We start from the raw sequence: 282,385 nt of genomic DNA, 5'->3' as shown, positions 1-282,385 counted from the left end.
CTCTGCCGTTTGTTTATTACTCACCATTCGGAATATTTTGAGCCAGGAGAGCGCCTTCTCTCTCCAGCTGTCATTGCTCTGGTAGTTCAGAGGTAGCATTTCAAAGCCGGGGTGGGGCCTGGCTGTCCCAACCTGAGGACGGGGGCACAGCCTTGCTCCCCAACCTGAGTCCGCCCTGTTCAGGGGTGGGTCTGCACAGCCTTTATAAAGAGAGAAGGCGCTCCAAAGCAATAACATCCTGAGGGTGGTCACCGAGGGCCCCCCTCAATGACTTTGTGTTTGTTCTGTGGTTTCTCAGCTCACCTCCCGGAGGGGTGGGGTGGCACGGGGGCTGGAGCCCTCTTTCTTTGTATCATCGTTGTGAGCACATGGCCGCCCTCCGAGGGGCTCCGACCATTGGGCATGGGACCCCCCCATCTGTCCTCACCCAGGAATGGGGCCTTGGGGAGGGAGTGGCTGTTCTCATCATTAGCTTTGGGGAACCTTCCAGCCCGCTCCTGTCTGGTCTTTTGTCAGCTCAAACTCCTCTATTTGGAGAGGAGCTGAGAGGGTGGCACTGGGGGAATTAGGGGTGTGAGGAGCCTGGGGGTCTATAGGGGACGATTCCTTTTTCAGTCTCTGGGCCAAAGGTCACATGCCGGGGTATGGTGGGAGGGAGTCATTTCCACTTTCCTTCTCCAGAATCTGCCTGTCACACTAAAGGGAAAGGAGCTTTGAAATGATTTCCATCTTAACAAAGAGATCACAGGCCCCTGGGGTCACCTGTGAGTTCACGACACTGGCAATCTGGGCCTCCTCAACCCCCAGAGGCTGAGCTGGAGCCAGAGCAGGACCAAGTGGGGCCACCATCTCCCCCCCTACCCTGCCATATTTCCTCTGCCCTTCTCTCCGTGGCCTTCTCCCACGGGCCTTGAAAAAGATGGGCAGCGCCGATTATAGTCCCATCTGAGAGGGCAGGAAACCAAAGCTCAGAATCAGTAAGTGGCTTGCCCAAGACAAGACCCCTCAGCAATGAGGCCAGAACAGAAGCAGCTCTGTCCGTCCTCCTCCGTGGGACAGCATAACATTGCTCCAGGGCACATGCCATAATAACGATCTGTGACCTTTAGGCCCTGGACCACCCCGCCCTGCTTGCTTGCATCTGGATGGGCCAGTGACTTTTCTGGGCCTTGGTTTGGGGGGAAGGGTTGCCATAGAGACCTTGCTCTCCTGGGTGGGGGATGGGGGGGTCTGCCCTGATTGACATGAGGCTGTGCAGGCTGTGGTCCTGGTCTTGATGCTAAGTGGGGACTCCCCCTAAGGGACCACCCTGAGGGAGGCCAGACACCACTTCCTGGGGCTGTGTGGGGGTGAGGGGGGCAGTGGTACACCTCACCTTAAGGCATTCCCCCCCAAACCTTCAGATGGAATAACATGGGAACTTCTCGGAGTGCTTTACACACCTGTTTGTTTTCAAAGTGCTTTTATCTCGGTGTACCCTCACAAGAGCTCCCAGCAGTCGGTGGAGGCCTGGGTGAGTTATCAGCCCCATTTTACAGAAGAAGTTGAGGCCCGGGGAGGGGAAGATGCTCACTAAGGTCCCACTGGGAGTTGGTGGCTGAGCCCAGGGGAGAACTCAGTTCTCCAGCGGTTCAGAGCTCTTTTCTTCAAATCGGGGCAAAGCACAGTTGAGGTCATGCACTTGACAAGCTGATCCACCGTCCAGCTCCTTACATCTGGAGCTCATGGGCACATCTCAGCGTTGAGAGGCACCGCTGAGCCCCGCTGCCCTTGGAGCACAGCTGTTGCATGAGGCAAGGCCACCTGCGTTTTATTTATTGAGCAGCAGCCCTGTGCCAGACCCAGGGGACGGGGTACCCCGACTCCATCACCCACTGTCCTGCAGTGACTCGTTTGGGCTCCAGGAGGCTCCAAGTCTTATAGCAGCACCTCTGAGTGGACGGAAAGCTTTCATGTCCATGAGCTCATCTGACTCACAAACCCCGCCCAGGAGGCGCTGACCATGCCCGTTTGACTCATAGCTTCTGTGAGGGCAAAGTGGAGACGAACCCGGGGCCTTGGCCATCATCTCAGCCCTTTCACCGCACCACTGCCTCCTGAGGGGGTGGCAGGAAGGCAGACCCCTGGTCCTCAGGCCCGCTCTCCACTCACCTTTCCCCCTCTTCCCTCTCCAGGAGCAGGAGCCCCTCAGGCTTTGGGGGAGGGAGGGTTTCTGGGGCCCCTGGGTTGGAGCAGGTCACGTTGCATTGTGTTCATGACCATGTAGCTCATGTTGAAAATTAAAGTTTTTGGCTTTTCTAACCCAGCTTGCTCTGTTTTGTGTTGACGCAGTTCCCTCTGGGATGCTGAGGGCCGTTGGTTTTAATGACCTGAATGCTGTGGGGTGTCAGCTTTGTTAGTGTCCATTTATGGGTCTGGGGCCCATCCCAGCACCACTTCCAGAGGTGCACAGGAGGGAACAGGATACTGGGTGAACTCATTTAACAGATGTGGAAACTAAGGCCCAGGGAGGGGATGAGAATTCCCTGAAGTCCCATTGTGGGTGATTGGCGATAACCAGACCTCACAGTTCTCAGAAGAGACTGTGGCCCAGGGACTGCCTTGGCAGTCCAGTGGTTGACTCCACACTTACAGAGTAAAGATTTGATCCCTAGTCAGGGCGCTGAGATCCCACATACTGTGCACAGCAGCCGGCGTTGGGGGTGGGCGGGAAGACTGGTTTGGGTAGTCCCAGTGACGTGGTGAGTGTCAGGAAGACCCCCTCCCCCATCCGAAACGGGCTGGCCGAGGACAAAGAACATGAGATTCGGGGCTGGGGCCAGTTCCACTCCACAGCCGAGTAAGAATGCGTGGTCTTTAAATGGTGCACAGTTTGCCCAGTGGTCCCCGCTGGATGGTGAATGTTTCTCTTCGGTCCATCTGATCCCCGTGCTTCTCATAGTGGGAGCAGCTGGCCTCACTGGTTAGGATTCCAGTGTACGAAGTCGTGCATCGCCCCCACAACGCCGAAAACCCACGTCACACAAAAGAAAAACGGGCCTGCGGAGAATGCATGTGGCCACGCCTTCCTAGAACAATTGGGGCCACAGGGCACTTGCACCTACGGGGCAACTTAAAGAGTCGTGCTTTTGCTTATGATGCGACTTTTAATGTCTTTTTGGAGAGGAGAGCGGGGCTCGCGCCACAGAAGGGAGTGAGAAACTGCTCGTGGCAGAGGACGGCATTGAGGCCACGGCCCCTCAGCCCTTCTCCAAGCTCTGGGGAGGGTGCGCGGACAGGCGAATCCAGACCTTCAGGTTCTAGGATCGACCCCCCGGATGAGTCCTGTGGGACGAGTCCCGTGATTTCTGGGGCCCATCCGAGGACCACTTCCAGAGATGCACAGGTGGGAAGGGCTATCAGATAGACTTCCGCCGGGCCAGGGGCCTGCCGGGTCTGCCGCCGCCCCCAGCCCCGGGGCTGGCGGGGGGCGAGAAGCCGGGATTGTCGCGGGCGCACAGCTCCAGCCGGTGGAGGCGGCAGGAGATGGAGAGGAGGCCGGCGCCGTGCGCGGGCCCTTGGCTCTCGGGCGCCCCCGGGCGGAGCGGGCGGGCAGCGCGCTCAGGCGTGTCCGCGCCGGCCGCCAGGAAGCGCAGGACCACGAGGTTGAGGAAGGCGCCGATGACCGTGAGCCCCAGGAGGATGTACAGGAAGCTGAAGGCCACGTAGGGCGGCTTTCTCTGCAGCGCCTCGTCGTTCTGCAGCGCCACAAAGTCGCCGAAGCCGATGGTGGTGAGCGTGATGAAGCAGTAGTAGTAGGCGTGGAAGAAGGTCCAGCCCTCGAAGTGCGCGAAGGCGGCGGCCCCGAGGGCCAGGGTGCTCGCGCACACCAGCAGCCCGGCCACCACCATGTTCTCGGGGGACACGCGCGGCCGCCGCAGGCCCAGGCAGCGCTTGGCCGCCAGCAGGAGGCGCCGCACCAGCGCGTTCAGCCGCTCGCCGAGGCTCTGGAAGGTGACCAGGGTCAGGGGGATGCCCAGGAGCGCGTAGAACATGCAGAAGACCTTGCCCGAGTCCGTGCCCGGCGCGGCGTGGCCGTACCCTGGAGGAGGAAGGAAGGGGGAGGTTGACGAGTGGCCGTCTCCTCTCACACAGGCCTTCTTCCTGCCGGGTCTCTCTCCCCATCCTCCAGAGCCCGCAGAGCATGTAGAAATGCTGGTTCGAACTAGGTCATTCCCCCGGCTTTAAAAACCTTGGGTGGCTACCCATAATCGGCCCAAGTTGTAAACAACCTAAAATATTCCTCTCCTGGGGGAATGGATAAACAACCTGTGGTACATCCATACAACGGACTAATTCTTTTCAGCCACAGGAAGGAAGGAACTGCTATTTCCTCAGCAACAGAGGATGGGTCTCAAATGTTTTATGCTGAGTGAAAGGAGCCAAGCTCAAAAAGCTACATATTGCTGGGTTCCATTTAAATGACATTCTTTAGGATAACTGGCAAAACTTCTGTGGCAAAACTGTAGGATGAGCGAACAGACCTGTGGTTGCCAGTCCTTGCAGCTGGGAGGAGCGAGTTAACTAACTACAAACAGGCACGATGGAATTTGGGGAGTGGTAGAGACGGTCTGCCTTGAAATCATGGCTGCAGTTACACGACAGGTTTTCATTTGGCAAAACCTGCACAGGTGTACACTGAAAAAGAATGAATTTGAATGTCTGTAAATTGTGCCCTTGATAGAAAAAAAAAAAAAAAAACTGTTGTGGCTCCCCAGTGTCCACAGGGTACAGTCCTCGCTCGCAGGCAACGCCATGAGCTGAGCCCCCTCCCCCTCCAGCCTCACATGCTATTTCCTCGCAGCCCTGTCCTTTTCTCATGGGTCACCTCCCCTCAGTGGTCTTTCCCCCCTGCTCACATCCACGTCGCCTTTCCCAGTTCCTGTGCCAAGCCAGCTCTCATGAAACACCTATTCACTCTGGTGGAGTCCCTCACTGAGTCCCCTGAACTGTGTCGGGAACGCAAACATGAGTGGGCTTCCTGGAGTCTCGGCACACAGAACAATCATTGTGGGGTTAGTGGATGTGTATCTCTTCCAGGACCCAAGGTCCTGGCAAGTGAAAGCTTTCATGGTATTCTCAAAGTACCCCATAACCCAGGAAAAGTCAGGTGTCCCTTCCCCAATAGAATATGCCTCTTCTAGCAAATTGGCCCCATCTGCCAAACGATAAATACACCTTTGGCCTGTGCTGTTCCGCAGTGAAGAAAGTAGTTCTCTAAAATACACACATGTGCAAAGTGATGTGCGCATGTGAGTTGTCGTTGCCACAGTGTTGGTGACAGGAAAAATAAGAAACAGCTTAAATGTTCCATCAAAAAGAGCCTGGTGAAGCCAGGCATGGTGCCATCCAATGATGGTTGTGGTTCCAACTGAGGGCGATTTAGCCCCTGAGGGGACAACTGGCAATGTCTGGAGACAGGTTCGGTTGTCATACCTGGAAGGTGGTGGGATGCTGCTGGCATCTGGTGGGTAAAGGCCAGGGTCCTGTTCAATATTCCTTGATGCATAGGACAGTCCCCACAATCAGAATTTGTCGTGTCCAACTGTTGGGGTCCATTGACTGTGGCCCACCAGGCTCCTCTGTCCATGGAATTCTCCAGGCAAGAATACTGGAGTAGGTTGCCACTTCCTTCTCCAGGGGATCTTCCTGATCCAGGGATCAAACCTGCGACTCCTGCATTGGCAGGTGAATTCTTTACCACTGAGTTACCAAGGAAGCCCACCAGAAGAGCCAGTCCAAAATGTCAGCAGTCCCAAGGTGGAGGAGCCCTGCTTATCAGCCATGAAAAAGAGGACACAGTTCTTCAGGGACTGATGTAAAGAAATCACCAAAATATACGAAGTGAAAAAAGCAAGAAACAAAAAGGCATGTATAACATAATGTCTCTATCACGTATGAAAGTGAAAGTAGCTCAGTCGTGTCTGACTGTTTGCAACCCCATGGACTCTATACAGTCCATGGAATTTCCCAGGCCAGAATCCTGGAGTGGGTAGCCTTTCCCTTCTCCAGGAGATCTTCCTAGCCCAGGGATCGAACCCAGGTCTCCCACATTGCAGGCAGATTTTTTACCAGCTGAACCACCAGAGAAGCCCAAGAGTACTGGAGTGGGCAACCTATCCCTTTTCCAGAGGCTCTTCCTGATCCAGTAATCAAACTGGGGTCTCCTGCATTGCAGGTAGATTCTTTACCGACTGAGCTACCTATGTGTGTTAGAAAGGAATATACAGGCAGAGAAGATACTTGGAGTTCAGTTCAGTTCAGTCGCTCAGTCATGTCCGACTCTTTGCGACCCCATGAATCGCAGCACGCCAGGCCTCCCTGTCCATCACCATCTCCCAGAAGGATACTAAAAAAACAGATAACTGCATTTGATCCAGAGAAAGGAATTTATAGGTTGACAGATGCGGAGAAAGGGAGACTTCCTTTTCATCCTATACCTTTTATACCGTGTGAAGTGTGTGCATATATAACATTTGAAATGTCAACACTGGATACATATATTATATTTAAAGATCTATGACTCCACGTTCATGTCCCTACTTCATGGCTCTATTAGTCTGCCTCTATCTATTTGCGGGGCAGGGACACTGCTGCCACTAAACTGTGAGGCCCTTGAGGCCAGAGTCCAATCTAGTCATTTCTCATGTCCCTGATCACCAGTGTCCTGCACAAAGAGCTCAATGAAAATTTAATAATCAGTAATAATAATACTCAAACCAGATTGAAGGAGGTACAGAGTGTGAGACAGAGCAGCGTCTTTAGGAATAAAAGGCCAGGCAGTGCTGTTTCCAGCCATTTGTCTGGTTTCGACAGAGAGGAAAATGAATAATGATAATAACTAAGCATGCTAGGTACTCTACATGGATTATTTTATTTAATCGTCTCAATGACTGTATGAGGTTACTATCCCCATCTTAAAGATAAGGAAACTAGGCTCAAGAGAGAGAAAGCTGCCCAAAGGTCACAGAATTGAGCTATTAACCACTATCCTCGATAGCTTCTCAGTGGCTCTTTTCTGTTCCTGCGGAGCTCATCCCCTGGGTTCTGTCGCCTGGCTCTGCAAGGCTAGCTTCTGCAGCCTGGACCACACAACCATACTGGCGCCCCCAGGTGGCCAAAGGCGGTAAAACGGCTATTTCCTCAGTCTCTCCACACCCTGGTCCCTACTCCCTCCCCATCCCAGGTGCAGGTCAGAGGCGAGCAGTCAGAAGTGGAGGCCACATCCAGCTGGAAGGCCTCCAAAATGTGGGGGAGGGCAGAGGAGGTGGACAGGGTCCCACACCACTGGGTGCAGTGACAGGGAGGGTCTTAGGCTGAGCCAAGAGAGAGAAGCAGGAGTGCCCAGGCTGACAGGAGGGGTCCAACGGGCTGAATAGGAGCTGGGCCCACAGTTGGCAGATAATGAATTGTCATTATTGCTAATTAACACTCCCTACTTAGCCTCAGGACTTGTGCTATGCATTTTACCTGCTTGACCTCACTTAAACCTGGCAATCACTCAGTAAGATAGCAACATATGCACTTTGTAGTTGAGGAAACCAGGGCTCAGCGAGGTACAATCAATTGCCAGAGAAGGCAGGAGGCAACAGAGATGAAAACCAGAACTCTGGCCTATGTAATTTCGGAATGCAGGCTTTCAACTCCACCGCTAAACCCACAAACTCACACTGACTTGCAAGAGCATTATGGAAGAACTTTCTCTGCAGCACTGGTTTCCAGGGTGGTGGTCCAGGCCCAAAGAGACACTGGGACCGCCACAGCCAGCCTGGGGGAGTGGCTGGAGCCCCGAGAGCCTGCTCCCCTCCTTTTCTGCTTCCCCAGGCTTGGGCTCCGCAGGAGTCGGTAGCCATGGCAACGGTTGGCGGTCCAGATGCTGCAGAGAAAGTCCTCTGAATCCCCGAGGGTGAGGTCCAAAGCTGGTGGTAATCAGTCATTCCTTTAACAAATATTTATTGAGTGTCTACTACAGGCTAGGCACTGGCCATATTGCAGGGACTAAGACAGATTAGGCGCCCATTCTCTTTTTTGTTATAACACAAAAATCAATCTCCCCCACCGCACACACACCTTTTTTTTAGTGCTTTCTACTTGTCAGGCCCTGTGCTAAAACTTTCTACATATATTATCTCCTTAATGAAAACTGTCTCACTACAGCCTTGAGATAGGGCCTGTTAGCACCTCTCTTTTACAGAGGAGAAAACCTGAGACTCAGAGAGGTTAAGCAACTGATCTGAGGTCACACAGCTAACCTGATGCCCCCCAGGCAAGTAAGCAACTCCAGCCACTTGGGCTTCCGACTCCACTTTACCAGTTTCCCAGCCCCTGCCACTGCCTCTTGGCAAAGGGGACCTACTGGCTCCTCCCAGCCGGGCCTGCTTGGAAACCACAGAGCCCACCCGACAGAGGGAAGCAAGTGAGGCTCGGCGAACTGAAATGACTGCTCCAAAGTCACCCTGCCTGGCAGAGGCAGAGGTGGGACTGAAACCCCGGGACGCCGCGGGCGCCTGGGGATGGAGCGAGCGCCGAGGAGAGGCGCCGGGGGCCGCTCACCGATGGTGGTGATGACGGTGATGGCGAAGTAGAAGGAGCCGGCGAACTTCCACTGGCGGCCGGCGCGGTGCGGCTCGGCTTGCAGCGCCAGGCGCTCCAGCTCGCGGTAGTCCTCGGCCGAGAAGCCGTACTTCCTCCGCAACTCGCTCCGCTTCTGGGCCAGCAGCCGCTTGCGGCCGCTCTCCGCCTCGGACTCGAGCGCGTCGAAGACCGCGGCGCCCACCAGGAGGTAGGAGACGATGCACAGGACGAGCGCGGCGGTGCGCGCGCTCTGCTTCCTCATCGCCGAGCCCCAGGCCCCGCTCCCCGGCCCCGCGCCGCGCTCGCCGCCGCCCCGTCCATGCGCCCCGACGGTCGCCCCGCGCCCCCCTCGCGGCAGGAGTCGGGGCTGCGGGCGGCTGGGGTGTGGCACCCCGGGGCGGCGCCTCGGCGGGGCGGGGCGAGGGGGCGACAAGGGCCCGGAGGGCTCCTGCAGCTGCCACCTGCCTGCGCCTCCCCTGCCTTGGTTTCCCCGGCGGCGCCCCGGGGCTGTAGCGTCTGCAGGTCATGACAGCGGGACCGAAGCGCCCAAAGCCCAGCTCTGCAGGCGCCCTGTCTGCACCGCCCCCCTCGTCCTGTGACCTTGGGCAAGTCATTCATTCCTTCGTTCGTCTGTCATCCAGCAAATATTTACCAAGCACCTGCTGGTACACACAATCTATTACATTCCTGGTATAAATAGAGCTGATATCCTAGGATAGAGGGTTGGATGAAAAACAAACAAAAAGATAATTTAAGAAAAGTGTAAGGGTCTTCTCTGGCGGTCCAGCGGTTAAGACTCCGCGCCTCCACTGCCAGGGGCGCGGGTTGGATCCCTGGTCGGGGAACTAAGATTCCTACAGGCCCATGGCACGGCCAAAAAAAAAAAAAAGCGTGAGAAGGAAAACGTCCTGTCTTGCAAGGCGGGCGGAGGGTGGGAGCTGAAGGGGCACTTACAGCTGAGCTGGTGGGAGAAAGCGTCCCTGGGGAGCGACTGGCACCATGTGCGGGCCCTTCAAGCAGAGAAGCCAGTGTGTCTGGAGTCACAGAAACTGGGGTGGTGGGGGGTCAGGGTGGGGGTGGGGATGAAAAGGAAGACAGAGTCCACTTCACAGGGGATTTTACAGGCCCTCTGAAAAGTTCCCTGGTGGCTCAAACGGTAAAGAGTCTGCCTGCAGTGCGGGAGACCTGGGTTCGATCCCTGTGTCAGGAAGATCCCCTGGAGGAGGAAATGGCCACCCACTCCGGTACTCTTGCCTGGAGAATCCCATGGATGGAAGAGCCTGGGGAGCTACAGTCCATGGGGTCGCAAAGAGCGGACACAACTGAGTGACTTGACTTCGCTTCTTCAGTGCAATAGAAACCCTGGAAAGGCTGTAGGCAGGAAAACGAACACCAGTGATCTAATTGACTTTTTTTTTTTTTTTAAGAGCATTCTGTTTATCTTTTGGGAGAGAGATGGTGGCCCAGAGTGAAGGCCAGTTAGGAGACTCTTGTCCTCCAAATGTGTGCTGAGGGTGCGATGGAGATGGAGACGAGTGGGTGGGTCTGAAATGCTGTGGAGGCGGCACCAGGCACACTCGGCCAGCCGCATGCTTACATGACGATGGAGTGAGGGCAGAGGTGACCTGTGTCCCATCCAGGCCTGGTCCATAAACCTGCCTCACATGTCAGGCCCCCACCATTCTTCCCCAACCACAGACGATTCGGACGCCAACCAGCCCATCCTAAAGGAAATAAACTCAATATTCATTGGAAGGACTGAGGCTGAGGCTGAAGCTCCAATACTTTGGGCCCCTGATGCAAAGAGCCAACTCATTGGGAAAAACCCTGATGCTGGGAAAGATGAAGGCCGGAGGAGAAAGGGGCGACAGAGAATGAGGTGGTTGGATGGCATCACCGACTCAATGGACATGAGTTTGAGCAAATTCCAGGAGATGGTGAAGGACAGGGAAGCCTGGTGTGCTGCAGTCCATGGGGTCGCAAAGACTAAACAAGTCTTTAGGCAAGGACAGAGCCACAGGGTGGGAGGAGCTGGGGAGACACACTGCAAAGGATCTCCCAAAGGAACACCTATTCTGAACTTCGATGGCATTAAGCCCCTGACGTCTGGAGTCCATCTGTAACTGTAGCTAGTATTACCCAGATGCACAGAGCAAAGGACATGCTGGTGGGTTAGATGTGGAGGGTGAAGAGGGTCGCTGGCCTGAACAGCTGGGCACTTGGGGCGCCTTCCATTGGCAGCACTCCCTGAGGAATGACGCTCATGTCAGAGTCCTAGGTGGGCCGGCATGGGTGGGCAGAGTCCTGGGCAGCCTCTCCTGCAGCTGTCTGGACCCCCACCCTCCCAGCTCTCTGCTGCAGCTTAAAAAAAAATCATTTATTTCTTTGGCTTCGATGGGTCTTAGCTGTAGCACACAGGATTTCGGTCTTCTCATGGGATCTTGGGTCTCCCTTGTGGCATGTGGGATCTTTAGTTGCGCCATGCAAACTCTTAGTTGTGGCACATGGGATCTAGTTCCCTGACTAGGATCGAACCCCGGGCCCCTGCACTGGGGAGCCCAGAGTCTTAACCCCTGGACCACCAGGGAAGTCCCTCTGCTGTGTCTGACATGCATCGCTTGTCCCCTGTGATCGCTCCAGCCCCTCTCCCTGCTGCCCCTTTGCTTTTTTTTGTTTTTTGTTTTTTGCTCCGTCTACATTCAGCTTTCAGTTCCTTCTGCAACCCTCTGCTTTGCTTAGAACAGCCTTCTCCCCAGCACACTCAACAGCCAACATTTATTGAATGCCTGCTAGGAGTATGGCATTGGTAGAAGCACTTTACATGTATTAAGGCATTTAATCCTCACAACTTTATGTAGCAGAGGCAGCTGGCTGACACTCTGCTTGTCCTGTACCCCTGCCTTAATGGGACATCTTCCCTGACTCCTCAGGTGTCCCTCCTCTGGGCTCCTCGGAGGCGTCCCGGCTCCTGCCGTCTTGCATTCCTCCCACTGAGTTCCCTGTGTGTGTCCCCCTGAGGACAGGGATCCCATCTTGGTCACCAGTCTGCCCCCAGCACCCAGATGTGGCACAGAGCACATATCCAGGGACTGTGGACAAACAAGCAGCAGAAGCTCAGGGCGGGGACTCTGCACCCCCGGTGCCTGCGGTCATGTCCTACTTTTGCTTACCAGTTGTGTGAACTTGGGGTGCTTCAGTCTCCCTAGTTTCTGGGAGGTTAGAAAAGCTCCAGTCTTAGAAGATGCTGTGGTCAGCAGAGTAATGCTCCCCACCAAAGATGCCTAGCCATGCTGTCTCTTCAGTCATATCCGATCCTTTGCAAGGCTATAGACTGTACCCCGCCAGGCTCTTCTGTCCATGGGATTTTCCAGGCATGAACACTGGAATGGGTTCCCATGCCCTCCTCCAGGGGATCTTCCCGACCCAGGGATTGAACCCACATCTCTTACGTCTCCTGCATTGGCACTGGGGTTCTTTACCACTAGTGCCACCTGGGGACCCCCCCTCCAAAGATGTCCACATCCTATCCCTGTGAATATGTTAGGTTAAATGGCAAAGGGGAATTGAGGTTGCAGGTGGAATTAAGGTTGCGAATCAGCTGACCTTGAGATGGGCGATCATCCTGATGCTCTGGGGGGCCCAGTGTGATCAAGGGTCCTCAGAGGTGGAAGAGGGAGGTGGAAGACAGGGAACCAAGGTGAGAAGGACTTGGCCTGATGTGTCTGGATTTGAAGATGGGAAAAGAGAGCCACATGCCAAGGACAGCAGGCTGCTTCTAGAATCTAGAAAAGGCAAGGAAACAAATTCCTTTCTAGAGTCTCCAGAGAGGAACACAGTGTTGCCAGTGTCTTGATTTTAGCCCAGTGTGACCTGTGTAGACCACCATCCCACAGAATTGGGAAGTAATACAGTTGTGTGTTCACGCCGCTTTGTTGTTATTTAATCGCTCAGTCATGTCCGACTCTTTTGCTGCCCCTTGGACTGTAGCCCACCGGGCTCCTCTGTCCGTGAGATTTCCTAGGCAAGAATACTGGAGTGGGTTTCCATTTCCTCCTCCAGGGAACCTTCCCGACCCAGGGATACAACCCATCTCCTGCACTGGCAGGCGGATCCTTTACCACTGAGCCACTTGGGGAGCCCACTCGAGGCCCTAAGTGTGTGATCATTTGTTATGGCAGCAACAGCGCAGTAGTACAGCGGTTGCAAGGGTTAAACAAGCCGCTAGACGTGCCGCCTGAGAGCAGCGCCTGGCCTGCAGACCCACATAGCGATGCTGCCTGTGTTGCAAGCATCACAACAGAGCAAAGGCCCAGGTCTGCACAAGGCTAGACTCAGCTCCTGCCCTGGCTCAGTTCTCGGGCAGAACTGGGGTCCAGTGCTTAGGAGAGGGACCTTGGACCCCCCCTCTTCTCCTGAGAAGCTGGAGGCGCCAGCTTAGTGGCCCAGAAGCAAGGGAGCTGGTGCTGCTGTCTCAGCCTTATTTTTGCTGATGGCATCAGCAAGTTTGATTTTCTGATTCCTGCTCAGACTTCAGAGGATCAGAAACCTGGCTACAGTCTCAGACTGGGGTTGGTGGGGCACCAAGGACCTACAGCCTGAGAAGGGCCTGGGAAGAGCTTGTGGGGACAGCGTGGGGGTAGAGGAATGGTTGCTCTTAGGAGAAGGGCCCGGTCCATCCTAGGGACAGTTAATGAGTCCTGCTCCTGGACACAGCTCAGATCAACAAGGTCTGGATTTAGATACTTTCTCCCTGAGTATCTATGGATAGAAGACTTTCCCTTTTCTGTTCCTTGGTTTTCCCATCTGAAAAATGGGAGTAATGCCCACCTCCTAGGACCATGTCAAGCATTATAAAAAAGACACTCATGTGTCCCTTTCCAGATGCTTAGTAGCCACTGTTCATCCATTTTTACGACTGTCTGCCTGCAGATGCCAAGAATTCTTTTTCCAGGAGCAGGGGCGAAACTAAGACTGTGGGAACACTGTCCGCACTAGGCACATTCACAGATGTTGCTAAGGGGGGTCCTCACTTCCCAGGGCAGGAAGCCGGGGGCAGAGGTTGGGAGAGAAGAGACCCCACTTGCCAAGTCCTCAGAGCCGGGCAGCGGCTGAGTCAGGACTTGAACTCGGGGCTGTCTGGCCCCCAAGGTCACAGTCCTTCTGATACATGGTGCCGCCTTATCAGGAAAGAGGCTGGGGGCTTTATCACCTTCCGGTGGCCTCTCTGGACCTCACTTTCCCCATCTCAAAGCGGAATCTGGGGGCGGGGGTTGCTGGGAGGCTGCCCGCCCCCACCCTTGTGACCATCTTATGAGAGGCAGCTGAGAAGTGCTTTGTCAAATGGGCCCTCTGAGGGGATGGGTATTATTGGGGCCACAGGGAGCTGTCTGGCCCTGCGAGGCAGGTGACTCTGCCCTGTACTTGGCGTTTTCGGTTCAGCAGCTCTATTTTAAGCCAGAAGAGGTTAGAGTTTGTTATGCGTGTTTCTCAGCTTGGAGGGCCGTCAGCTGAGCAGTCACCAAAAACAGCAACACCCCATGGCACCCCCTGCGGCTCCTCCTCCCTCTGCCTCCCCCCTGCTTTTTCTTTTGGGAAGCTGAGCGGACCTAGTGATTTTCCTCCATCCCTCCAGGCTAGAGTTGCACCCGGGACCCATCAACGAGGCCTTGGGTCTTCCAGAGCTGCAAGATTGCCCACCTTGAGGACAATGAGAGAGGTGGCTCCAGTCCCTAGATGAGTCCTCGACGCCTTTCGAAGCACTTCTCATCCCTGATGAGGCAAGATCTTTCTGGAAGCTGTATGAGCCAGGCAGGCCTTGTCATTCCCACATCAGTGAGAGAAATGGGCTAGACAGAGAGAAAAGGCTGCTGTCTAAGGCAGCACATGGTAGGACAGGAGTTAATGAAGAACACGAGCTTCCAGGCGAGTCAGATGTCAGTTTCATCTTGGGCAAGTGACCACATCTTTCTGAGCCTCGGTTTCCTCATCTGTGACATGGGGATAAAAGAATCTGCCTCAGGACTTCCCTGGTGGCCCAGTGACTAAGACTCCACTCCCCCCCTGCAATGCAGGGGGCACAGCTTTGATTCCTGCTTAGAGAACCAAATCCTGCCTGCTGCCACTGAGACCCAGCACAGTCAAATAAATAAGTAATAAATATAAACATTAAAAAAAAAAAAGCATCTGCCTACCAGTGTTTCTGGGAGGATTCAATGAATGCATGAAGGGGTACTCAGCACAGATAAGGTGCCCAGCAAATGTTAGCACCCCCTCCACCCAATTAATTTCTTCTTTCTCTTTTCTACACTGGTTATTCCCTAGACCTACTGAGATCCTAAGGGATTGATTTTTATAGTTAGGATATAGTTCAGTAATTTTCTAGACATTCAGAAGCCCTGAGCATTTTCCCTGATAAGATCTCTGGTCTCTCTCCTAAAAGAATGGATTATTTTGGCCTCAGGGGAGGATAGGTATCAGCTCCTTTGAGATGTCAGCTGTGGATTTTCTGTAACCTGAGCACTTCTTAGGGATATGGGCTGCAAGAAATTAAAAGCTGCAGCAGGCTAGCCACTGTGGTCCATTCCACGTGAGCACAACACTCTTGCCCCAGGCATAACGCAGGCTCACATCTAGAAGGCCACTCAGGGCATCCTTGCTCCTTTCTGCTCTCCCTTAGAATGGTGTTTGGGGCTGAAAGCTGTATTTCCCCCAAAATTCATACATTGAAATCCTAACACGGCCTCCCCTGGTGGCTCAGTGGTAAGGAATCCGCCTGCTGATGCAGGAGACATGGGTTCAATCGCTGGTCCGGGAAGATCCCACATGCTGCGCAGCGACTAAGCCCGTGGACCACAGCCACTGAGCCTGTGCTCTAGAGCCTGGGCACTGCAACTCCAAGGCTCATGCACCCCAGAGCCCACGCTCAGCATCCAGAGAAGACACTGCAATGAGAAGCCCTAGCACCGCGACTAGAGAGTCGCCCCCACAAGCTGTGAAGCTAGAGGAGAGCCCGCCCAGCAATGAAGACCCCGCACAGCCAATATATATAAACATATAAATTTAACAGAAATTAAAAAAAAAGAGGACCCCAACCCCCCAGTGTAATGGTATTAGGAGGCTTTGGGGAGGTAATCTGGTTACGAGGGTGAAGCCCTTATGGATAGGATTAGTGCCCTCCAAGGAAGAGATATGAGAGAGCTTGCTTCTTTTCTCTGCTCTCTGCCAGGTGAGGATGCCATGAGAAGGTATCTGCCCTTGAGAAGGCAAAGAACAACCTCCCAATAACTCCAACCAAATGGCCCCAAACACATGTTAGGAATCCTCTGAGCAGCCCTGGTGCACCCCAACAGCTAGTGACAGGGTCATGCTAAGACGGCTGTCATAATACTGTCAATAATACTGTCACCAGCCTGGGAACAATGGTATCTCCCACACAGGTGTGGCTATGGGCTGAATAAACAGACATTAATAAAGAGAGCTTCTTTGCCTCACTGACTCTGCCAAAGACTGTAGTGTAAGACTTCGAGGATGAACTTATGGTTGGGGGGAAGGTTGGAGGGAAGGGAGAGTTAGGGAATTTGGGATGGATAGGTATGCACAGCTACATTTAAAACGGATAACCTGTAAGAACCTACTGTATAGCACATGGAACTCTTCTCAATGTTATGTGGTAGCCTGGATGGGAGGGGAGTTTGAGAGAGAATGGATATATGGCTGAATCCCTTCATTGTTGACCGGAAACTATCACAATATTGTTTATTAATCAGCTATGTGCTGTGCTTAGTCGCTCAATCGTGCCCCCATGGAATGTAGCCCACCAGGCTCCTCTGTCCATGGGGATTCTCCAGGCAAGAATACTGGAGTGGGTTGCCATGCCCTCTTCCAGGGGATATCCTTAACCCAGGGGTCAAACCCAGGTCTCCCACATTGCAGGCGGATGCTTTACTGTCTGAACCCAGAACAAAGTAAAAAGTAAAAAAAAAAAAAAAAGACTGTAGCATAGAGTTGCCTCTGGAAGACACCTGCCCAGCCAGAGACTACATTTCCCAGCCTTCCAATCCAATGGAGTGGGGTTACTTCTAGGTGGGACCTTTAGGAAGGGAGTGAATAGCCTGGATGGGAGGGGAGTTTACTCTTCATTACTGCCTGCACTTTAGAAGCAGCAGCCTCCAAAGCCCAGGAGCTGCTGGAGCTGTAACAAGTGAGTCACCTGGCTCATCACGTGAAGGAAAGCTGCCCTCCAACCAGGAACACCTGCCTTGGAATATGAGGTGAGAAGTAAACTTCTGTGGTCCTAAGCCACTGAATTTGGGGGTTTGCTTGTTACAGCAGCTACAACAAAGTGAACTCTAATGAATAAACTTACCTTTTGGGGCCAGTGCTAGGATTAAATTGAGGATACTCACGTAAGAAACTCTTTTTTAAAAATTTGTATTTGTTTGTTTGTGTGTTTATCTTCAACTGTGCTGGGGCTTCGTTGCTGCGCGTGGGCTTCCTCCGGTTGTGGAGGCAGGGTGGGCTGCTCTCTAAGTGTGGTGACAGGCTTCCCACCGCGGTGGATTCTCCTGTTGCAGAGCTCCAGGACTCAGTAGTTGTGGCGCACGAGCTTTGTTGCCCAGCAGCATGTGGAATCTCCCTGGACCAGGGGTCAAACCTCTGTCCCTCACATTGGATTCTTAACCTGGACCACCAGGGGAGTCCTCACAGGCTGGCAAATGGGACTTTCCCTGCTGTCCTGTATTTCCAGTTAAAGCCCCAGCTCTGGGACACAGGGTTCTGAACACCCCCGTATTCCGGAAACCACCAGACACAGCCTGTGGGGCTTTTTTGGGGATGTTGTACCAGCTTTTCTCCCACTCTGTCCCCACCCCTCAGCCTCCGTGAGCAGAAGACCAGAATTTGAGAACAGGGAGAAAGGATCAACCTTTTCTGCTCCCTTGGGCGAAGAAAGGAACCCCCATCCCATCCTGAGAGGTCCCACTGGTAGAGATTTGGGGTTCCTGCCAGCAGTGGTGAGAGGCAGCTGACTCTGACGGCTCACGAGGCAGGCTTGCAGGTCCGCCCGCAGTGCCTGAGCAGGAAGAAAGTGATTAGGAAGATGGCAGAACAACAGTCATCCTGTACACCCACCACTTGGCCGAGCAAGAATGAGTGAGCTCCCTGTGAGCTGAGTGGGTGCCGGGCCACCTGACCAGGCTCCGGCCCCTGAGCGATGATTCTTGTGCTTCCCAAAACCTGGCAGAAAGAGGCTGGGATATGCGCTCCTGGGGACAGGGTCTGAGGGAAGTCAGGGGGTTCAGATTTCCTCCAAGTCAGGAGACACTACAGGGCCCCCTGAATAAGCTGGTCATGTGGTCCAGAAACATGAGGCTTTAAACACTTGCCACTGAGAAGGAATCCATCTCCCGGAGCGGACTCGAAGGGAGAGGGGACCAGCTATGTTTTTTCCTTCTTGCCTCCACTGATCTTCCCAGTCATCGTAAACAGGAGAAGCTAGAACTCAGAAGGCGAGGATGGAAAAGGGTTTTAGAGACCCTCATACTCTCTCTGCATAGGACTGTAATCAGAGATTCAGGGTGAGTTTCTGGAGCCAGACAGCCTGGGTTTCAATTCTGTGTCTCTACCTCACTAGCTGTGTGACCTTGGGCAAGTTACCTCACCTCTCTGGGCCTTAGTAGCTGTAAGATGCCATAAATAATAGTGTGCACTTCATAACCTCATAGGATTGTAAGGTGCATGTAATTAGGCTATTTAATAGTTTGTTAAATAACAATGCATTCTTGAGGTGAAGGGTCAGGCTCGATTTAGAGGAAGTGTTAAATAGTTTATCATTAGGTGTTCAATCTGGACTGAAGGGCATGGGGCAAGGAGAGACTTGAATGGATGTGGTCAAAAGCAATGGTTGAAGAAAAACCAGATCCATCTGTGTGTGTCCCTCACCAAGTTCAGACTGCTCATTAAGCCAGTTACACGTGTGAAGTATTTAGGTCAGTTTGGGACACACTGAAACCCTCAAAACATGGGAACTATTAATATTATTCAAACTTGTGCCAGGTCAGAAATCGAATCCGTTCAAAGATTTATTAGTTTTGAGGGATAATAAGAATGGCTATCTTTGTAGTGGCATAAAGCACTTATTCTCATACTTTTGGGGCTTCATAAAACCACCCAGCTGCATAAAATGTTTGTGAATCCAGATCACAGTGCCAACTCCATTTGCAAAGTAAAAACAATGGGGGAAATGCACAAGTACTATATTTATACTCCTCATTTTATAAAGGAATGAATTCCATTACCCTTCAAATGAGGAAGGTTGCAAGTTCAGAGTAAAACGCGGTCTTACAGATGGAATACATTTTCACTTGATGAGATTTCACTATGTGGTTCTTATTTTTAGTACCAGTTGAATGGCTGGAGCCTGAAGACCTCACATATAAATTCCCATAGAGTTTGCACACATCCAGAGCTGTTCTCCCCTGTCATTCTCAAGACTACCCTGTAAGACTGGGACCTTGGTCTACATTTTTTTTTTTGAGCATCTGGAGGTTCAGGGCTTCCCTTGTGGCTCAGCTGTTAAAGAATCTGCCTGCAATGTGGGAGACCTGGGTTCAGTCTTTGGGTTGGGAAGATCCCCTGGAGAAGGGAAAGGCTACCCACTCCAGTATTCTGGCCTGGAGAATTCCGTGGACAGTCCATGGGGTTGCAAAGAGTCAGACACGACTGAGCGACTTTCACTTTCACTTTCATATGGAGGTTCAGAGGTTAGCTGGCTCATTCAGGGTCACCCAGCTAAAACAAAGCCTGGCTTCAGACTCTCCATCTTCCTGGTAAAATATGGTCTTTTCCTCCGGTCTGAATACACGTTGGAGGGGCCTCTGCTCTACGTGGTCATCCAGACACGAAGGCTCCTTCTCTTTTGTAACTGTCCTGTCCTAAATGCAGAGATTCTTTTCCCAGAGACAATACCCAAGGGATCTGAGGCAAAACTCAGGGATTCCTGAACTTGAAAGGGAAAATATTTGCATCTTTTTGCTGACCTCTAGCTAACACTTAGCACTTCCTTTGATTACTAATGGAGAAAACAAAGTAGTATTATGAGTACCTATTTGTCACCAACAAAATCCCTAGAAATCAACATATCACAAAGTTGTTATTGCAGATATTGCAAAGTACTGTTTATACTATTGCCACTTTGCAATTATGGTAATTATGTAACTATCTCACACACATTTCTGTTTTGGCTACCATATTTCAATAACTTGTGTCCTTTGTAATCCCATGTATTTGATTTTATGTGTTTAATACAATGAATCTGGGAAGGAAGTTCATAGACTTTACCAGTTGCCCAAGGAGTCCTAGGTTCATAAAGAAAAGTTAAGAGCAATGTTCTAGAGCCTTGAGGTCCTCCATAGGGTCCTCTGCATGTGAGCAGCGGAGGTGGGCAGAGAGCGAGTGTGGAGGGTGGAGAGGGGCTGTATGGTCTGGGTCTGGAGTCATCGCCCAGGGCCAGACCTTGGCCACCACGACTGGGAGATGTGGTCCCTCTCTGGGTGCCCAGAAGGGGAACAACTAGCCAGCTGCTGCACCATTGTCGTGTCATTTGCAATGGTTCAAATTCAAGGAGAGACTGGGACCCCTTGTCCCAGGGATTTCCAGTGGGGAGGGCACACGAAGTAGGCGCTGGACACCAGGCTCCATCTTGCTTATCTCATCCGCAGAGGCAACAAGTCTAGTGTTGCACGGGTGCGGCACGGAGGGCAGTTAGAGTCGCTCTTCTCAGCTCTTCTGCTCCAACAGGCTGTCTGCTTTGTGCCCCAGGAACCCACAGCCAACAGAAGGCTGAGGAAATCAGGATAAAAATGAACATTCTTGAAAATGTAATTGTGGCCCCCATGTGTGCAGAGTACTAGAGTTTACTAAGCACGTTAGTAAGCGTTGGACTTCCCTGGTGGCTCAGCTGGTAAAGAATCTGCCTGCAATGCAGGAGACCTGGGTTCGATCCCTGGGTTGGGAAGATCCCCTGGAAGAGGGAAAGGCTACCCACTCCAGTATTCTGGCCTGGAGAACTCCAAGCCTGGGCTCACCTTGGCCTTTCTGCCGCCCTCCAGGAAGGCAGGGCCAAGAGAATCATCTCTACTGTGCAAAGTCAGAAAATGAACTCACAGAGGAGAATTAAATGCTCAAGGTCACAAACTGGAGGCACAATCAGAGCTAGAACCCAGGCCTCCTGTCACCATTCTGCACTGCCTCACCCTGAGGCCATGGGTAAATCCCTTCCCTCCTTCCTAGCCCGGCCGGTGGCCTCTCGCCGGCTCTTTCACCAAAAAGCCACAAGGGGGCAGCAGTACATCACCGTTTTCTTCTGTTCTTGTATGAAGCCGCGCTATTACTCTTACACAGATTTTAAGGAGGCAGAGGGCTTGTTAAACTACAGATTTCCGGGCCTCACTTCCAGTTTCTGTGGGTCTGGCATGAGGCACAAGATATTTGCAATGCTAGTCATGTATGGATGTGAGAGTTGGACTATAAAGAAAGCTGAGCGCTGAAGAAATGATGCTTTTGAACTGTGGTGTTGGAGAAGACTCTTGAGAGTCCCTTGGACTGCAAGGAGATCCAACCAGTCCATCCTAAAGGAGATCAGTCCTGAGTGTTCACTGGAAGGACTGATGTTGAAGCTGAAACTCTAGTACGTTGGCCACCCGATGCGAAGAAGTGACTCATTGGAAAAGACCCTGATGCTGGGAAAGACTGAAGGTGGGAGGAGAAGGGGACGACAGAGGATGAGATGGTTGGATGGCATCACCGACTCAATGGAGATGAGTTTGAGCAAACTCTGGAAGTTGTGATGGACAGGGAGGCCTGGTGTGTTGTAGTCCATGGGGTCGCAAAGAGTCAGACACAACTGAGCGACTGAACTGAACTGAACCAGTTCCCAGGCTACGATGATGCTTCCAGACTGGGGACGCCACTTTGAGAACTAGCAAGGTTGAGGATTGGGAGCGAGGGTCCGACATGACCTCTGGCCCTCACAGACAGGGCCACTGGGAAATCATTGTGAAACGGGCAGCCACTCCCCTTGGTCAGTTGCATATTGACTTTTCCAAGCCCCATTAAATCCCTTTTTAAAAAGCAAGATATATTTCACTCCTTCAATGATGACTGGGCTTGGTCCATCCCGAACACAGTTCTAGGTCCTGGGAATCCATCGATGAATGAAGCAGACAAGTTAATTCCCACCGCTGGTGGAGTCTGGCAAAAAACAGTAAATGTTATAAGTAAGTAAGTTACCTAGTATGTTAAAAGGGGCCACGTGCATCTGGGGTATTGAAAGATATATGATATTTCTCAGTGAAATGATGACTTGTGAGTCAAACTTGAAAGAGACCACGGGGATTCACCATGTGGGTGTCTGGGGGAAGATGATGTCAGGCAGAGAGAGAACAGCCTGTGCAAAGGTCCTGGGGTGCGAGCAAGTCTGGCATATTTGAGGGAAAAGAGGGAAGCAAATAAGGTCGGAGCAGTGTGAGCAGGGAGAGAACAATTGAGGATGAGGACACAGAGGTCACAGGAGCAAAGGGGGAGGGGATGGTAGTTCTTGCAGAGGCTTTTCTTTATTAAAATTGTTATTTTTTAATTTATTTTTGAGTGCGCTGGGTCTTCATTGCTGCCCCACAGGGTTTCTCTAGTTGTGGCAAGCAGGGGCTACTTCCACAGGGCTTGAGCTCTTGAGTACAGGCTCAGCAGTTTGTGGCACATGAGCTTAGTTGCCCCAAGGCAGGTGAAATCTTTCCAGACCAGGGATCAAACTTGTGTCCCCTGCATAGGCAGGTGGATTCTTAACCAGGGAAGCCTGTGCAAAGGCTTTTCTCAGAGTGAAAAAGAGTGGCATGATCTGACATGTTCTAACAGAATCCCTCTGGCACCCTCTGTATGGAGCAAGAGTGAAGCCAGGAGAACAGACGGCTCCCCAGTTATCTGGGCAGAGATGATGGTGGCCCAGTCAGCGGGGAGCAGTGGAGCTGGAGAGAGTGGTAAAAGGTTATACACACACACACACACACACACACACACACACACACACACAGCCCTCCATGCTGTTTCATAACTAAACCAACTGGTCAGTCTAATCATCCACGCCTCCCCTCTGTCCAGGTGGCCCCCACTCTCAACCTGAACTCTCTTCTCTACGTCCAGATCCGCCTCATCTTTGATCTCCAGCTGCCTCTAGCCACGCTGCCCTGCAATGACTGCTGCTTCCTCAAACTCAGAACATCTGGGACACCCCCTCCTGTCTGCCACCAATGCAGGCTCCCCTCTGCTCTTCTCGGTTTCCAGTGACGGACCCCCCTTCTCCCCATCCTCCAGCAGAAAGCCCAGGGATGTGTTTAGCATCTTACTTCCCCTGGTCCTCACATCCATCCTTCCAGCAAGCTCTCACAGGCATGGTCAGGCCCTGCTGGATTCTCTCATCTGCTTCTGTTCCTTCTTTCCCACTCCTACGGGCCTTACCTCTGAACCCTGCCGTGTCTGCATTTGGGGAAGCCTGGTAGCCAAGGCAAGGGCTCTGGAGCAGGGTTTGAATCCTGGCTTTGGCAACGTTGAACTATGTAAATGTGGGCTGTTTCTTGAATTTCTCTGTGCCTCAGTTTCTCCATTTATGAAATGGGTATGATTACACTTCAGAGCGTTATTGTGAGAGTTAAGTGAGTTGTTACATAGAAGACGCTTGGAACAGAGCCTGGCATGTGCTTAGCACACAATAAATGCTAGCTCTCATTTTTATTCTTTTAGCAATAAGTCTTTATTGAGTGTCTATTGCGTGCAGAGACCTCCATCATGCTCAGACATAATCTGACCCAGAAGAAACAGCATAGGCCTTGAGTCAGCAATTCTATTCCTAGATGCGTACCCAACAGAAATGTTGGCCAATATCCACCAGAAAACATGTACTAGAATGTTCACAATGTCTTATTCATAGAAGCCTCAAACTAGAAACTACCCAAATGCCCGTCGAGGGTAGGATGGATAAATAACATGCGCTCTATTCGCATGATGGAATCTTCTACAGTGACAAGAAAGAAGGCACTACCCTTACTTGAATATCATGGATGCAATTAACAATACGATGGGGCATGGCTGGGCTGGGTCCCTCCTAACTCTGGCTTCAGTGGGGGTGGCCTGAGTTTCACCTGGTGACCTCTGTTCCCAGCACCATCCCTCTTCACAAACAAGAAGATCCCCAGTCTTTGCCTTCACATCAGTCCCTGACTTGCAAAGCATCACTGAGGCAGGATGATGACAATAGCTCATTTTCAGGTGAACATAAAGGAATCACCCAACATTCACAGCATGTGATGGGCACTCACTCAACACAATGATGCTGTAGGGTGGCCATTACTACTTATGCCTATTTTACAGATGAAAAAAGCCAAACCACTAAGAGGTCGAGTCAAGGTAGCAATAGCTGAAATTTTCATTTAAATCACATAATACTCTCGACAGCCCTCTGTGTTGAGTAGTGCTATTATCCCTATTTTAGAGACTAGGAAACTGAGGCACAGAGAAGTTTAGTGCCCTGCCTGAGATCACAGCAGACAACCAGCCAGGAACAGGTGGGCAGGTTGGCTGGGCCCACTCTTCGTGGCTCTGCTTACAGCTTCTCAGGGGTGAGGTCATGCGCCTTGCAGCCAACCTGGTCCAGAGTCCAGCTGCACAACCCCAGGACAACTCATTAATCACTCTGAGTCTCAGTTTACCCATCTCTAAAATGGGAACATCAGTAGCACTTTCCTTTAGGGATGTCCCAAGGGTGACGTGTGATTATGTGGGTAGCGCTCGTGGCGGAGAGAGCCCCATATGCAGGAATAGTTCAGTGAGGCTCCATGGTTCTCGTCCTGGCTCTCAGGATGTTATCAGACTTGTTCCGGGTAACGTGTGAATATTTACTCATATAGAACCAGACACACCAAAGCTCTCAGCCTCTGAGAGACCACAGGCCCAGCCTGTGGTCAGATAAACTTGGCTTGGACTAAAATCCCACCTAATTGTAAACAGATCATACTTCCAAGCTGCTTCCTCATCTGTGAATTGGAGTTAGTTCTATCTTGTGAAGATTAAATGGTTCCAAACGCTACCTGTGATTTCTCAAACTGGGGTTCCCGAAGGAGGTGGTACCCAGCTGAAGTGCTGGAGGCCAGCGTACTGAGGAGCAGGTCACTGACTGCCTGTGTGCTGGGGATCGCCTGTCGCCCGGCTTGGCTTTGAACCTCAGGGCCCTGCGTTCCTGGGCTCCCTGGTCTGCCCAGGAGGTTTGACCAATGGGAGGCACTTCTGGGAACTGGGGGCTGGGAGAGAGCAGAAGCCGCGGTCTCTCTCCCGTCTCCATCTGCCTTTTGTTAGGATCAAGGTTGCATCTCCATGGTGGCTTCCGCCCCCAGGAGACAGCCCTGTGGTGAGTCCATCTTCCGCCTTCTGCTCCTGGCTTCTGGGCTCTGCCTTCTCTCTGCCTCTCCACCCTTAGGGCTGGTATTGAGGGAATGAAGCCCTTCATTAAAGAACACCTACTGTATGGCTCTACGTGAAGTTCAAGAACACAACAACACTTCATCTATGATAGAAATCAGAACAGCAGTTGCCCTTGGGGGTAGAGAGGATCACCTGGCCAGGGGAAATTTTCTTCTTTTTAAAAAATCTTTGGCTGTGTCACACGGCATGTGGGATCTTGGTTCCCCTACCAGGGATCGAACCTGTGCTCCCTGTATCGGTAGCTCAGAGTCTTAACCACTGGACCACTGGGGAAGTCCTCGGAGGAAACGTTCTGTGATGATGCAAATGTTTTACACCTTTGCTGAGGTGCGGTCATATAGGTGCATACATTTGTAAAGACTTGTGAAACCATGAGCCTAAGACCTGTGCATTTAACTGGGTGTGAATCATCCCTCAATCAGAGTAGTTTAATAAGAAGAAATCCTGGTGAAATACCAAGAATATATTCTAATGTCCTGGTGGGATTCTGATGAAAACACAGTTTTTATTTTTAAACAAATACAGGTAGACTGCAGAAGAGGACATAACATTTGTATGTGGCATTTTTGTTTGTTGGTTTTTACACTTGGGCAGACCCGGGAGATGGCGAGGGACAGGGAAGCCTGGCTTGCTGCAGTCCATGCGGTCGCAAAGAGTCGGATACAACTGAGCAACTCGACGACAACAGAGAAACAATAAAACACGTGACTTCAAACAGGATTTCACACGAGGGTTGGTTTATTTCAGGCCGTGTTCCCCGGTTTCTGGGAGGCATCCTTCATCCTCCCTTGCTGTTCTCTAGTCCAAAATGTTTCCCAGCCCTGACTTGTATAATGTGTAGCTTGACCTGGCGCATTGCGGAGTCATGAAAAAGGTTAATTCTTACTAATACAAGTTGGGTTTGATGGGTCCCTTTAAGGGACATTTAAGGGTCCCATTTTGACTGTCTTCAAAACAGGGTGATTTACATAGAATTCAATCCCTGAATTCTGCTCAGGGTGGGGAGGGAGGGTTTTCTCAGCACAAGTGTGACACACAGATGTGTGTTCAGGGATGTTCATACCTCACTCCAGGAAAGGAAGCAGGAGGTTGAGAATCTCTTTGCCCCTCTTCGCCACACCCCTAGAAAAACAGCCCATCCAGCCCAGCACCTGCTTCACTCTAATGATTAAGGGGGAGATGGTTGCCCATCTCCTGGAAAAAGCTCTGTGCGCATCTTTGATAAAGGCTATGAATGGCTCAGAAGAAACCTGGCCATTCTCCCAGGCTGTGAGTGAGAGCGAGGGGGACTAGGGAGTGCTTCCTGCGGCATCTCAGGGTCCAGAGGGACCAGCTGGCCTGGGAACACGCTTGTCCTCCAGGGCCCGGATGGCAGACCCAAGCCGGACTGTGGCCTGCAGCCCAGACTGTCTGCCGAGCGGCTGACATAGAGTCTCCATCCTCAGCCTGGCTCTAAAAGGCTCTGCTCCTTGGGCTGTGGCCCCTGGCGGGTGGGCAGGGCCCCAGTACGCACAGGCGGCGCTGGGTCTCCAGGCGGCAGAAACGGTTCTGATTGGACACTCGGGTGGCCACGCCCAGGCCGCAGGTGGTGGAGCAGGGACCCCAGGCGGTGCTCCATTCCGGGCAGGAGACGCCAGGGGCTGGGGGAGCGACAAAGCCAGAAAACTGGGGTCCTGGAGGAGAGAGAGGGGGTCAGCTCGGCAAGGTTAGGCAGCCAACTCTACCCACTGGCTTGCGGTGCAGTCTGGGTCACGTTGCTTAACCTCTCTGGACCTTGGTTTCTTCCCATGTAAATTTCCTAATAGTTGATCGTTAGGCGTGAATAAAATAGTGGAGGTGAAGTGCTTAACACAGTGCCTGGTTCTTGTCAGCATTTCCGAAATATTGGTTATCAGGCAGCTCTGATGGGATTGACCATGACGGTCCTCCAATAAAGGATGAGTGTCTCACTTCTGTATCCTCCACAAGTCCTGTGGTAAGTAGCATCGTACAGGGAGGAGGTTGGGGCCTGTGTGTGTGGTGCTGCGCGTGACCTGGCGGCAGGGATGCTGGTGACGGCGAGGCCAGGTCTGCAACAGGGTGGCGGGTTCACCGTGGTCTAGCTTTGCCTCCTCCTCCAGGCTTGCTCTGCTCTGTTAATATTTGGTGTCCTTCCTTCTGTTCTTTTGTAACCCGTGCTTCTTAACTGGGGACCGTTTTGCCCCCTGGAAGATACTTGGCAATGTTTGGAGACATGTTTTACCTGTCACAAGTGAGGGGTGGGGGCTACTAAAGTCTAGCAGAGATGCTGCCTAACATCCTACACTGCACAGGACACCCTTTCACAGAAAAGACGTGACCCGGCTCAAATGTCACTAGTGCCCTGGTTGACACACCTTGTGTTATCCACACGTGTGTAGTATGTAGGATGTCTATGTCCATATGGCTGTAGACACACACAGTGGAGTTCAAATTACATATCCGTTGCCCTGTCCTGCTTTTCATATGTAAGGCAAACCGATCGGCGTTCACCAATGTACTGGGTTGGCCAAAAAGATCCTTTGGGTTTGTCTGCATCAGCTTAAGGGAAACCTGAAGGAATTTTTGGCCAACCCAATATTTAAACAGATGTATCATATTCCATTGTTGGGATGATAACAGCTAACATACCCTGGAGTGCTGTGTGCCAGGCTCTGTCCTAACTGCTTTGCTTGTATTTACTTATTCAGGCTTCACAGCAGTTCTATGAGGTGGATGCACTTATTCTCATGGTTGGAGGAACTGAGACACAGAGTAGGTAAGCAATTTTCTCAGAGTCACACAGCTGGGCTTAGAACTCAGGCAGACTCCACGCGTAAGCCACCACACTCTACTGCCTCGCCAGTGGCACCATCTTCTATGCAACCAATGCTCTCTTTTTGGTTGCCTTAAAAAATCATATTCATATAATAATAATAATAGTTTCCCTAGTGACAATATGTATAATTATGGCTGATTTGCATTGTTGTATAGCAGAAACCAGCACAATATTGTAAAGCAATTTCGCCCTAATTAAAAATAAATTTAAAAAAAAATCCTAGTGACCTACCATCCATAACATAATCTCTCAAACTCAAGAGTTTACAGGCTGAGGTCACTGTCTTTCCTGCCCACCCCTAGGCCCACATTCTGGAGGCAACCACCTTGCCTCATTCAGTTTAGAATTCCTCTTTTAATAAACCCCAATAATGACATATTAACAATATTATATAATATCTAAACTGTGTTATATTAATATGTGTCCATGTCAGTATAATGATAGTCTATATTACAATAATATACCTCTATATTATTCCTCTGCTGTGAAATGTGAGGACTTGGTTCAAGTGTCCTAACCCTCCTTTCCTCCCTCTACTCTGCCATCAATTTTTATTTTTAATTGTGTGTCGTTTAAAATCATGCACTTGCACCTCTGCATCTTGTTTGGTCAGTTCCACTTTCCTAAGAGTCCCCGAGCCACCTGCCCCTCCTAGCCTTTGTCAGTATAACCTTGGCTTTGATGTATCCAGTTGTCCTGGTACCTAAGAGGCCCCGCCCCGCCCCTTTCCTAACTCCTCCCCCAACCCCTCCCCATCCCCCATTCCAACCCCACCCCCACCCCCGCCCATTGCCCTCCTTCCACCACTCCAGGCAGCCCTGGACCAGCCCGGCACTCACCTTGGGCTGGGAGGGGCTGGACTCCCAGCCCCCCTCCCTGGTCGCACACCCACTCGGGGCAGCACTTGCCCGGGACCTCCACCCTCCTGGGGTGCGGACAGTCCCAGCTGGGGAGCCGCACGTCCTCGCTGCACAGGGGCACGCACGTAAAGCCGCCGTCCTCGCAGCGGCAGCGGAGCCTGCAGTGAGGCTGAAAGGTCTCCCCGTCCCGGTAGAGGCGGCCGTTCACCTCGCAGCTGCCGTCATCTTCTCCCCCTGCGGAGGAGAAACCGGACCTCCATCGGCGACCTCCCAACTTTTCCCTGGGCAGGGCTGCGCCCGCCGCCTCCTCCGCCGGGTCCTATCTGCAGAGCTGGTCTGGAGGCGCTGGGGACGCAGAGCCCTTGGGGAAACTGAGCGCTGCAGGGGGCTCCGCCCCTCCTCCACCTCACCCCACCCCCAATCAAATTGGTCCTGTCCTGTCACCTGCAGGAAGACAGCGTGACAGGCCACTTCCTGGAACAGGCTTTGCAGGAAGACTGGCCTGGTTTCAGCTCCTTTGCTAGCTATGGACCTTGGCCAAGTGATTCTACTTCTGGTTTTAGTTTCCTCACCTGCAAAGTGGGTTATGAAGTGAAGTGAAAGTCGCACAGTCGCCTCCGACTCTTTGCGGGAACCCCATGGACTGTATAGTCCATGGAATTCTCCAGGCCAGAATACTGGAGTGGGTAGCCTTTCCCTTCTCCAGGGGATCTTCCCAAACCAGGGACTGAACCCAGGTCTCTAGCATCAGAGACGAATTCTTTACCAGCTGAACCACAAGGGAAGCCCAAAGTGGGTTATAATGTACTTATTTAAGTGTGATATGGACTATAAATGAATGGTGTTTGCAATGAATACAACATGAAGGAGACCTTCAATAGATCCTAGCTGCTCTGTTATTATTATTTGTATAAATTATTATATATTATTAATAATATAAATATTAATGTATTGCTGACAACTGCTCAGTTGTGACCGACTCTTTGCAACTCTATGGACTATAGCCCGCCAGGCTCCTCTGTCCATGGGATTTTTCCAGACAAGAACACTGGAGTGGGTTGCCATTTCCTTCTCCAGGGGATTGTCCCAACCCAGGGTTGGAACCAGGGTCTCTTGTGTCTGCTGCATTGGCAGGCAGATTCTATACCACTAACATCACCTGGGAAGCCCATATATAATAGAATTAATAATATGTATCAATTAATATAAACATATAAAATATTACCACTATTATATACACACCGAGATTTCATGCCACAAACTTTCCTTGTCCATCTGCTGTGTTACAGTTATCACCATCAGGTCAGGGCTTAACTTGCTAGCTGTGTGACTTGGGGTAAGTGACTAAACTTCTCTGAGTCACTTTAACAATAGCAACGATGAAAACAGTAATTAGAACCTTCAGTGATGCAACATCTAGCGCAGGGTTAGGAATTCAAGAAACACTCTTTGGAGGAAGCCCTCAAATATTATGGGCATCACAGCCTCTTCCTCCACTGGGCATGAACTCCTTGAGGGCTGGGGCCGAGGGTGTTCATCCTGGCATCTCCTGTGCCAGCTCAGAGCATGGATGGGACACACAGAACCACAGGAAATGCCCCTGGAATGAATGCCTGGCGCAAGACTCAGCACATGAGAGACACTGATAAAATAGTTCTGATTCCTTATCCCTTTCAGATACACCGCGCCCTTCCTGGGTACCACCCACTGTGCTCCCAGACAGGACCAAGAGCCAGTCCTTACCCAGGAGGGACTCAAGGGTCAGTGCAGGGCACAGATGTGGGCGCTGCATCTCCAAGACAGAATAAAGCAAGAGCCCTGCAGAGGGGTCTGTGAGCCACTCAGGAAGTGCAGAGAGAGGAGGGTTTCCTGGAGATGTGGGTGGCACTTCAGCTAGATCTGGGAGACAAGACTCATGGGAAGCTGCTTTTCCCAGCTCTGCTGAGAAAAACCTCAAATAGGTCCACACACATGAGGGAATTTTAGAACCACATAGACCTGGTTCAAATCCCAGGGGATAATAACTTTAGCAAGGTTTCCTGGCATCTCTCCTGGGTCCTCCAGTTCAAAGCTGATTGGGTGGGGTGGGGGGTTATGATCCTGGGCAGCCAGTCCCCACCCTGGGATCTGTGCGCATCATGTGCAAGGTCCCAGACACCATGAGGCACCTCCAAATGTACTTGCTGTGAGACCCCAACACCTATGAAAGTGAAAGTGAAGTCGCTCAGTCGTATCCGACTCTTTGCGACCCCATGGACCCACACCTATACACATGTATAAAACCCTTCTCCTTCTGGGCTCTCTCCAAGGGTCTCCTTGTCCAGCAGCTTCCCCCAAATAACTTCAGGGCATAATCTTGTCATCTGGTAATTTCTGCATCCCTTTCCCTCTGAGAGTCCCTGGCAGGAGAAGGAACAATGAGGTTCTTTGTTTACCTGCAGCTATTTGCATATTAGTAAAGAACCTGCCTGCCAGTGCATGAGACGGAAGAGATGCGAGTTTGATGTGAGTTTGATCCCCGGGTCGGGAAGATCCCCTGGAGAAGGAAATGGCAACCCACTCCAGTATTCTTACCTGGAGAATCCCATAGACAGAGGAGCCTGGGGGTTTATAGTCCACGGAGTTGAAAGAATCTGACACGACTGAAGCAACTTAGCATGCACACACTTGTACATTGTGGGACCTTAGGCAGGTGACTTAACCTCTCTGAGCCCCAGTTCCTTCACCCTCAAAATAGTGATAATACCTCATTATTGAGGATAAAATGAAATCATGTATATAAAGGACTTGTTCATAGTACCTGCTCCATAATTGGTGCCTGTTACTGAACCATTACGCCACCAAATGGTACCTGTCACACAAGCCCCACCAGAACTGTCATTATTATCCATGCATTCAACAATTATTTACTGAGTGCCTACTATGTGCCAGACATTGTTCTAGGCAACTTGTGACATAGCACTGACTGAAACCAGCCAAAATCCTGCCCTCACTGGAGCTTTCGCTCTAGTGGAAACAAACACAAGAAACAAAGTTGAGTTTGTGATGTCAGATGTCAATTAGTGCTCAAAAAATAAAGGAGGGCAGGACTGAGGAGTAGACCAGGGTTGTAGTTTTTAAATATGGTGATCAGGGAAGGCCTTACTGAGAAAGTGATGTTTGGGTAAAGATGTGAAGGAGGCGAGAGAACTTGCCGTGCAGAAATCTGGGGGAAAGAATGTGGGTAGCAGGAACAGCCTGTGCAAAGGCCCTGAGGTGGGAGCGTGCCTGGGGTATCTGGGAGGCCAGTGAGGATGGAGCAGAGAGCAGGAGGGTGTTAGATGTGGTCAGAGAGAAAACAGGAGCAGGGTACTTGTTGCCCACTGAGAGGGCTTTGGCTCTTACTCTGAGAAGATGGGAGGCTGTGGGAGGCTTTTAGGCAGAGGAAGGACTTGACCTGTGATCTGATTTACATATTTAAAGGAGCCCTCAAGCTGCTGTGTTGAGAACAGACTAGGGACCAAGGACGGAAGCAGGGAGACAGTTAAGGGGCTTCTGCAAAATCCAGATGAGTTACGGTGGGGATCAGACCCGGTGGAAATATTGTGAAGGATTTATTGGTGGGGAGTGAGTGGAATGTGGAAAAAGATGGGAGAGAAGTCAAGGATGACTCCAGAATTTGAGGCTGAGCCGCAGAAAAGATGGAGTTGCTCTTGGCTGAGCCTGGGAAGCTCTGCTTTTAAAGCCAGGAAGAAGGGCTTCGCTGGTGCTGCAGTGATTAAGACTTAGCCTTCCAAAGCAGGGGCTGCGGGTTCGATCCCTGGTTGGGGAGTTAAGATTCCACATGCCTCATTGTCAAAAACCCAAAGCATAAAACAGAAACAATACAGTAACAAACGCAATAAAGACTTAAAATGGTCCACATCAAAAAAAAAAAAAATCTTAAAAGAAAGCGAGCCACACTGAACATGCACACAGCTCAGAGGCAGTCCCCTGAGAGAAGGATTGTCCAGCTAGTGGGTGGGAGGAGAGATTTGGGCCAGCATGTTCCCTCCAGAGCCAAGACCCAGACGCAGCCTCTGTGCAGTCTTAGTCCTGCCTCAGCTGTGGCTTCCCCAGCTCCCAGCCTCCAAATTCAGTTCCAGTCACTGCACATTCACGAGCACCTGTAAATTATACATTCATGAGACACATTCAGTGTCACCCAGCCGGAGCTGGAAGTTGCAGGAAGGAGCAAGGACCAAATAAATTTTTGGCCTCCAGGTATTCAAAGTCCGAATCAGGGCGGAATAGGAAAAGCCTCATAATAAATTTAGTGACAGTAACTAATCATATACTGAGCGTCAGACAGTAGAGTGAAAGAAACAAAGATTGTGGAGTCAGCTCCCTGCGTTCAAATCCCAGCTCAGCCACTTTTGAGATGTGTGACCTTGGGCAAATTACTTAACCTCTCTGGGCCTCTTTTTTCCATTTACAAAATGGGGATGATGTTAGGAGCTACTTCATATGGTTGTTGAGAGGTTAAATGAGGTGATATTTTGAAACTCTGGTGCCTGGCATATGGTAAGTGCTAGGCATGTGTTCAATAAATAAATTTTGCCAAGTGCTTGACATGTGTGATGACTTATCTAGATAAGAGCCTGATAAGCTAAGGGTTGCTTTTCTGAGTTTTTTCTTTAGATACATTTTTTTTCCCTTCATAGGTGATATTAATTTTATTTTTTAAATGGAAGTATATCTGATTTACAATGTTGTGCCAATCTCTGCTGTATACCAAAGTGACAAAAGTCATACACATAAAGACATTTTTTACATTCTTTTCCACTATGGTGTACCTATAGGGAATCCCATATAGTTCCCTGTGCTATACAGCAGGACCTTTTTTGTTGTTCATCTTTTTTAAAATTTTAATTGGAGGATAATTACTGTGCAGTATTGTGATGGTTTTTGCCACACATCACCATGAACCAGCCATAGACATACATGTGTCCCCTCCAGCCTGAGCCCCCATCCTGTCCATCTTATTTATAATAGTTCATATCTGCTAATCCCAAACTCTCAGTCCTTCCCTCCCCAACCCGTCTCCCTTGGGCAACCACATTTTTAGGTACCTTTTTATACCAATCATCTCTAAGTTTATAAAACACATCGCCCCTTTCTCATTATTACACTCCTCTTATCATAAAAAAGAATTTAACAGGGGTTTACTATTGATAACTTTATGTCTATAAGTCCTTTTTTTAAAAATATCCGTTTGGCCGTGTTGGGTCTTAGTTGCAACACATGGGGTCTTCCATCTTGGTTGTGGCCTGTGAGATCATTTTAGTTGTGGCATATGAGATCTAATTCCCTGACCAGGGATTGAACCCAGGCCTCCTGCGTTGGGAATGTGGAGGCTGAGCCGCTGAACCACCAGGGAAGTCCCTATAAGTTGTGTTTTTCTTTTCAACAAGTTTTTTTTTTTTTTTCCTACAGATGGATTCATTGTCAATGATTCATGAGCCTTTCTTCCTCTCTCTCTCCCATTATGCACAAAGATGAGAGTGGTACAGTGCTCTGTAAGGCTTATTTAAAAAGAAAAATAGAGCACAGAGCAGTCCCTCACCCCTTTCTATTTCTCTAAGGCAGTGGTTCTCCACTGGGGGCGATTTTTCTCCCCAGGCAACATCTGAAGGGAGATGGTCACGACTTGCTGTTTGGGGTGCTACTGGCATCCAGCAGGTAGAGACCAGGAAAGCTGCTTTAATTCCTACCAGGCACAGAACCGCATCCCACAGCAGAGAATTACTCAGTCCCAAATGACCTGGGAGCAAAATTGAGAAACCCTGACCTAAAGCCCACCCAGAGGGCACAAGGGTAGAGTGGTGGGAGGTGTAACATGCTCAAGGTTGCTAGCAAATAGCAAACTCAGGGTTCACAGGTCCAAGGGGCTCCCAACCCCAGAAAAAGACAGAACAGAATGCTGCTTCAGAGCCTGTTTGACCCAGGCCCCAGCTGTGTAACATTAAACATGTCTGTCAGTATTGTGGAGCCTCAGTTTCCTCACCTATAAAATGGGTCTGAAAGTACTTACCGCAGAGAATTATTATGAGGATCGTGTGACTTAGGAGGTAAGTGCTTAGCTCAGGGCCCGATAACACCTTACGCCTGAAATAGAGAGCTGCCCTTTCATTTTCCCAAGAGTGTCGTGAGGGTTCTGAGAAAGGGTGGTGACCTCTGGTTCGAAGAATCTGGGAGGGCTGATCAGGGGAGGAGGTGTTTGTGCTCAGCTTTGAAAGATGGCTAGATCTGGATGGATAAGAAGGGAGGTAGGCTGTTTGGTTGGTGGGTGTGATCTGAGCAAAGACAAAAGAAAAGAAGTGGGGAGTGGGCTTAGGGAACCTTGTGTCACCAGATTTGGCTGGGAATGAGAAGGACTTCTCCTGGACTCAGGGCCTGAAGGCCTTGACCGCCTCCCCATCACCCCCTCCACCAGACCCGCAAACCTGCTTACAGAGGCACACGGCCCCCCGGCCTCCAGGGCCCGCCCCGGGCTGGCAGACCAGGCCCTGGCTGGGGTCGCAGACGTGGAGATGGTCGCAGGGCTCCCCCAGCCGCCGCGCACATACCCGGCAGCAGTTGCAGCCGTCCAGCACCAGGGGCACCCCCAGTGGGCATCGGGGTGGTGGCCAGGGACAGGCACATGGTGTGGGGCACAGCTGGGCACACACCTGCAGAGAGAGAGACCTCCCTCAGCCAAGGTCATTCAAGGTGGGCAGTGAGACCCTCACGACTGACTCCTTCTCTGCCAGGCTGTGCAGTGTAGCGCCACACCTTGGCCCCGGAGTGACACAGACCTGGCCTTGAACCCCAGCACCCCCACGTCACTCTGTATGAGACAACATAGCACTGCGGTCATGAGCAAAGGCTCTGGATTAGAGTTCCAGTCTTAACTCTGCCGCTTATTGGCGGAGCAGCCTTAGGCAAGTTACTTAAGTTCTCTGAGCCTCAACTGCCTCATCTGTGAAGAGGGGGCAATAATATATAACTCAGAGGATTGTTTTGAGGAGTACATGAAATGAGGCATATAAAACCTTTAGTACATGGCCTGCCATGCAGGAGATGCTCCATGCATTTAGCTATGATGACTGCTATGTGAATTACCATAGCGGGCTTAGCCTCTGCCTTCTGGGAACTTACAGAGGCAAAAGCAACAGAACAGAGGATTAAAATGACAGGGAACTTATACGTTTTCTAGCAGGAGACCTGTGGATATTTATCCTGAGGGCTGAATAAATCAAACAGTGTCATGAATGTTTTTGATCTTTGGAACAATCTAGAATATGTTTCCAGATGAGCCTCAAATCAGCCAGGAAAACTTGGCCTCCTATGGGACTTATCAATTCACAGCTTCCAGAGGCCCAGCCCTGGAATCTATGTTTTTAACGAGCCATCCAGGGGCGTTTGATGCACAGCTAGGTTACTGGTACCTCACCTCCACTCTAACCACTCTCCCCGCCATGTAAAGATGGGGAGATTGAGTTCCAGAGGGAGGAAGAGACACAGTCCCCGTGGGTTAGCTACATGGCTGGGAGTGTGCTTCCCCACTGAAGACCCACGGACCCAGAGTGGGTGCAGACTTCCTGTAACAGGGAAAAGCCCCAGCCAGGGTCCCACCCCCAGGGGCAGGCTCAAGGTATCAACCCAAGTGTCCTGACTGCCCCACCTCACTTAGGACCGAGAACCAACCAAACCAGAAACCAGATACTCTGGGTTCTCCATATGTCCATTGGAAGGTAGGGACCAAGGGCCACGCATAATTCAAGGTGTTACTAGTGACCCACCCCATCTGGGGGCCCTTGGACGTCTGGAGGGTTTTGTGTAGAGGATGGAAGAACTGGATGCAGTTTAGGAAGGTGAAATTAATAACCTCCTATGTCCTGTGTGTGGCCCCAAAGCAGGCAATGACCTCTCTGCCCTAATCCCTACTTTTCCCACCCCTAGGACTTCGAGTCCTGCAAACCTCTCTGCGGCCTGCAGTTCCCACCGTGGCCACTAGGGGCCGTTCCAAATTGGCAGACCAGCCTCCCGTGTGTGTATGGGAGGGTGGGTCACAGACCAGGAAGCAATGACAGGGCCCGTCTACGATGGCACTGGTAACATTAGATGCGAGTGTGCAGCGGTGTGCCTGGAGCCTTGCCAGAGGACGAGCTCCCATCTCCGCAGGCATTTCAAGCAGGAGACTGGGTGACACCAGATTCTAGAGAGGACGGTCTAGCCTCACCCCTCAAAGTGAGGTCTGGACCTGCAGCAGCATCACCTGGAAGCTTGTTAGTCATGCAGCATCTAGGGCCCTTCCTTGTGACTCTGAATCTGCATTTTCATGAATTCAGATGTGATCCACACAGCACTGACCTGAGAAACAATCAGCTGGACTTTGGGTTTCCCTCCTAAACCCTCAGAGGCTGAGCTCCCTGAGTTGGTGTGAAGCAAGCAGGGTGAGGGGCAGGCCTTTGACCAGAACTGGCTCTTGGGTCCTTTCCTCCTGAAAGCAGAGGTGCCAGGACATAAGCCACGCGCTTGGCACCTGGGTTCTCACTTTGGGCTCTCTCTACCGGGCAAGCTTGACAGGGCTGGATCTACAGGAGGGACCACTGATGACACCGATGACTGTGACTGTCATTCACCACGGGCACACCATGTGCGGAGCTCTGTAACGTGCCAGCTTAACCCTCCAGTGGGAGCTACAGCATTATGCCCATTTTATTTATTTTTCTGGCTGTACCGTGTGGCGTGTGGGATCTTAGTTCCCCGACCAGGGATTGAACCCGTGGTCCCTGCAGAGGAAACACGCAGTCTTAATCACTGTACAGCCAGGGAAGTCCAGCATTATACCCATTTTAAAGACAGGGAAACTGAAGCTTAAAGCGGTATAGCGACGTCACCAATAACAGGTCGATCAGGAACAGAATCAAGGTTCATGTGCATCCAAGCCCAGGCTCTTAACTGCCACACCCACCTCTTGTCACCTATGGCTCTGATGCCAGCTTAGCCTCTGGGTCAACTTACTGTTTGTTCAAAAGGGATGGGGACAAGTCAGGGAGGGGGTTTCAGCACAGCCAAGGAGAGAGAGGTCCTGTCTAGTCTCTATCTCTATGCCCTTTCCAACCAGCCCACTCCCATGTTCAACCTGCTCCATCACACTTGGTTGTCCCAGACCTCTGCTGTGGTCCCCAGCGGGGCAGGAGCCCTGGACAGGGAATCTTCCAAGCAAAAGTTGAGATCCAAGTTCTACCACTGACTTGCTGTGTGGCCTTGGATACTTCACTGCTGCACCAAGAGGGAGCAGTTTCCTCCGAAGTAAAATGGGGTGGAGACAACCTATCTTGGAATCAGGGATTTAATGAGGTCACAGGCAGCTTCTGGTCAATGTGGCCTGGCTTGTTTCCAGGTCTCTACCACCTGCCCCTGTCCACAGGCCTGAGCTCAGGAGCTCACAGCCTGCCTGCGAGACTTGCAATTCTCTCTCTGAGGATTGTCACGGCTTTCATGTGCGTGATGACTAAGCTCCTGTGTTCTGAGGGGGATGTTGCCTGGCTCCCCGGGGCCTGGGAGGAATGGAGGGCCGGGGGAGAGAACAGTGAGTCTAGGACTGCTTCATTTTGGCCTTTCCTTTAATCCCAGGCCCAGAACCCCAAGTCTCCGGCTCCCATGACCCACGCTGTGCTTCCTGGCATCGTGTCGTGCTCATCCCGGTTTGGAAGAACAAAAAGCAGGGTTAGGATGCCAGCAGGGTTCTCAGCCTTCCCCCAACCACTGCCTGGACCCAGGAGAGAGGCGTTCCTGCCTGCGATTCTCAAAAGAGCATGAAAATATAGTGAGATCATAGCTTGCAGCAGGGCCAATCCCCATGACACCAGGAACTTGGCATTTGCTAAGGTGATGGCAGGCTCAGCAACGGTGGCCTCGGTCCAGGTTGGAGGTGGAGAGATACAGACTGCAGTCCCCTCTCCTCACACCCAGGCCAGTCCTGGTCTCTGCCTCCTCTGTCACTCTGATGCTGTGTGGTTTCAAGCAAGTTGCCTGCCCTCTCTGAGCCTTGCTTGACTTAAAACAGGAAATAATCATTCCTGATGAGGTTGTTGGGCATGTTAAGCAAGGTGGATGTTCCACAAGCCCTTTGAAAATATCCCACAGGAGAAGGCCTTTATTCTCTAGAGCTGTCTTCCTACCCCCTCCAGCTAGGGTCAGCAGGCTACTTAATGCCTGAGGGCCCGACAGCATTAAGGCCTTTGTATGAAACTTCCAATGGGCTAGGCACCCAACATCCATTCAAATCCTAGCTCCTAGTTAGACAAAGCAGGCCCCCTCTTGAGGCTCCCCATTTATAAGGAGGAGACCCACTTCTGTTTGTAGAGGGACTTTAGGGATTGGTAGTCATAAAAGTCCTCTCTTAAACATTTGTCATATTCCAGGTCCTGTGCTAGGCCCTGGAGAGGAACTATGATAAATGACCTTCCCAAAGGCCTCATGAACATTATACCCATTTAACTGAGGAAGGAGCTAAGGCTCAGAGAGGGGAAGGGATTTGCCTGAGGTCACACAGCAGACTTGGCCAGAGGGAAGCAGTTCTCTGGGCATCAGGGAGGGAAGCCCAGCTGAGCCCCAGCACAGGAGGCCCACAGGAATTCTTCCAGGGGGTCCTTGGCCGTGATTTCACCTCTCCCCCACCACACCACGGAAGCCAGTAGTACATTTCAGGGCCCAGGGCCCCCTTACCTTGGAGAGGAGACAGAGGAGGGAGAAGGCGAGGAGGTGGGTCTGAAATGTGCCTCTCATGTCACTGTGTCCCCCACGGAGCCAGCTTTGAGCCTCGGAGGCAGGACCTGTGAGTCTTTATGTTCCGGCGGCTGTGAGGTCACTCCCAGGCACGCGCACACACACACACACACACGCACACACACAGGCTGGCCTTTGTAGCCCTGCTTCTCTCCCATCCTCATCTTCCCACTGATGAGCCCATTTACCTGGAGGTGAGACCTCCGAGGCCACCAAGGGGGTGCTTGCCAGTGTCTGTGTGTGTATGTATGTGTGTGTGCGTGCGTGTGAAAGTCAGAGCCAGTGCCAATGCCGAGAGCCTGTGACAGGCTGGCAGGGGCCTCTCTAGCTCCTCCCAGCCCCAAAGGGCCTACCCAAGCCGCTGCTGGAGCCGCTGGAGCCCTGCCCCAGACCCCCTGACCGACCCTGGCAGTGGAGGGGGTGCTGTAGGTCCAGAAAGTGCTCCGCAGACACCCCCTTTGCAGAGCTGACCCAAGTCCTCCTAAGCCCCGTGGTCCGGACTCCCGGCGGCTTCAGCGGGCCTGCGGTTTCTGGCAGGAAGATTGGCAGCCGTCCAGAAGCGGGTGTGACCCACAGCAAAACTTCCCTGGGCGGCCTGTTTGCTTTTGGCAACCAGGAGCCTCCCCATGGCCTGCTTGCTGAGCTGTGGATGGTGGCCTGCGGTGGCTGAGCCCACGCGGGCTGGACCTAGTGTGTGCTCTTGCTGGGCCCTGCTACATGGTGGGGTCCTCAGCAGTGATCTGCAGGAACCAAATCCTTTTTGTTGAATTCAGTCAACTCTGAGGCCCCTCTGTGGTGTCTCCAGCTCCTGAATAGGAAGTAAGCTGAGAGGGGGAACGGACAGTAAGTGGGGGCAGGCGGAATCTCAGGGAATATAGAGTAAGGGTCCTGTTCAGACAGAGGGTGAGGGTGAGCTCTCTGAAGCAGGAGCCAGGGATGATGATGGGAGTGAGAGAGAGCGGTGCTCCAGGCAGAGAGAACAGCACATAGATGCCTAGAGGTGGGGGACCTCGTGATAGCAGGGCCTATTCTGGGAGCCAAGAATGCCTGCTGTGTCTGGAGCCGACAGTGAGGTGGGAAACGGTGTCACACATGAAGGGGTAAGACACATGAAATTCACACCACCAGAGACTCTGCGCTTCCAATGCAGGGGGCCAGGTTCGATCCCTGGTCAGGGAACTAGAACCCACAGGCCACAACTAAGAGTTCACAGGCTACAGCTAAAGATCCTGATGCTCTGTGATCTTTAAAGGGGTGGGATGGGAGTCGGGGTGGGCGGGAGGCTCAAGAAGGAGGGGATATATGTATACGTATGGCTGATTCCCTGGTGGCTCCGATGGTAAAGAGCCTGCCTGCAATGTGGGAGACCCAGGTTCGATCCCTGTGTTGGGAAGATCTCCCGGAGAAGGGAATGGCAACCCACTCCAGTATTCCTGCCTGGAAAATTCCATGAATGAAAGAGCCTGGAAAAAAAAAGAAAAAAAAGAAAGAGCCTGGAGGGCTACAGTCCATGGGGTCACAAAGAGTCAGACACGACTGAGCGACTAACACACACACACAAAGCTGATTCACTTTGTTGTGCAGCAGAAACTATCACAGCATTGTAAAGCAATTATACTCCAATTTAAAAAAGAATACTGGAAGTAGAAGAAAAACAGTGCAGACCCCACATACCACAGCAAAGACTGAAGATCCTGCAAAGACACAGCTAAGCCTTGGTGCATCCAAATATATAAGTAGATATTTTAAAAAACCTCACCACCAGTATCTCTAGGAGCGGGAAAGTATAAAGACATGAGCTCTGACTGTAGAATTTGGCAAAGGTAATATAAGAGGGGGTGTCAAGTGTGGCTGGAGAAGGCTTTGTTCCCCATCATCTCCCCCAGTATCCCAAGTCTCAAAGTGATGGAGCTGGACACCAGAAGAGTCCGGAAAGGGCAGTTGGCAAGGAAGAAGAGTGACTTGATGCTGGGAGCAATTCCAGGATGAGGAGTTGATGTGAACAGAGGTTGAAGATGAAAATGTGGGATTTGATCATTTAGGGCTGGAGGAAGTGGCTGAGGGTGAGGGTTGTGGGTCCCCAGACTTGGAGAGGAGAAACAGTGTTATTTATTCAGGCTCCTGTTTGAGTTAGAGGCAGGCCTAGGGTATTTTACACCCAGAGTGGATCAGTTTTGGAATACCCACCACCTTCATATAACAAAGTGTTATCTGTCATCATTGTGAGAAAAAAACAAATATAGTTCATTTATGAACTAGAATTTGCACTTACCATGCAAAAATGTTACCCTTCACAGTCTACACTGTCTGACTTTTCTAAATTTTAAACACAAATTAAAATTTCAAGAAGTCACCTGGGATGACAGACTTGAACTACCTGTATCTTCATCTTCTCCATCACTCTACAGCCATTGTTTTCTTTGAATCTAATTGTGAGATGCAGAAATATGTAATACCGCAGGGCTGGAGGCAGGAACTGTACTTGCAGCAAGCACAAAAGATTCCAAGCTGTTAGGAACTGACTCTCGGTGAACCTGTGTTCCTGAGACCCTGTATGCTGGTGGCAACTGCATTCCTAGAAATTCTCCATGTCAAAGAGGTTTATTAAAGGATAAATCAAAATGTGCTGATTTGAAGCTTAGCTACATGTTATTAAAATACAACTGGTGTTAGTCACTCAGTCATGTCTGATTCTTTGCAATGGACTGTAGTCCACCAGGACTCTGTCCATGAAATTCTCCAGGCAAGAATACTGGAGTGGGTAGCCATTCCCTTCTCCAGGGGATCTTCCCATCTCAGGGATCAAACCCTGGTCTCCTGGGTCGCAAGAGTCGGACACGACTTAGCAACTAAACCACCATCCCAGGTGGCGCTTGTGGCAAAGAAGCTGCCTGCCAATGCAGGAGACACAGGTTCAGTCCTGGGGCTGGGAAGCTCCTCTGGAGGAGGAAATGGCAACTCACTCCAGTGTTCTCGCCTGGAAAATTCCATGGAGAGAGGAGCCTGGCAGACTAGAGTCCATGGGGTTGCAAAGAGTCAGACGTGAGTAAGTAACTGCACGTTTATTTATTTTCTATGTTTAGGCCAGGCCAGGATCTTAGCACCTCAATCAGGGATCAAAACCCATGCCTGCCACAGTGGAAGTGCAGTGTCTTAACCACTAGACAGCTAGGGAAGTTCCAGGTCTCTGGTTTTAATAGTAATGAAAGTGATTATGTATTGAGCACGCAGGGGGGCTGCCCCTGTGCTGAGTACTTTTTATAAAAAGTGGTGTTTCTAATCCTTGTCATCCATACCTTAATAAAAAAAAAAAGAAAGAAAAAATGAAATCCAGAGAGGTTAAGCAGCTTGCCAAAGGTCACACAGCTAGAAAACAGAGCCAGACTTTCAGTGGAGGTTCATATGACTCCAAAACCTATGCTGTGGTTATTTATTTTTGCTACTGCTTAGAAGGCTCTCTGTGGCATATATTTTTTTTAAATTGAGGGGTAACATATAAACAGAAATGCTTACAGTGCACATCTCGACAACTCTTCACATATGTACACACCCATGTAACCACCAGCAAGATACATTTCCAGAAAGTTTCTGATGCCTCTTCCAAGACTATAAGCTCTGCCTCCCAAGGTACTCACTGTTCTGACCTCTATCACCATGGATTAATTTTTGCTGGGAGGAACAGTTTTGTTTTGGCTTTTTATTTTATTTTTTCACTTTTTATTTTGTGTTGGCGGATGGCTGATTAACAATGCTGGGATAGTTTCCGGTGAACAGTGAAGGGACTCAGCCATATATACGCATGTATCCATTTGGGAGGAACAGCTTTGAACCACTTCTTGCTCTGAGGCAAGAAGGAAGATAGAAAAAGCTAGGAGGCATTAGGAGGAGGTGGAGAAAGGCACTTTGTTCACAGCAGTATCCTATCAGAGGAGGAGTCCTGCCCCCATTAATGAGAGGGTGAGGCTGGGTGTGCTTTCCAAGGGAAGTGAAGGAGGCTCGGAGTGCGCTGCACCGGGAGGTGACAGGACACCAGTGGAGTGCTGCCTCCTGCCTCAGGGGCCCCTCGGAGGCAGAGCATGTGTTTGTGCTTGGAACTTGTTCTCTCTAAACAACCGAAGTTGGGCGAGTGTGAACAGCGGGTGGTCCTGGGGCCTGGCCAGTTCAGGAAGCACGTGGGTTGGCATCACAGTGTCGGGTGATGAGAGTGTGAGTGATAAACGCACATCACAAAACACTGAAAATCCACGGCAGGAACTGCCCCTGTGCTGACTGGTTACTGGGGTTCAGGCCCCCAAAGTGCCAAGTTTGGCACTAGAGGGATATGACAGTCTGGGGAACCCATGAGACTTTTGGCTAGTGCTATAGGTTCCCCTAAATAAGACCCGAGACTGAGCACAGATGCTCTTTGCACTACTGGAAACAAATTTCAGGCTTGTAAGCCAAAAAGTCCCCACTTCAAATCCTGGCTCCCCCAGTGACTTTTGGCACTGGGACCAGGATGCAGAAAGAGAGGTGCCAAGGGAGAAAAATGTAAGGAACTCTCACTATCAGGTGCTGGCCTGGCACGTGAGGACCGGGAGAGTGAGGGACTCCTCACGAGAGAGGCATCCAGGCATACTTTCCTGGCGGTCCAGGGGTTCAGGCTCTTTGCTTCCACTGCGGGGGGGTGGGGTGGGGGTGGGGGTAAGAAACCTGCACAAAATGAGTTTATGGTATGAACTCAAGACATAGGGGTTGACTGGCTAAATGACAACTCCCTATCCCAATGTTTGAATTGGGGTACATTAGGCTATGCTGAGGTCACAAATAAACTCCCAGATCTTAACAGCTTAACCCAACAAAGATTTAGTTTTGGTGGCAAATAGTCCAGTGAAGTTGGGCAGATCTTCTCCATCTTGGAGCTGCATCCTCTCAAACCACCCTTCCCTACCCATTCAGTTGCTTCTTTGAAATGAAGAATTTCAGAGCCCCCCCTCCCCTCCCCCCACAGCAGGATCTGCATTAGTAAGACTCCCAGGTGATTCCTATGCACATTGCAGCTTCCCTGGTGGCTCAGAGGTTAAAGCATCTGCCTCCAAACCCGGGTTCAATCCCTGGGTCGGGAAGATCCCCTGGAGAAGGAAATGGCAACCCACTGCAGTATTCTTGCCTGGAGAATTCCATGGACCGAGGAGCTTGGTAGGCTACAGTCCAAGGCGTCGCAAAGAGTCGGACACGACTGAGTGATTTCACTTCCACTTTCATTCTAGATCAGTGGGCTCCGAGGTCACCTTGGAGAAGAGAGATGGAGAAGGCACACTAGCTCTTCACCGCTTCAAACCGGAAGTGATCAGGCTCATCCCTTCTGCTCATATTTCATTGGCCAGAACAAGTCACGTGACCCCAACTTGCCGGCAAGGGAAGCTGGGAAATGTGATCTTTCTCTGTAGGTCCCTGGAGAGGAATCAGAGTGAGAAACATGACATATTCTTTTCCACAGTGTCTGAGGATCTGGGACACATACTTCTGTGGCATTTGGTTTCACCCATTTTTGTTTGTTTTGAGGTGGCCTTCTTGTTCTTACAGACCCGAGCTAGGCCTAACACTTGAGAGTCTAGGAAATGCCTCTGAAAAGTGAAACTGGGGAAACACCTCTTTAGCTCAGGGTGCAGCATATGGGAGCCAGGAACAAGTGTCTGCAGTTGCAAGGATGAAGCCAATTTCAGCCATTCACAGCGTGTCAGCTTCCTCCCTGCCTTCCTCTTTTGTGTTCATTGCACATCTACATGCCAAGCCCTGTGCAAGAAGCTGGAGAGACTGGTGTGTGTGTGTGTGTGTGGGGGGGTGTCTGTGTGAATAAATGCTCAACACTGGGGACATCACTGTTGCTACAGTAGGGTCATGAGGACAGACAAACCCAAACAGACCCTCACCCCAGCAGGGCTGGGAGAGTCAGGGCCAGTGCTCCTATGGTTGGATGTACTCGGGTAAGAGGGAGACCCGTTCCATGGGAAGATGGAGAATCAGATGAAAATCCCAGCTCTGACACTTGCTACGCGGCTGTGTGTAAGTGCGCTCACCTCTCTGGGACTCTCTTTCCCTCTTGTGGAAACTGGGTTCCATGGCAGAGCCTGATGGAGACCCATTCCAATATCCTTTCTTCCCTCCTTCCCTCATAATCAAACCCTGATTTTATTTGGGCTGGCAGTGCACTCAACTTAGCAGCTAGGCATGGCTGTGTGACCAGTTCCAGCAATGAGATACATGAAAAGGTGTTATGTGCAAATTCTGGGAAGGCTTCTGAAAGGGAAGAGCATCCCTTCTGTCCCAATACCACCCTTCCTTCCTTCCTCCTGCTTCTGGTCAGTCATCAGACGTGATGGTGAAGCTTGACAGCCATGTTGGACTGAGAGGGTATCTTAAAGATGGCCCTCAGGTGCAGAGGAAGGAAGAGGAGAAATAAAAACGGAGCCTGGATCTCTGATGACATCAGAGCTGCCGTGTGCATCCTGGGCTCCACCTACAGTGGCTATTCACGTGATTTTAAAAACAGTATACATGTTACATACAAGAATACTATGAGAATGTTAATATAGTAAAAATATAATGTTACTATATCTTATTCTGTTTGCATATAATATGTGCGTGTTTATGCCCCTTTGTTTAAGCCACTATTGTTTTGAGTATTGCTGGTATAAAAGTGTTATTGATTTTTATTATTGATCATGTATCTGGCAAACTTGCTCATCTCTCTTATTTGTTCTGATACTGTCAGTTTATTTCATTTTTCAAGGTAAGGGATCACACCATCAACAAAGAACTGTTTTATCTCTTCCCTTTCAACCTTTATACCTCTTATTTTGTCTCCTTTTAGCTGTAGCCTGACTCTGGGACTATGTGTTAAGCATTTGTTTTTGTTTAGTCACTAAGTTGTGTCCGACTCTTTGCGACCCCACGGACTATAGCCCACCAGGCTCCTCTGTCTGTGGGATTCTTGCCTAGGCAAGAATACTGGAGTGGGCTGGCATTTCCTTCTCCAGATGAGTTAAGCATTAGCAGTGATAATGGGCATTCTTGGCTTGTTCCTGATCCTGACACACACATAAAGTTTCTCCACCAGGAATCATATTTTCTGGAGATTTTTTGATACTGAACATCCCTGGTGGCTCAGACAGTAAAGTGTCTGCCTGCAATGTGGGAGACTTGGGTTCAGTCCCTGGGTCGGGAAGATCCCCTGGAAAAGGAAATGGCAACCCACTCCAGCACTCTTGCCTGGAAAATCCCATGGACGGAGGAGCCTGGTAGGCTACAGTCCATGGGGTCGCAAAGAGTTGGACACGACTGAGTGACTTCACTTTCTTTCTTTCTATCTACCAAATCAAGAAGCTTCTCTTATGCTCCTTGTTTGCTAAGATTTTTTTTAAAATAAATACCTAAGGTTTTTTAAATACCTAAGGTTCTTAACAAAAGTTTTTTCTGGGTCAATTGACAATCATTGGATTTTAAAAAGATTTTTTGTATATTTATTTGTTTGTTTGGCTGTACTGGGTCTTAGTTGAGGAACATGGGATCTTTGATCTTCGTTGCAGCATTTAGGATCTTTTTTGGCTGTAGCACGTGGGATGGCACCTGGGCTCCCTGCACTGGGAGCAAACAGTCTTAGCCATTGGACCACTAGGGAAGTCCTTGGCTTTTTTTATTTTCCTTTGATTTAATGGCTCCATGAATAATACTGGTGGGTTTTCTGATGTTAATACATTTCTGGGATAAACCCTTCCTAATGGTAAGGTATTATCACTATTTTAACACACTGCTGAATTCAGGTCACTAATACTGTAGTTAGTATTTTCTCCATCCTGTATCCATAAATGAAATGAGCTCATCGTTTTCTTTTATGGTATTGTCTTCTCTGGCTTTGGCAACCAAGATGACACTTGTCTCACCAATACGCTAGGTTGGCTTTTGAGGGGATGTGGAGTAGCTCCTTGTATAAGCTAGGCATTCATTGTTCCTTTAAAATTCAGCGGAACTCCTGTAAGGATGTCTGGGTCTGGTGTGGGAGAGCAGGAGGGCTCTGGCTGCCATTTCCATTTCTTTAATACTCATTAACCTATTAACATTCTCTGTTTCTTCTTGGGCCCATCTTTTGGCATCTTATAACTTTCTAGAAATGTGTCCATTTTCCCTAAGCTTTCAAATTCCTAACAATACAACTGTTCACAGTAGTTTTAAAGTTATGCTTAGTCCCTGTTAAATCAGTATTATTCTCCTTTTTCACACTTTAGCTTATCTATTGCACCTTAACTCTTTGGTCATGATCAATCTTATCAGAACCCTGTCTCAAATGAGTTCCATCCCAGAAGTGGCTTTGTGTCCCGTTGTTTTTTCATAGTTTTCTTTTGTTCTCTGGTCCATTGATTTGTTCCCAGAAGGTGTTCTGAATGGGCCGGGCATTGTGCAGCTGAATCTTGTTTTGGCCCTTGCAGTCCTGAGGTGTTCTACGTCGTCAGCGAGGCTGCCTCCATCGGGAAGGTCCCAGGAGGGGGCCCCACCAATGGCTCTGACTCGCCCAAGCCTGGGTTCCTGCCCCCGAGGGCGAGGCTCCCCCTGCTCCACATTGGAAGCCCCCACACTACCCCCGGCACTGGCCATGTTGGGTGAGCTGGTGGTGCGTTGCTGCTGCTGCCTGCTCATCCAGCCTGCAGATAGCCAGCCCCCAGGTGCCCCTCTATGGCCTCTTCCGTGCATTCCTCAGTCTGGGCAGGAGCTCAAAGGTCTGTCCTGGCCCTGAGATCCCAGGTGGCAACATGAACTTCCTTCCCTGCCCCCATCTCCCCAGGACAGTTATGGGGCTTTAACACTTGGCTTCAGTCTGAACTGGGATGCTTCTGTGTGCAGGGAGGGACCACAGTGGTTGTGCAAGGAGGGAATGAGAGGTGGTACTCTTAGGTCACACGTGTGGCTGCCTCTGTACACAGATGCTCATCCCATTGTGAACTGGGGGTCCTGGCAAGGAGGTGGTCCTCATTTGCTGGGTGAGGGGGTTGGGACAGTGGGCTGAGCTGAGGGTGCATCTGATGAGGCAAAGACAAACTGGCTGGGGAGCTGGGAGAGGTCACGATGGAACATGGGATGCAGAAATTGGCCTGAGAGTTTATTCACAGGCCTGGAATGCCAGAGAAAAGACTGAGCTTGGCGTGTGTTCAATGGTGTGAACAAGTGAACAAGTGAAGTCACTCAGTCGTGTCCGACTCTTTGCGACCCCGTGGACCGTAGCCCACCAGGCTCCTCTGTCCATGGGATTCTCCAGGCAAGAATGCTGGAGTGGGTTGCCATTTCCTTCTCCAGGGGATCTTCCCGACCCAGGGATCAAACCCAGGTCTCCTGCACTGCAGGCAGACGCTTTAACCTCTGAGCCACCAGGGAAGCCTATGGTAGTTACATATTTGTTGCATGAATGAATACATGAATGAATGGAGGGACCCAAGCTTTAATTTCACTCTCATGCTGTACATTCTTGGGCAAATTTCTTGGCCTTGCTTGGCCTCAGTTTCCTCATCTGTAAATGGGAGTTGGGTAGATTCCATATCTTATAGTGCCTCTTTCTCTACGGATTTCTGTTTCTATGCCTGGAAGCGTTTCTGGAGTGGCAGCTCTGACCCAGAGGGAAGTATGCAAGGTGGGTCCTCAAGAAGGCAGAATTCTGAAAGGTCAGGAGCAGAGGTGGTTCCTAGAGATTCTCTGATGTCTGAATAATTATCAGAGTTCAGGGGACCCCACTGAGTTAGAATTAGCTGGTCAGGAGGGACCAGGCACCAGATCAGAAGTGGCTTTGCATTTGGCCAGATATCCCTTAGAGGAGGCAGATAACAGGTTAGGTAACTGCCTCCCCATCCAGGAGCCCCCTCATCATTCAAGATATCCGTTTATCCATCCATTCACCCATTTATCTGTTCTTTCAACAATCCATCCATCTACTCATTTGTCCGTCCATCCATTCACCCATCCATCTGTATATTCATACATCCATTCATTCATTTAACAGATGCTGGATGCAGGGGCCATGCCCTCATATTAGACACATAATGAAAAAGCAAGGTCTCTGTCCACACTGAATTCACAGACTAGAGGAGAAGATGGAGACAAGCAAAGAGATGACGGCAGAACAGTAAGTGGGGAGTACTAGTCACTGAGGGAAAGGAGAAGAGGACCCAGCCTGGGAGGAGGGAGAGGAGGCTTTGGAAATCTTATTAGAGGAGGTGATGTCCAAGGTGAAGTTTGAATCACGAGTAGGACTCCAGGCAAAATGTCAACACAGGGGGACTGAGAGAGTAGAGGCCGGAAGTCATCACAAGACCCGGGGTGTCTGGGGCGCTGTGCATGGCCAAGTCTGGATGAAGCCTGGTAGGAGGTGGAGGGGTGAGGCTGGAGGAGCCTGGCCTGTGTTGGTCTGGGAGAACCCTTGTGACCGGGGCTGGGAACAGGGACCGAGACCTTGGGGTCTCCAGGGACCATCTGGAGCAGTAGAAAAGCTCTGGGTCAGGCATCGAAGGCTGGGTTCCTTCCTCCTTTTCCTGAGTGACCTTAGGCAAGTCCCCTCACCTCTCTGGGCCTCGGTCCCCCTGCTGTGACCTGACAGGGTTGACTTTTGTGGCCTCTTGGGACACTTCCAGCTCTGAGGATGTCCTTGAGCCGCATGTGGTCAGCAAAAACCAACAGCCATGTGAACATTTGGCTTGGCCCGGGGAGCAAGTTAATTGTTCCCAGTCCCTGTGAGTGTCGAGGGGGGAGCGCCTTGGTTAGGGGCCCTGGTTAGGGGCCGCCCCCGTGGGGCTCCCAGTCATGGGATTACAGGATGTGCTGAGTAGGGAGTGAGTCATCAGCCAGTCATCTGCTCGAGCCCCAGGGTCCCCAGGTGTGGGAAGGGGGAGCCCTATCCCCTGCTTCTGCCTACCCAGAGCCCCCTTCTCAAGCCAGCAGTCCCTTGCTCAGCAGAAAGCAAGTCCATGGAAAACTGTTTCTTTTACAAGTTTTTAAATTGGAGTATAATTGCTTTCCAATGTGGTGTTGGCTTCTGCTGTACAACAACATGAACCGGCCGTATATATACATAAATATTCCCTCCCTCTTAAAGCTCCCTCCCACCACCACCCCCATCCCACCCCCTAGGTCATTACAGAGCACTGAGCTGAGCTTCTGTGTTACACAGCAGCTTCCCACTAAGGAAAATTATTTGAGATAAATCGAAGGGTGGGAGCCCTAGGCTGGGGCTCCGGACCTTCTCCCACCCCTCAGCAGCCCCTGAGGCCCTACCAAGGAGCTCCCTTGGGTTCAAGGGCTCAGGCATCCCCAGGAGGGGAGATTGGGACCCGGACGGGGAAGGAGCTGCCCCTTGGGTCACTCAACACGTGGCCTTGCCCCTCTCCCCACTGGGCTCTGACCCTGCCCTTCCCCAGCCCTGGAGGATGGGGAGCAAAGCAAGCACCTCTTCCATCTTCCCCTCCTCTCTGGGGGTCTCCCTCAGCCCCAACATCATAGCTTCTCAGTGACACCACAGGGAACAGGGGTTAAAGCTGAGCTCTGCCCCAAACAAGACCCCAGCAGGTCCTGCCTTCATCTCTGGGCTGTGTCTCCCCAGCTCTGCCGTGGGAAGACTGGGGAGAGACTGGAAATCACTCGCACTCATGGCAGGCTTCTGGGTATCAGGCATGAACTTAATCCTCACAGCAGCCCTCTAAGGCAGCAGTCCCCAACCTTTTTGGGACCAGGGAGGAGTTTTGTGGAAAACAGTTTTTCCACGGACCTGGGCGGGGAGTGGTTTCGGGTTGATTCAAGCCATGACATTTACCGTGCACTTTATTTCTATCTTTCCTACCCGAGCTCCACCCTCAGATCATCAGGCATTACAGCCCGGAGGCTGGGGACCCCTGCTCTAAGTGACGCATCATTACTATCTTTGCCTCACAGATGAGAGGCACCAAGAAGTTAAGTGATTTGCCTACATTCACATAGCGGGAAGGAGGCAGAGCTGGGATTTGAACCCAGGCAGCTGGCCCCTGAGCCCTTGTACTTATCCACTGTGCTATACTGCCTCTCAAAAGATGGCTTGGATGCACCTTCCAGTCCCTCTTGTCTGGGATTCAGACAGTGAGCTAGAAGTGGTTCAATGGGAAGGGAGAGAATCAGTCACACTCTCCTTCTGTCGATTGCTGTGTGGCCTTGGACGAGTCACTTCACCTCTCTGGGCCTCCATTTCTGAGCAGGGTTGCTGTGAGAATTAAAGGGCTGGGGTAGAGTTTCTTCTTCAGGGATGGCACACTCGTGGTGATTGACGGTTCTTCTCCACCCACGGCCCCCCGCTGCAGCCACTGTCTTGGTGGGGAGAGGCGGTGGCTATGGTTCAGACACTTTCCCTTCTGTCCCCAAGCTGCCTGGCTCTGTCTTCAGGAGTTGTTTCCCTAACCGCCCAACCCCTCAGAAAGGACCCACAGGGTCGGTTCCAGCCACACCCTCCCTCTTGACTCAGAGCCCAAGACCTGTGAGCTTAGAGACCAATTCCTCCTCCGACCCCCAGGGGGGCCAATAAGCCCCCAGCTTCCAGGAGCCCAAGTAGAGGCAAGTGAGACAGGCCCCGATACCCCATTCCATCGATCCCATCAGCCCCAGAGCAAAACACTTCATTACTGGAAGCTCAGCCAGGCAGAGGGGGTGGAAGTGGCTGTGTTGGAGGAAACCGAGGAGGGCCCGCCAAACCTCGGCCCTTGAAGCCAGCGGCCCATGGTCTGACCACGCGGGGCTGGCTCGCGGGGATGTTTACGGAAACGCTGGCCCCGAGGCCGGCCCAGCTGCTGGCCTGGGATCCCCTGAGGCACCCTGAGGCCTCACAGTGCCAACTTGGCAGGACACATCAAAAGCTGCAGCGGGGGCCCTGTTTTCCTCCAGAGCCCACCTGGGGAATGGAGAGTGAGGAGCCCAGGGTTTAGCGAGTGGTAGAGACGGGCGAGGTCTTCAGATCAGGCCCTTTCTGGACCCTGCTGGGAAGTGGCATCAACTCGGGAGAGGCATGGAGCAAATGGCCCCTGGAGCCAGGTGGCCTGAGTTGTGCCCTTCTCTGGCTATATAACTTAAGTTAGTTCGCTTAACTTTTCTGAACCTCCGTTTGCCTATCTGCAAAATGGGGGTGGTGATAATAGTACATCCTTGCCAGGCATAGTGACATGATTTCATATTTGTAAAGTGCTCAGAACCGTGACTTGCACACACTCAGTGCCGTGTTTGTTACAGAAATCTTCTCAGTTTAAATACTTGTTGAGCCTCCAGGCCTTGGCTGAAGAGCTAAGGTTATGGAGATACATCTGATTTAGATCCTGCCCAGGGTGCTTCAAAGTCAAGGTGAGGGGTGAAGGTTGGAGAGTTAAGAGATTGGAAAGGGGGTGATTTCCCTAATCACAGTCACAATGGCAACAAATTGGTGAATATCTGCCCCTCCAGTCTCTAAGAGCTGGGGCCACACAAGTCCATTCACAGCTCCATCCCAGCACCCAGCACAGAGACCGGCGCCAGGTGGGTGCTTAAACCTGGTGTGGAATGAGTGGGTGAATACCTGGTGCCTTTTGAGTCCTGACCATTGTACCTGGCACTGACTCCAGAGCATCACGGGCATGGCCCCCTTCCTGTCCCTCCGTGCCCCAGTGGAGAAAGTCAGATCATTCTTTCTGTGTTCAGAGAAGCAAACTGAGGCCCAGCTGGTGAGCAGTGGGGCTGGGACTGAACTCATGTCTAAGTTCAAAACCTGCCTTTTAAAATGCTAAGCTACCTCTTGTCTTCCCCAGATGCCAGTGTGGCATCAAATTGCACTGCCCTTGGATACCCTTGGTGGCTCAGTGGTTAAGAACCCACCTACCAATGCAGGGGCCATGGGTTCGATCCCGGATCCGGGAAGATTCCACAGGCTCTGGGACATCTAGGCCCTTGTGCCACAACTACATGCGCTAAGCATGCTCTAGGGCCTGTGTTCCACAAGAGAGGACCCAGTGCAGCCATAAATAACTACATTAATCGATTACTTACTTAAAAAAATTGCACAGCCCCCCTCAGGTCTGAGAATTCACAGCTGGGCCATTTTACATTCCCCAGTCCTGCCGGAGGAGAAGATCCAGGAGGATCTTGCTGGAAGGAGGACACTCGAGGCAGAGGGACAAGCCTGCAGAAAGGCTAAAAGGCGGGATCAGCCCTCTACTCTAGTCTCTCCAGATAGCCTTGAAAGCCAGGAAAATATTTAGAGGCTTCTATGACCAGGGAGTTCCTGGAGAGTCCTGAGTGAAGCTTGCACGTGACCAGGATAAAATGAATTCCCAGGGAAGGAGGTCGGAGGCAGGGAGAAAACGAATGTGTACAAGTAACGCTCAGCATATTCCGGAACCGTCTCCCCCAGACCGAAACTTACCTGCTCCTGTGTTCTGCCTCATCCAGGGCCATGTGTGCCTGCCTTGGGGACCCAGGAACTGGGCATAGAGCAGACAGGTTTTGGAATTTTGGAGCCCAGAAACATGCCTTCCTCCCCACCCCACCCCAGCCTGGCCCCTGCAATGACTTTGCGGGTTAACCCTTTGGGGTTAATTCCATTTTGGCCACAGTGGCTGCCAGCAGAGGCAGAAGGCGAAGAAGATAAAGGTGATGGGGGTCAAGGGCCCACAAGACCCTCAGCAGCAAACCTCAGGCCCCAGCCTACCTGTGATTCAGGCAAATAAGAGTTTGGATCTTGAACGTACCATATATTTAGGCTGTGACCCTGACCTGGTGCCTTGAGGTCTTCTTCATTTATAGCCTCTGTGTGTGTGTGTGTATGTGTGTGTGTGTGTGAGTGTGTGTGTGTGTGTGTGCACGCACGCTTAGTTGCTCAGTTGTGCCTGACTCTTTGTGACCCCATGGACTATAGCCCTCTAGGCTCCTCTCTCCATCGCTTTACCCAAGCAAGAATACTGGAGTGGGTTGCCATTTCCTACTCTGGGGAATCTTCCCGACCCAGGGATTGAACCCATATCTTTTTCCTCTCTTGCATTGGCAGGCAGATTCTTTACCGCTGTGCCACCTGGGAAGCCTCATTCACAGCATAGAGACAATAATACATGAGAAAGCTGTAGTGTGGATTGACCAAGATCTCAGTGTGGTCCAGAGCGAAAGCTCAATAAATATGAGATCAATGTCATTATTATCACAACCTGGAGACAGAGGCTGCTCTCTGACCTGGGAAGAACTCAGAAATTGCCTATTGTGGCTTGATAATGCCCGGAAGGCTTCTGGGCCATCCCCCTGTCCCCAGCTACCAGGGACCTGACTTAGCTCAGCAGTCCATCTCTCCCAAAGGGCTTTGGGGTCCCTTCCTGGAGCCATCTGTGGGTTGGGGAATTAGACCATCTTGGTGCATAATTTAAGAAGGTGTTCATCCTCAGGCTCCCGCAAGTGCAGGGTCTGAACTTGAGAGCCAGCGCCTCCTTAAAGGCCATCCCTTGGGCACCTGGCTTGCTTCACCCTAGCCCTGGATCTGTTTAAGCTTGGGATAGTAATTATCCCCATTTGATAGATGTGAAAACTGAGGCTTCCCCAGATTGAGCACCTGTCCAATGTCACTCACCTAGGAAGAAAGAGGCAGATGCCATGTCCTTTGGTTTTGAAGACTGGAGCTCTGCTTACTCTGAGGAGCCACCTCCCAGCCTAGCATGGAAAGTCTCAGTTCATCTCCCCAGAAGGCCCAGCAACCTGGAGAGCAGCCTAGCGCAGCCTCCTCTGGCTGGCCTGGGTCATTGGGAATGCTGGCCTGCAGGGCGGAAGCCTGGCAATTCCTCTCCACATTCCTGGGGGTTAAGTCTGAGGACCCAGGCTCCCGACATCAGCCATCACATTCCCCAGAAGAAATCTCTACTCATAACAAACCCCAAAGGTCACTCGTCTGGGAAGGAGCCTTCTGTCTCCTCCCCAGGGAGGAGGGAAAGAGGGCCCTGGCCTTTCTGGAAACCACCTGGGTTCCCAGATGGGGATGTCCTGTTTCTGGCCTGCGAACCCCTCTGGGTCTCCTCTGTGGGTGGTGTCTGGATGGGACAGGTGGACAGAGGATGAATGAACATCTCGGTTGAAGGAGTCCCCAGAGAGAGATGAATGTGTGGACTCTGGATTCAGGCTGCCTGAGCTCAAATTTCCTTTCACTATCTCCTAGCGGTGTGCCCTTGGGCAAGTTACTTTACCTCTCTGTGCCTCAGTTTCCTCTTCGTGTAAAATGGGGATAATAATAACACCTACTGCATAGGGTTGCCATGAGGATTAAGTGAGATTCATTCAACAACTGTTTGTTGGAGCTCTACCAGCTTCCAGGCAGTGAGTAACATGGCAACAAAGTAAAAGAGACAAAGCTCTCTTCCTTCAAGTTTTTAAAGAGGAAATAGCATGATGAGTATTATTTTCTTTAGAAAACGCTGGCACCCAAAAAAAATTTTAAAAGTGAAGTGAGAATGATTAAATGTTAGCAGTTGTTAAATTTAGGTGATGGACAAATGGCAAAGGGGTGTTCATCATCTGTTTTCCATGGTGTTTTGAATGCTTGAAATTTTTCTACAGCTAGGAAAGAAAGGGGAAAAAAAGAAAAAGCAGTGAGATAGAAAAGTAGAAAGAAAGAAGTAAGAGAGAGAATTCCTGACCTTTTGAAACTTACAATCAAGTGGGGGAAATAGACAATAAATAGATAAGTAGAGAATGCTGCGTCCATTAGTACTTTGGAGAAAAGAAAGAGGGATCAGGCATCCGTGGGGTCGGGATGGGGGGAATTCTGTTTTAAACCACGTGGTCAGGGAAGGTCTCCCTGGGAAGGTGAAATCTAAGAGTAGAGCTCAGTTTTCCTGGTTTCCAGGCTGGGGTGCTTCCAGTGTCCACATCCACCTTCTACTCACCCAGTGAAAAAGTGATGGTGAAAGCCCCGAAGTCAAGACTCTTGGGATAGTGAACTTTCCAAATTATGTATCTCAATTCAAAATTTTAATAAGCAGAATTTTGAGTTAATTTTATGACCATGCCCTACTTCCTGGGCTTCCCAGGTGGTGCTAGTGGTCAAGAACCCGCCTGCCAATGCAGGAGACGTGTGGGTTCAATCCCTGGGTCAGGAAGATCCCCTGGAGGAGGGCATGGCAACCCACTCCAGTATTCTTGCCTGGAGAATCCCATGAACAGAGGAGCCTGGTGGGCTAGAGTCCATTGGGTCAAAAAGAGTCAGACACAACTGAAGGGACTTAGCACACACGTACCCTACTTCCTATGCAGGCAGAAAATTTATCTTGATCACTTTGATTTATTTCCCCCCAGTCCATCATTCATGTGCACATCTCTGTGATTGCATCTCACTGTGAGGTTGCTTCAGGCTCTTTTGGCTTCAACACACCATGTGACCGGTTCATCACTCCAGCCCTTCCCCACTGTCTACTTTTGGACTCTTCAAAGCTCTCTGGGGTCACGCTGACCCACAAAATTCAAAACATGTTCACTCATGGCTTTTTTTTCTGGCTCTCTTCCTGATTTTTTATTTGGAAAAAAGGCAAGAGGGGAGAGCAGGGCTGTGTATCAGTCAGGGTCAGCCAGGTTAGGATGCAGTAACAACTACCCCCAGTCTTGTTCCTCAGCCACTCATGCTGTGTGTCCCGTATGGTTCCCATCAGTGTCTCCTTGCTCCAGGATCCAGGTTGATGGAACTGCCACCAGCCCAAATATTGTATGACAGAGGGGCAGAAAGGTATCAAATCCCATCTTTCTCTGATTCATTTCACTGTGTACCAGGTCCCTTCAGGAATGGTGTTTTGGGGGAGGAAGGGGTGCTCTTGAAACCTAAAGACTTGTTCTCTGATTTAACTAAAGGAAGTCAGTCCTGAACATTCATTGGAAGGACTGATGCTGAAGCTGAAACTCCAATACTTTGGCCACCTGATGCGAAGAACTAACTCCAATGGGAAAGACCCTGATGCTGGGAAATTGAAGGCAGGAGGAGAAGGGGATGGCAGAGGATGAGATGGCTGGATGGCATCACCCACTCAGTGGACATGAGTTTGAGTAAACTCTGGGAGTTGGTGATGGACAGGGAGGTCTGGCGTGCTGCAGTCCATGGGGTTGCGAAGAGTTGGACACAACTGAGTGACTGAACTGAACTGATTTAACTGACTTGTCACTTGCCCGAGTAAGCAGATGCTCCACAGTCTACCTGCCCACAGAGGGACTAGAAAACACAAAAAGGAAAAACGCATGCAGTCTTTGAGTCGTAGCTTTTGAGTATTGTGCAATCTTAGACTGCAGTCTGAGCAAATGGAATCTGAGAATCTGACAATCCCAGACTTTCAAAATGGAAAGGTCTTTGAATCCAGTATCACTTTTTCTTTTTTTTTTTTTGCCATACCATATGGCAGGCATGTGGGATCTCACGTCCCCATCCAAGGGTCGAACCCATGCCCCCCTCCTTAGGAGCTTGAAATCTTAACCACTGGATGGCCAGGTGGTCCCCACAGTATCACTTTTCATGCTGGAGGTGCTCTATCACCTTCTTCACCGGCAGCTGCCAGCCTTTGCTTGTACCCTCCCAGGGCTGGGAAACTCCCCACATCCCGAGGCAACCTCCTCCATTATGGATCGGCTCAAATAAGCAATTATCCTTCAATAAAAAATTAAATTAATTTTTAAAAAATTCAAACATTCTGCCTCCTAGAGCAAGCCAGACTTTCTCTTGAGAACTTCCAGCCCAAGTTCCTGTTATTTTCCGGGGAAAGTAAGGATGCAGCTGTCACAGCACAGCTTTGCAGGCAGGCTGAGCTAGTAGCCAGCTAGAAGTCATGAATGATTTCGTGAAACCCTGAACAGCCCTAAGAGCCAAATCTATTATCCCTTGATGCCTGAAACACCATCATAATAGCCTGTGGGTCTCTATTCAGTTCAGCTCAGTTGTGTCTGACTCACTGAGACCCCATGGACTGCAGCACACCAGGCTTCCCTGTCCATCACCAACTCTCAGAGCTTACTCAAACTCATGTCCATTGAGTTGGTGATGCCATCCAACCATCACATCCTCTGTCATCCCCTTCTCTGGAGAAGGGAATGGCAAACCACTTCAGTATTCTTGCCTTGAGAACCGCATGAGCAGTATGAAAAGGCAAAAAGATAGGGTCTCTATTAGGGAGGCTTATACATAGTAGAAAGAATATAGGCTGGAGTCAGACCTAAGCTCAAATGTGGACATTTTGACACTACCTGTAAGCAAGTCTTGTCACCGCTCTGAGCCATGGTTTGCTCAGAGGTCCCGCAGGGGTAACATCAATAATACCTCCCATGCAGGACTGCTTTGCGAATCTAATGGGAGAATATGTCTAAACACCTGACACAATGTCTGACACATAGTAGATACTCAACTAGAGCTGGTTCAAAGTGCATCCTGGGTCTTCACTTCTTTGAGCCTCAGATTTCCCACCTGTCAGGTGGGGTTAATATCATTAAATTGGGGCCCTTAGAATCCTGTGCTCAGGGACTTTTAGCACACGGACTCTCAGGTGTGAAGGCCCCTGGGGCCTGATGGGCTGGGGCAAGGTTGTTCAGGCTGCTTCTCCTTCCTCTCCATGCAGAGGGGAATATAATGGTCATAAGAGGCCAAACTTTAGCATCTCAATTCCACAGCTACCTAGGCTGGTCCCCTGGAAAGGTGAGTCCACCTCTCTGAACAGAAGGGTTTGCAACTGCAAAGAGGGAGAATAAAATGAACTCCATCCACATGGGTGAAGAGGAAAGGAAACCATCAAGATAAAGTGTTAAGGCTTCCCTGGTGGCTCGGTGGTGAAGAATCTGCCTCCTAATGCAGGAGACACAGGTTCGATCCCTGATCCCGGAAGATCCCATATGCCTCGGAGAAACTAAGCCCACGGGCCACACCAGCCCGGGAACCACAATTTCTGAAGCCCTCCGTGCCCTAGAGCCTGTGCCCTGCAACAAAAGATGCCACCTCAGTGAGAAGCTTGCACACGGCAACGAGAGAGCTGCCCCCACTCTCTGAAACTAGAGAAAAGCCAGGACCCAGCACAGCACAAAGATAAATAATATAAAAGATCAAGCTTTAATCCAGAGACCTTGAGCTCAGTCACGGCTTCTTAAGTGTTGGCTGCTGTGGGGAGGGGTCCACCTCCGGATTCCGTCAGCACCCTCTCCCCATCCTGCATCCCCAAAGTGAGGCTTGCCAGGGGCCACAGCACTCCCAGAAGAGCTTCTCTTCGCTGGAGCAGATGGAAGCTGGCCCTGGCAGGTGGGTCCTAGCCCTAACTCCTCCTCTTACCGGGATGTCACCGATATCAGTTTCTGCCAAGCTTCACTTTCTCCACCTGGACAACGAGCACAATCCACTTCCTCCATCACACAGAACTCAACGAAGGAAGTGGATCGTTGTGCTTCAATAGACAGACTCCACAGGCACCCAACCCTGGGTTGGAATCCCAGCTCTGACCACCTCTCATCTTGTGACCTTGAAAATGGCCCCAGTCTAAGGTTTGGGAGGCATTAAAAAAAATGTATTTATCTATTTGTTGGGTCTTAGTGGCCACATGTGGGATATTTGCTGTGTTATGTGGCATCTTTTGTTGAGCGCACGGACTCTAGTTCCAGCATGCAGGCTTAATTACTGTGCAGCTTGTGGGATCCAGCTTCCCTACCAGGGATTGAACCCAGGTGCCTGCATTGCAAGGCAGATTCTTAACTACTGGACCACCAGGGAAGCCCCTTGGGAGGCATCTGAATGGGATAACACTGGCTCCTACCTCCGAGGAGAGATAAAATGGACCAGGGATATAAAGTGTTCATAGAGCTGAACTTGGAAGAGCTCATTTAAAAGTACCAGTTACTATTGTTACCACTAGTCTCAAGATTTGGGCAAGTACAGAGAGGGCTCTGAATTGAAAAGTTCTTAGATCAGTCTCCATGAGATACAAAAGAGGAAAGCTCCACCCTCCCTTAGAGGCCCTCTGAGCCCCCCATTACCCCTGCCTCAAATGGCTCTTCTAGCGCTCACATCTCTTCCTAGAACTGGAGCCACGTGGGAGGCCGTGCGGTGCGGGGGTGGGAGTCTAGTCCAGCTTCCACTGCTCCCTGGCTGTGTGACCCCAGGCAAATGCATCACCCTCTCTGAGCCTCCTTAACAGTCATGTGAGGCAATGGGACCGTGGGCTCTACCCTAAGGACCCATCTGCTTATGACATTTACTGATTCCTTCCTCACATCGGCCAGTGGCCAAGGAGGGAGGGTGTGGCTCCCTTGCGGGTCCAGGTCAGGATCATGGCTCTGTGTGGAATCTGGGCTCTGTTGCTCAGAACTGCCTCTCCTGATGCCTGGAATTCCACCATTCGTGACTCATGCCTTTGGGAAATCGTTGCCCTCACCCCACTGAGTAATAACAATAGCAGTCCCTCGAGGCTTTGCTGATAGTCCTGGGTCTCACTTGCTCTCAGCGTGCTGCTATGAAGTAGGCAGTGAAAGTGAGGATCAGATGTAGAAAGCGAGGTACCTGATGCTACACAGCGAAGTCTAGCATCCCGTCTCCTGGCTTCTTCATCAGTGCTGTTCCCCTCTCAACTTTCTTTTTAAAAAAACTTTGTTTTTAATTGGAGGATAATTGCTTTACAATATTGTATTGGTTTCTGCCACATATCACCATGAATCAGCCATAGGTATACATATGTGAAGAAGGCTGAGCGCCAAAGAATTGATGCTTTTGAACTGTGGTGTTGGAGAAGACTCTTGAGAGTGCCTTGGACTGCAAGGAGATCCAACCAGTCCATTCTGAAGGAGATCAGCCCTGGGGTTTCTTTGGAAGGAATGATGCTAAAGCTGAAACTCCTGTATTTTGGCCACCTCGTGTGAAGAGTTGACTCACTGGAAAAGACTTTGATGCCGGGATGGATTGGGGGCAGGAGAAGAAGGGGATGACAGAGGATGGGATGGCTGGATGGCATCACCGACTCAATGGAGGTGAGTCTGAGTGAACTCTGGGAGTTGGTGATGGACAGGGAGGCCTGGCGTGCTGCGATTCATGGGGTCGCAAAGAGTCGGACACGACTGAGCAACTGAACTGAACTGAACTGATACATATGTCCCCTCCCTCCCACCCCATCCCACGCCTCTGGGTTATCACAGAGCACGGGGTTTGAGCTCCCTGTGTCATTTGGCTTAGATTCCCATTAGCTTTCAGTTTTACATATGGTGATGTGTATGTTTCAATACTACTCTCTCCATTCATCCCACCCTTTCTTTCTACCACTGTGTCCACAAGCCTGGTCTCTATGCCTGCATCTCCATTGCTTCCCTGCAAACAGGTTCACCAATACCAGATTTCATATATAGGCATTAATATATGATAGACTTCTGCCCCTCCCTGGGACTTCCCTGGGGGTCCAGTGGTTAAAACCCTGTGCTTCCAATGCAGGGGGAGTAGGTTTGATCCCTGGTTGGGAACCTAAGATCCCACATGCCGTGTGGTATGGCCAAAATAAATTAATTAATAATTTTTAAAAGAGAGAAATGCTGTCTGATCTTTGTGCACCCATGTTCACGGCAGCGCCATTCATGGCAACCGAAAGGTATGAGCAAACCCAAGTGTCCACTGATGGATGAAGGGATCAGCAAAATGTGGTCTACATGTGCAACAGAATATTACTCAGCCTTTAAACAGAAGGTCATTCTAAATGGCCATCATCAAAAAGTCTACAAACAATAAATGCTGGAGAAGGTGTGGAGAAAAGGGAACCCTCTTGCAGTGTTGGTGGGAATGTAAATTGATACAGCTACAATGGAAGGCAGTATGGAGATTCCTTAAAAAGCTAGGAATAAAACCAATAAAACCACCATATGGCCCAGCAATCCCACTCCTAAGCATATACCCTGAGGAAACCAAAACTGAAAAAGACACATGTAACCCAGTGTTCACTGCAGCACTATTTACAATAGCTAGAACATGAAATCAACCTAGATGTCCATTGACAAATGTTTGGATAAGAAAGTTTGGGTACATATACACAATGAAATATTACTCAGCCATAAAAAGGAAAGCATTTGAGTCAGTTCTAATGAGGTGGATGAGCCTAGAGCCTATTATACAGAGTGAAGTAAGAAAGAGAAGGGTAAATGTTGTATACTAACACATGTAGATGGAATCTAGAAAGATGGTACCAAATAATGTATCTGCAGGGCAGCAATGGAGAAACAGACATAGAAAACAGACTTATGGACACGGGGAGAGGGAAGAGAGAGTGAGACGTTCGGAAAGAGTAACATGGAAACTTACATTACCGTATGTAAAATACACAGCCAGCAGGGATTTGCAGTGTGTCTCAGGGAATTCAAACAGGGGCTCTGTATCAACCTAGAGGGGTGGGATGGGGAGGGACACGGGAGGGAGTTTCAGAAGGGAGGGGATATATGTATACCTATGGCTGATTCATGTTGAGGTTTGACAGAAAACAACAAAATTCTGTAAAGCAATTATCCTTCAATTAAAAAAAAAGCAAAAGAAGAGAAAATGTCGTTCTGACACAGGCTACAGCATGGATAAGCTTGTAGGACATTATGCTGAGTGAAATAAGGCAGTCACAGAAGGACCAATAATGTATTACGATTTCACTGAGATGAGGTACCTAGAGCAATCAGATTCACAGAGACAGAAGGTGAAAGGGTGGTGGTTGGGGGCTGGAGGAAGGGGGATAGGGAGCTAGTGTTGAATGCTTAGAGTTTCTGTCTCACAAGATGAAGTTCTAGAGCTGGATGGTGGGGATGGATTACACAATGTGAGTGTACTTAATGCCACTGAACTTGTACACTTAAAAATGGTGAAGATGGCAAATTTCCTTAAATGCTTTTTGCAAAATTTTTAAAATTAAAAGAAAATTGCTGCTTCTAAGAAGATGCTGCTGCTGCTGCTGCTAAGTCACTTCAGTCATGTCCGACTCAGTGCGACCCTGTAGACGGTAGCCCACCAGGCTCCCCCGTCCCTGGGATTCTCCAGGAAAGAACACTGGAGTGGGTTGCCATTTCCTTCTCCAATGCATGAAAGTAAAAAGTGAAAGTGAAGTCACTCAGTCGTGTCTGATTCTTCTTGATCCCATGGACTGCAGCCTACCAGGCTCTTCCGTCCATGGGAGTTTCCAGGCAAGAGTACTGGAGTGGGTTGCCATTTCCTGTTCCAGAAGAAGATGCTAGGTACCTTTTTTTTTTTTAGCACTAATATTTTGAAGGACGTGTAACTTAATTACCAGGATTTGTATCAGTCAGATAGTCTGGGTCATGTTGCTGTAACAAACAACCCCCAAATCTGACTCCTGAGTCAAGCACTTAACCACTGTCCCATACTGCCTCTCACACCCAACCCCTGCCCCCCCGGAACCTTCTTCCTTGCTGCCTAAACCTCCCCCTCCTCTGTCTGCACCCCAACTGCAGGAAAAACCAATAGAATCAGTCAGATTCACCCCTGACTGGTTGTGTGCCTGTGGACAAGCCAGCTAACTTCTCTGAGCCTCAGTTTCCTCATTTGGAAAATGGGGCAATAATGGCACGTACCTCGAGCGGAGAGTTCAAGGAGCATGGAGACCATTTAGCATGTTCTCAGGCATGCTGTCAGCCTCTGCAGATAGTTAAGCCTCAGGCAGGGTTTGGTCCTCGGTTTGAACAATCCCAGGAGAAACACCTTCTTCCTGCCAGCCTTGCGTCAGGGCAGGGGAATGAGTGGGACAGGGGCCAGAGGCTATAGAGACAGTTGTCTCGAGTCTGAAATACTTTTCTCCCCAATAATCTGTTTTCAATCTCATTCCTTTTTTTCCTCTCCTTTTCCAAACTCAGTCTGCCAAGAAACAAGCAAGGAAGTGTGCATCAGCTCCCAGCCCAGCCAACATCTCACCCTTTGGGAATTTCTGCTTTAAATACGGGGGTGCAGGACCCTTCAATAAACCATGTGTGTCCCTTTACAAGAGCTGGTTCTGCCTCCTGCCATGTGGTACCCTAGGCCCTGGGTCTATTCAGAGCCTGCTCATCATCTGCTGAGGCTTGGGCACAGGGCCCTCTCCTGCAGTGGTTCCTCTGCTCTCTGCCCCTCTGACCCTGCTCACAGGACCCTTCCCCCTTCCCCCAGGTCTGGACACATCTTGAATTCTTGTCTCCTCTTGTTAGTGACCATCGTTGAGGGCAAGGACAGAGTCATCCTCTTCTCTGCCTACTCGGAGGCTTTCACAAATCAGAATGCCTTCACGACCACCGTATCAACGGGAGGAGAGGATGATGATGAGAATGACCATTTTACAGATGAGAGTATGGAGGTCCTGAGAACAGGGTTGAGCAGTCACACTGCTGGGGAGTTGGGACCCCTCTCCCCTGGGTCCCTGCTCTCACCAAGCCTCCCTACAGGGCTAAGCACACTGTAGGCACCTGTCTGGACGTGCATCATCAGGGAGTGGGCAAGTGTGGCAGAGGCTGGTGCAGGCTCTTCTCTGAACCCACTCCCTCCTCTTCCTGGGCACAGGGCTGGTCGACGTCTCCCAGCCTTCCTTGCAAGGGGACCAAGCCCTTTGTAGGTAGGGGTTTTCCATGCCTCTCTGCAATGTGACTTGGCCCTGGCTACCCTGTTCAAGAGGTGGACTCTATTCCCCTCAAATAAGGGTTGGCCTTAGCCCTCTCTAATCAATGGAATGTGGCGGAAGCAACCTTGTGCTAGTTCTGGGAACAGCTTCTAGAAGCCCTGCAGCTCCTCTCTGTCTCTCTCTTCCTCTGCCAGCCCCCCGGAGGATGGAAAGGCGAGCAGCGGGAAGCCGCGTTGTCTCAGCCAGCTTTTAGATGACAGACAGCTGGACTGTGGCTTTAAGTCACAAACATGGTCTTCACTCAAATTTTAAATGTCAAGACAGTCATGGAAATTGTAGCTTGATTTGGGGTTAGACCTCTCCCCTCGTTTCCTCCCAGCAGTGGGGAAGGTGGACGAAGGTGGGGTGGGGCTCCTTCTCCCTCTTCCCTCCCCTCCCCTGCAGACAGTGGCTAGAGATGGCAGCACTAACCTGAGCCCCTTGGAGACAGTCATCTCTGTGGGGCGACCCTTCTCTTCCCGAGGGGTCCCACCAACCTTGCTCAGCCCTGGGGACCCAGCATTCAATGCCAGCTTCTTGCCCCTCTGGGAGGCCCTACAGGAACAGGACCCAGGATAACCACCTGCCAGTTACCCACCCCCCCATACACACACACCCCTACACCCCCACCCAAGGAGTGTTGATCTGGAAACTTCTCCTCCTCAACACTGAGGTCCACTCACTGGAAATGCCACTCTGCTTCTCTGTCAAGTTTTTCAGTGAAGGCATTTTGTTTCAGTGGGATGCATGTGTTTCTAATTTTGGTAGGTATTGTCAGATTCCCTTCCAGAGGTGTTAAACCAGGTTTTAATCCCATCAGCAGTGTGTGAGTGTGTTTCTCCACGCCCTCATCTGTATAACTGCCAGTTTGATAAAGTGCCTGCTCCTTGTGGGTTTAACACACGTTTTTCTTATTAAGAGTGAAACTAAGCATCTTGTACATTAAAACCGTTGCTTTTCCTTTTCTGTGAACCACTGGCTCACCTCGTTTGAAGGCTGTATTTTCCATTTCTCTACACATTTCTCCATGCTCCCCAGACCCCGACCAGAACCTGGGACTAAGGTTTAAGGACTAACTCAATCCTCAGGGTTGAGGATTTCTGAATTGTTGGGCAGCAGCAGCATCAGCTGTTCCCAGGTGTGAGAATTCAATTGGCCAGCCTCTGGGAAGGAAGCTAGTCACTAGGTTGTGACTCTTTGCAACCCCATGGACAGAGGAGCCTGGCAGACTCCTCTGTCCATGGGATTCTCCAGGCAAGAATACTGGAGTGGGTTGCCATTGCCTTCTCCAGGGGATCTTCCCGACCCAGGGATCGAAGCCAGGCCTTCTGCATTACAGGCAGATTCTTTACTGTCTGAGCCACCAGAAAGACCAGGGTTTAATTTTTGAGGGCATACTGCTCTCTGCTGGTAAAGCTGAGTTTCTCCACTTCAGCTTGGAGCAGAAGGGGCTGGGCAACTTTGTAATGGGGGTGGAGTGGTAGGGGGATCTGGGGGAGCCTCTGGGCTCTGGGTTTGATTGTACTCAGCTGTTTACCACTGTGTGGCTTTGGGTAAGTAGCTTCACCTCTCTGGGCTAACTCTTTATATGGGAGTAATAACTCTTCGTCTCACTCACAGATTTGCTGGAGGAATAATCAGGTAATGGGATATGCGGCAGATCGGAGAAGGCACTGGCACCCCCCTCCAGTCCTCTTGCCTGGAAAATCCCATGGGCGGAGGAGCCTGGTAGGCTGCAATCCATGGGGTCGAGAGGAGTCGGACACGACTGAGCGACTTCACTTTCACTTTTCACTTTCATGCATTGGAGAAGGAAATGGCAACCCACTCCAGTGTTCTTGCCTGGAGAATCCCAGGGATGGGGGAGCCTGGTGGGCTGCCGTCTATGGGGTCGCACAGAGTCGGACACGACTGAAGCAACTTAGCAGCAGCAACAGGAGATGGCTCAAAACAAGACTAAATAAATAATAGCTGGGGGTTTTCTTGGGAAGGGGTATTTGTTTGTTTGTTTTGTTGGTAGCTGGAATTGTTGACACTTAGAAAGGCCAGGGAGGGGGAGAAAAAGGCTGGCCTGGAGCTGAGTAAAGGAGACATTAGTCGGGGCTGGATTTTCCCGGGTCACCACTGCCTCACCAGTTTCCAGACCTCCGTCTCCTCTTCTGAGGAACGGCCATTGCACTTCACAGCAAGGGTGGGACATGCACTAATGCCTGGGGCCCTGGGACCCCATGCCTGACCTGGGCAGGGCCCCAGCTTCCCCCCACATTGGACCAGGCACACAGAGTGCTGAGCAAATCTAGGCTGAACACCCACCAAGACATTTGGACTCTCCTAGCCTGGACTCTCAGAGAAGGCAATGGCACCCCGCTCCACTACTCTTGCCTGAAAAATGCCGTGGACGGAGGAGCCTGGTGGGCTGCAGTCCATGGGGGCGCTGGGAGTTGGACACGACTGAGCAACTTCCCTTTCACTTTTCACTTTCACGCATTGGAGAAGGAAATGGCAACCCACTCCAGTGTTCTTGCCTGGAGAATCCCAGGGATGGGGGAGCCTGGTGGGCTGCCGTCTATGGGGTCGCACAGAGTCGGACATGACGGAAGCGACTTAGCAGCAGCAGCATCTTGGGCTCTCTGCCCCAGGGACCTGCGGGGGCCTCCTGGAGGTATTTTCCCCAAGAAGCACCCCGATGGAAGGTACCCCTATCACAGTACTAGCTCTTTGGTGGTGCTGGGTGAGGGCTGTTTTTATATGAGCCAATCAAATGGTCCACCAGTCACAGGGCCCTGTCTTCATACCTGACAGTCAACTCCTGCCTAATTGACAGTTACCCTCAAGTCTGCCCTCTGCTCTAAAACCTCCCGTGACTGCCCATTGCCTGATTCCTCGCCTTGACATTCACGGCCGTCCATGGCCCAAGTTCGAGCTGTCTGTGAAGGGCACCCTGAGGCTGCATGAGGAGCACTCACAAAAACCTTGCCCTTCCTTTAAGATTAAAGGGCACTTCAGTCATTTATTCCCCTATCATTCAGTTGCTCATTCAACACAATCTATTAAACACATAAATTACTTATTAATACACCTTTATCACCTACTAGACAAAGACAGCATTCTAGGGCTGGAGTAGAAAGAGACAGTGGTCTTAACCAACTGTAACTAAAATGTCTTAATTTTGCACATGTGACCCTGTAAATGCATTGCAGAACCTCCCCCCAACCCCCAGCCTGCAAAGATTTCGGTTGTTTAGTTGCTAAGTTGTATCCCACTCTTTTGCAAACTCATGGACTGTAGCCTACCAGGCTCCTCTGTCCATGGGATTTCCCAGGCATGAATACAGGAGGGGGTTGCCATTTCCTTCTCTAGATCTTCCTGACCCGGGAATTGAACCCGTGTCTCCTGTATCACCCGTGTCTGCTGCATTGGTGGCGTATTCTTTACCGCTGAGCCACCAGGGAGAGGGGTGTAAATCCACCTCTGTGTCCAGCCCCGAGGGACCATCTCCCGGCGCAGGAACTGAGATCCAATGTCTTGATTCCTGGTTCTGTCACCCCACCTATGTGCCCTTGGAAAGTCGTTTTCCCAAGTCTCAGATTATTTACTAACAAGTAATAATCACGGTTCGGACCTGGAGAGAGTTCTTGGCAGGAATTGCTTTAGATTAGATGTAAAAGTGCCTGCACGTGGGGCCTGCACATAGTGTGGTCAGCGGCAGCCAACATTAGCTGGGGCAGGGGCCACTGACTTTGCTGACTCCCAGCAACTTGAGGGATCCAGAGATTTGCTCTTTCTGCCCACTGGAGGGCACCAGAAACCACAAATGACATGCTGTCTCTGTACGCTGGCTAAGCAGGCATCCCGGAGCCGGTAAGAGTGAGGGGTTTCTGGACCCTAAAGAGACCCCACAAGGCCAGCCAGGAGCCTGGTAGTTTTCTGTGCTTCTATGTCTGGAGCAATGATCGGGGCAGGTTGCATCTGGCCTAAAAGGGCTCCCCGAACCTTGGGCTGCTGGTTCGCATTCCCAAAGCCCCTAAGTCCATCTCTCACTGCATCCCACAGCCCAGGACAGTGTGGGTAAGAGACTCTGGCTTCCTATGCTGGCTCTTCGCGTTTTAGTCTGTGTGACCTTGGGCAAGTGACTTGACCTCTCTGAGCCTCGGCGTCGTTTTCTATAAAATGGAAATGTTACTCGTCCCAGAGAAGGGAAAAGCCTCTCTTCTCTCTTTTGGAGAAGATATGGCCTTGATGGTTTGTGTTGCTTACAGTCAGTAAATATGCTACAGTGTAATCAGCTGTTTCCTGCTGATGACAAATGTAATGTATTGATTAATCTGAACATTGTACTGAGCATCTTACCACAAACCTAGCCCTGTACTGGATAAGAAGACTGGCAAAAATGAAGCTAGGGGTTTTGTTAGGGGTAGTGGGACTCTGGGTGATAGATTTTCCCCACCTCAGCCCTGCTCTGTATCTGCCAAACTCTACGCAGTTTGTTTTGTGTTTTTGGCTAAACCGGGTCTTAGTGGCATCATGTGGGATCAGCGGGTGGGGTTTTTTTTTTTTTCCCCCAGTTGCAGCCTATGGGATCTTTAGTTGTGGCATGTGGGATCTAGTTCCTTGACCAGGGATCAAACCCAGGCCCCCTGAATTATGAGCACAGAGTCTTAGCCACTGGACCACCAGGGAAGTCTCCAAACGCTCTACAATATGGATGCACTGACCTACCAGCGGTAGAAAAGGAGGACGGGGAGGAACGCTGATTGGACCTCTACTGTGTACCAGGTGTTTCCGCTTTATCCTTCCTCTAAGGCTGCGGGCTCCGGGCAGACAGGGACCACCTGGCTTGCTCATTGCCACATTCTCTGCGCCCAGCATAATGCCTGATACGTAGTAAGTTCTCAATAGAAACATGTCTAATGATCAAGAATGACTTGGGCAACGTTTACAAAGGAGGAGCTGAGGTTCAGAGAGGTTGTCTGACTTGTCTGAGGTGACCCAGCCAGTGGGACGCAGGGATCCTTCCCACTCAGTGCCTGTCCTGCCTCCTCCATCCTCATGCTCCCTTTGCCCAAAACAGCTTATTTTACAAATACGGACTTTGGTAGTTCTGGTTAAGCAACAACCCCAAGGGGTAGGGGTTAGAATTTACCCCATTTACAGGGAGGACAACTGAGGCACTGATCAGTTAACCAGCTTGCTCAGATCACACAGTCAATCAGTGATAGAAGCAGGATTCTAAGCCTTCCGCTTGCTACAATGCTTGCAGGTGACCACTCTGCCCTGCAGCCTCCCAGAGGGGCAGCTGGATGTGAATCTTGTCTCCCTGATACCCTGGGGAGCCCTGGAGGCCCCGGATCATGCCTTTTTTGTGCAGCCCCTGGCACAGGGCTGGGCGCACCTCAGGCCCTCAGTTCGGGTCCTCTGGTTGGGGGGTTTGGCCATCAGGTGAGGCCCCTTAGCCACTGTAGCCCCGTTTGGAAGGTAGTTGGTGACCCTGGGTTTCTAGTGCAACGTCAGCTCTACCCTTTGAGTCTAGGACTACCTGTCCATGCCCCACCCAGGCCTGTACACACCTGCTAGCGCGGCGCTTTGAGGATGTGGGGAGGAGGCAAGGGCTGGACTTTGGCCCCTTTATCTACACCCCTTTCCCACTCCCAGAAAGATGTTTGTCCAGTAGTGTATGGGCTGTGTGCACATGGCATATATATATATACATATGCAGCTGAGCCCACATGTACACATGCATTTCTGTACACGTGCCTTTGGATATGAGCCATCATGTGTGTGAATACACACGTGTATCTGGCCGTGGTATGTGTGCTCCTGTCTGAGGGTGCAGATGTGGACATAAATGTGAGCCTGAGTTTATATGAGGCTTTGCACATGTATGTGATGTGGAAAAACAGAGCACCAAAGTGGAAGGGCATCTCTTTGCCCAGCCTCAGTTTCCTCATCTGTAAAATGGGGACAGTAATGGTCCCTAACTGGTAGAACAGTGCTAGATACACAGAAAGTGCCATAATATTGGCTGTTATTATTACTAATAACCTCCCAGGGGCTGTGTGGAGATTCCACAAAATAATGGCTTTGAGGGTCTGGCTCAAGAATTGTTCCTCCCATCATCCTTAGATTAGTAGTTGTTGTTTTTTTTTCCTTTTCCCTTGGTTTTATCATCACAAAGCTAGTATAACAGTGTTCTATTTTGGGAAATAGAGGTGGGGAAGGGTGGGACATCTGTCACCCAGAACTCCTGTCACCCTCAACACAAGTAGTATGTTACTGTCTTTAACTAAAGTATGGTTTCTGTACAATGTTATAAAAGTTACAGATGTACACCATAACAATTCAGAATTTTTAAAGGTTATGCTCCATTTATAGTTATTGTAAAGCATTGTCTATATTCCCCATATTGTACAATATATCCTTGAAAGTGAAAGTCACTCAGTCGTGTCCAACTCTTTGTGACCCCATGGACTATACAGTCCATGAAATTCTCCAGGCCAGAATACTGGAGTGGGTAGCCTTTCCCTTCTCTAGGGGATCTTCCCAACCCAGGGATCAAACCAGGGTCTCCTGCATTGCAGGCAGATTCTTTGCCAATTGAGCTATCAGGGAATATCCTTGGAGCTTATTTTTATATCTAGTAGTTTGTACTTCTTAATTCTCTACCCCCATATAGTAGTTTTGTTTTTGCTATTCCTTTTCAGACTTTGTCCATAAATAAGATAACATGAGCCTTAGCACCAGGATGGTGCTTAAAGCATATTTGGATGGATTAACAAACATTTTTTTCAGCTTAGATGATTAAACTGAGTACTTTTAAGTGTACCTTTATTATTATTATTTTTAAATTGGAGTATAATTGCTTTAAAATGTTGTGTTGCTTTCTGCTGTACAACAACATGGATCAGCTATGTGTATACATATATCCCCCCTCTGTTGACCCTCCCGCCGCCACCCCATCCCACCCCTCTAGGTCATCACAGAGCACCAAGCTGAGCTTCCTGTGCTATGAGCAGCTTCTCACTTGCTAGCAATTTCACACTTGGTAGTGTATATATGTCAATTAAACTGAGCATTTCTGATCCTGCTTTTGTTCACTTATTATGGGCATTTCCCATGGAACAGCTGGTAATTTATAATTATTAGAAATAATAGACGCACAGAACTCAAACCGGGGCTCTCTAGTAACCTAGAAGTGTGGGATGGGGAGGGAGGTTCAAGAGGGAGGAGACATATGTATACCTATGGTTGCATGTTGATGTTTAGCAGAAACCAACACAACATTGTAAAGCAATTATCCTTCAATTAAAAATAAAGAAATTAAAAAAAAAGAAATAATAGAAGAAAATCAGAATTGTCCCAGTGCCCCCAAAGCTGGAAAACAATCAGTTGATTTAGGGAAGAGCCACTTTTTTAAGAAATGTTGTGGGTTAATAACAGACCTGTAAGATTTTTTTCTTTCCTTGTGGTGAGTTATTGCTTCCATATTAGGAATGGGATGTCCCAGGATTTATCTGTCCCTGGACATGAAGGGGATTCCATTGAAAAAATGAGACAACAACCATCAAGAAAATGCAGGTCAAAACCACAGTGAGATACCTCTATACACCCACTAGGGTGACTATATTAAAAAAGACAATAACAACTGTCAGTCTGGGTGTGGAAAAATGAGAACCCTTGTACACTACTGGTGGGAAAATAAAATGGTGCAGCTGCTTTGGGAAACAGTCTGGCAGTTCCTCAAAAGATTAAAAATAGAGTTACCATGTGACCCAGCAATTCCTCTCCTAGGTCTATACCCAAGAGAAATGAAAACATACGTCCACATACAGATGTTCACAGCAGCATTTTCACAAGAGCCAAAAGATGCAGACAATCTGAATATCCATCAGGTGATGCATGGATATATTTAAATATGGTCTATCCGTACCATAGACAATTCCCTGGAAATAAAAAGGAATGAAGTACTGATGTATGCTCCACCATCAATGAACCTTGAAAACATTATGTTCAGTGAAACAGGCCAGTCACAAGAGGACTCCATGTATCTTGTATGGAGTCCTTGTACAAGGATCTATCTTGTATGATTCCATTTATAGGCAAATCTACAAAGACAGAAAATAAATTGACGGTTGCCTTGGGCTGGGAGGGGGGGAGATTAGCAGGGAGAGGGGTTGGCTAGGGAGTGACTCCTCTTGGGTACAGGATATTTTGAGGGAGGGATGATGAAAAAGTTCCAAAACTGACTGTGATTAATATAGTAAACACCATTGAATTACATACTTTAAATGAGTAAATTGTATAGCATGCAAATTTTATCTCAACAGAACTGCTATAATATTTTTTTTTTAAGGGGTAGAGACCCAAGATGACAATGAAAATATACACTGTTGTTTATTTAAAAGCATGGCCTATGGGCCAAGTGCTTGGTAATCTCATTTAACTTTCCCAACCATCTTGGTTGTTTTCCCCATTGTACCACTGAGGACACTGAGATTCAGAGTGTTTGAGTAAGTGGCCCAGAGTTACTCAGCTCTTTAGTGGTAGAGTGTGGTTTGAATCTAGGCTCATTTTTAGGTCCATGGCTCAGAGGTGAAAGCATCTGCCTCCAATGCAGGAGACCTGGGTTCGATCCCTGGGTTGGGAAGATCTCCTGGAGAAGGAAATGGTAACCCACTCCAGTATTCTTGCCTGGAAAATCCTATGGATGGAGAAGCCTAGTAGGCTACAGTCCATGGGGTCGCAAAGAGTCAGACATGACTGAGCGACTTCACTTTCACTTTCAGCCTGCATTATTTTGTTGCAGTTCCGGTGCCTGGGAGGATGTTGAATTCACTTCCTTCCACAGACTCACTGAATTTCCAGCTACATATGGAACTGTTTCCTGTGGGAAAAATCCTCTAAAACAAAGCTGAGGGCCTCCTACACATCAGAAGAACATGAAAAAGCCCACGTGGAAGCAGGTAGGACAGGCAAAGACACAATCTCATCACAGACCCCATCCCCAGCATGGTGACTTGCAATTAGGAAGGAATTCTAAACCTTGACCTTCTCCCCGAGGAGCGAAAGGTCTGAAGCCCACATCTGGCATGCTAACTTTTCAGACCTGCCTCTTAAGTATTTTTGCTGCTTCTTGGAAGGGGCCAGGAGCCGGTGCACCAGGCCAGCTGGACAAGCATGCAGCTTACAGGGCATGAGGGGCCCAAGGCCCGGGGCTCCTCCCTGGTCTTTATTTGGCCTGGGCAGCCAGAGTTCACGGTCAGGGCTCTTTATCACTCCCTGAAGCCTTCTCTCAGCATCTCTCGGTTTACGGCCCTTTAAGCAGATACTCAACAAAGGGCTGCCCAAGAGACCTCCAGGACTGGGCCCTGGCCAGCCCCCACGACTTCCAGCTTTGCTACACTGAGACAATAATACGTGTGTACTAAGATATATAGACAAAGATGTTCATCACAGTATTGTTTATACAGGGAAAAACTAGAGAGAGTCTGAATGGTCAATGCCGGGGGACTGGTTACTGTACAACAGAATGCACAATGGAGTAATATAAAGTAGCCCTTAGAAGTCAAGTCCTATGGTAGAAGACTTCTTCCTGACATAGGACAAGGCTCATATGTCAAGGTCAAATGAGAGAAGCAGATGTGTGCTGGGCATCCCAATGCTTCACCAGCACCCAGGCCAAACACTGCTTGCCATCTGCCGTGTTGCCATATTAAACTTTTTCAGTTTGGCTCAGTTCAGTTGCTCAGTCATGTCCGACTCTTTGTGACCCCATGAATCGCAGCAAGCCAGGCCTCCCTGTCCATCACCATCTCCCAGAGTTCACTCAGACTCACGTCCATCGAGTCCGTGATGCCATCCAGCCATCTCATCCTCGGTCGTCCCCTTCTCCTCCTGCCCCCAATCCCTCCCAGCATCAGAGTCTTTTCCAATGAGTCAACTCTTCGCATGAGGTGGCCAAAGTACTGGAGCTTCAGCTTTAGCATCATTCCTTCCAAAGAAATCCCAGAGTTGATCTCCTTCAGAATGGACTGGTTGGATCTCCTTGCAGTCCAAGGGACTCTCAAGAGTCTTCTTCAACACCACAGTTCAAAAGCATCAATTCTTCGGCGCTCAGCCTTCTTCACAGTCCAACTCTCACATCCATACCTGACCACAGGAAAAACCATAGCCTTGACTAGACGGACCTTAGTCGGCAAAGTAATGTCTCTGCTTTTGAATATACTATCTAGGTTGGTCATAACTTCTTCCAAGGAGTAAGCATCTTTTAATTCATGGCTGCAGTCACCATCTGCAGTGACTTTGGAGCCCAAAAAATAAAGTCTGACACTGTTTCTACTGTTTCCCCATCTATTTCCCATGGAGTGATGGGACAAGATGCCATGATCTTCGTTTTCTGAATGTTGAGCTTTAAGCCAACTTTTTCACTCTCCTCTTTCACTTTCATCAAGAGGCTTTTTAGCTCCTCTTCACTTTCTGCCATAAGGGTGGTGTCATATGCATATCTGAGGTTATTGATATTTCTCCTGGCAATCTTGATTCCAGCTTGTGTTTCTTCCAGTCCAGCGTTTCTCATGACGTACTCTGCATAGAAGTTAAATAAGCAGGGTGACAATATACAGCCTTGACGTACTCCTTTTCCTATTTGGAACCAGTCTGTTGTTCCATGTCCAGTTCTAACTGTTGCTTCCTGACCTGCATACAGATTTCTCAAGAGGCAGGTCAGGTGGTCTGGTATTCCCATCTCTTTCAGAATTGTCCACAATGTCCCCTAAAGCCCCAGGCTTTCCCTCGTTCCAGGCATTTGTACTTACTTCCCCCTCTGCCTGCAATGTCCTTTCCTGTCCTCCTGCAACTCTTTCAAACCAGCTGACTCTGGGTCAGCCATCAGGTCTCAGCAGAAATGCCTTTTCCTGGGAAGACTCTTGGCCACTTTGGGGCAGGGCCCCAGGCTCTCTCGCCAACCCCCTGGGTCCCCAGCATGGCATGGGTCACACTCTGTGCCTGGACATTTAACTGCCTGATTCTCACATTTGACACCAGAAGATGAGAACAGACCTGCCTGACTGGCTGTTGTCTTCTCCATATCTGTTCTCAGAGTAGACACCTTCCAGGGATTTCCTTGGCAACTGGAATAAAAGCCAGCCTCCTTTCCATGTTGTATGAGGCCTTGCATGGTCTGGCCAGTGCTCACTTCACCAGCTCATCTCCTGTAATTCTCATTTGCTGACTGAGATCATTCTCTAAGGTACCAAATGCATTCCTGCCCCAGGACCTTTGCATTCGCTATTTCCTCTGCCTGGAATGAGTGACAGAATGACAGGACCTAATCCTTCATTTCAAGTTGCTCATAGTCCAGTGGGAGGCAGACAGATAAATTGGCCCTCTCTGGGCCCCGGTTTCCTTGCCTTGGAGTTGGTCATCTGCCCAGACTCTCTCTCTGCCCTCTCCATCCCTCCCTTGCAGGCCTTTAGGAGGGCCTGCTGAGGTCCACAGTGGAGCCTGTGTGGTGAACCGTGAGGGGGAGAATGGTGGTTATTATAATGGGCTGAGAGCTGGGGGCCCAGCTTCCTGATGGATGATCAGGAGGGGTGGGGTCAGGGGAGGAGGGACTGAATTGGCAGGCTGGCCCCCACTTTGCCCCAGGCTGCGCATGTCTGGTGTCCACAGATTGTTGCTCTGAGATCATTGCCACCAGATGTGGCCAGGCCTGCAGCATGGACCAGCTGAGACTGGTGGGGCCTCCGTGGGGTCAGATATCTGGTGATGGCTGACCTCGCCTTCCTGAGCCAGCTGGGCCTGGGGTGGGCTGTGGGGTGGGCAGCCCTGATGCCTTTCCCATTGACAGTGTCTCTTTGCTACCAACTAGACGCCTCTCCTCCCAGAGGGAGCCCCAGGGAGCAGTAGGATGCCAGAGGCTCCAAATAACCAGTTCTAGGTGCCGCCCTCTGCTCTTCTGGCCCATTCCTGGCCCCCTTCGTGCTTAAGGAAGCGGAGTGTGTGTCTTTACCTAGACGCATTTGTTACCCTACAGTCCTTTTATCCCTGTGTCCCTAGTGGAAAAGACAAATGAACCTTGTATTTGTCTAGCGGGAACGTTGAGTGGATTCAAGCCGTGTGTGAAGTTCCTATGATTGTAATGAGGATTTACTATTCCCATTTCATATACGAAGGAACTGAAGCTCTAAAAGATAATGGTGTGGATTCAGGCAGAGAAGAGGCCCAAACTCATCAGACACCTAAGATATGACAAGCACTTTACAACCAGGATCTCATTTCATCCTCACGCAATCCTTTGAGGTGGGTACTATTGTCTTCATCTAGCATATAAGGAAACTGGGGCTGACAGAGGAGAATGTTGCCCAAGGTGTTCACTCGGCCAAGCAGTCGTGGGTCTGGGACTCAAAGTTAAGTTTGGATCACGGCTAAAGCCAGTGCCCTTAATCACGGAGCTTATTGCCTTGGGGCTGCATTTCAGTTGCACAGCCATGCTGAGAGACCGTGGGTTATTAACTATATTTCTCAAGGAATCGCTTCTTGGCCTTTTGGCTAAGATCAAGTGTAGTATTTGTTCTTATCAGTTTAATATATTTCTCAAGGAACAAGCCTGAGGATGAGTGCGATTAGTAGACTGGACAGCATCCCACAGCTGGAGAGACAGGAAGCTCTGATCATTGGCAGAAGTTCAGCATTAGAAGGAAAAACAGGGTCTTTGGAGGTTGCCTTATCCAGCCCTCTCAGTTTACAGATGAGAAAACTAAGATCCAGAGAAGGAAAGTGACTTACCAGTGTTACAGAACCAGCAAAATCATACTCAGGGCTCTTTCTCCTGCCCCAGAGGAGGCTGATTTCATTGGCAGGGAGAGGGACCCACCTTCACCCTTTTCTTTACTATTAGGTCAGTCCTCCAGCTCTGTGAGATAGCTCACTGTCACATGAGTACCCCACTGGTCCAATTTATTGATGATATCACGCTAATAGGACTTGGTGATCAGGAAGAATTAGGCATCTTAGATACCTCACTAAGACACACACACACTCACACAAACACACACACACGAGAGAGAAAGGGAGAGAAAGGTCTATGTTACAGTCTTGGAGCAGATTTCCTTCTCTGGGAAAACTCATTTTTTGCACTTCGTACTTTTAGCTCACTGGAGGAGGCCCATCTACATTATGGAGGGTAACATTCCTTATTTAAACCCGATTGGTTGTAAATGTTAATCACATCGATGAAATACCTTTAGCAACATCTATACTTGACCAAACAATGGGACAGCAGAGCCCAACCAAGTGGACACATAAAATTAATCATCATGGGCCCCACTCCTGGTACTAATTCCTTGATCAACCAAAATTCTTACTTGGAAATGAAATCACTCTAGCTAGTTCGAACAGGAGAGATTTATTAGAGGATATTTGAGAGACTCTCCGTAAAGGCCCAAAGTATCAGAATTTTAATATTTTCCAACATAAGCATTAAAAGCTAAAAATTCTCCTAGACATTGCTTTTGATGTATCCCACAGGTGATGATATACTGTTTGTTTATTTTCACTTAGTTGGAAATATTTTTAATTTTCTTCATTGTTTCTTCTTGGATGCTAGAGTTATTTAAAAATGTGTAATTTCTAAATATGTGGGGTTTAGATATGTCATTATTAATACATAATTCCACCCCACTGTGATCAGAGAACACTCTGTGAGATTTCACTATTTTGAAATATAGTGAGACTGGCTTAAGGCAGAGCATACATCTACTCTGGTGAAAGTACCCCACGCACTTGAAGAGAAGTCGTTAGTTATAATGAACCGTAAGTATCAGTTAGCTCAAGGTAGTTGCTGGTATTATCTAGATCATTGTGTTTTTAAGTATTTATTATGTGTTTATCTGGCTGTGTTGGGTCTTAGTTGTGGCATGCAGGATCTGCTTCCTTGACCAGGGATTGAGCCCAGGTCCCCTGCATTGGGAGTGTAGAGTCTTAGCCACTGGACCACCGGGGAAGTCCCCATTATGTTTTCTTAACTTAATTTGTTTATTTCTAATCGGAGGATAGTTGCTTTGCAATGTTGTGTTGGTTTCTGCCATCCACCAGCATGAATCAGCCGCAGGTATGCCTATGTCCCCTCCCTCCGGAGCCTCCCTGCCCCCTCCCACCCCACCCCAGCCCTCTAGGTTGTCACAGAGCCCTGGGCTGCGCTCCACACGCCATACTGCTGATTGGCACCTGCTGTCTGTTTTTCATACGGTGAGGTATCTGTTTTGGTGCTACTCTCAACTTGCCCCAGCCTCTCCTTCCCCCATCGTGTCCACAGTCTGTTCTCTGTGTCTGCGTCTCTACTGCTGCCCTGCAGGTGGGTTCTTCAATACCATTTTCCCAGATGCCATGTATCCCCCTTATTTTTCACGTGTGTCTGTTTATCTTGTTTTTGGCTGAGCTGGTCTCTGTTGCTGAGCAGGTTCCTTAGTTGCAGCGGCGGTGTGTGGCTTCTCACTGGGGTAGCTTTTCTTGTTTGCAGCACAGGCTCTAGGTGCGTGGGCCTCAGTGGTGGCTTGAGGGCCTTAGTAGTTGTGGTTTCGGGCTCTAGAGCACAGACGCAGTCGTTGTGGTGCACAGGCTTAGGTGGTCCGAGGCACCTGGGCTCTTCCTGGACCAGGGGTTGAACCGGAGCCTCCTGCATTAGCAGGCAGATTCTTCACCACTGAGCACCATGGAAGCCCCACATTATGTTTCTACAGGTTTGATTTGTCACTAGCTGACCCATCAATGACTGAGAAAAAGGTATTAAAATCTCCAGCTACTGACATTTGTATGCACAGGAATGAATACACAAAATGCGTGTCTACATACAGTGGTATATTATTTAGCCTTAAAAAAGAGGAGATTCTGACATGTGCTATAACATGATGAAACTTGAAAACATTAATGCTAAGTGAAACAAAACAAAAAGAAAGAACTATATGACTCTACCTATATGAGTTCCCTAGACTAGTCAGATTCGTAGCAGAAGGGAGGGCATTAGCAATTGCAAACTATTACATATAGGGCGAATAAACAACAAGGTCCTACAGTACAGCTCAGGGGACAGTATTCAATACCCTGGGATAAACCGTAATGGAAAAGAATATGGAAAAAGATGTGTGTGTGTATAACTGGCTCACTTTGCTGCATAGCAGTAATTAATACAACATTGTAAGCTGACTATATACTTCAATAAAATAAAATGTATGTCATATGTATGTTAAAAAAAAAAGAGAGAGAGAGAAAGTAGAAGGATGATGGCCAGGGGCTGAGGGAGGGGAAATGGAAGGTTGCTTAATGAATTGAATTTCTGCTCTACAATGTGAAAACTTCGGAGATCATTTAGAAAAAATGTAAATATACATAATACTACAAAATTCCACACTTTAAATGGTTAATATGGTGCATTTCTTATGTGTCTTCTACCATAATTATAATTTAAAGAAATATTTTTAAAATCTTCAACTATTAAAGATTCTAATTCTCCCTTCAATTCTGTCAAGTTTTGGATTCTGTATTTTACAGTTTAGTTATTTGACACTTGTACAACTGTAAACTGTCATAGCTTCCTGATGAAATGACCTACATTGATTATGTGAAGTGAAAGTCGCTCAGTCATGTCCGACTGTTTGCTACCCCATGGACTGTACAGTTCATGGAATTCTCCAGGCCAGAGTACTGGAGTGGGTAGCCTTTACCTTCTCCAGGGGATCTTCTCAACCCAGGGATCAAACCCAGGTCTCCCACATTGTAGGCAGATTCTTTACGAGCTGAGCCACAAGGAAAGCCCAATCAATATTATTCTCATATTACACAAATTGGAATTCCCTACTTCCAGCTACTTCTTGTGGTGATTAAAAGCATGAGCTCTAAGGTTGGAGATTATACCACTTATACGTTATATAACCTGGAAAGGTTAATTACTTTGAGCCTCAGTTTCCTCATTTGTAGAATGGGCTTCACAGCTGTGCCTATTTCCCAGGATTGTCATATAGATCGAACACAAACAACACCCAGCACAGAGCCTAGTACACAGTGAGCATTCAAGGTGTGTCAGCTATTATCATCATCATCACATATGTATGTGTGGTTAGAATTCTTTGACAATGGGTGGGAAAATCTCTAGAAGTCAAGTCATAGGAAGAATCTCGGAAGGAAGCCAGGTAATCCTGGGCAGGAACAAACTTGAGCACTGGTCTCATGAGTCTGCAGGGCTATAATGAGATGAGAAGAAGCAACCGGTTATTTCTGGGGACACTAGGGAAGAAGACAACCCAAGAAGGAAGCACAGCCAGGGGTCAACTTGAAGGAAGTTTAACAACCAGAGTTTTGATCTGTGGTAGTATCAGATTTGGGGGAGGAAGTGAGCTCCCCAACTCAGGAAGTGTGCAGAGCTAAGGTTCAGTAGGCAGCTGTCAAGAAGAGGATCCCTACACTGGTAGGAGGTGAAAGAAATGACTTATGAGGTCCTTTCTTTGGCCTTGGTCTCTTTGGATCAGGGTCCAAAGGCTCCTTCCCGTCTTTGGCCACACAGGCAGTGAGAAGTCAGGTCGGGGTTATAGGCAGTATGCTCCCCTCCCCCGTTCCGTCTTCTTTGTGATTCTATTTCTCCATCACAGCCCAGCTCCCACCCCACTGCCACTGGGCCTTTGCACATGCCTTACCCTCTCCATAAGAGGATAGCCAAGTTTTGTGGACCTGAAACTTATAAAGCTGGAAGACCTTCTTTAAGAAAAAAGAAGACAACATCAGATAAGAATGTGAATATTTAGAACAAGAAACAGAATCACAACAACTTTTTAGAAGATGATAAACAGGGACTTCCCTGGTGGTCGAGTGGCTAAAACTCTGCTCCCAATGCAAACAGCCCAGGTTTGATCCCCAGGCAGGGAACTAGATCCCACATGCCCCAAAGAGTTCGTATGCTACCACTAAGAGTTCCTGTGTGCTGCAATCAAGACCCAGTGCAACCAAATAGATGAATATTTTTAAACAAGCTGATAGACCCTCGACAATATCTAGAAAAATAATATTTATATTTATTGCCTGATACACATCCATACAATTCTTTTTAATTCCGAAGTTTTGGCTGTATGCTTTTAGGATCACTTCTTCATATGACATTGATTTTGTAGTGTCATTTTCTTTAGAGAAAATAAGAGCATTTAGTCTTTTCTCTAGCACAGTTGACCAAAAGATTTTTTTTTTAATTGTTGATAGTTTAGAAAAGTTTCTTCCCAGCTTCACAACTCATTATGAATGAGGTCATAAATCTTCAGGACTATTGTCAAATTTAGAAAAACATGTATTAAGTTTCTTTCATAGGGGAGCTGTAAGATTTCAGGACTTTTCATATTTGCTTGATCATGCATCTTAAAAACCCTTTGACTAAGATGCTGCCTATTAAGCAGTTTGTTGCTAATGTCCTCTTAGCAATGATATATTTTGGGTTTTACTTTTCATCGATGTAGCATTCCATGACAGCTTCCCCTTAGCTAGATCCCCAAAAATGCCACCACCATGCCAGTGACACCCAAATAGGGGGAAGTATGACTGAGGGGGATGTCAAAGAGTAAAGAGGCAACATTCTTCATCGGCTGCAGTTAAACTAGCTTACTTTGGCAAACTCAGCATCAGCATGTGACCCTGAATGTGTCCTGCTTGAGCTCCTCCCAGGTCACGGGAAGGCATCTGGCAAGTGAGGGGCTCTAGACCTTAAGCTTCGGAGCTTCAAGGTAAGCCTAGTAAATTCATTTCTGCCTCTTCCCAGAATGGAGCCTCTGCCCTGCCCACTCCTGTTGAATGTGGCTTACAGCTTCTTATCTTGTCCATCTGCGTTCAAGCATCGCTTGGTCCATGAGGCCTCCAGAATAGGTTAGCTGCCCCGTGAAGCTGGAGTCTACATCTGTCTGTCTAGCTCACCCTGCACCCTCAGTGTACTTTGAGCAGAGCCTGGTGCATAGCAGAACCATAGATTCGGAAGGCCGAAGTGACCTGCCAAGGTCACCGTAACAGTCAGAGCTGGCAATCAACAAGGAGAGGAGGGAGGAACTCCAGCTTTCCAGACAGCCTGCCGGCCTCAGACAGAGAAATTTATCTCTTGCCAGACCCCTTCAGAGCCCTCGCTGGCTGGCTTCCCTCCCTCCATCCTGGGGCAGCTGATCAGGAACCCCCAGAGAAGGTCATCTGAGCCCTATGGCAGAAATCTCTCTCCCTGGCACTGTTGTGAAGTGTAGAAAAAGAGTGCAAACTTAGATTTGAATCTCTGGGCCACTCCTTAGCAGCTGGGTTAGCGTTGGACAAACTGGAACCATCTCTCTGCTTCTTCCTTCCATGTTCTCAGCTGAGTCTTATGACTGCCCCTCCCACCGCAGGGCTGGCTGGAGGACTGTAGACAGCCTTAGATTAGAGGAAGCTTTCTGGCCCTGGGGACAGCATCAAGTCACAAAGCTCTCTTTGGTTTTTGTTTGTTTGCTAGTTTGTTTTAATTTTTATTTTGTATTGGAGTAGAGTTGATTTACAATGTTGTGTTAGTTTCAGGTATACAGCTAAGCGATTCAGTTATTTACATGTCCATTCTTTTTCAGATTCTTTTCCCATATAGGTCATTACAGAATTTTGAGTAGAGTTCCCTGTGCTCTGCAGTAGGTTATGAGTGGTTATCTATTTTATATATAGTAATGCCTATGTGTCAGTCCCCAGCTCCTGATTTATCCCTCTCCCCACATGTTTCCTCTTTGGTAACTGGAAGTTTGTTTTTGAAATCTGTGCAGGGCTCCCTTTGTGAACTGGTGCCTAAGGAAACCCTTTGTCTCTCCAGCCTGAGTCCACCTCAAGCCCCCATCCCCACCCCAGTCCCCTGGGGTCCTTCCAAGCCTTCTGCTAATAGTTCTTTGCTGATGTCAACGAAGATGACCAACATGCTTATTGGTAAAGTAACTCTCGACCAAGCATCCTGCCCTCCTATTTGCCTTTTGCTTTGAGGTGGTGAATGGCACACATCTGTGATGGGTGAGCCTCACACCCACCGAGGTCAGAGGGCAGCTGCCTCTAGATTACGAGTTCCTCTCGGTGGGCCAGCTCTTTCTCACCTTGTGTCCCCAGCACCCAGTATAGGACCTGGCCCAGTGTCACACCCAGTAAATGCTGACTGGGAATTAAATGAGATGCTGGGACACCGTTGTCCCAAACTAATCACCCCTGGCTCACCACCATGGCCACTGGGAAACAAGGGGTAATGTATCTGCCATGTGCCAAGCACCAAGCTCAGCTTTGCTGCCTCCTCCTCTTGTTTCCCAGATGCCCTGTAAGATAGGTACTATCATACCCATTTCACGGAGGTGGAGACTGAGGCTCAGCTAGGACAGCCCACTTGCCTGAGCCCACCCTCATGCTGAATGGCAAAGCTTGGAAGGGACAAGCTTTCCAATCAGGCCTCCTGACACTATCTACTGCTCTCCCTATTAGTCCTTAACCCAGAATTCCACCTAGGAAGTCATTTTTTCCTATTAAGGGATGCTCCTCTGCTAAAATGTAGCACCATGTCAAATAAGTCTAAAATTTCATTTAAAAAACCGAACACTATTTTCTACCCAGGGGTAAAAACAACTGTGAACTCTTCTAAGGAAGGAAAGGGGTTTTTTGTTCTTCTTGTGTCCTCACTGCTTATCACAAGGTCTGGCATGGAGTAGGAGTTGAATAAATGTTTGTTGAACAACTGTGTGAACGTGTAAGTGAGTAATTGAAAGCAGCTGCCTCACCAATCCATGGCCCATCTATGTAGGATCATTTGGGCAAGATGAGACCCTCTAACCTAGTGGTCACAGACATAGCATGAGGGCTGTACCGTTCATAAGAAGGCTTTGTTTAATCCACATAATATCTTTTGTAAAAGTTTAATGACTTGCCAATACTTAAGAATTAGAAAATTTCACATATAATCCAGATTTTCACCTTGTGGCAGAGACTTTCACCAAAAGTCTGCCTTTCACCAAACCTACACCCTGTTTTTCCCTGAACAGAACAAGCCTCAATTTCCCAGCCTCGCTCTTGGTTATGTGGACCATGTGACTACATTGTAGCCAGTGGACTGTGGGCAGAGTATTAACAATAAGTCCTACTTCCTGCCCACTCCTCCCTCCCCACCCTCCAGACTCTTTTCTGGGTCTGTGGGGCAGGTGGGGAAGATCCAGGGGAGGCCCCTAGGCCTAAGGAGATGGCAGAACCACCAGATGAAAGGCATGGGGCCCCTGCATGGCTGTGGGGAGCCTCCCGCTGGCCCACACTGGACTGTGGTGGGAACAGGAAATAACAACTTTACAATATTAAGGCAATGTGCTTTGGGATTGTTTGTTACAGCAGCCTATCCTGACTAATACATCTTCTCTCAAAGAATCAGATATCTCACAGCACGGGGCTTACTCGTCTACACGGCGTGAGGAGCTGGACTTTGGTAGCTGTTGTCCCCTTCAGCTGGGCTGGCGTTTTCTAAGCTCACCTGATCCTTGCTCTCCATCTGCCTGGTTTCTCCGACTATTTGATTTTACAGCTTCTGCTCAAATTTAATCTCTCCCTCCAGTATATGGGGATATTGAGGCATGGAGGGGACAAGGGTCCAGGTCACAGTGTGTGTGAAGGGCAGAGCTGAAACTTGGGCTGAATTCTCCTAACTCCTACTCCAGGCTTCTTCCTGGGGGTGTGGGGGGATTCTTAGGAAGTGAGAAAAGAGGGACTGTTCCAAGCCTCGGGTCCTTTTGGGGTGGAAGGGGAGTTAAGTGGCTGAGAGGGAAAGGGGACACCCCAGATGGTGGAGGGGATGAAAATAGGAGGGGAAACCCTGGCTCCTCTGTGATTCCAGTTGGCATAAGGCTTAGAAGTGTTGGACAGGTGGACTGAGGAGCTCATGTCTTTGATTGCTTAAGCTCCACTGACAAGACACAGGAACGCTGGAACAAATTTTCCCTCCCAGACAAATCCCCAAAGAAGTGAATTTGCAAAATAAAGTCCCGTATTGAGAAAGCTGTGCCAGGAATGTCCGAGCAAGCAGGCAGCAGGGGAGGGAGCTCTGTGAGGTGTGGACAGAGCTGTCCAGATGAGGCCTCTCTCAGGGGCCGTGCTGGGGTAGGGGCTTTGCCCCCTGCAACAGTCATTCTAACTCCCTAATACCTTGTTGTTGCTGTTTAGTCGCTAAGCTGTGTCTGACCCTTTGTGACCCCATGGACTGTAGCCCGCCAGGCTCCTCTGTTCATGGGACTTCCCAGGCGAGAATACAGGAGTGGGTTGCCATTTTCTTCTCCAGGAGATCTTCCCGACCCAGGGACTGAACCCGTGTCTCCTGCATTGGCAGGTGGATTCTTTACCACCTGGGAAGCCCCCCTAATGCCTTGAGCACCTGTCACACATGTGTTTTCTGGAGGCTCACCTGAGGAAACTTCTCAGTATCCCTTCCCATGCTTTCTCGCAAGTGTGGCTGCATGCGCCCCAGAGATGTCTGTGGACGCCCAGGGGCTGTGGAGAAGCCGTAAATCCTTCTCTGGCTCCATGATCTCTCCTGCTCAGACCAGACTCCTGCCTGAAACCCACGGCAGCTTTGCCAGAAACAACATTTTCTCATGGCTTATCCACCCCCCTCCTGTTGAGGGCCAGCTGGCTCCCTGGAGAAGGCTCCTGAAGACTCTAATTTGTGTCCACACCCCACCAGCATATTGAAGGGCACAAAGGGAGACCACTAAGCTGAGGGCCCGGGTAGAGAGATGAGAGAAGAGAGCCCGCTCTGCCTCTGAAGGTTGTTCAGAGCTGTTGGTGCCAAAAACTCCGTGAACCCGGAAGAGCCTTGAGCTTGAAAGCTCTGAGTTGTCGTCAAGAAGTGATTACATGGCCATGACATCGGATGTTCATTAAAGACTACGAACAAAAACCCTTACAGAGGCCTACAATCCCCCACCCACAGTCCGGGAGCCAAAAGAGTTGTGAGCAAAATAATTTAAGGTTAGCACCAAAACTCCTCTGGTGGTAAAAACCCAACCTGAACAGTTGTATGAATATTGATACATTACTCTGCAGAGATATTAATGGGTTTATGCCATGCTCACCCAGGTCCCCACTAGTATCTTAATTTTTTTTTTTTGAGGTATAGTTAATTTACAATATATTAGTTGCAGGTGTACAGCAAAGTGGTTCAATTATTTGTATACATATATCCATTCTTTTTCAGATTCTTTCCCCGTATATGTTACTACAAAACATTGAGCACAGTTCCCTGTACAATACAGTAGGTCCTTGTTGGTTATCTATTTTTTATATAGTCGTATGCATATGTTGGGCTTCCCAGGTGGCTTGGTGGAAAAGAATCCACTTGCCAATGCAGGAGACTCAGGTTCAATCCTTGGGTGGGGAAGATCCCCTGGAGAAGAAAACAGCGACCCACTCCAGTATTCTTGCCTGGGAAATCCCATGGACAGAGAAGCCTGGTGGGCTACAGTCTGTGGGGTCGTGAAAGAGTCAGACATGACTTAGTAACTAAAACAACAAATGTACATGTTAATCCCAAACTCCTAACTTATCCCTCCCACTAGTTTCTTAATATAACATACAACATATGCTTTCTAAAACTCCGAAACTCCTCAAATCCCAAAATGCACAAGGACCTTGAGATATTGGTATTTTAGGTAAGGGATTTTAGGCAAGGGATGCAGAAGACATTTGAAGTGCTTTACATGCATTAATCCTTACAGTAACCCTATGGGGTAGAATTTGTGCTTTGTCTCCCCATTTTATGGATGAGGAAACCAAACCAGAAAGAGGTGAAATGACTTGTTTCACAGCTGGTGTTGGTGCTCGGGTTTGGACCCAGGCATCCCAGTTCAAGAGCCCACTCTCTGAACCACTCCACCATCTGCCTTGCTGGGCAAAGTGGGGTGGGGTGGGTGGGAAACGGGAAATAACTATTTTACACAACAAGTACACACCCTGGATGGCGTCTGAGGAGCAAGCCTGCCGCCACAGGTGTTCTCACGGGGTGATCAGCGTCCGGGTTGCCCTGGTACTGCCCTGGATTCAGCAGCCAACTCCTGCATCCCAGAACACTCCTCAGGCCCAGCAGTAGGGATGGATGCTCACTTAGTTCTTGAGGACCATGTGCCTGTTATTCTATGAATATCATGAGCATCACGGCCCGCAGAGGGGATTCAGGGGTTTGGAGACATTCATACAACATGGCTTCTGAACCCAAACTGGGATCTGCTGTGGGCGCTTAATCAAGACATGGGAGGAAACCCTAGAGGAGGTGCCAGCTAGGTCAATTGCACCCAGCAACAGCGTGTACCGTCAGTTCAGTTTAGTTGCTCAGTCATGTCTGACGCTTTGTGACCTCATGGACTGCAGCACGCCAGGCTTTCCTGCCCATCACCAACTCCCAGAGCCTACTCCAACTCATGTCCATAGCGTTGGTGATGCCATCCAACCATCTCATCCTCTCATCCCCTTCTCCTCCTGCCTTCAATCTTTCTGAGAATCAGGGTCTTTCCCAATGGGTCAGTTCTTTGCATCAGGTGGCCAAAGTATTGGAGTTTCACCTTCAGCATCTGTCCTTCCAATGAATATTCAGGCCTGATCTCCTTTAGGATAGCACCTTCCTAAGGGATTTATAAGGAAGAGTGCACTCTGTCAGGTTTTTGACTTTGGATTCCATTGTAATCACAGTAGGGATATACCCTTAGGGAGAGATATTCTCTGCTGTTCCAATTTAGAAATGGCTAGCTTGCATCCCCAGCTTTGAATTTTAACTCTTGAAGGCCCACACCTGACCTCTTAGGAATGAGCCACACCAGAGATTCAGAGCTACCTGCCATGGGCTTGCCCAGACCTGTCTGAGCCCAAAGAAGAAAGAGGCAAGGCCTCTGACCTTGAGAAGCAGATCTGGGGCTATAGAAGCAGGAGATAAGCACAGCCAGGCTCAGGGGGAGAAAGACAGCCCCATGTGCTGCAGGTCCAACAGGCTCCTGGAGCTGGTGAGGAGGAAGAGGGGTGGGATGGGAATGCAGTGGAATCCTTCTGATTGTGGAGGCCTGCCCGAGTCAAGGATGCAGGCTGGAGGTTGCCAGTTAAACATGGCACACATATTTACCTTCACTGTTCTCTGGAGTTCCAGTAAAATAACATAAAGGCATTAAAAAAAATACACACTTATCCACTGGGACAAAGAGACCATGTGAGGCCGTGACAGCAGATCTGGAGAGTCAACCACATTCTGGAAACTGGAAAGCAGATGGTGAGTGGGGACCGATTTAAGAAACCTGAGAGGTTAAAACCTGACAATTTAGGGGGAGCCAGGGGGCTCAGATGGTAAAGAGTCTGCCTGCAGTGCAGGAGACCTGGGTTTGACCCCTGGCTCAGGAAGATCCCCTGGAGAAAGGAATGGCTACCCACTCCAATATTCTTGGCTGGAGAATTCCATGGACAGAGGAGCCTGGGTGGGCTACAGTGCAGGAGGGTCACAAAGAGTCAGACATGACTGAGTGACTAACACTTTCACTTTCATCAGGACACAAGACAATTTAAGATCCTCAGGAAGGCTCAGGGGTTGGAGGAACCAGGAATCTCCAAAGGCTGAGATGCAGAGCAGTCAAACTGGAAAGGCTGCTTAGTAACTGTCTGTGGGACGACTGGATCTCTCCTAGCACAGCTGGCAGAGGCAGGACGTGACCCCTCCCCTCTGGAGCAGAAGGCTGCCTCTCAGGAGAGAGAGAATGACCTGAGGAGATGCTCTTGCAAGGCTCAGCAGGGGCTAGGAACGTAGCAGGTCCTTGGTGAGCTGTTGCTGTTATTCTGGTCAGTTGGCCTCTCTCTGTCTCGTTCTCTAATTTTCTTCTTGGAGTCAGAAAGAGGCTCAGAGACATGAGGCAGAAGAGGTCACTTGGGCGGCAAAGGCTGACTGCCTAGTAATATCCTCTCCAGCTAGTCACATGCCCTCCTCACACACTAGGTTATTTGCCTTCTAGTATCTACTATCTTCTTCTTCTTCAGTAACAATCTCTTTTTTAGATAGCTATCTTGTTCCTAGCTCCAAGGTATTTTCCAGAGTCTTTTGCAATTAGATATGGCCATGTGACTATATAAATAGTAGTGTTGTGAGCAAGTCAGGAACTATCTTTATAAGAGAAATGGTCTTCTGCCACTCTGCTCTTTGGGCTGCAGATGTGATGGCCAGTGCTCCAGCAGCCGTACTGGGCAATGAGGAAAGAGGCCACTTGCTAGAGATGGAAGAAACCCTCTTCATGGAATTGCCATACCAGCCTGCATTGCCCACCTTTGGACTTCTTTCACATGACAAAGAAATAGACTTCTTTCTTATTTTGGCCACTATAATTTTAGGATTTTCTGTTGGGTGCCTCTGATCCTAATCCTGTAAACTTGAGTTGGGAGCAACCCCTTCCTTGTCGTCCTCTTTCCTATTCAGAGATCCTAGAAGATGAGAATCAGCAGAGAACTTAGCTGTTATAGAATCCAGAGGGCCAGGGACAAAATCTGGCCTCCAGATGTTTCTTTAGCTCATACAGCGTCTTTAAAATCAGGAGCTATTTGAGCATATTTTGAACATTAAAATTGCAGTTTTGGGCTTCCTTGGTGGCTCGGACAGTAAAGAATCTGCCTGCAGTGTGGGAGACCTGAGTTCAATCCCTGGGTTGGGAAGATCCCCTGGAGAAGGGGATGGCTACCCACTCCAGTATTCTTGTCTGGAGAATTCCATGGACAGAGGAGCCTGGCAGGCTACAGTTCATGGGGTTGCAAAGACCTGGACATGACTGAGCAACTAAGCACAGCACAATCCTATATTATCTATAAACCCTATGAGCTAGGTATATATTAATACATATATGTTGTTGTTGTTCAGTAGTTGTGTCTGACTCTTTGCAACCTCACGGACTGTAGCATGCCAGACTCATCTGTTCTCCACTATCTCCCAGAGTTTGCTTAAATTCATGTCCATTGAGTCAGTAATACTATCTATCTCATCCTCTGCCATCCCCTTCTCCTTTTGCCTTCAATCTTTCCCAGCATCAGGGTCTTTTCCAATAAAAAGACTCTCCAGTGGAAAGGTTCTTCACATCGGGTGGCCTGAGTATTGGCCACACACACACACACACACACACACACACACACACACACACACACAGATAGTTGGATAGCATCACCGACTCAATGAACATGAGTTTGAGCAAGCTCTGGGAAATGGTGAAGGACAGGGAAGCCTGGTGTGCTGCAGTCCATGGGGTTGCAAAGCGTTGGACACGACTGAGCGACTGCACCACCACAACAACAACATACATGGTACTCTAAGAGCTTGGGGTGTATATATGTATCGTCTCCAGTCAGCAGACGAGGACTCTGAGGCTCAGAGAGGATTTGCCCAAGTCATAGGTCACAAAGCTGGAAGCCCTCGACCCGAAACTCCAGACCGTCTGCATTCCATGCTGGCTCTGTCAGCCTTTGAGTTTGCAACCGCTGAGGTCTGGATCCCTTGCTTGAAGTTTCTCAGAGGAAGACAACAGAGCCGAAGAGGAAGAAATACTAGATGACCTTTATCATGCTGTGTCAGACCAATAGCCCCGGCTCCCCTGCTACACTGTGAGCAAACCAACTCAAGAGTGGTTTTGTGTTTTTTTTTAATCTCTCTACTTCCTGTGTCCGGCACAGAGCCAGCCAGGGAGCTATGTGCTGATCGAATGAGGTGACCCACTCTCAGTCACACAGACAGAGCCCAATGCAGGGCTGGGATGCCCACCCTGGGCTCCCACCTGCCCACCTAGGGCTCTTCCAGACCTGGCTGTCACCCAGCCTGCCCCGCTTTCTTCGGGGTGCTGACAGGGGGCAAGAGCACAGGCTGAGGCCTCGCATGTTCACGCTCAAACTCCAGCTTCATCTCTCACCGCTTTGAGCCTTGGTTTCTGCCCCAGAAAATGGAACTAATCACTTACCTCATCGGGCCACTGGAAGGATTTGATGAGATCAAGCCACATGGCTTCCCGCAATAACCAGCACATAATAGGTACTCATTAAATGGGAGCTATTACTGTGACACGTATTTTTATGAGGGAGTGGGGTGGGGAGAGGTTAATTTGCCTGTGGGTTGAAATCCTTTCCCTTGTGCTTTGACTTGCCCTCCCTTAACCCAAGGCAGCTTGAGCCCTTCATAGGACTAGACACAAGGTCACGCTCAGCAGAGGGCTTTGCATATCTCAGGAGCTTGTGAATAATGACCTGAAACTTCCCTTCCATCTTTGCACCAACATATAACAGGTTCCTGCTCTCCAGCAGGCCCTGCGTCAGGGCTGGAGACTTTGGAGAAACTAGAACTGTCCTGCTTTTGAAGACTGTCCAGCTGGCTGGTGAGTTTAGACAAGGTAACATGACTCTTCAAGATGTGGAAGATGATGACAAGTCTTACGGGAAAGGGAGCAAAGGTGCTCCCTCCAGGAAGATGCATTCCCAAACCAGCGGAGACTGCTAGAGGCTCACCCACATCCTGGCTCTCCATTCCTTCCCAAACTGGGCCACGTTTCCCAGTCTCCCCTGCAATTCAGTGTGACCGCAGGACCCAGTTGCAGGGGTGGGGACTGAGTGTGGACTGAAGCATTGCATGCCACTTCTGAGCCCGGCCCCTCAAAATTCCCAATACGCCTTAATAAAGATGACACCCCGGGTGACTTTGAGACCCACGTTGTAGATTCAGCCTGAGTTCCAGAAGGACTGAATGGAGAGTTTCCGCCCACCCAGAACTGTTACATCAAAAAGAACTCTTCTAGTCTATTTACCAGGTTTTTGTAACATTCTATGTGTTATAGTAGCTACCTTAATTCTAAGACACTGGCCTTGAACATCAGATTTTTTTTCATTATGTTACTTTTCCTCTTTACAACTTTGACAGTTACATTTAGTGCTGTAGTTCTAAGTTACCAATGTTCTTTGTCACAACTTAATTCTTTAACTGGAGATAATACCCCTGACCAGGATTGATTCAGATTGGGATATTCTTATTCATTAATTCTGTATTTTTTTTTTTTTGGGGTGTTTTTGCTGGCTAGAATTAAATCTTGAACTAGATTTTTTAAGGAAGGGTATGTGAGAGTTACAGTTCCTGCATGTTTGAGAATAGATCTTGCTTTTCTTCACACATGAATGATGAATTTTGTGGATAATGAATTTGGGAGAGACTATCTCTCTCCATCCTTCCTCCAACTCTATAGACATTGGCCCACTGTGTACTAATGTGGATAGATTCATCACCAGCCTATATCACTTAGGGTTCTGGCAGGAACCAGGTGATACACTCAAATTGAGTAATTGAAGAATGTTTAATAGAGGAATTATTTCCATTCAGTTATAAGATGAATGAGGCTTCCCTGATGGCTCAGTGGAAGAGAATCCGCCTGACAATGCCGGAGACGTGTGTTTGATCCCTGGGTAGGGAAGATTCCTGGAAGAGGAAATGACAACCTGCTCCAGTATTCGTGCCTGGGAAATCCCATGGACAAAGGAACCTGACGGGCTACAGTCCATGACGTCACAAAGAGTCAGACATGACTTAGTGATTATACAACAACAAGATGAATAAGGTCGGAGGATCTAATGTATAATATGGTGACTTTAGTTGATAATTCGGTTGTACGGCTGACATTTGCTAAGACAATAGAGCTTAAATGTTCTCACACATACGAAAAGAGGTAAATATGTGAAGTGATGGATGCATTATTAACTTAATGGGGAGAAATCCTTTCATGATGGATATGTATATCAAATCACTGCATCATACACTTTAAGTATCTTACCAGTTTGTCAATTATAACTCAGTAAAGCTGAAAAAATACGAAATTTGTAAAAAGGAATTATTTACAAAGAGGTAGGTAGGCATAGCTGTCAGTACCCTGCCCGTATGCCCTCACCATCACCTCCACGTGCCAGAAGCTATTTGCTTCTAACACCTGAGTCAGCACCTCTCTCGCGAGGCCCTCTCTCCCTCCCCACTCCCCGCCTGCTGGTGTTTTCTAACTGTGGGGGTAAGCTTAGCCAGTGTCCTGAGCAAGCTGAAAGCACCAGGAACTTAACATCTTGGAGCAACCCTCCCAACAATGACAGCAGGCAGTGGGTGGATAAACCCAGCAGCTTCCTCGCTCCTCAACTGAATTACCTCTGGAACACATCTATGTAATCTCTGAGGTCCCCCGAGGGGCTGAGCTCCAGGTGTCCTGTCTGGTAAACTGCCCGGAAGTTTCAGCTTCTCTCACATCCTGTCTCACTTCTGCCCTTCCCTTCCCCATGCTTCCCAGAATGTCTTCCCAAACTACTTGTGTTTGACTCTTTTATCTCAAGCTCTGTGGCCCCAGCTGGGGTGGGGGAAGGCCGAGGGGAGGGGCAGGCAGGGGACCCTAACCCAGAAAGCAGAGTTTCGGGAAATCAATAAAGGCCAGTGCAGTAGCCCTAGGGGCAGGAGGGAACCTGGAGAGGGAATGGTGTGGAGAGGGCCACCTGCTGGAAGCCTGGACCCTGGTAGAGAAACAGAGCTGACCCAGGGGCTGTGCAAGGGGCAGAGAAGAGGGAATAAACATCCTGACTTCTCCCTCCTCCCACCTTCTGATCTCCTAGTGGTGCCCCCTATCGACTAAATCCAACCAGAAGTCAGAGGGCAAGAGACCCTGCTGGTGGTCAGGCTGCCTGGCACAGAGCAGCAATAAGGGCAGGAAATGCGTCTGGAAGGGCAAACAGGAGATATAAATGCAGCATATAGGCTGATAATTTTCCTTTGCGTTTGACCTGAATGGAAAGCATAATCTTGATAATTTCCAGGATCCAGGAAAAGGCTTTTCCAGATGTCAGGGTGGAGTAAACTAAGGGCAGAGACTCGGGGGGCTGGAGTGGGTCAGCATTTCTGTTATCTACGGCTGCCTAATAATCCACCCCAAGACTCAGAGGCTCAGAATAACAGCCAGTTATTATAAACCACAATTGTGTAGGGCAGGACACCAGGCCCAGGGTCGGCGGGGTAATTCTTCTGTTCCACACAGCACGACTGAAGTCACAGATTCGGCCGGCAGCTCTCCTGGGCTGGAGGGTGCTCCACCAGTGAATTTGGTTTCTTGGTGGAGACCATGGAAAGGCTGGCGGACTGAAGTGATTATACAGGATTCTTTAGTGTGATGGTCTCAAGGCAGTTGGATTTCCTACATAGCGACTTCGGGGCTTCCAGAAAGAATGTTCACCAGGCCCCAGTGGAAGCTTCAAGGCTTCTTCTGATCTAGGCTCAAAGTCCAGGAATGTCACGTTCATCACGTTCTATCAAGTCACTCAGCCCAGCTCAGGAACAGAAGGAGGAAAATTAGATTCCATCGGGCAGTGGGAGGAATAGCAAAGAACTGGGTCAGCTTTCGCTGACCAGAAAGCCATCCAGATTGACCAGTGTTTGGGGAACGTGCTGGGAAGTGATGAGACTGACGTTGGAGAGGGGCTGGATTGTCATACAGGGGATGGGGAGACAGTAATAAGGTTCAGCGTGAAGCTTCTAGAATCAGATTCAAATTCAAATCCTAGCTCCCCCACATACGACACGTGTGCAGGCTCTTCCTGTCTCTGAGCCTGTTCTCATTTGTAAAATGGGACCTGATCCTACTTTACAGAATTGCTGTGGACACTAAATGGGATGGTGCTTACGAAGTGCTTCCCAGAGTACCTGACTCCAAGTATGGCTCAGTAAACGGGAGCCATTATTGTGTACTCTGAGTGACATGAGAAGCCAGAAAAGGGTCTTACAGAAAACTCTGGCTTCAACAATGCATCAGAAGGATCTTTTTTTTTTTTTTAATTTCACTTTTATTTGAGACAGTTGTTTTACTCTTTCTTTATACTAGTAAATGTGTTTTATTTATTTAAAAACACCTTTTGGCTGCAATGTGTGGCATGTGGGATCAGGTAAGATAACCTGTGCCCCCTGCTTTGGGAGCCCAGAGTCTTAACCACTAGACTGCCAGGGAGGTTCCAGGGCAATAGTGAGTCAAAAACGGTCATTTCTGACTCACTCTCACCCTCACTGTCACATACAATTCAACCCAAGCCTCGTTGATTCTACCCCCTAAATGTGACTTAAATCTGACTTTCCCCATGGTCACAGCCATCTCTACTCAGATAACTGCAGCCACCTCCTTCCTCCTCTGGCCCCTCTGCAGTGCCTTCCCCTCCAGCTGCATAGGAACCGCATGGGGGATGAAATTCAAGTACAAATTCCAGTTCCGGAGGGCTACAATGGGGTCTGAGAGTCTGCGGTTCAGTTCCGACTCCTAGGTGATAACGATGCTAATGATTTCAGGACCACACTTTAAGGAGCTGCTGGAGAATGTTTCTTCCAAATAAAAGTTTCATCCTATCTTGCCTCCACTTAAAACCCTCCATTGATTTTCCAGTGCTCTTGGGGGGAAAAAGACCAAACCCTCATCAAATCCAACAGATCCCGTGTGATCTGGTCCTTGCCTCGGTCAGGCCCCTTGTCCTCCACTCTCCTACCCTGCTCTTTCTCCCTTATGTATTCTTACTGTATTTCTTCTATAATGAAATGAAACAGAACCACCATCCCACCCAAGTACTGGACCATCGCCAATAACCTGAAAGTACCTGTATGCTCCTCCCCTCCTCCTCTCCTTTCCCCATTCCCCTGAGATAACCATCCTTCTCAAACATTTCCCCTTGTTTTTTTCTTACTGATGCATGTTTGTCTAAATATGCATAGTTTGGGTGTTGCTTTCATTATACATTCTAGATTTGTGTCATCGTGTGTGTGTAGTTTTCTGCGACTTATTTAGCATTGTGAGATAGATCTGTGTTGTTGTCTGAAGTTCATTCAATTTCACTGCTGTATAATAGTCCATGGTGTGAATATCCCAGTTTATTTGCCCACCCGCCTGGGGATGGGCAGCTGGGTGTTTGGAATGTTTTTGCTATTAGAGACAGCACCGTGGGAACATTCTTGTAGGCGCTCTCCGGCTGCACCGTGGGTCGTTTCTCAAGGGTAAATGCCTAGGAGAGAATTTGCTGTGTGCCCCCTCCTTTTATCATTCCTCAGCTCCCTGGGGTCTCCAACACAGAAGACCCTCTCCACCCGGGCTGCCCTCTTCCATTCCACCCCTACCCACCCCAATCCCCTTCACTTGATAAATTCCTTAAGATCCCCAGCGAAGCCTTCCCCCACCTGCCGGCCACGACTGGTCCCCGTTAAAGCTTCTGGATTATACATTTCTGTTGTGTGATTCTGCGATGAGCGTTATGTCTTGTCCGGTAGAGTGCGAGCCCCATGAAGTTGGTGAAGCGCACAGATTTCCCAGTTTCCAGCTGGGGCCTGGCACATGTAGGCGCCCAGGCAGTAGTGTGACCCTGCAGGAGGGACCAGGCCGGCGCAGAGCCCGGCCAGGCGGCTGGAGTGTGAGCCCACAGGTGGCTCCAACCCGGGGTCCCGGGCCAGGGACATGGGGCACGCCAAGGCTCCGAGGGGACTCGGGTTTGTCCACCCCGCGCGGCGAGAATTCCAGGAAATGCGCAGCGCGCCGGTCGACGGGGAGGGGCGGGGGCGGGGGCTCCGGCGAGGGGGCGGGGGAGGGGGAGGGGAGGGGGCGGGGCCCGGACGGCGGGGGCGGGGCGGGGCCCCGTTAAGAGGAGCGTGGCGGGCCGCGGTCACTGCGGGCCCCCGGAGAAGCGGACCGGCCATCGACCCATCGGGGACCACCGATCTTCCTTCGGCAGAGCGAGCAGCGCTGGGGCGCACGCTTGGCACCATGGCCCAGACGCCAGCTTTCGACAAGCCCAAAGTGAGCGCGGGCGGGGGCTCGGTTCCGGGGTCCGGCTCCTTGTCTGGCTGGAGGGCTTGGGGGCATCCACTGCCCAGGGAGCAAATGGGGCAGCTGCAGGCGCGTTCTTCCCTCAGCTCAGGTCCTTGCCCGCCTCCAGGCCGGTTAATGAGAGATAGTGAGACAGGAAGGGTCCTGAATCTGGAGGCGCCCCTGGCTGGCCTCCAAGTTCAGCTTCTGCCTCTGATTTGGCCCATCTGGGTCTCAGTTTCACTGTCTGTCAAATGGGTATCCTAGCAATGCCTGTGCTGAGCAGTCTAGGCAGGTGGCTTAACCTCTCTGAACCTTGGCTGTCAAATGGGCCGCTGTATCTACACCCACAGGCGCCTAGTGTGAACAACGCATGAGTGCAGGGTGAATGGAAGCAGCTTTATACTCCAACACTATGGCTATTTTGTGAGCACCAAGGAACCCTGGTTTGTGGATGTGCCTGCGAGAGCAGTGGGTCATGCCAGAAAGGGTAGGGAGGGGAGCAGGGAACCCCTCCCCTCACTTTAGAGGGACTGGATGGGCCTTAGGCCTTGGGCCCCCATAGAGTTCACTCTGGGCCGAGTCATGGCCACTAGCCACCAAGGGATAAATTCCTTGTCCCTTCTCCCACCAGCTGTGGTGTCTTGGGAATGGTGGGGTCAGGGAGGGTTCAGGCCCACTTGGCAGGCTTGGGAGCACTGAGAGAGTCCAGGAAAAGGAGCCCAGGAGCCTGTCCAGCAGAGTGAATCAGCTCGTAGGGTTTGAGATGGGTTGGGTGGGGTCAGAGGAAGGATCGAGCTGCAATCAACCTCAACTTGCCTCTCTGAGAAATAGGTGTGAGTGATGATGGCAGGTATCGCTAAAGCATGGGTGAGAATCCTGGGTGTAGGGGAGAAGGGAAAGGGGGACTCTGACGAGAAAAGCCCTGGTCCCCACTTCTGATGCCCCCACCAGAGGGCAAACGCCTCTGCTGCTCCCTGCCAGATGTTACAGGCACTGGGGCTGAACGTCTGCCATCCGCATGCCTCCTTCACAGCTCACCTGGATGCCCCATGTCCCATCATCAGTGTTTTGTTCCTTTGGAGGCTCCCCCGCCACTTTTGTACATTTATTTTTTTGGCTCTGCACGCAGCAGGCTGGGTCTTAGTTCCCTGATCAGGGATGGAGCCCATGCCTCCTGCAGTGGAGTGCATGGTCTTAACCACTGGACCCCCTGGGGAAGTCCCCTGGCAGGATCTTGGTGAAAGCATGGGGCCAAACCACTGGACTGCCAGGGAATTCCCTGTTTTCAATGCTTTGGGAGTCCCCCTGCCTTTGGGCCGGGGAGCCATCTTACCCTAATATGCATCGCAAAAGTGAAGTCGCTCAGTCATGTCCGACTGTTTGCGACCCCATGGACTGTAGCCTACCAGGCTCCTCTGGCTGTGGGATTCTCCAGGCAACAGTACTGGAGTGGGCTGCTGTTTCCTTCTCCAGGAGATCTTCCCAACCCAGGGATCAAACCTGGGTCTCCCGCATTGCAGGCATCGCAAGGCAGAAGACAAAACTTCTTGACTGGGAGTGAAATGGGGGTTATGGAGAGAGATAACAGATGACCCTTCCGTAGAACTTGCTATATGCACCAGCACCTTCAACACCTCTGTAACAGCCTGTAAGGGAGGGACTATTATCATGCCCATTATTTGGGCCTCTCCCAATCCTCTCTCCTTCAAGCTGGCAGGCCATTTCCCCTCTCTGGGCCTCAGTTTCTGTAGCTGGGAAATGGGCTCCACCTGTAATGGAGGTGTCCAAAGATTAAAAGGCAATGCTTGAGAGGGAAGATAGAGTGTCACCTACTACGTACATGAGATGCGATACATTTTGTATTATTGAGAGGAGGGAGTGTGTCTGAGCTGGTCAGTGACGCCAGGAGTGTGGATCTCAGCCATTGTGACCAGAGCCAATGCCCTGCCTTCCCGTGTGTGGGATGGGGAGCCACTAGAATTAATAGCTAGAACATAGTGAGTTGAATTATTGCTCTGTGCCAGGCACCATTCTGAATATACTACCCTTCATTAATTTACTTGATCCTAGCAGTGACTCTGGGTGGTAGCTGGTATTGTCTCATTTTACAGATGAACAGAGAGACACAGAAATTAATGAGGTCTATACAGTCCACGGGTCGCAAACAGTCGGATACGACTGAATGACTTCACTTTCACTTTTCATGATCACATAGCTAGGATGTGGTGATGCTGGGGTTAGAGCCCAGGGTGGGCTGGCTTCAAAAATTCCGTGCCCTAGCCAGCTTTCCTGAACTGCCTCTGCAGAAGCCACTGGGGGGAGTGGTGCCCCAGGTGTGGGCCTCTCTGGGACGGAAGCCGCTGCTGGGTTCTTTGGTTTCTCAGGACCAGCCAACTTTGAGAAGGCAAAGCAAGGCCTTGTCTTCCAAATTTTCATGTGTATTCACATCACCTGACACTTGCTAGTGTTCAGACTCTGAATCAGGAGATCTGGGTTTGGGGCCTGAGATGCTGAGCTCCAAAAAAGCTCCCAGGAGGTGCTGCTGGGCCACGGACCACACTTTGAGTAGCAAAACCCTAGGCAGCTGCCTACCTGCTCTGATTATGTTATTCCAACAAAAAAACTTCCTGAACACCTGCTGGGCACTGGAGGAGGTGCAAAGGCAGGTGGAGGGGGGGGGCCCTTATCAGTCTGTTTCCACAGGAGGTAAGGCTGGAAAATCTCACGGCCCTCAGGAGTTCAGTGTCATGGAGGGCAATGGTGGTCACACGGCTGTCACTGTAATAAAAGTAACGATGTGGCCATTTGAGTGTTTGTGGGTACCAGGCACCTGGGTGATTTATCTCACAGAATCCTCTGGACAGCTCGACAAAGTGGATGTTTTCGTCCCCTTTTACAGATGATGAAACTAAGGCGTGACAGGTGAAGTGGCTTGTTCAATGCTACACAAAATCTGACGGCCTTGAAGCTGTAGGCTGGTCCAAGTTGCAACAGCCAGGCCCCCCTATTCATGCAGAGTATTGAAGCTCAATGTCTAACGTACTCTTTTCTTTCTCTTATTTGAATGTTCACTCTGTTTCAGGCACTGTTCTAACTGCTTTGTGTATATTAACTCATTTAATGCTCATAGCAGTCCTTTAAAGTAAGTCCTATTGTGGGACTTCCCCGGTGATCCAGTGGTTAAGATTCCACTTTCCAATGCAGGGGGGCGCAGCTTGGATCCCTGGTCAGGGAAATGCAGACACATATGCTGCAAAAATTAAAAAAAAAAATACAGTCCTGTTATTATCTTCATATACATATAAGGAGACTGAGGCTCAGAGAAGGAACTTGTCAAAGTCACATGGCCAGAAAACAGCAGAGCTGGATGTGAACCCAGACCTACCCAAGACCGAGGTAGCTGCTGCTAACTGCTTTGCATATTTATACCCCACTTTGTGGGGGCGGGGGCGGAGTTAGAATCAAGGTGGCTGTGGGCTTCAGACAGACTGAGCAGGGATCCTTGCCTCACCGCTTAGCAGCTTCAAGGGCTCGGGTGGACAGTTCCCTGAGCCCCAGTTTCCTTCTCTGTAAAGTGGGCTGATAAAGCCAGGGTCACACACAGTTCTTGGGGGGAAATGGATGCTGACTGGAGCCTGTGAAGCACCCGGCTGGCGGGCAGGTCCTCGGGGGTGCATTTCCTCCCTGGGCAGCGCGGTGGGAGCTGCGGTGGCCTCTCCGCCTGCACCTGCTGCTCTCACTCTTGCCTCTTGTCTTCCGGCCACAAAGCCCACTGGGTTAGCACTGCTGTGGGCTTTTGGGGCTTTGCTGTTACTAGAGCCACCTGTTAAAAGAAAAACGCGGCCTGGCCAGGAAGAGCCCTCCGGCCTTACCCTTTACAATGCACGTGGCAGTTGGGAGGGAGGGGAAGAGAGAGATTGGGTTTCCTTCAAGCCTTGTGTTTCACAGAGGAAGAAGCAAAGGCCAGAGAGGGGAGGTGCGGTGTCCAGGGTCACACAGCGAGGAGTGACAGGGCAGACAGGCCAGACAGCTTCCCGATTCTACGTCTGACCTCAGGGTGAGCATGGCCTGCATGGGAAGGGCCCCTGGGAGCTGGAAGAAGCTTGTCCGCCTGCCCTGTGGACCTGGGGGATGCCCCTGGGCTGGAGAAGGGTAGGACTGTGGCCTGGATTTGGACAGGGAGAAGAATAGGCCAGGGTAGCCAAGGTGAGGCTCAAGCCTATATTTAGAGAGGGTTGGGGACCATCTCACCCTCTAGGTTCTGAGGCCCCAGAGGAGCAAGGTCAGGGGAGAGACAGTCTCTGGGGTTCTCAAGGGAGTTGCTTCTCTGTGCCTCAGTTTCCCCATCTTTAAAACAGAAATCATATTTGTATCCACCCTACATAAAACACCAATGCAGCCCTGGGTGAGCGGGCAGGCCGATGCTAGCTGCTATTGATCACCCTCATCATGGTTATTAATCATCCTGTTTAGATTTGACCAGCACTGACTCAGCACGGATATGCAGGATGAACAGAGTGTGATGTGGTGGTTACGACCTCCCTCTTTAGAATCAAACAGCTTCCGGGCGTGGCACTCATTAGACTGTGCCCTAGGGCAAGTTATGAAATCTCACTGAGGCTCAGTCTTCTTATCTATAAAATGGGGGTAACCTTTCTGAGTTCCTAGGCTCTTGCCCTATAGGTTGACTTGGCCCCTGGCTGAGGAGACACCTTGCCATCTGTGAAACCCCCTGGGGAAGCTCACAGAGGCCCAGGGAGCTCAGCTGGGCCCTGAGTCAGCCGGAGGCACTGAGGGATGGCCCTTTTTGCTCTGTACCTCGGAGCTACAGGTGCAGATGGGGCTGAGCCCAGAGGACTTCTTGAAGGAGGTGTGGTTGAAACAATGGCAGCCCTGAGGCTGCTCTGTCTCCTGACATCACCCCAAAAGTTGGCTGAGAGGCTGTGGTGGCATGAGGGCACTGACCCCTGGTGTTGCCCAACTCAGTGCCGAGAGTGGGGCTAAGAAGGATCATGGGCACCTGTGGCTCCTCCTGGTTCTGACTGCAGTGCCCAGGTCCTGGGGGCTGGTCAAGCCACCCTGGCTACTCTGCCCCATCTGGGTTCTCTGCCAGGCCCAAGGTGGGTAGGTCAGCCCTTCCTTGCTGCAGAGAGAGGACACAGCGCTGCTGACCCAGGACAGGGAGAGGAGAAAACAATCAGTTGTTTGGCACCTCCTGGGCACCTCCTGCTGTGCGGGGCTCTGTCTTAGGCACTGGGGACACAGCAGGATGGCACAGAGTCCCCGCTTTAAGGGAACTGACAGTCAGGGACACAGGCATGATAAGCAAATGAATTGAAAAAGTCAGCAGGATGGGGACTTCCCTGGTGGTCCCAGTGGTTAAGACTCTGACCTCCCAATGCAGGGGGCAGGGGTTCGATCCCTGGTCGAGGAACTAAGATCCCACATGCTGCACAGTGTGGTCTACAACATTAAATAGATAGATAAAAATAAAAGTCAGGGAGATGAAAACAAAATGGGTTTGTTTGGTGAGTTGGGGCGGGGGGTGCTGGGGAGAAGTCGTCTGGTTCAGCTGTGCCCTGAGGGTAGACAGCCCGGCCAGTCGTGAGTGGGAGTCAGATCTGGGAGTGTCTGGTCCTAGAGTTCAAGTCCTGGGTCCTCGTCCTGGCCCTGCCACTGACACCTTGTGTGACCTTTGCTGTTGTTGTTTAGTCGCTAAGTCATGTCTGACTCCTTGCGATCCTATGGACTATATAGCCCCCCAGGCTCCTTGGTCCATGGGATTCTCCGGGCAAAAATACTGGAGTGGGTAGCCATTCCCTTCCAGGGGACCTTCACAACCCAGGGATCAAACCCAGGTCTCCTCCACTGGCAGGCGGGTTCTCTACCACTGAGTCACCAGGGACCTTGGGGAGTGCATATTCCTTCCTGGGCCCCACCTTCCTGCCTGGTATCTCCTGAGAGCACAGATTCCCTGTGTTCCCCACAGTGCCCGGCACCTGGGGGTGGGGGGACTTAGTAAATATTTTTTGGTAACTGGGGATGTTTCCTGTTCAGACCTGGAGGATTTCCTGCAGTTCTATCAGATGCTCGCTGTGAGTCAGCCTCGTGGAAAGTGACTGCAGGGGGTGGGGGTTGAGTTCCACCGCCCCCCCCCCAGCACTCAGGAGGCCTAGTGTAGGTGTGCTGCAAGTTCTAGGGAGGTAGTATGGCCGGTGGGCAGGACTTGCGTTAGAGGTGGAGGGGCTCGGGTTCTGCCCCAGCTCTGCCCCTGTTGGTCTGGGTAACCCGGCAGGTTCTTGAATTTCTCTGAGCTCAGCTTGGCAAGTCCATTTCCCCATCCGCATCATGGAGCTAGGGTGTCCCCCTAGGAGCTTGCCTAGGGGCAAAGATGAAAGGAAATAAAGGGTCTGATAACAGTAAGCAGCTCCTTACATCTGAGGTTAGGCCTGCAGAGACGGTAGAGCAGGAGCTCAGTTCAGACCTGGGTGGTACAAATCCTAATTCCATCACCGCCTCTGCATCCTTGGATGCTTTTGTGAGCCTGTTTCCTCATGCGTAAAATGGGAGTCAAGTCCCTACTTCCCTGGTTGTAAGGATGATATTCAGTTAAGTTCAGTCGCTTAGTTGTGTCTGACTCTTTGAGACTGCGTGGTCTGCAGCACGCCAGGCCTCCCTGTCCCATCGCCAGCTCCCGGAGCTTACTCGAACTCAAGTGCATCGAGCTGGTGATGCCATCTAACCATCTCATCCTCTGTCATCCCCTTCTCCTCCCGCCTTCAATCTTTCCCAGCAAGGATGATATAAAATGATGCATATAGATGGTCTAGAACATAGGAGATGGTAAATTGGAGGTTACTGCTATTTCTTTCCCCTGAAGGGGGCTGACAGAGCAGGGTACCCCACCCACCCTCCCACCCACCCACCGCCATCTCTGAGCTTGTGCCTGCTTGTCATCGGGGGTAGGCTGACAGCTTTCTCCATGGGTCATTTGTTTTCCAGAAAGTGTAGTGGGAGGGCTGTCTGAGCATGGACCGCCAGTGCAGGCAGTTCCTGGCCTCTGTTCCTCCCCTGAAACGTGTCTGGGCAGCTTCCCAGGAGGCCCTGAAGAGCACAGGGGGAGGGAGTGTGTTGGGGGCAATGGTGGGGGAGGTTGGGCGCAAGAGGCAGGCTCTGCTTTCCCTCCCTCTGGGCGCCCTTGCCACCTGTGTCCTGCGGGCTCCCTGAGGCCTCCTTTCCAGGGAACCAGGCAGTTCCTGCTCCCTGAACATGTACTGTGTCTGGCGCTGTGGCAGGTCTTCCCTGTGGGGCTCATCTCCCAGCTGGACCACACCCTCAGGTCTCTGCCTTCTGGTCTGACTTCCTTCAGCCTGCTTTCCACACAGCAGCCAGAGGAAGCTTTTACAAGGTGACTCCCTCTGTGGGAAACCCTTCAGCAGATCACCCTTTTCTGTGACCTATGAGATCTCCCTGCCCTCCATCCGCCTAACTCTCTCTCCGGCCTCATCTCTCACCGCCTGCTTCAGACGCACAATGCCCACATGTCCCTCTGCCTGGAGCTGATAGCTCTCCTTCCTTGTCCCTGTCCCCTGCTGACTCTTCCTCTATTTCCTCCTTCTCAGAGGGACCCTCTCCTACCTTCTCATAACCACTGGCCAGCTCTTCAGCTTCTGGGGGCTCCAGGTGTCCCTCAGCTTGCGGTCGCCTCACTTTCATGTGTTGCCGTGGTCCTAAGGCTGCTTCCTTGCGTGTGTGTCTTTCAAAACTCTCTGCCTCCCTCATGAGGGAAAAGGGGTATTGGGGATAGGGCCCACCCAGATATTCCAGAAAAAAACTCCTCAAGATTTTTCATCCCATCGGTTGCCCTGTACAGAAGTCTGTGTTCTGGGGATTAGGATATAGCTGTCTTTTGGGGGGCTCACCATTCAGCCCCCTGCACCAGCCGCAGCGGGGTGGGGAGGGGACTCCTCCCTGTTGAAATCTTCTCGCCTTCTGCAGCCCTCCCGCTCCTGGCTCCCCTTCTTCCATCTCTCTGGCAGCTCTTCTCCAGGCTCACACGCTTCTGTAAGCCACTGGGCACTGGTGCTCGCCCAGGCCTCCTTTCCTGCTCTTTCCTCTATGTTCCCTCCCTGAGGGAGCTCATTCAAGACCACAGCCTCTGTATTCCTACTCACATCTCCAGCCTGGATCTCTCTGGGAGCTCCAGACCCGCACAGCCACTGGCTCAGTCCCCATGGACGTGAAGGCCTCAGCGGTGTCCCAGCTTCACATACCCAAGATCACACTGACTGTGCTCCTATCCCCACGCCTCTACACCTCCTCCCTGCTCAGAGCTTGATCCTCTTCCTGGGCTGTCTATCTCAGTGTCAGAATCGCTTCTCACCCAGGCCTGACCTGAAACATCCTCCTTGACACCCCTTTCTGTCCACCTGGCATGTCGGCCTCACCATCCCAGTCTGAGACACCACGATCATTCAGAAACTTGACTACAGCGGTCTCTAGCTATGCATTTTCCTCTTCAGCATCAAACCCATGTCTCTGTTGCTCTCAGGTCAGAACCCAATCCTCCTGATGCCCCTCCAGCCTCTCCAGTCCCACCAGTGCTCCCCTCTCTGGACCTGTGTTCAGTCCTTCTCACACCATGTTTTTCTCCCACCGCATGGCCTTCGTACCTGCTGTTCCCTCTGTCTAGATGCTCTTCCAGCCTTCCCTCTCTCCCCTGCTTTTGCCTGTTGTTGTTCAGTCACTAAGTCGTGTCCGACTCTTTGATACCCCATGAACTGCAGCACACGATGCTTCCTTGTCCTTCACCATCCCCCAGAGTTTGCTCAAACTCATGTCCATTGACTCAGTGATGCCATTCAACCATCTCATCCTCTATCGCCCCCATCTTCTCCTGCCCTCAGTCTTTCCAGGCATCAGGGTCTTTTTCAGTGAGTCAGCTCTTTGCATCAGGTGGTCAGAGTATTGGAGCTTCAGCATCAGTCCTTCCAGTGAATATTTAGGGTTGTTTTCCTTTAGGAAATCCTTAGCTCCTAGCTCAACCTCTGCTTTCTCTGGGAAACCATCGTCGGCCCTCTAGCTGAGTGAGTTCGTTTGTTCGTTACCTCTTTGGTAGGTCTGCGTTCATGCCTCCCAGGAGCTGACTTGGCTTGTGACTGTGCATTCCACCAGCGTAACATTTACTTAACTTCTCTCTTTCTTGCTGGACTGTAAGCCTCATGGGACCAGGACTCCTTCAATGCAGGGAGTGTGGGTTGGATCCCTGATCAGGGAGCTGAGATCCCACTTGCCTTGTGGACAAAAAAAAAAAAAAAAACCCAAAACATAAAAGAGAGGCAATATTGTGACAAGTTCAATAAAGACTTAAAAAAAGAAAGAAACTGGAGGCTCAGAGAGGTGAGGTCACCTGTCCAAGGTCGAACAGCTGGTTGGCAGTTCCCCGCCCTTCAGTGTTCCCAGTGCAGAGTACTTTTTGAGAATCCAATCCACTTTTGGCTAAGTGGGCATTCAATTCATCTTGTCAGGGAATCCAACAACTCACTGGATGCAGAATCTGTGACAAATTTGGTTCTTTGCCGGCTGAATGACTTCAGGAGATATCTGATTATTCTGATATCCTGGTGATGGGGGTCTTGGTGCCCCTGGCCCTGCTGGCCCCCTGGGGGCCCCAGGCTGGGTTTCCTGCACAGGAGGCAGTTCATGTGGGTGCTCCTGGGATGCCCTTGGGCCAGTGGGTCCCTGGCTACTCCTTCCCCAGCCAGGGTGGCCACTTCTTGTCCGGACTCCCAAGATCCAGAGAAGGCCCCACCCTGGTAGAGATGTTTATTAAAAATGGTCTGAGTCTCTCGCTGGCTGGAGAAAAGCTCTTCCATGACCTGGAGCAGAGAGATGGTAGTTGCTTCCCCACCATTTCCCAGAACCTGCTCTGCTTTTCTTGACAGCCTGTGCGAAGGACCCTGGCTGAGAGGCAGGGGCTCTTGCCTGTGGGCTGAGCTTGCCAGCTTTTAAAAACCTTAAATTGTTCTTGGACAAGGAGACAATATTTTTGGCTGTTGAGGAAACAGGTGGAGAGCTCAATTGTCTTGTCTAAGATCGCTCAGGCAGAGAAGAGGCAGAGCTGGGAGTCCAGTCTGATGAGCTGGCCCCCAAGTCCCTGTCCGTAAGCTTTTAGCTTTGTGTCCTGAGTGTCGTTGGTGGGGATGAGCATATGGAAGAGGATCACCAAGGTAGCCAAGTAGCTAGTGCCCTTTCTGGAGTTGTGGGAAGATCTTTTAAGAAAAAACAAAAACCTTATTTAGTTTTGGATTATAGCCAATTAGGGCTTCCCAGGTGGTGCTAGTGGTAAAGAACCTACCTGCCAGTGCAGGGTACATTAGAGACTCTGGTTCAACCCCTGAGTCAGGCAGAACCCCTGGAGGAGGGCAGGGCAACCCACTCCAGTATTCTTGCCTGGTCTTCCCTGTGGGGAAGCAACTTGGAACGCAAGGGGAGAATGGAAACATGTATATGTATGGCTGAGTCCCTTTGCTGTCCACCTGAAACAAACACAACGTCGCGTTCCAAGTTGCTTCAGTCATGTCCAACTCTTGGCAACCACACGGACTGTAGCCCACCAGGCTCCTCTGTCCGCAGGGTTCTCCAGTTTATGGGTGTCTGTTTTTTCTCTTTTCCCTCTGCGCCCTTGCAGGTAGAACTGCATGTCCACCTGGATGGAGCCATCAAGCCCGAAACCATCTTATACTATGGCAGGTAAGTCCACAGATAAGAGGCCTTCTTCCCCAGGAGGCCTCTGGAGAGTTCCATGTTGTTTGGACTGACTTACTGAAATCTCGTGACAACTTGTGAGGTGGGTATATTATTGTCCCCAACTCACCGGCAAGGAAACCAAGTCAGGGTAGGGGAAGTGAGTTGTGATGTAAACAGGTGTGATCCTGAGTCCATGCCCCTGACCATTGCCCCAGTGAGCTGGAGGTTTGGATGAAGTATTGCACAAAAAATACTTAGCTGAGGGCAAGCATGCTAAATGCCCCATAAATGTCACTTTGTGATGATATTACTATTATTAATTGTAACCTATGCCTCTGACTAAGTGGGGTGAAGCCACTGGGCTTATCTCTGCCTGTCCTTTGCCCAATGTCAAGGACCAGCTGTTGACACAGGGTCCCTAATGAGGCAATTAGGGTGGGTTAACCAGGTACCCAGATGGGATCTAATCACGGGCAACCCATTAAGGGGTCAAATCGCGCTCATTAGTGGAGCAAGAATCTGCGCGTGTCCAGGGCAGGGTAGAAGGAGGAGGAAAGAGAGTAGCCCTTGTAGGGCCGCTGGTCGGGCTTTCTGTTTCCCACTTCGACTTGGCATCCTGGGAACCATCTAGGCACTTCTTTGGGCTCTAGAGAAGGAGTGTGGGTTTGATGGGTTTGATCCAGCCGGAGTTTGATCTTGAGGTCAGCAGTCAGGGGACCAGGGAGTCAGTCAGAATGGGATATGGACAGAACATGCTGGAGGCCTCCCAGGTGGGGTGGGCTGGGGCTGAGAGGGGGAAGCATGGGTGTGTCTGGCCTGACATCTCCTCCACCCCAGCCAAATCCAGTGGCCTTTTACCTGCCCTGTGACTTGAGCCTCTGTTGATTGTGTTCTCACCTGTTTTGTTTTGTTTTGTTTTTTGACTCCCATGCCACATGGCTTGCAGGATCTTAGTTCCCTGACCAAGGGTCAGACCCAGGCCCTCAGCAGTGAGACTAGAGAGTCCCAACTCCTGGACCATTAGGGAATTCCCTCACCCGTTTCTTCTTATTCTATCTTGTCTCTGAGGGTTTTAATTTCTTTCTCAATCTCCTTCCCGACTTTGCCATGAGCCCATTCTGAATCTGACCACTGTCTCCTCCCTGTCACTATCTTGGTCTGAGCCATTGAACTATTGCAATGACTTCCTGACTGGTCTCCAAGTGGCCACCCTGACCTCCCCTATCTACTGTCCCCAACAATACTGGAGTCAGAGCAATCATCTTAGGACATTGTGCAATTGGATCGCTTCCTTGCTCAAACCCTCCCGACTTGCTTGGGGTCAAAGCCAGTATCCACACATGGCCCTTGAAGTTCTACAAAGCCTGTGTTAGTCTCTTTGACCTCTTCTACTACTTCTTGGTTAGTTCATGCCAAGTGTTCTCAAACGTGCCAGACCTAATAAGCAAAGAATTTGGGTAACTTACCCAAGATCACACAGCCTTTAAATAAGGGCTGGGATTTAAACCCAGGTCACTAGACTTGAGAGTCTGCCATCTTTCTCTGCACACACAAATAGTCTCATTTGTTCTTCCCTGTACCTTGAAAAGAAAGTACGATCTGTGTTTTACTGACAAGGATGTAGAGGTCCTCAGGGGGACACCTCCTGCCCAGTGTGACTTGGTTCCTACTGGAGGAGGATGGACTTTGAACACCAAAGCCTGTGTTCATCCTCTTTATTGGGCTCTTGTTGTTGCTGTTGTTCAGTCGCTCAGTCGTGTCCAGCTCTTTGCAACCCGATGGACTGCAGCCCTCCAGGCCTCCCTGTCCCTCACCATCTGCTGGAGTTTGCCCCACTTCATGTTTATTGCATCGGTGAGGCTGTTCAGCCATCTCATCCTCTGATGTCCTCTTCTCCTTCTGCCCTCAATCTTTCTCAGCACCGGGGGCTTTTCCAATGAGTCATCCGTTTACACCAGATGACCAAAATACTGGAGCTTCTGTTTCGGCATCAGTCCTTCCAGTGAATATTCAGGGTTGATCTCCCTTAAGATTGACTGGTTTGATCTTGCTGTCCAAGGGACTTTCAGGAGTCTTCTCTAGCACCACAGTTCGAAGGCATCAATTCTTGGCATTCTGCCTTTCCTTCAGTCCAGCTCATACAACTATATGTGACCACTGGGAAGACCATAGCCTCGACTATATAGGTCTTTGTGGGCAGAGTAATGTCTCTGCTTTTCAACACACTGTCTATATGTGCCATAGCTTTCCTGCCAAGAAGCAGTTGTCTTCTGATTTCATGGCTGCAGTCCCCGTCTGTAGTGATTTTGGAGCCCAAGAAGAGGAAATCTTCTTGGCTCTTGGTGTATTGCAACACCAAGGAAGGCGAAGAATTGAGCAAAAACCAGAGTATGGTCATGGCTGACTGGGGAGCCATCTAAGAACTGGGCTTGGCCCTCGGTGGAGAGAGGTTTGGCTGCCGTGAGTGGCTGTGGGCAGCGGGGGAAAGTGAAAAGTGAAAAAGTGTTAGCCACTCAGTCGTCGTGTCTGACTCTTTGTGACCCCACTGACTGTATGCAGCCCTCCAGGCTCCACTGTCCCTGGGATTCTCCAGGCAAGAATACTGGAGTGGGTTGCCATGCCCTCCTCCAGGGGATCTTCCTGACCCAGAGATCGAACCCGGGTGTCCTGCATTTGCAGGTGGATTCTTTACTGTTTGAGCCACCAGGTGGCAGGGGACCTAGGAACAATTCCTTCCTGTCTCAACCTTGGGTCCTGGGGAGGAGCTTCACAGCTTAGTCTAGCAGCTTTCAGAGGCTCAGTCCTGTGCGAGGTGCTGGACCGTCTCCTAGGAGACCGCTGCAGCAGCTCTGGCCTCTGCCCTGGTTTTCCTCCGTTCCCCACACCCCAGCCAGGAGAAGCTCTTTAAAAAGTGCATCTTTGCATGTCACCCCACTGCTTGGAATCCTTCAGTGGCTTCCCGGGGCTTTCAGGATAAGGTCCCAGCTCCTACAAAGCCCCTATCTGGCCCTGCCTGCCCCTTGGCTCATCTACCACTGGCCCCGCTCTGATCTGCAGCCACGGTAGCCGTGCTGCCCTGGAATTTTCTCACTGCTCCTTCCTGGGGCTCTAGCGGGGCTCGGATCCTGCCTGCCTGTATCTCCCTTCCTGCTCCCTCAGGGGAAAAGGACAATCTCATCTTTGCTTAACGGTCACCTCCTCCAAAAAGCCTTCCCAGGTCACTCTATCTGTGAGGTAAAAGGGTCTCTTTTGGGTGGCTGTGGAGAAGAGACTAATGGGAGAGATATTTAGGATGAAATAACTAGGGCTTGGGGACCAGCTGTTGATGAGTAAGGGCGATGGCATCTGGGGGAGGCCCCTGCCTCGGGTTCAGGCAACTGGGTAGATAGAGGAGGGTGTGCATGCTAAGTCGCTTCAGTCATGTCCGAATCTTTTGCGGCCCCATGGACTGTAGCCCGCCAGGCTCCTCTGTCCCTGGGACTCTCCAGGCAAGAATACTGCAGTGGGTTTCCATGCCCTCCTCCAGGGGACCTTCCCAATCCAGGAATCAAATCTGTGTCTCTTCTGTCTCCTGCATTGGCAGGTGGGGTCTTGACCCTAACTAGCGCCAGGAAGGAGGAGCCATATTAGAAATGTGGCACCTGGGAGAGGGTGGGGCTTGGGGGAGGCACAAAGCGGGTGGTCAGACATGAGGGTCTGCCTTGGTCTTGGCTACCTATCCAGGGCCAGCACACTGTGGGCCCTCAGATGGTGATGTGCAGAGGGAGAAAATTGAAAGCTCTGGATCTGAGACTTCCCTGGTGGTCCAGCAGTTCAGACTCTCACTTCCAATGCAGGGGGCACAAGTTCGATCCCTAGTCAGGGAACTAAGATTCTGCATGCTATATGGAGTAGCAAAAAAAAAAAAAAAAAAACCCCAAAGTTCTGGATCTCCGGATTGGTCCAGGGGGCCTGTGGCAAATGCGGCCAGTGTGTTTGGGGATGTGGGAGCTGGAGGCGTAGCCTTACCTTCTCTGTCTTCCACCCTCCAGCTCCCAGAAAGATATGCCAAATATAGCATCTAACAACTGGTACGGGCTCTGCAGAGGCCGTGGCGACTGGGGATGGCCTCATGAGGGTGACTGAGGTAGGCTGGCCAGCAGGGGAAGGCCCGGGGGCACTGAGCACCTGACCTTGGTGCCAGGACCACACCATGGGTGTCATCTTCCCTGGGGACACCTGGCAGGGATGGAGGCCTGACTCAGAGCTTGAGCACCAGGGTGACCCCTGGTGAGACCCACAGGACACTTATGAGGCCTGGGGTCACCTTGAAGCAGAAGAGGACACGTTTAGGGGGACTTAGGGAACAGGTATTAGAGAAACATTTTAATATTTTAGTAACAAGCTATTAAAAGGACTGCAACACTTCGGTCCATTTTCCATCTCTTTGGCAATGTCATCCCTTCTGTCTTCTGTTCTTGCTCTGCATGTCACTGGAGGCCAAACCTCTTGGTTGAATCACTTAAATTTTCTTAATCATTTGCTCCTATTTTTTATCTTGTCTTTTGTTCTACTTGCCGGAGGATTTTCTCAATTCTATTTTCCATTCCTTTTGTTACATCCTGGTGTTCACTGCCCTATTCTTCTAGATCTCCGAGAGCTCTTTCTTCCTCCTGGAAAGTCCCCTTTTTAAAAAGGAGTGTTCTCATTTCAAGGATGAGGCATCGTCTCCTCTCCTTGAGGCTGTTCGTTTTAAGGTTTTTAAGCTTTCTCTGCCTGTTTCCTAGGGTTCCTTTGATCTCCTGACCCTCATGGGAGAAGCATCTCTTGAATGTCTGGGGTTCTTTGCCTGTCACTTTTATCCTACAGCCAGGTCATCTGGCTCAGATGGTAAAAGCATCTGCCTACAATGCGGGAGACCTGGGTTCAATCCCTGGGATGGGAAGATCTCCTGCAGAAGGAAATGGCAGCCCCGACTGGGAGGAGGCAGGGAGCTCTGCGGAGAAATGGAGGCCCCAGAGCAGAAAGGCTGTTCTCAGCCAGCCTGTACTGAGTGGCCACATGTGGGGGGTTGTGGGCAGGGAGGGGAGAGAGCTGGGGAGGCCCTGGTGCTCTGCCAGCACAATGAGCTGGGCCAGCCTCTCTGATGTGCTGGCCACTTGGAGGGTGGGGTGGGGAAGTCCGGTGCCTGACCCTACCCCGGGCATTGTGTGCTGCCGTTCTTGCCCCTGATGACCCCTGACCTGGCACAGGATCAGCTGGCTCTACTGCGAGTTCGCCCTTGCATCTTCCATGTCCCCAGACACCGGTGTGTGTGTGTGTGTGTGTGTGTGTGTGTGTGTGTGTGTGTGTGTGTGTGTTCATGTGTTAAATGGGCTTTAACACCAGTTGTCCTCCTTGAGATTTGTTGGCTGGCCATGGCTTCAGTGACAGGAGGTCCTGGAAGGATTTGGGTCCTGGTTCTATACGCCCTGGGCCTCAGTTTTCCCATCTGTCCAATGGGAGGAGCTGGATACCTGCACCCTGTCAGGAACTGGTAGGGTCCTGCCCAGGGTCGTCCACCATCCTCATTGTTTCGTCCCCAGGAAGAGGGGCATCGCCCTCCCTGCTGACACACCAGAGGGGCTACAGAACATCATCGGCATGGACAAGCCACTCAGCCTCCCAGGCTTCCTGGCCAAGTTCGAGTACTACATGCCTGCCATTGCGTGAGTCTTCCCACCCCCAGGCCCTGGGCAGCATCCTGTCATGCTGCCAGCCCCCAGCCTTCCTCTTTGTAGCTGTTCACAGTCCTGAGAGCTGGACCCCCTCCAGGAGATGAAGGCTCAGGAAAGTTGAAGGAACTTACTCAGGACCACACAGCTGGCAAGGGGTGAAGCCCAGATTCTCGCCCTGGTGTCACCTTGAGCTTACTGGCATGAAGCAGAGTTTCACAAGGCAGGCGATAATTGGGCCTTGGCAGTCAGTGCTGCCGGAGCTCAAAGGGGGAAGAGGTGGAGGGCGCTGGAGGAGGCAGGGAAGGCTGCCTGGAAGAGGAAGCATGGATGGATCCTTGGGAGGGAAAGGTGTGCTATAGTTCAGAGGGCTGGACCTAAGGACTGGTCTGGAGGACAAGCTGTTGGAGGACCAGTGAGGAGGGTGTGTGAGATGGATAGAAGCCTCTGGCTGGGTAAGTGGCAGGACAGGAATGAGGAGTCCTGGGGAAGGAAGGAAGATGTGTGCCAAGGCTGCTGGCTGCTTTCTGGAAGCTTCTGGGCTCAGCCTGGAGGGCCTGCAGGGCCCCCATCCTTGGCACATCAGTAGATGCTGTGGTTCACATGCTGCCTCCCCCTGGACACCCCACACTGGGACACGTGGACTGGCGGAGCTCACATGTAGGCCGAGGTTCCTCTCCTGTGCGGCTACCCAGCTCCTGTCTCTTGGCCACAAGAGAGAAGAGGCCCAGCTTCGTGAAGGCTTAAGTCAGTTTTGATTTGCATTTCCCTGGTGATTAGTGACGTCAGGCACCTTCTCGTGTACCTGTTGGCCCCTTGTATGTCTTTTGACAAACGTCTATTCAGGTCCTCTATTTTCTAAAACTATTTATTTATTTGGCTGTGCTGGGTCTTAGCTGTGGCCCGTGGGATCCAGTTCCCTGTCCAGGGATCGAACCTGGGCCCCCCGCACTGGGAGCACAGAATCTTAGTCCCTGGACCAACAGGGAAGTCCCCCTTTGCCTTTTTTTTTTTAAAATCAATTTTTGTATTGTTGTTTGCATTGCTGTTGAGTTGTGGGAATTCCTTCCACATTCAGGGCATTAGCCCCTTACCGCGTGTGTGGTTTGCAAACACTTTCTCCCGTTCGGTAGGTTGCCTGCCACTCTACTGCTGGTTTCCTTTGCTGGGTAGAAGCTCTTTACGTTGGTGCAATCCCCCTCTAGTTTTGCTTTTGCTGCCTTTGGGTGTCCTTTTCTCCTATTTCTCCTCCCTGCTGGCCTACATCTATCACTCAAGAAATATTTCAGTGGATGCAGTGTCCTAGACTCTGTCCTTGGCTGAGGGATCGTAGCCATGCCAAGACAGAAGGGTCCTTGTCTCATGGAGACTATGTTCTAGATTGGGAAGGTGAAAATCAGCTAATAAAGAAACCACGTGATCTGTCATGTCAGGTGGCGATAAGCGGCAGGGAGAAAACTGAAGCCCAGGGGAAGGGGTGGAGAAGGGCGAGGGGCTGTTTTAAAATGAAGTGGCCAGGGAAGGCCTCCCTGAGGAGGTGAGGCTGGAGCCAGGCTCTGAATGGAGGGAGCAGGGAGGACAGGGTGATCCAAGAAGAGCCTGCAGGCCAGGGAGCTGCAAACACAAAGGCCCTGACCTGCGAACAAGCTTGACCATTCGCTAGGTGGAAAGTAAGCCCTAGAGGCCTCGAGGAAGGAGCAGGGAGGTTGGCAGGGACCAGATTATGTATGCTTTGTGAGCAGGGTCTCAGAGTTGAGATTTCCTCTATGAGGTGGGATGCCATTAGGGTTCAGAGTGGAGGAGTGACACTCTTAGTTTTGGCTGCATCAGGTCTTGGTTACGGCACTCAGGATCTTTCATGGTGTGATGTGAGATCTTTCGTTGCGGTGCAAGACTCTCTAGCTGCGGTGCAGGGACTCTCTAGTTTGGTGCAAGACTCTCTAGTTGCAGCACATGAGCTTAGTTGCTTGGCAGCCTGTGGGATCTTAGTTCCCCGACCAGGGATTGCACCTGAGTTCCCTGAACTACAAGGCAGATTCTTAACCAGTGGACCAGGGAAGTCCCAGAGTGGTGTTCCTTGATATCCATTTTTAAAAGACTGCAGTAGCTGCTCTACTGGGACAAATGCGGTGATAGAGAGGCTGGAGAGGTGGTCGAACCGGGCTGGAGGGGGAGAGGATTGGCATCGAGTTGGGAAGTAGAGCTGACAGGATGTGCTGGGCTTTTAGGATCTTCTCCAGTAGAGGCCCAGAGCTTGTGACTGGGGGATGGGAGATTGGGGACCCCACTTGGGTTTGGTCTGCCATGGGTTGGGGACAGCTTTGTAACTCCTGGAGCACCCAAGGGGGGTGCTCTCGAATCCCTCTCTGCCCTCCCCAGGGGCTGCCGGGAGGCCGTCAAAAGGATCGCCTACGAGTTTATGGAGATGAAGGCCAAGGAGGGCGTGGCGTATGTGGAGGTGCGTTACAGCCCACACCTGCTGGCCAACTCCAAGGTGGAGCCGATCCCCTGGAACCAGGCCGAGTGAGTGACCCCTGGAGGGCTGTGTTGGGGCCGTGGCAGGGTGGCCAGGCCTGCAACGAGGGGCACACTGGGAGCTCTGGCCCAAGCAAGACTTTGATCTTGCATCCTGAGCTGGTCCACAGCCTCAGCATGATGGGCCTGTCTCTGCCCTGAGGGACGTGCTTCCCATCCATCACCTGGGCTCCTGTTCTTACCTTGGGCAAAAGCGTTTGGCTGTGTCTTGCCATCCTTAGTCCTGGGCACAGGCCTGTGGTCTAGGAACATGAACCTGCTTAGCCAATGCCATCTAGGGGTCCCATCCTCACCTGGTAGCTGAAGTAATGTGACCCATTCTTGCCCCTTCTGCCTAGACCCCAGGGATGACCCCCGTGGTACCTCTCAACCACCTTGCCCCCTTCTAGCCATGACTCTGATACTTGTGGACAAATGGGAATCAAAACACTTTAGCTTAGCAGAGCTCTGCATCTTGAGTAGGGGGCTGTCTGACGACCCCCTAGTTGGGACAGAACTTCCCAGTCTGAAAGCCCCCGGGCAGACCCAAGGAGGATGGAAATGGGTGTCCTAGGCCTGGGGCCGTCTCCCTCATCCTTTCAGTGGAGGCAGTGGGTTAGTGGGGCCTAGGGCTTCTCCTGGAAGACCCCTCCTTCCTCTCTCTCCTCCCTGACCCGTCCCAGCCTCTGTCCTTTATGCCTGCCTTTGCCTTGGACCCACCCTTCTCTTCCCCACACACAGAGGGGACCTCACCCCAGATGAGGTGGTGTCGCTGGTGAGCCAGGGCCTGCAGGAGGGGGAGCGGGACTTCGGCGTGAAGGTGCGGTCCATCCTGTGTTGCATGCGCCACCAGCCCAGTGAGTGTGACCCTGGCCCCGGCCGCCCGCCTGATGCCACCGCCGTGACCTGGCAGGCACGGGGTCGTACCTGGTCTCCCCTATGTCCCATCGCGCCCCCCAACCCCGTGGTCTCCCTTGAGCCCATCAGCTGGACCGTGGTGGGACCTCCTTCCGGGCAGGCGCAGAACTTCCTGCAACAGACTTGGCTCCCCAGGGAGGCGGAGCCTGAGAGCCATGTGACCTGCAGGAGGCTCAAAACCAAGGGAGCCTGCACAATAGAGAGAAGCCTAAGGCAGGTTCCCATCAGCTCGCAGTCCTCCCTGGAGACTGTGGGCTGGGCCCCCTCCTGTCAGAGCTGCGGAACTTGGGACTAGGGTCTGAGCTCCGGGGGCCTGAAGGGTCTTCCTATGGCTGACACCGGTCACATCTCCAGGGCTTGTGCTTCCAAGGCTGGGTGACTCTGGCCAGGTCACATCACCTCTCTTGGACCTCAGATATGCCTTGTCACAGGAGGTGGCCGTACTCACCCTATTCTCTGCCCTAAGAAAGAGTGAGACCACAGCGAGGGGCTGATGTCAACCCACAGGGCCTCCCTGGGCAGAGTGGCTTGTATTCTCTCTAATCCTCGCAGGGACCTAGGAGGCAGGACCACCATTTGACACTGATGGTCGATAAATTCGACCACCATGTATCCCCATTCGACAGATGACGAAACTGAGGTAGAGGCTCAATCAGCAAAGCAGAAAGCCCGGATCGGAAGCCAGGGCCATCTGATTGCACCTCACTGGTTGTGAGCGTGTAGTAGTGAGGAATACGTTTAGTAACACAAGTGTGAGTTACGTTTTAGGTTTAAATGTTAACCTGTGTGGACCTCCATCCCCTCTGCTGAGTTGAGGTGGGTGTCGGGGATCGAGAGAGAGAACTACCACTTGTCCTGTACTGAGCCCAGGCCTTGCCCCCGGTGTTTCACCCGCGGGGCCTTGGCAAAAGCATCCCTGTGACCTTGTGCCGCAGCAGGTGGTGTCCACTCTGCGAGGAGAAGACACTGAGGCCTGGAAGGCTGTGGAGTCAGGCCTGGAAGACAGGACCTGGGGCCCTCTGCCTGGCGCTGGCCTTGGGTGGGAGGCAGGGGTGCGTGGGGTGGGAGGTCTTTCTCCTCTGTGCCGTTGCCAGAGGCCCAGCGGGCATCTCGCCCACAGGCTGGTCCCCCGAGGTGGTGGAGCTGTGTAAGAAGTACCGAGAGCAGACTGTGGTGGCTATTGACCTGGCCGGAGATGAGACCATTGCAGGCAGCAGCCTCTTCCCTGGACACGTGGAGGCCTACGCGGTGGGTCCTGGGGAAAGGAGGTCACAGAGCCACAGGCATGGGGGAAGCCGCACACTGGGAGCATATCCCCACCCCAGTAGGGAGTGGTCACACCCACCGGGGATCCCAAGGCCCCCTGGGCTCCCAAGCGTTCTTGACTTGGGTCTAAAGTGTTAGTCGCTCAGTCGTGTCTGACTCTTTTGCAACCCCATGGACTGTAGCCTGCCAGGCTCCTCTGTCCATGGAATTGTCCAGGCAAGAGTAATGGAGTGGGTAGTCTTTCCCTTCTCCAGGGGATCTTCTGAACAAAAGGATTGAACCCCAGTCTCCTGCACTGCCTGAGTCACCAGGGAAGCTGTCTAAGGGCTCTAGAAATTGGAACTCTGGTCTGAAGGGAAAATCCCCACTAGATGCTGGGGGTCCTGTGTTGGAGCCTTTGTGCCTAATGACTTGCTATGTGACCTTGGGCAAGACTGTCTCTTCTCTGGGCCTGTTCCATCCGCTGGGATGACTGGGTTGGATGGAGCCAACCTCTCAAAGCCTCATGACGTGCTTCCCACGAAAGAGGTGAAGCTTGGGGTGGAGAACAGGAGCTCTGGAGTCTGCCTGGCTTCAGAGCTCAGCCCCCACTTCCTAGCTGTCTGATTGGTTGTGATCCCTGACACTCCTGAGTTTGTCCCTTGCCCCTCCCTGTAAGACAAGTATCAGAGCAGCTGTGAATGTTACCATAGTCTATCCAAACCAAGTACAGTGCCTGACACATAATAACTGTCTAATAAATGAGAGCGACCACTTTCATGTGGTTACAAAAACAAAACCCACCCGGACCTCCCTATCTGGAAGCAGGGCAGGCTGACTCCGCCCCAGGGTGTGGCGAAGGCGAGGCCCACGGGGAGAACCCCAGGCCGCCCCTGACCTTGCCCTTGCCCTTCCAGGAGGCCGTGAAGAGCGGCGTCCACCGCACGGTCCACGCCGGGGAGGTGGGCCCGGCCACGGTGGTGAAAGAGGTGAGTGTTGCGGGTTGGTGGAGGGGTCCTTCTCGCCGCTCCCCCCACTCCCCCCTAACCGCTCCCGAGGCCCGCGCTGGGCTCCACACTGCATGTCCGCAGGCCGTGGACACACTCAAGACCGAGAGGCTGGGGCACGGCTACCACACCCTGGAGGATGCCGCCCTTTACAACAGGCTGCTGCAGGAAAACATGCACTTTGAGGTGAGGGGCCGGGGAGGGGAGGACAGGAAGGCGGTGCAAAGTGGGGCGGGGCCAGGGGCACAGGGGAGGGGCCAGTGGCACGGGGCGTGGTCAGGGGCCACAGGGGGGCAGTCAGGGGTCGTGGGGGCGTGGCCGCAGGCCTAATTGCTGCTGGGTCGGGGAGAAAACCAGGACTGACAGGTTTGTGGGACTCAGCTACAAGGCTACTGGCGTGACCAGGGCAAAAATGCTGCCAGGGCAGGTGGCTCTGGCCGGGGCCAGGGTAAGGGGGGCCAGCGTGGCCCGGGGGGATGCGGAGGATCGTGCCAGCCACCTGCCGCCTCTTCCAGGTCTGCCCCTGGTCCAGCTACCTCACTGGCGCCTGGAAGCCTGACACGGAGCACCCGGTTGTTCGGTGAGGCCTGGTCCCACTCAGTTTTTGTTACAAGGAAAGCCAAGGGTGGGAAGTGGGTGTAGACACCGGGCGCTGGCCCTGGCGGGTCTCTCGGGTATGGAATCTCGTCCAGTGCTTGGGATGCAGGAATTATTGTCCTCATCCTCTGACAAGTGAGGAATCCAAAGCTTGGATGTGGTGTAACTTGACCAAGGTCACTCAGCTATTGGAAAGCAGAGCTAGGGGCCCTATAGCCCCATCCAGCTCTAGCAGAATGCCCTGTTACCCACAAGGTAACTTCCACACTCCAGCTTCTGCCTCCTAGCAATGAGGAAGATGAGTCTCTCTTGCCCACGTGGTCTGTGGGCATTCCCCCAGCACCATCTTGACACTCCCCCCTGGAGAGTCTGTTCCCCTACCCATCCATCCAGTCCCACCCCATGGCCTTGGCCCTGCTTCAGGTTGTCCTGGGAGAAGCCTCAGGAGGGCAAAGCTGACCCAGGAGAAGTTCACCAAGAACTCTGGGTGACCGCAGTCAGGCCACCACTGATGGTCTGTCTGCCAAGATTATGACAAGGAAGGGAGCTTGGGCTGCATTTACAACAGGGGCCCAAAGTCTGCTTTGGAACGTGGAGTGGGCAGTACCTACAGGACTTCCAAGTGGAGTTCCTGGAGGCACATGGGTTTACAGTCTGTGGGCTGGAGGAAGACTCGAGTCGTCTAAGCAGATGTGGTGTTTGAAGGGGAAGGGAAGCCCTCAGCAGGTGGTGAAGCAGGAGAGCTTGGGAGAGACACCCAGAAGGACAGTGACAGTGAAGGGACGGGCAGAAGGAAAGCCAAGTGGCGGTGTCGGAGGAATCTAGAGAAAAGGTCAGCAGTATAAAACTCTGCGACACAAGTCGGGTGAGGTAAGAGCTAGGAAAAGTCCTCTGGACTCAACAAGATGGCGGTCAGAGGCGGTGCCAAGAACAGTTTCCACGGTGGGCCTGAAGAGTCAGATCCCAGTGGGACTGAGGATGGCTGGGGGAGGGGGGTGCAGACAACTCTCTCAGGGTGGCGGCTATGAAGGGGAAGGCTAGAGAGGGTGGTAGCTGGTGGGGGGAGGGTTGCTTTTTTAGCCCACCCCAAGCGCCTTTCTACTTGGCTCCTCTCCTGCCTTTAGCTGGCTCTAAGCCTGGCTGGATGCTTTAAGTCTTGAGTTGCTGGTTTTGTGGCCTTAGACAAGTCGCTGGAGTTCTCTGAATTTTTCTTCCTCTATACAATGATGAGATCTTCCAGGCATGTCCAAGGGTGCCATGAGGCTCAGAGGAGGGTGGACGTCCATGGGTAACAGGGGGGTGCTTCTCCCTTGCTCCCCTCCCCCATATCCAGGTTCAAAAATGACCAGGCTAACTACTCGCTCAACACGGATGACCCGCTCATCTTCAAGTCCACGCTGGACACTGATTACCAGATGACCAAGCGTGACATGAGCTTCACCGAAGAGGAGTTTAAGAGACTGGTGAGTGGCTGTGAGCCTTAACTCTGGGCTGTGTGAGTGAGTGGCCTGCAGGTCCTGGAACCCCTGGAGAACTAGGGGTGAATCTCAACAGGCCAGGCCAAGCCAGACCTGGAGTTCGATGTCTTCCACAGAGAAGACATCTGTGGCTGAGATCCTGACCTGGGACTGGATTTTCTATCCTTTGCTTGGCTCAAGCGCCCTAAGAGACCCTCAGTGCCGTCAGCCATCTCCCCAGAAAGGGGCTCAGCTCTACATCCTACATGTGGTTTGCAGGCCACTCCTGGACCCCGGGATGAGCCCTTGATTTCAGTGGTTCTGATACCCCCAGTCTGTCCCCACAGGACTGTCTCTCTGGCCCCACACATTCTGCCCTGTCTTCAAAGGTTTCTCCAGCCTCCTTCCCGCATCTGTGTGTCACATCCTGGCGCATTAAGAACACAGACCCTCACAGTCTCTGCTCTGGCACTTGCTGCCTGTGAGCCTGGACAAGGGCTCCCAGGCTGAGCTTAACACATTGCCCAAGTTTAATGAAGAGGCTGGACTGTCACTGGATTGCCAAGGGCTCCCTTCCGTGCTGTCTGGTTTCACGCTGTCTGTCATGCTGGCCCTTCCAGAACATCAATGCGGCCAAGTCCAGTTTCCTCCCTGAAGATGAGAAGAAGGAGCTTCTGGATCTGCTCTATGAGGCCTACGGGATGCCCCCTCCGGCCTCTGCAGGTATGTTTCTGGTGGACCTGCTGGGCTGGCATCCTGCCCTGGCTCCCATCTGGCTTCCGGGGGCTTCTAGCAGGACGCTCTCCACTCCTCTCCTGGGCACTACCAAGGCTGGGTGATGACTCCCTGGCTGGTGGTAGCCCCTGACGAGGCCAGCTTACGTTCTGCATAAGCCTCTCATGAGGCTGGTCTGGGGATAAGATTTTCTAGGTCTCAGCAATCTGGGGCATCTCCAGGGCTGCGCAAAGCCAAGGGCAGGGAGTTGAGCCCAGGTCTCAGCTCTGTTCTGCTTCTTCCTTCCTGTGTGGCCTTGACAGAGCCCTCCCTTGCTCCAAGCCTCAGTCTCCCCATCTGTACAAAGGGGTTCCTTTCTGGCTCTGATGTCCTGTGATTTTTTTGTTTGTTTGATGTCCTGGATACTACAAGTTGCCTAATCTTTTGTTTCTCTGACTTGTCAAGCAGAGTAGCATCTGTGAAGGCGTCGTGGCTACCTCTCCGAGTCCTGGTCCTGTGGATGGAGCCTTCACAGCTCCAGGGTCAAGCAACACGCTTACCTTTACTCCCTCCTGGGAGACTGTGATTTCCAGAATCATCTACCGATGATCATGAAGCCCACGTGCCTCTTTCCGTACACACATATACCTCGGCAGGACCGTGGCTCTCCTCTGATTGTGTGCCTGGGTCGGGATCAGGGCCTGGGGCAGGCTGAATCTGAATTCCTCCTCCTTTGGTGACTTGTGCTGAAAATCAGGTGCTCAATAAAGAAGACAATGGCTGGGGCCGTGCAGCCCTGTGGCGTGTGCACTGCGGTCTGGGCGGGCGCCTTGGGTTTGTGGAGAATGGAAGGGGCCTCGGGGACCCCAGCTGCAGGCAGTCTGCCCAGCAGCAGTGTCCTGAGAGCCTGGCGGGGACTGTGAATGGGAAGAGGGAGGACAGAAAGGTTTCCAGAAGAAACCAAGCTTCTCTCGAAGAGTCAGTTTCCTAAATGCGCCCTGAACCCTTAACCCCCTTCTACCCTAGGTCCTAAGGGGAAAACTTTCCTTTTGGGTTCCCATGGCTGTGAAGTGGGGTGGGAGAGGGTGAGATGGAAGAGGACTCATTAGATACTGGGCCGAGGAGTGGTGGCTCTCTGGAGCCCCAGCATCTTCTCTGCTGCTTCACAGGTACGTGGGAGCCTGGGGCAGCAGTGGGTCTCAGGTAGTCGTGGCCTTGGGGAGACAAGGCCCGGCCCCAGCTTTTCGCTGTTTAAAGGAGAAACAGTCATCGTAAACCAGTCACACAAATCGTCAGCATTTATTTCCTGGGTCCTAGGTGTCACTATCTTGGTAGAAAGGGCAGAGAGTTAAACAAGACGGTTTTGAGCACAAAAATCCCTTCCCTGAAAATGGATCTGTGACGCTCCAGGAGGGAACCTCAGAGCTGCATAGATGGTCCAAGAGTTTAGCTTACAATGGCTTCCAGAAAAAAAAAGTTAATTGTCAGCTCCCTCCCTTCTCTGCTGAGAAAAGGTTGAAAGTTTCTAAAAAGTTTAAAAGTGCTTTTTAAAAAACGGGGTAAGAAGGTGTCCTGACTCAGAAGGCTGGAAAGGCTGGAGACAGAGGGCTGAACTGGGACGTGGTCCCCGCCCAGGCCACTTACCCCTGGGGCCAGGATCCAGCCTCTGAGTCCCAGCGCCCCCTGAATAAATTACATCCTGCAGTTACAGTGTCTCGCAAGTGTACCCGGGTGCAGGGGGGAGGTGGGGGGTGCGCGGAGCCTGGGGGGGCACGGGCAGAGGGCCTTCCCAGGGTGGGGGCCGTGGGAGCCCCTGGGCCCGCCTTTCAGTCTGGCCCTGCTTGCCTGGAACACATCGCTCAGAGGAGAGGCTGCTGGGTCATTGCCAGGGCTCCAGGTCCATGGCACGTCTCCCTTCCAGCCTCCTCGGGCAAGGTCACGTTCAAGATGAGGTGGTGCCATCACTGCTCTCGGGCTGGCTGCTGGCTTCCTTGTCTGAAGTGCCCACCTCGGCCTGTCCTTCTGCAGAGGAGAGGGAGAGGGGCATAGTCACAATTGTGAAGTGTAGAAGGAGGTCTGGCGGGGCCTGGCCATAGTGGGAATGGTGTGGATAAGGCTGGAGAGCAGGACAGGAGCTGGACTAGGGGCGGTGGCAGCCAAAGGGAACTCTACCCGGGTCTGCATCCTTTTTACAAAGCAAATGCATCTGCTGTTACTAGTATGCGGTGGTGGTAGTTTAGTCACTAAGTCAAGTCTGACTCTTAAGACTCCAGGGACTATAGCCCGCCAGGCTCCTCAGTCCATGGGATTTCCCAGGCGAGAATACTGGAGTGGGTTGCCATATCCCTCTCCGGGAGATCTTCCTAACCCAGAGATTGAACTTGGGTCTCCGGCATTGCAGGTGGATTCTTTACCAACTAAGCCACCAGGGAATAATTAAAATCAATGAAGGGCCAGGATCATGGATGGATGCTACAACATCGGGTGACGAGCTGTTGAGGGTCAGGATATTTGTGTGGTTTCTCCAGAGAGAGAGGGCATGTGAGGTCCCAGCACATGACGGGTGTTCAGCAAATGGTAGTTCTTACAAGACAGGGAAAAGGGTATCAGATGATGCCGGCTCAGGACTTCCTCGGTGGCCCCGTGGTTGAGACTCCATGCTCCCCATGCAGGGGGCCCAGGTTCAATCCCTGGTCAGGGAACCAGAGCCTACAAGCAGCAACTAAGAGTTTGTATGCCCAAACAAACATCGAAGATCCTGCCTGCTGCAACTAAGACCCAGCTCAGCCAAATAAACATTAAAAGAAAAAAAAAAAAACAACGATGCCAACTCAGGGGAGCACCAGGGGTGGCCTGCAGAGGGTCCAGGGTGGAGCCCAAGGCTGTTTCATTGTGCTGTGTTCTCCCTAGATGACCCCCACCTCCCTCTCTGGCCCCTGGCCCCTGTCTTGTATCCTTAGGCTGAGCCCTTTATGGGATGGAGAAACTACCATGTACCAGGATCCCCAGGCTGCAGGCTAACAAGTACTTTCCATCCAGTCACACAGCAGCCTGGAGGCGTGATGAGGGTCATGATATGATTTGAGTGAGAAAACCAAGGTTCAGAGGAGAAAACTGAGGCTCAGAGAGGGGAACTGAGTTGCCTGAGAGCCAAGCGGTGGAGGGAGCAGTGTCCTTTCCCCTGACTGAAGCCTGTCCCTAAAGCATCTCTCTCTAGGGTCTGTAAAGGCCCATCACTGCCGCCACCTCATTCTGCCCCGGCAGCTGGCTGGGGACTGGGGTGAGTGGTAGGGCGGGGATGCGGAAGGAACTTGGACACCGGCCCCTCCGCCCCCCGCCTATCCTGGGGCGGTGCCTGAAGCAAAGACTTGGTCCCATAGGGTCCTCCTGGCCTGCCAGAAGCTTGACAAAGCAGCCGGCACTTGGGGCAGGTTTCCCAGCATGTGACGCTACTGGGTCCTGAGCCTCCTGCCCTGGAGAGCAGAACATTCTAGTCAGCTTCTCAGGACCTGCTGTTCAGCCATGTCCTTGCTGTGGGGCCTTGAGCAACATAGTTAACCTCTCTGAGCCTCTAATTCCTGGTCCAGGAAGTGAGGATGACGACACCTCCGGCCCTTTGAGGTTGCCAGGCCCCCGGGGACAGCTCGGCCAGGGGTAAGGCTTCCCCTCTGCAGGTCCCAGCTCCCTTCTAGGCCAGAGAGGTCCTCAAGCCCCCCCTGGGACAGACTCCCTCGGGACCAGTTTCAGAGTATGATTTGGAAAATTTCCCAGTCACATACTGCAAGGCGGTGCGTTTGTATTCCTTCAGGTCCTGCTTGGTTGTTTATGTCTTATTATTTGGCCAAGTAAGGAAATACTTGTGCTTCCCACAGAAGGAAATATGGGAGCAGACCAAGGTTTGTACACAAAGGGCTTGAGAACTGTTAACGCACGTATGACCTGGGGAAGCCTGGAGGCCAGGCCTTCAAGGACAGGCGAAGGCCTTGGTTCCTCCTCCCTTACCCGGGCTGGGTATCAGTCTCCCAGGAGATTTAAGCAAACAGATGCTCCAGGGCCATCAGCATCTGTATCCTCTGTAACCCCCTCCCCTAGTAAGTCCGCAGGACTGAGCACTCCGTGTAGCCCTGCAGGGGAAGCTGCTTGTTGCAGGGTCTACTAGAAGGTTCCTTGGCCAGTCACTGTAGCCTGCACTCTGCCAGGAGGGCTTCACTGACTTGCAGCCAGCACTACTCCTTCCTAGGGTCCCCTTCTTAAAGGTCTGTCACCTGGGCAGACGCCAAGACACCCAGATAACCTCAGGGATTTCAAATCGGATGCGGGTGGGAGCAGGCAGTAGAGGACCTGGGTGGGAGGATGAGCCACTACACTGAGATCAAGGGAGACAGAAAACAGTTCAGCAGGCAGACGCAGACGCCTGGCAGCCAGCCCCCTGGCCGCAGGCCCGGCGTGGCAGCTGGATGTGCTGGTCAGTGAACAGCCATCAACCAGGTACCTCTGATATGCACCAAACACTGCCAGGCCCCAAGCGGTCAGGACGCAGATCCCAGAGGATCCCTGGGCTCTGTGGGATCGTGGAGGCGGCCAGAGGAGGCACCTCCCCCGTCGGGGAGGGCAATGAAGTCAGAGGAGACTTCTCAGCAGAGCAGTCTGGGCTATAGAACAAAGAGGAACAGCCAGCCCGGCAAGAAATGGGGAGATGAAGGGGGCGGGGGGTGAACTGGCAGAAGCAAGGCGGGACGGGAGCTTTAGGTGAATCCTGCTGGCAGCTGTCCGGGAGGAAGGCTGTGGTGAGGGCGGCCCAGGGAGGCCGGGGCAGAGGCTGCTGTGCTGCTGGGAGCGGCCTGAGCCCAGTGGTGGCCGTGGGGACAGAGAGAAGCAGAGCAACTAGGAGGGATCACGGAGGGGAACCGATGGGGCCCATGGATGGGCAGGAAGGCTGGGGGGCAAGGGAAGCACTGGGATGCCTGGCCAGAGGGTCCTCATGGCCTGAGATGCTGGCACCCTCCCGCCTAGGGACTGGCTGTCCTCCGCCACTGACCCTGGGCCTGGGGCCCGATTTAAAGGCAGTTTCTTCTCTGAGAAAGAGGGGGCAACCTAGGACTTAAGAGGCCAGCCCTGGAGCCCAGAAGAGGGTCTCCCACCCGGGGTGCTCGAACCCAAGAGTGTCGTGGGTTCTGACCTGCGCCCTCGAGGGCCAGCTCGCCCATGTCACCAGCCAGTTTCCGCACGCTCATGGCCTCGGAGTCTCCCTGGATGTCGGGGACCGCATTCCGGCGGCCCGTCCGGTCACAGGAGATGAAATCCGAGTAGGAGGACTCAACCTCCATCATGCCTGTCGCATCGCTCTTCAGGCCTGTGGGGGCAAGGGCAGGAGGGCAGAGGTGAGCCCAGATTTACCCTGCAGAGAAGATCCGGCACCGACGGGCTCCGACAAAATAACAACTGCTGCCTTGCTCACGGATGACAAAACAGAAAGCACAGGAAACTACAAAGAACAAATTAAGTCATGCATGATTTTATACCCCCAAAGCTACCATCATCATTTTAAAGGACATCTTTTTTTTTTTCTCTAAAGTTCATGATAACCCTCTACACACTTATCAATACCGTGTACCAGGCACTAGCCAAGGGCCACAGATGCAGCAATGAACAAGTCAGCCCCAGTCCCTGCCCTCAGGGAGCTTACAGTCTATTGGGTCATTTAAGGTAATTAGTGACTAACACCTAAGTAATAGCCTCGGTGCTTGGGGTTTGCAGGGAGAAAGCAGGATGCCAGAGGAACAACCAGGGCCTGACCAAGGCTGGGGGTCAGGACATGATATTTTAGCTGAGATTTTAGGAGGAATAGGTAGACGAGGAGTCTAGGATTGCAGGGAAGGGCACATGCGAAGGCTCTGTGGAGGGAAGGCATGGTGGGTGTTAGGAATGCAAGCGCCATCCCCTGGGGGCCGGGGGAGTGGGACGGAGACACCCAGAACAGCACTGAGCTGGGCAGGGGCCTGTTCACGTCTGCAGCTGCTCCCGCAGGACGGTCAGATCAGCATTTTCAAAGATGACTCTGGCCCCTGGAGTGAGCAGGCCCGAAAGGGGGCCAGTTAGGGTATGAGAAAGATGGTGGGTGAGGGAAGGAGGTGGTGATGGTCAGACAAATTCTAGATGTGATCTGGAGGATCGATCACCAGGACTCGGTGTGCTGCTGATGCTTCTGACATGAATAATGCAAGTGGACAGAGGATGGTTTGTGAGACGGCGGGTGGGCGGGAAGAAAGACAGGTAACTAGGCTTTATTACTACAATCAAAGTGAACAGGTAGTGGCTCAGTCATGTCTGACTCTTTGTGACCCCATGGACTAGAGCCCACCAGGCTCCTCTGTCCATGGGATTCTCCAGGTAAGAATACTGGAGTGGGTAATCATTCCCTTCTCCAGGCGATCTTCCCAACCCAAGAACCAAACCTGGGTCTCCTACATTCCAGGAAGATTCTTTACCATCTGAGCCTTCAGGGAAGCCCTGTTGTTATAGAGACGGTTACAGAGATGGTGGTCAATAGCCCTGGTGGTTGATTTTACAGCTGAGAGAGAGGAAAGCCACATATACAAAGAACCATATGCATACGAAAAAAGATCTGGAGATCATACTATAGTATCCTGTCTTTTATAGCTTACTGTTTGAAACTCTCTAAAGAATGCCATACAAAAAAGAGCTTCACGACCCGGATAATCACGATGGTGTGGTCACTCACCTAGAGCCAGACATCCTGGAATGTGAAGAAAAGTGCTTCATGACCCAGATAATCACAATGGTGTGATCACTCACCTAGCCAGACACCCTGGAATGTGAAGTCAAGTGGGCCTTAGAAAGCATCACTATGAACAAAGCTAGTGGAGATGATGGAATTCCAGTTGAGCTATTTCAAACCCTGAAAGATGATGCTGTGAAAGTACTGCACTCAATATGCCAGCAACTTGGGAAAACTCAGCAGTGGCCACAGGACTGGAAAAGGTCAGTTTTCATTCCAATCCCAAAGAAAGGCAATGCCAAGAATGCTCAAACTACCGCACAATTGCACTCATCACACACGCTAGTAAAGTAACGCTCAAAATTCTCCAAGCCAGGCTTCAGCAATACGTGAACCGTGAACTTCCAGATGTTTAAGCTGGTTTTAGAAAAGGCAGAGGAACCAGAGATCAAATTGCCAGCATCCGCTGGATCATCAAAAACGCAAGAGAGTTCCAGAAAATCATCTATTTCTGCTTTATTGACTATGCCAAAGCCTTTGACTATCTGGATCACAATAAATTGTGGAAAATTCTGAAAGAGATGGGAATACCAGACCACCTGACCTGCCTCTTGAGAAACCTATATGCAGGTCAGGAAGCAACAGTTAGAACTGGACATGGAACAACAGACTGGTTGCAAATACGAAAAGGAATACGTCAAGGCTGTATGTTGTCACCCTGCTTATTTAACTTCTATGCAGAGTACATCATGAGAAACGCTGGGCTGGAAGAAGCACTAGCTGGAATCAAGACTGCTGGGAGAAATATCAATAACCTCAGATATACAGATGACACCATCCTTATGGCAGAAAGTGAAGAGGAACTAAAAAGCTTCTTGATGAAAGTGAAAGAGGAGAGTGAAAAAGTTGGCTTAAAGCTCAACATTCAGAAAACAAAGATCATGGCGTCTGGTCCCATCACTTCATGGGAAATAGATGGGGAAACAGTGGAAACAGTATCAGACTTTATTTTTTTGGGCTCCAAAATCACTGCAGATGGCAACTGCAACCATGAAATTAAAAGACACTTACCCCTTGGAAGGACAGTTATGACCAACCTAGATAGCATATTAAAAAGCACAGATATTACTTTGCCAACAAAGGCCCGTCTGGTCAAGGCTATGGTTTTTCCAGTAGTCACGTATGGATGTGAGAGTTGGACCGTGAAGGAAGCTGAGCCCTGAAGAAATGATGCTTTTGAACTGCGGTGCTGGAGAAGACTCTTGAGAGTCCCTTGGACTGCAAGGAGATCCAACCAGTCCATCCTAAAGGAGACCAGTCCTGGGTGTTTACTGGAAGGACTGATGCTGACGCTGAAACTCCAATACTTTGGCCACCTGATTTGAAGAGTTGACTCATTGGAAAAGACCCTGATGCTGGGAGGGATTGGGGTCAGGAAAAGGGGATGACAGAGGATGAGATGCCTGGATAGCATCACCGACTCGATGGACATAAGTTTGGGTGAACTCCGGGAGTTGGTGATGGACAGGGAGGCCTGGCGTGCTGCGATTCATCAGGTCGCAAAGAGTCAGATACAACTGAGCAACTGAACTGAACTGAACTGAAAGCATGCCAGGAAGGTTCTCTGTCGATGATTTTTGTACATGTGCTTGGGTGTATCATAATATATTTGAAGAGTCCCCTAGACATGAACACTTCCTTGGTAACTCAGACAGTAAAGCATCTGCCCGCAACAGGAGACCCAGGTTTGATCCCTGGGTTGGGGATCCTGGAGAAGGGCATGGCAACCCACTCCAGTATTCTTGCCTGGAGAATCCCATGGACAGAGGAGCCTGGTGGGCTCCAGTCCATGCAGTTGCAAAGAGTCAGAAATGACTTGGCGACTAAACAACAACAACTATAGGCAGCACTAGTTCTTTATGTAAATATTTCGGCCTATGTCTAGCTATTTCTTTAGAGTACATTTCTAGAAGCAGAATTGCTAAGCTAAAGGGAAGGGTGAAATAATGTTTAAGACACAATATTGTGACACATTTGCCTTCCTGAATGACATAATGGTATTTATAATAACCGAAAAAGATGAGTAAATAAAACTTGTAAGTTCAGTTCTGTTCCTGTTTATATTCCCACCAGCAGCCTGTAAGACTGTCCGTTTATCTGCACCCTTGTCAAGAATGGATACTGCTATTCTATATTTTTTTAAAAGGTTAATCTGCTAAGGGAATATAAGTATCTTCCTTTGAGCACCGATGATTTTCTGAAGGCAGTCAAATCACCCAGTCACCACAGGGATTCTGGCCCCTGGGCGGATTCTGATTTAGGAAGCGGGGGGTGGGGGTGGGTCTAAGATACTGGTGTGACCACAGGAGTTCACAGTACTCTAGTTGAGATGGGCCCAGCAAATCCCAGTTCCAGACACATGATGTCAAATGCCAACGCTCTTCACAGTTTGAGGATGCTTACTGCACACGGTCAGTGACAGGGAAGCTCCCAAATGTCCCTGAAAAGGCTAGGCATTGCATGGATTATAGCGTATTCAAAAAACAACCTACACCAGGCGGACATGTACTGATGGCAAAGTGTCAGAGATAAACTATTAGCTGAAAAATTCAAGGACATTCCTGGTGGTCCAGGAGTTAAGACTCAGCTTCTGAAGCAAGGGGTGTGGGTTAGATCCCTGGTCCAGGAGCTAAGACTCCCACATGCCTCACAGCCAAAAAGCCAAAACATACAACAGAAACTATTGTAACAAATTCAACAAAGATTTTTAAAATGGTCCACTTCAAAAAAAATATTAAAAAAAAGAAAAATGCAGATCGCAAAACAACACCTTAAAGAAAACTCAGTTTCAGCTCGTACAACTCAACAACACCAAAAGAAAAACAACCCAATCAAAAAATGGGCATAAGACCTAAACAGACATTTCCCCAAAGAAGACATGCAGAGGGCCAATAGACACGTGAAAAGATGCTCAAAATCACTAATTATTAGAGAAACGCAAGTCAAAACTACGAGGTACCACTTCACAGAGGGTGCAGAGAAAAGGGGACCCTGCTACACTTGGTGGGAATGTAACTGGGTTCAGCCACTGTGGAAAAGAGTATGGAGGTTCTTCAGAAAACTAACCAACAGGATTTAGCAATCCCGATCCCGGGCATGTGTCCAGACAAAACTCTTAATTCAAAAAGATGCACGAACTCCTATGTTCACAGCAGCCCTGCTCACAACAGTCAAGACGCTGGAGACAACCTGAATGCCCACAGACAGGTGAACGGATGAAGGAGCGGTACACACACACGGGATAGCGCTCACCCACGGAAATGAACGGAATATGCGGCAGCATGGAAGCAACCAGAGGCGGTCCTACCAAGCGAAGGGAGTCAGAGGGCAAACACTACGTATGATAGCACTTACATGGAGAATCTAAAATATGACAGAAACGAACCCACCTTCAAAACAGAAGCAGAAACAGAGGGAACAGTGGTGGTTGCCAAGGGGAGGGGGCTGGGGGCGGGACAGAGTGCAAGGCTGCAGCTGGCAGATCCAAGCTTTCATACACAGAATGGATAAACCAGGTCCCACTGTATAGCACGGAGAACTATATTCAGTATCTCGTGATTAACCTTAATGGAAAAGAATATAAAACACAATGTACGTGTGTGTGTATAACTGAATCACTTTGCTATATAGAAATAATTAACAAAATATTGTACATCCACCATACTTCAATTAAAAAAAAAAAAAAAAGATAACCCAGTTTCTGTGGAGAACACAGCAGATACAAGAAAAACACCTTGCCGAATGTTGTACTTTGTGACGAAGAGGAACTTTCACGCCTAAATTTTTTTATAACGGTAGGAGTTTGTATAAGCCCAAGTTATTGTGAAATGCTTTCAGAAAGTAACCGACACTGGCAGGAAGCTCCCGGAAAGCGCCCAGGGTGGGGCTCAGTAAGTGGTGTGTGTATGAGACAGAAAAAGAGAGAAAAGAGGGACTGGCTAGTATGGGGGGCTGGACCCGCATCTCCCCACAACCCCAGGCTGAGAAGAGACACTTGGAGAATGAATGAGGAGACAGGGAGGCGTCCTGTAGTAGAAAGAGTAAAGAAAAGGACACGTGATCTGTTCTGTCGCCAGACCTTGTGCAAGACTGCCCCCCTCTGGGCCTCCATGTACCAGGTCTATAAAACAGAATAAAGGCTGGGCCAGAATTCCAAGGCAATCCCCGCAACTCCAGCAGGGGGCGCACCAAGACAATTTGTCTAAGCTGCCTTGGAAGAAAGAAGTTGCCCTAGTTGTGTTGCTGGTTGCTTCTCAACCAAAAACAAACAAACAAACAAAAAAACCAACCAACCCACCCCAGGCTCTGAATCTGCCAGAGATGGTTCTTCCATAGGTCACGGAAGGTTCACTCCTACACTCTCCCTCTGGGGAAACTGCTCAAAGCTTCAGAACTGGGGACTGGCCTGTGGTAATAACGGTAATAACACAGAATAAAATTTATAATGATAGCTCTAACCATAATAGTAAAAGCAACAGTAATCAAGTCATTATGTTTCCTGGAGAAGGCAATGGCACCCCACTTCAGTACTCTTGCCTGGCAAATCCCATGGACGGAGGAGCCTGGTAGGCTGCAGTCCATGGGGTCGCTAAGAGTCGGACACGACTGAGTGACTTCACTTTCACTTTTCATTGTCATGCATTGGAGAAGGAAATGGCAACCCACTCCAGTGTTCTTGCCTGGAGAATCCTACGGATGACAGAGCCTCGTGGGCTGCCATCTATGGGGTCGCACAGTTGGACACGACTGAAGTGACTTAGCAGCAGCAGCAGCAGCAGCACCTCGCTTACAAAATTTCCACAGCAGCCTCTGAGGTCTGTGAGGTGAGTTTATCTACCACCACGACCTGGGAAGGTCTGTTTCAGGTGGCAGGACCCGTACCTGCCAGAGGAAGGGAGACCCTGGGCAGGCCCCACCAGCTCCCAAACCCCGGCTCCTCAGGGCCTTTCCTCCACCTAGGACGTGGTATTTCTGTCTGGGTTTTCACCTGGCCAGGCCGAAAGGCCTAACCCCGGCAGCTAAACCATACGCTCTGGCTGCTTGGTCCTCAGCTTCTCGCCCAGGGCCTGGCAAACAGCAGGTGCTCAGGAAACACTTGTGAGATTAAATCTGAGTCTGTCCATCGCGCTCTCTCCTCTCCAGCCCTCTTTCCCTGCCTGTGGGAACCAGTGGGAAAGGCCTCTGTCGGCCACAGACGGCTGCGCTGACGTTCCGGTCCAGGGTCTCCAGCATCTGACACTGGGATGGATGGAGTTACAGGCTCCATCGGAAAGGCTAGTATCCTTCTCAAACTGGCACCCTGCGGCTTTGGCTCCTGCCCTTGCCCGGCTGACCTTACAAGCTGCCCAGCGCAGGAGGCCGACCTTCCTGGCTCGGAAAGGGAAGTGTGCCAAACTCAAAGGCCGATCCTGGAAAACACCAACAGCCACCAGTGTGCTCCGGCTGCCTCCCCTTCCCCACCCCCGCAGCGATGGGTCTAGGGAACACACTATTTTCATTTTTCTGCAACATTTATATATTTTCCCTTCACTCTCTGCTCTTAAAAGTCAACAGCAAATGGGGAAATATGGGCAACCATCCTCAGAGTTGGAAGCTGCATCAGCAAACAGTCGTTCTCAGACTCAGACAGCATCCACACCAGGAACTCTGAGTGACCTGATGCGAAACACCAAGAAACCTCCACTTTTCTCATACCCTTGAGCTAGTAAGTCAGCAAGTGGACAGATGAGAACAGTCCCTGGCTGTAGCAGCCTGCACTGCTCCTGGGGGTAAAACACAGCATCTTTCCATGTGTATTTCCTTTTCTGTGAACTGTACTCAAATCCTTTTGCCCATTTTTCCATTAGATGGTAGCATTCCCACTGATTCGTGGGAGTTCTTTATATATTGAGATAATCAGTCTTTCACATTAAGAAGAATTGCACATATTTGGGGGTTTTGTTCTCTGATTTTATTTCTCTGTGTGCACACATTTTTTTTTCTCTTCAAGTAGTCAAACTGATCCATATTTTACTGTATGGTTTTCGGGTTCTGGATCATACTTAGAAATGTCTTCCCCACTCCGAAATTGGGGAAGAATTCTCTCTTGCTTATTTCTTGTACTTTCCTGGCTTTATTTTTCATATTTAAATCTTTGATTGAGCTCGAATTTATTTGCTATGAGCTATGAGGTAGGGAATCTACCTTAATTTTTCCCAATTATCTCAAAACATTTTGTGGAATCATCAAACTGAAAAGACTCCCTGAGCTCATGGAGACAAACCTCTCATTAATAGCTGGGGAAAGTGAGGTTCAGAAAGGGAAAGTGACTTGCCCAAAGTTCTGGATCTAGCTGTCTGACCTCCTAGTCCAGAGGTCTTTCTCCCATGCCTTGCTGCATGGGTTGGAGTCCCCAGCGATATGACCCATCTCTCAGGGGCGTGTGGTTGCCAGGAGGCATCCAGTGCCGGCGTGCAGCCCATGTCCCTGTGTATGAGCTCAGAGACCTTGGACAACTGCCTCCATTTCTCAGGATCCCAGTTTCCTCCTCAGCCACATGGAGATAACAGTAAAAACCTTCTGCTTAGGGGGCTGTTGTGAAGTCAATGGGACAGTGTGCTCAAACAGAGTCCGGTAAGATGTGTGCAACGGAAGAGGCTCACAATAAGTCATTACTACGGTCCATTCTCACTGGGTGACTTATCAGTAACACTGTCCTATTGGCGCTTTCTGTCAGCTTCTTTGTTTTACTCTCTGTTCAGCGATGCACGGAAGGCCAAACCTCACGCTTCCTGCTTCTGTGCTTTACGGTGCTGAGTGAATTAAGCTCCACAAAAGTGGCGCCCTGGCTGACATGTGGACTGCCACATCTGATAGGCCTAGCACAGAGGTGAAGCCCAGTGAATATTTCATAAGTGAGTGAATAATAGAAGACGGTCTAGATTCCAGAGCAGAGCAAAGACTATGCAGCTTTGCCTTATAACAGGGGCCAGAGGTCTGGCTCAGTCTCCTTACAGCAGGTGACCACCCTTCTCCCTACCCAGGGACCTTCCCTCTCTCCCAGCTTCCTTTCCCCTCATCAGAATAATCAGGTTGAAACATGATCCCTACATGTCTTCCAGTCCTGAAATTTCATTCACTCATTCATTCAGTGTTTACTGAGTACTTTTTATATGCCAGGCACTATGCCAGGTATGGGGTATGCATTGGAGCCAAACAGATATTTCCTATGTGATAACAGAAAAAGGCACCGGAAATCAAAACTACAATGAGATGTCACCTCACATCAATCAGAATGGCCATCATCAAAAAGCCTACAAATAATAAATAACGGAGAGGGTGTGGAGAAAAGGGAACCCTCCTCCTCTGTTGGTGTGAATGCAAATTGATACAGCTTGGAGAACAGTATGGAGTTGCCATATGACTCCTGGGCATGTACCTGGAGAAACTTCTAATTTGAAGATACATGCACCCTCAAGTTCATAGCAGCACTATTTACAATAGCCAAGACATGGAAGCAACCTAAATGTCCATCAACAGATGAAGTTGTGGTGTTTACATATACATATATATATATAATGGAATATTTCTCAGCCATAAGAACAAAATAATGCCATCTGCAGCAACATGGATGAACCTAGAGATTATCACACTAAGTGAAGTAAGTCACGCAGAGAAAGACAAATACGATATCACTTATATGTGGAACCTAAACTAATGATACAAACAAGCTTATTTATAAGGCAGAAGTAGACCCATAGACACTCACAGACATAGAAAACAGACTTATGGTTTCCAAAGGGAAAAAGGGAGGGAGGAATAAGTTTGGAATTTGGACTTAACAGGTACATACTATACTATACATATAATAGATAACCAACAAGGACCTACTATATTGGACAAGGAGCTATATTCAATATCCTGTAATATCCTATAATGGGAAAGAATCTGAAAAAGAATACATATGTGTGTGTATATATATGAGACTGAAGATAGAGAGATATATATATATGAGACTGAATCGCTCTGCTCTACACCTGAAACCCTAACTCAACTATACCTCAATTAATAAAAGAGAGAGGGCCATTAACAAATAAACGACTCTATCATCAGGGACTGTGGTAAGTGTTGTGGAGGAAGAGAACAGGTTTCTCTGTGTCGGGGTGGCTCAGTTCAACACTGTATGGTCAGGGAAGGCCTCCTTAAGGATGTGATCCTGCGCTGAGGTCCCCAGGAAAGTCAGACAGAGGGTGATCTAGGTAGAGTCAACAGCCAATCTGGGAGTAAGTGATCTACCGTCTTCTATCTCAGCTTGAGCCCTGAGCGGCGCCCAAGCCTGATGCTCTTCTGCTCCTCCGCATCTTCAGGAGGTTTGGGGGCCTTCCTCGGGGTGAAGCGTTTGGCCCTGAAAGGGAAGAGGCTTTGGGCTCAGCTTCCCAGACCCTTGGCGGCCCGGGGTCAGAGGCAGCGCTCTCGCAGGTGCTTGCCCTGGGCGCCGTCTGGTTTCCCCACGGGAAGCCGTCTTCTCCCTTTGGTTGGTGTTCTCCCCCCAGCTCTGTAAACTGAAGAGGCCCCAGCTTTTGCCAAGAGCTACACAGTCTGTTCCAAGTCTGAAGCTATTAGTCCTCATAGCTCAGGCAGATTCCATGACAGCGCCAAATTGTTTTCCAAATATACCAGAAAGGTCATTTCCTGTTTTTTTTTCTTTTTAAAAAATTAAGTATTTGCAGAGACGGTACAAATAAGAAAGCAGAGCCTTCTGCAATGGACACGGAGCACACAGTGGGACTTGGTCCCCTGGGACAGGCCTCCTCAGGGGTGGGGAACATGCTTTCTAAGGCTCCTCTGAGGGAAAGCAAGGGCTGTGGAAACCTGATGGAAATACCAGGGCCTGCCGAGCTGGCATTCCTCAAATTCAGAGGAAGTGGCTTTTCTCTGTGATGGGAAGCCAGACCCAGAGAGGCACTGAGGCGGGGAAGATAAAAAGACCCGGGCCCCAGACTGGGAGCATTCCCAGAACCTGGGAAAGGGCAGAGCAGTGGTTCTGGGAACGCGCTCCAAGCTCTACCTAGTCCCTGAGGGACATACCCAGGGCGGAGTCTCCAGAGAGGACCCGGCTCCTACCAGGGCAGCACCTGACGCCCACAAAGAGGCATCCTTTGGAGGCAGCTGGGCAGGGCCTTGGCTTCCACACCCAGGGGGCCAGAACCACGCGGCAGGGAGAGCAGGCGGTGGAGAGACTGGTTTGGGAGGGAAGCGGGGCGGTGCTGAGTCACACGAGGTCTCCACGTACGCCCTTCTCCTCAGACCACTCTCCCGCTGGGGGCCTGCAGACCCCACACTCTCTGGGCCTCCCTCCAGCCTGACGGGCCACTTCTTAACCTCGTCCATGCAGGCGCCTCCTCTGTCAGGGACCTTCGTGTGAGAGGCCCCCAGCCTAGCACCAGGCCCAGGCCCTCTTCTCTATGTGCCCCCTGCGGGCTCTCACCCTTGCCCTTACAGTCTGCGTGGATGGCTCCCCAGGCCTCTCTTCAGAGCTCTGGAATGGGCAGTCTAACCGCCTACTCCGCCCTCCCCTTGAACATCTCATCAGCATTTCCGACTTCACGTGTCCAGTCACAAGCCTGCTCCCCCCAGCACCCCCCAGGTCAGTGACGGAACCAGATGTCGAGGCTGCTCAAGTTGGAACCCTGGGGTCATCCCAGGGGAATGGAGTATTCTCTGTCTTCCCTCCCGGTCCGGTCTGTCACCGGGTCCCCACGCTTCTACTTGCAGAACTGAGCCTGAATGGGCCCCCTCTCCCCTCCAGCTCCCGGTCTCCATCACTGCTCACTTGTGCCCCTAGCCGCGGCATCGCCTCACCACCTCCCTGCTCCCCACTTGCCCCTGACCCAAGGTCTGCGCTCTCCACGAGGGCCAGGGCAAGGTTCGTGCCTCAGACACTGGGTCCTGTGATTCCCCTGCTTCATTCGGCCTTGGATGCTCTAGCATTTCACATCTGGCCAAGTCCAAGCTCTCGACACCAGTCCCTGACATCCCGCACTGACCTGGGCCCGCCTTCTTCTGTGAGCTTTTGTCTCATTTCCACCTTCTTCTCGGCCCATTTGGGTCTTTAATTCCTCATACTAGCTCTTCCGGACTTCAGGGCCTTTATGAGACTGTGTGCTCTGCCTGGAACGTTCTCTGTCACTTTTCTTTTTATAGAGCCTCTTAAATGGATTTCTAACCCTGCCTTTTTAGACGCTCCTGCTCTGGGACCCCGACACAGGGCCCTGCAGGTCGTGAGTTCCCGTGCTCACCCAGCTGCATGTGGGCTGAACACCTGGAATCCTGCATGATACGGTGACACAGCGAGGGCCTGGGGTCGCTCAGCTGCTGTCCCTAGAGCTGCACACCTCAGTGGCCACAGAATCCTCTTCTGTAAAATGGAGGTGTGCCAACTGCCTGGAAAGGGGCTCGTAGGGAATAATCAGAGCCAGCAATGATGGAGTCCTGACTGCCTGCCACACTGCTAAGCATCTTACAGGCATCTCACTTCATCTTACAGCAACTCTCTGGAGTAGGAAGCATTACTACTTCTGTCCTACGCGGGAGGAAGCTGAGGTACTGAGAGGTCAAGTACTTGCCCAAGGTCGCATCATCCACTGAGTGTGGAGGAGGAGGGGAGCCTGTACTATTGGGACAGGAAGCACAGCAATCAGTTAGCACCAGGCAGGCAGGCAGGCAGGAGTCACTGAAAACTGTCCACCCTCCTTTCTCCCCTTCTTTCTCCTCCATCCCCCACCTCATAACAAGGCATTTCTGAAGGAAGGAAAAGAAAGCAATGAAGTCCTAGAAAAGCATTTTGCAATGCTGGCGAAAGCATATACCCAGATGCACTTTACCCAGGCTTAAGCAAAATCCTGTTGAGGATGTTTGACTGTAAATGTAAAATCTTATCAATCTATCCGGTGACGTTGGGTTGATTCTCTGAATTCTGCCACAACAAATTCTAATTTTTGTCATATAACTTTGGTGAAACAAGTATTGGGGGTAGACATTTAAAAAACCCTCGCCCACTCTGCCGCTGTGGCTCCCGCTGTGGCTAGGCAGCGTTAGCACTTCATGGAGGGCTGGGGTTGGGCGTTTGGGATGGTGATACAAGCTCTTCCAACCACGGGAGTCTGTGCTTCTGTGGAGCCTTGGGAAAGAAGTAGAATATAGCCCAACAATATTACTGCTTGGAGACTAAGCCTCCCCAGCTCTCCTGTGGTTTGCATGTTATCTATACTTGGTGAGGGCCCCGCTAAAATGCAAAGTTCCCAGAGGCCAGCAATCCCGGCTGGAATGTGGAAGGAGGACCGGAAGGTGAAGTGAGATCACTTCCCAGCAGGCTGGACTGAGCTCCAGCTCTGCCGAGGCCAGGCTGGGTGCCTCTGGGCAAGGTTCTTGTCTCTCCAACCTCGGAGATCTCAAGTGTAGAAGGAAGGGGTAAGCTGGGTATCCCTATGGTGTTTTTGAAACATATCTGCAAGTTCTTTGATATTTCTCTTGTCAAGAGGTGGAGTGTAATTTGTATCCTTGTGAATGAGCTGGTTGTCGTGACTTGCCTCTAACTAACAAAATACAAGTGATGACATGTGACTTCCAAGATGGGGTTAGAAAAAGTGTCACAGCTGCCATCTGGCTCCCTCTTGGGACACTTGTCTTGGGAGCTTTGAGCTGCATGTAGGAAATCTGAGGCTGCCACGTTTTGGGGATGCCCAAACCAGTCACATGGAAAGGTCCTGGGTTGGCCATGGAGGGAGATACAGCAGCCGGCCCCAAGCTGGCTCCTTGAGGCCCCGACACCAGCCACTACCTGCAACTGCATGGGAGATTCAAGCCAGAACTGTCCAGCTGGGCGGTCCCCAAATTCCTGACCCACAGGAAAAAGCATGAAAGGTAACACGTCACTGCTGTCATTTTAAACCACTGAATGCTGGCAGTGGAGTGTTATGTGGCAGTGGATAAACAGGGTGAGTTCTAATGTGACTTCCAGCTTGGGGTCCCTCTACAGTACCTCTAAAAGCCTACAGAAAACATGCCCCAAAGCCATGGTGGAGAATGAAAAGAAGCAAGATATTATCTCTATAATATGGATTCCTTCTTCTATTCATGTAATGAAATATTACTGATCACTCAGCGTGTACCAGGCTTGGGACTAGGTGCCACAGATACAAAAGCAGTGAGACACTAGGGGCTCTGGAGGGACAGTCAAGGTCTAGTTAGGGAGGTTGACTCAAACACCTGTAATTCTTAACCAGGGAGGAGGGGCAGGGGCGCACATACCAGAAATCCCAAGTCACTCGTGAACCACAGCTTCAAACTATCCCTCCTGCCTCCCCTGGGGATTCTGACAGTGCCACAGACGGGGATGGGTGAGTGTTTTGTAGTCAATGACCACTGCCCAGGTGAGCTGAAAGGGGCTGAAATGGCAGGAAGGACTGACTGGGAGAAGAAAAGGAGGTTCCCCTTGGTCTTCCTTGAGACCTTCTCCCACCTGCTCACCTGACCTGCCAGGGCTCTGCTCCAGCTCGGAGAATCACAGGACGCTCCTTCACTCCTTCAGTCACTCCTTCAACACCTATGGAGAATGCACTCTTCCCAGCGCTGGGACTGAGGCTATTTTGGGAGGCCCTGTGTTACTGAACCCTCACAATGGATAGCCCATGGCTCGGAGAAGCCACAAGAGTCCCCTAAGGTCCTCCAACCAGTTACGGACTGAATCAGGCCTTGAACCTGGATTTCCTCAACCCGGATTCCGAGCGCATTCTCTAGGATGGTGCATTCTGGGGACGGCTCTGTCTCGAGGTGGAGGACACGACATCTGTCTCATCCTTAACAGAGAACTGTTCTGTCACTAAACTCCCTACCCCTCTGGCTTGTCTCAGCACAAATGACTCTGCCCACCTGGGCCCAGAAAGGCCACGTGCTGTACTAACCGGGATGAGGAGTGTGCAGAGTGACTGAGCGCCTACCACAGTGCCCGCTGCACGGCACCCCGGCAATGCTTTCACAAAGAACAAGCGAGGCAGGAGAGACCACAGTGGATCTGCCAACCTGAAAGAGTCCAAGAGAGGGTGTGGTGGTACCCAACCTCCGAGTGCCTAACAAGCTCCTGCCCTGAATCTCAGAGTGACGGGCAACGAGCTGAGGGCCCCTTCACTTCGACAGCCAGAGCCAGGCAGAGAGAGGAGGCGAGCCAGGGACTCCGGTGACAGGAAAAAGATCCCATGGCTGAACTGCCGCTGGTTCTGACGTCAGGGGAGAAACGTGGCCCCAGGAAAATGTCATCGTTTCACAGCTGCCCGCTGAGAAGGGCCCACTTGACAAGTGATGCTGAGAAGTGGGAATCACTCAGAGAGAAACTTGTCTCTTGTCAATCCTAAACTGGGGCATATCAAAGACAGGCTCGTAGCTTCTTAGCTGATAAAACCATTTACAAAATACATTAGAGTCAAATTTCATTTGTCTAATTATTCCTCAGGGAATGACTCACTCCAGATCAGCAAGATTCCCACACTGTTACTCTTTTAAGCATCAGAACCTTCTGTGGAGACAGAAGGAGGACTGGTGGTTGCCTGGGACTGGGGAGGCTGGGGGGCTTGGGAAGGTGATGAGTTCAGGATGTGGGGTTTCTTTTGGGGGGAATGAAAAGGTTCTAAAATGATCATAGTGACAGATACACAACTCTGAAATATACTGTAGGCCAATGAATTACATATTTTAAATGGGTGAACTGTGTGGCATGCGAATTATATCTCAGTAAAGTTGTACCAAAAAAAATCACCAAAAACCCTTATCTGAGTTAAAATGGAGAGAGGCTCTTCTCAGGCACTGCACTAATGCATGAGTGTATTACCCCCCACTAACCTTTTCTTAATGATTTAAGATCAGTGCCATGTGCACAGTTCTTAGTATCTTGTATAACATGGCGATCTTCTCAGTATTATACGATACAGAGCTGTTTGATCTCCCCTACACAGCACATTATTTTTTTCTAAAAACAGTGAATTTATTTTCACCATAAAGCTTGGTGGTTAAGTTCATGTACTTGGGTCATGTATCACTTACTGACTGTGCGACCTCTGGTGAATTACAAGATCGTTCTGTGCTTCGGTTTCCCACACGTAAAATAAGAGCTTCAACCTCCATGGGAAGTTGTGATGATCAAATAAGATAAGGTATACGAAGCACTGGATGCTGTGCCTGGTGGTGGGAAGCCAGACTGAAATTCAGCTATCCATCAACACTGTTCCCACTGGGCTGGCTTCCCAGGTGCCTCAGTGGTAAAGAACCTGCCTGCAGATTCATCTGCACCTAGGGGACTTCCCAGGAGCACTGAGTCAGAACAGGACACAAGCCTGGTGGCTTAGGAAGGAGACGCAGGAGACTCGGGTCCGATCCCTGGGTTGGGAAGTTCCCCTGGAGGAGGAAATGGCAACCCACTCCAGTATTCTTGCCTGGAAAATCCCATGGACAGAAGAGCCTGGTGGGCTACAGTCCATGGGGCCGCAAAGAGCTGGACACAACTGAGCGTACAGAAAGAGCACTGTTTCCGCTGCTGTCAGTGCAGCTGCTGTAAAGCCCCTCTGAGCCATAGCCTCAGAAACCAGAAAACCCCCAAAGTGTGCTCAGTGAGATGAAACAGGGGCTGGGGGTTCAATTTTGTGGTTAGACTTTAGGACATGCCATCAGATGGCTCTAAGTGCCAGCAATATTAGCTAGTTTGTCCCAGTTCACCCCTAAACAGAAAAACCTAGATGAAATCGCCCAAGATATCCTGGCACACGGAAGACTGGTGCCTAAGGAGACCCAGGATCCCAACACACTTGGGGCTCTCTCTTGACCATATGTGTGTGCTCAGTATCCAACTCTTTGCAGCCCCAGGCACTGTAGCCCGCCAGGTTCCTCTGTCTATGGGATTTCCCAGGAAAGAATACTGGAGTGGATTGCCACTTCCTTCTCCAGGGGATCTTCCTAAATCAGGGATTGAACCCATGTCTCCTGCATTAGCAGGTGAATTCTTTACCGTTGAGCCACCAGGGAAGCCCCTCTCTAGATCACTGATTCTTAACATTCAGAGGTCACAGACACATCTGAGAATCCGAGGAAAGCTATAGATATTTAGCCTAGGAGAGTATGTGTGTATACATATAAAACTGTACCCATGTTTACAGGAAAATCTTGAATCCCAGAAGAAGCCTGTTTAAATACCTTGGCTCCAAACTTCACATAACCCCAGCATCCTCAAGGTTCAGTGGCTAGGCCGCAGTGCTCCCACAGCAACTAGAACAGAAGGCCCTCTGACCCTGGCCAGATAAACAGTCCTGGGAGCTGACTGCCGCATCCAAGTCACTGCAAACATCTGCATCCAGGGGCTTCCCAGCAGCACTGAGTCAAAACAGGACACAAGCCTGGTGGCTTGGGAAGCTGCTATAGGGCAAGGCCCAAATGCCTTGCTGATAAACAGCTGGGGAGTTTCAGACTCAGGGCAGCTGCCTGCCAGATAAGATCCTTTCTCTGCCAACAGAGAAGAGGAATCTTAGGAGCGGTGCTAGAGGCAGGCCTGGCCATGAGAGGGAAATCGAAGGAGCTGGAAATCCCCCAAACTCCCAGGAATACTAGGACTTGGACAGTGACATAAAAACCAGAGATTCTGCCCAAATGTAAGAAGATGGAGCTGGAAAGGGTTAGATAAGTTGGGGGCAAGGGAGCTGGGTGGACCACAGATCAGAGGCTGTTAAAAAATGTTTAGATACCATAAAGATATGAACACTGACCCAAGGCAGCCATACTTCCAGGCAGACCGTTCTAGGATCTATGAACTGCATTCTTCTTCCAACTGGAAGGGACCTGCACCATCTCTCATCAGATCACTGGGCTGTACTTGTTTCTTTGGGCTGGGTTTTGCCTGCTTTTGCTTCTGCACCACAGTATTAAAATCCCCATCATGTGCCCTTGTCTTTATGAAAATACTTTTACAACAAACAATTGGTGGACGGGGACGGTGGCATCACACCCAGATTTGCTAATAACTCCTGTGTATGGTTTCATCTGCTTAAGTAGATGGTTGAAGAAACCCATTCTCCTGTAGGCCACCAGAGGTAAATTGTCTTTCTGACTCTCTGTAGCATCAGAGAAACGGTGTAAATGGAAATCATGACTGAAACTACAGCGTGATTTTATATAATTTCTGAAAAGGGCCATCCTGGCTCTCCATCATGGGACGCCGAGTCCTCTCTGATTTCGTTTGGAACCGATTTCTTTTCCTTCTTCAAACGGAAGTAAAAGTATTCAAGCAAACACTCGTGACGCTGCAGCAGAGTGGTATGAACAATGTGATGACCCACCTGGTTTAGTTTCTTTTTCCTCCTCGCATCTCTTCAGATTTTCCACTGTTGACTAATCAATGTGGAAATTCTAAGGAACCAGAAGAAAAACAAAAATTAGAGCCAGACATCCCCTAGGGCTGAAGCAATTTTTTTACGAATACAAGTTAACAATATCTATCAACTTATTAACTGTGCACATCCTTTGGCTCACTCAAACATCTAAAAATTTATACTATAAATAGGTTCACATAAGTTAAAAAAAAATGTCCAGTAAAACATACTGTGTAAAAGTAAAATAATAAAAAATAAAAGAGGAAACAACTTAAGTGTCTGCTACTAGGAAAGAGAGTTAAATTATGATGTCAATGGAGGGGGAACCATACAGCCATTATAAAGAACGGGGGAGATTCTGTGATACTGACATGGGAAAATGTACATACTCTGGTGTTTAAAAAAGTGTAAAATTGTATATACTATTGTTTGTTTAGTTAAAAAATGAACGTGATTGTTTATCCTTAGGAAAAAAGTACAGCATGTGTGTATATACACACTTTTTGTATCTATATTAGAAAAAGACAAACAGCAAAACAAAAACAGCGGCTCCCCCTGGGACTCAGAAACGGAGGGGAGAAGAAGGAAAGGCTTTCAATCTTTACACGAACTGTTTCTTGCTGCAGCTGAAAACTTTTATTAGAGGCACACACATCTTTCATAGTCATTATACACGCTATTTAAATTCTAATGTGTCAAGAGTAAGGGCAAAAGACATTTTTTGCCAAAGACTAAGCAAGTTTCCATCGACAGACTCCAAAACATTCTCCGATAGAAGAGAAAGTGAACACAGAGTAGCAGTGTGATTTTAGAATCAACAGTGAGCAAAATTAGTAAAGCATGGTGGTACATTTAAACAAGTACCGACTGAGTGAAACAAAGTTAAATGAGGAGGTGAAAACAAACTTGACAGCATTTGACAACGATAACATGGAAGGTGGACCCGAAATCAGAGATAAATATTCTAAGGCCCTTGATTATTCAGGACAAAGAAATGCTGTTTTATTTTAGATAATACATCCATGATGAATACTGAAATTTTAAAAACAACAAATATAGAAATAGAACGCATGAGTCCAAACCAGTTAGTATGCTCCTGGGTAGAAAAGTCTAATTATCCCAAAATGCCAACCTTCCCAGATTACTATATAATCTTAATTAAATTCCAATAAGAATACCAATAGGTTTCTTGGATAGGGGAATGAAAAACATTACTTTAGAGTTCATATGGAATAGTAAGTATTCAAGAAAATTAGCCAAGAAATAAAGAAAATCATAAAAAGTAAATAAGGGATTTGTCTTAAAATTTTAAAAAGTTACTATAAAGACATAATAATAAAAAGATACAGAATTAACAGAAGAATAGACAAATACGTTGTGGGCTAGAAAAGTTCAGAAACATACCATAAAGGACCTTATTAATGACAAAGATGGATTTCAATACAAAACAGAAAAGATGGCGTATTTAATAAATGCTGCTGGCCTATCTAGAACAAAGCCTGATCATTACTCCTCACTATGCACAAACATAAATTCCAAAGGGATTAAAGGTTCAGGATTAAATTAATTAAAATGATATAAGTATTAGAAAAAACATGTATTAAAATACTTATGTAACTTTGAGGTGTGGAAATTATTCCTAAACAAGGCAAGAAATTCAGGTACTATGAAGAGCAATACAGAAACAAATTAATAAATAATAGATTAGGAAAAACATTTGCAACACATATGGGATCTTTAATATATAAACACAGTAAGCGCTCCTACATGCGGTTGAGAAAAGGCAAACAATTCACAGGAAAATGGGCAAAGGAAATTCACAGATAAGGAAAATGAAAAGACCGGTTAACACGCAACAATGCTCAATTTCACTGAAGAATATACAGAAGTAAGATGCTGTTTCCCCATCAGCTTGGTCACAAATGAAACAAGAGAGATGGAGGGAGAGATGGACAGAAGACAGAATTCCTAATACTGGCCAAGATTTAGGGAAATGAAAGTACTCACATACGGCTGCGGAGGATGTAAACTATTAGAACTCTCTGTAAAGTAGGATTATATTATCAATCAAAATATCAGGGATGAATACTTTTTAACCCAGCGATACTATTTTTGAAAACATAATCTATAAAAGTAAAAAGCACCAGTGAAGAAAGATATGTACATGAAGATAGTTAACGCAACAAGATTTTTAATAGGAAAAAAATGGTAGTAGCTCAAGTATCTGCCAAAGGAGAACTGGTTGAATATATTGTGGTACCTCTAGATGTACAGCCCTGAAGTTATTTAAGAGTGAACTGGATTTGTACCTACCCGGGACGTATTATTTAGTGGGAAAAATAAACTGTAAAGTAACAAAGTACAATCCCACTTCTGACAAAACACGATAACCACAAACATACACACAATCTCCATGTACACAGGAGCTCGGAGAGAGGCATGGAAGGATATACACCAAGCTAACCACCCTGGTTATCTCAGAAGGATGGAAATGGGGAGCAGGAGGAGAGGGGAGACTATAAACTCTCTGTGTATACATCTTCAAATTGTTCAGTTAGTTACAATCAGCACATGCATCTCTAGGGGAAGTCAAGGAAGAAAGCAAAAACAACAACAAAGAAATAAACACACGGGAGCAGAGACATGCAGTATAGTAAACTGTGTCACATGCTACCCGCTTATCTTTACATGGGATAGTTAACTGCACTTCCTCTCACTTTCTTTTTCGGTCAAATAGACCAGGTCTTCCAACCTATCATTTTAACAGCTGGAAGACAATTTATCTAAAAAGCATTTCTTTTGGCCATGCCCTGAGGCATGTCGTCTCTTAGTTCCCTGATCAAGGATCGAACCCATGCCCTGAGCATTGGAAGCGGCCCAGTTTTTACCACTGGACCACAGGGGAATCCCCTGGAAGACATTTTTAAAAGCTTCATGAGATGGGGAAAAGCTGCACTTTTCCCCCTAAGCATTTATGTGTTTTATTTTAAAGGGGAAATTTTTTTTACTTAAAAAAAAAAAAGCCCCCTTTTAAATATCCACTGCCCTGCTCAGGTGGTGTGTGGGCTGGTTCTGCAACGTTGGCTGTTTTCTGTGGCTTCATGCCCCTAGTTACCTTCCTTCCAAAACCCAAATAAATGTACTCCCAGGCACCTATGTCTGCCGGGAATCAAGGCCCAGTAAACCGCAGCAGCTCTGCTCACAAGGCTCTCTTGGCCTCCAAGCAGATTCTCTGGCTTCGCTATCAAATGGGTCCTGGAATCCAGAGAAGCAAAACTGATTGCTTTGTAACCCATTCTGATGGAAGCAGAAAGGAAGGAGGTGGTTTATCCCAGTGGATGAAACCAAAGAGAAAAGAGGCACAGCACTCACAACAAGCTCTTGAAGGCGAGCCACTTAGGTGGAATCTGCCGTTTCCGGGTTACCTGGAAGGGTACACTCTGCCCTTTCCTGGTGCCATGCTTTGCTTTTCGTTTATTTCATTTCATTAATAAGAAATCTTTCGCTGAAATAATAATGAAACCGCATGTGTCTATAACACTTCGTATTTTACAAAGCACTTTACGATACTTTTATCTTTTTCGATCTTCACAATGGCCCTGGGATCAGATCAGCCTCATTCTCCTTTGGAGATGAAAATGAGGCCCAGAGAAGTTAAGGATCTTTTAAGGTCACACAGCAAGCTGGTGACAGAATGTCAACACAAACTCTGGTCTCCAAACCCAAGTCCAGTAGGGAGCTCACAATTGAAATCAGAGAGAAAGGGAACCAACAGGCAAGCCAATGAATGAAAACACTGGCTCTTGGGGGTACCAGACTTTTCCTGCCCCTTATGAAAAAAATCACAGACCAGGAGGACTATTCTATGCCACCTCAGGGAGAAACTTTGCGCATACGCTGGAATCCAGCTGCTGGAGAAGCCAAGGACAGTCCTTCCTGGGTCCTGTCCTTGTTGCCTCCATCTTCTCCTCTTCTCTCTCGCTTTCCCCTCTAGGCTTTAGCCCCACTGGCCTCCTTTCAGTTTCCCAACATTCCTGCCTCCAGCCTCTCACCTGGAACAGTCTTTCCCACAACACAGCACCCTTGCGCCCCAGCCCCCTGCTCCCGCCTTAGCTCTCAGCATAACCGACTCCTCATCTGGGTTCAAACACCACCATCTCTTGCGGCAAACCTGCTCTGTACCACACTCTCCTCCACATCCCTCGCTCGTCCTGGGTATTTCACGACACCACTATCAGTCCTGTATGCTACATGTGAGGAGGGACCACGGTTGTTCTGCGCAGCGCTCTCCAACTATCACCTTGCCCAGTGCCTAGCAGATATTAGGTGTTCAATAAACACTGGCTGAATACACGAAAGAGTTACTGAAATGAATCGAACGCTCAGCTTAAACGCTACTCTGTCAGGCTTCCATAGCACTATCCCTCTCTTGGGGCACATGATCACACACGTTAAGAGTTTTTCTTCCTATCAGGCTGGGAGCTACTTACAGTTCTCACTTACCCTGGTATTGCCGACAGCACTTTGCCCATAATGCTGAAAACACAAGGGTTCTTAACGATGGATGAATTCACACATCCGTACAGGAAAACACAAAGGAAAGCTGGGGTCCTTAATCGACAGCAGACCTGGTTTCTCCTCTGCTCAAGGGGAGCGCAACACAGAACCTGAGCACCTCTCAGATACGCAAACAGGGACTCTGCCCAGGGAGAGAATAAGAGCTCAACTCCGGATGCAGTGGGTGTGAGCCTAAGAAGGGGATGGGGGCAAAACCCCGGATTGCTAACGGGAACTTACACAGGCGAAAACTTCCCAGTGACTAACTGCAAATGCGGATCAGAGACCTAAAAGATTCATGGTCTTTGACCTCACCATGCCCTACTTAAAAATCAGAGAACTGAAATCACTGCGTGATGATCTCAGTATGTTTTTCTGTACTGTCTAGCTTTTCCTTTCCGTGGTGGCGGTTTAGTCGTGAAGTCGTGTCCCACTCTTGCAACCCCGTGGTCTGTACCTGCTGGGCTCCTCTGTGCATGGGATTTCCCAGGCAATAATAATGGAGTGGGTTGCCATTTCCTTCTCCAAGGGATCTTCACGACCCAAGGACTGAACCCATATCTCCTGCATTGTAGGCAGTCTCCTACGTTGCAGGCAGATTCTTTACCGACTGAGCCACCAGATTCAGCTTATCCTTCCGTGAAGGTGTTCTAACTTTGTAATCCGGAAAAAAAAAAAAAAAAAGCCAAAATAAGTGTTGTGAAAACAAACCAACAGAAAGTGTAGTGGTGATTTTAGATAACAGAATCACCCATCCCTAGGATTCCGTGTCCTCTAAGTTGGGGCCGTGGCATTTTCATGACGAGTTCCTTTCTTTCCCCTGAAACCCTGAGGGATAGGAAGGTGCTGGGGGTGAAGGCTTCAGCAGGAGCGGCTCTCATTTCTTAAGGCAAGTGCTGGCACGGCTCTGGGCGTCAGGAAGTGGAGGGGACTGTGGGGGTAATCAACCCAGCTCAGGATCAGGGCCTCGTCCACCTGCTGCTGATCCACCGTAATTATTCACTCATCTGCCTGTCTTCGCGATGCTCTGAGAACTACACCAGAGCAGCGGCTGTCTCTTCATCAGCCTGTTCCTCGAGGCGCGTGCTCTCAGTGTCCACCAGCCCTCAGCACGGCTCACTGACTGGCAGGGCCCACAGCCATACAGTACTAAACACAGTAACAGACCCAGGTCCTTGGGACATAGAACGCATTAGCAACCAAATGCTTCATTATTCGAGTGCCCTGAAGGTCCATTATTCAGTTCGGAAGAGCCAAGTTGAAGGACAGCAATTTCTTGGAAGATTAGAGGCTACTTTTACAGTTAGGAGATGTTGGCTTCCTCCGGTCAGAGCGGATGCGTTTATCATCAGCAATTCAGAATCGCTTAGCGCGGCAGCTGAGTGCAACTCCCAAAGAAACCATTCTTTGAAGGGGCAGTACTTAAAAGTTTTCGTGAGGCGTTTCTGAAAGATTTCCAGGAGGTAGTGAGCTCAGCCTTGGGTCCTGATTGATGACTTATTTCCGAGAACCTTAGACTTTCCACGTCTGTCTCCACTTAGGAATCACTCCTGGGCACTCGTGAAAGCGCCTGGCGGAGGGGACTGGGGGAGTTCAGCTGCCTGTCACGCTCAGAAAGGAACACCTGCCACCAGCTTTTCCCTTTGGTCGCTGGGTGGGCCGGGGGCCACTTCAGCTTCTGGCCTCAGTACTTCAGTGGGTGACAGGAAATGATGCTGAGGCTGGGCCACCCTAGAGGGGGGTGGGGGAGCGGAGGGTGTGCGTGTGCGTGTGCGTGAAGACTGAGGAATTCAGAGATGACTTCCAGCTCCTCACACAAATGCCATCCTGGGACAGAGGGGCCAGGGGACGTCAGCTCACATCCTAGGATGTCAGCTAACGTTCTCGTTCTAGAAACCATAAAGCAGTTAGTCCTGAGCACGTATTACTGAGTCAACTAAGTGTGTTGTGAGCTTTAAGCTGCTTTGTTCTCATGGCACCCCTGCCTGACTGCTAAGTTGCTTCAGTCGTGTCCGACTCTGCGACCCCGTGGACTGTAGCCCGCCAGGCACCTCTGTCCATGGGATTCTCCAGGCAAGAACACTGGAGTGGGTAGCCATTCCCTTCTCCAGGGGATGTTCCCTGGAGATCCAGGGATAGAACCCCCATCTCCTGCACTGCAGGCAACTTTTTCACTGCTGAGCCACCGGGGAAGCCCCGAAACCCCCTGAGGTAGGTATAATTGTGACCCCACATTTCTGGGAAAAGAAGGGGAGTGGGGAGGAATCTCTCCGAGATGGCTCAACCCCTCATGGAACCCTATGAGAGGTGACAAGGACTGGGGACGCCACAAATACAAGTGCCACAGGGGCCAGGCGCCAGGCAGAAGCCTAGAGAACACTAGACAGACTGGGCAAGCATTCACATTCAACAAAAATAAAAACGCAAACCAGGTACCTGTCTCCCAGGGCATCACCTCCTCCTCACCACCACCTTAGGAGACAGAGGGACTTTTTAAGCAGCTGAAGTGTCAGGGCCCTGGGGGCTCGAGGTCCTGGGTGAGGCTGGGGCGGAGGACCAGTCCCTCCCATTGCCTACACCCTGGGGGCGGTGCCCTGGTTCACTTTCAAAGGGCTCAGCTGCTGGGAGGAGATATGCTGCAGCTCTCAGACCTGCCAAGGGGCTTCACGAGCCCTCCAGCTCACCACAATCTTAATCCAGTCGGTCAGTTCAGTCGCTCAGTTGTGTCTGACTCTTTGCGACCCCATGGACTGCAATACGGTCTTAATCCAGTCTTAAATACCACATCTTCCTAGGGTTAGGGTCTCTGATAGGCTCTTAAAGAGAAGAAAAACCCTTCAACTGCCAAGACCTGGAGGCTTGGAAACCCAAAGTCCAAGACCTGAAAGCTTCTTTTGCTTTTCTTTGTATTTTGGCTCTGGCCAACCTTTCCCTGCAATGCCCACCAGTATCCTGGCCTGGAGGATTCCATGGACAGAGGAGCCTGGCGGACTGCGGTCCATGAGGTTTCAGAGAGTCAGACATACCTGAAGTGGCTGAGCGCCCACGCTCACATCCCATTTCCCCGCAGCGGTACGGACTGTGTCGAGGTGAAACGGAGAGGGGAGGGAGGTGAATAGAGATTTCCCTCTCCTCTTCTCCCTCTCTTTGGCCAAGCTAGGGAGTGGGACAGCGGGCTTGAAGTTGAAATTGAGTATGACGTGTCTCCTCTGTACCTATGTCCCAAGTTCTCTACCAGGAACGAGGAGACGGGGCCTGCGGTCCAGCGGAAGCAGTGCAGGGATGTCACGCCAGCACAGCTCAGGTGCGACTCCCTGGCGGTCGAGAGGTCAGGATTCGGCCTCTCACAGCTCGGGTTAACATAGGAAGGAGTTCAGGAAATCATGGGAACATATAGTGGAGAGTTACCCTGTCGGTGGAGTCGGGAAATAGTGATACTGACCGCCTGGTATTATGTGAAAGGATGAGCGTAACACAGAGCCTGGCTCTCCTCCTCGCTCCCCGATATACACGCACATACACTGAGGATCTCTCCTTCCAGAACACAAAATCTGACAAAATTTAAACTCAGCAAGTAACCACAGTGCCTGTTTTGTGTCCTCTTTTAGTTCTCCTAAAGGCACCAGTTTTCACCCACTCCGGGATGCTGGCAACCAAGGGCCCTTTGTTCCTCGAGCCCTAAGGGTTCCCCTCAAAGGGGAAAGGGCTTTGGTGGTTTCTTTCAGGCTGAATTTGGGAACACAGCTGACCCTTGAGCAGCACAGGGGTGAGGGGCACTGATCCTCTGGGCAGCTGAAAATCCAAGTGTGACTTTACAGTCGGCCCTCTGCATCCACGTGTCTGCAGCATCCCGGGCCTGCATCCGTGGATTCAACCAACTGCGGATCCTGGTTCTGTAGCGCATTATTTATGGGAAAACATCCACAGGACAGTGGACCCTCACAGTTTAAAGCCGTGTTGTTCAGATGGAGTGCTCATCTAGTTTTGCCCCTCATTTAGGTACAAACAAGGGAACTGAGGTCCAGAGAATAAAACACCTGCCCAGGGCCCCAGAGTTTCCTTGGATGGTCGTTCTGTTATATAGTGGCTCTTGCTTTTTTTCTTTTTTTTTTTTTAAAGCTGGAGGCTTTCTTCTTTAACTGTGATTTTTCAACTATTTTTACCTGCGAGGAGGGTGAGTGGCGCACACACAGCACCTGCAAGCTTTGCAGGCTCGGCTCGGCCCCCGCGGGTACAGCCCCCTCCCTTCCTCTCTGCGCTGAGCGGCTCCCTCGGTTTAAAATCCTGAGGACAGAACCCAGCAGAGAAAATGCCCAAGGGCTTACACAGTCTTGTTTATTTTCTAGGAATAAGCAGCACATTTTTTTTTTTTTTAAGGAAGCAATTAAAAGATCAGAAAACCAAAGGTAAAGATTTCTGTCTTGGAGTTTCCTAGGCAGTTCCTGCAGCACTGGGCAGAAGTGATGAGGTAATGTCATGAAATCTAATCGTCTCTGTATCTTAAACTGAAAATACCTCCTGCTGCTTCTGAGAGCGGCAGATTATGAGTAATTCTCAACTGCAGAGACATTTCTCTCTAGAATGTTTAAGATTTTGGGGGAGTCCCACCTTGGTCATCAGAAAAATAAATTAAGAAAAGCTTCCCCAAACACCAGTTTCTAAGGGAAGATTTATTTCCTCATCTATATATATTTGGGGAAACGAGCTGCTTTTAAAGCCTGAGCAACTCTGTCCAAGTTCTTTGGGAAACAAAGTAAGACAGCGTTTGACTGGAGCCCTGTCTGTGAGCCTTGAAGTTCAGACTCTAGCCCTAGGCGGTTTCAGACAAAGCCATGGTTTTCAGAGCAATAATATATCATAATATAAAAATAGACACTTGGTGACCAACAGGCTGGAAAGCAAACTCTCCGGAGAGCCCTGCCTCCCAGCCTGCTTCTCTCTGGGGGTGGGGGCGGCGGCAGGGAAGAAAGTCCTACTTACGAGAGCAGAAGAGTTCCTTCCAAGTCCAGCGGTCCTCGGTCAGAAGGGAAGACCGAATTTAAGGAGCCAGCATTTAGGACGCCTCCCTTCGGAGGGTAAGCAAGACTAGCAGAGCAGGCCGGCGGGGGCAGGCGGGCTCTCTCGTGCCCCTCTCTCTCCTAAATGAGATGCACTTCGAGGTTTCAGTGGGTGTTTCCCACGTCTCGGGCCAAGTGAGTCCCCATTTGTTGTAACCCAATGCTCGGCCTGATGATGTCAACCACTCAGCTCCCTGGTTCAGTTTCCACCTCTCCGTCCACAGGCGAGATCTGTTTCCTCCGGACAATGAGCAGCGGGGGCTGTTACTGCATCCCGGCAGGCACATTTGCCTAACATCCTTCCTTCCATTTTCAGCCTCAGTGACAAAAGGCTTCCTATCCGCTCCCTGGGCCAGGGCTCCGGAGTAAATCCCTCTGCCTCCTAGTCACTGCTGACCGTGGGCTGATCCAGTATGCTGTGCCGTGGTCCAGCTCACTTCTTGGGTGTATGACAACGCTAGTTAGGGTGGGGGAGCTGCACGCCACCACGCCCCCCTGACTCTGTACCATCCCCATCTTTTTTCTTCCTGCTCAGTTTTCCAAGCTGTCGAATTTCTCCCGAAAGTTTCCTAGGTGCATGCTGGACAGAGGGCACGAGTCTGTCCTTTACTTCGACAGATGGCACATGTCCACGCCGAAGGCTCAGAACGGGCACTGGGCTGTTGCCTGGGAACTGGGCTCTGGTCCCCGACACGCTCCTAACTGAATGAAAGACACCACGCACGTCACCTCTCTCTTTGGATCTCAGCTTTCTCATCAATAAAATGAGGGTTTTGGTGTCTTCCACTTCTATAATTCAGTAACGGACGAGCTTAGTCAACAAATTCACCGTAAGGAACTTTACTACAAAGTGGCTGACCACAGGCTTGAGGGAGGGAGGCAGGAACCCTGGAGGGGTCAGAGGCTACTGCTCAAGATGCCTGGTTCAGCTCAGGCTCCTTCAACCCCATTTCTGGTGGAGCTGAGCAGTTTCTCTGGGAGAAAACTCCCAAGAATTCACTGAACAAGTCCTGGGGGACATGGAAAGAGGCAGCAAAAACTATGAGATAAGATAAAGCAGAAGAGAATTTAACTGTCCTAAGGGACTAACGTGAAACAGTCGTGGTTAGGAGAGATACTAAGTAATCTCCTGTGTTTGAAGAGTGCTTGATAAGAAAGACAAATAAAGCCTCTCTGCTTTGGTGTACAGTGGGAAGCAATGTGACATGTATAGCGATTACGAGCATCAATTTCAGAGCCAGGGGTGCAGCTGCTCTGACTCCTACGTGACTTAACTTCTCTGAACCTTTTTTTTTTTAATTGCAAAATGGGATATGAGGGCCTCCATTTGAGGACACCGAGCATGAAATAACACATGAAAGGGACCTGAAGGTATTTGGCCACATGAGTGATGATAGATGGTGGCTCTAACTTGTACACAATCTCCTTTGAGGACTTCCCTGGGCGTCCAGCAGTTAAGATCCGCCTGCCGATGCAGGGAACACAGGTTTGATCCCTGGTCTGGGAAGATCCCATATGTCACGGGACAACTAAGCCCGTGTGCCACAACTACGGAGCCTATACTCTCGGGCCCGTGTTCCACAACAAGGGAAGCCACCACAGTGAGAAGCCTGTGCACCACAACGAACAGCAGTCATCACTAGAGAAAGGCCAGGCCCAGCAATGAAGACCCAGCACAGCCAGAAATAAATAAATAAGTAAATTTTAAAAATCTCCTCTGACTCTCACTTGAGGAAAATTAGGTCATTGCTAATCTCCTTTTCCTGGATAGGAAAATGAAACACAGAGAAGCTAAGAGACGTGCCCGAGGGCACAGGGCTGAGGATGAGAGGCCCAGACTTGGAAACGGAGTCTTTTAACTCCTCCTGAGGTCAGACACGAGCCGTGCCACCGCCAGTGTGCCTTCCCAAAACGGTTACTCCACTGCGCCAGGCCCCCAGTTCTGAATGGGATCATCCCCACTTTGGGAAACAGGCAAAGCTTCTTCAAACCAGCGGGGAAGCAGTGGGAGGGAGAGTCTTCCTGGGTTCAGCCAGGCCTGGGACGAGGAAAGGTCGTCAGGCTGTTGGCTGACAGGAAACACTTCGGGCCGCTAGGTAAGAGGGGTGCTTACCTGCTTTTCTACCAAAATATTGTGTGGCCTGAGGCACATCTGGGCTTCAGCGGCTCCTCCCACCAAAGACCTGACTTGCCTTGAAGCCATCTGGGACTTGGGCCCTACTGGGAGAGAAGCTTTTTATAGGTGGGAGGAAGGCTGTGGCAGTGTGTGAACAAGAATTTTGATGAGTGCTCAGAAAACGCTGATGTTAATCAGAAAAGGTCCCAGCAAACAGAGTGTGTGTTAGGAGGGAGTGTGCCACTCCGCAGGCTTTCCCACAGGTTGGTGTGAGACTGCGGGAGGACACAGGGGACACCAGCCTGGTCACCCACAGAGAGCAGAGGTTCACGGACCGGAGAGACCGCTTCCTTCTCGTCCCTGGACCTTCCGCCTGAGTAGGACCCTCGGCCAGTTAGCTTCTTCGTGCTTTGGTTTCCCAGTGGAAAATGAGAATAATAATAGCTTTCCCCCTTCAAAGTTCTTGGGTGACTTACACCACATACTACAAGTTCAAAAATACTTGTAAAAATCAGCTGGCACATCCTAAAGACATCATTTTCTAAGCCTGACTCAGTGTCACCACCCTCTGCCCTGAGCACGACGTGACAATGAATAAGGTCAAGAATGTCGGGAAGCCAGAGAGGAGGGCTGCTGCTTGTCAGGATGACTAAGGAACAAAGCCTCGGAGCGCCGCCTGACGTTCTCGCAGAGACACTCTGCGTGCAGGGCCCGGAGGCGGGGTGGTGCTGGGCTGGGCCTTTATTCCAGGCGTCGGAGTGGGCGTCAGGAAGTGAAGCCAGATCCTGACAGGTCAGTCGACTGACATCACCCTCGGAGCGCAGAAGCATGGTTTGTCACTTGAACGAAAAATACTAGGAAGGTGCTCATTCATAAAAACAAAGATAGCGTTTTCCTCGACAACACGCATTCTGTCACATGAGCCCTGCGGACCGAGTAACCGTCCATCTGTGGCAGAAGCCGCGAAGAGAGGACTGTGGTGGCAGCGGCACACCCCGTCTGGCCTCCCCCGACCACGGCAGGGGCCCCGCTGCGGGGACCGGGGCCACGCGCCGAGCTGCGAAACCCCCGCTGGATGCATCCTTACCCGAATCAGCGACTGGAAGGTTATTCACAGTCTTATCCGACGGCTGTGGAAACGCGGGCTGGCCGGCCTGCTCAGAGGGGCCCCTGGAGAAAGTGACGGAGCCTGTGCTCCAAGCTGGGGCTGCCTGGGCCAGACCTGTCTCCTTGAGGCCCTTCCTCTGCTGCCTTCTAAATGCTTCCCTGGGGGAACTCGGTGGACTTCCCCAGCCAGCAGGATTGGCCCCATTTAAGGATAAAGGAAACTGGCAGCTTCGGCACCCAGGGCTGGCCTGACGGCCCCAAAACTGCCTTTGATTCCCATCCCCTCACCCCTAGTCCTGAAGGGATTTCTCCTGCTGAATTTTCTAAGTACTTGATCTGTTTCTCTCTTAAGAGACTTATCCTTTTCTCCTTCGAGGCATATTTATATCTGGATAGAGCCTATTCTGCTGTAGAATTTGAGCTTCTTAAGCAAAAGCTGTGTCTAGTTATATGAGCATTTTGTACGTTATGATACTTATTAAAATAAGGAAATCCATAAATAATAAAAACCGTACTGAATGTTTATCGTATATCAGATGACATTCTAACTGCTCTATATACCTTGTTTAATCTCGACAAGGATCCTACGAGGCAGGTATATTTATTATCTCCACTTGACACAGGACAAAATTCCAGACACAGATCACCTGAGTAACTTGTTTAGATGGTAACCGATGGATATCTGTTGAAAGGAGTATGTGAATGAATAAATTCTGGCCTCCACTAATTACCCACCCTCTGGGCTTCCCTGGTGGCTCAGACGGTAAAGAATCCACCCACGATCCAGGACACATCAGTTCGATCCCTGGGTCGAGATGATCCCCTGGAGAAGGGAAAGGCAATCTACTCCAGTATTCTTGCTTGGAGAATCCCCATGGACAAAGAAGCCTGGCAGGCTATAGTCCACAGAGTCACAGAGCTGGACAAGAGTAAGTAACTAAACACGCACGCATACACCCACCCTCTAGTCCGAACACCTGTTGTTAAAATACAATTAACTTTTCACCCAATCAAAGGCCAGTTTCAGCTGTCATGCCGTTTCTAACTCACTTATTCCCTATGCCACACAGCCGTAAGTTTCCCTTTTGTCCAGACAAATATAATTAAGAAACATATGGCCTTAGATTTAATAAATCAAAGTAGATTTTCTTTGCTTTCAAATTAGAATCATACTTGCTTATTGTTAAAAAAAAAAATAGGAAAGTAGAAAAGATCAGGGGGAAAAAAAAAGGAAAAAACGAAGGTGACCCATCATTCTATCACTAGGAACAGCCTATTAACCTCCTGGGGGCACGGACCAGAAAGAACTGCACAGTCACTCAAAGCAGTGTTTGAATTCAGAAACTTAAGTCATTTGGGGGCGGGGGTGGTTAACTCCACAAAAGATGACAAATGTTTGATATACAAACACCACACTGCCCCTCCCTACCTTTTCCAGCCTTAAAGACCTGCTTCCCCCTAGCAAGAGATGGGTTTCAGATGGGGGCAGTTATGGGAGAGGTGGGATCTCCAACTCTTGAGTTAAACAATCTTAGACGTGTTGGCTTTTAGAGCTGAAAAGAGCATGTGGTCTCCTCATTTCTGAGATGGGGAATGCCAGGCCCCAGCAGGCAGGGGTATTTTCTGAGGCTGAGCAGTCTGGTGCTCTAAGAGCAGGAACCCTCCATTGGTCTGAAGTGCGCTCTCTCTGACACTGCACTGTTGAACATGCATCTGATTGGTCCCACCCTCTTGTTTATTTTTTTAATACTTATTTATTCTCTTCATTTTTAGCTGCGCCAGGTCTTAGCTGTGGCATGCGGGATTATTTATCTTCCTCGCAACAAGTGGGATCTTTAGTTGTGGTACATGAAATGTTAGTTGTGGTATGTGGGATCTAGTTCCCTGGCCAGGGATCAATCCTGGGCCCCCTGCTTTGAGAGTAGAGTCTTAGCCACTGGACCACGAGGGAGGTTCCCCCACCCTCTTGTTTTGGTTAACTGCTACTCAGCCATCAGATCTGATTAAATGTCACTTCCTTCTGGAGATCTTTCCTCTGAACCACATGAGCTCCCCCACATCTCGAGGTCTCCAGGCACCTTCTGCCTCTCCTCTCATAACTTGTTAACATACGTTATTGTTAACACATGTTACATGTACTGTGGGCACCACAAGGTCAATGACATGTCTCCTTCATTCACTGGTACAGAACAGGAAACTCAACAAATATTTTCTAAACACACACACATATCCCGGATAGTCCAGGCTTCTGTATGTATGTGAAAGTTACTCAGTCCTGTGCAACCCTTTGCAACCTCGTGGATTATACAGTCCATGGTATTCTCCAGGCCAGAATACTGGAGTGGGTAGCCTTTCCCTTCTCCAGGGGATCTTCCCAACCCAGGGATTGAACCTAGGACTCCCACATTGCAGGTGGATTCTTTACCAGCTGACCTACAAGGGAAGCCCAAGAATACTGGAGTGGGTAGCCTATCCCTTCTCCAGCAGATCTTTCCAACCCAGGAATCGAACCAGGGTCTCCTGCATTGGAGACGGATTCTTTACCAACTGAGCTATCAGGGAAGCTTTTAATGCAATTCTTTGATGCTTAAAAAAAAAAAAAAAGTACCATGTCTTCTAAACTTTAAACTCTAAACTTTAAACTTTCCTTCTTGTCAGGTAGAATCATTAGAGAAGAAAAAATTTCATTCCAAATAATTTCTAAAAGATGTTCAAGATGATAGAAGATGAAGGCCAGAGCACAGGGATAGAAAAGCATTCGTGGAAATGTGGGAAGTTCAGGGAAGCTCTGGGGCTGGGGACGGCGGGCATCAAGAGGCTTTGGGAAGAGGACTGAAAATTGGGGGACCCACTGAAGCCCCTGTGCCAGTCAGCTGCCCACGACACACCTGCAGCGCACAGAGGGTCAGCAAGCTCTGCAGAGCCCCAGGCAGACGGGAGGGCTCTTTGAATAAATGGAATGATCTGCCTTGGGGTGAGCCAGGGCTTCGAGTAGGACAGTGAGCATCCTTATTTTAACGTTTAAAGGACCTTCAGTCTCAGATGCCCTAGAGTAGGATGCAGCCTTCAGGATGATACTGAGAACTTCCAGCAGCTTCCTAGGCAGCGGTAGGGTCTCTGGGGGCAAACAGACAACCAATTCCAGAGGAAATCAAGGCCTCACTCCTAAAAGGAGGCTTTTATTATCGACTGTAAATGGCAGAAAGAAAAAACTATCATAGGGCATCTGATGAAAACCAACAGCATGACAGAGATTGAAATAAAGAGAAAAATAGACTCCACCATGAGAAAAAAGATTCAGACAAATGGTAAGCTTTATTAAAAAAAAAATTCTTATGTCTTCAGAGAGATTCTGAAGATCCTGTGTCCATAAAACATAAACAGACAAAAATGGGCTCTTAAAAATTAAGGACATGAAAACTGAAATTGACAAGGAGAAGGGCAGGAAAACCTGAAAAGGAAATCTTTCAATGGTAAGCTTTATTAAAAAAAAATTCTATGTCTTCAGAGAGATTCTGAAGATCCTGTGTCATAAAACATAAACAGACAAAAATGGGCTCTTAAAAATTAAGGACATGAAAACTGAAATTGACAAGGAGAAGAGCTGAAAAACCTGAAAAGGAAATCTTTCAAAATACAGGGAAAAAAAATATTCACAGGGCAAAAAAGGATCTTGATATAGAACAACAATCCAGGAAGTTCGACGTCAGACTAAATAGGAATTCCAGCAAAAGAACAGAATAGAAAGTACAACAGGGAGTTATCTAAGAAATCATAAGGAAAAGTTCTCAGAGACAAAGGGAGACTGCATCTTCAAACTGAAAAGCTTAAAAAGCACCAAGAGGATGAAAAAAGACATAGTGTCTTCACCTTTTAGAATTAAAAAAGGAAAAATTGCTACACCTTCGTAGAGAGATTATTTCAATAGAAAAGAATCAAATGGGTATCGGACCTCTTGCCAGCAATGCTGATGCCTGAAGAAAAGGAGAAATGCTTTTCAAGAAAAAAGTTCAAAATGATTTGGGACCTAGAATGTATACTCAGCTAGGCAAAATAAAGACTTTTTCAGAATTGCAAGGACCTAGAACAACTTCACTTGTACACTGTTTGGTCAGTAAACTTCTGGAGGAGAAATTTACCTAAGCAAGGGTTTAAACTAAAAAGTAAGAATTGGGAAAGAAGGATCTAACAAGAGAGGTGAAAGGCATGTCAAGGATGATGGTGATGACGATGAAGCAAGTGGCTTCAGGGCCTGGCTGACTCTTGAGCCCTGGGGACCATCAGCCTGATCCAAGCAGGAGGGTGGAAGCTCCAGGGAAATGGACCTCATGGAATTCCTTGACAAGCCTGCCAAAAACTATACTCAAAGACTGCGGGAAAGTGTGGAAAGACTCAGCATGATGGAACGAGAAAAACTGAGCATGTGAAAGCAGAAGCAGTAAGTCCAGAAAAACCATCAGAAAGGAAAAAAAAAAAAAGAATGTTATTGGCTTGGCGGTAAATAATATTTACAGTGCCATAATACTGAAAACACTGAATATGAATTTAACCAAAAAACTGTGCTGCCGGGAGGAGAGGGAGAAAAGAATGTGAGCAGGGCTGAGGTGTCTGAACAAAGGCTAAGGCCTCGTGCACCGGCCAAGGAGGTCAACAGGCAGTCGAAAACTGACAAGTAAAGAGCATCATGGTTGCATATGGCCCTTGCTTGGATCTGGTTTGAAAAATAAACATTTTGAGTTCATCGGAGATCTTTGCTAATAATAATGGATTAGTTATTTTATTGTATAATAATGGTAGTATAGTTTTTTTTTTTTAAAGGACTCTTTATTTTCTTAGAGATATATGCTCGGGTAGTTATCAATGAAATGTTGTCTAGAATTTATGCCCAAATTATCTGTGAGTAGGGGGAAAATGGCCACTAGCACAGATGAAACAAAACTGGTCATGAACCCTAGGGCTGAGTAAAGAGTGTTCCAGGACAATCCACTACACTATTCTATGATAACATGTTTGGAAGTGAAGCCGCTCAGTTGTGTCCGACTCTTTGCAACCCCATGGACTGTAGCCTACCAGGCTCACTCTGTCCATGGGATTTTCCAGGCAATAGTACTGGAGTGGATTGCCATTCCCTTCTCCAGGGGATCTTCCTGACCCAGGGATCGCACCCGGGTCTCCCGCATTGTAGACAGACGCTTAACCGTCTGAGCCACCAGGGAAGTCCGATTGGATGGAAAGAACTTACTATATTAAGGAGTCAAAATCAGTCATTCAGAGACAAGGAAAGGATCAGATGGCGCCCATGAATCCATCCCTAAGTCCATCCTTTCATGTCTCTCCATTTTCAACATGTTTGAAAATTTCCATATAAAAAAATTTACAAGAGAGAGAGATAGCTGTATATTACTTAGATAGAGGGAGAGAAACACTAGAACAAACAGCTAACAGGATCAAAAGTGTATGCTCTTGGGAGCAAGACAGGAGGGAAGGGAAGAAGGGGTGGGTGCAGGGGAGAGCTGTTTTCTAGTGTAAGTTTATAATGGTATTTGACCTTAAAAAGAACAAAGCAAACCTGTGTGCATGCGCCATTTTGACAACATTTTTTCAAAAAGTAACAGATGGCTTCCCTGTGGCTCAGTGGTAAAGAATCCGCCTGCCAATGCAGGAGACACGGGGTTCAATCCCTGATCTGGGAAGATCCCATATGCCATGGGGCAACTAAGCCTGTGAGTCACAGCTACTGAGCTTGCGCTCTAGAGTCAGGGAGCTGCAACTACTGAGCCCCAGGCTTCACCTACTGAAGCCCTGGAGCTTGTGCCCTGCAACAAGAAAAGCCGCACTCCAGCGCTAGAGTAGCCCCCGCTCGCTGAAACTAGAGACAAGCCCTCACAGCAGTGAACACCCAGCACAGCCGAAAATAAACAGATAAAATAAATTAAAAAAATTTTTAAAGTAATAGAGGTAATTTTATTTAGAGAAACGGAAACCACTAGCAAGCCTAAAAGCAGAAAAATTAAATGGCTACATCAGGTGAGGAGATAAGCAGTACACTGATGCCTTTCTGGACTCGTAGGAATTTTTTTTATAATAATTTCATCACTTCAATTTTTTAAAATGTTATCTATTTTTTACCAGTTATTGCCATGAGCATTTTGCAGGGCTTTTTGGTAATCTCAACATCTACAGACTGAAGCTGTTACTCTAGGTGAAGAATCCTCAAGTGGCCAGAGTGAATATCTCCACATAAAATGTAACAACACCAGGATATTGCTATTTATCTATTATCTGCCATTTGTGAGAGCTGGCGCAGAGGTTAAAGCGTCTGCCTGCAATGTGGGAGACCTGGGTTCGATCCCTGGGTCGGGAAGATCCCCTGGAGAAGGAAATGGCAACCCACTCCAGTATTCTTGCCTGGAGAATCCCATGAATGGAGGAGCTTGGTGGGCTACAGTCCACGGGTTGCAAAGAGTCAGACACGACTGAGCGACTTCACTTTACACGTGTTATTTCTAATCTTCACAACACCCCTACAAGGCAAGTATTGACATTACCATTTTACAGGTAAAAAGACTGAGGCTGCGAAGCACTGGCTCATGGGCTTGAGGTCACACGGTCCACAAGGCCAGGCTTGGGAGCCCCTTTCCACTTCCCCACCTCTCCTTTATAGCCTGCTGTTCAGTACCATTCCGAAAATACTGCTACATCCACTTTCTCATCAAGTCCATGAAACAGGACTATCCTCACCTGACAGATGAAGAAACTAAAGCTGAGTAAAGTTGGGTAACTTGCCCAAGGATCCCAGGATTCCTGATCCTAGCCTGGTCCTTGCTAGCATTCCTGGCCCCTGTGCCCACACTAACAAAATGTCGAGATCTTCCTAGGCTCCTTGTGGGCATCTGACATGAGAGCCATGGCTGAAGCCGGGATTCTAAGAGAGAGACTTATTTTTTCCAAAGGAAGTAGAGTAATAAACTGTGGAATGTCCTCAATTGCTCTAACGGCAGCATTTTGCTTGAGTCCCCAATGGTGCTTTGGAAATGTCAGCCGCCCGCCTGCTCGTCTGCCTGGCACACGGCGGGACAGCTGCTGGCATCGGCCCATCGCAGTCCCGACCACCGCACGGCTCTTCTTAGTTCCGACAGAAGGGAACGAGTCGTGTGTGCTTCTGCCCCGAAAACTGAACGTCTGTGTCGCCTTAGTCTACTTCAGTCAACAGCCAGGTGGTCCTGGGGCTTTTTAGAGCTGCCAGGAATCTCAGGTCTGGGCTCCTCTGGAGCAGAGGCAGGTCTGCAGAGATGCAGGACAGGCAGGGGCGGGGTGGGAAGGGAAGGTAGGGAACTGAAGGGCCCGAGGATGGGGCACCCCCCATCATTTCAAGCCCTGGGTACCGCGGTCGCTGATGGCAGGCTAAGAGTAGGGCGCAAGCTTCTGCTGCTCCCCGGGCAGCTCTGGCATCTGAACAATGACTGAACCGCAGCTAGGGGGGAAGAAAGCTGTTTACTTGAGCTCAAACTATTTATAGCACCAGCAATCTGCACATATTTGGATGACAAATCTCTGGGCTTCAAGTAAGCGGTGCTTTGCTCCTGGACAATTTCACCAAACACATTCCTTCCCCACGCCACCCCCCAGACTATCCCCCCTCACCCAATCATGAACACGTTGCCCTCGGGATGTTTTACTTAAGTTGCTGAGTGAGTTTAAAAAGATCATAAAAAGAAATCGCATTTTAAGAACTAGTGACGTTTAATCCATTTGTCTACGGGTTTAAGCTACACAATATTATTCTAAGGCTTGAATCAGACATTAAATTCTAATACCATGTGACTGCTATATAAAAAAAACTGAAATAAAAACAGGACCTGAATGAGGTCTGTAATTTAACATGTGCTGTATCATTTAACGTTGCAGCTCCAAGCTTAAGACCTACGAAGAGAATGTTTTTTATGACACAGTTTATGTAGGTTGATGAAAGGCTTTACTGAACAGATCCACAAACAATATGCAATCATAGATTCATTACAAACAAAGGAGGTCTTCTTACCCACCGACTCTGGGGCAGAAGCAGATGTAGGGTTCAGAGCTGGGCAGGCCTCCTCCCCTGGCCGCCAAGCAGGAGAGGGTCTGACTGTAACAGAAAGAGGTACGGAGCCCTCTGTGTAAGTTTAACTCACAGGAGGTACTAGATCCTTGCCAACAAATTCGTTTGGAAAAACCAGCTTATCTCTATAAGCTGCCTTGTTTGTATAGTAAAAGCGACGCTTGATCAGCCATCTCCCCTAGCCAGGCAGGGCCTAATTCTGGAGGAGGAAAGTGGCGGTTGATCCCCATGGATACTGGCTAAAATGCTGGTGGCGTCCAGTCCTGTTACACGGTGCAGGCAGGAACTGGCACAGAGAGAAAGGGCAGGGCGAAGGGAGGCTCAGAGTATGAGGGCTGATGCTGGACCATTCACTGAGGGAAGAGGGGACAGAAGGGATTCCTCGGAGGTATCAACTGGTTTTCTTATCTTTTCCCCCTGCCTGTGAAGCTCATTAGAAGATGAACAGAAAGGTCTCTAAGACAATCTCTTAACACCCCTTTTTAAAATCAGGAGAAAGGTGCTGGTGAGGGTGAAGAAAAGAAACATGTCTATACACAGAGGGAGTGGAATTTTAGGAAATTTTTTGCTGGTCAATTTGTCAGTATTTAGTCATCACCAGATGGTCAACACCGAAATCAGAGTGATTATATTCTTTGCAGCCAAAGATGGAGAAGCTCTATACAGTCAACAAAAACAAGACCAGGAGCTGACTGTGGCTCAGATCATGAACTCCTTATTGCCAAATTCAGACTTAAATTGAAAAGAGTAGGGAAAATCACTAGACCATTCAGGTATGACCTAAATCAAATCCCTTATGATTATACAGTGGAAGTGAGAAATAGATTTAAGGGACTAGATCTGATAGAGAGAGTGCCTGATGAACTATGGACGGAGGTTTGTGACATTGTACAGGAGACAGGGATCAAGACCATCCCCATGGAAAAAAAATGCAAAAAAGCAAAATGGCTGTCTGAGGAGGCCTTACAAATAGCTGTGAAAAGAAGAGAAGCGAAAAGCAAAGGAGAAAAGGAAAGATACAAGCATCTGAATGCAGAGTTCTAAAGAATAGCAAGAAGAGATAAGAAAGCCTTCCTCAGCGATCAATGCAAAGAAATAGAGGAAAACAACAGAATGGGAAGCCTGGTAGGCTGCAGTGTGCGAGGTTGCTAAGAGTCGGACACAACTGAGCGACTTCACTTTCACTTTTCACTTTCATGCATTGGAGAAGGAAATGGCAACCCACTCCAGTGTTCTTGCCTGGAGAATCCCAGGGACGGGGGAGCCTGGTGGGCTGCCGCCTATGGGGTCGCACAGAGTCGGACACGACTGAAGCGACTTAGCAGCAGAGCAGCAGCAGCAGCAGCAGAGATCTCTTCAAGAAAATTAGAGACACCAAGGGAACATTTCATGCAAAGATGGGCTCGACAAAGGACAGAAATGGTATGGACCTAACAGAAGCAGAAGATATTAAGAAGAGGTGGCAAGAATACAGAGAAGAACTATACACAAAGATCTTCACAACCAAAATAATCACGATGGTGTGATCATTCACATAGAGCCAGACATCCTGGAATGTGAAGTCAAGTGGGCCTTAGAAAGCATCACTACGAACAAAGCTAGTGGAGGTGATGAAATTCCAGTTGAGCTATTTCAAATCCTGAAAGATGATGCTGTGAAAGTGCTGCACTCAATATGCCAGCAAATTTGGAAAACTCAGCAGTGGCCACAGGACTGGAAAAGGTCAGTTTTCATTCCAATCCCAAAGAAAGGCAATGCCAAAGAATGCTCAAACTACCACACAATTGCACTCATCTCACACGCTAGTAAAATAATGCTCAAAATTCTCCAAGCCAGGCTTTAGCAATATATGAACCGTGAACTTCCAGATGTTCAAGTTGGTTTTAGAAAAGGCAGAGGAACCAGAGATCAAATTGCCAGCATCCGCTGGATCATCAAAAACGCAAGAGAGTTCCAGAAAAACATCTATTTCTGCTTTATTGACTATGCCAAAGCCTTTGACTGTGTGGATCACAATAAACTGTGGAGAATTCAGAAAGAGGTGGGAATACCAGACCACCTAACCTGCCTCTTGAGAAACCGATATGCAGGTCAGGAAGCAACAGTTAGAACTGGACATGGAACAACAGACTGGTTTCAAATACGAAAAGGAGTACGTCAAGGCTGTATATTGTCACCCTGCTTATTTAACTTCTATGCAGAGTACATCATGAGAAACACTGGACTGGAAGAAGCACAAGCTGGAACCAAGATTGCCGGGAGAAATATCAATAACCTCAGATATGCAGATGACACCACCCTTATGGCAGAAAGTGAAGAGAAACTAAAAAGCCTCTTGATGAAAGTGAAAGTGGAGAGTGAAAAAGTTGGCTTAAAGCTCAACATTCAGAAAACAAAGATCATGGCATCTGGTCCCATCACTTCATGGGAAATAGATGGGGAAACAGTGTCAGACTTTATTTTTTTGGGCTCCAAAATCACTGCAGATGGTGACTGCAGCCATGAAATTGAAAGACGTTTACTCCTTGGAAGAAAAGTTATGACCAATCTAGATAGTATATTCAAAAGCAGAGACATTACTTTGGCAACTAAGGTCTGTCTAGTCGAGGCTATGGTTTTTCCAGTAGTCATGTATGGATGCGAGAGTTGCACTGTGAAGAAGGCTGAGCACCGAAGAATTGATGCTTTTGAACTGTGGTATTGGAGAAGACTCTTGAGAGTCCCTTGGACTGCAAGGAGATCCAACCAATCCATTCTGAAGGAGATCAGCCCTGGGATTTCTTTGGAAGGAATGATGTTGAAGCTGAAACTCCAGTACTTTGGCCACCTCATGCGAAGAGTTGACTCATTGGAAAAGACTCTGATGCTGGCAGGAATTGGGGGCAGGAGGATAAGGGGACGACAGAGGATGAGATGGCTGGATGGCATCACTGACTCGATGGACGTGAGTCTGAGTGAGTGATGGGCAGGGAGGCCTGGCGTGCTGCGATTCATGGGGTCGCAAAGAGTGGAACACGACTGAGCAACTGAACTGAACTGAGTCAATTTATGACCTCCACTTTTTTTTTTAATTTTTAAAAATTTAAAAATGGAAGTGTAGTTCATTTACAATGTTGTGTCAGTTACTGCTGTACAGCATAGGGATTCAGTTGTATATGCAACTGAATACATTCATATACATTCTTTAAAAAAAAAAAAGACAAACTCTTTTCCATTATGGTTTATCACAGTATACTGAATACAGTAGGACCTTGTTGTTAACTCATTCTATATATAAAAGCTTATATCTGTTAACCCCAACCTCCCACTCCAACCCTCCTCCATCAACCCCCTCCCCCTTGGTAACCACCAGGAAACACCCAACTACCTATCACATCACTTTCTTTTAATTGTCTGAACAGCACTGTTCTTTTTCCTGTTCATTAATCTGTTTACTGCCAGTCTTTCACTGTCCCTTCCCCTACTCCCACATTAAAACGCCAGCTTTGTAAGAGCAGGGACCAGTCTTTCTAAATATACCGCTCTTCCTATGTGTTGGACACTGGCCAGGGACATACCATTCATCATCTCTTTCAGTCCTCATGGCCACAAGAGGTTTCTGTTATCAGCTCCACTTAACATAAGAACAAACTGGGGTTCAGATTAAGTCTGTGTCTGACTCTTTGCGACCCCATGGACTGTAGCCTACCAGGCTCCTCCGTCCACGGGATTTTCCAGGCAAGAATACTGGAGTGGGTTGCCATTTCCTTCTCCAGGGGATCGTCCCAACCCAGGGATGGAACCCGGGTATCCCGCCACTGTAGGCAGATGCTTTACTGTCTGAGCCACCAGGGAAGTTCTAAGTGTAGTGAGTGGCCAGCAAGTCGGCAGTGGGAATGTGAACACTGGTGTGTGTGTGTGCACGCTCAGTAATGTTTGACTCTTAGCAACCCCATGGACTGTAGACCATCAATCTCCTCTGTTCGTGGGATTTTCCAGGTGAAAACACTGGAGTGGGTTGCCATTTCCTACCCCAGGGGACCTTCCTGACCCAGGGATCGAACCCGCGTCTCCTGCAATGGCAGGCAGGTCCTTTACCACTGTGCCACCTGGGAGGCCCAAAGCTCTTAACTACCTTTCTCCAAATGAACCAACATTTCAGTGTACACACTTTTAAAAAACATATTTATTTATTTGGCTGTGCCAGGTCTTAGTTGCGGCATGAGAGTTCTTTAGTTGCGGCATTCAGGATTTTCACTTGGGGCCCGCAAACTGTTAAGCTGTAGCCTGTGGGATCTAGTTCCCTGAGCGGGGACAGAACCCGGGCCCCCTGCCCTGGGAGCACAGAGTCTTAGCCACTGGACCCCCAGGGAAGTCCTATCACCATACACACTGTCTGACCAAGCAATTCCAGTTTTGGAAATTTATTAAATGGCGATAATCAGACAAGAACAGATAATCAGACAATTAGATATGTCTCGATTTATCAGATTGCTTATGTAGCAATCTATTGGAAATATGTTTAGCAAAGTCACCAGTTAGCCGTAAGCCTCAGCTTTGCTTTTTGGTAAACAGGGGCCCCATCTCAGAAACACTGAGAGAATTTTATGGGACAATGCACTGTGCCTGGCTCCAAGTCACTGTTCTGTTATTATATGCATTTAAACCTCTGAAAGGATACAGAATATACCAAACCGGATTACAGATTTCATTAAGTGGTATACTTCTGTGTTGTTCTAATTATTATAAAATACATATTAGTGTTATACTCTTCAAAAATAAATATATTACTTTAAAAAAAAAGAAGATGAGGAAAATAAAGTTGGAGGAACTTAAACAGAAGGAAAAACTGTTTTTAGGAGAGGAAAACTAGTTTAGTAGATCTCAAATAAAAATGTTCCTTCCCTTTTGTTCTGTGTAAGAACAAGATATTCAATGTGCTTACAGGCTCTATCTCATTGCAGAGCCTACATTCACAGTGAAGTGAAAGCGATTCTTAATAAGAATACAGGTCTACAGGAATTTTTAGATGGCTTCATGAAATTTGAGAAAATGTTGAAATGTATTTACAAAAAGAAGAGTCTTTATAACCATATCTGCCTTCTGAACAGAAAGGCTCCTGTCAAGTGGAAGGCCCTCTTGGCTGCTAATCCTCTTTTGGGGTTCAGCCATGCAAAAAATGACAGAAATAAAAGCTGAAGGTTTTTATTGCCATGTAGCTCTGCACAGTAATGAAAGGTGAACTGGACTTCTAAGGGAAATCTGTGAGGAACAGCAGAAGGAGATGGAGCTAGGAGCCTGGAATATGTCGGAGGTCTGGGTTTTCTGCCACTGTGACCCCTTTCTGGGATTTTCCAAACATCAGCAAAGATGATGACACAAAAGCTCTTTGAGGGTGTGTTCTTTGTTCTTGGTGGAAACCAGGAGGGGACTGAGTTTCTATTATGAGCTGACAGGTTGAGAAACAGAAAGAGGTGGCAGAGATGACCAGGAAAATATAAGCCATTCCTTCCCCCCAAAGGAATCTTTACAATCTTGGGGAACTTTGGACTTGTACAGCGCAGGAAGCCTGGGGTCACGCTAACCTGATCTAGATCTTAAAGTGCTAACTCCTCCTGGTTACGGTATGGTTCATTTATCAAGTGGGATCAAGGTACAAATCAATACGACCGTGTGTGCAGGAAAATGAGTAGGCTAAAGGACTCCATCCCATTGAAAAGCCTTCCACAGTTTGTGCGGTGATTTCTATTTATTTTTGGTCACATACTCCTTTGAGAAGGCAATGAAAGTTAAGATGCTGCTCTTCAGAAAATGCCTGTCTTCAAATGGATCTGATTTCAAGAAGTCTGTGGGAACGAACCCCTGAAGGCCCTCTCTGCATCCATGACAGGTCCAGAAATCAAGCTCAAGAATTCTTGCTCTAGGGAAACCACAACAGTGTTGAAGGACACTGCTTGTTGTTGACCGTGGGGACCACGAGCCATCCTGTAGTTTGCAGAACGCCTAAGAACACTGCCAGCATTCATTCGTTTATAAACATTTGTTGGAGACCTAATACACCAGGTCCTGATGGTATAAATGCAATGCGATCCCTGTATTCATGGAATTCCAGTCAACTGAGGGGAGGAAACAAGAAGAAAGACAGCTACAAGAGGATGGGGTGAGCCACCTACGTTTGAGAATAGCCTCACCCCTCAACTTCCCTTTTGGCTCCAGGATTTGTTAATTACAAGTGAAACAACAGGTGCGAACAGATTTACATGAATACTGAGGACAAGCAGAGGAAAGCAGCGCCCGACCAGGACACCAGGGCCACTAAAACAGCCAGCTGGCTCTTCCATGGACTTGGGATTCCCCTGTTTCTGCATACAAATATCCCATCTCCCCACAAAAAAAACTGAGCTTTTTTCCTTAAAGAGTAACCATGGATTTTTTTTTCCAATGTTACTTTTTTAAAAAAGAGTTAACAATAGAGCTCTTTTCCTTAATAAAGAGTAACCATGAATTTTTTTCAATGTTACTTTAAAAAAAAAAGCAGATAACAAACTCAAAGATTCTTCTGAAAAAGTCATCTATGCTAAGAGAAGCCTATGTCCACACGGCCAGTTTACTTTGTTAGATCAGCAATTATTTCCCAGGCTCTGAAATAATGACGCTTGATATTTACATTACTTGGGACTTTCACAAGGACTGTGTCCCTTTTTCTACAAAACATCCTGTCATAGATAATTATACTCCTATTTTGTAGAAGAAGAAATGGAGGCAAAGAAGGGCAGAGAGACTTGCCGTGGGTCATTTTTTTTTTTCAACTGAAAAATTATTTTTATTTATTTATGCCTGCACTGGTTCCTTGTCGCTGGGCTTTCTCTAGTCGCAGCAAGGGGGGCTCCTCTCTAGTGGTGGCACGTGGGCTTCTCATTGCAGGGGCTTCTCTTGCTGCAGACAGAGCACCAGCTCTAGGCTGGTGGGCGCAGTAGTTGTGGTACACGGGCTTAGCATCCCAGTGGCATGTGGAATCTTGCCAGACCAGGGATTGGACCTGTGCCTCGTGCATTGGCAGGCAGATTCTCAACCACTGGACCACCAGGGAAGTCCACCTAGGGTCATATACAGCTTTTAAGTCCTGCAGCCAAAATCAAAATACAGACCTACCTACCTTTTCCCAAACTTAGGGAAGATGACAGTAATGACGGCAACAGGCACGTCAGGAAAGGCAGCAGCCTTGAGGGACAGGGAAGAGGGAAAATTTGTTACTGTGGCATCTTTTAAGTATAGGTGTTGAAATCATATGGACTTAAAGGAAAATCCTGGCTCCCTCCTCCACTTCCTAGCTGTGTGACCTCAGGCAAATCACTTCACCTCTCTGAATTCTGTCATCTCATTTGTAAAAGGAAGAACATAAGAGTGTCTATCTCATTTGAATGTAGGGAGGCGGAGGGGAGAACAGCAGGTAGAGTAATGTGGAGGCATGATAATTTCATTTTGCACAGAGGGAAATTAAAGGATACAGAGTGAGTGGGTTAGGACACTGGCCACTTAAATCAATACAGTGAACCGAATATCCTGAAACCTTCCTCCCAGACACCTCTGCATCTGTCTATCCTATTTGGGTGTTTATTTTTGTGTACATGTATTACTTCTATATTTTTGTTAAACTGGTAAAGGAACTATAATAAATAGTAATGTTATAAATAATGTAAATATACATTTTAGAAGGAAAAAAACTGAATCTTATGATGACAGGGAAAAGTATTCTGCTTTAAATGTGCATTATCAAAGATTTCTTTTTAATGATAATACTCAGTGTTGTGGGGCTCTGGGAATGTAGGTAGGGATGGAAACTGGTACAATAGTCCTAAAAGGCAATTTGGCAACATATGTAGAAATCCTTAAAATTATACATGCACAGGTTTGGGGGGAGGGTTGTGGACATGGAAACTGTACTTTTGGCTCAATTTTGCTTGAACCTAAAACTGGTCTTGGACTGCAAGGAGGTCTAACCAGTTCATCCTAAAGGAGATCAGCCCTGTGTGTTCTTTGGAAGGACTGATGCTGAGGCTGAAACTCCAGTACTTTGGCCACTTCATGCAAAGAGTTGACTCATTGGAAAAAACCCTGATGCTGGGAGGGATTGGGGGCAGGAGGAGAAGGGGACGACAGAGAATGAGATGGCTGGATGGCATTACCAACTCGATGGACGTGAGTTTGAGTGAACTCTGGGAGTTGGTGATGGACAGGGAGACCTGGCATGCTGTGATTCATGGGGTCGCAAAGAGTCAAACACAACTGAGCGACTGAACTGAAAACTGGTCTAAAAAATTAAGTTTACTAATTTAAAAATACGTACGTGCCCTTCGACCCAGCCATTTCATTTCTAAGAATTTGCTTAGAGAAGACATCATGGATGTGTGCAAAGATGTGACTCAAGGTTGTTCACTCCAGCATGCCTGAGAACAGTGAAAAACTGAAAGGAATCCTAAAAGTCCACATTAGGGAGTAGCTAAGTAAACTTTGGTCCAGTTACAGAATGAAATGTTAAACAGTCATAAGTGATGCTATAGAAGCATTTCCAATAACATGAAATGTCTCATTTAATGTTTAAGTGTTAGTTGCTCAGTCGTGTCTGACTCTTTGCGACCCCATGAACTGTGGCCCCCCAGGCTCCTCCACGGAAGAGAACTCGTCCATGGAGTTCTCCAGGCCAGAATACTGGAGTGGGTTCTGGTTTCCCTCTCCAAGGGATCTTCCCAGCTCAGGGATCGAACCCGGGTCTACCTGCATTGGAGACAGATTCTTTACCATCCGAGTCACCAGGGAAGCCCCATTTAATGTTTATGTGTGTATATATATATATATATATATAAATAAATATAAATAAAGGGGCTCATGTTTGTTAAACAGAAAATAGTATTTTGCATTAAAAATGAATGAAACTATTACTAATAGCACAGGTACTTTCTATTTTCTTTTTATTTTACTGGTATTTAAATTTTTTTAATTTTTAATTTAATTTTAATTTAATTAATTAAATTTAATTTTTAAATTTTTTTTTTAAATTTTTTCTGGCAAAGCATTCTTTTTGTAACAAAAATACAGTATTATTCCTATAAAAGGAAAACATATAGAAAGTTATTTTTAAGTTCCTTTGGTCAATACATACCAACTGCTACAAGTAGGCATACACTCTTAACTTGTGAGAGACATTGGTAGTTATTTAGAACAGCGAAAAAAATGGAAACAAACAAAATATCAAACACACTGGCCATTAAAATAATGGAGAGAGACATGAGCCACGCTCCAGCAGGGCCCTGTTCCCAACCTCCATCCCCCTGACCTGGCCCAGAAGGTGAGCCGCCAGCATGGGCCTGGCACAGAGGATCGTTCCTACATGCGGGAGATGTACAAGAGAACCAGTTGGACCAAGACCTGCAGAAGGAGCAAGAGAGGAGCATTGAAGCCACACAGGAAGGCGGGGGGAGTCTTTAAGCTCTGCCCAGGTCCCTCAGCCGTGACCCAGGCCACTTGAATGACTGGAATGATCGACAAGCATAAGGAGAGAGAAAGGAAAAGGAGACAGGCTGGAGGGAAGCAGGTCCTCGGAAAGGAAAACAAAATAAGTGAAGAAAAAGGAGGATTTGGGAAAAGTGAGACAGAGATGACAGTGTGAGGCAGGGCCTGTAAGATGGAAGTGCCTAGAGCAGCCTCGGAGCTCCTTAGACAGAGCCCCGCCTCGAAAGCTTTGATGAGACAATCAATCACAGAGGAAGGACCCTGGAGCCCTCTTCTCATTTCCCATGACGGACTGTATTGCTCTCAGCAGCTCCGTGATACTTAAACCCCCAGTGGATTCCAGTACAATGAAAGATTCGATCAAGGACAAGGCTGATAGCCCATCGAACTAAATAAAGGTAGCTTCAAACTAGTGTGCACCACCGTCATGATTTATAAGAGAGACTGTTTATTAGACGGCTGCAAAGAGGCTAATGTGTCCACAGATGAAAATTCTTTGCCAGGAAAAAATTCCAGGCCTGAAGCAGTGCAGTCTTTAAAGAGAGCAGACTGGCAAAAGATCAAAGGGATCCTCCCTCCACCATGGGAGGACAAAGGCTGCTGGGTGAGAGATAAGAAGGCTCTGCAGATACTTAGGCTGAAGTTTTTTAAAGTTCCAATAAGGAAAACAAAAAGAAATATGATATACTTGGAGATAAATTTAAAGGCAACAAATTAGAAAGAGAACAAAAGCAGACAGGATGCTTCTATGAGAGAAACTAGCGCAAGCTGACCAAAAGCCCATAAACAGTCAGTTTGAATTTGAGAAAAGAAAAACTAGAGAGGACAAATACACTGAGACTTCTCTATCCCATGGATCCCACGACAGGAGAACCAGGCTCCTGCTTTGTGCTTCCCTGGTGGCTCAGATGGTAAAGAATCTGCCTGAAAGGCAGGAGACCTGGGTTCGATCCCTGGGTTGGGAAAATTCCTGGAGAAGGGAGCAATCTAGTCCAGTATTCTTGCTTGCAGAATTCCATGGACAGAGGAGCCTGGAGGGCTACAGTCCATGGGGTCGCCAAGAGTCAGACACGACTGAGTGACTAACATTTTCATTTTTCAAGATCAGAAGACTTCAAAGTGGACGAAATCTATTACATGTGGTCAAAGAGGAGAAGAACAAAGTTTGTGGTCTCTACAATTCTTATGCACTAACTACTAACTCCATTTTTACAAATTCAGCAAGAATGATTCTGATTTAATGGCCTTAAGCTACAGGAAAGACTGATCTTCTAAGGCCTCTTCAGCATCCATTAGTTTCTGGCCATATACCAAGATTATCCATATGTTATCACAGAGCGTTTCTCAGACTTCTAACAATGGAACCCTCTATGAGCTGAAGACACTGTTTTATCTGAAGCTGACGGCTAAAAGCTAAAGTGTCTTTCTACTTTAACAGAGCAAAGGCAAAAATAAAATAAAACATTTTAATTATAGAAATAGAACCCATAGTTTTTTTGTTGTTCTTGTCTTAGTTGCTAAGTTGGGTCAGCTCTGGAATACGCTGCCATCTCCTCCAGGGGATTTTTCTGACCCAGAGATCGAACCCACATCTCTTGCATTGGCAGGTGGATGCTCCACCACTGAGCCACCTGGGAAGCCCATAGTTTCTTTGGACTCTAGCAATCAAGACAGGCTTGCAGTGCTGAAGGTACTGATCAGCGCTGACACTCCAGGTGAAGTTTTTGACTGAAGGGGGCTAATGTCTCAAGGGAACCCTGATGAGGACATCATGCTACTTAGGGAGCTCCAAGAGGCCCAGAAAGAATGTTGGAGCTCTGTCTCAGTCTCTAAGATCCCTCTTGCACAGAGTGTGTCTCCCTGAACAAGTAATCAGTAGTCTTAAAAAACTTCCACAAGTAACTTCTGTTGCAACTACTCAATTCATCACAGTGCAAAAGCCGCCAAAGATCATGTGTAAACCAATGAGCATGGCTGTATTACAATAACAGCTTACTTACCAAAACAAATAGCAAGTTAGATTTGACCTGCAGGCCAGGGTTTGCCCACTCATCATTAGAGGACGGGATGCTGGTCGTCAATGGCATGTAATGCTGAAAGGGTTGTAAAAGTCATCACCTATGGCCATCCCAAGTAAAGAACATACTGAAGCCAAAGCTGTTTCAAACTCAGGTGTTGGTGCTGTAGGCCAACGACGGGCATGAGGAATATAAAGGTCATGAAAGTACATTTAACTGCACTGAAGACCTTAAATAAAATTATGAACCCAGGTTGTAGAGCTGTTATGGGGCCAAGTTTCTGATGTCCAGCATCTAATACCACTTGTGCTGGAAAACTGAGTCAAGGCAACAGTGGTGTATTCTCTACAACAGTCCTCCTTAGTGTGACTGGGCTGCTGCTGCTACTAAGTCGCTTCAGTCGTGTCCGATTCTGTGCAACCCCATAGACGGCAGCCCACCAGGCTCCCCCGTCCCTGGGATTCTCCAGGCCAAGAACACTGGAGTGGGTTGCCATTTCCGTCTCCAATAGTGTGACTGGGCATTTCTATGGAAACACTGCCCCTGACTGCTTTATTTCCATCTGTGTAACATTAAAGTCCAGACTTATCAACTTCCTGGAGACTGTAAACTACTTCTGCTTAAACCAGCTAGAGTGGATTTTATGGCTTATAAATCCAATTTTCTATTTATAGCTGGTGTATAAAAAATACAACTGATTTTGTATATTGATTTAGTATTGAGCAAACTTGCAGAACTTTCAACTTTAATACAGTAATGTTTATACAGAATTCTTCTGTGGTTTCTATATAAACAATCATGTCATCTATAAATAGTAAGTTATTAATTCTTCCTAATACTTATACATTTCATCTTTCTTTTCTCATTGCAATTGCTAGAACTTCCAACAATTGTTGAATAGACATGATGAGAATGGGGAACTCTGGTTTTTGAACACAAAGTGAAAATTTACCATTCAGTATGATATCTGCCGGAGAAGGCAATGGCACCCCACTCCAGTACTCTTGCCTGGAAAATCCCAGGGACGGAGGAGCCTGGTAGGTTGCAGTCCATGGGGTTGCTACAAGTCAGACATTACTGAGCGACTCCCCTTTCACTTTTCACTTTCATGCACTGGAGAAGGAAATGGCAATCCACTCCAGTGTTCTTGCTTGGAGAATCCCAGGGACGGTGGAGCCTGGTGGGCTGCTGTCTATGGGGTCGCACAGAGTTGGAGACGACTGAAGCGACTTAGCAGCAGCAGCATGATATCTGCTATACCTGTTTTATAGTTATTTCTTCACCAGATTAAGAAAGCTCCCATTTATTCCCAGATGGCTAAAAGTTATTGTTGTTGCTGTTTTAATCAGGAATTGATGCTGAATTTAATCATAAAATCATCGTTTTCCCCTTTTAATGTGTCAGCAAATTATACTGAGACCTCCATGTGAAATGAATCTTGCATTTCTGAAATAAACCCAACTTGGTCTTATCCCTTTCATATACTGGCTTCCCTGGTGGCTCAGCTGGTAAAGAATCCGCCTGCAATGCGGGAGACCTGGGTTTGATCCCTGGGTTTGGAAGATCCCCCGGAGAAGGAATGGCTACCCACTCCAGTATTCTGACCTGGAGAGTTCTACGGACTGAATATCCATGGGGTCGCAAAGAGTCGGACACAACTGAGCGACTTTAACTTCACATATAGAGCAAACTGTATTTTTCCAAAGATGGCCTCAACAATATAATCCCATCCCACATGCTTTTACAACGTGACCTTGACACCTCCCTCTGGGTGGTAGGTTCTGTGATCCTTTCCCTGGAATCAGGATGGGACCTTTGCAATTTTTTCAACCAAGACAGCACTATGGGCGTGGCAGTACGTGAATTTCAAGACTAGATTATAAAAATGCTGCTGCTGCTGCTGAAAAGTCGCTTCATGCTAAGCACTTCCAATTTGCTCTCTTAGGACCCTGCCCTTGAAACCGAGCTGCCATGCAGTAAGAAACCTTGAACTACCCAATTCCGACAGACCACAAGGAGAGGCCACACGCAGGCACTCCAGTTGAGACGAGATGAGTTTCTACACAACAGCCAGCTGAGGGCCTTTATGACAGACAGCATCAACTACAGGACCTGCAAATGAAAATGCCTCCAGATGATTCCAAGATTTTCTTTGAGACTTCCAAACACGCGACCCAGACAACACGGAGCAGAGATAAGCCATCACCATTTTGCCCTATCCAGATTCCTGACTCACAGAATCTCTATCATAATAAAATGGCCATTTTAAGCCACAGCATTTTGGTTAGTTTCTTATACCATTATAGTAAGTGAAATACTGGATTTTGCTTTGCTAACATTTACCTTAGCAAATATCCATGAGTAAAATGGCCTGTGATTTTTCTTTTCTCATAATGTCATTATCAGGCTTCTTAGTTTTACTAACCCCTTTTTCTACTCTCAGGAAAAGTTTGTGTAATATTAATTCTTTCTCTCTTAAATGTTTGATATAACTTCCCAGTGAAGGCATATAGGACTGCAATTTTCCTTGTGGAAAGGTTTTTAATTGGTGATTTAATTTTTATTAACAGTTATATTACTAATAATGGAGGAGCCTGGTAGGCTACAGTCCATAGGGTTGCGAAGAGTCAGACACAATTGAGCGACTTCACTTTCACTTTTCACTTTCATGCACTGGAGAAGGAAATGGCAACCCACTCCAGTATTCTTGCCTGGTCAATCTCAGGGATGGGAGCCTGGTGGACTGCCATCTATGGGGTCACACAGAGTCGGACACGACTGACGTGACTTAGCAGCAGCAGCAGCAGCATATTACTAACAAATTTATCTATTCACCTAAATTTCTAAAATTTTTGGCATAAAGTTGCTCATTATATCTTACCTTGTTCATAACTATGTGATCCCCCTTTTCACTCCTGACTGGTTATCTGTACCCTTTTTTCCTTTTCTTGATCAACATTGCTGAAGTATGTAATTTTCATCAGTCTTTTCCAAGAACCAAGCTTTGCTTTCATTGGTATTCTCTACCATACATTTGCTTTATACTTCATTCCTCCTCTTCTCCTTATTCTTTCTTTCCCCTTATTTTCTTGATTTTGTTTTGCTTTTTCTGACTTAAGATAAACATTTGCTCAGTTTTTAGCCTTTCTTCTTCCCTAATATATGCATTTGAGGTTATATACTTTTGAGTCTGTGAATTCACCTTTTTTAATAGTTCTGGGAAATGCTTAGCAATGATCTCTTCAAGTATTACCACTGTACCATTTTTGTTCTTCTCCTTCTCAGATTACAATTACAGTTGACCTTTGAATGACAAGGGTTTGAACTGTGCAGGTCCACTTACGTGTGAATATTTTTCAGTAGTACATACTGCACTATTACACAGTCCACGGTTGGTTGATTCCACAGACGTGGCATTGCCACAGCTACAGAGGGGTGACTATAAGTTATACACAGATTAAACCCCTGTGTTACTCAAGAGTCAACTGTAAATGTCTATTAGACCTTCTCACTGTATCCTTTTAAATTATCTTACCATCTTTTCTGTATTTTTTCTATTTTTGTCTCGTGATGGTTCATTCTGGATCACTGTCTTCTAATCTATCTCATAGTTTATTGACTCTCTCTTCACCTACGTAATCTGCTTTTAAATCCACTGTGTTCTTGTTTTCAGTTATTACATTCTTCAGTTCTAGAATGTCTATTTGGATCTTTTTTTTTTTCAAATCTCTTTTTATATTTAACAGTGTCCAGTTACTAACTGACATTTTCACTCTTGGCCTCTGTTTCTTTTTAGATAGTGAATGTGGTTGTTCTGGAGTCTGTGTCTGATACTCCAATATCTCATGGTTTTGAGAATATTTTTGTTGTTTTCGTGTTCTAGTTCTTTGCATGGGTGTCCTATTTCCTTGCGAATCAATTTTTTCCTTATGTGCTGTTCATTATATAAAAAAATTATTGACAGGACGATTATTCTGATGCTCAGGATGACAACATCTTCCCCTAGAGAGGATTTTCTCACTTGCTTCCATCAGTTGCCCAATGATGCTATTAGCTTAGGTCAGTCAAGACAAAGCTTCCCTGGACCTGGAAGCTTAGTGGTAAGGCTCTGTGAGGGACCTGGAAGCCTAGTGGTAAGGCTCTGTTCAAGATCCCCTTCATGTTTTAGGGGTTCCATTCAAACTGGAGCTGTGATTTATTTGAGTCTCTATCCTTGACAGTCAACAAACTATAAACTCTGCCTTCATGGGTGAGTCTACCAAAAGCACTGCTTAACCTCACCGATGCTTTCTTAGGATAAGCAAATGTTTTCAGGGCAAAAATGATTTTGCTAGCAAGGCTTACCTGTCTTGATTTTTTCATTCTTCCAGATGTTGGTATGGGAATCCTTCAATATCTTGCAAACTTATTGAAGGTTTTGAGAAAATGTTTTTACATCTTGTCCAGCTTTCTAAACCATCATCAGCATGGTTGATTCCAATGACTTAGACTGCCATGACCGGAAATAGAATTCCCACCATATGTCTGGAAATAACTTGTGAATTTTGTACTATAAGATGGTATTGTCTACTCAAATAAATAAACGTATTTTTGAAAAGGTAAGATGTAGAGTGATAAAAGGATACATCACCGAGAAAACATAAACATGGAAAGGAGAAAAGAACGGGACATTGATTTACCTTTTAGCATTTTATAGAATAGCTACAGGAATATCTTGGATATTGACGAACATGGTAAGTTTTAATGGAAAAATAAAAGGAGCTTATCAAAACCTCTTGATACATGTATTCCTTGGTAAATCTTGAAATTATATACTCTAGCCATTTGGACTTGCTTTTCCACCTGCTTTGATGCTTTGTGACATTCATAGAATATCTGGTTATAAGGAACTCTGTATCTTGTAAGTCAAAAGAAAGCCAGTTCAGTCTGCAGATTACAGTGGAAACTAGTGAAAACTTCCAAGGATGAAAATGGAAATAGCCATCAAAATTTTAAGCATAGGACTTCCTTAGTAGTCCAGTGGTTAAGAATCCTCTGTGCAAGGCAGGGAGCGTGGGTTCGATCCCTGGTCAGGGAACTAAGGTCCCACACACCTCGGGGCCACTAAGTCCCCAAGCTGAAACTACTGAAGCCCACGAGCCCTAGGGTCCATGCACCACAACAAGAGAAGCCGCCTCAATGAGAAACCAGCACACCGTAGTAAGCCCACATGCAGCAACACCCAGCACAGCCAAAAGTAAATAAATAAAAATTTTTAATGGACTTCAAAAAAAAACTATAATACTGAATTCAAGAGCATATTAAAAGATCATACACTGAAATCAAATTTAATTTGGATGCAAGAATGGCTTAACATAGGCAAATCAATAAATGCAACATACTACATTAATAGAAATGAAGGATAAAAATCATATGATCATCTCAGTAGATTCAGAAAAATCACCATCCTTTCATGATAAAAACACTCAACAAATAATGTATACAAGAAATGTAACTCAACATAATAAAGGCCACATATGACAAGCCCACAGCTAACATCATACTCAACAGTGAAAACCTGAAAGCTTTCCCTTTAAGATCAGGAACAAAACAAGGATGCCCCACTCCTGCCATGTCTATTTAACATAGTCCTGGAAACCCTAGCCAGAGCAGAGTAACACGTTCAGTGATTTCTGGCACTATGTCAAAAACCCAGATATTGAAATAGTCAGAACATTTAAATGATGAAAGCTTCAGTAAATCCCTAAACCCCCAAACTGTAACAATATTTTTAATACCTGACTTCTAGAAAAGGAAAATGTCACGTGTATGGTAGGTAACAAACAAAAAAAAATCAATAAGGTGACTGTTTTCCTGTATTTCATCAATGAAATTGGGAGGAACACTGCCTGGAAAGCCAGGCATGCTTTCAGGAGGCTTTCCTCAAAATGTAGGTGGCCTGGGACTCCTTCCAGGGAGACCTTGGAAAACCACAATCTTCTGTGCTCTGTGTAGATGCTCCAGATCCTACAAAGCACGTAGGGGTTTGTCCTCTGCTAAAAACAGCTTAGGAAAACGTAGATCCTGGACCATTCTCCACCCACCGGCAGACCACCACCCATTCCAGTCCTGTCCGGCTGGTGCCCCTCCCCAGCCTCAGGGCATTCTAAGCTAGCAAGCAGTGAGCATCAGGTCTGGGTCCTGCTCAAAACCCATCCCCTGGGACTTCCCTGGTGGTTAAGACTTCTCGCTTCCACTGCAGGGGGCATGGCTTCGATCCTTAGTTGGGGAAGCTTTCCTCTGGCTTCCCAGGTGGTAGGGGTGATAAAGAATCTGCCTGTCAATGCAGCAGACGCAAGAGATGCAGGTTCAATCTCTGGGTTGCAAAGATGCCCAATGGTAGGAAATGGCATTTGATCCCTGGGTTGGGAAGATTCCCTGGAGTAGGAAATGGCAATCTGCTCCAGTATTCTTGACTGGAAAATCCTATGGACACAGAAGCCTGGCTGGCCATAGTCTATGGGGTCACAAGAGTTGGACATGCCTGAGTATGCACGCTGGCTTTCTCATCTCATAGTCCATTTCCCCCTCGTACACCCATCACTGTCTGTCTTCCTCCTCTTGCCCATTTTCCATCATTCCAGCATACCCCAGCATTTCAAATCATCCTGAGCAGGCTTACCTGTGAAGTTATGTCAGACTCAGTTCAGTCACTCAGTCATGTCCGACTCTTTGCGACCCCATGAATCGCAACAGGCCTCCCTGTTCATCACCGACTCCCGGAGTTTACCCAAACTCATATCCATCGAGTCGGTGATGCCATCCAGCCATCTCATCCTCTGTCGTCCCCTTTCCTCCTGCCCCCAATCCCTCCCAGCATCAGGGTCTTTTCCAATGAGTCAACTCTTCACATCAGGTGGCCAAAGTATTGGAGTTTCAGCTTCAGCATCAGTCCTTCCAATGGACACCCAGGACTGATCTCCTTTAAGATGGACTTGCTGGATCTCCTTGCAGTCCAAGGGACTCTCAAGAGTCTTCTCCAACACCACAGTTCAAAAGCATCAATTCTTCGGTGCTCAGCTTTCTTTACAGTCCAACTCTCACATCCATACATAACCACTGGAAAAACCATAGCCTTGACTAGACGGACCTTGGTTATGTCAGAAGCACACCTCAGAATAACCACTCCCTCCTCCAAAGGAGATTTGTGACATGTGCAGCTAATATAACACTAAAAAAAAATAAATTAAAAAATTAAGCTCTAGTGGTCCAATGGTTAAGATTCTGCACTTTCACTGCAGGGGGCCTGGGATCGATCCCTGGTCAGGGATTTCCAGCATGCTGTGCAGTGTGGCCAAGAAAAAAAACAAATGGAGCATTGGTTACAAGGATAAATATATGTACTTGTCATGAACATTTCACTGTATGTAAAATTTACCCCAGTTAAAAAAAATTGTTTTTGATTAACAAGGTGTTAGTCGCTCAGTCAGATCTGACTCTTTGTGACACCATGGACTATAGCCCTCCAGGCTTCTCTATCCATGGAGTTCTCCAGGCAAGAATACTGGAGTGGGTAGCTGTACCCTTCTCCAGGGGGCTTTCCTGACCCAGGGATCGAAGCCGGGTCTCCTGCACTGCAGGCAGACTCTTTACAGTCTGAGACTATAAACAGATCCACAATGCTCCTGTCAGGTTATCCAAAGTTAGCTTGTGCCTAAATTCACCCTCACTTAGCTGTCTTTTGTTGACACTGGAACTTGTTTTACTTCCTCCAAAGGCGAGCTCTTTCCCACCTTGAGGCCTTCACACGCCTGGCCCTGTCTATCTGGTATCTCTGCTGCCGCCTGGCCCCATCCTATTGCCTTCCTTCTAGTTACACCTTTCCTCGTCTAGCCAGTCTCAGTTTGGGTGCCTTTTCCTCCAGGAAGCCTTCCTTCCTCCCCTCACACGTGCAGGCCAAGGCACTTCTCTGCCTCCACAGCATCCCCTGTTCCTACCACCACAGCGTTTATTAGAACACACATCAGAAGGGAAGATCCATGACAGCAGGCATCGTCTTTTTATTATTCACTGTTGTAGCCCAAGCACCTGGCACATCAAGGATGATCAGTCAATATTCACACAACAAATGTCAAATGAAGGCATAAGGATACCAGTCATTCTGATCTAGAACCTTCCTTCCCCATTTTACTAGCTCTAATGTGCTGCTTCTTGAATCCTGTGTCTGTCATCTCAAATCTGACCGTTTAGGCATCATAGGCTCTGGTTCTATTAATAATTCTGCTCAGGTTTCCTAGCAGAAAAGAAGAAATTTTCTAGGTTTAAAAAGAAATGAAGTTGAGTTGACAACATGTGTTAAGTCGATTAATGTGTGTGTTTCAGGCACTCGTCCAATCTCTCAGCCAACAGAATTGGTTTGTCTAGACAAGGTTTTATGTGAGATGTTTGGCTACACGGCACTGGTCATTCTGGCCACCTCAGGGCAGCATAGACCTTAGCCTTTCCTGAGATGGAATTAATCATGTGACACCTTCAAGCTTTCATGTTTGGAAAGTTAAAAAAAAAAAAGAAAAAAAGGTAAGCCAACTAAATTCCCCCAAAATTCTCTCCCTTGCAAGGTTGTTATGAGGGGAGGGAAGGAAAATGAGATGGATGAGTCAGTGTGAGTCAGTGTTAAGAAAAAAAAAAAACCCTCTGTTTCTGGTAAACAGTTTGCTCTTTTACAGACAGGATTGGGATTACTCGGCTCCCACTGCTAAAAATACACAAATAACAGGTGGTATATATTATATAAGTAGCTCAAAAACAGAGACTCAGATCACTGACTCTAAAAAGGGAACAGTTAATCAGTGATGGGCCAGACCATCCCTAGGGCTTATTTCTTCTGGGAGAGGCCCCCAAGACAAAGTCAGTGCTTCCTTTAAGACAATTAAGGTCCTAAATAATCGTACTGTTCAAGTGACCTAAAGGAAGCACTGAGCTTCCCTTATAATCACTACCACTGAATGAGCACCTACCATGTGCTGAAAACAGTCCTGGAACTTCATATAATTCATCTTTAAATTTACAACAATCCTGAAGGATAGATACTATTTTCAGTGTTTTCTAGATAAGGAACCTGGAGCTTACAGAGGCTAAGTGATTCACCCAGGGTCGCACAGTGGCAGTGCCATGATTGAACTCAGATCTCATTTGGAAGTGCTTGTTTCCCTGGATCCTAGGCCCAATGCAGAAATATACATGAATCACTGCAAAGGCATTTTACCAGGCACCACCTGGGATACAAAGGAACAAGCTAACTGCTAAGTCACTTCAGTCGTATCCGACTCTGTGCGACCCCATAGACGGCAGCCCACCAGGCTCCCCCGTCCCTGGGATTCTCCAGGCAAGAACACTGGAGTGGTTGCCATTTCCTTCTCCAATGCATGAAACTGAAAAGTGAAAGTGAAGTCGCTCAGTTGTGTTCGACCCTCAGCGACCCCATGGACTGCAGCCTTCCAGGCTCTTCCATCTATGGGATTTTCCAGGCAAGAGTACTTAGTGGGGTGCCACTGCCTTCTCTGAAAGGAACAAGAGGATACCCTATTATCAGGAGAGAAAAGTAAGAAGAAAATGGGACACTCTAGGAGACAGTCATCGCCATTTCCAGAATCCTGAACAAGACCTATCACAAAGAAGTTGCCCAGAGAATGGTGACCGAAAACATATGCAGGAGATAAGGGAAACATACACTCAAATGCAACATGAGGCAGTCTGTGGCCAGTGGCACGAGAAAGAATGTGTTAGAGGGGTTTAGACTACATCTTGATGCAGGGCGCCGAGGAAGACCCACAGCCAACATGGCATTTGAGATAAGCGTGACAAATGGACTTTGACAGGCAACAGTGAAAAGCAGAGATCAGTGCAGAACAGGCAGCAGCACCGAGATACACCCTTCGGCACCTCCAGCTAAACAGGGAGAAGAAAAGCAATCGAGGGGGCCCTGGGTCTGCTTTAAGTCCCTTTGTAGGGAAAAGCACAAGAATTACAAACACTCCCTAGTTCATTCAGACCGGTATAGAAGACATACTTAGTGGTTAAATAAATCAAGAATTATCATATAGTCTTTCTGGAGCAAAGTGGTGGTGGTGGTGTAGGGGTAGAATCAAATAAATGGATACATTTATTCAATTAAATAAACTGAATAAATATGTATACAAATCTAGAACACACATGGCCTCCATTCCCTCAATACTGAATTGTTACAGTGAGTACAGTTATTCTGTGAATCCAAGTTTTCTTCTGATTTAACCTACAGCTCTTTCCTGAGGGGACTAGTTAGGTCAATGACTCTCCCTACACAGACACTGCAAGGCCTTTTGGAAATGGGGAAGAAGGGGAGGGCATATTGGGTTGTCACAATATTTGACAGCTTCCTCACTCAAATGGGTGTTTAATAGGTGAGGCCCAAGATGTTACAAGTCTTCCTGATGGCTTCTTCCAATGGCTCAGACAGTAAAGAATCTGCCTGCAATGCAGGAAACCTGGGTTTTATCCTGGGTCGGGAAGATCCCTTGGAGAAGGAAATGGCTACACACTCCAGTATTCCTCCCTGGAAAATCCCATGGACAGAAGGATCTGGTGGGCTACAGTCCATGGGGTCACAAAGAGTTGGATATGACTGAGTGTTTAACACACACAAGATGTTAGAAGTCCAGCAAATTGTCAGGTAGTCTAATAGGAACATTGCTCTTACCCTGCCTATCTTCCAAATACCAAGATATTAATGTAAGTGGAAAGACAGTTTAAAATCATCTGAGCCTACAACTTCTTTTCACATGGAACAAAATACTTTTACATGGAGACAATGTATTTTCCAAGAATGCATAGGGGAGGAAGGATGTGAATATTGTGGATATAAATATCAAGGAAGATGATGATCTGCTTTGTATTCATAGGTGAATTATGTCAGTACCATATTCTCAAACAGTTCAGCAAAAATTGAAAAACAGACACATATGTTGATAAAGCATATGCGGCAAAATGTTAATGCTGCTTGATGTAGGTATTTGATACAGATGCTCACTGTACTCTCTAAATTTTTTTTGTGTATGTTTGAAGTTTTTCATAATAAAAATCTGTGGGGGAGGGGGGAGATCAATCCAGCCCCCATTAAATGAGAGGTCCTAAAAGAGGCAATGAGCACAGAGTCTAGAGTTTTTCTTCTCCCTCAGGAGATAAAGCAATGAACAGAATAGGCAAGGTTCCCACTCTATTTAGTTCACCTTCTACTGGGCAAAAGGCAATTAAACAGTAACAATTTAAAAAAGATAATTTCAAACATAAGCAAATTCTATGAATAAAATTAAACAGAGTAATAGGCCAGGTGAACAAAAGTGGGGAAAGTAGGCTACATTAGAGTGGTCAGGGAAGGCTCCCTGGAGGAGGTGACATTTGAGCTGAAATCTATTACTAAGGTAAATTGGGGAAAGGGTAAGTGGGATCTCTCTGTATTATTTCTTACAACAGCATATGAGTCTACAACTATCTCAGAAAGTTAAAAAAAAACACACACACAAACCATGGCTACTACTACGAGGCTACTGTGTACAAATCTACATAATATGTATACATACACAAAACTTTTTTAACCTTAATAATCTGTTCTATTTAACCCAGTATTTCCAAAACATCATCTCAGCATGGAATCAACATAAAACCACTAATGACATATCCTTGATCTTTGTACTAAGTCTTTGAAATCCACTGTGCACAACACATCTCGGGTTGGACCAGCCCCATCAGGTGCGCAGTAGCCACGTGCGGCTAACGGCTACCATACTGGACAGCGCCACCACAGAGCTCCCTGCGAGGCCTTTGATCATGAACGTGGAACTTCCACCCTCATTTCTGTCCACACTCACTTTTCTCCTCCCCTCCCCCAGTTTTATAGAGACATTATTGACAGACAACACTGTATTAGTTTTAGGCGTCCTATAGTGGGACAGGAAGGGAAGCAGGGAGACCAGCAAGCAGGCCAGGCTGCTGTCTGGCGGCTCACAGTTGGCAGCTGGGGCAGGGTGTGATTTGTTTCTACAGCAACACAACCAAATGGACTGGGTGAGGAGAGAACAATGAAAGGGATCAAGGAAGAAGGTGCGCAGCCTAAGCAACCGGGTATTTGAGTCCTATCTACCTACCAGTGCTGCTGTAAGATTAAAGGAGCTAAAATGTGTAAGACACCCTACACACTGCTAGGCACCCAGAAGATGCTCAATATATGCGAAAAATGAAAGAAAAATTCGAGCCTAAAGTTCCAGCATATAAAAAACTAAGGTGAATCTCAGACACTGGATAAAATCTTCCAGGTCCTCTAGAATTTAAAACTAGTTTCCGACCTCATTTTTCAACAATTAACAAGGAGGATCAGCAGTACATTTAGACCCCTTTCCAATATCCCCTTCAAACAAAAAGACATAAACACGTATCCCAGAGAAGTAAAGGAGCCCTGCGGCTATAAAAATCCTAAGTTCTTTCAGCCAATCCCTTCAATTTAGAAGTTTCAGTAAGATTTGAATTTATATGAGAAGTGGCATACCTTCTAACACAACACTGGCTAGGTAACTACTATAATTGATTTATGCTGGATCTTTTGAAAAGAAGCATAACCAAAATATACTTGGATTCCAGGGGAAAAAAGAGCCTGTGTAATAAAACATTTAAATAGAACAGTCTATGGGAAATAAAGCTAAGAGATCATATTTCATTGGGGCCAGATAGCGGAATTAAGAGCTTGCTCTTTTTTGACATAAAACTGCATTTTTGTTTGTATTTGTTTTTGTTATTCGGAGATATGGAACAAGGGTTTAGTTTCTTTGAATGAAGATGTCTATAAATGTTTAAGATGCTATAAATTACAAATGGTAAAAAAAAACGACATTTTTTTTTTACTAACTGAAAGAACAAAAATCAAACTTAAAAAAAAAAGCTAAACCTAATGGCAAGTAATGGTTTGAGAAGGAACTATCTTCCTGAGAAATTAAGTTTGGGGCACTGACTTTCTGACCTGGGTTTATTTAACTCTCATACCCAGGAGACCTGACAGTTGATTGTCTGTCCAAACAAACACTGCAGAAATTTATTATAACCATCAGGGATATTCCATTTCTCTTCCCACAGTATCTACTAACTCTTATCTTAGACAGATATGTGTGTGTGTGTGGTTTGGATGGATGTTCTGCATAATTAGAATTCTTTGCAGTGTTAAGGAGAAAGCAGAGTGTTTAAAACTTAGCCTTCATTTAAAAGAAAATGGATTTTTTTAGAGGAATTCTGGCTTTGGGAAAGCTATTTTTAATTAGGAGTTGAGCAAAGTGTTATAAGAAAAATATAGACAAATGAAGATACTGTTTATATTTCAAAGATGGTGAAACAGATTCTGCTATGAAATTTTTTCCAACATTAATCCCCTGTAAACCATTTCTTAGGAAAACTATTTTTATCCCTTTATCAACTTGGTTGATAAGTATTTCATTTCCAGCGCAAGTATGGACAAGCTATATAAAGTGAAATTGTTGTCATGCTTCAGGAACAAACATTTTGCAAATAAAAATGAAGCTTACTGTGCTATAGTATTTGTTAGACTGACAAATGACTCTGGGGCTCAGGAAATCTCAGAACAAGAGTCCATATGAGAGACAAGCTTGACTTACAAAAAGCTCCCAAGAGCTCCAAGGGGTCCTGCCAGATGGGAAACCACCCCCAGAAAACTGGGATTAGTGTTAATTAACCCAGAACACATTTACAGGCATGATTGCACTGCCTTGTGTAGCAGATCAGATGCTATTATCATTCTTACTTTTCAAATGCAAAAAACTGCAGCTCAGAAAGTCTGATGGCCAAGGGTCCCAAGTAAGTTGAATGCCACAGCCACCAAACTCAGCCCCCGAACCTGTGCAGCAGTGACAGTGACGGCAGTGGCAACAGGAGGGAGGGCGGCGGCAGGGGCAGCCCTTCAGCTGCACCCACCACGTGGCTGGGCTTTGTTCTTGGCACTGTGTGTGTGTCAACCCATGAAACCCTCACCACAGCCCTGCGGGGGAGGCAGGCAGGTTTGTCTGTGGACCACCAGCCTCCTCTTTCTGTACACTGCCCATCATATATGCCCTGCTGCCTTCCCCCTAAAATCAAAATGGGCACCCCAAAGCCTTCATGTTCTCTCTACCCAAATCAAAAATTGCTTCTAAAATGTTCATTGTTAAAAAATAAAATAAAATGTTAACTGTTGAAGTTTAGATGATGTGCACTGGGGGTTTCTTTACATTCCTCTAGCTTTTTTTTTTTTTAATATTTATTTGGCTGCCCCAGGTCTTAGTCGCAGCATGTGAGATCTAGTTCCCCAACCAGGGATCAAACCTAGGCCCCCCTCTGCACTGGGAGTGAGGAGTCTTAGCCACTGGACCACCAGGGAAGTCCCTCTATGGATGTTCATGTTTGAACATCACCTTATAAACATTTTTTTTTTTTTTGCTCTCCTGTGGAATCTGACTTAACTAGAAGACTATCCACTAACAATGAATTCAAAGGAAATGCTATAAGAGATGGCTATGTAATAATAGAAAATGACAAATTCGTTCATTCATTCCAGGAACGTAAATTGAGGGCCTCTAGGTTAGGATCTGTAAAGGTCCAGTGAAAGACTGCTGTCCTCAACAGGCTAAGAGTTTAGGAGTAGATACAAAACAAACGCAAAAATAATTATAGAGGAGTACTATCTGTGATAAATGCTATTTTAAAAAAGGTTCAAATAAAGTGCTATGTGAATTGGAAAAAGGAGTTGCATCAGAACAACTTACATTACAGATTTTTCTAGGACAGTACAAAATTTTTGTGTACCAAACAGTAAATATTATCTAGAATCTGAGCGTGGCCCACAAAGAGAAATGGAGCTAAATCCAAAAGCACAATTAGGGCTGGCATGCCCACATGCCTTCTTTTATGGTATTAAGATGATTTCCAGACTGAAATTCAGGCCTCTCAGTAAAAAGGGGCTGGCATTCCTCCCAAGTCCTTGGATTAAAATATACTGATTGAAGAAAGTCTTTCTGTAAAGATCAACAGCACAACACCCAAAATACAAAAAACTGAGAAATAAATGTCCAACAATAGGGTTTGGTGATAATCATTCGTGTCAACTGATGCACAGTAATCCCTACATAACAATTTAAAATGAAATAAAGTAGAAGCTCTCTCCTTGATGGGATTAGGACCAATAACAGTAGAATCCATTAAAAACAAAAACAGCCAGTTAAAAGAGAGGAATCATTGAAAATGTACGTTCACTTGCCAAATACTTGATAAGAGACCAAGGTGGTTTCTTTGAGAATCAGTTCAGTTCAGTTCAGTTGCTCAGTGGCGTCCGACTCTTTGTGACCCCATGAATCGCAGCACGCCAGGCCTCCCTGTCCATCACCAACTCCTGAAGTTCACTCAGACTCGCGTCCATCGAGTCAGTGATGCCATCCAGCCATCTCATCCTCTGTCGTCCCCTTCTCCTCCTGCTCCCAATCCCTCCCAGCATCAGAGGCTTTTCCAATGAGTCAACTCTTCGCATGAATTCTAGCAATTAAAGTTTCTGCATGACCACACCCAGGAAATGATCTCCAGTTTTCACTGAAAAGCCACTTGTGAAGTTGTACAAAGGCAAAAGGGCCTTCCTGGTGGCTCAAACAGTAAAGAATCTGCCTGCAATGCAGGAGACACAGGTTCGATCCCTGGGTGGGGAAGGTCCCCTGGAGAAGGGCATGGCAACCCACTCCAGTGTTCTTGCCAGAGAATCCCATGGACAGAGGAGCCTGGCGGGGTCCAATCCATGGAGTCGAAAAGAGCTGGACACAGCAGAAATTCTACATTTTGATGAATTTTTTTCTCTCAATCTTTTCAGAGGTCTCTTCCACCTCTAAAATTGACAAGAACTTTTTAAATACTCATTCACCTTTTGGGTAGGGGTGCATGGGCTCAGTCATGTCTGACTGTTTGTGACCTGTGGACTGCAGCCCACCAGGCTCCTCTGTTCATGGATTTCCCAGGCAAAGAATACTAGAGTGGGTTGCCATTTCCTTCTCCAGGGGATCTTCCTGACCCAGGGATTGAATCCAGTCTCCTGTACTGGCAACCGGATTCTTTACCACTGAGCCACCAGGGAAGCCCACTATTCTAAGAAGCTCACAGTACATATAATAAGTTCTTTAATACATAGTAACAGTGTTTTACAAATAAGGAAACCGAGGCACAGAGAAGTTAAGTAACTTGCTTGAGATAATACAACTAGTAAACAGCAGACTGAGAATTCAAACCCAGGCCATCTGGTTCCAGCTTAGTGACTTGAACCATTAAAACTCCCTAAAACCAAATGGTGAGCACAGCTGTGTGCTGGTGCTCAAGAGCAGTACTAGCCAATAGACGTTTCTGCAATGATGGAAACATTTTATATCTGGGCTGTTGAATTCAGTGACCACCAGTCACATGTGGCTACTGAGACTGAGAGACTGGATTTTTAATTCAACTTTAATTAACTAAAATTTAAACACTCAGGGAGCTTCACTCTGGTGGAACAGTTGAGAATTTGCCTGCCAATGAGGGGTCACAGGTTCTATTCCTGGTCTGGGAAGTTCCCGTGTGCTGCGGAGCAACTAAGCCCCATGTGCCACAGCTACTGAGCCAGCGCTCTAGACCGTGAGCCACAGTTACCAAGCCTCTGTGCTACGGAATGAAGCCCATGCATCTACAGCCTCTGCAATAAGAAGCCTGTGTACCGCAATGAAGAGCAGCCCCATCTAGAAACAACTAGAGAAAACCTGCGTGCAGCAACGAAGACCCAGCAGAACCGAAAATAAATAAGTAATGCAAATCTTAAAAAAAAAATAAACAGTCACATATGGCCAGTGGCTATTGTATCGGACAGCAAAGCAGAGCTATTTACTAGCCGGGAACATTCAGAAGGCTGTGGAAATTAAACGCTAAGTTTTACAGTGACAACGGAGAGGCTTTGTCAGCATTCATTAAGTGGAGATTGGATTAAAAGCTCCTGGTGTAATATTAGGGCTTCCCTGATGGCTCAGGTGGGTAAAGAATCTGCTTGCAATGCTTGAGACCTGGGTTCGTTCCCTGGCTGGAGGGAACGGCAATCTACTCCAGTATTCTTGCCTGGAGAATCCCAAGGACAGAGGAGCCTGGTGGGCTACAGTCCATGGGTTCACAAAGAGTCTGAGCGACTAACACAGACACACTGTAATATTAACCGAATGAAGAGACACTTGTGATGTTGTTAAGCGGAAAATATGAAATTATAAAACATTATATCAAGTATGTCTCATTACTGGATTATGAATAAAAAGACAGTACACTCGTTCAAGACTGGCTTCCTCCAAATGGAAAGCATGGAGGTTATGGCTGGCTCCCTTCAGAGGTGGGCACTGCACATCACCAGATCTGCAGACACTCTCCCTCTCTTTCGCAGCAAGGTATCCCTCTAACGTTGGGAACACTGGTGTGTCCAGCCAAGAAAGGACATTCAGCAGCCTCCTCACAGACATAAACGGTTAATGAGGTGCAAGCTGTACGTGCTGGCCGAGGCTTCTGGTATTTGAAAGGGTGTCCTTGGCCCTCCCTTCTACTTCTTCCTGCTTCAAGGAAGGACTGTTTGGTTGGAGAGCCAGAAGCCCAGTTGTGACCTCAAGGTGACCTCAAGGACAGTGAAGCAGAAAGAGAGAAAGATCTAGACTGTGGCAGTGCCATGCCAGCAACAGATTGCCTATTTTGGACTTGATGTCTTTTGAAATGATTTCATATAATCTTTCATATTTTGAAAGAAAAATAATTTGTCTTAAAGCCAATCCAAATCCTAGCTGACCAAACTACTTGGTATCCATTCCTCCTACTCACAGAAAAACTTCCTAACAGACACGCAATTCTGTTCTGGATTGGCCTAAAGATAATTTCATCCCCGTTGTAAATAACTTCTTTAAGAACCAGGCTGAAGTCAACAAGGCATGGCGTTGCCCTGGTGACAGGAAGTGGCTCGCGAAATGGGCACATGACTCGATTCAGGCCAATGACATTGTAGGATTAATACTGGGGGCGGGGGATGTGAGAAAGATTCTCACTCTTGGGAGAACAGAGGAAGTAAGAATGTTTCTATTCCTTTGGTAGGTGCTGTACATGGATCTGGAGCCCAGAATTGCTGCCCATATTTTGCTGCTGGCCTGAGGATGAGGCCAACACCCCAGGGAGGGCAAAGCAGCCTGAGACAGTGGATTATGTTAATGATGAAGTCTGTGCTACCTCTGGGGCCTATATAAGTGCCAAAAAATATCCACAGTACAGAGATCATCTTAGAGGCAAGGGACTAGGTGCTGAGTGCTATTCAAATATTGTGAGAAAGGCAAATAAGGGAGGTCTTCCCAAGGGGCATGCAAAGTCAGGCACTGGGTCTTTAACAGTTCTGTGCCTTTTCCATGACAAGTCAAAGTGTTAGTCACTCAGCTGTGTCCAACTCTTTACGACCCCAGGGACTGTAGACCACCAAGCTCCTCTGTCCATGGGATTCTCCAGGTAAGAATACTGGAGTGGGTTGCCATGCCCTCCTCCAGGGGATCTTCCCAACCCAGGGACTGAACCCATGTCTCTTATGCCTCCTGCATTGTCAGGTGAGTTCCTGCACTGGCCACCTGGGAAGCCCACTGGAGTGGGTAGCTATTTCCTTCTCCAGGGGATCTTCCTAACCCAGGGATCAAACCCAGGCCTCCTGCATTGCAAGCAGATTCTTGACCATCTGAGCCACCAGGGAAGCACATGCCTTTTCCATACCAGGTCTGATAAAGAGGTTACTACACACACAGTAAGGTACCAAATAGTGAGCTATTTAGAAGAACTTTTTGTTCTTCTGGTCTTCTACAGGCTTCTGCCAAAAAAGGACTTCCCTGGTGGTCTGGTGGTTAAGAATTCCCCTGCCAACGCGAGGGACATGAGTTTGATTCCTGGTCCAAGAAGATTCCACATGCCTCAGAGCAGCTAAGACCCCTGAGCTGCAACTACTGAAGCCTACGCATCCTTGAACCTCTGCTCCAGAGCAAGAGAAGCCACTGCAACAAGACGCCCGTGCACCACATCTAGAGAGTAGCCCTTGCTCACAGCAACTAGAGAAAGAACACGAAGCAAGAACACCCAGCACAGCCAAAAATAAATAAAGAAATTTGTATAAAAAAGGTCACTGAATAAGTGGACATGTTTCAAAGGCATTATAATAACCCTAACAGTTAGCAGATAATGTCAAGTGCTTACTAACTACCTGCCAGACCTTGTGCTGAGCCCTTTATTTTCATGCAGTCCTCACAAGAGACGAGGAACTTTCATTATATCCATTTTACAATGAGGAAATGCTGAAGCTTAGAAAGAAAGGTTAAGTTTTTTTTTTTTTTTTTTAAAAAAGAAGCAGACTCACAGAACAAACTAGTGGTTACTAGTGGGACAAGGGAAATGGGAGGGGCACTATAGGGGTGGGAGAAAAAAGATTATTGTGGGATTATATGAAATCATATTTGTGAAAACTGTAAAGCATGACAGAATTTAAAGAAACTTTCACTCAATAAAAAAATATGATCCTCCTATTCAAATGCTAATCACAACAGGGCTTTTCCACAAGTTATCAAGGAAATTAAAACATTAAAAAAAAAAAAAAAAAAGGAAAGAAAGACTAAGTAACTTGTAGGAGAGAGTAGAAAGGACCAAGACTTGAACCCACGTCCAAAGGACTCCAAGGCTTCCTAATGATGCCTTCGTATCGCTTCCTCTGGATACATAAAAACACATCTATGATTTTCCTGAGACGGCGCTGTTTTAAAGTAATCTGTTCTCTTGACCCTCTAAGTACACTATACTCAGCAGACGACAAAAGTCCCAACGGTTTGGTTTGGAAGAGATGGCCATATGCACCACATACAACAAGCAGAGCTCATCAAGAAACACTGAATGTTAAACCCTATGCAACAGTATAATTACATGGGGCTTCCGTGGTGGCTCAGGTGGTAAAGCGTCTGCCTGCAATTCGGGAGACCCAGGTTCAATCCTTGGGTCGGGAAGATCCCCTGGAGAAGGAAATGGCAACCCACTCCAGTACTCTTGCCTGAAAAATTCCACTGGGCAGAGGAGCCTGGGGGGCTATAGTCCATGGGGTCCCAAAGAGTCAGACACAACTGAGTGACTAATCTATGTTGCAAATTAGATCACCAGCACTTCTTTTTCAAGCTTCCTTTTGGTGGTAGGTAGAGGCACACAGCAGGCAGGCTTATGGAACTGGGAATGGGAGGAAAGCAGATTAACTCCCGCTATGCTGGAACATATCCCAAACAGTTCCTCTCCCTACTAATCCCCCACCAACTGCAGGTACAGTTTGAAAAGCACTGATACAAGCAGCCCCTCACAGTGTGGTTTTGCCAACACATAAGACCAACCCAGAAGAGCAATGCTGTGGGCAACCAGTATTGAACTGAATACATAGGCTCTATTTTCTGAGCACATACTGAGAACATGACTCAGGATCCGGGCTTCCCAGGTGGCGCAGCGGTAAAGAATCAGCCTGCCAATGTGGGAGATGTAGGTTTGATTCCTGGGTCAGGAAGATCCCCTAGAGGAGGGCACAGCAACCCACTTCAGTATTCTTGCCTGGAGAATCCCATGGACAGAGGAGCCTGGTGGGGATCACAAAGAGTCAAACATGACTTCATGACTGAGCACGCGTACATGCTATGAAATAGTAAGTATATCGAGGCAATGATCATTAACAGCTGCTAAAAACCATTTTGTGAAAGGCTGATGAGAACCTTATAATGAAGGGATCATGCTAACAAACCCCTGAACCCATGATCAATCTTACAGGTGAAAATCAGCCTTTACTGCCTGTTGATAAAAGTCCGTCTAGTCAAGGCTATCTATGGTTTTTCCAGTGGTCATGGATGGATGTGAGAGTTGGACTGTGAAGAAAGCTGAGCACCGAGGAATTGATGCTTTTGAACTGTGGTGTTGGAGAAGACTCTTGAGAGTCCCTTGGACTGCAAGGAGATGCAGCAAGTCCAGCTTAAAGGAGATCAGTCCTGGGTGTCCATTGGAAGGACTGATGCTGAAGCTGAAACTCCAATACTTTGGCCACCTCATGCGAAGAGTTGACTCATTGGAAAAGACTCTGATGCTGGGAGGGATTGGAGGCAGGAGGAGAAGGAGATGACAGAGGATGAGATGGCTGGATGGCATCACTGACTCTATGGACGTGAGTCTGAGTGAACTCTGGAAGTTGGTGATGGGCAGGAAGGCCTGGCTTGCTGCGATTCACGGGGTCGCAAAGAGTCGGACACGACTGAGCGACTAAACTGACTGACTGACTGATATGATACACAGCACCACCCATAAAGAGCAACAGCCAAAAAAAATAAAGGGAATGGAGGAGGACATGAGAGGGATATAACCAGGCAAATCCAGAGTAGCTGGATGGGACAAATGACCTGAGTTTTCAACAAATGAAAGGTAAGGGGAAAAAAGAAGAGGCAAAATTGCTACGGATTCAAAGACTTAAGCCACTATCACCCAGATGTGATCCTTGTTTAGATCCCAATTCCAACAAACCAACTGTGAAAAGACATCTACGAGATAAGGAGAAACTGAGTACCAAATGGATACAAGGTAACGTTGATGAATCATTCCTGTTCATTTTCTTAGGTGTGATCATAGTAGTGTGATCATAGAGGGGAAAGGAGAAAGAAACAGTCCTTACCTCTCACATGCATATTAAAGTATTTATAGATGAAATGACATGATGTCTTAGGATTCACTTTAATATAATCTATGGTGGGGAGGGAATAGAGGGTACAGATCAAATAAAACTGACCATATGTTGGCATCTGTTGAAGCTGGGGTATGAGTATAAGGTATGTATTATACCATCTTTTTTACTTTTGTATATGTTTAAAACTGTACATAAGAGGCTATAATATAAAAAGAAAATAAGAAAACCTAGATTCAAAGTCCAGAATTTATTAGGTGTAGGAGCTAGGAGGTTTCTTAAATCCTCTGAAATTCAATTTCCTCATCTGAAAATAGGAATGATAATCCCTATCTAAGAATTATTGGGAGGAATGAAATGAGATCGTGGGTTCACATCTTTTGGACATGCAGCTCTTAAAAACTGCAAAATGCTTATGAGATGTCAGCACAACAGTTAGTTCCCTCTCTGGGAGGCTCTGGAAGCAGAGACATTACAGGTTTGTGGGAGGAGAAGTAGGTAATGAGCTGAGTCCATTTGAACTCTTAACAATTTTTGCTTTGTAATAAGAATTTGGTAAGACACTGTTTACCTCATTGACCCCCTTTTCCCCAAAAGACAAAGATATTTGCAATTAACTGAAGGTCTGTAACTTGAGTTGTTTATATTTCTTGTTTGCTTTCCCAATTATATTTCCCCTGCTAAAGGTAGAAAGTCAAGTAACGGGAGACTGTGTTGTTAAGATAAAACTGAATGCAATTAGGAATCAATGTAATCTAAACAGGACTTTGTTTAAAATATTTCAGGTGCTTTTAGAAGAGTAGATATGCATCTTTTAGCACCAATGCTTTGTCTCAAATAAGAGGAAATTAACAAAGGTTCAAGTCTAAGTAACACAAAGGGAAATTTTGCACTCTGGCTTCAGCTCGCAGAATGGATTGGCCACAGTGATCTTTCTATAACTTGAATGTGATTAAGTCATTTCCCTTCATTTCAATGGTTTCCCTCTACTATCAGGAAAGAGTCTAAACCGCTGTACAAAAAGGCTCAGGTGGCTCTCTAACCTTATTTCCTCCCTCCTCCCCAAGTCTAAATCCCATGGACAGAGGAGCCTGGCGGGCTACAGTCCATGGGGTCGCAAAAGTGACAGGACCGAGTGACTTTCACTCTACTTCACCTCCCCAAGTTGAAGCCCTTTCTCCCTACAGGCCCCCAAGGCTTTGTCCTTCACACCTTTCTCCTTTACCTCTTGGTTGTCAAGTCCTGTTGATTCTCCAGACTGGTCTCTCAGATCAGCCCACTTCATTCCATTCCTGCAGCCTAGGTCTGACCTTTTTTTTTTTTCAACCTTTATTCCCCTATCTCCCCAAATAGGATATATCCTTATTGTTTTTTGGGTTTTTTTTTTTTCTGATTATGAAAGCCATTCATGCTCATAAAAAAGAAAACTAAGGCAATAAGGAAAGGGATAAAAGGGTCCCCATGGGTCTCAGGACACAAAGAACTTATCTTTCTGGCACATTCATCATCTGCAGCAGCATTGCTCAAAATAGCCAGAAGGGGAAAGCAACGCAAATGTCCATCTATGGAATGAATAAACAAAACGTGTTCATACATACAATGTATATACAAAATGTGTATATCCATACAGTGGAATATCATTCAGCCTTAAAAAGGAAGGAAATGCTGACATGCTACAACACTGACGCCCCTTTAGGACATTACGCTGTTGTTGTTGTTGTTTAGCAGCTAAGTAGTGTCTGAGTCTTGTGTGACTCCATGGACTATAGTCCACCAGGCTCCTTTGTCCATGGGATTTGCCAGACAAGAATACTGGAGTGGGTTGCCATTTCCTTCTCCAGGGGATCTTCCCAACCCAGGGATCGAACTCATGTCTCCTGCATTGGCAGGCAGATTCTTTACCACTAAGCCATCAGGGAAACCCTTAGGACATTATGCTAAATGAGAAAAAAAAATCACAAAAAGATAAAAATTAAATGATTTCACTTATATGAAGTATCCAGAGTAACCAAATTCATAGCAACAGAAAGTAGGATGGTGGTTGCCAGAGACTAGGGAGAGGGAGAAACATGGAGTTGTTTTAATGGGCATAAAGTTTCAGATTTGCAAGATGAAAAAATTTGAGAGGTTGATTGCACAAGGATGTAACTATCCTTAACACTATTAAACTTTACACTTAAATACGGTTATGATAAATTTATGGATTTCTTACCACAATAAAAAAATAAAAAACTGTTTTAAAGAACTCATCTTGGAACGTCCCCGGTGGTAAGTCACTGTGCTATGGGAGTGACTCTACGCAATGCTAAGACACTATGCTACCAATGCAGGGAGGTTGGGTTCAATCCCTGGTCAGGGACATAGATTCCACGTGCCACAACTAAAAAGATCACTCATGCCACAGTGAAGATTGAAGAACCTGTGGACCACAGCTAAGACCAGCACAGCTAAATAAAAAATAAATATTAAAAAAAATAAAGAACTCATCTGTCTAGACATCTTTCCTATCTATCTATCTATCTATCTATATACATATATACACTTAGAAAACACCAAAACCAGAAACCAAGTGAAATCTGTTTTTACACCTAACCATGTGATGTAAACATCCTTCTCATATATATGGCTCCCACCTTCCTCTTTTTTAATGGCTGATTGCACCCATCACATGACTGTATCACAATTTAGCCAGTTTGTTATTAGTTTTTTAATATTATAAAACATCACAGTCAACATCTTTGCATATTTTCTCACTATGTCTCATAATAGACATCTGGTTTTTTTACATGCTTTGTTCCTGGTATCAATACCCTGACTTTCCTAAAGAAAAAATTACTTCCTCTTCATACAAACATGCTTCCTGACCTATACTCCCCAACCTCCAGCCAACTCTTATCCTATTTGACTAGCCTGGGTGCATTTATTTTAAGGTTTATACTCTATTTATTTTTCATGTTGCTACTGCCATTTCACCTACAATTCCATTTTCTTACTTCTACTGCTGGTATAAAACTATTGGTTTTTGTCTCTCTTATAGCTTGCTTATTTTTAACTCAGTTCTCTTGGATTTTTTTCAGCAGACAATCATCTCATAGGTAGACAATCATATCATTTAAGGAATGATTAAGAGCAAAAGCTCTGGGCTCAGGCCTGGATTCAAATCCTATATGACCCGGGCTAAGCATTATACCCCAATGTCCTCATCCATAAGCTGGGAATTACACTAGAGGCTCTCTCTCTCCCACGGTTGTTGTAAAGAGCATGCTTTCAACTGAGACTAGTGCCTGGAGAGGGCTTAACACAATGCTCGTTCAATAAATGTCTCCTATCTGATGAGAAGGAATATAGAACTTTCCACATTTACATCTTTATTTTTCTGCTGGCATTACATGGGCACATTCCTTTTCAGCAATTACCTTGCTTACCATATGTCCAGAAAGAAAAAAAAAACAAAACACGTCATCAGACTCTGTAAAGGATCTGTGCTGTGGATCGTATCCACTCTCACATTTTTGGCAAGTTGTTTGTGCCATTTATTTTCCCCTGAGAAAATCTGTATTTTCTCAGTCTCTCCCTCCCTTACTGGCTCTACCATCAGCATTTACATCTGCTCCTGTCTGTCTTCTGCTTAAAAAGACTTCACCTGATTCCCCAACTGCTCTCCAGCCTTCTCCTCGCCTCTCTTCACAGCCAAACTCTTTGGAGCTGCCTACACATTACTTTCTCACATCCCACTCGCTCCTCATTCCACTGACATATTACATTGAACCTTTGGAAGATGCCGATATTGCAGATTCCGCCCCCATCATTTCACCAAATCTGCTCAACTGGGTTTCTCGGTGACCTCTATATTTACTTAAGCAAAAGGCGCATTTTAACATGTAACTTATTTTACTTGAAATCTCAACTGCATCCAACAAAATGGATCTCTTCCTTGGGCTTCCCTTACTACACTCTCCTAGCTTTCCTCCCACTTCTCTGGCCATTTCTTCTTGGTGTAGTTCCAAGGGAATGGTTCTGCCAAGAGTGTACAAGATAGTGACCCTGAATGATCTGGGCCTTAAAAAAACCAAAAACCACTCTGCATGGGTCTCTTCCAGTATTGATTCAGTTCTAGTCGTACTGGACTACTTCTGTCTCCATGAATGTACCTTTGAACATGTCTAGAATACATGCCATGAGGGTAGGAACCTGATTCCTTACACAGGGCCTGGCACGTAACAGATGCTCAATAAATACATTTTTAAAATTTTGAATCACCATAAATGAATAGCTGCAACGTGAAAGACTGGAGGAGTGATGAGACCAAGAGAGAACAAAAACCCCTGATCTTTTGGAAACCACACCTCTGATCACACACACACACACACAACACACACTCACTGCCCTGATTTAAATCCTTTGGTGTTCCCCACCAACCCTCACGACCAAGTCCAAACTTACAGGGAGGCACAAGAAAATCTTTCAGAAGGGCACCTGCTTCTCTCTCAGACACACCTAGCTAGACCACTTCCACTTCCCAGAATCTGTCTCTAACCAGGCTATGAAGTGCTAACAGATGTCCAAAAAGCCTGCACTTTCTCCCCAGGACCTTGCAGTGGTCTGTTCTCTCTGCCCAGAGCACTATGCACTCCATCAGCTTCATCTTCCGGCCAATACAAAGGTAGCTGTCATGTCTCATTTCGGAAAGCATCTTCTTTCGGAATCTCTCTTTGACCATCCTCCCCAACCTCATCTCCGGAAATCTGGGTTAACTGCCTTCTCTGTGTATTCACAGTCCCCTGAATGTCCAAAAATCATAGCTGGAACCACAATGAGCTCCTATTTATACCTTAACACTGTGGAGTTCCCTGAGGACAAGATGTCTCATTCACTTATTTTTACCCTTGGCGATCAGCCCAGGCCCTGGAACACAACACATGTTCGATAATGGACCTTCTTTAGTAGTAGTAGTAATAATAAAAGCTCTCAAGGATTGAGGGTTTAGCTGCAAAGATCTGAAATATATTATTTACTTTGTAATAACCTTCTAAAACAGGTGCTATGATCGTCCCCATTCTGCAGATGGGAAAACTGATATACAAAGAAGTTAATCCTCTCTGGCCCCAAAAGAGTCGCACAGATGCACATTTTCGGCAGTTCGGAGTTCTTTCTCCACCCCCAAATAAGACGTGCTTTAAAAAAAACTTTTGAATCAGGCTAACTGCCCCCCCCACCCCCAACATAATGAACAACCCAAAGTGACTCCCCGCCCGCGCCCGACGGAATTAAACTGCTCGAGGGGCTCCTCCCCGGCGCCAAGGATGGAGGAGGGGGGAGCCGCGGATAAAGGTCAGGCCCTGTCTCCTTTCCGGAAATCCCAGCGGCCCAGCCCCTCGCCCGCTGCGAAGAAGCGACGCCGGGAGCCGGGCGTTGGGGCCGCGACTGCCCGCCCGGCCCCTGCTCACCTGCCGTCCCGCCGGCCAGCCGAGCCCGGGCCACCGGCCCGCAGCGCCTCCCCAGGGCTGCCAGGCGCCCGCCGAGCGCAGCGGAGCCCGTTGCCTTGGCGACTGGAGCTGCCGAACTCCCGAGGCTCACGCTACGGCGGCTCGGAGGGGACCAGGAGGCGTCGCGGCCCCTTCCGCAGCCCCCGAGCGCGCCGAGGAGGGGCAGCGGGTGGAAGTCCCAGTTCTGAGCCTCGAGGGACCCGGGTTGGGGGCTGGCAGCCTGAAACTTGGCCCAGAGGGACAGGAGAGGAAGGAAATGTTAAGGGGGAAAAGGGGACAGCCAAACCGGGAGGAGGACTTGTGCTTCGGATCCTGCCCGTGCCTCAGTTTCTCTCTCTGGCACCTGAGATGGAGACTATTCTGGGAGAGATGACGGAGCCGCAGGCGGAATCTTGCTAGACTGGGAATATTTAAAGAAGAAAACTGATGTGGGAGGGGTGGCGCATGCCTCTCTCTTTAATTTCCGAAGCAGTGGTATGACAAAGAATTCTTTTTTTTTTTCTCCATGCCCACCACCCGTGGGTAGTGAAAACTCCGAATCCTAACTACCGGACGGCCAGCCAATTCCCCAAAGATTTTTTTTTTTTTTTAACTGAAACCAAAACCAAACCAACCAACTAAATAAAACCCCTTGTTTCTTTGGGTTCATGATGAGAATGAGTTCACCAGATTTAATTTCAGTGTGAGAAATAACGTACTGTAACCTGTGGTCAGCAGTTATACTTCGTGGAATAATCCTGCAGATAATCTTGGGACATGAACATAAAGGATATTCATTGGTCCATTGTTTATAACAGTAGAAGGGCTGAGAAGAAGCTAAACATACAGGACTGACGAATTGAGTACATTATAGTACATCCATAAAATGGATTATCATAGAAAGAATTAAGGAGGACTGAAACAGACGTAGATACAGTTTAGCTATAGACCGGTCTTCAAGCTATGCATACAGCTATCAACTGAAAAAAAAAAAGCACAACCTAAAAGTTGAGAATTTTGGCAGACAAAGTTGAAGACTTAAGTCCGGGACACACCCTCTCAGATAGCTTTGAGAAACTGCTCTGAAGAGATGAGGGAGGATCCGGGATATATTGGAGTTTTTGCAACACGGATTACTGTTAAAGAAAGCCAGACATCTCAAGTTTAAGAATTTAGCGCTTTTCTACATATGGGTCTGCCCTTTCTGTGTAAGAGTCGGGGCACACTGAAATCATTCCTTTGTTAAGCACGTTAACTACCTAGGTCCAGTATCCAGATTTTCTCCATCCTGAATTCCTTCAGGTGCACAGCTGGAGTGACTGCAGTGGCCAAGGGTTTTGTCTCCATCCTGAGTCCCTTCAGGGCTCACTGTCCCGGGTGGTGGTAATTGCTTAATGGCTGAACATCCTTTGTTTTCTCACATGTGTCACTTAGAAGTTGGCACTTACCTTTGTTTTCTCACGTGTCACTTAGAAGTTGGCACTTACCATCGGTACTTGCTGTCTACCTTTGCGGCAGTTAAGAGCCGCTGTAGTTGTTGACCTTCAGCACCTCCTGGAAGAAGTCAGAGATGGAGATCAGAAATGAGCCACTCCATGCTCTGGAAAAAACTGGCAAAACAGGTTTCCAGATAGTTAAATAGTTTCAAAAGACGGTTTTATGAGGCCAAGTCTTGCATTTCATCATATCTAGAAAAGCACTAAAATCTTTGCTGAGGATGTCTGCCTCTCATGACTAATCTTCATGAGACTAGCAGCAGCAACCTTCGGCAAAAATGTGTGCTTGATTTTATGTACTTCCCCATCATCAAAATCACATGTATACTGAACTCCACCCCACGGCCCCCACGCGCCGCCCCCCCCAGCCCAGCACTTCTCAGAGCGGTCTGAAATGCTGTCTCCCAGGTTATAGTCCTCATTTTGCTCTCATGTGCGTTTCTTTTCAGTCGACACATGGCAGGCAACATTTTTCATTTCATACAGCAAGTCTCCTAACTAGTCCTGTCTTTGCTTCTGCTGTGACCTCCAGCCCTGCCTCGGTCTCCTCTCTACTTGGGGTAGAGATGATCCTACCCCAAATGAACCAAATGATCCTTTTAAAATGTAAACGTGATCACATCCTTCCCCTGCTCAAAAACTTTGAGTGTACTGAATAAAATCTAGAGTTACCATGGTCAAAGACAGACACACCGCCACCGCCCACCCCCCACCCCCCACGCCCCCCCCCCCCGGCCCAGGTGAACTACGTCCATGCGTACCTGTCCGATACCATCTCTCTCCATGTTCCCTCTTGCCCATGCTCCAGCCACCCTGGATTTGCGGTTTTTAAGTTAAGCAAACTTCTATTATGGGATTCCCAAGTGGTTTAGTGGTAAAGAATCTGCCTGCCAGTGCAGCAGACACAAGTTCCATCCCTGGGTCGGGAAGATCCCCTGGAGGATGAAATGACTCCAGTATTCTTGCCTGGAAAATCCCAAGGACAGAAGAGTCTGGCAGGCCATGATCCATGGGGTCGCAGAGTCAGACACAACTGAGCGAGTGGGTGTGCATGCCTACTTTTATCTTGGGGATTTGCCTCCTGCTGTTCCACATTGGAACCACCTTTCCTCCAGATATTCCCATGACTTCCACATTTCCTTCAAATATCTGCTCAAATGTCAGTCTTCAAAAAGACTTGTCCTGACTGCTTTCTTTAAAAAAGACCCACCAACTCTGTCTTGTCTTCTGGTTTATTTTTCTTCACAGCTCTTGTCAGTATCTGATGTCATTTTATACAGTTATTTGTTGCCTGTTTCTTTTTGTTCCCAGTGAATTTAAGGTTCTTGCCTCATCTTGAAAGAATTCAGAGACAAGCAAGGAGGTTAAGAAAGTAAAGTGAGAATTTACTTAAGCAAGAATATGCCCTCCAATACTTTGGCTACCTGAGGTGAAAAGCCAACTCACTGGAAAAGACCCTGATGCTGGGGAGGATAGAAGGCAGGAGGAGAAGGGGACAGCAGAGGATGAGATGGTTGGATGGCATCACTGACTTGATGGACATGAGTCTGAGCAAGCTCTGGGAGATAGTGATGGACAGGGAAGCCTGGCGTGCTGCAGTCCTTGGGGTCACAAAGAGTCAGACATGACTTAGGGACTGAACAACGATGCCCTCAGAGGGAAGGTGGGGAGACAGGTGAGCAGCTGCTGCCCTGGATTTCTCTGGCAAGCCAGATATGAGGGGCATACAAATGAAGGGGTGGAATATTCACTGGGGAAGAAGGAGTTTGGAGGTCATAGTCCTTGATTTTCATCCCGGCTCCATCTTACCAAGCAGAGGAGGGTGTTTTGTCCTTACTCAGCTTGGATCACAAGAGTCATGGTGGTGCATGATGGGAACTTATCTGCTCACTTAGTGAAGCTAACTTTATTGTAATGAGAGCATAGTAAGCAACAGGTTACATGCTTATACCGGAGATTCCTGCCTTTCCTTGCCTTTCTTTGTCTGCTTGCAGGATACTTATCAGCCAAAAGGTGTGGTTTCCTGTCAGTCTGGAAGCTCCTGCCTTTCTTTGTCTGCCATTGGACTTTTGCTGTTTACAGCAGAAACAGAAATGAGTGAAAGGCCTTTGGCACATACAAGCCAAAAAGGCTTGGAAGAGTTAAACAATCTTGGTTATTCTTTAGCTGTTACTAACCACAAGCACTTGTAGCTAGACTTGTCCTTCACAAAGCTAATTACTCTCTGACTTCATATGAATTGTACTCTGCACCTGGCATCCTTCTCCCCCTACACTCTGTTGTAACATTGTGCATTTTAAAAAGGTCAGGGGACGACAACTTTAGGAACAATAGACCTGGTTGCTGAGTTGCCTGGTGCCAGCTGTAGCCATTTTGAAACTTCACAAGAAGAAAAAAAAAAAAAAAAAAAGCAAGACCTTCATGAGGGTATAAAACCTCTCCGTATTCCCAAGAGAACAGGGCATAGTTCTTGAGGTACTAGCCTAGTGTGTATTCCTTTTGCCTGGCAAAAATAATAAAGCTACTTTCTCCAAATTCTATCTCCGTATTTCTATTTGGCATCAGTGGACAGGGAGCCAAGATTTTGGCCACATTGTCCAGCCTCTTGGCCTCTCCCCCCGATTCTTCTGCTCATACCTACCTACCTACCTGCTCTAACATTTCAGTACAGTGAGTGCAGTGCATGCGTGCTAAGTCGCTTCAGTTGTATCCGACTCTGTGCGACCTCATGAACTGTAGCTCGCCAGGCTCCTCTGTCCATGGGACTCTCCAGGCAAGAATACAGGAGTGGGTTGCCATGTCCTCCTCCAAGGGATCTTCCTAACCTAGGGATCGAACCCACCTCTCTTACGTCTAACCTGTGTTGGCAGGCGGGTTCCTTACTGCTAGGACCACCTGGGAAGTGTCAACCACGGATTGGCACTTGCCGTGGGTGCTTGTCATCAATCTCTACAAGGATTAAATCATGTGCCACTGCAGCTGCTGACCTCCAACACCCTCTGAAGAAGTTCAGGGTGGAGAGCAGAAATGAGGGACCTTGTGCTCTGGGAAACTGGCAGAACAAGTCTTCAGATAGTTAGATATTCTCAGGAGCTGATTTTATGAGCCCAATTCTTACATTTCCTCAATCCAGAGAAGCACTAAGATCCTTCATGGTGGCTATTGCTTCTCGTGACTAGTACAAACTTTGAGACCAGCAGAGAGTTACTACAAAAAAATCTGCGCTTGATTGCATGTTCAGTTCAGTTCAGTTCAGTCACTCAGTCGCGTCCGACTCTTTGCGACCCCATGAATCGCAGCACACCAGGCCTCCCTGTCCATCACCAGCTCCTGGAGTTCACTCAGACTCACGTCCATAGAGTCAGTGATGCCACCCAGCCATCTCATCCTCTGTTGTCCCCTTCTCCTCCTGCTCCCAATCCCTCCCAGCATCAGGGTCTTTTCCAATGAGTCAACTCTTCACATGAGGTGGCCAAAGTACTGGAGTTTCAGCTTTAGCATCATTCCTTCCAAAGAAATCCCAGGGCTGATCTCCTTCAGAATGGACTGGTTGGATCTCCTTGCAGTCCAGGGGACTCTCAAGAGTCTTCTCCAACACCACAGTTCAAAAGCATCAATTCTTCGGCACTCAGCCTTCTTCACAGTCCAACTCTCATATCCATACATGGGCACTGGGAAAACCATGGCCTTGACTAGATGGACCTTAGTCGGCAAAGTAATGTCTCTGCTTTTGAATATGCTATCTAGGTTAGTCATAACTTTTCTTCCAAGGAGTAAGCGTCTTTTAATTTCATGGCTGCAATCACCATCTGCAGTGATTTTGGAGCCCCAAAAAATAAAGTCTGACAGTATTTCCACTGTTTCCCCATCTATTTGCCGTGAAGTGATGGGACCAGATGCCATGATCTTCGTTTTCTGAATGTTGAGCTCTAAGCCAAATTTTTCACTCTCCACTTTCCCTTTCATCAAGAGGCTTTTTAGTTCCTCTTCACTTTCTGCCTTAATGGTGGTGTCATCTGTATATCTGAGGTTATTGATATTTCTCCCGGCAATCTTGATTCCAGCTTGTGTTTCTTCCAGCCCAGCGTTTCTCATGATGTACTCTGCATAGAAGTTAAATAAGCAGGGTGACAATATACAGCCTTGACGTACTCCTTTTCCTATTTGGAACCAGTCTGTTGTTCCATGTCCAGTTCTAACTGTTGCTTCCTGACCTGCATATAGATTTCTCAAGAGGCAGGTCAGGTGGTCTGGTATTCCCATCTCTTTCAGAATTTTCCACAGTTTATTGTGATCCACACAGTCAAAGGCTTTGGCATAGTACTGCCCCCTTTACCAAAATCACATGTGCTGTCCTTCCCCCCTGCCTCCTCAGAGCAGTCTCTCAGAGCTCTCTGAGGTGCTGTCTCCCAGGCTGCAATCCTTGCTTTGCCCCCAATAAAACTTAACTTGCCACTCTCATGTTGTGTGTATTTTTCAGTCGACAACAGTGTAAACTCTTCTAAGAGCATTTTGTTTGCCCCCTGCTCTACTCTCATTACTGGGAACAGTGCCTAGTACATAGTAAGAGCTTGGTAAATATTTCTTAAATGAATTAATTAGTTATGTGAAATAAGCAATGTTGCAACACCACGTGGTTGGACTGCTACTATAGGTAAAAGAGGGAGAGGTAGATAATACATATAGTGCTGGCGTGGGCATACACGAACTCTGGAAACAGATTTGGGAGACGGAGGAAGTAAGCTCATACATTTTTATTGTATGCACTGTATGCTCTCGAGAAATAAAATATTGCCTGTCAGGTCAGTAAACAAAGGATCTAGCCACTAGATTTCAGGCAGTGAGCCCTGAGGGAACTCAGGGAGGAAACAGACTGCCAGCCATCTAGCAGTCATCTTAAGGAATCCCAGGATGAGAAAACGCAGGATAAATACAGATAGCTGAAGTGCTGCAGATGGTGACTGCAGCCATGAAATTAAAAGATGCTGGTGATTGCAGCCATGAAATTAAAAGACTCTTACTCCTTGGAAGAAAAGTTATGACCAACCTAGATAGGATATTCAAAAGCAGACACATTACTTTGCCGACTAAGGTCCGTCTAGTCAAGGCTATGGTTTTTCCAGTGGTCATGTATGGATGTGAGAGTTGGACTGTGAAGAAGGCTGAGCGCCGAAGAATTGATGCTTTTGAACTGTGGTGTTGGAGAAGACTCTTGAGAGTCCCTTGGACTGCATGGAGATCCAACCAGTCCATTCTGAAGGAGATCAGCCCTGGGATTTCTTTGGAAGGAATGATGCTAAAGCTGAAACCCCAGTACTTTGGCCACCTCATGTGAAGAGTTGACTCATTGCAAAAGACCCTGATGCTGGGAAGGATTGGGAGCAGGAGGAGAAGGGGACGACAGAGGATGAGATGGCTGGATGGCATCACCGACTAGATGGACATGAGTTTGGGTGAACTCCAGGAGTTGGTGATGGACAGGGAGGCCTGGCATGCTGCCCTTCATGGGGTCGCAAAGAGTTGGACACGACTGAGCAACTGAACTGAACTGAAATGAACTGAAGTGATTATCAAAGGAATGACTTCAGTTGCGCCTAGACTCTTGCATCTTCCCACACATAGGAAAGCACTAAATTCCTTAACTTGAGATACCTAGCTTTCTTTGACCAACAGTAACCTTTTGTTCTACCTAGCAGTTGTCACAAAACCTCTAAATATCCCGGCTTCTCCCCTTGTTCTTTACAACAGTTTTCTCAGCATTTATCTGAGATGCTGCGTCCCGGGCTTGGGCTTGAAGTTCCAAGAATGTCCGCCAAATAAAACAACTCTCAGCTTTTAGGTTGTGCTTGTCTTTTTCAGTCGACGTTCTTTTATGCGGTATTTTTAAAAATCAAATACATGGGCTACCTTTTCAAACAATATATAGGAATATAAGTGATGAGATCATTCCACCCCTAAATATGCCACTTTGGCATAAGGATTATCTCCAGCTGAACACAACTGAGAAGTAGGTGCAGAAAAGCTCCCTGCCGTCCCCTATAAATTTCCCTTTGTTCTTAACATCTGTGTCTCTTTTGCTGCCCTGTATGTAGGATCATTGTTACCGTCTTTCTAATTAAAATAAATTAATGTTTAAAAAATTTCCCTTCGTGGAGGTGTCCCTAATCTCCTCTCTACCAGGAAGAGCAAAAGTTAATCACAGGAGAGACAACTCTAGATAAACTCTTATCAGTGAGAGGAACAAACAAAACAAACCTGACTGAAACAATCCTTATCTTCCTTTAGTTTCAGCTGCATATTTACTTTCCCATAGGTTGCCACTTTTTAAAAGCCATAAACCCTTATCCTTTGTCTAATCACTTCTCTACAAATTTAAAATGTAAGGCTCCACAGGCTTCACCAGCCCAATCACAGAACCTCAAAGGGGAGGGGGAAATTTTTCCTCTGCTTTGTTTAACGGTGAGCCCCCCACCCCAGAAGAGATGTTGCTGAAGGATCCTAACAGGAAGGGGGAAAGTGGAATAAGATCTCAAAGATCCCTTGATCTCAGAGAGGCTGTGGTGAGGGGTGGCTTGAAGTCAGATCTAAGTTCCCTGCCCAGGAATTGAATCTCCTTTGCCTGGAAGAAAAGCAGGAATCCTAACCACTAGACCATCAGGGGCGAGAGGCTAGAAGCAAAATTACCCTGGCTCTTGTGCCCATTGAAAAACGCCATTTCTCAAGAAGGCAGAAACTGTAAAAACAATTACAAAGTTTATCATTAATAATACAGTACAAGTAGGAGAGCACACAGGCAGAGAAACAGTTTGTTAACAGAAGCGAGGCACCCCTGAAGAGAAAGGTGTGGGTGTGCCCCCTAGTAAGGAGGAGCAGGAAAGAGGGGGTTGGTGTTGTTCAGTTGCCTAGTTGTGTCCCACTCTTCCAGACCCCACGGACTGCAGCACGCCGGGCTTCCCTGTCCCTCACCAGCTCCCGGAGTTTGCCCAAGTTCATGTCCATTACACTGGTGATGCCATGCAGCCATCTCATCCTCTGTTGCCCTCTTCTTCTGCCATCAATCTTTCCCAGCATCGGGGTCTTTCCCTAGTAAGGAGGAGCAGTAAAGAGGGGGTTAAGTTCACTCAAATAGGGCAGTTCTTCCGGTTCTTTGTTTACCTTTGGCCAATTATCTGGCTTCTTTTTTCACACCTGACCTGCCCTAGGACCCTCACTAACATGCGTGTGCAACTTTTTTTCCAAGATGGATTCCAGAGAAGGGGCTTTGGCATCGAGTAAGCCCTGGGAGTTGTTGATGGACAGGGAAGCCTGGTGTGCTGCAGTCCATGGGGTCCCAAAGAGTCAGACGCGACTGACCGACTGAACTGAACTATGGGGTGGTGCCCCCTCTTTTTTGACCCCCAAGGAGTCTTTCTGCGCATGTGCAGCATCTCCCCTGCTCCCAGGAGGGGACATATGTGACCTTTTTATCTTTTTCTCAAACAGGGTTTAGCCCCTCTTTGTCCTACCATAACTGTTATCCTCAAATGTCCACAGGAAACAAAGCCTGGTCATTTACCCTGTTTCTGTTTCTATTTATATTTTGAAGTGCAAGTAGGAGGCTTATTATAAATGCCTAACCTGGAGCCCACCTACTTCCTGTCTCAGGAAATGCAAACAAGAGGCTAGTTTGTCTGGCCTAAAGCCCATCTATCTCCTGCCTCACCCTCTCCCCCACCTTTGCCACCTAGATGAAGCACATTTAAATGTTTAGGGTCAGAAACTAAGGTCTGTTTAATCAAGGCTATGGTTTTTCCTGTGGTCATGTATGGATGTGAGAGCTGGACTGTGAAGAAGGCTGAGCACCGAAGAACTGATGCTTTTGAACTGTGGTGCTGGAGAAGACTCTTGAGAGTCCCTTGGACTGCAAGGAGATCCAACCAGTCCATTCTGAAGGAGATCAGCCCTGGGATTTCTTTGGAAAGAATGATGTTAAAGCTGAAACTCCAGTACTTTGGCCACCTCATGTGAAGAGTTGACTCATTGGAAAAGACTCCGATGCTGGAGGGATCGAGGGCAGTAGGAGAAGGGGACGACAGAGGATGAGATGGCTGGATGGCATCACGGACTCGATGGACGTGAGTCTGAGTGAACTCCAGGAGTTGGTGATGGACAGGGAGGCCTGGTGTGCTGCGATTTATAGGGTTGCAAAGAGTCGGACACGACTGAGCGACTGAACTGAACTGAACTGAGGGTCAGAAACATGGAGAGATGGGTAGGGTCCCACATGGGAGGACTAATGCTTGCAGGTCAGAAAGTGAAAAAAGCTTCAGCTGCTGGCTAGACCCAATGTTCCTCACTGAACATAAACAAGTGCTCACAGAATATCAGCAAATATCAGACAAGGTCACTCTGTATTTGGAGCAAGACATAGACAAGGAAGGCCACTTTGGAACCACAAATATGACTCATCATTCTCCTCCTCTAACAGGAGTTGTCCTGCTTCGTTTTCAAAGGCAACTCTAGCCTGGCTTGAATTCTCCTTCCTTCTGGATAAAATTTATTAAGATACCTAGTTTCTGAATTGTCCTTGCTTCTTGGTGCTGGTTTAGGTGGTTTAGCCCGACTCTTGGGACCCCATGGGCTGGAGCCCACCGGGCTCCTCTGTCCATGGGATTTTCCAGGCAAGAATACTGGAGTGGGTTGCCATTTCCTTCTCCAGGGGATCTCCTGACCTAGGAATTGAACCCAGGTATCCTGCATTGAAGGTGGACTCCTGCACTGCAGGCAGATTTTTTACCGACTGAGCTATGGAGGTAAGCCCTTGCTTCTTAACTATGTCCAATTCAAAAATGTTCTTCACTTCCTTAAGCCCCTTGTTAGCAGAAACCAGCACAAACCCAGATTCTACAATAAGCTCTTCCCAACTCCCTCTTACTAAGATACCTTGTGGCTTCTCTTAATGCATTGTCCCTTCAAACAAGAATTCTCTATGCAAGAATCCTGGAGTGGTTTACCATTCCTTTCTCCAGGGGATCTTCCCAACCCAAGGATCGAACCCTGGTCTCCTGCATGGCAAGCTGATTGTTTACCATCTGAGCCACCAGGGAAGCCCTGAAACAAGCTAAGTATCTCTACTCTTTTTTGACTGTGGGCATGTTCCTGGTAGAATCTGATCATGGGCTTTATCACAGTTTTAGCTTTTTCCTGCCCAGTCCAATGATGCCCAGACAGAGAGAAGCAAGGATTTTAAGGGCTACCTGGAAGGTTCCATGGTCCTGAAACAACCTGACTTGGGAAGGTAGTTTGCGGTGCAGAAAGAGAAAGAGGCTGAGGGAGGAATTAGGAAAGCTTGAGTAATTCTTCCTCTGCCATCAACTCTTTCTGTAACTTTAGGCAAATGATTTCACTTTCTTTTTCCATTTTTTGTACAAGAAAAGATTAGAATCTACGTCTAAGACTTCTTCCAACCTGAGTATTTTAGGATCCAAGCCCTACAGGTTCTCATACTCCCAGGTAAAAGTTCCCCTGCACTAGTTATTTGTACAACACTGTCATCATTATGTCATATCTACATACCACTGATTCTGTTCAGTTTGGAAGTTATTTTTTCTAATTTTTTTTCTTTAAATGAACTCAACTTATACTTAAATTTACAAAGGAAAATTTACACCATTACTTGCAGGGAAATCAAGTATTGCTTGGTAGAAGTGGAAGCATTTCTACAAACACATACACACACACACTCTAAAACAATGTGATGTAACTGTAGATGTGATTTACTTTTTTGTGTGTGTGTGATTTACATTTTGATGAGATTTGAAAAATGGAGCCTTCACCATGTTAAAAAAAAGGGAGATATGCAAATGTCAGAAAAATGTTAAATACATCCTAGTCACCAACATACTTTCTCTTTAGTTTGAAACAAGACTTTCTCACTCTGCCTTTCAGTTCAGTTCAGTTGCTCAGTTGTGTCCGGTGACCCCATGGACTGTAGCACATCAGGCCTCCCTGTCCATCACCAACTCCTGGAGTTTACTCAAACTCATGTCCATTGAGTCAGTGATACCATCCAACCATCTCATCCTCTGTTGTCCCCCTCTCCTCCTGCCCTCAATCCTTCCCAGCATCAGGGTCTTTTCCAATGAGTCAGTTCTTCACATCAGGTGGCTAAAGTATCGCAGTTTCAGCTTCAGCATCAGTCCTTCCCATGAATATTCAGGACTGATTTCCTTTAGGATGGACTGGTTGGATCTCCTTGCAGTCCAAGGGACTCTCAAGAGTCTTCTCCAACACACAGTTCAAAAAAAGCATCAGTTCTTCAGCGTTCAGCCTTCTTTATGGTCCAACTCTCACATCCATACATGACTACTGGAAAAACCATAACTTTGACTAGACAGACCTTTGTTGGCAAAGTAATGTCTCTGCTTTTAAATATGCTGTCTAGGTTGGTCATAACTTCCTTCTTCTTTTTTGCCTTTCAGTGTAACTTAATGTCCTGTTTGGGGCTTCCTTGGTGGCTCAGATGGTAAAGAATCTGCCTGCAATGCAGGATACCCGGGTTCCATGCCTAGTCAGGGAAGATATTTACATATAAGTGGATCCTTAGATCCTTTCATTCACCCCAAGTGATTTATAAATGCCACATTTTAGAAAACAGTGCACATCTTTTCTGCTTAATTCGGGATTATCCTTCCGTTCTTAGACTAAAGATAAATTCTTCAGGTTAGCTATAAAGTCCTTCCAGGACTGCTCCCTAATTATCTTCTCCTTACATAGTAAGCATTAAATAAACTTTTATTGAAAGAATATGCCCTCATACTACTTTTTCATAGTAGTCACAACATGTCATAGTGTATTTCTGTCCTTTGTCAGTCTCTTCTTAACTTGGTCATACATTCTTGGGCACTTTTGTACCCCAGATCTCGACAGAGCCCGCTGCGAGGGAATACACAGGAGGCGAAGGAAGGAACGTAACCAGCTCCTCTTCTGCACGGACCCTCACCAGTTGAGCCCCGCCTTCTCCCCGAACCCCCAAGGCTGGTGGGCGGGGCCACGCGGTGACGCAGGCCGCACGTTTCCGGTCCGAGAAACCGTCGCGTTTCTGGGGAGACGCCTCAGCCGGCAGTTAACCACCGTGCTCGGAACTCGGGTGTCGGCCGCTTCCATCACCCGCGTCACCATGGGGGCCGTGCTGGGCGTCTTCTCCCTCGCCAGCTGGGTGAGTTCGGGGTCTAGTGTCTCTGTTGGTCTTATGGCTTGGGGCTGGGGTCGGGGTGGTGCGACAGGGCTCCCCAAGCCGTGAGCCCCGAACGGGTCTGGGCCCCGGAGGCCAGGGGGTTGGGGGGCCGGCCCTGGGCTGCAGAGGGTATACAAACCCGGCGAGGTCCAGGGTGAAATCCGCGAGGCGCTGCGATCGGATGCGGCCGTTCTCCTCCTGCGTTTGCTGAGGAACGTAAGAGGCCAGGTCTCCATTGTTTACAATCTGATCGCCCCGCCCCCGCCAGCCTTCCGGCTCTGGGTTCCTCTGGAGCTGGGATGGGGCCGGGGCTGGGCTCCCTAGGCCGGGGCTCTCTGGTTCATTTCCAAGCACCGTCATTTATTTGGGCGGTGGGGGCAGGGGGTGTGTGTGGATAATATATTTATCCCATAGCACAGGATTTGCCAAAGCTACAGAGTCTGTGGCAGAGGTGAGATTTTTAACCAAGGCCTGGGTGCGATTCTGGCTCAAGAGAAAGAAGGCCTTGTGGATTATTATTCAGAATTGGAAGTCATGGCCTGAACATTTTGGGGCCTCGTACAAGTCGTTTCTTTCTGGCTTCCCTTAAGATGAGGACCATCATCCCAGCTTTCCTCGCCTCCAGAGCTGTTGTGAGGATGAAGTGAATAAATGGGTTGAATCACTTTGTATATATGGGTTGAATCAGTTTGTAAATTGTAAACGTCATATTTGCAAAAGGAAAATTATGGTATCTATGGAAGAGAATATGCTGAGTTCACTCATACATTCACTTCAGAGGGGCATGATTCCTTAACATCATTTCCTTGTTTCCTAATTCCCCTCCTGACTTAATTGGCCAAGGAGTCAATCTCAGCTCATTCCACTTCCCTATCTTAGGGACAGACTATATTTTCCATCCTTTAAGATTGTTGAACAAAAAGCAAAAGAGCTATTGGTCACTTAAGGGCCTCGTGGCTTTCCAGTATTTTGACCTTGCCCAAAATAAGAAATCTTACATGGTTTATTTAATACACCTGTTTAGATACAAGTTTCATGAAATAATTCTTTGGCCTCTGCTGTACTTTTTTCTGTCACAGTAAAAAAAAAAAAATCCTGGCCAGTTGATTTTTACAGTGTTTTACAAAATAAGTGTTTTGCAAATACTTACAGTACATTTACAAAATTGCAGCATTTACAAAATAAGATTTAGGGAAAAATAGTTAAGAAGGTCATTAACTAGGGAGTAATATGGTAACTTGAAATCTGAAACACGTGGTGGCTTTGATATAAAGCCGAGATTTGAGCTGATGCCATCAAAACATTTCTACCTATACACCACTTTTATAGTTTACTGATTTCTTTTGTTCAATGGGAACAGCAAGTAATTCAGTGTACCTGGGAATGGAGTGAAGGGAAGGAGAATTAAAAGAAAGGTAAAGGGAGCCAAGTCATGTAGATACCCAGTGATCAACCTAAGGACTTTGGCTTTTACTCTTTCCTGATTATGGGGATCCCTTAGAGAAAAGAAGAATGATGTGAACTGACACCGTGTTGCTGTGTGGAGAATAGATGGTGAAAAAGAAAGGGTAAAGCAGTGCTAGGGGAGGAAAACCTTTTATTCTGTTCTCTGTGGATTAGTGGTCGGGCCTGCAAATTAAACTAAGACAAGTTAGCAAGAAAAAAAAGTTTGTACTTGTGCAACCCACATACATGTAGGAGTTTTCAGAGATGAACAACTTGAAAGAGCGGTTAGAATATAGGATTTTATTATATGCCTTTCTTAACGGGTGGAGGGGTGCAGGAAAGCACTTCCCTGGGAAAAACAAAGAGGTTTCTTTAGGAAAGGGGAATGGGTTTTGAGGAGAACAAACAGGAGATAAGAAAGTGTGTGATAGTACTTGTTTATGTGAGTGCAGAGGTCTTTTTCTCTTCTTCAAGGCAATAAAACTCCCTTGGAGAGAGAATTTATGGCAGTTGCTACATTCAGTCAGATGAGAAATGCTCTGAGAGGGCATTTTTCCCCCTATGTCTTTGGAATCTCACATGTTTTTATCTTAAAATAATTTTTATACTAAGGGTTCTGAATGGGTTACTGTAGCAGCAAGATAGGAGCTATTGCATTTAATCCAGGTGAGAGATGATAGTGGTGACTGGACCAGTGTGATAACTGAGGATGCTATGAAAGTAGCTAGATTCCGGATACGTTTTGAGGTTCGAGCTGATGTGCTGATAAATGGAATGAGAGTTTTGGGAAAAGAAGGCATCAAGGATGACTGCAAGGTGTTTGACCCGGGCAACAGGAAGAGTATGCCTGGGTCCTTGGACTCTTTAATCAATAAAAATTAGTAGGAGGCCAGACAAGAATTTCAGGCAAGCAGAAGGAAGGAAAAACAAGCAACAGGTGCCTTTGCTTGCTCCCAAGGGGTGGAGGATCTGGTTCCTTAAATGGGATGTGGGTAGGGACGGATCAGTGGGTTGAGTAAGAGATGTGGCTGAAGCTGTCTGCTTGCCCCCCCCCGGCCCCCCCTCCCCCACCTTGCTGCTGTTTCATGCAGGGACCATGCACAATACCCTGTGCTGTTTTGCTCTCCGCGGCTCAGAAGTAGCAGTTGGTTTATGGCCCTGTTGTATCTTATTGTTCATGCAGGCAGTTATTTTTAGTCCCTTACAGTTTCTTTGTATTCTGCTGCTCAAGGGTTGGTCCAGGTGCAAGCACTCGGGGAAAGGGTCCCAGGTTCCGGTTTATCTCAAGTAGAGTTATTTACGGAGATAGGTGTGGAGACTTATACCAAGGTCACAGATGCGGAGCTCCACACCAAGGTCATCTCTGGAACTGTCTGAGCCCCATAGCAACTGTTGCCATGAACCCCCCCCCCCCCCCCCGATCTAAACCAGCCTGCTCCCTGACCCCATATTAGGTACAAATACTCACCGTAATACTCACTCTCTAGCACCCTAACCAAGCACCTAATGCCACCCTTCCAGCAGGGTTTTTTTTGGTCTTGAGGCTATAAAAGTGAAAAGTGATAGTGTTAGTTGTTCAGTTGTGTCCGATTCTCTGCCACCCCATGGACTGTAGCCTGCCAGGCTCCTCCCTGCATGGACTTCTCCAGGCAAAATTACTGGAGTGGGTACCATTCCCTTCCCCAGGGGAATCTTCCCAACCCAGGGATCAAACCCAGGTCTCCTAGTAACTCTCGAAGGGGTCTGCTCTCCCTTGAACCGGCCCGCTGTTCTAACAGGTGGCTCTCCATGGTCTGTCAGGAGGTTGGCCCTCTGTGCTAACAGCCAGACTCCCACTCCAGTAAACTCTTCTCTTACTCTGTCTCGTGTCTGGAAATTCTTTTCTAACCTCCACACAGATCATGAAAATAGGGGAGTGACATAACATATAGTAAGATACGTTTGTTCCGCAGTTTGAGTACCTATTGTGTAAAGGTGCAAAAGATAGAATGCTAGGTGGTCATCCCCTGCCCACTCCAGGTACAGACAGTTATAAACAAGTAAGTAGGTGTACTGGTTTGCCAGGGCTGGATAACAAAAGACCACAAAGTGAATGGCTTAAATAATAGAAATTGATTGGATCGTCATTTGGAGGCTAGAAGTCTGAGATTAAGGTGTCAGCCAGGTTGGTTCCCAGAACTCTGTTCCAGGCTTCTTCCCTAGTTCCTAGTGGTTTGGCAGCAATCTTTGGTGTTCCTTGGTTTATAGATTTCTGCCTTCATCTTTGCATGATGTTCTGTCTGTGATGCTCAACTGTGTTCAGATTTCTCCTTTGTATGACACCAGTCATGTTTGATTAGGGGCCCACTTTTCTCCAGTAAGACATCATTTTACGGAGTTATATCTGTATTGACCCTGTTTCCAAATCAGGTCACATTCTGAGGCACTGGGGATTAGGACATAAACGTATGAATTTTGGAAGACATAATTCAATTGATAGCAAATAGTGGGCAGTTATTAATTTAATTGGCTAGAGGAAAAACAGCTAAAGGATTTAGAAGCATGTGAGTGCAGACAAAATGAACTGGAAGCAATTAGTGTCATTGTTTTTAGCTGTAAAATGTCTATATCTCTATCTATGACCAGACACAGACTTCTGTTATGGTCTTTTGACCCAGATTGTAGTTAAGAATTGAAGACTGGGGCTGGGTGGTCAATTCCCCATGGCTGTTTTGATTATGGATATTACTGGTTATCGTGATATATGGAGTCCCTGCTATGAAAGAAATTATGCTAGGTGCTATATACTGCTGACATTATCTCATAAAAGATTATCACTAGGGCCATACTGTAAACCAGAATCCCCCAGTGTCTGCATCTGCTGTTTCTGCTGATGATTCTGAATTAGCCTATCCTTGTAATGTGCCTTGATAACGTCACCTGTCAAAGCAATTCAAGTGGTTTCCTAATCAGGCATATAGAAGAACGGCTCAAAGCATGTCCTCTTGTCTGGAATGCTTGTTAGGAGAGTTTAGCTGACCAAAGATCCAGGTGACTTTTTTTCAAGTGAGGGGAAGTTCACATAACATAAGATTAACTATTTTAAAGAGTATAATTGTGTCATTTAGTACATTCACATGTTGTGCTGTCATAACATATGTCTGGTTCCAGAACATTCTCACCACCCCAAAGAGAAACTCAGTGTCCACTTAGCAGTCAGCTCTCTTCCAGCCTCTGGAAACCACTCCTCTGCTTTCTGTCTCCAGATCGACCTGTTTTGGGTATTTCATATGAATGAAATCACAGTATGTGACCTTTTGTGTCTGGCTTCTTTCACTTGGCATCATGCTTTCGAGGTTCACCCATGTTGTACCAGCTATCAGTACTTCATTTTTATGGCTAGATAATATTCTGCCCTTTGTGGTTATCTATATGCTATTTATCCATTCACCAGCTGATGGGCATTTAGGTGGTCTCTGCCTTTCAACAGTTGTAGATGGTGCTGTTTGGAACATTCATGTCCAAATTTTGTTTGAATACTTGCTTCAGTTCTTTTGGGTGTATGTGTGAGTTGGAATTACTGGGTCATATGATAATTCTGTGCTTAATTTTGCGGAGTCTCTGGGTTACTCTTCAGTGGAGCCAAAAGTCTTTTGCTTCTGTTATTTGTAAGGGTTTCTGTGTAATGTTGCCTCATGCTGTAATATTAGATTTGGTAGCTAGGATTCTCAGAAATCAGCAGGTGGAGTTAGGTTTCAGTTTTTCTCAGTATTAAGATATATTGTTTTTAAACAAAATATGCTGTCTGTGGGAACATAACCAACACTTAGTGGGCCTTTACTGTGTTTTAAGTACTGTGTTGAGTGCTCATTTAATATAGCAGTGTCTGAAGGAGGAAGATTCTGTTACTGAGTTTATTTTACACATGGAGAAATAAGCTTACATTTTGTAACTTGCTGAGGTAAAATGGTGGAAATAACACTGACTCCAGAGCTTGCTGGGGTCCAGCCTCAGCAGGATCCAGGGATACCCTCAGGATGGACGGCGTTGGCGAGAGAGAAACTGAGGCAGCCTCTCAGTCTTTCTTTGGACTGCCTGTTTATTTCAAGCTTATGATTCTCTTTTATACTTTTACAAAAGCATTAGGTCAGAGGTTTGATATTTTTAGTTCCCATTGACCCAGATTTATTTTTCTCCAAAAATCATTGTTGCCCCTCAAAAGGAGTTCCTTCCTCAGCGATTCTCTTATCTAGTTCTTCTCATGTGTCCTTGTGAGTACACTGTAACTCATGCTAACGTCTGGGCTGCATACCGCATTCCTCAGTTTATTTCGTATCTTTCTAAGTCCTGTTTGCCCCTAGTATCCTAAGTTCACTATTTCTTAGAAAGGGCTTCTAGCTAATAATATCTCTAAAGTCCCTAATTTCTATAAGCTATAGTAGAATATGCTAACATTACAGAAATCCTTAAATCTTTAGCTTCTAACTATTTTAATTATTCCTAAGCCCTAAATTCAGCAAACTTCTTTGCCATAAACATTTTTCTCACAAATGGGCCTCAGATAGGAATCCCTCCCATGGTCTCAAGCTGCGGCCTCTGTGCTCACCCTGGAACACTCTTTTGTAAAAGTCCTTGAACAAATGTCAGTGATTAACTTTATGAATTATTCTTTGAGCACAGCTGCAGAAGGCTTTATGCCTTCTCTTGCTCCTCTCAAAAACAGTAAGCACCTTAATATTCTCTTCAGTCAACTCAGCAGAGGAAAGGAAAACACAAGTCAGAATCACAAAGCCTAACTCCTCATTCTGGGTGTGTGCCTACGGAACAAAGGGAGGGGGTTTAGGGCCGTGCCTCTATTTTGTCAGTAATGCCTAACGCGGCTCCAACAAGAGCTCATGCTTTTAACTACTTGCTCCCAGCTCTGACTCTCAGAGAAGGCTCTCGGAGCCTGGGGTGCCTGGCCTCTGTCCTGGATGCCGGGAACGGACCGCTGAAGGCCGTCTCACGCGGCGATGCTCTGTCCATTGCAGGTCCCGTGCCTTTGTGGCGGAGCGTCGTGTTTGCTCTGCAGTTGCTGTCCCAACAGTAAGAATTCCACCTTGACTCGCCTCATCTACGCTTTCATCCTCTTCCTGGGCACCGTTGTCTGTTTTATCATGTTTCACGAGGGGATGGAGACTCAGCTGAAAAAGGTAAGTAGAAGTAACATTACATTAACATTACAGTAACAAGTAACATTATTAATGTAGTGGTTTTAATTATTTTATGTTTTGCAAAAATTTTAGTTGTAATTAGTATTTATTTGTTCACTGTTGTGAAACTCAATCAAGTTCAGTGGATTGGTTGGGATCGTACATTTCAGTTCTAGTCAAGACAGAGTAGGAAGGTATTAATCTTTTCCCAAAGTAAAGGTAGTATCAGAAGCAACATCTTTTAGTCTAACAACTTTCGAAAAGATACTAAAAGAGTGGCCTCAAAGCTCTTTTAAATAAAGTATATTTTAATCTAGACTAGCCTTTATTTGCAGAGAAGGGCCAAAAAGAGAGCACTTGACTTTTATTTTTAAAATGCAACTTGTTTATATTGTTCAGTGACAAGATTGTAAGTGAATTGAAAGCCAAAGCGAAAAGTCCCACAGGAGGGTCTTGCAGTTGTTGAAGTGGCCGGTTTTATAAATCCAGGCTTTTCTGTGGTGGGATTGAATCTCTCTTTAAATGTGGATATTCCCTTAGCATTAAAATGTTTTTTCTTTCCAGATACCTGGATTCTGTGATGAAGGACTTAGTACCAGGATTACTGATATTATGGATAAAGATTGTGATGTGCTGGTTCGTTATAAAGCTGTGTATCGAATCAACTTTGCCTTGGCCATCTTCTTCTTTGCCTTTTCTCTGCTCATGTTAAATGTGAAAACGAGTAAAGATCCCAGAGCAGCCATACACAATGGGTAGGTAGGAATTATTTATTGTTAACTTGTCACAGTGTTGTATCTTCGCCTTCAGTGGTTAATGTTGCCATTTTGATGAAAGCAGTGCAGTATATAATCAGTGGCCCAGATGTACTTCTCATCTATTATACATGGGAAGTTGTGTCAAGGTCATTTTCAGTTGGAGCCCTGCAGTATAGTGGAAGTAGAGTGGACAATGAGAATCTTTTTTTTTTTTTTTTTGTATTATTTATTTATTTAGTATTTTCTAAAAATATTTGCGTCAGGTTCCTATATTTTTCTGCACACCTATGAAACTGTTCAAGCATTGTACTAGGCACTTCACACACAGAAACACACATTTTTTTTTCTATTGTTAAAAGATAAACATGTACCTGATATGTTTAGACAGGATACAGAAAGATAAATAGTGAATATATTTGGGGCACTGATTCACATGTTCTGTCGCTTCCCACTCCTGATCCCCAGTTCCTCTTTTACACGTATTTCAGAGAGGTTAAAGAAATTGCCTGAGATCTCTCAGCTAGAGAGGGTTGGCGCTGGGATTGAAACTCCAATCTGTTCAGCTCCAAAGCTGCTTGCTTTCCGCGCTGCCATGCAAAGTAGTGTTTAAAGGTTGACTAAAAGCCAGGTTTGGACTTGTGATGAGCTGTGTGATTGAGGGCAAGGGGTTTATGTCCAGTTGCCTGATGTGCAGTTTGCCAAACTGAGATGGCTGAGATTTGCAGCAGAGCCCGGAAGACACATCTTGGATCCACCTCCCTGAAGGCCAGAGGCTATAGATACTTCTGGGATAAAGAAGCAGGGTAGTCTTACTTGTGGGAATGGGAAGGTAAGGAACAGGTGCTGTAATCGGTGTTCTGCACAGGTCTTTATCTTAATTACAAGCTTGAAATGGCAACCCACTCCAGTATTCTTGGCTAGAAAATCCCATGGACAGAGGAGCCTGGTGTCCATGGGGTCACAAAGAGCGACTGAGCGACTTCACTTTCACTTTCTTTAACAGGATACTTAGCATAATCAGGGGGTGGAGTTTTTGGCACTCTGAATTCATTGAACACCCTGTGCAGGCCCTGTTGTAGGGTCAGTAGTCCCAACCAGTGTTAACGAGCTTGAACTGGACAAAAACTAACTCCCGGTTTCTGAAAAACAGCTTAAGTCCCTGTTGCTGTAGCAACCCATACATCAGAGGCAGGTATCTACAGGGGTGGTTAAAGAGTCTTGGGATATATTATCTAAGCTGTAGGTAAGAAGGTATGAAATTTAAAAAAATTTAGACAAGCCTTGTGAAGGCAAGGCCACAAATGGAGGAGTTCTTTAACGAGCTGTTAAAGCAGGGAAACTCTAAGGTAATGTGTTTCTTTCTTATTAACGTGAATGATTGGGTCTCTGCTAATATTTGTCCTCAAATTGTGTGAAATACTGAGTGAAGTAGCTTCATGTCAGATGAAGAAACAAGCCCAATCATGTTGAAAGTGGCTAGTAAGGCTTTATTTTTACATTTCAGAAGTTTATTTTCTCAATGAAAGGGAAAAATTAGCATTTCATAAGTGTACTTTTATATTTTAATAGATTTTGGTTCTTCAAAATTGCTGCCATTGTTGGTATCATGGTTGGATCTTTCTATATTCCTGGAGGCCACTTCAACACAGGTATGGTTCACTATAACAGGGGCTAATTATAATGTACACAAACTCTATAGATGACTGCATTCATTACTGATTTTGCAGAACTGGTAATTAAATGAGATGGTGTTCAATTATTATGACTTGATACTAATATTAAGATATTAATTGACTGATTAAAGCCAGGAGACATTCAGCCCACTTCTCAGCTATTCTGAAACCAGATGTTAATTGTTTGCCAGTATTTTAGGTTTCCCTTCTCACTTGGCAGTATGAAGTTAATCGGGCTTGTCAACATAAGGACTTGTAACCATGTACTCCACTATCCCCGTTTTAACCCGCTTCCTTTTTGTGGCATCATATGGCATCTGTGGATTTCCACTGTGATTTATATCCCTATGAGTAAAGGAAAGGGCTTATATCTTTTCCATTTGTAATGTCAGACCATGGGCTCTCCTTAGCACAAGCTAGAATAGATTTTAAAAGGTCTGAAACCCAACAGAACACTTGTCACAGAATGCCTTTGAGTTTGGAATTGCGAGAATCTTGCTGTACTGCTCAAGACAGAATGTGTCTTATTATTACCTTTTCTTACTTGAAACCTTTTTAGTGTGTTGGACAGTAACACTCTGATATGTTGCTCCTGTGGTAAAGAATAACTTTGTGCTTTTGGTTTGTAGCCTGGTTTGTTATTGGCATGGTAGGGGCTTTCTTCTTCATCCTCATCCAGCTGGTGCTGTTGGTAGACTTTGCTCACTCTTGGAATGAATCATGGGTAAATCGAATGGAAGAAGGGAATCCAAGATGCTGGTATGCCGGTAGGTGTCAAACCCCTATGAGAGCCACACTGCATTATACTACGTTAAACTGGGTGAAAATTGATCCTCGTTAGTTTAAAAGTTTGTTATAACTGTGAGCATTCATGTTCATTTTCTATTTTCTAGCTTTACTGTCTATCACAAGCTTGTTTTATATCCTGTCAATCATCTTTGCCGGGTTGCTGTACAAATACTACACCAAACCAGATGGCTGCACAGAAAACAAGTTCTTCATCAGTTTTAATCTGATCCTTTGCGTGGTGATTTCTGTTTTGTCAATCCATCCAAAAATTCAGGTATGGTTATGATCTCTGCTTCTTCCTCCTATGAGAGATTTTTAATTAATGCTAAACTTGAAACCTAGGTAAGCTTTTATATGAATTTATGTCCAAGTTTATCTACTTAAACGTTTTTCTACTGTAGCATGATAAAGTCTTCATAATTAATCATAAAATGTGCCATTGAATGTCAGTATTATAATTAAATGAATAATTTCCCTATTATTTAAGGGGAAAAAACTATGTAACTTGAGAATTTATTATCCTTATAAAATTGTTTATATCACAAGAATGAGTCTTAGAAATCTTTAGCAGAGATATTTTAGGGGAATTAAACTAGAAAAATATGATTTTAATATTTAAAACACAACTCATGCTCCTGAGTTTCCTCATTTAAATACCATATTTTAAAAATTCATGGATCTTCAGATACGAAATATGAAAAGAACATCACCTCTCCTTTTAAACGTGAGAAAACTGAAGGTCCAGAGAGTTGATGAATTACCTCGCTAGTTAAGGGCAAGGCTTAGCTTTGATTTCACTATACCAGGGAACTAGTGGTAAATCCAAGCCTTTGTATGATACACAGGAATTTCCAGGGTTATGAAATGCCTGAGAATAGGTGGTATATGCCTCCTCTTTCTTGGTTATTTTTCAAGCTAACTTAAACTGAAAGGTTACTTGTCATCTTTCATCTGTCAAGCAGAATCAAAAGGTTCTCAATAGCAGCTCAGTGGGTCCCAGGAAGTACGTTTTTAGAAATTCAGCCCTTGCAGTTCCTATTGTTTTCTTTTCGATTCCATAGGAACACCAGCCTCGTTCTGGCCTCCTGCAGTCTTCTCTCATCACCCTCTACACCATGTACCTCACGTGGTCAGCCATGTCCAATGAACCTGGTAAGCAAATTTTAAAAGCACATGCATTTGATGGAAAGAAAGTAAGAAATGGGAGTTCTCTGGCAGTGCAGCGGTTAGGACTCAGGTTTCACTGTTGTGGGTGTAGGCTTGAGTTTCCCTGGTTGGGAAACTTAAGATCCCACAAGCTGTGCCATGCACACCAGGAGTAAAAGAAAGTACGAAATAACTCCTTTGGTGGGTGCCAGAACTAGAGCTGGAGCAAATGTCAGACAAACAAATGAACAAACAAAAACTTCACTTAAATGTACAATGCCTTTGGTATTTACCTCTCAAATTTTATTCTCCATGTCTGCTCCTAGCTGTTCAGAGCTGAAAGCCTAAAGGACCACCTGAAGGACCTTTATATGTCCAGGCTTTTACCCGGACTAAATCAGATTAGTTAAGGGCTGAACAAGGCAACATTGTTTTGGCCCTTTGTAGAATTACGTTAATTGAATTTTATGTTGGTGGTACAGGCTTCAGAAGAAATAGCTGCAGGAAATCTCCTTTTGTAGGTCTTATGGGATTGTTTCTCAATATAGTATGTAGATGGGGAAGCAGTGGAAACAGTGTCAGACTTTATTTTTGGGGGCTCCAAAATCACTGCAGATGGTGACTGCAGCCATGAAATTAAAAGACGCTTACTCCTTGGAAGGAAAGTTATGACCAACCTAGATAGTATATTCAAAAGCAGAGACAATACTTTGCTGACTAAGGTCCGTCTAGTCAAGGCTATGGTTTTTCCTGTGGTCACGTATGGATGTGAGAGTTGGACTGTGAAGAAGGCTGAGCGCCAAAGAATTGAGGCTTTTGAACTGTGGTGTTGGAGAAGACTCTTGAGAGTCCCTTGGACTGCAAGGAGATCCAACCAGTCCATTCTGAAGGAGATCATTCCTGGGATTTCTTTGGAAGGAATGATGCTAAAGCTGAAACTCCAGTACTTTGGCCACCTCATGCGAAGAGTTGACTCATTGGAAAAGACTCTGATGCTGGGGAGGATTGGGGGCAGGAGGATAAGGGGACGACAGAGGATGAGATGGCTGGATGGCATCACTGACTCGATGAACGTGAATCTGAGTGAACTCCAGGAGATGGTGATGGACAGGGAGGCCTGGCGTGCTGCGATTCATGGGGTCGCAAAGAGTTGGACACGACTGAGCAACTGAACTGAACTGAACTGTGGACTGGTTTTCAAGGAAAACCATTACTGCAGACCATCCAATGATGACTCAGCTTATTTTTATTGTATTCCTATATAACTGTGCAGAGACAGGAATAGGGATAAACTCCTTGTGCCTTTTTTTTTTTTTAAATAACCAGGCCAATTTTTTGAATCTACCTTATTTTGCAAACAAATTTATCTTTTTTAAACTTTTTGTTTTATATTGGATTATATTTGATGAACAATGTGGCGATAGTTTCAGGTGTACAGCAAAGTGATTTAGTTGTACATTTTCCCATTTAGGCTGTTACGTAATATTGAGCAGAGTAGGTCCTTGTTAGTTATCCATTTTAAACATAGCAGTGTATACAGGTCCATCCCAACCTCCCCACCACCCTTCCCCCTGGTAACTCTAAGTTCCTTCTCTAAGTCTGTGTAAACTCCTTATACTTTAAGCACACAACTGTAGAGCCCCAAAGACTTGCTAGTTAAACTTCAAAACCAGTTAAATTAAGATTGACATTTATAAAATTGGACAAATACTCTGTTGCTGTAGTTTTCTTTACTCTCTATCGAAAACCAAGTCTTTGATTGCAACACAGATGTGTTACTTACTGCCCAGTTGCAGGTTCTTTGAAGTATAACATTCTCATGTTTGAAATTGTGTTTTGTTACCATGACTGAGTGATGCGTAAACACACCCCTCAAATCCTTTTGGACCCCGATGAGTTATCCCTAAAGACAAAAAGCAGTTTCTCATTGTCAGATCGTTCCTGCAACCCTGGCCTGTTGAGCATCATCACGCACATGGCCTCATCCACCTTGGCCCCTGCGAATACAACTGCTCCAGCCCCTACCCCTGCTGTGCCGTCAGAGAGCGGGCCTTCTCTGAATAAGGAGAATTTCACTGGGCTGTTAGTCTTTGTTCTCTCCCTTTCCTATTCTAGGTAAGTTAAAAAGTCCTTGACTTGCCTCAGTTAACCCTAAAGTGTATATTTCTATAAGTTCAATAAATCCTCTTGTGAAATAATTCCCCCCAGCCTTACTAAGAGATATGTTCTCCTTTGTATAGGAAGATAAAGCCCTTACCTGACCTGACTCTAGATTAGCTAGAATAGTGGCTCTGAAATTTGGTTGGGTTATCTCTTTTTTTTAGGGTGTTGTTTATTTTATGATCATTGTAAAAAATATACGGAACTAGCATAATCTCATGCACAAAATGCTCAAGTTGGTATTTAATCCAAAACCTCAGATATAATCTACGTTAGCAGTTTGTACTCATTCTCTCACCCATTTTTATTGATTGATATTGTCTATCTAATAGTGTGTGATACTTTAATAATTTTAAAATGTGAAATAATACAAATAGGCCAGGATATATTTATATAAACTAACAGTGTAAGTGAGGGCAGTTTAAAGTAGGAAATGAAATTGTCCTCCCTCTAAATTCACCTTTTCTGTGGTTAAATTTTGGCACATATTATTTCAGACTTTTTTCTTTTGCTTATGCTTACTATCTATTAATCTATTTGTATCTATATTATTATGTATATTTTTATAAATAGTTACGTAATTTTATATCACTTGATATATAATTTAAAAATAGAGAACATACTATATAATAGTATAATAGTATACTATTCTGAAATACATATGAATTTGTCATAATTTGGACAGCTTTGCACACATAATGTGTAGTTTTACCCTTTTTTTTCCTTTTTTCTTTTTTTTTAATTATTGCTTAAAATATGGGTTGGCAGCCATATTTTGGCTTGGGCTGACTTCCTATTTCTCTACATAAAGTTTTATTGGCTTATAGCTATGTTCATTTGTTTCGTGCTCTCTGTGACTATTTTTGTTTATTTCCTTTGATTCTTGATCTTAAGAGGGAAGCTTTTAATCTTTCACTATTAAATACAGCTTTTTCATAGAGGCCCTTTATCAATTTGAGGAAGTTTTCTATTTCTAGTTTGAGTTTTTATCATTAAAAAGTATCAGATTTTTGCAAAAAGAATTTTTTCTTAATGTCTGTTGAGATATTCATGTGGAATTTGTCCTTTATTTGTATGTACTTTTAAATTCAATCATTTAACAAACTTTTAGTGAGCATCTGCTGTATATTAGAAATGCATAGATGACTAAGGTCATTGCCGGAAGGTCATTCCTTGTGAATAGCAAGGAAGACAGGAGTGGTTAAGTGATACAGCAGAAGAATAAGGAGCTAGGGCAGTTTAATCCAGCCTGGTGATGGGGTGACGTCAGAGAAGACTTCCTAGAGGACACGGTATGATTAGAGAGTTAAAGAGTGAGTGAGTTAGCTGGGCGAAGGCGGGCATTGCATTCTGAGCAAAGGAGAGATACTTCTGAAATCCTGGGAGCAGACACCGTAAGCATAGTGTATTCTGGGAAACCCCTCCAGGCAGTTAAAGCACCAAATTGTAACTGTTAGGATCAGAACTTTAAGCAAACCCTTCAGAAGCCCTTCAGTCCCCACAGCAGGAGCAGTTTAGAAATAACCTTCACGTGTACAGGCCTGTGACAGCACTTCATCTTCATGGCCCCCTTCTGATTTACCTTCCTGGGATCACTTTGCAGCATCTGCAATTCCAGCAATAGCCAAGTAAGTAAGCTGACGCTGTCAGGAAGTGACAGCGTGATCCTCCGTGATACGGCTGCCAATGGTGCCAGCGATGAGGAAGACGGACGGCCTCGGCGGGCAGTGGACAACGAGCGAGAGGGGGTGCAGTACAACTACTCCATGTTCCACCTCATGCTCTGCTCGGCCTCCCTGTACATCATGATGACCTTGACCAACTGGTACAGGTAGGAGGCAGAGAACTGAGGAAGCCCACTTAGCCCCCTGGGGTTGCCTGTAAGAGCTCCTGACCTCAGAATCCCCTTCTTTTACCCATATAATGAAAGTGTGTTCAGTGCTCACGTTTTTCTGAAATACTTCTGAATTTTTTTTCTCCTCTTGCATTTAAAATCCGGTTGGAATGCCTACAGTGAAAATTATGGGAAGCCCTTCCAAACTTGAGTAACTCAAGAGAGAAAATCATGACATAAAGTGATCTGACTTGTCTTTGTTCCCTGAGTTTTCTTTGTCTAGAGATGGCCATGTAGAGTATTATGATCAAAGGAAACATCTGGTAAAGCAGGGAAGATTCAGTAAATTCATTTCAGTCTTGAATTTAACCAGTATGTAGAATAGCCAGATGTTCTTGAAGAACGTTTTGCAAGGAAGAGTTCTTCATGCAGGCTAAAAGATAAAAGCTGTTTGAGTGGCAGAGCCCCCTGCTCATAAAAACGAAAAAATAGCAACTTTCTCAAGTCCCTTCTGGTAACTGACTACAGAGTAGTTGAGTGTCAGGCGAGTTTCAGTGGAGACTTTCTTAGCTTTTGCTGAGGGGCCGCTATATGCTGAAATCAGGCTCCTTTACTTAACTCTCAGGGGCTTCCCGGGTGGCTCAGAGAATCTGCCAGCCAAGCAGGAGATGTGGGTTCGATTCCTGGGTTGGGAAGGTCCCCTGGAGAAGGGCATGGCAACCCACTCGAGTATTCTTGCCTGGGAAATCTCATGGACAGAAGAGCCTGGTAGGCTGTAGTCCCTGGGGTTGCAAAAGTGTCGGACTTAGTGACTAAACAACAGCAACCACCTAACTCTCTGGCGTTTTCTCAGCCCTGATGCAAACTTCCAGAGCATGACTAGCAAGTGGCCAGCTGTGTGGGTCAAGATCAGTTCCAGCTGGTTCTGCCTCCTCCTCTACGTCTGGACCCTTGTGGCTCCGCTTGTCCTCACCAATCGAGACTTCAGCTGAAGCTGAGTGCCAAGGACACCACTGAAATTCCTAAAGGTCTCCTTTGCTGAAAGCTCCCTTACTGTTTACTTTCGCTTCAACTAATATATTAAGCAAATGCTTTGCAAATAAGACTATATCCAGGTTTATATCGGAGGGCAAGATGGAATAATGCTTGACGCAGGATCAGAACCTTTCATTTATATCTCTATTATGTTTATTTGTAAGGATAGAGAGCAAAAGGAACAGATTGTGTCTTCAAGTGAACTACAGCTGTGCTGTGAAGAGAGTTCTTTATTAAGACTTGTAGGTTCCTACAACTTTGATTTAAAATGTAAGACAAAAATGTTGGATATTTGAGGTTGTCGTTAATATATTTCTATTGCAGTATCTTTAAAGAACAAAATAATTATAATCATTTATATTGACAGTTTTCTTCTGTGAAAGTCTTTACTGTGTGATACAGGCCCTCTGTTCAGTCCTTAAACTCAGTGCTTGGGGAAAGGAGTCTGTGTGCAGGTCTTGCCCCAGAAGAGGGGTTGTTGGTATGGCTGCTGCTTCTATGTCTTGAGGTTTTTTTATTTCCTTTTTATTTTTTATACTACAGCATTGATGCTGCTTGATTCAAGCCTGTGGCTTTGCTAGAAATGTTAATTTCAACAAATGCTTTGTATGTTTGGTTAAGCTGAAGATTCACTTGAAAAACTGGTGCAGCTTTAGTCTATGTCATTATCTTGTTACAAGTATGTAAAACTATAAATGCATGTGAATATATTTGCACTATAAAGGTATTTGATTAAAATAGAAAGACTTACACTTTTTAAGGTCCTTTCTTTAACAGCTTTGATGAGTTAGCAGCATTTTAGGTTTTTCATTTTTTTAGACTTTTTTGGGCAGTAAGATTTATAAAGCATCTTCCAGAATGCTCTCCTGTTCCTTCTAAAATTTAAGGTCTGACCAGTGAGTGAAGTCTTGAACTCGTTCAGAAATTCTACTAAATGTCTTTCCTGGGCAAGACTTGGGTAGATGAGAGATAAGGCTTGCGTTCTCTGGAAGCTTCTTTGGGAGAGGTGGCACAGAGGGAAGTAGGATAGAGCAGTCTGCGTGCTCGGCGACGGCGTACTGCATGTTCTGCACCGGCCCCGTCAGGCCTGGGATACAGCTGCAAACGTGACAGGCGCCGGCTCTGCCGGCCTGGACTTAGAGTTTCAAAGAGGGTGTTGCAGTTAGTGCTGTGATTCAGGAATGGCAGAGAACTCACAGGAGAGGTGCCGGGTGGGGAGTGTCATGGTAGGCTTCCTGAGAAAAGTGATGTCTAAGCCAAGAAACGTTAGGAGTTCACGAATGAGAGGAATAGGGGAGTGGAGTGGCATCGCTGAAGGATAGACTGCATGTGAAGGGTAGGGAGATTTAAAAAACAGATACATTGTGTTCAGTGGAGCTTTAATGGGGAGAAGTGGTCTGGGACCAGGCCACGAAGGGCTTTGTAAACCACACTGAAGAGTTTGGACCTTGTGCAGGGGCAGCAGGGAACATAGAGTGCCATGGGCAGATGGTCTCGTCAGTCACTGCGGCTGATGTACGGAGATGGGATCTAGAGAAGGAGACCGGGGCAGTCCTTATGAGATCTGAAGCAGAGAAGGCAAGTGAGAATGGAAATTGACAGCTGAGAGTTCCTCAGTAATTAAACGTTTTAACTTGGCAGTTGATTAGCTGCGGGAGAGAGGTTGATTCCTGAGTGATGCTAGTTTAGCCGCCTGAAATGTCAGGTGGTTCTGTTTATATGGTGAGAAAAACCAGAAGCGGAGGAACAACCTGCGCTAGAAGAAAGATGGAGGTGGGCTCTGAAGATGGCTGTTCGGGTTTGGAAGCATGCTTTGTTATTTTCTGTCAGGCTGGTCAGTAAATATTTACTGAGTACATACTATGCTTCACAACCTTAGGCAAATGACAAGCCATCTGAGCCTCAGTGTTTCCTTTGTTTGAAAGCTTATCTTGGTACAGAAGAGCATTTAGAGAGTAAAATTACTTTGCAAAGTGCTTAACCATTGTAAGCACGCTGGTGGTAGCTGCTCATCGCCACATGGGCTAAAATGAGACTGGTCAATAGTCAGAGGTCAGAGATATTCAGCCGTAATCTAATGGAGGTGAGATCTGAGGGTTCTTAGAGAATTAGACAGGGCCTAGAGGGGACAGTCTCAGCTGAGCTGTAGGTGCGGGGTCAAGAAGCAGGGCTTGATAGGAACTGTTGGAACTGCTACCATTTAAACCAGTACTTTATGCCCTGGCTCAGAGAGAAAATTGCCAGGGATGTGGGGGACAGTTAGGGAAGGTATAGCCCCTTACTCTGCTGGTGTAAGGCAAGTCACCCCATTTTCCTTAAAGAAGGGCCAGCCAGATTAAGACCTTTAAAGGTCCTGAACTTTAAAAACATCACCGTGTACCACCCCTCCCCCACCTTATGTCACTTAAAAGCAATACTAAACTGTAAAATAAGTGTAACAGAGTCCAATAAAGTTTTTATTTTTTTCTCATGATGATAACTTCGATATTAATTTGAAATAACAAATTCGCTTTTAAAACCGAAGGGGCAGTGTCCCTACTTTGCTTGGTTATAAAATCAAGTTAAAACTGGCCTGTTGCTGGGACAGCCAGTAGTGTACTCAAGTTCAGCTCAGTTCAGTCGTTCAGTTGTGTCCGACTCTTTGCAACCCCATGAACCACAGCACGCCAGGCCTCCCTGTCCATCACCAACTCCTGGAGTTCACCCAGACCCGTGTCCATCGAGTCAGTGATGCCATCCAGCCATCTCATCCTCTGTCGTCCCCTTCTCCTCCTGCCCACAATCCCTCCCAGCATCGGGTCTTTTCCAGTGAGTCAGGTCTTCATATCAAGTGGTCAGAGTGTTGGAGTTTCAGCTTCAACATCAGTCCTTCCAATGGACACCCAGGACTGATCTCCTTTAAGATGGACTGGTTGGATCTCCTTGCAATCCAAGGAACTCTCAACAGTCTTCTCCAACACCAGTTCAAAAGCACCAATTCTTCAGCACTCAGCTTTCTTTATAGTCCAACTCTCACATCCATACATGACCACTGGAAAAACCATAGCCTTGACTAGATGGACCTTTGTTGGCAAAGTAATGTCTCTGCTTTTTAATATGCTGTCTAGGCTGGTGTACTCAAGACTCAAGTGAATTATACATGTTGAGTGCTGAATCATACACATGCATTTAAAAAAATCAGTATTTTAGGTAAGCTCAGGATTCCTCTGTAAAGCAAGAGGGTATTTTGAATCCTCAGACCTATGGTGTCATCCCATTTTAGAAGAGTCCCCTGGTGTCTCATCGCCATGAAGCAGGCCTGTCTGTCCTGCACTGTTGCTGATTGGGGGCCCTGGCTCCGAGGTCAGCTGTGTGCCCTAGGAATTCATTAAAGGCAACAGTGTGGCTGCCACTTCTGCATGGTTAGAGCTGGGAGAAAGCTTGTCGGCCCTTCTCGGATTTCCCTTTCTGGGTTGCTCTTGCTAGGCATTCTGTTGGATGGGAAATAAAACTCTTGATAATCAAGGATACTCCCAAAGAATGGCTGTGGACCTGGTTTTCTGTGCTTTTGATGTTCTGGACCAAACCATAACTCAGACCTAATTTAAACCCGACAACTTTTGTGTTCATTCCAGTCCCTGATTGATGATATTTTTCTTTTTAGATATTGAGGCTAAAGTGACTGTTCAGTACTATGAGGCACGTATTTGATCTCCGTGGATGGATGGCTGATGCCAGGCTCGTGCTTATTAATGGGAGCTACTGTTCATCTCTCTACACTTCATGTCGGTCTCTCCATCCTGTTACTGCCCAAATCGGGTCACCTGCTCAGTAGTCTCCTCACTACCGTGGGGTGACTTCAGTCACATGGTGCCTGCATCCTCAGGTGAAGAAAAATGAGAGCTGCCCCCAAATAGCAACATGTCCCAAGGAAGGAACGGATATTATCCACAGCTCTGTAAAGTGGTGATGATTCTCCCCTTTTGTAGATCACACTGAGGTGTAGAGAGGCTAGTGTCTTGCCCACAGACACTTTAGTAAGAAGCAAAGCAGAGAAACAAATCCAGGGCTGATTTAGATCCCAGTCTCCCTTGGCCCGTAAGGATGTAGGAGATAAACTATAGAGACTGCTTCATGTAGGGGGGCCAGGCCAGCTGACTCTCTACCCATTACTAATGAAGGAAAATTAGTAGCTCCTTGAAGGCAGTAACTGCTGTCCTACTGGGTCAGTGTATTCCAAGAGGGTTGGTACCTTATCAGATAAGAGAGCAAACATTTGGTTAAAGTTTCTCTTTTCTTCCATAAAAGTAGTGCCCTTAAAGGAATTTATTACCAGCTTTTAAAAGTATATATATATAATATAATTTTTTTTTGTATTAATTTGGCTGGGCCGGGTCTTAGTTGTAGCATGTGAACTCTTAGTTGCAGCATGTAGGATCTAGTTCCCTGACCAGGGATTGAACCTCAGGCCCCCTGCGTTGGGAGTGCAGAGTCTTAGCCACTGGACCACAAGGGAGTTCCCCATCCATACTCAGCAGCTTTAAATGCGATAACATGAAACATTTGGTGCCATTTATTGTATAGAAGTGCTGAACAAGTACTGTGAGGCATGGTCACTGGAGAAAACTAAGGGGTATTTTAGAAGAGAAACCAGAAAGAGCTGACTCACAGAAAAAACTCCTAAAGTACCTAAGTTGATCCTTTTAACACTGTTATGGCGGTAAAAAGAATTGGATCCATGAACTCTGTCTTTCCAGACATGAGAAACAGAGTTCCTTTGAGAATGCTGACCTGAAGAGGTGGTATGTTGCAATGTCAAGTACTTACTGTTGCATCATCAAAGCCAGCAATAACATGGATATTCTGAGGGTTTCTCAACTGGCCCATCACCAACAAACCAGACCCGCCACAGACAGGGACCAGAGAGATGAACAGAGGGCAGAGATACAGCCATGAGGTCAGAAACAGCTAAGCAGCAGGCGACCAGAGCTGAGCAGGCCACACCCAAGTCACCCTCAAGGAGTTTGCGTTTACTTGTAGGTGCTTCCAGAATGAAGTGTTCAATTACAATCTGGGTCTCAAAAAACTAGGAACTTCTGCTTTCTATTCTCCAGGAAGCCAGAAAACAAGCCACTTTTTACACTGACGCTTTCTGACTCTATAAATACCTCCCTTCTTCCTATGGTCTGTCTGGGGGCTGACTCCAGCCATCAGGAGGAGATTGTGGGCTCCAGTCAGAGTGCCTGGCCTTGAATCCCAGTGCTGCTTAACAGTTAAGAGCTGTGTGTCCTTGGACAAGCTGCTTTTCTGTACCTTACTTCTCCCCCAGGGACAATAATACTATTTCATTAAGGGTGCTTGAAGATTAAATGACATTTTGTACATGAAGTGCTCAACAAGATGGATGCACAGCCCACAAGAGCACTCAGGGACTGTTAGCTATCAGGGTTCAAGGCCAGTCTGGGAAGTACTCGCGAGTGGCCCTCTGTATCACTGTGGACATCTCGCTCCACTTCTTTCTTCACACTGGTGTCCTCTCACCACACCTGATCTTCAGAGGCAGCTGGCCTGCTGCCTTGAAAATGCACGTGCTGCCACAGCGCCCGCTTCCAGCCTCAGCAGGTGAGAGGCTCTCCCCAGGTCACTGTGAGGGAGTGAAAGGCACTCAGTTGTGTCTTAACTCTTTGTGACGCCATGGACTATTCAGCCCATGGAGTTCTCCAGGCTAGAACACTGGAGTGGGTAGTCTTTCCCTTCTCCAGGGGATCTTCCTGACCCAGGGACCGAACCCAGGTCTCCCACATTGCATGTGGATTCTTCACTAGCTGGAAGCCCTGGCCATGAAAAATAAAACACTTAGAATCTTTACCCAAACTGCCATAGTCACAAAAGAACTCCACACACATTCAGCCTTACAGAGATTTTTTATTATTTAAGACCCAGTCATGCATACTAAAATTACATGTTTTCACCATTTTGACTTAGAAAATGCACTAGAAAAATAAACTTTTGGTCAAAACAAACACTGAAGTAGATGACTCCACCACCACGTGTCCCTATACTTGAAGCCAAACTGAATTTCAGTTTGAAGCGAGGAAGGCAACCAGTGGCTGAAATGATGCCCCGATCTGGTCACAATTAGTCCATCTCCAACCCCTTCAGAGTCAGTGTCAGAGGCCCTTGGCCCCAGAGAACTTTCAAGTATTGTAACAAGTTTCCACCTGATATGCCAAGAGGTCAAGGCATATCCATAGGAATCTCAGTGGATGGCAGCTACTTAACTGCCCAACTAAACATGGTGCCCAGTGAGATGAAAGGACAAGTGGCTAATTGGCAAAGAGCAGAACAGTCACTAGCAAGGCTATTCACAAATCACCCTGGGCCTTCGCATGGAGCAAGCACTATGAAGGAAGAATACCTGACTCTGACATTATATATTACTTGTATTTCAAGCCATTTCTGCGTCAGGAGAGCAGAAGGGAATTTATTCGAGATTTACAAAACTCACAGACCTCAATGGAAAGTGTGGCTTTTCAGATGTCCAGTGGGACTAGACATCTTTCCTCTTTAGTTGCCATGTTTTCTGTTTGCGATCTCCACGCCTCTCATGCCACAGGACAGCCACACATCATTAGCTTAGCGGACATTTTACTTCCTAAATGAAAGAAGTGGTTTCAAAGGAAAACCTTAAAATGAGGTATTATGATAATGCCACAACAGTACCATAGCTTTTGGCTACCCAAATGAAAAAGCGACCCCATAACTGATCTGAGAATCAGATGGCATTTAAAGTAACTGCCTACCCACGGAGATTTCTGAAAGGCTCAACATCTCACAGGAATTCAGGGAAAATATCTCTTATTACCCTGACTCTCTTTCTGGCAAAAATGTAGTATCTTGTGAACTGAAGTGTTTGTAAAGCTCTTAAGGACAGGCTCACGACATTGAGCAATGTCAGGTTCATGACATTGTACAGGAGGCAGTGATCAAGACCATCCCCAAGAAAAATAAATGCAAAAAGGCAAAACAGCTGTCTGAGGAGGCCTTACAAATAGCTGAGAAAAGAGATGCTAAAGGCAAAGGAGAAAAGCAAAGATACACCCATTTGAATGCAGAGTTCCAAACAACAGCAAGGAGAGCTAAGAAAGCCTTCCTTAGTGATCAAGGCAAAGAAATAGGGGAAAACAATAGAATGGGAAAGACTAGAGATCTCTTCAAGAAAATTAGAGATACCAAGGGAACACTTCATGCAAAGATGGGCACAATAAAGGACAGAATTGGTATGGACCTAACAGAAGCAGAAGATATTAAGAAGAGGTGGCAAGAATACACAGAACTGTACAAAAAAGATCTTCATGAGCCAGATAACCACAATGGTGTGATCACTCACCTAGAGCCAGACATCCTGGAATGTGAAGTCAAATGGGCCTTAGGAAGCATCACTATGAACAAAGCTAGTAGAGGTGATGGAATTCCAGTTGAGCTATTTCAGGTCCTGAAAGATGATGCTGTGAAAGTGCTGCACTGAATATGCCAGCAAATTTGGAAAACCCAGCAGTGGCCACAGGACTGGAAAAGGTCAGTTTTCATTCCAATCCCAAAGAAAGGCAATGCCAAAGAAGGTTTAAACTACCACACAATTGAACTCATCTCACACGTTAGCAAAGTAATGCTCAAAATTCTCCAAGCCAGGCTTCAAAGTATGTGAACCATGAACTTCCACATGTTCAAGCTGGATTTAGAAAAGGCAGAGGAACCCGAGATCAAATTGCCAACATCCGCTGGATCATCGAAAAAGCAAGAGAACGATGCCAAAGCCTTTGACTGTGTGACCCACAAGAAACTGTGGAAAATTGAAGAGATGGGAATAACAGACCACCTTACCTGCCTCCTGAGAAATCTGTATGTAGGTCAAGAAGCAACAGTTAGAACTGGACATGGAACAACAGACTAGTTCCAAATCGGGGAAGAAGTACATCAAGGCTGTATATTGTCACCCTGCTTATTTAACTTACATGCAGAGTACATCATGAGAAACGCTGGGCTGGAGGAAAAAGAAGCTGGAATCAAGACTGCCGGGAGAAATAGCAATAGCCTCAGATATGCAGATGACACCACCCTTATGGCAGAAAGCGAAAAAGAACTAAAGAGCCTCTTGATGAAAGTGAAAGAAGAAAGTGAAAAAGTTGGCTTAAAACTCAGCATTCAAAAAATTAAGATCATGGCATCTGGTCCCATCACTTCATGGCAAACAGATGGGGAAACAATGGAAACAGTGAGACTTTATCTGGGCTCCAAAATCACTGCAGATGGTGACTGCAGCCATGAAATTAAAAGACGCTTGCTCCTTGGAAGAAAAGCTATGACCAACCTAGACAGCATATTAAAAAGCAAGAGACATTACTCTGCCAACAAAGGTCCGTCTAGCCAAAGCTATAGTTTTCCATATGTATGGATGTGAGAGTTAGACTATAAAGAAAGCTGCACGCCGAAGAATTGATGCTTTTGTTTTGGTGGTGTTGGAGAAGATTCTTGAGAGTCCCTTGGACTGCAAGGAGATCAAACCAGCCAATCATAAAGGAGATCAGTCCTGAATATTCATTGGAAGGACCGATGCTGAAGTTGAAACTCCAATACTTTGGCCACCTGATGCGAAGAACTGACTCCTTGGAAAAGACCCCAATGCTGGGAAAGATTGAAGGCAGGAGGAGAAGGGGATGACAGAGGATGAGATGGTTGGATGGCATCACTGATGCAATGGACATGAGTTTGAGCAAGCTCTGGGAGTTGGTGAAGGACAGGGAAGCCTGGCGTGCTATGGTTCATGGAGTAACAAAGAGTTGGACACGACTGAGCGACTGAACTGACTGAAGGACAGGCTGCTCCTTGTGAAAGCAGGATGAAGTACTAGGGAGCTGAGGCCACCTTGGCCAACAGGAAATCGGAAACTCAAGAGGGGAAGCCAGGGTTGTTGCACTTTTGGCTACTTCTGTAGATTACTCCCAGCCTCTGGCCATGAAAGAACAGAATTCCAGGAAGAAGCACAATTTTCCAGAATTCTGTATAAAAGAGAAGGAATAACTCCCCCACCCTATTACCCAAGCTTACAGACTCATTTGGAAGCATTAGATGTCAGTTCATTCAGACCTAAACTGCCTAAAGAGTCATTCAGATGGCGGGGGTGGGGTGGGCGGGGGAGAACAAATCCTCCGATGCCAGGAACAGAGGGTTCAGGGCTCTTAAGTGTAGAGCCCCTTCATCATAGGACGATTCAGGGATGTTCAGCAACTGACCAAGGCCATGTGGCAAAGTAAAGCTGGAACTTGGGTCTCCTGGTTTACTGTTTCTTTCCCTTGCCTACAGCACATAGCCCTGAATTGCAGGAAACGTTCCTTTTCAGGTGTCTGAAATGAGTCAGAACTTTTCCCTTAAGTAAAACACTCAGTTCTCCTGGTGTTCAGTTACTTGCTCCATCACTGTCCCCCCAGTGCTGAGTGAAACTCCCAGGGTGCCCCTGTGGTCATTCCCCTGCCCTGCCAAGGCAGCTGTAAAGAGAAGCCAGGCAGAGACCCCCACGTTTTTCACCCAGGGAGGTCCTGCTTTCGCAGCCCGGACCAAACCTGAAGTGCCAAAACCACTTGCTCTCCCTGGAGCCAACATAAAACACAGCAGCTCCAGCAGCTCCAGAAGGTAGACAACCCTTGGCTTTGACTCCTTTCGGAAGCTGAACGAAACAGCTCCTTGATCTAACTGGGAAGGTCTGGGAAATGGGTAGCACCCTTCCTAGTCTTTGAGAAATTTCTGGAGATGAGCTTGGCTGTCCCCACGTTAAGACACATGGACAAAGGCAACTGGCCAGGAATGCAGTGCACAGTTTAAGCCTTGGAAATTTGGTGGGGCTGTTTGTTTTTTAATTGTGTTTTTGTTTGTTGTTTGTTTTTTAATCTTTGTCCTCTTTGGGACCTAAGAAAACCTGTGACCAGTTCTCCCAGGCAGTTGGGTTCTGAACTCATTACTACAGCCATCCCACTTGTCCCATTTAGACCTTTCCAGCAATGGTGGTCACACCATCATTGTCATGGCACTGTCTAGACGGGACTAGAGGCAGCCGGGGTGTGTATTTTGACACCTCCCACCCAGCCAGGTTCTTAGAGCATCCAAGGTTAGTTTCTATGGTGAAAACAGTTCTTCCTAGAATTGGCACGAATGAGGTAAGTCATTTCCACCAACAACTTCTCCAGACATTTTAAAAAGTGCTAGAGAGAGACAAATAGCTTATGAACAACTGATTGGCCTTTACATGCCAGAGGACTGTTCTAGTCCTAACCGAGTCATTCAGTTTGCCTGCTGCGCTCTAACAAGTGCACAGAAAGGGTAACACACACAATGCGTGGTACTTGTCACTTTTCAACACCACAGTTTGCATGGAATGAATGAAAGAATAGGTCAAAAGCCATCAGATGAACCACCTAATTTGATGCTTGGGCTAAGGCTAAGTTCTTGACAGGAAGGGTCTAAAGTGCTAAAATGCAGAACATGAGAGATAGAAACTCAGGTGGGTTGGGGTGCAGGTGTCCCAGAATAACTTGCCCTTATTTCCAGAGGCCAAATTTTAAGAATGCCAATTAATTTAACCCTTTACCATTGCCAAGTTTAAAATATAAGCCAGAGTCTCAGAGTTGGAAGGAATTCATCCAAGATCATGGGCATCGCATCTGCCTTCACAAAGGCCATCATTTTCAAGTTTAACCCTCCCTGTGAAAGGAAAATGGGTATTGCTGAGTCCACTCATTTCTTTAAAGACAGGGCCACAACAATGACGCATCCCTCTTGGGAAGGCCCATGCAAACCACAAAAATACAGAATCCAACCACTGGTTTCTAGAGAGTGCTCTTTCTAGGCAGAAAACCAATGTCTAACATTCAATAAATAACCAAATCGCAGAGCCCCGTTAGTAGACAAAAGGGCCCTCATCATCACTTCATTCAGCCTCATTTTACAGATGAGAAGGCTGGAGGCCCACAGAGGCTCGTGTGTCCTGTCCACAGAAACACATCTAAGGCTGGGGCCCAGGTCTCATAATTCTTAGGCCAGAATTCTTTTAGCTATACAGGACTGACATCCAGGCTTCTTGGTTGAGTAAACTCATGTGCGTCTAGGATCACGTATGATTCTTTTGAGAACCAGGACTAAGGCTTAATGGGTTCGGGAAAACTTTTAAAGTTCTATTGCAAGATTCAACCCATGAATCCCAAGGGTACATAAGGTCCCTGGTTCCCGAGTTTGATCAGGAGGTGCTGCTTCTGTCCTCTGGCAGGATTCAGTAAAGGTGCTTTCCAGACCCTCAGACTTTCAAGATGAGAGAGGTCTGTAGTCTCTTTCAAGACAATCTCACCATCTTACATGTGGCCCCCTGGCAGGCGTGGTCAAATCATCTCACAGGAATGCTCTGCCTGGCCAATCGGGGTTTTCTCCTGGAATGTGGGATCAAAGTGACGTTGGTCCTGATTTTTCTTGCTTTGAGCTCTAATTACCAGACACGGCTTCCACATTCATGGCTGCACACTGGGATTCCAAATATTTTGGAATTGCTGGGGGACTTTCTCCATGTCTTCCAGAGTCATTCAAGCCACCCAAACCTCACCCTGTGGCTCAGAGCTCTCCAGGCTTTTCCCCCATGCTGCAGTTCCGTTCCAAGGAGCAAGACAATCCCTGGCACCTCGAATCCTCCTTGGGCCTCTCCGAAGAAAGAAGGAAAGGTTGTAAAGATGGTGACATTCGCGGGAGACTGGCTAGTAGCAGGAGTACAGCTGCGATTTCACGGCCCGCATGGAGTCATCACAGGGCGCCTCTGAGCTCAGCCCCTCGGGTGGCAGGGCCTGGCCCAGGATGCTGTCACAGGGAGGGCCCGGCTGGCAGAACTCCCTCACGAAGTCCTCCTCCGAGGCCAGCAGCACCGCATTCCAGGCGGTGATGTCCAGCTCTCCAGCCGTGCCCCCGTATTCCCTGGGGAGGATGTTTCTTGGAAGGTTTGTATGGAGAGAGTTCAGGTCAGACCCGTGAAGGAAAAACTACAGAAAACGAAAGGAAAGCACACAAGTCCTTGGATTACTCAGTAACCTTTACTGGAAGGTGCTCAAACACACATCTGTTGAATGAATAAAGGAACGGTTGATGGCAACTCCGCTCTTCCAGTGCTGTGAAAAGCTCGAGGATCCTTCATCCTCTTTTCCTCACACCCTGTATCCTGTTAGCTGGTCCTTCAAAATACCTCCAGCCTTCTGGTACTTTCCTGCTACCCTAGTGGGACCAGTTCACCATCCCTTCTTACCTGGATTCTCAGAACATCTTCCTCTGTTCTGTGTTTACACCCTTGTCCCACCACAACCTAAGCGCTCTTCAACGTAAGTCAGATCAAGTCACTCCTCTAAAACATGCAGACTTCAGTGCACCCATCTGACGCAGACTAAACGCCAGAGTCCACACGATGGCCCACACGGTCTGGCCCGTTACACCTCTGCCTCCCATTCCTCCCAGGCCCCACTGCTGCTCCTCTAGGCCTGCTTCCCCCGCCCCCCGCCCTGCTCAGTGTCCCCCAGATCCCTGTAAGGCTCGCTCCCTCACTGCATTCACGTCTTTGCTCAACACCAACTTCTCACTGACACCACCTCTGACTATCCCATGGAATATTACCACTCCTCTCCTTCCAGAACCTGCTGTCTCCTTTCTCTGCTTTATTTTCTCCATAGCATTAGCACATTCTCATCCTAGATAACAGACATAACTCACTGTCTGTCTCTCTAGAATGTAAGCTTCTTGGGGGTGGAGATTTTGGTCTGTTTTGTTCATTGAGACCATACCTGCACAAAGCTGATCAAAAAATATTTTTGAGTGGATGGATTAACATACAATGGACCAATTGAACAGATTATTGGACACCAGTAAGGTCATTTTATAGATGTAAAAGACCTCATCCAAAGACTGCTTTGGTAAAAGCAGGTTCCAAACAGAAGCTCCAGGAAACAACATGGGTTCAAACCCAGGGTGGGAGGCCACACTGAGAGGTCCTCAATCCTAACTGTGCATCAGAATCACCTAAGGAAGTCTTAAAAGCATAGGTTCCTGGGCTCTACCCCTGAACCGATGAGTTGAAATCTTTGGGGAAAGGGCCTGGGAATCTGGATTTCAAGTTCCCTCCCTCACAAATGACATTGTACATTTCCTCTTTGAAAGCGAGGGCAAAATTGAAGAGTATGTGAGTGACCGTAACCATTTTCCTAGGCCTAAGAAAGAAGGAGAAAAATACCACCCATCACATTTCAGTCATGGTCCTTGGAAAGTTTAAAAGATCACTGGCTCTTCAGGGTCAGAGGAGGACTATCTTTTTTTTTTTGGCTGCACCTTGAGGTTTGCAGAATCTTAGCTCCCCAACCAGGGATCGAACCCAGGTCCCCTGGAGTGAAAGTTCAGAGTCCTAATTCCTGGACCACCAGAGAAGTTCCCAGACTGTCTTTTTAAAGTGTCACCTATCCTCTCTAACATAAAAATTAAACTATAAACTCACAGATCTCTTAAACCTTGATTTACCCTACAAACTTCACGCAGTAAGACAACAAGTTTAAGTAAATGGAAAGGCTTAAACAACAATTTAAGCTATAGGGACATTCCTATAGCTTGGATGGTAAAGAATCTGCCTGCAATGCAGGAGACCAGGGTTCGATCCCTGGGTGAGGAAGATCCCCTGGAGAAGGCAATGGCTACCCACTCCAGTATTCTTGCCTGGAGAATCCCATGCACAGAGGAGCCTGGCAGCTCCCACTGTAGGAGCCCCACAGTCCACAGGATCTCAAAAAGTTGGATACGACTGAGCGACAAACACACAAACAACAATTTTAAAGCACAAGGAGCTACAGTCAGAAATTTCCAGGACTCTTTTTAACAGCCTACCCAATGCCCACCCTTTGCCATGTCCTCATACATAAAATATGATGTTGGTTCACAACGCCCAGGCCAGGATATTAAAAAGCCTAAATGATCACGGAGCAGAGATGCTCCTACAAAAACAACCCTGGGTCTGCTCTCTCTACAGTCAAGTATTATTTTCCCATTAATTTCATCTTCCCCTCAGAGAAAAGACTGTTCACTTATTTTATCTGAAACCCTGTACTTTCCAACTTAGTAGTCCCAGGCAAGAATAATAAACTGGGCTTCTCCGGTGGCCTAGTGATTAAGAATCTGTCTGCTAATGAAGAGGCCATGGGTTCGATTCCTGATCCGGGAAGATCCCACGTGCCATGGAGCAACTAAGTGTGGCCCAGCTATGGAACCAGCACTCTGGAGCCCACGAGCCACAGCTGCTGAGCCCATGTGCGTGGAGCCCGTGCTCTGCAACGAGAGAAGCCACTGCAATGAGAAGACCACGCACAGCAATGAAGATCCAGTGAAACAAAACATAATAAATACGTAAATCTTAAAAAAAAAAGAATAAGCTACGTTTACAGTTGTTGCAATAAATTTAGAGATGTCACAGAAAAAGAATAAAAAAAATTAAAGTATCGTTGACAGGATCATCACTTACTCTGTTTGCTATCTTCTCCTTCAGAAATGGTTTTATGATGGCAAAAATACCTTTAAATATTCGAGGTTCATTCACTACATGGACTGCTTTGATCCGAATGGGGAAACCGTCCTGTCGGGGAAGGGAAGGGAATGTTAGAATCCCGATGTTAGAATCTGAAAACTGTGTTACCACAGCCTGCCTTCCCCATTTTTAGCCCCAACATCAGTCTGGTCTGATTCTCCCAGTCTCTTCAAAGACAGCCCAAGTCAGGGCTAGACAGGAAGATGGGTCTCAGGCAAAGAGTCTATCTAAGGACCCAGAGCTGGCTTAGGAAAGGGTTAGGCAAGCAGGTGCATAGCTGCCCTTCTTAGGGCAAAAAAGCAGTCTGAGCCTGTGTGGATGGATCTAACAAATATCAGGCCTTCTAGATCAGTGTTGCCCAAAGTGTATTTCTCAGAATGTTACTAGTGTGTGATGCAAAAAGGGTTCTCTGGTAAGCAACTGAGTTTGAGAAATAGTAGACTAAATACAGTCAAACAGGTTTCCTTAACTGCGGGACCGGTCAGGCTTTCAGTTTGCAAATGTTTATGTTGAAATTCACAAGAAAGGGGCGTACTATGCTGTATTTCCCAAACACACTTAACCCTGGAACATTTTTTGTCCCCCAGACCATCTTACAGGACTAGAAAACCACTGACTGATGCATTATCCTGACATTTGAATCTGCACAATATTTGGCAGAAGCAAAGAAGAGTGGAAGCTAAGGGAAATCCGAGTATTACCTCCACGCCAGAATTCACATTTCTGATAATGACTGGAAGTGACATTTAAATGTTTAAATAATCAGCCTGGTGCGCAAGACAGGCTCAAACACCATGGAATTTGATGGGGGAGAATCGTGGGATCACTGGTGCCCCACAGCTCACAGGAGACAGTATCCCATCGACTGGGTCTGATGAACACGGGTCCAGGCTGCCAGACTAAATCCTGAAGGTTTCCTCTTCTATCAACAAGGAAAGATAACTCTTACCTTGTCTATCTCAGAGGATTCCCTGAAGGACTGAATGGCTTACCATGACTGTAAGTGTGCTTTGCAGCAACAACGATATATTGGACAGCACAGGGAATTATAGTCATTATTTTGTAATAACTTTTAATGGAGTATAATCTAGAGAAATACTGAATCATTCTGCTGTACACCTTAAACTAACATCATACTATAAATCAACTATATACTTCAATTAAAAAAATAAGCCCTTGGCATGTGCAAACCATCTCACACACTGCAGACGCGTGAGGAACTTCATGGTTGCCAGAGACTTGTTCTGAAATGCACAACATGAGGTGTGAAGAGCATCTGACCCAAACAGCCCAGCAGGGTTCCCTGTGCCCAGATACTACAGAAAAAAAAGAGAGACTCCGTCACCTCAGCAGAAATGTCTCAGTTCCATTTGTCGAGAACTTCTCTGTCTTCGGGGCCAAAAAAACCCCCCAAACAAACAAACAAAAAAAGCATAAAGCATTTCTCTGGTTTTGGGGCTCTTGTCCTAAAGTTGACTTTGCCCAGTAACTACTGGAGACCTTAATGAGAATGAGTGGTGAACGGACTTTAACATTTCTTCCCGTGATGCTTTTGTATTGTCCTGACTGTGGGGAGGCGTGGAGATGGGGTTTGTGTATTAAGTGGAATTGGAGGTAGACAGGGCCCTGGGAAAGACAAACAGCCACAGGACAGGTACATGACAGATAGGAGCCATACCTGAAGGATGCCAATCACCTTTTTGGCTATAAAAGGGCCAAAATGAGATGCCTTTGATAAGCTCACTCCTTTGTAGTCTGCAAGAATTACAATTCCATTCACCTGGGTTTCTTCAGACTGAATGAGTTTCTCTAATGTCAGGTATATGGCTCGGATGTTTTCCGTAATTGGGTAGTTGCTCGGGATCCACCTGTCTAAGTTCGTAAAGATGGACAGTATGTTACAGAAATGAATACACACACATAATCAGATCGGCCAGGATTTATCTCCTTCCTAAACCGTTGCTTAAAAATGGAAAAGAATTCTACTGGCATGACTATTTAGATCTTTAAGTGGGAGCTGATGCTTCTTGACTCCAAACATAGCAGCACATTCTGAAATGGAAAAGCAATTGAGTGTTGAAGATGAAATCGTGAGCTCTGAAGTCAGACGCACCTGGGGGTTTGAATCTTCCTAGCCGTGTGACCTTGGGCAAGTTTTCTCCTCATTCTGGGCCTACGTCTCCTCCTAAGTAGAATGGGATGATAATGCTTGCCTTAATGGACATGCACGCCTTCTGCCATCATAAATGCCCTTATCTTCGTAAGACCACCCTCATCTTCCTTGGGGGGAACTACTTCTTCCCATGCTAGCCATACTGAGTGTGTAAAGTGACTTTACTCCTGGGTGCAGAGGTGGGCTTGGCCAGTGTGGGCACAGTATCCTGGCCACAGCAAGTAATCCAAGTGAGGTCAAGCAGAAGCACAGGGACTCAATTCTTGGCCCCAAAGGACCTGGGCCCTTCGGAAAGAGAAGATCTCTCTTCTCTCTTGTATTGGTGAGGCTGGGAGCCTGAGACCCAGGGACCCATGAGGCAAGAGCTGGTCCGAGGATGAAGCCCAGACCAAGGACAGCAGAGATGCAGATGGGTTCCCAATGGTGTAGCTTGAACAAACTCCCCTTTCCAGGCTGGTTGCTCCCTTGATGCTCCCCATAAGATTGAGGAGTCTTTCTCTCTTTGGGGAAAAGATGAGAATGACAACTTTTGAGTGTTAACTACTATTCTCAAGAAAATCCCACCAAGATATGTGTGTCTCTTTTATCTTAGAAAGATAAAACTCCACTGGATCATCCCCAGTGCGATTTGTGACATGTGCAAAATTTCTATAAAAAAAAAACCTTTGTCCAAAAATTGTGCCAGCTTGCTGTTTGTAGTGCTGCCAATTAAACCTGCTTCTACAGACTGGCTGTCATCCTTTTCAATCACGTATGTCTCAAAAGAGCTTACAAAAAGGCCAACCCAACACCTTCCAGCTTTCACATTGAAGTGAAGGGAAAGTTGTTCAGTCGTGTCCGACTCTTTGCAACCCCATGAACTATACAATCCATGGAATTCTCCAGGCCAGAATACCAGAGTGGATAGCGGTTCCCTTCTCCAGGGGACCTTCCCAACCTAGGGATCAAACACAGGTCCCCCACATTGCAGGCAGATTCTTTACCAGCTGAGCCACCAGGGGAGCTAGTTGAGAACCAAAGTCTGTCTGCCTCCTGCTAAAATGATGAGTTGGTGGGGAGGTGTTCAAATCTGCTCCAGACATATGGGGGGGAAAAATCCATCTCAGGAGCTAAGAGTTGAAACCACGCAAGCAAAGAGGCAAAACCAGTGTGGTAACATCTGACTGTTTTGTAATATTCATATGAGTTGAGTACAGAGGAGCAGCAGAAACTCCCGTCGACTGGTTTCTAGGTTTCCTGGTGCCCTGACTGCTTGACCACCTTGTTTATTGTAAAATGCGTGCATGCATGCTCTGTTGCTCAGCCGTGTCCAATTCTTTGCAACCCATGGACAGCAGCTTGCCAGGCTTCTCGGTTCATGGAATTTTCCGGAAGAGACTACTGGACTGGATTGCTGTTTCCTCCTCCAGGGGATCTTCCCAACCCCGGGGTGGAACCCGTGTCTCCTGCACTGGCAGGCAGACTCTTTACCACTGAGTCACCTGGGAAGCCCTGTTTTAATATGAACACCCCCTAATTTTGGAAAACACCTAAAGCAGCAGGTTAAAGCAGTTAACACTGTGCCTGGTACATAGAAAAGGCTGGTCTCCCAACAAGCTTTGGTAAATGACTAAAGGAAATGGTAACGTGGGGTCTCAAGGCAGAGGGAGGGTTCCACTCCCCATCAGCTGTCCCTTCAAGAAGTATCTGCACAGGAGCAGAAAGGGTGGCTAGCAGGTTCTCATGTTCCTGGCATGTTTGGGAAGAAGAACACAGCCATCTTACTTTCACATTTGCTCTCAGCTCAGCTCTGATGGAAAATATTGAGGCAGGGGAAGAGCAGAGAACTCTCCTGAGTGTAATATGTATTCAGGGTCAGGGAAGGAGAAGATGACAGAGGATCAGAATGCTCGAGTTCCAGGACCCCTTGGTCTCTCTGTTACCCAAAAAGTCTTCTCTGGCGTTTCTGATACTTTGGTGGGGGAGGAAACAGGGAGAAAACTACCCCCACTGCAAACTACTGCACCAAGGAAATGTCAGGCGTTTCAGTTACCATCATGCACTGCTGAGATGGAAAAGTGCATCTGAAGTGAAGCTTTTCACTGACTTCACAAAGCAGAGGGGTGGGGGGAGAAGTCAGAGGAGGCAGGCCGACACTGATACCTGTACCTCACCTGCCCACTAAGGAGTGACAGGGTGGGAGTGGGGGTGTCCTGAAAGCCCTGCTCAGACCTGATGACCAGGGTTGCTTTCTAAGCTCACCAGATTCCCAACCCTAGAAATCTGGAATCTTCACTGAAGGAACTTAGTTGGGTGGCCAGGTAAACCTGGGAGCTGAGGGGTGTACAGAGGGATCAAAAGCCAGTACTCGGACAGAAGTGTGTAGGAGACGTGCAAAGGGCAGCAGAAAACGTGGCCCAGGGGGACACACAGACTGACAGACCGTCAGAAGCAGAGACAGGAGAACGGTGGTCTCGGCTCCTGTCCTCTGAGGAAGGATTCTGGGTCTAGCTCCCGACTGGCGAGCACCGTGCTCCCTCAGCTCTCTGGTGCTGTGCTCCCGGCTGCTTAGACTACATCCTCCCTTTGTCTTAAGTCAGTAGAGCAGGGTTCTGTTCTCCTGTGGTCAAAAGAGCCTTGACTAAGGCCAGGAGGGGCCAAAAGGGAATAAGACGCACACACACACGCACGAGCCTTGACTAAGGCTAGGAGGGAACCAAAGGGAATAAGACGCACACACACGCGCACACAGAGCGCCCTGGCAGACACATCCCAAACTGTACCCACGCCCATCCCTCCCCCGCGCCCCCAGCGAGCACCGTACCTGGGCGGAGGCAGAGGACGTGGCAGCCCCTGGGGTCGGTGTGCGGCAGCACGGTGAGGAAGCCGGAGGCCAGCACCTCCTTCAAGGCGGAAGGCCGCAGGTTGTTGAAGACTTCGGGCCAGCTTCTCCGGCAGCTGTGGTAGTTGACGAGCAGCTGGAGGGCCCGGTCATAGTCAAACTTGCGGGCGCGGAGGAAGCGCAGCAGGAAGGCGTCCTCCAGCGAGGTGCTCAGGTTGGGGCACTCCTTGCGCACCATGTCCCGCAGAGCCTGCACGTCGCGGAGCCTCCATTCTGGCTTCTCCTGCAGCTCCTCCCTGGCTTTGGCCACCAGGTCCTCGGTCAGCGAGCACACGTAGCCGGCGGGGGCGGAAGGCGGCGGCAGCTCATTTTCCGAAAGCGAGGCCGCGGAAGGGCTGGTTCTCAGCGAGTCACTTTCTTCTGACATTAGCTCCCAGGATCCCTGCGAATCAGAAGCCCTGCCTGATGCCGAGAAAGCCCGGCACTGGCATCGGTCTCTCCAAACCCCTGAGCAGCGTGAGGGAGGGGGGCAGAGATGCTGTCGTCAAGCCGAAGTCCTCAGAACAGTGGTTCTCTCCTGGAGGAGTATCTGAACCACAGTCCGGTCCAGTCTAGCCCAGCCCCGGGGCAGCTCCAGCAGGATACACACATCCCTCGTCACACACACACACACACACACCTTGCTCCAGCACCCCTCATCACACACACACACACACACACACACACACCTTGCTCCAGCACCCCTCACACACACACACACACACACACCTTGCTCCAGCACCCCTCATCACACACACACACCTTGCTCCAGCACCCCTCATCACACACACACACACCTTGCTCCAGCACCCCTCATCACACACACACACACCTTGCTCCAGCAGGATACACACCCCTTGCTCACAGAGGTATGATCATCACACAGACACAACCCCCCCATGCTCACAGAGGTATGAACAGGTGCTTGACCTTACTGGTAATTAAAGAAATGGAAACTAAAACACCTTTGAATCTCAGATTAGCAAAAATACAAAACAGGGATTCTGATGGGCTTGTTGTTGTTGGGAGAATGAATTGACATAGCCTCTTTAGGGCAGTGTGTCAATAGTTATCAAGATTCCAAACCACATACCCTTACAGATGTCATATGGTATCATTTACATGTGGAATCTAAAAAAAAAAGGGACACAAATGAACTTATTTACAAAACAGACTCACAGAGGTAGAAAACCAACTTATAGTTACCAAAGGGGGAAAGACAGGAGGGATAAATTAGGAATTTGTGATTAAGAGATACACACTACTATATGTAAGACAGATAATCAATAAGGTCTACAAGGACTATATTCAGTATCCTATAATACCCTGTACTGGAAAAGGATCCGAATACATATGTATAACTGTATCACTCTGCTATATAGCTGAAACATTATAAACTGGCTATACTTCAAATAAAAAAATATGCTTTGGCCCAACCATCTATTTCTATGTATTTATATGTGTTTGTAAAATATGGATGATCATTGCAAGTATTAACTGTAATGGCAAAAGACTGAAAATACTTTACCTCCATCTCCTTGTTGGAGACTAGTTAAATAATATTACCACATGCCCGGACATGTTAAGGAAAAAGAAAGCAGGTTGCAGGAAAGTATGAAAGAAAGACTTGTATTTATATTTTAAAAATATATACTTGTGAATGCACCTAAAATTTTTAGAAGTACAAGAAAACTGTTAACCATGGTTCCCTTTAAGCAACAGAACCAGACACTGAACATTTAAGAGAAAAGGAGACTCTTCACTGTCCTTTAAAATTTTTTTACCATACCCACACATGATTTGGCATGGCGGCTGTAAAACTGATCAGATCTCCTGCAGGGGTGGAACCTAACTGATGGGTGTTCCCAGCTCTGTCCCTCTGGATCCACCACCCAGTGGATGTACACTTCCCAGACTGTCTCCAGCCAATGAATTAGTGAAACGTAGGACTCCTCAAACAGGCAACTTTAACCTTGAGGATTCCCTATCAGCCTGGCCGAGTCTTTACTGCAGTCCAAGACTCCTTGCCCAAACCTCCTGCACAGGGACCAGGCTCACATAGCTGTCTGAAGCTCTCCCTGATTTCTCCAGTTTCCCCTCCCTTTTATGTGTTGCCACCATTAAATTTCTTCCATCTGTAATCTCACCCTAGTGTCTGTTTCTTAGAAGAGCTGAACTAACACACTTATTAAATGAAAAACCAAAACAAAAAAACCCAACATAGCTGCCTTAGATATTCCAGGAATGAGGTCCCAGCAAGGTTGCCCAGTTCTGAAAGCCCAAGCTCTTCTGTCCATGGGCTGTCACTCTTCCCCCACTCTGAGCTCAACAAGGCAGGCAGGGGTCATCTCGGGGCCTCTGTGCATAGCCAGTCTTCCCCACAGGCCACAGCAGCCACAGTGGCCAGGCCACCTCCTCCACATCTTAGGTCTGCCCACTCTGTCGCTCGTGTGCTAACCTCCAGCCCTACCCAGCTTCTTTCACTTTCTCCCAAAGGTGGTTTTCTTGTCTTTGCACATCCTGTTTTCTCTGACTAGCAGGCTCTTCCTTCAGTGCCTCTAGCCAATACCAATTCACCCCATTAGATGTCACTTCATGCTTTCAACAGATACCAAGCACTTAATAGGTACCAGGCCCTTGACCAGGCACTGGGGGATACAGCAGTGAGCAAAGAAAAAATCCTGCCTTCACTGAGCTTACATTTTCATTAGGGAGACAGAATATAAGCTAGATAAACTGTATAGTCTACTAGAAGATGATAAGGGCTATGGAGAGAAATAAAGCAGGCAAGGGAGCTGCAGGCAAGGGGGTTGCAGGCAAGGGGGCTGGATATACCTGGAGACAGGAGGTGCAGTTTTAAGTAGGGTGATCAGGGAAGTCCTCACCCTGATCAAGTAACATATGTGCAAAGATGAAGGAGGTCAGGGAGCAAGCCACGTAGGTCTGTTGGGGGAGGAAAGTGCAAAGCCTGAGGCAGGACCATGCCTGGCTTTATCAAGGAATAGGGAGGAGACAAGTATGGCAAGAGCCAAATGCACAAGGCGGAGAGTATTAGCAGATGGATTTAGAGAGGAACTGGGGTCCCAACTGGTACTGGGCTTTGTAGGCCAGTAAGAGCTTAGTTACTCTGACTTTGGAGGGTTTTGAGTAGAGTGACATGATCGGATTTAGATTTTAAAAGGATCACTGGGTTGTCTTGAGAATGTAAGAGGATGGCTGTAAGACGATGAGGACAGCAGCAAAGAGACCATTTAGAGGCCACTGAAAGCCAGGTCAGGGATGACCGGCTTTGAAGCAGGGAAGACGTCTCTCTCTGACTCCGGTCAGTTTAGGAGCAGCCCGCGCCCCCTGCAGGAACTCTATGGCACAGCACTTCTCTCACTGTGGCAATCGTAGGCAATTTGTGTGCAATATCCACAACTGTCTTGTTTATCACCATCAACACAGCACTTAACGGGGTGTCAGACACATAGCCTGCGCTGCATAAATATTTTTTGAGTGAGTTTAACCTGCTTGGCAGAGGTATGCTGGGTGAGGAAGAGATCAACAATCATGGTTCACAGGCCCCACCCTGGGCTCTGTTTTCTTGGGAGTCGCCAACAGATGCCCGTAATTCCAATCCATTACTTAGCCAGAAAACTGACTGTAATGTCCATGCACTACAGACCTAGACTCCAAGTCCCACTCCCACCTTTCCTCCTCTCAAAGCACATTAAATGTCAGTCAAAACAAATGATCAAACTGATGAACAGCTCACGCATTTCTGATACCTCTGTCTGGGAGTTTCCTCATTTGTTTCCAACCAGGCCTAGCTTTAAAGTCACCTCCTCTATGAAGCCTTCCTTCACTTCTCCAGGGTAACTCCAGTGTCCCACAGCACTCGGTTCCTATTTCTCTTTTAGAAACTGCAGTCCAGTGTCATGTGTGTTTATCCGAAACTCTTCTGAGTCAGTTTTACCCATCTATTCATTTATCAAATAATTACTGATCACCTGTGGCAGGCACTATGCTTAGAAGTGCTGGGCACACAGCAATGTTCAATATAATTGCTTGCTTTATGAAATTTAACTCAGTGGAATGATGACAAGAGATAACATGTTCATGCATGCTTTACCATGTATGGAGCACTATGATAAGCACTTTACATCCATCTCTCGTTTAATCTTCACAATATTTTGGTGAGAACACTAATACTGTTACTATTTCACCAAGGGGGAATCTGCACACTAGAATGTGAATTTCATGGGAGCAGACAAATTGCCTCTCACATTCATTGCTCTCCCCAGTGCTTGGACCATGACGGTGCTCTGTAAATAACAGTGGATGAGAGAGGTTAAGGGCCCAAGGGTACCCATCGAGTGAGGCAGAGCAAAGACGTGTCCAGCCCCACACTGGGCTCCACGCTGCACCTAGAGCTTCCAGTTTAATCTCCAGCGCCCTGGCGGTATCGAATACAGCGCACGACTCGGTCAGTCTGGTGAAGGAATCGATGGGTGGGCATATAGATGGGTGCAAACACCATTTGTTAAGGGGAAGCCGAGAACCTTCCTCACTTGGAGCCTAACATTTTTCGAGCATCACCTTCCTCCCCACCCTCCCCCAAGGAGAGGTCAGGAATCCACCCTTCCTGGAGCCCCAAGAGCCCCCATGCCCCGTCGACAACCCTCCGAGGCCCCCCACTTCCGGTTGTCACCCCTTCCCCAGGGGTCCCCGTTTCCTGGGGTCTCTCCCTACGCGGGTACCCCACTTCCGGTCATCCCTCCCTCTCGGGGGTCCCTTTCCCCGGTCCCTCGGGCATACGGGCTCATGGGCACTCACCGGCCCGGCTACGGGGCGGAGCGCGGGTCAATCGGCGGCGGGAGCCTCGTCCGGCAGCGCGCACAGAACCGACCCGCACTCCCTGCCCAGCCGGCCCGGCCGCTCGCGCCGGAAGTGACGTACACAGAGCGTGGGAAGGCGGGGCCCCGCCCCCGTGAGTGCGCATGTGCGACCGTTCCTTGACAGACAAGCATTGAGTCCCCACCCGGTGGCCGAAACCGCGCCGTGGGTTCCTGAACCTGGGGAGAGGGTGGCTTCGAGGCACAGGTTTTGGTGGCATAGCTGGGGAAGCTGAGGACTCGAGAAGGAAGGAAAGGAGCTGCCGTTTGCCAAGAATATATTAACTGTGTTATCTGGTGTATTACATCCGTCACCTCATTAGGTTCTGAAACGGAATCCTGCTGTTTTATGAAAGGGAAACGGAGTCAACCAATGAAGTATAGGGCTTCAGACCTAGACCTCAGGGTTAGCATTTCAAAATTCCAGAGCTGCCGCCAGGACTGGCTGCTCCAAAGGTTAAAACTACAATACAGGGACCGACATCTGTCTGTCTTTAGCCAAGTGACTTTGAACTTGTCTCAAGTCTTCCTCCTAAGGAGTCTTCCTCCTTAGGCCTCCTTTCCCTCATTTGTAGCATGATTCTTGCTCTGGAATCTTGATTCAGTAGTTCTTCGCTTCCTGCTTTGGTGTTCATGAAGTCCGTTTCAGAAAATGGTAACCTCAAAAAGGCTTTACTAGCTTTCTGACCGCAGTCCATTAAAATCCTCAGCGCCCTCCACCTCTCCGCCCAAATATTTTGTCCAATTTTTGAGACAATATCCTAGGTCCCTCTTTCAAGCAGAATAATACTGATGTCCTGGTAAAGACAGTGAAACGCTTTGGGGGGAGAAATTGTGTGGTCCAGGAGGACTCAAGAGCCCAAAGCAGTATCCAGGAGATGGCTTTAAACAATCTAGTCCCTTTCTTACCCCTGGAGCAAGAGGAATCCCAGGGAGATGGGAACTGACATAGGTGGCCCAGAAGAACACAGAAGTTTCCGCTAGATGTTAAATGGGCTGGGAGCAGGGCGCAGGGATCTTGGGAGTTCGGCGTTTTCGTTCCTGCTCTGACTACCACTTCTGGGATAAAGTACAGAAGGCTCAATTAAAGTTGAATATCTTCATACAAACAAGAATTTCTTTTTAAGTATGCAATTTTGGAGGTGTACTTATACTAAAAATTGTTGTCTATCAGAAATTCAAATTTCACTGGGCATCCTGCTTTTTTTTTTTATTAAAAAATTATTTTGGGGGCCATGCCACACAGCTTTTGGGTTTTTAGTTCCCTGCGCGTTTATGTTCAGTTGCTTCAGTTGTGTCCATCTCTATGCAACTCTATGGACTTCAGCCCATCACAAACCTCTGTCCATGGGATTCTCCAGGCAAAAATACTGGGGTGGGTTGCCATACACTTCTCCATCCAGAGATCGAATACTTGTCTACCTGAGTCTCCTGCATTCCAGGTGGATTCTTTACCGCTGAGCCACAGGGGAAGCCCTTTTAGTTCCATTAGTTTCCCTGCCACTCAGCAATAAGAGCATGAAGTCCCAGCCACTGGACTGCCAGGGAATTCCTGGGTGTCCTATGTTTTTTGTTTGTTTGTTTGTTTCCCTAAATCTATGTTTTAGTTTACTATTGCTGCTATCAAAAATTATTACAAACTTACTGGCTTGAAATGACACAAATGTATTCCCTTATAGTTCTGCAGGTCAGAAAGTCTAAAGTCAAGGTGTTGTCAGGGTTGTATTCTCTCTGGTGACTGCCTGGCGTGGGCTGAAGGGATTGGGTTGGGGGGTGGTAATGCATCTTCTTGCCTCTTTAGCTTTTAGAGGCTGCTAGCATTCCATAGCTCTTCTTGAATCACTTCAACCTTTACTTCTGGTGTCACATCTATTGCTGACTCTGATCTTCCTGCCTGCCTCTTTAAAAATATTTTTAAAAAATTTTTCTTCTGGTAACAATATTTAACATATGAAAAGTGAAAGTGAAGTCGCTCAGTCGTGTCTGACTCTTTGTGACCCCATGGACTGTAGCCTACCAGGCTCCTTGGTCCATGGGATTTTCCAGGTATGAATACTGGAGTGGGGGTTGCCATTGCCTTCTCCAGGAGTGGGGGTTGCCATTGCCTTCTCCAGGGGATCTTCCCGACCCAGGGATCGAACGCGAGTCTCCCGCATTGTAGGCAGATGCTTTACTGTCTGAGCTACCAGGGATGACCTACCCTCTTGACCAATTTTTAAGTGTGTGTGTGTGTGTGTGTGTGCACGCACATGTGCAAGCTGAGTCATGTCTGACTCTTTGTGACCCCATGGACTATAGCCCACCAGGCTCCTCTGCCCATGGAATTTCCCAGGCAAGAGTACTAGAGTGGGTTGCCTTTTCCTACTTCAGAAAATCTTCCCAACCCAGAGACTGAACCTGCATCTCTTGCATCTCCTGCATTGGCAGGTGGATTCTTTACCACTGTGCCACCTGGAAAGCCCCATACGCTACATCTGGGCGAGATCGAAGGCAGGAGGAGAAGGGGACGACAGAGGATGAGATGGTTGGATGGCATCACCGACTCGATGGACATGAGTTTGAACAAGCTCTGGGGAGTTGGTGATGGACAGGGGAGCCTTATGTGCTGCAGTCCATGGGGTCACAAAGAGTCGGACACAACTGAGCAACTGAACTGATGCGATGGCTCCCATCTCAAGATCCTTAATCACATCTGCAAAGTTCCTTTTACCATACCAGGTAAGATATTCACAAGTTCCAGAGACTAGCACAAGCGTGTCTTTAGAGGGGCCAATATTAAAACTATCACAGTCTGGCATCCCTATTCCCAGCTGTGTGACTTTGGCCAAGTCGATCAAATTTCCAAAGGCAAAATGCTGATTAAATAAGTTTGTGAGAGGAAACACCTTGGCCCAGGCTGGGCAAATGGTAAGTGTTTTTTTACAAATAGCAGCTCTTGTGACAAAGTGCAAGGGATGACCCTGTCCAAACCATGTTGTACTAGGCATTTGGGATAAACCCCTCTCCTCGGCCCAGACCGTGGTGATGGCGAGTCCAGGTTGCCATCCCAGATACTGCCAGCAGGAGGAGAGGTGTGGGTACCTAGTCGCTCAGTCTTGTCCCACTCTTGCCTCTTGTGCCTCCTCCTTCTCTTGCCTCTTTATTTTTACAAGATGGGAAACAGGCTTAGAGAAGGAGAAGGAATTGCCTGTGACCACGCATGATGAGTTTGTGATTGAGTTGGGAACTGAGCTTCTGTCTTCTGAGTTTCTGCCTTGGACCCTCAGAAGTAATGGACTTTGAACTACTCCTTGAGAAGGTTCATTTCTTCATGTGTGAAATGATAGGTGGTGTCCCTTGTGTAAGGGGTTCTTGGGAGACTTCAGTGGGATGGCATATGCAGAATTCTGATACATTGAGTCATGAAATATCTGTTGATTGATAACGACCACCCCACTCAAGAACAGAAAGATCACTGGAGGGGGGACAGCTTGCCCTGCATCTTGGTTTGAAGGACTCTAAATATCCTGCCCTCTAAACCTTCTCCAGTCTCTGAAGAAAAAAGCCGGACACCGAATGTGTGCTGGAGGAGCCTGTTTGTTTTCAAGGCACGTGATTCTAAAATGAACTCAGACGATCTAGAACCAGCCTCAGTATTTTTTTTGTAATAACCTAAATTCTGTTGTTGTTGTTTAGTCACTAAGTCGTGTCCTAATCTTCAAGACGCCTGCGACCCCATGGACTGTAGTCTGCCAGGGACTCTCTGTCCATGGGATTTCCCAGGTCAGAATACTGGAGTATGTTGCCATATCCTTCTCCAGGGGATCTTCCCAACCCACATCTCCCTTTGGGATCTTCAAACTCATATCTTCTGCATTGGCTGGTGGATTCTTTAGCATTGAGCCACCAGGGAAACCCTCAACCTAAATTCTGATTTTTTAAATGTTTATTAATTTGGTGGCTCTGGATCTCAGTTGCAGCATACGAGATGGTCGATCTTTGCTGCATCACACGGGATCTTTAGTTGTGGCATGCGAACACTTAGTTACAGCTTGTAGAATCTAGTTCCCTGAACCAGGGAGCCAACCCAGGCCCCCTGCACTGGGAGTGTGGAGTCTTAGGCCCTGCACCACCAGGAAAGACCCTTCTCTGAATTCGTGAAATAGCCACCAGTTCTTCCAGGGCAGGCCCTGTGTTGGAGAAAAACTATTGGGAAGGGAATCAAAAAAAAGCAGAAGGACTAGATGAAGATAGGGATGGGAAACAGAGCCAGAAAACCTCAGAGAACAGGCCATAGTTTTTCTTAACAATACGCAGAAAGCATATTTATATGTATGTGTATATACATACATGGGCTTCCCAGGTGGCTGGTAAAGAATCTGTTTGCCAATGTAGGAGACATGGGTTTGATCCCTGGGTCAGGAAGATCCCCTGGAGAAAGAATGGGAACCCACTCCAGTATTCTTCCCTGGAAAATCCCATGGACAGAGGACCCTGGTGGGCTGTAGCCATGGGGTTTCAAAAAGAGCCGGACACGACTTAGTGACTAAACAAACAACAACAATATACGTACATAAAATATACATATGTGTGTACATGTATCTATATGTTTATAAACATTTGTATATATAAAAATATTTAGTTCTAGCCACTAAAATAGCACAGAAACAATGACTAATCTAGCGGTACCTACCACTCAGATTCTAGTCTTGAAAGCCTATTTTCTATTTAAAAAAATATAAGGACCTCCTAGAGAAACTGCTGATTCCAGATCAGCAGCAGGAAATATGCAAGATAAGCCTGGAATGTCTTGTCGTATCAGATAATAAGGAAGCTATCAAAGGCCCTAGGGTCACATCCAAAGGACTTGGAAATCAACCTGAAGATGGGACAATTTCAGCTGCAACAAAGACAATACTTGCCATTAACTGAAACATCAAATATGCTTCAGTACCTAAGTTCATAATATTTGGCAAAAACACGAATTGCTTATCTTTTGAAGATGGAATTGAGAAAGTATAATGCCTTTCCAATATGAATTCTACCACCAAGTAACCTAATAATAGATTAAGAAAAGCATCTTTTTGTGAAATTAAACAAGACCGGGAGCTGACTGTGGCTCAGATCATGAACTCCTTATTGCCAAATTTAGACTTAAATTGAAGAAAGTAGGGAAAACCGCTAGACCATTCAGGTATGACCTAAATCAAATCCCTTATGATTATACAGTGGAAGTGAGAAATAGGTTTAAGGGACTAGATCTGATGGACAGAGTGCCTGATGAACTATGGACGGAGGTTCATCACATTGTACAAGAGACAGGGATCAAGACCATCCCCATGGAAAAGAAATGCAAAAAAGCCAAATGGCTGTCTGAGGAGGCCTTACAAATAGCTGTGGAAATAAGGGAAGCGAAAAGCAAAGGAGAAAAGGAAGGATATACCCATTTGAATGCAGAGTTCCAAAGAATAGCAAGAAGAGATAAGAAAGCCTTCCTCAGCAATCAATGCAAAGAAATAGAGGAAAACAACAGAATGGGAAAGACTAGAGATCTCTTCAAGAAAATTAGAGATACCAAGGTAACATTTCATGCAAAGATGGGCTCTATAAGGGACAGAAATAGTATGGACCTAACAGAAGCAGAAGATATTAAGAAGAGGTGGCAAGAATACACAGAAGAACTGTACAAAAAAGAGCTTCATGACCCAGATAATCACGATGGTATGATCACTCGGCTAAAGCCAGACATCCTGGAATGTGAAGTCAAGTGGGCCTTAGAAAGCATCACTACGAACAAAGCTAGTGGAGGTGATGAAATTCCAGTTGAGCTATTTCAAACCCTGAAAGATGATGCTGTGAAAGTACTGCACTCAATATGCCAGCAACTTGGGAAAACTCAGCAGTGGCCACAGGACTGGAAAAGGTCAGTTTGCATTCCAATACCAAAGAAAGGCAATGCCAAATAATGCTCAAACTACTGCACAATTGCACTCATCTCACATGCTAGTAAAGTAATGCTCAAAATTCTCTAAGCCAGGCTTCAGCAATACGTGAACTGTGAACTCCCAGATATTCAAGCTGGTTTTAGAAAAGGCAGAGGAACCAGAGGTCAAATTGCCAATATCCGCTGGATGATCGAAAAAGCAAGAGAGTTCCAGAAAATCATCTATTTCTGCTTTATTGACTATGCCAAAGCCTTGGACTGTGTGGATCACAATAAACCGTGGAAAATTCTGAAAGAGATGGGAATACCAGACCACCTGACCTGCCTCTTGAGAAACCTATGTGCAGGTCAGGAAGCAACAGTTAAAACTGGACATGGAACAACAGACTGGTTTCAAATACGAAAAGGAGTACGTCAAGGCTGTATATTGTCACCCTGCTTATTTAACTTCTATGCAGAGTACATCATGAGAAACGCTGGACTGGAAGAAACACAAGCTGGAATCAAGATTGCTGGGAGAAATATCAATAACCTCAGATATGCAGATGACACCACCCTTATGGCAGAAAGTGAAGAGGAGCTAAAAAGCCTCTTGATGAAAGGGAAAGAGGAGAGTGAAAAAGTTGGCTTAAAGGTCAACATTCAGAAAACAAAGATCATGGCATCTGGTCCCATCGCTTCATGGGAAATAGATGGGGAAACAGTAGAAACAGTGTCAGACTTTATTTTTTTGGGCTCCAAAATCACTGCAGATGGTGATTGCACCCATGAAATTAAAAGACGCTTACTCCTTGGAAGAAAAGTTATGACCAACCTAGATAGCATATTCAAAAGCAGAGACATTACTTTGCCGACTAAGGTCCATCTAGTCAAGGCTATGGTTTTTCCAGTGGTCATGTATGGATGTGAGAGTTTGACTGTGAAAAAAGCTGAGTGCCGAAGAATTGATGCTTTTGAACTGTGGTGTTGGAGAAGACTCTTGAGAGTCCCTTGGACTGCAAGGAGATCCAACCAATCCATTCTGAAGGAGATCAGCCCTGGGATTTCTTTGGAAGGAATGATGCTAAAGCTGAAACTCCAGTACTTTGGCCACCTCATGTGAAGAGTTGACTCATTGGAAAAGACCCTGATGCTGGGAGGGATTGGGGGCAGGAGGAGAAGGGGATGACAGAGGATGAGATGGCTGAATGGCATCACTGACTTGATGGACGCGAGTCTGAGTGAACTCTGGAAATTGGTGATGGACAGGGAGACCTGGCGTGCTGCGATTCATGGGGTCGCAAAGAGTTGGACATGACTGAGTGACTGAACTGAACTGAACTGAACTGAACTGATACTGTCTAGGGATGCTCACTTGGATGCTTAAACCATTAAGAAATGCAAGGATATAATTACTATAAAAGTCAGGTAAGGGGCTATTTGTGGAGAGAGGGGTTGTGATTAGGATGGGGTACATAGAGGGGCCTCTGGGGTGACTGCAGAGATCTGTTTTGTGACCTGGGTGGTGCTTACAAGGGCATTTTCCTTGTGATAATTCACTAAGATACAAAATTAATTTGCGTGATTTTCTGCATCCGTGGTTTGTTTTTCAATAGAAAGTTTTGAAAAAGTGAAAGTAGAAGCACCCACCTCACTGCGTGTTAATGATGTGTATACAAATACACATCTCTGAATATATGGTTTCTGGGAACACCACGTACATAGAAGGTGGTCACTAAATATGAGTTCCCATCCCTGTTAATCCTGTCAAACACCCTTACCAGTGTGATTTCAGTGCCATGACTAACTTGTGTGACTAATCAAAAATAGTTAATGCTTATCAAGTGATTATTATGTGCCAGGCACTGCTCCCAGCATATTAAATCTAACTAAATCTTCATAACCCTATTATTATTGTTCCCATTTTACAGAGAAGAAAACTGAGACTCAGAAAGGTTTTCATGGCCACACAGAACGTGATGGGGCAGCCTGATTTTGAACCTGGGCAGCCTGGCCCCCCAGTGGGTCTCATCCACTGTATGTATAACTTACTGTTTTCTATTTGGTGTTCAGTGCCCCCATTTGTGATAATAACTCCCCCTTATTGAGTGTCTGCCAATGTCTGTGCCATCCCTTGACACTCATTACCTAAATCTCACAACAGTCCTGGAAGGTGGAGAAGCTTGTTAACCTGCATTTAGCAGAGGGAAACTCAGGGCGGTGAAGGAACTTACCTGAAGGAAATGGCTGTGTCAGGGGTTTGAATTGTGGATGGGCAGGTTCATACTCTTTGGCCCTGTGATTCTGAAGAACGAAATGTTCCCTGCTCTTAACCAGATGCTCACCTGATGGATCTGACCCAGTGTGAGGTCACGGGTTGCTCAACCAGCCATCCAGAGCCTGACTTGGCTTGACAAGTGTCCAGACAAGTGTCCAGACCAAGGCTGGAGAAGCCAGGGGCTTGGCAAGTGCCAGGCACTCCTGACCCCATGAGGGGGTTGTACAGAGCTTGTGATCCATAGCCCCAGTGAGCCAGAGATTTGTTTCTCTGCGTGCCAAACTTTTTTGCTCCTGAGAGCCTCAGAATCAGGACCCAGGATACAGCTGGTCAGCTCTCTGACTTGAGACGAAGACGTGATGTGGGCCAGTTGTATGGATTTCTCAGAAGTGGTGAGGGCCCAGCTGTATTTTTCTGTTCACACACTGATTTTCTAACCTGAGTCAGGATGACTGATAGAGGTGCGGGCAGGCAGACTGAAGCATTTCCCAGACAGGGCCTGGAACGGTGAGGAGACCAGAGGGGCGTGAGGCATCTCACCCCCTCCCCACCAGGACCAGCTGAAGAGCCTGCCTAGCTCAGTCTCACTGTATTATTTTTTAAGATACCTTTCATTACCAATTGGGCTTACCTGGTGGCTCAGCGGTAAAGAATCTGCCTGCAATGCAAGAGACTCAGTTTTGATCCCTGGGTCAGGAAGATTCCCTGGAAGAGGGCATGGCAACCCACTGCAGGATTGCCTGGAGAATCCTATGGACGACGAGCCTGGCGGGGCTACAATCCATAGGGTCACAAAGAGTCAGACATGACTGAAGTGACTTAGCATGCATGCGTGTATTATTATCAGTTATTACTTTTATTATTCCTTCTTTTAAAAACTATTTTTTTTTTCGTTTTTTGGCTGTGCCACACGGCATGTGGGATCTTAGTTCCCTAACCAGGGATGGAACCCTTGTCCCCTGCAGTGGAAGCAGAGTCTTAACTGCTAGACCGCGAGAGAAGCCTGAGACACGCTTTTACGATGGGGCCATCTTGCTAGTCCTGAGCCAGGTCCTTCGTTACAAGACCTATGGACCCCCAATCAGACTGACCTAGGTTCAAAACCCGGCACCATCATATGAACTGCTGTGCAACCTTGACCAGTATCTGGCTCCTACAACTTAGTTTTCTCATCTGTAAAGTGGAAGAAAACAATCACCCCCCTCACAGTGCTTTATAAGGATCAAACACACACAGGCACCAAGAATAGTGCCTGCCACCATCAATGCCACTATCATTATTCTTCCAGGCTAACAGCACTGACTCAGTGCAAAGGAGGCAGTCGTTACATCTAGCTGAGGATGCTGTGTCCTGGGATACGTCACCAGACCATAGAGTGGCTGGGGTTCACTTGTAATAAAATAGCCACCTTTTATGAAGCGTTTACTGTGCGCTTATCTCTGTATGCGCCATTTAACTAAGTCTTCACTACCTTTCCAACTTGCTGATCTGCTGTGCTCAGTCACATCTGATTCTTTTGTGACCCTATGGACTGTAGTTCCCCAGGCTCCTTCTGTCCACGGGGGTTTTCACGCAAGAATAGTGGAGTGGGTTGCCATTTCCTCCTCTAGGAGATCTTCCCAACCCAGGGATCAAACCCTCGTCTCCCCCATCCCTTGCATTGCAAGCAGATTCTTTACTGCTGAGCCACCTTTCAAAGCTGACATGATTATCTCCATTTTATACATGAGAAAACAGAGGCTCAGAAAATCTGAGAAACTGTCTATGGGATCCATAGGTTAAAAAAGAAAACACTAGTACCTCTAGAATGGCTAACATTGAAAAGATCGACTATGGCACCTGGAACTTTCGTACACTGCAGGTGGAAATGCAAGATGGTACAATTACTTTGGAAAATAGTTTGCAGAAGTTTCTTGAAAAGTTAAATATGGGACTTCCCTGGTGGTCCAGTGGCTCGGACTCCACGCTCCCAATGCAGGGGGCCCAGATTCAATTCCCGGTCAGGGAACTAGGTTCCTCATGCCGTAACCAAGAAGTTCACATGCTGCTACTGAGTTTGCATCCACAACTAGAAAAGATCCTGTGTGCCACAACTAAGACCTGAAACAGTCAAATAAATACATTTTTTAAAAAGTTAAACATACACTTATCAAAATATGAACTAGCAATTGATGGCTCGGTGGGTAAAGAATCCAACTTGCAATGCAGGAGACACAGGAGACGTGGGTTCAATCCCTGGGTCAGGAAGATCACTGGAAGAAGGAAATGGCAACCCACTCCAGCGTTCCTACCTGGAGAATCCCATGGACAGAGGAGCCTGGCGAGCTACAGTCCATGGGGTCACAAAGAATCGGACGTGACTGAAGCGACTTAGCATGCACAGCAAACATACTCCTAGGTTTATTTACCCAAGATTAATGAAAGCATTTGGGTACTAAAAAATGTGTACATGAATGTTCTTAGCAGCTTTATTTATAATAGCCAAAAAAACTGGGGAAAAAATGTTCATCCACAGGCGGATGGGATAAAAAAACTGACATATATATATTACTATATATGTATATGTATGTATATACATATCACAGAGTAGATATGTGTGAGTGCCTGTATGCTATGTCACTTCAGTCATGTCTGACTCTTTGTGACTTGATGGACAGTAGCCTGCCAGATTCCTCTGTCCTTGGAATTCTCTAGGCAAGAATACTGGCATGGGTTGCCATGCCCTCCTCCAGGGAATCTTCCCAACCCAAGGAACAAACCTACGCATCTCCTATATTGCAGGCAGATTATTTACCCTCTGAGGCACCTGTGAAGCCCATCCATATCAATAGCTTTTTTAAATTGCTAATATATATTCATTTTATATTATTATATTTATATATTATATTAATACATTTATATATTATCATATAGTATAGCATTATTTTATATTTTATTATTATATAATATATATTTATTACTTATATTAGCAATAAAAAGAAGCTATTGATATGTAAGCAATATGGATGAATCTCAAAATAGGATGAAAGAAGTCAGACAGAAAAGTACAAGTTGTATGATGTCATTTCTGTAAAATTCCAGAGAATTTAAAGCAATCCGCAGTGAAGGAAAGTCATCTATGGTGACCGTGGTTGCCTGAGAACAGGGATGTGATGAGAAGCCAGCTTATAAAGAGGACTGAGGAAACTTCTGGTGGGATGGAAATGTCCATCATCTTGATTGTGGTGATGAGTTCGTGGGTATATACATATATCAGTACTCATCAAATTATATGATTTGAATAGGTATCATTTATTGTCTATCAGTCATACTTCACTCATGCTGTTTTTTTTAAACTGAGAGTGGCACGGTTAGGATTTGAATCCCTGTATGTCTGGGGTGATGGAGAAGGCAATGGCACCCCACTCCAGTACTCTTGCCTGGAAAATCCTATGGATGGAGGAGCCTGGTGGGCTGCAGTCCACCGGGTCGCTAAGAGTCAGACATGACTGAGCGACTTCACTTTCACGCATTGAAGAAGGAAATGGCAACCCACTCCAGTGTTCTTGCCTTGAGAATCCCAGGGATGGGGGAGCCTGGTGGGGTGCCGTCTATGGGGTCGCACAGGGTCGGACATGACTGAAGCGACTTAGCAGCAGCAGCAGCAGCAGCATGTCTGGGGTGAAATCACTCAGGAGCTGGTAAGTTATTAAAAGGCCTCCTTTCTGGGCTGGATTCATAGAATCAGCCCAGATGGTAGCACCTCCAGGAAGCCTTCTTATTCCCTCCAAGAACTGTGGCTTTTGGAAACTGTATCCCCTGTGGACTTGACCCGTTCTTCCCTCCTCCCTGCCTTCAGGACTTGTCAGTGGCTCCTTTTCTCTGCATGGGAGTCTCCCCGTGGGTCCTCCCCACTACTGTCCTCCTGGTTGAGAGCCCGGTGCCAGAATCAGACGGACCTGGGTTTGAACCGCAGCTTGGCCATTTACACCAGCTGTCTGACCGTGGAGAGTCTGTTTCCCTCTTTGACCTTCAGCTTCCTCATCTGAATAACAATAGAAGCTACCTCGAGCCTGGTGCCTGCAGTCCATGGGGTCGCAAAGAGTCAGACACTACTGAGCGACTGAACAACAACCTCGAGATTGCCTCAAGGATCAAACGAGAGATAGTTCATGTTAAACAATTAGTATAGGGCCCGGTGTGTAATAAAGCACTCAATAAATGTTAACTATTATTGATCTTCACCTGGGCAGTGGCTGCTGACTGTTTAAGTTTCTCAGCCTTTGAATCAAGTACTTACCGCCCCAGCTATATTTATTGACATGGAAAGATGCCCAAAGTGTACTCTTGAGAGGAAAAAAGCAGGCTACAAAACAATATATGCTGCACAGGTCATTTTAAGATTAAGGAGGAAAATGGATATATATCTCTTAGCATGGTGCCTGCACAGGTGATGAGCTCACTGAAAGTTGTGATTATTATTAATGTGAAAGCCCTTCCAATACTTTCAAATATTACCATGTGTACTTGTTTTTGTTGTTCAGTCACTCAGTCATTTCTGACTCTTTGCGACCCCAGGGACTGCAGCGCACCAGGCTTCCCTGTCCTTCACCATCTCTCAGAGCTTGCTCAAATTCATGTCCATCGAGTCAGTGATGTCATCCAACCATCTCATCTTCTGTTACCCTCTTCTCCTCCTGCCTTCAGTCTTTCCCAGCATCAGAGTCTTTTCCAATGAGTTGGCTCTTGGCATCAGGTGGCCAAAGTATTATTGGAGCTTCAGCTTCAGCATCAGTCCTCCCAACGAATATTCAGGGTTGATTTCCTTTAGGACGGACTGGTTTACAATGCGAGTTTCTGTAAAACAAGATGCTGTTTGTCATTGCCCTTGGACAGTGAGTCAGAGAGGCAAACCCGTGCATCCCCTTCTGCCTCCCTTCTGATGCGCTGCCAGGGGCTGTCGTGGTACAGGACTGGAGTTGGACTTGGGACCCATTAGTCTCATGTGGATTCTGGTACTTTCTTATGTGATCCTGGAGCAAAAGAAAAGCAAAGCATTGCCCTTTGGAATTAAGACTCCAAGCTTAGATAAAGGATGTTCTTTGCAGTAACTGAGGTGCTATGACCAAAGGTAGACACTTGGGGGAGCTCCAGACAATCTGCATTAGAGAAAATGACAGAAGAGGATGATAATAATGCCAGGCTTCAAATTAACAGTGGCTTATATTTACTGAGTTCTTGCTACGAGCTCCTAGAATGCGCTAACAGACTCACAAACTTGATCTCATTTTGTCCTTCCAAGCACCTCATTAGTTTGATGCTATTACCAAAGATTTTAAAGATAGGATGTATGGCTCTTTAGAATTTAAAACATGTTTTAATGGAGTCACAATTCACATACCTTGTAAAATGCACAAGCCCTGAGTGCACAGCCTGGTGAATTGTTCTAAATGTACATACACAGGTACCTGCACCCAGATCAGGGTCTGAAACTGCTATAACAACCTTTCCACTCACCCCCCCACCCAGGCAACCACTATCCTGACTTCTATCACCATTTATTCATTTTGCGTGTTTTTGAACTTCATATAAATCAAATTATACATATATCATGATTAGAGTTGCCAGGTCTATCACATAAAAAACCAGGATGCCAATTAAATTAGAATTTCCTATGGGACACTGTTGTTCATTTGCTAAGCCGTGTCTGGTTCTTTGCGATCCCATAGACTGCAGCACACCAGGCTTCCCTGTCCTTCACTATCTCCCAGAGTTTGCTCACACTCATGTCTATTGAGGCAGTGATGCCATCCAGCCATCCCATACTCTGTCGCCCTTCTCCTCCTGCCCTGAATTTTTCTCAGCATCAGGGTCTTTTCCAATGAGTCAGCTCTTTGCATCAGGTGGCCAAATATTAAAGCTTCAACTTCAGCATCAGTGAATATTCTGGATTGATCTCCTTTAGGACTGACTGATTTAATCTCCTTGTTGTCCAAGGGACTCTTAAGAGTCCTCTCCAGCAACATAATTTGAAAGACTCAGTTCTTTGGGACTCAATCTTCTTTATGGTCCAACTCTCACATCCATACATGACTACTGGAAAAGCCATAGCTTTGATTATACCGACCTTGTTGGCAAAGTGATGTCTCTGCTTTTTAATATGCTGTCTAAGTTTGTCATAGCTTTTCTTCCAAGGAGCAGCCTCTTTTAATTTCATGGCTGCAGTCACCATACAAAGTGATTTTGGTGCCCAAGAAGATAAAATCTGCCACTGTTTCCACATTTTCCCCATCTATTTTCCATGAAGTGATGGGACCAGATGCCATGATCTTAGTTTTTTGAATGTTGATTTCCAAGCCAACTTTTCACTCTCCTCTTTCATGAACCTCACCAAGATGCTCTTTAGTTCCTCTTCACTTTCTGCCATTAGAGTGATATCATCTGTATATCTGAGGTTGTTGATATTTATCCTGGAGATCTTGAATCCAGGTTGTAATTCATCCAGGCCAGCATTTTGCTTAATACACTCTGCATGTAAGTTAAATAAGAAAGGTGACAATATACAACCTTGATGTACTTCTTTCTCAATTTTGAACCAGTCTATTGTTCCATGTCCAGTTTTAACTGTTGCTTCTTGACCTGCATGCAGGTTTCTCAGGAGACAGGTCAGGTGGTCTGGTATCTCCATCTCTTTCAGAATTTCCCACAGATTGTTGTCATCCACAGTCAAAGGTTTTAGCATAGTCAATGAAGCAGAAGTAGATGCCTTTCTCTAATTCCCTTGCTTTCTCTATGATCCAGCAAATGTTGGCAATTCGATCTCTGGCTCCTCTTTTCTAAATCCAGCTTGTACATCTGGAAGTTCTCGGTTCATATACTGTTGAAGTCTAGGTTGAAGGATTTTGAGCATTATGTTGCTCACATGTGAAATAAGCACAGTTGTACAGTAGTTTGAACATCCTTTGGCATTGCTTTTCTTGGGATTGGAATGAAAATTGACCTTTTCCAGTCTTGTGGCCACTGCTGAGTTTTCTCAATTTGCTGGAACATAGAGTATAGCACTTAGGTAGCAGCATCTCTTAGGATTTTAAATAGCTCAGCTGGAAATTTTTATACTAAAAAAATGCATTGTTTATCTGAAATTCAAATTTAACCAAATATCCTATATTTTTTTCTGATGACTCTAGTACTCTTTTGTGCCTGGTTCCCTTTAACATAATTGTGAGATTCACCTCCATTGTTTTGGTTATTTATAACTTACTCTTTTTCATTGCTGTGTAGTATTCCACTCCATGAATGTGTCCTGATGCATTTATTCTTTGTATGGTTGAGGAGAAGGAAGGGTTACTTTCAGAAATGCAGCCTAGATAGTGTTAAGCAGTGTACTCTGGCATCAGAGTCTTGAGGGATTTGAATCCTAGCTCCACCTCTTACTACTTGTAAGACCGTAACCAAGCGACTTAATCTCAGCTGGTTTGACTTTAATATGGGTTAGAATGGCACCCCACTCCAATACTCTTGCCTGGAAAATCCCATGAACGGAGGAGCCTGGTAGGCTGCAGTCCATGGGGTCGCTAGGAGTTGGACACAACTGAGTGACTTCACTTTCACTTTTCACTTTCATGCATTGGAGAAGGAAATGGCAACCCACTCCAGTGTTCTTGCCTTGAGAATCCCAGGGATGGGGGAGCCTGATGGGCTGCCGTCCCCGGGGTCGCACAGAGTCGGACACGACTGAAGTGACTTAGCAGCAATGGTACCTCAAAGGGTGCTGTAAGGTTTAAAGGAAATATCACATATAAATCTCTTAGAATAGGGCCCAGTACAGAGTTAGCACCTGATGAATGGTGCCTGTGTCATGGTTCCCATTAGATCTAGGAGAAAATTGAAGTTCAGAGGTGTTAAGAGATTTGCCGAATGTCATCTACCTGGTAAGTCACGGAGTCCTTTTGTCATCAATATTGGCTAAATTATGCCGGGGTCCAGCCCCGGTGGATCCAGGGAAATTCGAAGCGGGGAAGGCGTTGGCGAGGAAAGACTTATTTATTTATTAATATAAGATTAGATTAGGAAGAAATAGTATAGTAGGAAAATTAAGTGGAGAAAAAGAGGCTGAATAACTTGGTATACGTGGAAAGCCAATAAAGTTCCAGACAAGGAGCTTGCACCATCTACGTTAGGCCGCCGGCGCCCGTTTGAATATTGGAGAGTGCCCCGCCTTGGGCTCCCTCTCTTACGGACCTTAGAAGCTGGGACAAGTAAGTAGATATGGTTAGCCTCCACGCCCCAGATGGGAATTCAGCCTGAAATTAGAGTAAAGAGGAGATGCGGGGGAAACCAGTCCTTCCAATGACTTGCCCCCCCTCTATTGTCCTTCAGGGCCTTTTATACTTTTGATTATACATAGAGATCAATGGGTAATACAAAATTATGTAGCCTTAGCAGCCCAGGCTCTTTTTGTATATCTTTTTGTATACAAAAGGTCTCAGGTGATTTACATTATCTTCTGGCCAAGAGGCTTGCTAACACTTTTTGGCTCTCTTCCTTAATGAATGTTAATTTCGTTTCCCCTGAAGTGTTTTTCTTTAATCTGCATCTCCTTAAAGCACTAAAGTTACATCTCTATAGAACAAAGGTGCAGTGGGTTATAACAAAGAAGTCACTTAACTCAAAGATCTATGTTGCTACTTGTTTTTCTATATACCAACTATATCAACAAGTAAAAGATATGAAAATTTGGCAGCAAGTATCGGCTCAACAAATGAAATCTTTAATCAGTCCTATTCTAATGATTTTGACTCCTTGGAAGCCCCTACATTCCTAGGATGTTTTAAGCTTCCTGTGCCTCCTGCGGTCAGAAGGCCTCAAACAATCACATGTGCAGGCAGGCTAGAAAGCCATCAGAGGGGTTTTTGGATTGAAACACTCTTTCAAATGGGGAAGACTAAAGCCTTGCGATGACTTTTTCCAGGCAGGCATATTCTTATTTTGGGGGGTACACGCTCAGGAAATACCAGGGGGAAAACCTGAGATCTGACTCGACCTTGCCCAGCAGATCTCTGCCGCATGACCTTGTCATGGGTTGGATTCCTCACGCTGGCTCCTGACAAAATTAGTTATTTATCAACAATTTTTTTGATCACCTGTTATGCATCAGGCCTTGAAGTAACACAATGAGCAAAAGAGCCAAAGCCCCTGAGGATGAAATATACATCCTCAGGGCTCTCCTGGTGCTGTTTGCCTGCTTTACATGGGCCTCTCATTAGTTATGTGGTATTGATGCTTTTGAACTGTGGTGTTGGAGAAGACTCTTGAGAGTCCCTTGGACTGCAAGGAGATCCAACCAATCCATCCTAAAGGAGATCAGTCCTGGGTGTTCATTCCAAGGACTGATGCTAAAGCTGAAACTCCAAACTTTGGCCACCTGATGCGAAGAGCTGACTCATTGGAAAAGTCTCTGATGCTGGGAGGAATTGGGGGCAGAAGGAGAAGGGGATGACAGAGGATGAGATGGCTGGATGGCATCACCGACTCGATGGACATGAGTTTGAGTGAACTCTGGGAGTTGGTGATGGACAGGGAGGCCTGGCATGCTGTGATTCATGGGGTTGCAAAGAGTCGGACACGACTGAGTGACTGAACTATAACTATATAGTGTGAAAGGCACTTAGCATGGAGCCCCACAGGCATTACTGTTCCAGAAACAACAACTATTATCCAGGTAGTAGCAATCTCTATGAGCCTTCCCAGGTGGTGTAGTGGTGAATCCGCCTGCCAATACAGGAGATGCAAGAAACGTAGGTTTGATCCTTGGGTCCGGAAGATCCCCAGGAGTAGGAAATGGCAATCCACAACAGTATTCTTGCCTGGAAAATTCCATGGACAGAGGAGCCTGCTGGCTCCTCAAGGGCTACAGTCCATGGGGTTGCAAAGAATCAGACGCGACTGAGCACAGCAATCTCTATGGCAACAGTGACTCAGCAGCTCCATTTTACAGATGAGAAAACTGATGCTCAGGGAGGTTAAGAGACTGGCGCAAGGTAACACAGCTGGTACTGGCAGAACAGGAATTCAGCTTCATATCCATTTGACTCTAAAACCCTCCTGGAAAATTTTTCTGTCTTGGGTTCTGCTTCTGGAGTCCAGATGTGAGAGATTCAAGTCCCAGCTTTGTGACCCTGGGCATGTTATTTGCTAGTTCCAATACCGCTACACAGAGTTGCCTTGGGCGTCTGCAGAAAGCTCTCTGCAGTTACAAACACCTCTGAAGGGATGTTGGTGGGGATCTGCAGTCAGAAAGGGGCTTTTGAATGTGTAAGCTGTTCAGTGCTTAAATCAAAACCTTCCTTCCAGGGAATTCCCTAGCGGTCCAGGGGTTCCACTGCAGGGGGGATGGATTTGATCCCTGGTCGGGAAACCAAGATCCCACATGCTGCATGGTGTGGCCAATAAATTAATTAATAAGTCAATCTATTAATTTAAAAATTCTGATTATTGTAAAAAAAACGGAGAGCCTTTCTTACATAAATGAACTTAAAGACATAGAAAGATGCCTAGACTATCTTGTTGAGTATATTTAAAAATCCACTTCATGGGTTGTAGCTGTATGTATGGAGCATGTGTCAGAAGGATTCAGTGAACAGTCACTTAGGTAGCAGCACTCATTCTGTGTGGGTGCTGTGCTAGGTCTTCTGGAAGTAGTGCTCCTAACAGTCTTGTGTGGCAGGTGCTGCCTTAGACGACCATGCAGGTGGAGAGTTAACACTCTCTAGGCTGCCCAGGTAGCACAGAGCTGCCACCTGGATCAGGGCACTTTGGCCTCAGAGGCTGTGTGCTCTTGACCCCGTAGCTCTGCCACTCTTGCCACTTTTTTTCCCCTCTGGGTGGTAAAACGTCAGTGTTTTGAATTTTCTTCTTTATGCTTCTCTGCATTATCTGAGCTTTTATGATATGTAGATTTTGTTTTTCGTAAAAACTAGATTTCTAATTTGGTGTCTTTAAGAGCTGTTGATGCTTCTAGGGATAAGCTACTCCCAGTCTTTTTTGTGGTGGAGAGACTGCAGTCCTTAGACCTGGAACCCACTGCCCAGTCCTGATGTCCCCCTGCAGGGCACTCTGACCCTGGGAAAGTCAGTGTTTAGTCTTCACCTTCCCCCTGGCCGCATTAGAGTGGGCACAGATGGGGACCGCAGTAAACGTCCTCTGATGCAGGAGGAACGGGTCACTGTGCCCTCAGGATCTCACTCCACCTCCAAAAGCTGTTCCCTACCTTCTCCCAGGACCCCAAGAATTAGTGACTGAACCAAGTCACTATAAAGTGCTAATAGTTTATAGGGTTTTTTCACACGGATCTTAGTTGCACCGTGTGAGGTCTAGTTCCTGGACCAGGGATTGAACCCGGGCTCCCTGCATTGGAAGTGAGGAGTCTTAGCCACTGGACCACCAGGGAAGTCCTCTAGTTTATAGGTTTTTAAAGAGGCAAGTGGCAAGAGACCCAAGCCACAACCAGATGGATGACTAATGGGGCCCATGGGCTGGGGGATGTGGCTGTCAGAGAGCCCCAGAAATCACTGCCCAGGATGGCAGGGGAGGGGCTCTGGCCTCACCCCAAGAAGGGGCTGCTGGGAGTTTTCTGCCCGTGACCCCACTCGTGACCCCAACTCCTATCACCCCCGCCTCAAAAAGGCTGGGCCCACAGAGCCATAAATTCCTGCTATCATTAGACCGTATCTCTCCGGCTCGGGCTGTTTGCCAGGAGCCCTACAATTATTTTTTATCACTTAACAAGTCGTATAATTATTTTTATCACTTTTTTCTCACAGCAGGGCTACTTTTGCCTTCTTTCAGTTTGGAGTTGGGGGGGAACCCTGCTCCCAGAGCATTTCACAGCGTTTCCTGGCTTTGTCCAAAGCTCTAGCGCAGGTCAGGGTTTGAACTCACAGCTCCTATGGGGGCTAAGTGGGGGCTTTTGTGAGGCCAGAGGCTTGGGAAGACTGGGAGGTAGAAACTGGGAGCCCTTCAGAGCCAGAGAAAGGCTTTAGGCTCAGCTACTTCCTGTGTGACCAAAGCAAGTCACTCAACCACCCTGTGCCCCAGTTTCTCCATCGGTTAAATGAGGAAGTGATAATAATACCCAACTCATAAGTCAGTACACATAAGTGCTCAAACACTATGAGATTCTATTTAATCTTGAGTTGGGACCTAGATCCCAAATTGAGACCCTGGCCTCCTGGATGACATAGGCAAGTCCCTTGCCCTCTCTGAGTCTTAGACTCCTCATGTGTAAAATGGGCATTATCTTGCCTGCCTCACTCTGCTCTCACATCTCCATCTATTGGCCTGAACTTCTTCAGGTCCTCAAGCCCCAACGCTCCCCACCCCAGTTTTGCCTGGGTAACTCTATTATCATCCCAGGCATCCTTCCTTCTCCCCCTCCCTTCTCTTCTTTACTTATTCAATGTATATTTTTTGAAGACCTACTGTCTGCGCAGACTGTGCTAAGTGGTAGAGAAGGCAGGCAAAGTCCCTGTACTCGTGACAGAGAGATAGAAATAAGCTAAAAAGAGAGTCAAGGACCTCCCTGATGGTCCAGTGGTTAAGAATCCACCTGCCAATGCAGGAGACACGGGTTCCATCCCTGGTCCAGGAGGATCCCATGTGCAGTAAGGGCGACTAAGCCCGAGCACCACAACTGCTGAGCCTGAGTGCTAATGCCTGCAAGCTGCAACTGCTAAAGCCTGTGTGCCCCAGAGCCCGGGCTCCGCAACAAAGAGAGGCCACTGCAATGAGAAGCCGGCAGATTGCAACTAGAGAGTCTCCCCCAATCGCCACAACTAGAGAACCCCTCCCTGTGCAGCCAAAAATAAAAACATTTTAAAAGAGTCAAAGTAAAACAAAACAAAACCCAAGGCAGTTGCAAACGGTATTTAAACACTTCATAAAGGAGAATGAGGGCACCGTAAGAGGAAGTAAATGGGAAAGGTCACTTTCCAGAGCGGCCTCCCGAAGGAGACACTTCTGCTTAAAATTAAATAATCCTTGAATATGCACATGGTATAAAATTCAAAGAGTACACAACATCACCCAGGATGGTTCTGCCCACCATCTTCCTGTCCCCAGCTTTGCAGTCCTCCCCGGAGAGTCCCCTGTGTTGTCCATTGCTTGGGAGTGGCTGATTTGTGATGATATCTGAATCGCAAGAACCAACAGATAGGGACTTCCCTGGTGGTCCCGTGGTTAAGAATCCACCTTGCAATGCAGGGGACGCAGGTTCTATCCCTGGTCAGGGAACTAAGACCCCACAGGCTTTGCAGCCAAAAATGCAAAACATAGAGGAGAAGCGATGTTGTTAACAAATTCAGTAAAACCTTAGAAAATGGTCCACATCTAAAAGTCTCAAAAAAAAATAAAGAATCAGCAGACATTTGAAGAGGTAGGAGAAGAGATGTCCAAGCCGAGAGAACAGTGAGAGCAATGGCCCCAAACTGGACCTGCGTTACTGGAGAGAGGGTAGCAGATCGATTCGGGGCCTGCGAGCCGCAGAAGGAATTCGGATGTCACTCTCTGTGGCCTGGGTATAACTTTTAAGGTGGCTAAGACAGAAGTGAGCATCATCGTCTTTTTTATTAATTTTAAATAAATAAATTTCTTTTTAAATTTTATTTGTTTATTTATCTATGGCTGTGCCGGATCTTTCTTGAGTCTTTGCTGCTGCATGTGGGCTTTTAGTTGCAACAGGTGGGGGCTACCCTCTAGTTGCAGTTTGCGGGCTTCTCATTGCAGCGGCTTCTCTTGCGGCTTCCCTGGTAGCTCAGAGGTTAAAGCATCTGCCTGCAATGTGGGAGACCTGGGTTCGATCCCTGGGTTGGGCAGATTCCCCTGGAGAAGGAAATGGCAACCCACTCCAGTATTCTTGCCTGGAGAATCCCATGGACAGAGGAGCCTGGTGGGCTACAGTCCATGGGGTCGCAAAGAGTCGGACATGACTGAGCGACTTCACTTCACTTCTCTTATGGCAGAGCGTGGGCTCTAGGGTGCATGAGCTGGAGTAGTTGTGGCACACAGGTTTAGGTACCCCACGACAGGTGGAATCTTCCTGCACCAAGGATTTAACCCATGTCCCTGGATTGGCAGGTGATTCCTTAACGGCTAGACCACGAGGGAACTCCAGCAGTGAGCATCTTCTGATTTATGTTTCATAGAAACACTCTGAGAAGAGCTGATTTAGGGGCCTGAGAGGGGCAGGGAGATGAGTGAGGTGGCGCCCATGGAGTTGGGGATGGTAAAGGTCAGGGCCAGGTTGGAGGGTGGAGGCAGTGAGGAGGGGTCCATCTGGGTTGTTTGGGAGGTTGGTGGAACCCAGCAAGGGTCCCAGTCATAGGCTCTAATGGTGTCTTGGCAGTGTTAGGAGTCCCGTCTTTGTGATTCTAAGATTAACTTGCACACTTGTAACCTGGCACGGAGTGGGCACTTGGGATGTGTTTGCTGAAGAGATGATTAACGGAAAGAAAGGCCCTTTGTAAATGGAGACACGCCCTCTGAGAAATGGCTGCAGCCGCCCCTCCCCACTGCCTCCCTCCTTACATGGACACTCCCCTCCCATCATCCTTGTCCTTGAATCACCTCCAGACACATCCTGCTTCTGATAGGCAGGATTTTAGAAGCTCACCCTTCAGGTTCTCGTATTTTCTTAGCCACGAAACCCCTTTCCCATGGAAGCCTGATATATAAATGAGATAGAAAGTTATTTTATAATTTCAAACATCCAAGAATCTGAGTAAAAGAAATGAAGGAAACCAACAGGATTCTCAGCAGTTATTGATATACAAATGATCCTTGAGAAAAATGGAGCTGTTTTATTGAATGCCAAATCAGTGCATTCCTGACAATGTGTTCTTTTTATATACCCAACAAAGAGCTCTCAGAGGCTTTCTGCAGGGAAACCCAGCCTCTGAAGTCAATTATTCCAGCATTTGGTTTCCTTTGTGTTCAAGCACAATCCTACTTCATCCATAGAAATATTTTCAAATGGCAAAAGTTTGTGTACATGTATGTTTCA

At 47.7% G+C, this 282,385-nt stretch overlaps 6 protein-coding genes and 1 pseudogene across 11 annotated transcripts; 3 read left to right on the top strand and 4 right to left on the bottom strand.

The window, feature by feature from the left end:
• Positions 1 to 3,398: 3,398 nt before the first annotated feature.
• On the bottom strand, positions 3,399 to 8,875 carry KCNK15 (potassium two pore domain channel subfamily K member 15). The gene is made up of 2 exons (XM_068987817.1): positions 8,593 to 8,875; positions 3,399 to 4,081 (listed from the first exon to the last, which is right to left on the bottom strand). Exons 1-2 carry the CDS (start codon positions 8,873 to 8,875, stop codon positions 3,399 to 3,401), a joined length of 966 nt encoding a protein of 321 aa, XP_068843918.1.
• Positions 8,876 to 26,589: 17,714 nt separating this feature from the next.
• Positions 26,590 to 39,630, bottom strand: CCN5 (cellular communication network factor 5). The gene is made up of 4 exons (XM_068987922.1): positions 39,571 to 39,630; positions 35,306 to 35,522; positions 28,813 to 29,067; positions 26,590 to 26,810 (listed from the first exon to the last, which is right to left on the bottom strand). The coding sequence occupies exons 1-4, from the start codon at positions 39,628 to 39,630 to the stop codon at positions 26,590 to 26,592; spliced, it is 753 nt and encodes a 250-aa protein (XP_068844023.1).
• A 38,163-nt stretch (positions 39,631 to 77,793) lies between these two features.
• LOC138091927 (U2 spliceosomal RNA) lies at positions 77,794 to 77,911 on the top strand (annotated as a pseudogene).
• Positions 77,912 to 98,012: 20,101 nt separating this feature from the next.
• On the top strand, positions 98,013 to 123,777 carry ADA (adenosine deaminase). Of its 3 annotated transcripts, none has more exons than XM_068987096.1 (12): positions 98,013 to 98,128; positions 108,831 to 108,892; positions 114,454 to 114,576; positions 116,962 to 117,105; positions 117,838 to 117,953; positions 119,135 to 119,262; positions 120,177 to 120,248; positions 120,351 to 120,452; positions 120,782 to 120,846; positions 122,197 to 122,326; positions 122,941 to 123,043; positions 123,503 to 123,777. In XM_068987096.1, exons 1-12 carry the CDS (start codon positions 98,096 to 98,098, stop codon positions 123,505 to 123,507), a joined length of 1,083 nt encoding a protein of 360 aa, XP_068843197.1. In that variant the 5' UTR covers positions 98,013 to 98,095; the 3' UTR covers positions 123,508 to 123,777. The 3 variants fall into 3 exon arrangements, with proteins under 3 accessions (XP_068843197.1, XP_068843196.1, XP_068843198.1); XM_068987095.1 differs by having other exon boundaries at positions 123,500 to 123,777; XM_068987097.1 differs by lacking the exons at positions 122,941 to 123,043; positions 123,503 to 123,777 and adding an exon at positions 122,710 to 122,837.
• Positions 123,778 to 124,354: 577 nt separating this feature from the next.
• On the bottom strand, positions 124,355 to 205,976 carry PKIG (cAMP-dependent protein kinase inhibitor gamma). 3 transcript variants are annotated; one of them, XM_068987557.1, is made up of 4 exons: positions 205,898 to 205,976; positions 146,186 to 146,255; positions 128,214 to 128,387; positions 124,355 to 125,056 (listed from the first exon to the last, which is right to left on the bottom strand). In XM_068987557.1, the coding sequence occupies exons 3-4, from the start codon at positions 128,362 to 128,364 to the stop codon at positions 124,977 to 124,979; spliced, it is 231 nt and encodes a 76-aa protein (XP_068843658.1). In that variant the 5' UTR covers positions 128,365 to 128,387; positions 146,186 to 146,255; positions 205,898 to 205,976; the 3' UTR covers positions 124,355 to 124,976. The 3 variants fall into 3 exon arrangements, with proteins under 3 accessions (XP_068843658.1, XP_068843656.1, XP_068843657.1); XM_068987555.1 differs by lacking the exon at positions 205,898 to 205,976 and adding an exon at positions 155,756 to 155,915; XM_068987556.1 differs by lacking the exon at positions 205,898 to 205,976 and adding an exon at positions 150,722 to 150,907.
• A 12,519-nt stretch (positions 205,977 to 218,495) lies between these two features.
• SERINC3 (serine incorporator 3) lies at positions 218,496 to 237,069 on the top strand. Of its 2 annotated transcripts, XM_068986661.1 has the most exons (11): positions 218,496 to 218,608; positions 225,082 to 225,243; positions 225,808 to 225,998; positions 227,571 to 227,650; positions 228,304 to 228,441; positions 228,568 to 228,737; positions 229,525 to 229,615; positions 231,544 to 231,724; positions 233,373 to 233,600; positions 234,314 to 234,332; positions 234,476 to 237,069. In XM_068986661.1, the coding sequence occupies exons 1-11, from the start codon at positions 218,570 to 218,572 to the stop codon at positions 234,593 to 234,595; spliced, it is 1,419 nt and encodes a 472-aa protein (XP_068842762.1). In that variant the 5' UTR covers positions 218,496 to 218,569; the 3' UTR covers positions 234,596 to 237,069. The 2 variants fall into 2 exon arrangements, with proteins under 2 accessions (XP_068842762.1, XP_068842761.1); XM_068986660.1 differs by lacking the exon at positions 234,314 to 234,332 and having other exon boundaries at positions 234,457 to 237,069.
• Positions 237,070 to 246,187: 9,118 nt separating this feature from the next.
• TTPAL (alpha tocopherol transfer protein like) lies at positions 246,188 to 259,177 on the bottom strand. The gene is made up of 5 exons (XM_068987696.1): positions 259,110 to 259,177; positions 254,235 to 254,694; positions 250,937 to 251,130; positions 249,196 to 249,306; positions 246,188 to 246,688 (listed from the first exon to the last, which is right to left on the bottom strand). Exons 2-5 carry the CDS (start codon positions 254,677 to 254,679, stop codon positions 246,410 to 246,412), a joined length of 1,029 nt encoding a protein of 342 aa, XP_068843797.1. The 5' UTR covers positions 254,680 to 254,694; positions 259,110 to 259,177; the 3' UTR covers positions 246,188 to 246,409.
• Positions 259,178 to 282,385: the final 23,208 nt, after the last annotated feature.

Source organism: Capricornis sumatraensis, chromosome 15 (genome assembly GCF_032405125.1).
Source record: "Capricornis sumatraensis isolate serow.1 chromosome 15, serow.2, whole genome shotgun sequence".
Classification (NCBI taxonomy): domain Eukaryota; kingdom Metazoa; phylum Chordata; class Mammalia; order Artiodactyla; family Bovidae; genus Capricornis; species Capricornis sumatraensis.
Note: the sequence above shows the minus strand (reverse complement) of the source record. Positions and strands in the feature narration are given on the sequence as shown.

Coding starts and splice junctions, on each gene's coding strand:
- PKIG (XM_068987557.1), bottom strand. CDS start 128,364: ATGATGGAGGTTGAGTCCTCCTACTCGGATTTCATCTCCTGTGACCGG. Junction 125,057..128,213: donor GCTGGCCCTCGAGGGCGCAG/GTCAGAACCCAC, acceptor TCTCCTCTGCAG/AAGGACAGGCCGAGGTGGGC.
- CCN5 (XM_068987922.1), bottom strand. CDS start 39,630: ATGAGAGGCACATTTCAGACCCACCTCCTCGCCTTCTCCCTCCTCTGT. Junction 35,523..39,570: donor TCCTCTGTCTCCTCTCCAAG/GTAAGGGGGCCC, acceptor CTCTCTCTGCAG/GTGTGTGCCCAGCTGTGCCC. Junction 29,068..35,305: donor CCGGGGGGCCGTGTGCCTCT/GTAAGCAGGTTT, acceptor TCTCCTCCGCAG/GGGGAGAAGATGACGGCAGC.
- TTPAL (XM_068987696.1), bottom strand. CDS start 254,679: ATGTCAGAAGAAAGTGACTCGCTGAGAACCAGCCCTTCCGCGGCCTCG. Junction 251,131..254,234: donor CGTCCTCTGCCTCCGCCCAG/GTACGGTGCTCG, acceptor TTACGAACTTAG/ACAGGTGGATCCCGAGCAAC. Junction 249,307..250,936: donor AGGTGATTGGCATCCTTCAG/GTATGGCTCCTA, acceptor CTTCCCCGACAG/GACGGTTTCCCCATTCGGAT.
- ADA (XM_068987095.1), top strand. CDS start 98,096: ATGGCCCAGACGCCAGCTTTCGACAAGCCCAAA. Junction 120,453..120,781: donor AGGAAAACATGCACTTTGAG/GTGAGGGGCCGG, acceptor CGCCTCTTCCAG/GTCTGCCCCTGGTCCAGCTA. Junction 122,327..122,940: donor AAGAGGAGTTTAAGAGACTG/GTGAGTGGCTGT, acceptor TGGCCCTTCCAG/AACATCAATGCGGCCAAGTC.
- SERINC3 (XM_068986660.1), top strand. CDS start 218,570: ATGGGGGCCGTGCTGGGCGTCTTCTCCCTCGCCAGCTGG. Junction 228,738..229,524: donor CAATCCATCCAAAAATTCAG/GTATGGTTATGA, acceptor TCGATTCCATAG/GAACACCAGCCTCGTTCTGG. Junction 231,725..233,372: donor CTCTCCCTTTCCTATTCTAG/GTAAGTTAAAAA, acceptor ATCACTTTGCAG/CATCTGCAATTCCAGCAATA.
- KCNK15 (XM_068987817.1), bottom strand. CDS start 8,875: ATGAGGAAGCAGAGCGCGCGCACCGCCGCGCTCGTCCTGTGCATCGTC. Junction 4,082..8,592: donor CACCGTCATCACCACCATCG/GTGAGCGGCCCC, acceptor TTCCTCCTCCAG/GGTACGGCCACGCCGCGCCG.